At 38.1% G+C, this 225,541-nt stretch overlaps 11 protein-coding genes across 22 annotated transcripts; 3 read left to right on the forward strand and 8 right to left on the reverse strand.

Annotated features, from left to right (window-relative positions):
* Nucleotides 1–204: 204 nt before the first annotated feature.
* On the reverse strand, nucleotides 205–17,657 carry LOC306878510 (serine/threonine-protein kinase 40-like). Its single transcript, XM_079430954.1, has 11 exons — nucleotides 17,418–17,657; nucleotides 14,565–14,691; nucleotides 14,111–14,196; nucleotides 12,979–13,122; nucleotides 11,725–11,949; nucleotides 11,292–11,344; nucleotides 6,792–6,907; nucleotides 4,815–4,959; nucleotides 4,285–4,404; nucleotides 3,948–4,032; nucleotides 205–3,654 (listed from the first exon to the last, which is right to left on the reverse strand). The coding sequence occupies exons 2-11, from the start codon at nucleotides 14,680–14,682 to the stop codon at nucleotides 3,442–3,444; spliced, it is 1,305 nt and encodes a 434-aa protein (XP_079287080.1). The 5' UTR covers nucleotides 14,683–14,691; nucleotides 17,418–17,657; the 3' UTR covers nucleotides 205–3,441.
* A 3,135-nt stretch (nucleotides 17,658–20,792) lies between these two features.
* On the reverse strand, nucleotides 20,793–27,739 carry LOC306878189 (protein OSCP1-like). Of its 3 annotated transcripts, XM_079430376.1 has the most exons (11): nucleotides 27,480–27,717; nucleotides 26,045–26,083; nucleotides 25,381–25,535; nucleotides 24,911–25,078; nucleotides 24,546–24,626; nucleotides 24,274–24,377; nucleotides 23,516–23,644; nucleotides 23,212–23,281; nucleotides 22,890–23,029; nucleotides 21,992–22,055; nucleotides 20,793–21,757 (listed from the first exon to the last, which is right to left on the reverse strand). In XM_079430376.1, exons 1-11 carry the CDS (start codon nucleotides 27,589–27,591, stop codon nucleotides 21,638–21,640), a joined length of 1,182 nt encoding a protein of 393 aa, XP_079286502.1. In that variant the 5' UTR covers nucleotides 27,592–27,717; the 3' UTR covers nucleotides 20,793–21,637. The 3 variants fall into 3 exon arrangements, with proteins under 3 accessions (XP_079286502.1, XP_079286504.1, XP_079286503.1); XM_079430378.1 differs by lacking the exon at nucleotides 26,045–26,083 and having other exon boundaries at nucleotides 20,793–21,785; nucleotides 27,480–27,739; XM_079430377.1 differs by lacking the exon at nucleotides 26,045–26,083 and having other exon boundaries at nucleotides 27,480–27,737.
* Nucleotides 27,740–27,814: 75 nt separating this feature from the next.
* On the reverse strand, nucleotides 27,815–30,304 carry LOC306877719 (cornifelin-like). The gene is made up of 4 exons (XM_079429654.1): nucleotides 29,930–30,304; nucleotides 28,879–29,044; nucleotides 28,549–28,685; nucleotides 27,815–28,417 (listed from the first exon to the last, which is right to left on the reverse strand). The coding sequence occupies exons 1-4, from the start codon at nucleotides 30,038–30,040 to the stop codon at nucleotides 28,319–28,321; spliced, it is 513 nt and encodes a 170-aa protein (XP_079285780.1). The 5' UTR covers nucleotides 30,041–30,304; the 3' UTR covers nucleotides 27,815–28,318.
* Nucleotides 30,305–30,368: 64 nt separating this feature from the next.
* Nucleotides 30,369–38,937, reverse strand: LOC306878402 (small ribosomal subunit protein uS15m-like). The gene is made up of 8 exons (XM_079430738.1): nucleotides 38,697–38,937; nucleotides 33,234–33,296; nucleotides 33,051–33,126; nucleotides 32,862–32,910; nucleotides 32,594–32,678; nucleotides 32,434–32,492; nucleotides 30,795–30,986; nucleotides 30,369–30,691 (listed from the first exon to the last, which is right to left on the reverse strand). Exons 1-8 carry the CDS (start codon nucleotides 38,827–38,829, stop codon nucleotides 30,578–30,580), a joined length of 771 nt encoding a protein of 256 aa, XP_079286864.1. The 5' UTR covers nucleotides 38,830–38,937; the 3' UTR covers nucleotides 30,369–30,577.
* A 1,956-nt stretch (nucleotides 38,938–40,893) lies between these two features.
* Nucleotides 40,894–58,193, forward strand: LOC306878389 (SH3 domain-binding protein 5-like). The gene is made up of 9 exons (XM_079430720.1): nucleotides 40,894–41,152; nucleotides 41,832–41,894; nucleotides 44,067–44,195; nucleotides 52,944–53,108; nucleotides 53,186–53,316; nucleotides 53,807–53,849; nucleotides 54,546–54,765; nucleotides 54,970–55,281; nucleotides 56,764–58,193. The coding sequence occupies exons 1-9, from the start codon at nucleotides 41,072–41,074 to the stop codon at nucleotides 56,973–56,975; spliced, it is 1,356 nt and encodes a 451-aa protein (XP_079286846.1). The 5' UTR covers nucleotides 40,894–41,071; the 3' UTR covers nucleotides 56,976–58,193.
* A 639-nt stretch (nucleotides 58,194–58,832) lies between these two features.
* Nucleotides 58,833–72,390, reverse strand: LOC306877489 (calpain-7-like). 3 transcript variants are annotated; one of them, XM_079429259.1, is made up of 21 exons: nucleotides 71,977–72,390; nucleotides 71,660–71,768; nucleotides 70,388–70,545; nucleotides 69,648–69,715; nucleotides 69,209–69,415; nucleotides 68,662–68,748; nucleotides 67,437–67,563; nucleotides 67,178–67,263; nucleotides 66,820–66,913; nucleotides 66,552–66,698; nucleotides 65,419–65,525; nucleotides 65,095–65,215; nucleotides 64,851–64,995; nucleotides 64,666–64,765; nucleotides 64,446–64,581; nucleotides 63,788–63,863; nucleotides 63,538–63,683; nucleotides 63,392–63,454; nucleotides 63,164–63,294; nucleotides 61,783–61,875; nucleotides 58,833–59,773 (listed from the first exon to the last, which is right to left on the reverse strand). In XM_079429259.1, exons 1-21 carry the CDS (start codon nucleotides 72,076–72,078, stop codon nucleotides 59,629–59,631), a joined length of 2,448 nt encoding a protein of 815 aa, XP_079285385.1. In that variant the 5' UTR covers nucleotides 72,079–72,390; the 3' UTR covers nucleotides 58,833–59,628. The 3 variants fall into 3 exon arrangements, with proteins under 3 accessions (XP_079285385.1, XP_079285384.1, XP_079285386.1); XM_079429258.1 differs by having other exon boundaries at nucleotides 70,349–70,545; XM_079429260.1 differs by having other exon boundaries at nucleotides 61,741–61,875; nucleotides 70,349–70,545; nucleotides 71,977–72,337.
* Nucleotides 72,391–93,384: 20,994 nt separating this feature from the next.
* On the forward strand, nucleotides 93,385–131,970 carry LOC306878135 (collagen alpha-6(VI) chain-like). The gene is made up of 41 exons (XM_079430274.1): nucleotides 93,385–93,445; nucleotides 99,697–99,794; nucleotides 100,571–101,161; nucleotides 102,338–102,892; nucleotides 103,444–104,061; nucleotides 104,379–104,936; nucleotides 105,324–105,875; nucleotides 106,751–107,323; nucleotides 107,427–107,999; nucleotides 108,545–108,894; nucleotides 109,112–109,190; nucleotides 109,332–109,477; nucleotides 109,844–109,936; nucleotides 110,018–110,071; nucleotides 111,126–111,197; nucleotides 111,297–111,323; nucleotides 111,662–111,706; nucleotides 112,023–112,076; nucleotides 112,184–112,246; nucleotides 113,189–113,254; nucleotides 118,940–118,993; nucleotides 119,084–119,119; nucleotides 119,194–119,256; nucleotides 119,531–119,593; nucleotides 119,704–119,766; nucleotides 119,856–119,918; nucleotides 120,108–120,158; nucleotides 120,314–120,349; nucleotides 120,778–120,840; nucleotides 120,920–120,982; nucleotides 121,061–121,096; nucleotides 121,675–121,711; nucleotides 121,815–121,826; nucleotides 121,991–122,484; nucleotides 122,834–122,930; nucleotides 123,736–124,404; nucleotides 124,632–124,740; nucleotides 128,190–128,314; nucleotides 130,066–130,236; nucleotides 130,870–130,917; nucleotides 131,034–131,970. Exons 1-41 carry the CDS (start codon nucleotides 93,396–93,398, stop codon nucleotides 131,204–131,206), a joined length of 7,743 nt encoding a protein of 2,580 aa, XP_079286400.1. The 5' UTR covers nucleotides 93,385–93,395; the 3' UTR covers nucleotides 131,207–131,970.
* On the reverse strand, nucleotides 131,953–146,163 carry LOC306878134 (phosphoinositide 3-kinase regulatory subunit 4-like). 8 transcript variants are annotated; one of them, XM_079430270.1, is made up of 21 exons: nucleotides 145,869–146,163; nucleotides 144,800–145,560; nucleotides 144,575–144,708; nucleotides 142,374–142,983; nucleotides 141,397–141,531; nucleotides 140,989–141,210; nucleotides 140,736–140,909; nucleotides 140,506–140,651; nucleotides 140,169–140,372; nucleotides 139,244–139,445; nucleotides 139,112–139,132; nucleotides 136,801–136,898; nucleotides 136,097–136,319; nucleotides 135,342–135,507; nucleotides 135,087–135,257; nucleotides 134,733–134,944; nucleotides 134,447–134,578; nucleotides 133,715–133,815; nucleotides 133,275–133,363; nucleotides 132,767–132,887; nucleotides 131,953–132,679 (listed from the first exon to the last, which is right to left on the reverse strand). In XM_079430270.1, exons 2-21 carry the CDS (start codon nucleotides 145,515–145,517, stop codon nucleotides 132,509–132,511), a joined length of 4,050 nt encoding a protein of 1,349 aa, XP_079286396.1. In that variant the 5' UTR covers nucleotides 145,518–145,560; nucleotides 145,869–146,163; the 3' UTR covers nucleotides 131,953–132,508. The 8 variants fall into 8 exon arrangements, with proteins under 8 accessions (XP_079286396.1, XP_079286392.1, XP_079286398.1 ...); XM_079430266.1 differs by having other exon boundaries at nucleotides 136,678–136,898; nucleotides 145,869–146,114; XM_079430271.1 differs by having other exon boundaries at nucleotides 131,954–132,679; nucleotides 135,087–135,251; nucleotides 145,869–146,114.
* Nucleotides 146,164–146,181: 18 nt separating this feature from the next.
* Nucleotides 146,182–155,610, forward strand: LOC306878136 (2,4-dienoyl-CoA reductase [(3E)-enoyl-CoA-producing], mitochondrial-like). Its single transcript, XM_079430275.1, has 10 exons — nucleotides 146,182–146,383; nucleotides 146,818–147,017; nucleotides 147,484–147,541; nucleotides 147,648–147,734; nucleotides 147,825–147,972; nucleotides 150,658–150,757; nucleotides 152,320–152,392; nucleotides 152,676–152,822; nucleotides 153,135–153,197; nucleotides 153,283–155,610. Exons 1-10 carry the CDS (start codon nucleotides 146,315–146,317, stop codon nucleotides 153,340–153,342), a joined length of 1,005 nt encoding a protein of 334 aa, XP_079286401.1. The 5' UTR covers nucleotides 146,182–146,314; the 3' UTR covers nucleotides 153,343–155,610.
* Nucleotides 155,611–157,833: 2,223 nt separating this feature from the next.
* Nucleotides 157,834–182,285, reverse strand: LOC306878619 (calbindin-like). Its single transcript, XM_079431057.1, has 12 exons — nucleotides 182,177–182,285; nucleotides 179,800–180,053; nucleotides 179,425–179,501; nucleotides 174,150–174,224; nucleotides 173,523–173,603; nucleotides 172,834–172,890; nucleotides 170,224–170,301; nucleotides 170,076–170,131; nucleotides 169,928–169,967; nucleotides 169,795–169,848; nucleotides 160,051–160,122; nucleotides 157,834–158,931 (listed from the first exon to the last, which is right to left on the reverse strand). Exons 2-12 carry the CDS (start codon nucleotides 179,876–179,878, stop codon nucleotides 158,818–158,820), a joined length of 783 nt encoding a protein of 260 aa, XP_079287183.1. The 5' UTR covers nucleotides 179,879–180,053; nucleotides 182,177–182,285; the 3' UTR covers nucleotides 157,834–158,817.
* Nucleotides 182,286–191,683: 9,398 nt separating this feature from the next.
* LOC306878475 (purine nucleoside phosphorylase-like) lies at nucleotides 191,684–206,855 on the reverse strand. Its single transcript, XM_079430872.1, has 6 exons — nucleotides 206,766–206,855; nucleotides 205,744–205,916; nucleotides 198,733–198,836; nucleotides 193,968–194,143; nucleotides 193,646–193,836; nucleotides 191,684–192,227 (listed from the first exon to the last, which is right to left on the reverse strand). Exons 1-6 carry the CDS (start codon nucleotides 206,786–206,788, stop codon nucleotides 191,980–191,982), a joined length of 915 nt encoding a protein of 304 aa, XP_079286998.1. The 5' UTR covers nucleotides 206,789–206,855; the 3' UTR covers nucleotides 191,684–191,979.
* Between the last annotated feature and the right edge of the window lie 18,686 nt (nucleotides 206,856–225,541).

Consider the following 225,541-nt stretch of genomic DNA (forward strand, 5'->3'; position numbering starts at 1 on the left):
AGGACTATTGAGAATTAAAATACATTTTCAAACAGGGATTATTTGAATGAAACCGTTTTATACTGATGTCATCAAAGAGATGCATTGTTTTTTTTAAAGTGCTTTTAAATACTGGATTTAAAGGAAAAAAAAAAAGATATATATATATATATATATATATATATATATATATCTTTTACACTTCAAATCATAGAGACAAAGTTTTCCATATCAAAGTTTATTGCTGACATGCATGTAGAGATTTGATGAAGTACAAAAATATGTCATTTATACAAATTTGTTTTTCATCTCTGTACAATTACCCAGTTTTTTTTCTTTTCTTTGACACCATTCTAACCAAGCAGCTCACGATATCAAACCTTCAGGCTTTTGACCAGTTTCATCATGTTTTGTTTTACATCAGATTTAGATTTTCCAGTTTTAGTAAAAGACGCAAAAAAGTAACAATTCTAAAGAGAAATCTCCCAATTTATGAAACATCTGCACAAAGTGGCCTAAAAATAAAATAAAATCTAAGTTAAACTTAATGTTCTGTATCTTCCCTTGCAGTGTCTGTTTTTTTGGAGTATTCATCATTTGCAAAACACCCACACCCACTACAATTTCTGCTGCATCTTGGGCACGTCTTGCTAATTAGAATCATGCACTAATTGCTTTGAAATTGTATACAGAGCTAAAAAAAAAAAAAAAAAGTACACTTCTCATGCTGCAGACAGAATTTTGGACATCACGAAACTGTCTATGCAAGGGGGCGGGGGAGTTTGTAGTCACTTGCGTAGGGGCATATTAAACAGAAATATTTTCTAATTTCTTTCATCTAGGTTTTGGGTACAGACTACACAACCACATCAACAGCAGCCATATTGCAACTGTACAAATTTGCTATGATATAATGGCTTTTGTGAGAACTCTACGTGGACCTAGGATATAGCCTTGAGGCACTCCTTTTTGAATATAAGGAAAGGACTTTGATTTGCTCACAAAAAGTCCCTCTCCATCAAGTCACGCATATTATCCACTACAATACTGCTTTACAACCAAATATATTCACATTGAGGTGGGAAAAACTAATGCTTTCAATGGTGGCTTGTGTGGAAACATTGGTGCGATTCTACAGAATAATAATACTCTGCACTGGGTTTTGCACTATTGACGCCCATCCGCCATTACGATGTCTTTCACACTGGCCAGAGTGCTGTCTCATTCTCTCTCGCAAGATAAACTCTACATCGATTCTACATGTCATGCTAATGTGCACGATAACTTAGTTGACTTAAAATAGAGCTATGCAAAGTCAGTCACCTAATTAGTGTAGCTTAATATACCGACAGGATTGTTGCAATAATTATTCAAGAATTAAAAAAAAAAAGAGGGAAAGAGAGACAATAAAACAAAACCTTCACTGAAGATAGAAGGAAACAACGTGAGAGATCACAGCAATGCTTTTGAGTGATACATGATCTCTACATTTACCATGGCAGATGAATTAAAAACAGCAAATAAATTAAAAGGAAAACAGAAAGGTACGGATATACTACCAGGCTGTATGTCTTCAAAAGAGGAAATTAAAGTGGAGATTAAAAGGACAAGCCAAGCTGCTAGTCATGAGCTCAGAGATCTACAGTACTGAATGACCTTTTCATCTAATAACATGAGTGGAGCCAGACAAAGGCATTGCAAACTAAGCCACAGGTCGATGCAAGCCAACCGCCTAGTATACCAAGATATATTCTTGCATCAAAAGTACATATTCACTGCTCACGGTTGAGTTGAGAAATCTGGTTCTGTTGATAATCTAAGGCAAGATATCCCACAGTTATGCTTTATACACATGGGGTAGCTTAAAACAGGACTGAAAAAAAGTCGAATGACATTAAGAATCTGTTTCCTTGCAATATTCTCACACAAGAAACAGATGGAGAGGAGTGGGTTTCATGGCATTTCCTTCCTGATGATCATGAAGCAGTTAATAACCATACATGGAAATGAGCGGTAGGTAAGAGAATAAAAAAAAGAAAAAAAAAGAAACAATCCCCTATGTAATGGGTTTCTTTGTATCACTGTGGCCAGAAACGTTCCCTAGCGGCCAATGCTTGATCCCTGAGCTGCAGCTGAAATCTATGTGGGGAACGAAAGCACCGGAGATACAGGACATGGCAGAAGATGCACTTTGATGGCTTGGCATGCTATCAGAGGGTGAGCGCTCTAGACGGAGGGGCACAAAAGGAAAGGAGGGCTTAAGGGCTGTGCTTAAGGGGCTTATCTTGGCTTAGACTTCCGCATGACTGCCGGCTCAGCCGCCCTGCTTCCTGACAGTTTCATCCCAACACCAGCTGTCCCGTACCTCGTCTTTTCCCAAGCACAGCCCCGCGATGAGTCCCTGTGTGACACACACAGAAATACACAAAAGGACCACCTAGCTCAGCTCTCGAGAGTCCACTGTAGTGGCATATCACTTGATTCAAAGTACATTTCCATTTGGTGGAATGCACAGGAAGTGGTGGTCTTGCACTTTCTGCTGCCTTCTGATTGGACGAAAGCAAGAGGGGAGAATAACGTACCATATCGGCCGGTTTGGATGCCAAGTTATGCTTTTGGACACAGATGCTAGCTGCCAACAGAAACCCATTCAAATAGAGGAAGGAGAAACATGCGCTGCTATGATTTGAGTAATATGAGGTTTTTAGCTTTCTAACTTGTGAAACTTAACATCTTCAATGGAAATAAAGAGAATAATCTTACTTAAAATGCTACCATTTTAGTAGAAGAGGAGGGGGGGAAGCTTATTTAGATTGTGAGGAAAAACCAATCACTGGTTTTGACAATAGTTACACAACCACAATGCTAATGCTCTTGAGCCTGTGCTTGTCTCCCCTCAATATAACGAGTCCTGCTTTCATAAGAATGGAGAGCGTTATTAAAAACGGACTAAGAAAGGAGGAAATGGAGAGAGAGAAAAAAATGGTAAGAGGTAGATTTGCAGTCATAGATACAGATGGGAGCAGAACAGACGAACTGGTTGAGGGGAACAGAACAAAAGGGTTGATCATGTGATCCGAGGCGTTCCTGTAGAAAGTGCTGGGGGAGAGGTGGATGGAAAAAGGGTGGTTGTGTGTGATCTGCTACATGGTTCTGTTGGGGTATTGCTGAAAGTGTGTGTGTGTGTGTGTGTGTGTCAGATTTGGGCAAGGATTGGCATGGTGGTGGTGGTGGTCAGAGTCTCATTTGACCTGTGTCCAGAGTCTGTGTCCTGGGCCGATGAATGGAGCAACAGAGCGCTGAGCTGTTCCTTGGCCCATGTTTGTCTGCCAGACTCACGCTGCATGCTCACACACACACACTCCCACACGTAAACGTACATAACAGAGGGCGCCCAGTTCCGTGGTTCGCTCCACTCCTGGTGACCACCGCCTGCGGGCAGAATGGCGGTGCTACTGCCACCTACAGGAAGTGCTGGGCCAGTATTGCGGCATCCAGGGGGCTGAAGGGTTGAGCGTCGTGACCGAGGCACCTCACCGGAGGCACGTTACCAAAATGCCTCTTGCTGAGGAAGTTCTTGGTCTCATGGATAGTGTTTTTCTCTTCCGCCAACAAGAGCTGTTGCCTCATGTAGTTCTCAAATTCGTACTGAGACGACTCCTCTGTCACTTTCGCCTGGGGGACAATAAAAGAATGTTTCAGCGATAGAAAGTACCTCATCATGTTAATGCAGTTTAAAGAGGATGTTTCTATTATTATCCATGATTCAATGCCACTTAAGGCATTACATATGTTGGACCATATTTATAAGATACAAGTAAAATGAATATGCAAATATGTCAGGTCATACATAAATGGTCCCAATGATTTTAATGCAACATTTTATGCAACAGCATTGTTAAAGCAAACTTTTTTTTGACTCCGAGTCATCCTTCCATATTACTGTAACATCTACAAGCGGTACTGACCTCCTGAAGATGTTCGGGGTGGTTAAGCTGATCGTCTATGTCCGGCACCACTTGTAGAGGGCCGCTCAGTGAGGACACAGATTGCCTATTTAAAATAAATAAACATAAATCAGTCGATGACAAATGGGAATTTTCAGATCTACAGCCAAGAAACCTTTAAATGCATGACTGAAAACTGCACAGGATTGCAAAAATGTGGTGAGACAACATCGCTGACCCAAAATGACATCATCCCATCACATGAATTCCTAACAAGTTATGTGAAATCTAACAAGAAGTCTTGGCTAAAAATGGAACTATAAAGTTGATCTCATTTCAGATGAGAGATGAGACGCACCAGGCTGCGATGATGCCGCTCAGAGACTCAAGCACCTCGGTGGCAGTGAGCCTCTGCTGGGGGTCAAGCACCAGAAGCTTCCTGATCAAACACACTGTACTTTCTGAAACCCGCCCATCCCTGCGCAAATGACACGGGCACAAAGGCACATTAGCATTTCCATCTGCAAAATTTTTTTTTTTTTTTTTCCTTCGTTTGAAGGAATAGCTCACCAAAAAATTAAAAAGATAAAATTTAAGCTGTTCCAAACCCGTATGACTTATTTTCTTCCATGGAACAAAACTTTTAGGCTTCAGACAGGGTGAAAAAACACCATAAAAATTGTCCATTCATCTTCTGAAGTCATACATCAATTATACGTGAGGAACAATTCAACAGAAATCTTGACATCTAATGTCATGAAGAACATAAGTGTTTTTAATTTTTAGGTGAACAATCCTTTTAAACAAGGGCCATCACAATATTTGCCAATTAACATTTTTCAACAATTAATTCCTATCAAAGCACAGAAAGACAATGGATATACTCACTCAGGGATGGAGTACTCTGCTGCTTTGATCTTGCGGAAGAGCTCTTGAGGTATACTGTCGTAGAACGGGAACTGGCCATAGAGCATGGTGAACAGCACCACACCGAGCGCCCACATATCACTGGGTTTACCACGGTATGGTCGACCTACATGGAAGCACAAAGTGCCATTTTTACAAGCAGCTCTACAACAGTTTGCTTATTCAGTCAGACTGGAACTTTTTCTTGGATGAGTAGTGAAAGTGTACATATAAAACGTATGCTACCAATAGTGTCAAAATCTTATAAAGTCCCCCAAATCCTGTTCACACTCACTATACTGCTTAGTTTACCACCATAAATGGGCAGAACACAATGTGCCAAAGGAGTACAAATGAGTTATGGGAGCTTTTAAAAGAGGGGTTAATTGGGTAGGTTTCTGTTTAATAAACAGCGTGATTTGTATGGTATATTTTTCTGTAAGGTACAATTCTCTGCTTCTACTTTGACCCTACGCAGGAGAAAGCGAAAGAGAGGGAGACGAGAGAGTGAGCAATGGAAAAACGGTGAGAGGACGAGAGCGAGAGAGAGAGAGATAGGGAGAGAGCAGGAAGAGTAGTTCCTCTCTGCATGAGTCATTGTGATGACTCACTGAAGCAGCTCTGCCTTTGTTCTGCTGTCATATTTGGCTGATTTACTCCCGGTTTCTTTCTGTCATTTTACTGTGAATGGAGACCGCAAACAAGAGCTCGACTGCGCCTCGATTTAACATGCATGCTCGGAATTCACCATCTAACCAGAGCCTACATGCATAGAGGTCTTGGAAAAACCCCGAAAACACATGAAAGACAGTTCTGGAAAGGTGGTGCGGTTTGATATTTTAGCTAGCGAGTCAACTAAACAAACAAGATTTAAATGCATGGATCTTCAACTTCGTAATGTACAAATACCCCTCTGCAGGCAAAGTTCATTTCACAAAAAAAAAAAAAAAAAAAAAAAAAAAGTCCACAAACAAACTTTTGGATAAAATAGACATTTTTGAATTATTTGCTTAAAATCAAAGTCACATCGCTTCATTTAAGTCTTTCAATGAGCTGATGGTGTCTTTGAATTGAGCAAAAAACAAAGCATCTCAGAAGGCAACTGTGATGCCTTTACGCACAGGTTTTGGATAGCATATGAATGTATTTACATACTTTATACATCATAAATGACAATCTTAATTGCTTTGCAATGTAAAAACTAAATCGAAAGAGAGGCATGTAATTACGTTTTAATTTTACTTAAATTACAATGTGAGGGGAATAATGAGACATTTATTTTCTATAAAATAGTATATATTTTAGGAATATAAATGTTAATAAACATTATTATTTTATAATATAATATTAAGGAATATTTTAGGTTAAATACAAGCTAATCTCTATTGACAGTTTTTGTACCGCACCGATTTTTTTTAAATCTCCAAAAACAATACTGACTAGCCACTTTTAAGTTTGCGAAAACCAAAAAAGGTAAAAATAATTTGCGCATTAACTATTCAGTAGGGCTAACTGGACTGTGCTACATAAACATTTGACAGATAAGATAAACAGCGAGCCCCAAGTATTGAAATTACATCACTTGAGTGAACTTCAATTCCGCACAGAGAGAGAGATTGTTTGGAAAGATAAACCTTGATACAACCGCTGTTAATTTGATCCGTCGCACTGCCGAGATCTGCTCGAGGCCATGACAACGAGCTTAAGGGAAGAGTTTTGGTATCGAGTCGTTGAGCTAACAGGTCAAGTCTTGCGGCACACAACACACATAATGACTTCAATAAACTAACTATTGCTCATACATGCTGACGGTTTGTCACTGCTGTCCTGATTAGGGCCATGTAGGTGGTTGGGTTTATGAGCTTTGATTACAGTGGTGACATGGAGGGTGAGTCATGTGAATCACACACGTAAACATACACACACACACACACACACACACACAAGCTGAATTCTCACCGCTCAGGACATCTGGGCTGATGTAGGCTGGACTACCTCGCTGGTCTTTTAACAGATCTTCCTCACTCACCAAATGTTTGCCAAGGCAAAAGTTTGTGATGGTGATCCGATGGGTCCTGCATCACACAAAACACCAATGACGTCAAACAACAACCATGAGTCCTCACATCAAGTCCTCACACTGTTTAGATTAAAAAGATAGCTTGTGAAATCTATGATGTGCATCTTAGTAAGCATGTCCAGGTCATATTTGATCACAAAATCAAAAGGAAAAAAGAAAACTATTTTGAATAAAAGAAAATTAGTTAGGATGTTATTTTTATATGACAATCTAGCTTGTCCTTAAGAGAAGCATAAAATAAAAATTAAATTAAAAAAATTAAATTAAAATTAAATTAAGATGGTTAGAGGGGAAGAGTCTGGCAACATCAGCCAAAATAATATATATATATAAAAAATATTTTTCCTTGAATTTCTGTTGTGTTTTATGAATTTAATATGATTGTGATTGTGTGTGTATACATGTATACATAAAAACACATTTTTTACACTATACATGCATATCAAAACGAAACTCTAACTGTAGTTAGGTGAGTCGTGTTTGTATCCGTGCAAACATGCCTCTGATGTTTTTGTCTATGTCATTAAATTTAATCTGTGGCAGGGAGCCATTCTGCCTTTCCAGAAAGCAGAACCCAACATGACAGAACACACAATGACTGCAATTGACAAACAAGTGAGTCACCTGTGGCTTCTCACAAGCTCAGGGATGACTAATCTTTGCACTTCAGAAATGAAAGAACAACACTTTTTTCAGTGACAGGCATGCAATGAAAACAAGCTCTCTAACATACACAGAAATGCTTTCACGTAAAAAATGCATTCACATTTACAATGAGCAAAACTAACACGTCAGCTGACAGAGCTGAACCGGGGGACCTCCAATGTGAGAATTCACACAGTAACAGCTGTAATCTCCCTTAACTAAAAAAAACCTCCACCACTACAGCTACATCCTCTTTTCCCATGCTTCCCCAGTTACGCTCTCACTTTCACACCCTGAAAGTGACTGTCACACTTACGCCTAACAGCTACAAACAGGCCCGTTCCTGAAGCTTGATTTTTTTTCCCAGCAGAGTTTTTTACTGATTTAAAGCTGTTTACCATCTTCATTAAAAAGGAGGGTCATGATTATATTAGATTAGAAGAAAAAAGAGATTAGTCACAATGGACTTTGTGGAAAAAAAAAAAAAAGTTCAGTCTTTCCAACCTACCATCTATCTGTACCAGTTATAAATAGTTTTCAATTTCAGTTTACTTTTAGTGTTGCATTAATTTATCAAATGCAACAATATTTCCGTGCATGAACTGGATCTGCTAAGCTCCAGATGGCTCACACATGAGGTCAAATTATTGATGATTCGGTAAAGTTTGTGGTTCAAGGCATTTGAACAATATCAAAAGTTTTGTTTAATGATGGTTAGATGAAGCAAACTAAACTAACTTCATTTGTTTAATCTTGTATGGCTTTTTTGCAAGGCAGTTTCTTGTTGTGTTGACCATTTCAAATGTACCTAATGTCTAAACCATTTGTTCCTGACGCACCATTTCCACTGGTTTTCATCTTCATAATAGTTTTAGCCTTAATATAAGCATTCGTCTGGCTTCATCATGACCATGTGCCTTGGTTCCCGAGCAAAAAGAGTAAGCGAGCATTTCTCCTCAGGACATTCTCATTGCTTACTCTCCTCTTCCTGCTCATGTGAAGAGACCAGAAGCCTCCCGGTCTCTTAGTGCTGCTAAAATTAGTCCCTGTTGATGGGAAAAGTTAAATGGTTTAAACGCAAGAGGAAGTCTCAATGCCGAAATCCGGTCAGAACTGCCTGTGCTGGGTGAGGTTAATGTGGGATTTTGATGCAGTTGTTTGGTATTGGAGTTCCTTTGCTTGGGCAAGCAGTGTTGTAAGAGGAACAAAGCTAATAGTGAAAGCAAATGTGCAGATCAGGCAATTTGTTCACTTTTATAGTCTTTTAGAGTCTTGACGGTGACTGCCATATGGTGTGAAGGAGGGAAAAGAGGTATGAAGTAGTCGCAACAAACGCTTGTGAAATGTGAAAGAAGCTTCTGCACTACAGGCAGTTATTGACAAATTGCTGAGGATAAACAATGCCTGCACAGGTTGATTAGGACCACCAGATTGAGCAGTTGTTTTTGAAGGCCCAAATGTCTTGTACACCATTTTTTTTTTTTTTTTTTGACATGTCATGGACCACTTATGACTAATACCAAGTACTTTCCATTCCACCCAAAGCCAACAGTCTGCTGCCTGGGAAGGGTCACACAGACAGTAGAATCAGAGGGGTATTTGGAGAGAGAAAAGGAGAGAAAGAGAGAGAGCTCTGCCAGTGTTACGGGAGTGTGACTCAGCTCTGAGCTATGGATCCTTTGGCAGAGGGCTGTGTTATCTCCAGCTGGGACACAGTGTTCTGCTTTCTTGCTGAACTGAAGCAGACAGACCAGACTGCTTGGTTTCATCACCATAGGCTCCAGTGATGAGTGCGAGTACATGTGGATGTTTTCTTTTTCGTTCAGCAACGATATACCGGTCCGTGCCTGTCCTTTTAATTGACTCCCGTGGAAAGGCGTAAAACGCTTGACTCAACAACGGCACATGCAAGATATTAATACGAAAAAAAAAAAAAAAAACAATATTGGAAAAAAAAAAAAAAAGAAAAAAAGCCCCAGGCACAAATGCACTGAAACTCACGTGTTGCTAAATTTTCATATTTTATGATTTCCCAAATCCCAAAAGTTTTTTTGCATTGCATCTTGGTAGTTTACCAAGCTAATTTATTTTTAGCTTTATTCTGAATTTGAATTTACCCAGTGTATTTGATTTTTGCTTTCCTGTCACTTCTTAAATCAACAAAACTATAAGAGAAAGGAAGTAGGACGGGAAGTGACACAATGTCTCCTCAAGCAAGATTGCACAGCCACAGCTCTGACATTTACCTTTTCACACAAAAATTTGAATTCTAAGTGCAAACACCAGCTTTAGTAATTGGTGGGCATGCAAGTCTATAAATAAACTCCAAAGTGTTGCCCACAAAGTTGCCAGGCACATTACTGAGCGAACACCACAAACATAAAAACCACTTTGACACATGCTCTTCCTTGAATGTCTATTTGTACACTACCATTCAGAAATTTGGGTTTTGCAAGTTTAGTTTTTTTTTAAAATACTTCTGAAAGAATTTTCTTATGCTCACAAGGTTGCATTTATTTCATAAAAATACAGAAACACGCTATTTATTTTATATTATAAATATTTATTTATATATTACATTTTTAAAACAACAGTTTTTTTTATATTTTCTATTTAAATATTTTGTAATTTTAATCATTTATTCCTATAATGGGAACCGAGAATATTCAGCCACTACTTCAGTATTCAGTGTCATAGGATCATTCAGAAATAATTCTAATATGCTGATTTGACACTTAAGAAACATTTCATTTTATCAGTGGTAAAACCATGCTGCTTAATAATTTTGTGGAAACTGCTAAACTTTTTAGGACTCTTTGATGAAGTTCAAAAAGCGCTTTCTTTGCATTGAATGGTAGTGTAGTCAGAAGCATGGTAGTTGCTCAAAAGAAAGAAAAATCACTCTAAAAATTATTTACTAACAGAAAAACTTCCACTTTTTTGCTGTAGGCTTGATGAAGGGGTTAATGTCAGAAAAGGTGCATAATGCATACCTTCAATTCAATCAGCCAGGACACAAGAAGTACAGTTGCTCGTAAAGAGACGAGGAAAGAAAGAGGAGATAAAAGAAACAGGCTCCACTCCTCCTCTCACTACACATGCCACTGAGCTTATATGGTGTGACTGGTTTCATAATTAGACAAGCTGTGCACTTATGTGACCGAACTACAATATGCGAGAAGTCAGCAGCAAGCAGCACATGCTGGCAAATGTGACAGGCAGAACTGAGGATTTTCAATTAGTCAGTGAGTCTCTCATTCCTGGGGACATTTGAAATGGCAGAGACAACAGAACTGTGGTTAGAAGCGTACCCGTTCCACACACATGACAGAAAACACACATACGCATATGGTGTTTGGAGAGGGTCTTTATGGATGAGGGATTGGGAATTCCGCTAGGCCTATCCGATTCACAATGCTTGCCGACCTCAGATGCCTTCAAGCAAGCATGTGCAGTTTCATCAACCGCCCCCCCCCCGGCTCCATCATCCTCTCCTTTTTTCCAGAGAACGAACCAGGGGCACGTTCCATGCCTACTCGTTTTAACTGGGATAGCTTCCCACTGCTCACTCCCCCCTCCCTTTTAAGCCTGAGGGGATGAATCACACTCTCACTAAGAGCTCAAGAGGAGACAGGTCAATGAGGCCAGACGGTACTCCATGAAACCCCAACAGAGGGCTGAGCGCACAGAAAACTCCGCCGGCACAGCAGGTAAAAGAAAGAGAGGAGTCTTACCTTTTATTAAGCACCATGTTTCCAAGCTTCAAGTCTCTATGCACGATGTTCTTCTACAAAAGGCAAAAACAGTGAACAGTTATTATATATATACCTAAAGATGTTGGTTACACTTTGGAGAGCGTGCAACCTGACAATCACCATTGCGGTATATTACAGAAAACCGCCATGCACCATCATCCAACTTAATTTAGGGTAAATCACACAGTAAACATAAAATTGCAGAAGTTAAATGGTTGCACATGAAATTTGACAAACTTCCAAATAAAACTAAATATTCAAAGAGGAAAAAATGGCAGGACTTATCAATGGGGAAACCAGAGTAGGTAAACAAACTCCTGACCTTGACCTTGCTAGCGCCATTAAGAATGTTGTCAAGTAAAAACAGACATTTTTGATTTCACATTGACTTTAAAACCAGTTGGCAGCTCACCTTATGCAATGCCTCCACCACTCTCACCACATCATAGAAAATAACGATGGCCTCGCGCTCACTCAGTCGCTTCTCTTTGATGACGTAATGCTGCAGGTTGATGAGGTCGGCCGTCTTGTCGCTGAAGTCGTGGGCACAGAGGCAGTCAAGCACCAGACAGATTCGTCTCTTCATCTTCCGCACTTTGTTGGCATCCATGTCCTCGATAATCTCACAGGAGCGGTCCTGTGATGGAGAAGTGAAAGAGATAATGCGTTAAAGTTTTGTGCTGAGAATAATTGCAGGGACAGCATAAAAGACTTTACTTCAGACAGCCCAGCAGTGCATTTAACAATGTGCAACAAAGCAAACGAACACATAACTGCACCATTAAGCTTTTGAATGGATCGAACGAAGAAAATAAAGGGTTTAAAGAACAAGATGACGCTAATGTACTGGTGGTACAAAAAGCACAGCAGTGATTCTCCTGTATGCCTCGCCAAGTGCAACAGCTTGAATGATGAAAGCCCTCCTTCAGCCACCTGAGACTGGGGTCAAACGAGGGCCATGAATCGATCGATAGTGTGGCTTGTGTTTGCAATGACTGTGCCTTCGAACACAAGAAGCGATCCATAATTAACTGGCCCATTCTAGAGAGAAGCTATAATAAACCAGTCAATACTGCGAGCTTCAATGAATGGCTGTGACAACACAGTACGGCTTGTTCTGCAGCCCATTTCCACCGGGGAAGAAAAGAGAGGTCTAGATATAGTTGAAAAGCAGACGCAAGAGAGAGAGAAAAAAAGAAAGCGTCTTACTCAAAGAGAAAGTAAGTGGTGAGTCACTGCGAGTGCTTTGTGATGAAAATGAAAACAACTGAAGGAACAATGAAGAAACAAATTAAGTTGTGGGACTGAGAACGTACAGTACAGAAGGGAATCTTTAGGCATCTCACAAATCGATTACATTTTGATTCAAAAAAGTACAGCCAGATTCCAAAACAAGTCTTGGTGCATTTCAATTTCAAAAGGCGGATTGTGGACAGATGTGTACTCTGATCAGCTAATAAAAACAGAATTAACGGATATAAGGTGAAAAAATTAAATTCTACATTAGACCGAAACCTTCAAGTTGTTCCAAGCCTGCATGAGTTTCTTTCTTCTGCTGAACACAAAAAAATATATTTTGAAGAATGCGTGTAACCAAACCAAACTATGAATTTGTGCGGCTCAAACCAGGACAATTTAAAAAAGAATCATGAAGCATTGGTCTTACCTGGAAGAGGCCGTGATGGTGCACCACTCCTTCTTGGTTGGAGAGCAGTGACAGTAAAGAATACTCTGTATGCAGGAGCATTTTCCCTTGCCTTTCTTCCTGTGTCTCTCCTGCTGTGTCTCCACGTTCTTCCAGGGTGAGAATCTACAACAAAGGTCGAAGGTAAGAAGACACCACACCACTAGATCCTGTTCTAAACCTTCCTGGGAGTCTCTTATCTTCACAGTGATGGCATACTAAGCTATCAATGATCTTGAGGCAATACAGAGGGTCCATTAAAGTCTTTATCTACAGAGGGGACAAAGGTAAATCCCTCACATGTCCTTCAACACATCTGGACAACCATCTGAGAGACTCTAGACTCAGGGGCATAGAAGAATAGGGTCAAAAGGTTAGACTCCAGGTTGACAAGCACCTTTCAGTGGAACCCCTCCAGTAACAGCCTGGTCCAAAAACAAAGAGGTTTGATGGTCATCTCTGAACCAGAGTCGGTCATGAATTGGACAGTATTGTGGAGATTTGTTGTGGCAGGTCAAAGGTTCATGCAAACAGTGAGACACACAGGGGCTTTTGTGTTCAGAAGCGGTCTAACTTCCCTGGTCAAGACACGTTTGAATCACATAGGAGGGTTTTTGTAAACTGTATTTCTGTATCACCTCACATCTGGTTTTAAAAGCCATTTTGGCTGATCTGAAACCCAATTAAAATGTAAACAGGGACAAAAATGTTGTAGGGCTGGGTAAAAACTTTTCTTTTTTTTCTCAATTAATCATGATCTTCAGAAAGAACTCTGAATGATCCTTCACTGAATCCATCATAAAATATTAAAACAATTAACAGTTATTGTAATACTAAAAACTGTAATAATGTTTCACAATGTTACAGTTTTTACTGTATTTGATAAAATGAGTATAGACTTGAAAAAAACACCCAAACTTTTGAACTTTTAATAACTGAATCAGCTCCAAAGTTTTGCGATAGTATCACTCTCTACCCCTCTATGCAATGCGATCACAAATAGTCACACGACATGAATTTGGAGCCAGATATAAATGGTGATCTGTCTCACCTGACCACTTGTGCTCCCCCAAGATGTTAACACCATGTAAACAAGGCCTAAAAAAGTACTCACTTTTAGCTGGTAGAAATCATCCGTCCCATCCTTTCTGGCTAGACACTGCACTATACTCTGCACGGGAGAGTTTCCCAGCCGTGGGCCTGTTGAGATGGGGAGGAATAAAGAAAAGAAGTGTGAACAGATGCAAAAGTTAGTACAGAGCACAGCAATTCCCCTTGAGGCCAATCATAAATACTCTTATCACAGCGCCCTGCACTACTACGTCACATTGCTATTTTCAACTGTGATGGGTGCATTTCAAAGGCAAGATGACAGTGTGATAGTGGCACACAGGAAAAGACCTGCAGATTCAGAAGTGAAGCCGTCAATCTAAAACATTCCTGCAATTCTTTTCAAACAGAGGACTCCAAACGGAGCCTATACCCCCCTCCTCCTCATGCCTGCATAGAAACACATAAAAGCTAAGGCTAGTGTTGAAGATTCAATTGCAATACCCTAGGCAGCTTACCTAAAACAAAGGGACCGGCTCTTTTAGCATTGCTGCCAGATATCCCAGGACAAAGGAGCTTGCTGGATCTGCTGGATGACTCTCCGGCCCCTCGTTCCGAAGCACGGCGTTTAGACATTCTGCAGATCTGAAAAGGAGTTGAGAAAGTGTCAATACTTGATACATAAAACACCTTACATGCAACCAGAGAAATGTGACTTCTTTACTAAAATCAAATCTCCAAAGCATCCAAACAAAGCAACCCTATGACACTCATTCAATTCTTGCCTTGAGGGACAATAGCCAATCCAATGAGGTCTTTCAGTACACCATCAACAAAGTGTGAGTTCTAAAGAGGGCAAATAACAGGTGGGGGAAGGAGATCTAGCAAAAGTCATGCCCTCCCCGACACCTCAAAACAGTCAGATGCCATTAAGAGCTCTACGCCTGTATGAATGACAACCCATCAGGTCCATATGCATTTGCATAAACAAAGATTAGCAGCAGGTGTGAACTGTTGATGTGACTTCTGTCTTAGACAATAGAAGCCCATTCACAAATGGCACCACTGACCAAAACTCGCCTGAGAAAGGCAAACGTTCAGCGCCAACGGATCTCAAATTGACTAAAATAACCCATGAATCTAGAACTCTGTTGCTGCAATTCTTGTTTTTCCCCTTTCACTATTTGTAATCCTTCCGTTCCTTAATCTGCATGGGTTTATCTGCAAATCTATGTGGTGTAATCTGCATATTACAAGAATTGCAATACTGACCGGTCTGCAACAAGGAACATTTTGAAAGCAAAAAAATTCAGACATCACAAGCAGTGCATTAATTATGGTCAAACATTCAGGATAAAAGACTTCTTTCAGAGAAAAGCCTGCTTGTTTTATTGGGCTCTTGCATAATCTGATAATCGCTTCTGTGGTTCTACAGAAAGACAAGTGGTGCTACGGACGAATACAGCATGATTCACACAAGCCCTGGGGTTTGCACTGGTAGCAATTTGTCAGAAATATGAAATGCTGCTGTTTGACACCAATGGTAGCGTGACACACGCAGCCTCTAGACATCATATCACGATGCAAGCAGGGGGTGGGAGAGCGCATTTAGCATCGCGGACAGTTCTGCACCCCTTGGGCTCTTCAAAATCAATCTCAACTCTGTTTAAATTAAGGCACAATACAGAGACAGAGCATGAAATCCCATTGATAAAATGACAATCAATGTGCTCTAATAGCAAATACATAAAGTAGAACTAAAATAGCATCTGAATTTTGAATTACAGACAGCTGTGATTCACATTTAAGCTCTAAGCTTGGTCGCATTGTAATTTTGAATGAAGCAGACATTCAAATGTAATTCTGCAACAGATCACACAGCTTGTCTCGAGGACGTAGGAGGGGGTACAGTTGGCAGTTATCGCAGATCATTTCACACGTTTACAGCTTTTTGTCTTTGTGGACCCAGACTGTTGACAATGTGACGGACGGGGGTGAGAGACGTGCTTGCTTTCTCATCAACCTTTTTGACATGCATTATTGGAGATCTGACATGTTTAAAGCACCACGGTTTGATGCAAAGACCGTGTCTGTGCATTGGCACAACCAAGGCTGAGAATGTGGCAAGCAACCTCACAGGAAACGAAAGACATCATGGTTGGTATTAAACCATCTGTAATAAGTTTAGGTCACGCCAGACCTGAATGCAGTTTAAATGATCTCATCGACAGCAAGGTGCACGTATGCTTGCAATCTTGAATCCAATTCAGAGCTACTGAATGGAATTCTTAGGAAACGCACATCAGTAAACAGAAAACTGTCATTAGTTCTTCTCTCACCCTCCTGTTGTTTCAAACATGATGTTTTTCTGTGGAACACAAAAGGAGATGCTAGACGATCTCAGTCAGCATTTGCTTTCATTGTATTGGGAAAAAAAATAATGGAAGTGAATGGTGACCAAGGCTGTTAATCTCTAATACTAACATCATCTTTCATCATCAGTGTTCCACTGAGCTAATAAAAATCACAGAGGTTTGTAAAAACAAATGATGAACAATCCTTCGGTTTTTTTGTGAACCATCCCTTTAACAACAACATGCTGATGATGAAATCATGCTATATGAAGGATTAATCATACTGCTTTGAATTCATCAGACTGAATGGATGCAGTGTGGTCATCTTATGGCACTTCATCAGAGAAGTGAAATATCATCCCTGCATGATTTAAACGCTCTGATCCACACAGTAGCAGAACATTGTAATATTGTATTAGATCTAAATATACTAGCTGCGACTGCATGCCTTGCAAACTTGAGAACCTGACAACCTCCGAGCACCGGCTGGGAGCTTGATGCAACCCGCGCGTTTTTGCACACGTTTTGTTTGATATTTGGATGTGTACGATTTGTGGTGTGTAAAAACAAGTGACTAATGTTTCAATATATAGTGAAAACGACAGCAGAGGGAATAGAGACAGGAGCACTGCAATATGATCACAACAGAGTACACGGCGTACACTAACGAACGCTGTCAACCAGCTACAAGTAAAATTATAACAATAACCACTGATATAAATGACTTATATAAGCGTGTGTAAGAAAACAAAGCTCGCGTTCTTATTAATACAATATGCGTACTCGAGTCGTCTAACATTTGTAAGCGAAACTTGCTTATTTTACTTTGTATGCTTGCTTATATAAGTTAGTCCATGTTGCAACACGTTTAAAAGACGACAATTTAATCGTTGCAAAAGCGCGTTTATCTGAATTTCAAGACGAAATTAAAGACCAGAAAGCCAATGAGTTCACCGTGTCCCTTTAACGAACTGTGAAAATCTCCTCAGCCGACCGACGGGCCATTTAACAACTTACCAAAACCGCCGAGGGAATCCTCTGTCGTACACTAATTCCCACTCATTTCTGGCCGATTAAATGTTCAGCAGGGGTGCACCGACATTTATACTCCACCACGAAGCGGTTAGTTTCAAGCGAACCGGAGAAATTTCACGTTAACCAACAAGGGTTTTGAAGGAAAAGCCTTCTTAGGACAACTGATCACATCTTTCCATAGCAGCACCACCTGACAACGGAAATGACGCACATGCTGTGAGTGACGGAGCAGCGCGGCCAATAGAAAACGTTGTTTGATGTTCCCGCCCCCTTACGTGCGTTCTTGAGATTGGCATTCTTCGCTAGTGTGGAATGATAAACGTACGCACTATGCAAATGAGCTGTAGAGTACTACTGTATAACTCCAGTCAAGTTTTGACAAAGGTGCAGTGTTTGTTTAAAAAAAAAGATGTATTACGATGGAAATTAATCGCCATACACGGAATTAAGTAATAAAACCTGACTCTTATTAGCAAAACTTGATATAGCCTACACATTTATTCTAGAGTAGCTACTTGGAGAAAAAAAAAAAAACTTTATGTATGCAAAAAATTATTTAGAGTAATCTGAACAGTTTTCCAATACATTTTCGTGCAGGCTCTGACTTCCTCACGTTTGTTTTTGCCTATCATCACACAGTATGGGTCAACAGCACTGGTTTATAATAGTTAATGCTATCTATAATAATAATTATATAGATCAGTGTCAACAACTGCCAGAAACAACATAATATGCCAAATATTTATAATAAATATTTTTAAACATAATTATTTACTAGCAAATTATGAATGAAAGTAGTTTTTAGCTCCATCATAGTAATGTTTCTAAAATATGCATGTGTATTAATATAATAAAGTTTTGAAATTTTGCTAAAATAAAGAGAATCATTAAATATATGTTGCATTTGTGTTAAGAACATTCTAGAAATAATGTTTAATTAATTTAATAGTGGAAATGTTGTCACTTTAAGAAACTGCAGATAAGTGTCAAGAATCAGTGTCAGGTGAAATAAACATGACACATCGATTACATCCAAGACTAAAGGGTAAATAGATAAATGATAATCTACCTCTGTTCATGTAAGTACAGCGAAGCTCTGGGGTTTCTTGCATTCACAAGACCCTTGATATCGTATCCAATTTTAGATCCCCCAAAACTAACGGCTTCACCCACAACAGCAAGTTTCAATTCAGTGGGCTGGTGCAGAACTGCATGTCAAACAGAGAGTGTTTTAAAGGGCAGTAACTGATTTAAGGCTGTGCTATCTTCCTGTTTTGACTCAGCATGGCCTTTGCCTTAAACCACATGAAACACTTTTATAAGCCTGTGGCTAAACATTGGCCAACCCACGGTGTGTGGGGTGGAAACTGTGAATCATACTTTACTAGTGCCCATGTCTGATAAAGAAGCAGTGGAATTTGAGAAAGACTGCAAGGACAATTTCATGAGCACACTCCTTACTATAACGTCTGGACTTAGCATTCATAGTCTGTCTCATTACATGTATTCCTTTACTTTCCTTCAAATAACCATCTCTTGTTCTTGGAATAAGTGTTGTACTGGAATAACAATATATTTAAAACATAAAAATTTGGTTATTTGTGTCATTATTAAAATATTACTATAGTTTTATCCTGCAAAATCACAAATTAAGAAGAAAATTTAATGTTGTGCTTATATTTTTTGTGTAATTTGTACAACATGGAGGCTTTTTGTGAACCTTCATCCAGTTTCTCAAAATAGGATTATGTATTTTATTTCCACAATATTTCCAAGAAATAATAAATCATTCAGTTATAGCTTCACTCGAAAATATGCTGAGATCTGACATGTGTCCAAATGATTGTACCCATGTCAATAAATATGAAAGCCATCATTTAACAAAAAAAAAAAAACATAATTTATAATTCATTTCTAAATTAATATAATCTATAATTTTATTTTAATATTATTTACATATTTATCAAGCAATTTCTAAGTGCAAATAGTTTCAATGCTTTTTGTTTGTTTTTGTTTTTCCGCGCAGTGTAAGTGAAATGACTTGAATGAAAATAAATTAATTTAGTTTTTTTTGTTGTTGTTGTTGTTTTTAATAATATTCATGATGTTCTGGAAGATCAAGTGCCCCAGAAATGCAGCAGTGCACAGTCACATCATGTCAAAATAGTTTACTGTGGGAGTCAAAAAAGCACAGGTAATGAATATTAGAAGATTTTTCCCATGGAGGAACAACTGTGACAGCATTTAATTCATAACTGTGTGGGTGAGAGATTCGTCTACCGCGACTATTCAAATGAACACAGGGGTTTTCAGTATTGCTTGTCTGGAAAAGTCATAACAAATCAAGTGCTTAAACAGCATGTGCCATAGAGAGACTTGGAGAGTTAGGGGGAAAATGCAATAACAGGAGCTTCTTTTCATAAAGTTTACATTCCCTTCACATAAAACCAGTCAGATTTAGGCCTATTACAAAATTCTGTGCTGGGAGTTCAAAATGTTTAAATGTAGCCTACACACTAAAACTCTAGCGTATCAAATGTCACAAGCTTACATTGAAGTGACTACTTCTTAGTGACTATTTCTATAATAATAATAAAAAAAAAAAACATTACATTTGTGAAAAACCAAAGTACTTTCTGTTTCTAACTAAGATGTCAACAACGCTGCATTATTCCATTGGGCCATCTAGTGTTCACAAAGAAGCACTGTCCTATTTGATTTTGTGTAACTTCCTCTTTGAACGATTTTCTGTTTACCTTAAAGGAACAGTTTAGCCAAAAATAAAAATTCGCTCATCTCAGGCTATCCAAGATGTAGATGAGTTTGTTTCTTCTTTGAAACATCTAATATAAACATAACAATTATACACAAGTGTTATCCTCTATCCATAATAGGCCTATTGCATATCCGGTGAAAAAGACGTCTTGTCGGAAACAGAAATATGCACAAATCAAACACTGTTTATTAGCGTTTATGGACTATGTACTATATTTGGGCCAGAAGTGATGGTATAAAGTTAAAATGCTTTAGTGATGGATTTGTTTCTTAAAAACACAGCTTTTCACTTCACAACATCAATAGATGGCCTGAAGTTGTGTGAATTACTTGTGGATTATTGTGATGTTTTATCAGCTGTTTGGACTCTCATTCTGACGGCACCCATTCATCCATTGGTGAGCAAGTGATGTAATGCTAAATTTCTCCAGTGTTTCCAGTGAAGAATCAAACTTATCTAAGCTACATGTTGGATGGCATGAGGGTGAGCAAAGTTTAATTTTTGTGTGAACTATTACTTTAACAAGAAGGTATTATTTTAAAACATCCATGGAACTTTGGTATATTGACCAGTCATTATTTGCAAAAAGATCTACTTTATTTCAAATTCAAATGAAAACAGCCACAAATGAACATTCAGTACATTAATCTCAATAAATAAGCTCTGTTATGGTTATGAAAAATAAACAATTTCATCCACCATATTGCATTGCTTTCTTTCCATGGAAGGTGGATTCATGTATACATTGTCCCTTTACATAAAGTGACAATTGCACACTCTAAGACATTTTTAATTTCTTGAGCTTGAAACACCTGACTAAAGACAAAAACATACACATATCAATTGTCCAGGGGCTTCCTGTAAACCAGTTTTGGGATATGTACTAAATATTTACTGAAAGTGCACTTCGGTTTCCTCCATTACCCGGTCTTAATCAGCGCTTGTTGTGTGGATGCATATCCTGCACCTCTCGGTTGCATTGAATTCCACGTGCACGGATTGTCCTCTTAGACAACTAAGACAGTGCGGAAAAGGCGTTTTATTCTGTCCACTGAAAGCCTCGCAGACGTTTCTGTGAAGACTGATATCAAACCATTCTCTGAAATACGTGATGATATGGCCTGTGCCTCCTCAGTAGGTCCAAAGTAACTTGACTGAATGAATGTGAAAAAGTGAATATGGTCCCACAGCAAGACGCATATTACATTTCTACACCTGCCATTTGCATTTCTCACATTTGGTGGGTGACAGGAGACCAAAATTGTGTGAAATTCTCAAAGAGAGTCTTTCTTGTCGAGCTTAGCTGTCGTTCTAAATATGTACGGTTGTCACTGTAGCTCCAGACAGCTGAGTAAGACACTGTAGCACTTTATCCTGCTTAACAGCTCAGTCACTCTGCTCAGTCAAAGGGAACATCAAGTTTAAGTCACAGTCCATCCATCATGGCCAGGAGGTCGTCACCCTTGCTGCTGGAACTGGGGGCGGGTTCTCCCGTCTCTCCAAACTCCCCCATGATCTTAGCCAGCTCTGCATTGGTCTGTTTGTCCTGAAATGAGCCAGTCAGAGGTGCATTGCTACCTCCCATGGTTTAAAGTTAACTTAAGACTCAAAATCTTTAGCCTGTCAAAAACCAATTAGACAAGCTGAGATCTTCGTCTCAGTGTGGGTGGATCACTGGTAATCAGGCATTACAATGTTTTTTGAGGCCAAGGATCAAACAGCATTGTGCTGAAACAACCTAAGTGCATTACTGTACAAGCATAAAAACATTCAGCCTTACCTTTGTTGCCTGGATATTAATAACTTCATATGAAAGCTCATCCGGTCTTGATATCAAAGCTTCCCTGTGGGGATAATCAGTGTTTTAATATTTGTATGAAATCTCATGCAAACAAACAGCATCCATTTCACTGATATGTCTAGCTGCACTTTCTTCATACAGTGATGTTTGACTCACAAAACCTGTCAGGAACAAGGCAGGGTCACGTTTTACTCCACAATAAAAAGTAATACATTATATTTTGCATAAAGAACATTTTTTAAAAGCCTATTTTTAGATATATACACATACACTCAGATCTATTGAACTGCATATATACACTGTCGGTCAAAGGTTTAAGGTTTTTAAAATCACAGAATCGCTTATTCTGACCAAGTATGCATATATTTGATCAAAAATAAAATTGTGAATATTATTACAATATAAAATAAGTGTTTTCTATTTTAATATACTTTACAAAACTGAGTTTTCAGCAGCCATTACTCCAGTTTTCAGTGTCACAAGATCCTTCATAAATCATTATAATATGCTGATTTGCCACTCAATATACATTTGTTATTATTATCAATGTTAAAAACAGCTGTGTTGCTTAAAGTTTTGTGGAACCTCATCCTTGCTAAAAAAAAAAAAAGTATTATTAAAAAAAGAAATCTTACACAAACAGTAATATATTCATTGCTAAAACCCATTTAATTAAAAAAAATACTGTATTAGTTATCAGAATCTAATGAGAATCAATACTGAGAATAATAAAAAATAATTTACAAATCAAATGTCTACATATGCTTTCAACAATGGTATTATTTTGCTTTTATTTTTGGGTGAAATACCACTCTTTGTTTCAGTGAGACACACAGTAATACTGAAAAAGTAAAAAAAAAAAAAAAAAAAGACTCACTCTTCCTCTTCGTCAGTGGCAAAAAGGTTCACACGGAAGCCAGAGTCAGTGTTAGTTGATTTCTGCATCTCTAGACCTCCCATTAGTCTAGCAAGCAGGTTCAGCTCTTCTTTTGCCAAGGGATTTGGAGTTGTGTTGACCTTCAGAAGTGTATGAATTTTGTCAAAAATTACATTAGTATAACACATTTTCAATCTTTTTTTTTTTACCGTAAGTTTTTATGATCAAGAGACCTGCATATATAGAAAGCATACAGTTTATCAATGTCAACTATATTTTTTTAAATATAAATAAACAAAGTGTAATCAATTCATAATCCTACCTTGGTGTGCTGTGAGGAGTTTTTGGAGGTTCCAGACATGTGTGTCTCAACAGGGCGGCTCACACTGTACCTAAAAGAACAAACAGGACAATTGTACAGCTGATGCTCCGGTGAAAGGCTACCTGTCTCAGGTTTACAGCTAAATTATTCACATATCAATTAGAGATGGCACTTTGCAACAGATAAAACTTAACGTGATGAATTACACCCCTATATCTGAAGATACACAGAAGGCCTGAGTCATATGATTTCACTACTCAATATTAGTAGAAGTGAGTATTATTAGAAGGTGGTTGATGCTCACATGTTTGTGCCCAGTTTGATGACTCGATCACCATACATTTCAAAAGAACCCTCACGAAGAGCGCCGCAGTAATTGCCACCGTCACGGAACTGCATCCTTCTCACCTCCTCACCACTACAGCTAAACATTCTGGAAATTAAACAGAGTCATGAAAAAAGAGTTAATAAATCATAAATAGATCAAATCAACCATTTTACAGCCTCTCTAGTAAGAAATTATATAATACTTTAAGAAAACATTAATAACTATTATACATGAAGTTTTCTGACCTTATGTTAACTGAGTACAAGATGCAATATTTGAACTTTTAAAATGTATTTGTTGATTAAAAATGATAGCATGGAAGATGGTAAACAATTACACAACCTGGATATATTATACATACTATAAATTCATAAAAAATCGTATCTAAATATTGATGTTGATAAAAATGAGTTCATGGACATGGTTCAACTTCACTAACCTCTGTTAAAATAACTGCTTTCTGTCACAATCTAAACAGAGACCCTGCTATATTTAGAAAATGTCCAAGTCTCTTGATAATGCAATTAACTATAAACCCTTACCGTCAGACTCTGTCAGTTCTAAATGAAGAAGGTGATTTCCGAGCAAACATATGCACAATGCACAACTATGAATAAGAGGCTATTTATTTATAATGTTCAAACTAAATGCTGCAGTTCTCAGCCATTTCAGTGCAAAAATGTGTTTCTGCTGCATTAACTCAAGGAACAGAAGCAGAATCCTATCCTGCTAACCTTATGAGTCCTGGGGTGTGTATCCCATACGGAACAGGGCCTGATGTGGGGAGAACAAATCGCCCATTGGAGTTTTGTACTTTGTCTTTCAGGAAAATTGATACCTTAAAAAAAAGAAAATTAATTAAATTCATATTTCATATCATATTTAAATATATTGATTTTCTGCCCCTTCATAAACATGACCAATACTTTTGGACTTTAAATGTACATATTGGGTTTTTGAGTATTCAGTATTAATGTACATATATCAAAATACAGAAAAGACTTACTCTTATATGCATATCTTGAAAGAAGATGAGGAGTGTCTGTCTAATTAGTTGAAACTCTCCACCAGATAAAGGTGTATAGATCTAGGAGTTACAAGCAAAATACACGTTCAAATCTGACAATTATATAGTAATATAAATTTTTAATTTTAAATATTAACATTATTATTATTATTATTATCAAATACACAACAATTAAAAATATGTAATAATAAATAATATTAATACAATACGAAATAATATTACATTAACAGTTACTGACAATGAAAAAAAATTGTTTATTATAATTAACTAATTGAAAATAAACCAAAAATAAAAAAATACTGAGTAATAGCGCCTTTACACAGAAACTGAAGAGACCATGCTACCTCTACGAGTTGTTTGTTTGTTTCATCCACTTGGCTGAGGATGCTGGGAGTGTCTTTCACAAAGTCCCTGATGGCATCCATGTGGTTAAAGGACACAAGGAGGATGTCTTTAGGGCGAGGACACAGCAGGACTTGATACTTGAATGCCATGGTCATCAAATCATACAGCTGTGCATAGAAAAGTAGTCATTACATATTTCATCTTATTACACACCAGAGGGAGCCATTCAACACTATTTCCCTTATTTTAACTCGATAATATTTAATGACAATTTTAAAGTAAAGATTGAAATAGAATAATATGGGTGAACAGACGCTACTCTATAACTTTGGCACATTTAAAAAAAAAAAAAACTGATCTGTTTACCACAAGGTATTTGTAGAAGGTTCTCACTAGACAAATGTGCAAGGAGATAAAGCAAACAATTAATTCAAGAAAATGACAATTCATCTATGACGTTAGTCTTCACCTTGTCCATACTAGCTTGGTTGAGTCTCATGATGGAAGCGTGAGCGAGTCGGTCGAACACTGTCCTCAGGGCCTTCTTGGAGTACAGCTCCTGTGGTTTGAACAGCTCCTCCAGGAACTTCTTATTGAACATGGTGGTAATAATATCATTCATAACTATGAGAACACAAACACAGAGAGTTGCAGTGAGTCGAAAGCAATTCTGTGCAAATACGAAGCTGAAAACCAAGCAAGCAGAATGCAGTCTGTACTGTAGAAAGCTAGTTTGCCAAGAAAGATAGATAAACAAAAATAACATAAATGTAGTTAAAAATCAAGCTTTACTGTCTTGGCAGATGCTTTCACAGGGAAGCGGGCTGAAAACTGTCATCAAATGTTGACTGAGGAAAACACAAGTGCTAGAAACATATACTGCCATATGGAGGATTTCATTTATATCTCAGTACTAAAAAAATAACTGTATGAGTCTCTTGAATCTTTGGGGTTCATATTCTACAATAGTATTTTTTTTCACGCAAAAACATTCAAAATGTGATATTACAATTGAAACAGTACAGAAACCTCATCTCCCTCTACACAGCGAGTGCCTATGAGAGCTGGCATGTGCACACACACGCTACTTTGCTCTATGGCCAGCAGCAAAGCAAGCAGAACGTTAACAATACCTCTTTTTCTGTCCTCCTCTAGCCAATCTGCTACAGTGGCTACAAAGATTGCAAATCAAAAAGGACATATTTAAAATGTTCCTTGGAGGAAGTTAACTAAAGAGCAGGTAAAGCATAAGCTACATGTATTAACATCACATATGCAAGCAACAAGCAACTTTATCATGTGTTTTGACCTCTGGGGCATCTGATACCAAAGTGTGATGACGGCACAACTGCAAAGTTAAGTTTATTAAGAATATTTCAGAATGCAAAAAAAGACACCGGAAACCCTGATACAGGAACGTATATTAGACAGGAACCCATGATACTGGCAAGCTGTTGAGCAAATGTAATTGAGCCACAGTGTTGCCTGCAAGAGAAGTGAACACATGTAGTACATTTGACATGACAGTTTTAATAAACTACAAGGTGTGAGCGTACTGACAACCTCCATTGTCAAAACGTCTTGGGAATGTTCTTGATTTTTAGATATTAATACACAGTGGCCCTCAAAATATTTATATATCTATTGCATTTTGACATTACACTATAAAAAATCCATAAAAATTCATATATTTTCTTTACAGTGTTTTTTTTACACTTATTTAATTAATTTAAAGTTCGACTACATTGGGTTGTGTTTTAAGGTTAACATAAAATTAATGGATAATGTCCAAGCAGAAAATTACCAGTATCGTTCTTTCTTTTTTTCTCAGCATATTTTGAATAACATTTTTTATTATTTAAAGCAACAAAATAATTTTTGTAAAACATTTCTTAGAAAAGTGTGCTTCTGCTATATAATGTAACTTACTATATCTGATTTCTAAATGCAATGACTCATAATTTTAAGGGTCAACTATGTTTCTATGGACAATCTACCGCATAATTAAAATAGTTTTGCTTATTTAAGGTAAGACACGCCAGGTGAACAGCGTAAAAAAATGACAAATAAATGTCACCATACTTCCCCAGTTGATTGATTTAATTAAAAAAAATAGCTGATTTCTGAAATGTTATGTTTGAATGTGAAAACAAAGTATTAATTAATTAAAAATGTACTAATTTGCATAAATTTACAGAACAGAAATCTGAGCACTGTATAAAGCCAAATTCAAAATTATGTAAGTAAGCCATAACTACAGAGATTTCTGTCTCACATTATGAGAGAGAGAAAACTAAATAAACAAAAAAAACAATGTTCCTGTCGGTCGTGTTTTGCTTTAAATACTGTTGACTACAAAGAATTACATAACGTTGCAAAAAATGGTATGTTTCCTGCATAAGGCTGTAACTGAATGGGCCACTGGATCACTGTATTCAAATACACAGGATAACTGGCTAATTATGCACAGCAATATCAGATAATCCAACAGCTTCTTTAGAAAGATCATAAATACAACGTTTATATGACTTGCTTCATCAGATCCGTGGCATATTAGCTGCCATCTACCTTTCTTCGCTTTGTCTGCTGGGATATTCTGAGCCCGCAGGCGCTGATCCAGGATATAGAGCATTTCTCCACCCAGATTAATGAAGAGCAGAGGCAGCGTTCGCGTCGACATCCTCTCTGGAGACGGATGAAGAGCAGCTAGTATCGGGAAGCAATCACAGATTGTCAATAAAAAGACGCGATCTGCGCTCTCTGCAGAATAAACAAGCGTCTATAAACCGGTTGCCAGGTCACGTCCAACAACAGCCAATCAGAGGCGCGCGTACTGCTGGGCGCCGATGACGTAATACGTCTCGCCAGGAACACAAGCAAAATTTTTATACGTTTATATATTTCATGTGTTGGTGCGAAAGCAGTCATATGTGTATGATCGTTTGTGAAACAAAACAAAAAAGCGTTAATAGCGTAAAAAAAATTGTGCTTTTTTTTTGTTTTATTTAACATAATTAGCATGATTAATTCCAGTGTACTTTGGGTGTTTATTAAATATGACACACAGCTCCTGTACAGTAATATATTAATGCTACAGGTTGGCACATTTTGAGCATTACAGCAAAATTGTCAGCACATACAATGTATTCGGCTAATGAACATTACAAGAATTTACACAAATTCAAGACTTTTAAACTTCAGTAATGTAACACTGTTTGTTGACCAGGTAAGATTGGTCACACTTTTTTATTACCAAAGAATGTGTTTATCAATTCTATCCTGGTTTTAATTCTCCTGCTTTTAATGAAGAGACTATTAATTAATGACAATTAAAAAAAAAAAAAAAAATCTTTAGACTGAAAAAAAAACAATCTTTAGACTGAAACAGTTATTGGTAAAGACAGTAATTAGGTCTCTCCATTCCTGATACGAATTTCTCTGGTCATTCGACATGTTTCAAATATTCCACAGCAACAGGTCATCAAAGCATCATTGCATATTGTGCCCTGCAGGGGGAAAAAAAAGATTATAATTGTGTAATATGTACAAAACGAAAGGAGACAGCAATAAATGGCATGAGTGATAATTCTTAAATACGCAATGAGAAATCCAATCCTTAATTTGTAGAATACATTACCTGTATTCCATAGGTCAGTCGCATGTGTGTCCTCATTGCAGCCATTCCTCCAGGTACACATGCTAGACATACATTTTCACCGTACTTGTTTGCTGTGTAACAGCTGAGAGCTATTGGACAGACACAGCCAAGAGCACCTAGACAATGGAAAAATGCAGAAAATAGCTCAAAGATCATGCATTTTATGTTGACGACACGCCACTGATAGCAGGAAACTGACTAACAATATGAGCCTTCCTTGGCTAAATATTAAACCACAGCTAAAATATGCCAGTGAACTGGTATCTTTGAAGTTCTTCAGAAGATTTGCTGACAGCTCTCAGAACTTACAGACAAATAGGTCACTGCAGCAAGAACAAAGACCGGTGCTCCACTCTCCAGTCTGCACATTTGTACCGTAAGACCCAGCACCGGGCTGAGTGATGACTGGGTTTGACATGTCAGTCAAAATGAGCAGTCCAGCAAAGATGAGAAAATGCCTCGAGAGGTTTCCTTCCTAGAAGAGTGACAAAAGCATATCTATCAGTATTTACACAAAATAGCACTTCCTAACATTTAATCACCATTTTAGAAAGAAAAAGATCTATTTCATGACATTTTCCATTCTGCTTTTTGAGTCTTTTGTACTAATAAAGGAATAATTTGCCCCATAATGAAAATTCTGTCATAATTTACTCCCCCACATTCCATTCCAAATTTGTATTATTTCATTTGTATAAACAAAAGATGTTCAGTACTTCAGTATTTTATTTATTTATTTTCTCCATACAATGAAAGTCAGTGGCGTCCAATATTATTTTTGACCGCACTGACTGTTAAAAACAGTTAAAAATATCTTCTTTTGTGTTCTGCTGTAAAAAGTAAATCATAAAGGTTTGGAAACTCATGAAGGTTAGTAAATAATAACAATTTTTGGTGAACTGTACCTTTAAAAAATTGTTTAACATGATATATTTTACATTCCCATACACATTTTGATGTGTAAAAACTGTTTTTATGAAAAAAAAAAAACAATCTGAACCAGATCTACTTGCACTTGTTATTTTAACAGATATTTATAGTCGATATCCCACTAACATGTATAATGACTGATTAATAATGATAATAATAACGCAATGTAAGAAACTAACAGCTTTGAGATTAAGGTGTCCTTGTTACACATATTACATGTTCTTTCTATAATAATAACAATCAATTATACATAATTACATGCAAGTAACCCTAAGACAAACCCTATTCCTAATCTTAACCTCATAGTAAGTACATGTAGTTAAAGATACTCAGTACTTAAATGTATAATTACACTGTAACAAGGACACCTTAAAACAAAGTGTAAACAAAAAAAATGTACCATAATATAAAATAAATGACAAAAAAGTACCTCGCGTTTTTCTGAGCCTCTTGATCTGGGTCTTGGAGCTGAAAAGGAAGTTGTGACACACCAACACACCGCATTTGCTACTCTCATATGCAGTGTTTCCGATTCAGGCATTTAAGCTTCACACAAAGCACATCAGAAAGGGGGAGGTCTGAGTTGGAATAGAAAACGCAATCTACCAAATTTCTTAATCAATATGTCACGAGTAAAGAATTGATAGTTTACCCTCAGATCATTCACCTGATTGTCACGCATTTCTTGTAAAATGACAGAGTTCAGGGAACTGAGAGCAACCAAACCCTTTGCACTAGCCACACAACTACAATGCATCCGTCTTGCATATGACACAGGTCTTCATCAGCTGCCAATCCATAACTCAAAGTATTTCTGTGAAGTTATTCTGATATAATTATCAGTATTTTGAGGAATCATGACCAAACAGTGAATTTTAAGATCTTTTATTTGGTGCAGCCAAAACAATTCAGAGAAATAAGTGATTTCGCAATGAAGGGCAAAATAAATGATGATAATTTGATGTGGAGCATGATGTTTCGGTTTAGTTTTTCTTTGAATGTGACATCAAATGAGGATGTATCAGATTGTTCTTCTGGACTTGTCAGCACACAAGTCTTGTCATCTGTCTGAGCATCACTATGCCACAGTTCCTTGTGGTTCTGTAGAGGATGTTGGCTCCTTTCCCTTAGCCTCTGCTGCTCTCTGTTTCTCCCTCTGCTCTGCTTTTTGTTTCTGGACCTCTTGAAAGACCTGAAAGGAAGAAAATACAATGTAAACAACAGGTGAAACAAACCATGAAATCTACGAAAAAAAACATTGGGGCATATTGGCTGAGCTGGGCTGAGAACATTACCTTATTGCAGAAGGCCTTTTTGGCCAGCCAACGTCGGGTGACCCGCCGATAATATTCAGGAGGGAATGTGTATGTGATTCCAAGCTCTTGACACACCTTCTCGAAGGAATCATAACGAGTCCTTCTCAGAACCTTCAGCTTTTTCTTCCTCCTGTCGATGGCCATGAGCATCCATCTTTTGTTGGCTTTATCCTGATCGAATGAAACAAATTGTTATCATTTACTCACTCTCATGTTGTTCTAAATCTAGAAGACTAATCTTTTTTGTCCATCCATTGAAAGTCCATACAACCAAAACTTTGATGCATTAAAAAGTACAAAACGTCATCCATTGTAAAAGTAATTTTAATGGATGGATATATACAGTATATATGATGCGAGAATATGAACAAAAGGGGTTTGGAACAACATGAGGGGGAGTAAATTATTTTGGGGTGAACTATCCCTTTAAATAACAGGACTAGGAACAGAAAGCTATGCTTTATGACATGAATGTGTTTACAATTATTCATATAAACTAGCATATACAATGATTTATACATTTAATTATAATAGGAAATAAAGTGACATCTGCAAACTAATGATTGTAAAGCTTTTCCCACAAATAACTTCCCTATTTCATCTACTTTTGCAATAACAATTTACCAACTGGTCTAATGTTAATATTTGGGGGAGGTATGAAGTAATTTCCTCTCAAGTTCAGTTTTTCAAGCAGAGTAGTCACAGGGGATCATCACAATAACTATGAACATTTTTGCTAAAGCAAGATGACCTGAAAGGGTCGCCTAGAATAGATGTCTAAATTGTTTGTCTGCATTTTAAACAATATATAACAAGTGTCGTTTTATTTATAAAGTGTTTGTGTGCGTGTGTGTAAGTATCAAAATACATTTTAGGCCCACTGTACACTATCGATAAGATTTTAAAATGTTAATGCTTAACAAGGCTGCATTTATTTGATCAAAAATATAATAAAAACAATAATATATAACACTGGTGGAGGTTGAGGAGAGACCCCCCACATGATTGTAAAGCGCTTTGGGTGTACAGCAATACACAATAAGGCGCTATATAAATGCATCATTCATTCGTTCGTTCGTTATATTGTGAAATATTATTACAATTTAGAATAATTATTCTATTTTTAAAATGTAGTTTATTCCTGTGATGGCAAAGCTGGATTTTTAGCAGCCATTACTTTAGTCTTCAATGTCACATTTTCCTACAGAAATCATTCTAATATGCCGATTTGTAATAATAATACATGTTTCTTGAGCACCAAATGTTGGAAACAGTCATGCTGATTAATATTTTTATGGAAACTGTGATACACTTTTTTCAGGATTCTTTGATGAATAGAAAGTTCAAAAGAACAGCATTTAACAAAATTAGTCTTTACCGTCACTTTTTTATCAATTTAATGTGTCCTTGCTGAATAAAACTACTAATTTCTTTAAAAAAAAAACAATTAATTTAACCATAGTGCATGATTCAATTACTATTGAACACATGAGCATATGAACAGGATATCCTGTTTCTCTGTGGGTGTTAATCAAGTGGAGTGGGAACAAAAGTTCTGACACCTTTACTAAACCCGACAAAAAAAAAAAAAAAGTAACGCAACTGCAGAGTTGTTTACCTTAGGGTGCTTGTGCAAGTGCTCCTGGAAGTTGCGAATACGTGCGGTCAAAATCGCCACTGTAACACAAACAAAGAAATTCCGCATGATTGAGTCAACTTCTGAGATTCCAGTATGGTTATAAAAGTGACTTTGTGAAAAAAAAAAACCGAGAACTTGCCCTTGACTTCGGTTGAGCTGCGGTCGTTCTCATCCCTTTGAACCTTGGCAATAAGCTGTTCCTCTTTCAAACGCAGTTTTTCACTCTAAAGAAAGACATTATGACAGATAATTCAATTAAAATATGATTTAACATCTTTTTACAGTTCTTAAGTCAATCGTGACTTACAAAATAAAAAGCTACCATAAATGCACAGCGGCTGAGGTTATTCCACCCTATTTTGAATTCTGAAAATATTAAAAAATTAAAAGGAAATGAAAACCCGTACATGATTTGCAAGCTCCAGCGTAAGCAGTTTCTTCACCACATCGTCTACCCTGCAAAGATATGACATAATACTGCTACCGTTCTGCATTCAAGCACATAACGGAAGTGTGAAGAAATCATGTACTTCCTAATCCCACATATGCAATCATAATGTTTACACAAGGATGAGTGGGTCAGTGCAAAAACATACGATTGTGCAAGTGGGACAGATGCATATTCATGCTTCAGCATGGATGGATGCAGGTCCTGAAGCTGACTTGGGAATTCTGGGAAAAAAATTAAGCAAAGAGCCAATGAGTCTTATGAAAAATTGATATCAAACAGGCAGGCTATGAAATTGACTGTGTGTAGAGATTACATTTTTTCCTCTTACCTTGTTTCTTTCTAGAGGGCCGAGCATACTGCCTCACTGGTTGGTTTAGGAGGATTTCATCACCTGAAACAAACAGTAAAGTCAACATACATACACACACACACATATATATATATATATATATATATATATATATATATATATACACACACATAGTGGTGTGAAAAAGTGTTGGCCCCCCTCCTGATTTTTTAATTTTTTTGCATGTTTGTCACACTTTAATGTTTCAGATCATCAAACAAATTTAAATATTAATCAAAGATAACACAAGTAAACACAACATGCAGTTTTTGAATGAAGTTTTTTATTATGAAGGGAAAACAAAATCCAAACCCACATGGTCCTGTGTGAAAAGGTGCTTGCCCCCTAAACCTAGTAACTGGTTGGGCCACCCTTAGCAGCAACAACTGCAATCAAGTGTTTGTGATAACTTGCAATGAGTCTGTTACAGCGCTGTGGAGGAATTTTGGCAACCTCATCTTGGCAGAATTGTTGTAATTCAGCCACATTGGAGGGTTTGAGAGCATGAACCGCCTTTTTAAGGTCATGCCACAGCACCTCAATAGGATTCAGGTCAGGACTTTGACTAGGCCACTCCAAAGTCTTCATTTTGTTTTTCTTCAGCCATTCAGAGGTGGATTTGCTGGTGTGTTTTGGATCATTGTCCTGCTGCAGAACCCAAGTTCGCTTCAGCTTGAGGTCACGAACAGATGGCCGGACATTGTCCTTCAGGATTTTTTGGAAGACAGCTGAATTCATGGTTCCATTTATCACAGCAAGTCTTCCAGATCCTGAAGGAGCAAAACAGCCCCAGACCATCACACTACCACCACCATATTTTACTGTTGGTATGATGTTCTTTTTCTGAAATGCTTTTACGCCAGATGTAATGGGACACACACCTTCCAAAAAGTTCAACTTTTGTCTCGTCAGTCCACAGAGTATTTTCCCCAAAGTCTTGGGGATCATCAAGATGTTTTCTGGCAAAACTGAGACAAGCCTTTATGCTCTTTTTGCTCAGCAGCGGTTTTCGTCTTGGAACTCTGCCATGCAGGCCATTTTTGCCCAGTCTCTTTCTTATGGTGGAGTCATGAACACTGACCTTAACTGAGGCAAGTGAGGCCTGCAGTTCTTTAGATGTTGTTGTGGGGTCTTTTGTGACCTCTTGGATGAGTCGTCGCTGCGCTCTTGGGGTAATTTTGGTTGGCCGGCCACTCCTGGGAAGGTTCACTGTTCCATGTTTTCGCCATTTGTGGATAATGGCTCTCACTGTGGTTCGCTGGAGTCCCAAAGCTTTAGAAATGGCTTTATAACCTTTTCCAGACTGATAGACCTCAATTACTTTCTTTCTCATTTGTTCCTGAATTTCTTTGGATCTCTGTCAGGCAGGTCCTATTTAAGTGATTTCTTGATTGCGAACAGGTGTGGCAGTAATCAGGCCTGAGTGTGGCTAGAGAAACTCAGGTGTGATAAACCACAGTTATGTTTTAACATGAATGTTTTTTTTCATTAAAAAAACCCTTCATTTAAAAACTGCATGTTGTGTTTACTTGTGTTATCTTTGATTAATATTTAAATTTGTTTGATCTGAAACATTAAAGTGTCACAAATGCAAAAAAAAAAAAAAATCAGGAAGGGGGCCAACACTTTTTCACACCACTGTATATATATATATATATACTGCCTGAGGCCCTTTAAAATTCCTTAGTAAAAAAATAATAATGCATAATTACTAAACTACATTCCCAAAGCCCCAAGAATTAAGGAGAACTTTGTTTTTATTTGATGTATGCTCTATCACTGCATGTCTGCATTAATAATTATTATTATTAATGATGCAGAACTCTTTAATAAGGAGGTGTTTAAATGTGTATTTGACAGTCAAAACGTTTTATAGTCACTCTCTTCCTTTGCTCAGACTATTTAATACACGTCAATGATGACAAAGTGTCACCAAGGGTGGGGGTGATTTGGTTGGCCACATCCTTCCCACACACCCACTCAAGGAAAAAAAAAAAACGTCTGAGACTGTCATGATACCTCGTCAAAAAAAAAAAAAAAAGTTCATCAATCATCATAGCCAGGTAAAACAGGACAAACTTGTAAAATGTCCTTAGACTATTTATTACTTTTGCACTGTTATATCATGTAACTATAAAATGACATTGGATTCCAACACCCAGTTTTACATGCCTACAATAAATCTGTTTTAGACAATTATTGACCAGCCATGAAGAAAAAGGGCTCTATTTCTATCTCAGCTTCAGTGGTTTGCAAGTAAACTTGGGGATAGTTTAAACTGTATCTGTAGCTGATCACATTCTCTTACCCCCTAATGGTTGAATAGTATTATTGCAGCCAGAGATGCATTTAGCCAGCACATGAAATGACGTCATGCCAAGTTTTGTTAGAGATGAATATGAATATGTAACGGAAACCTTTTCATGTGCTTTTCTTTGGATTTTACTTGTAAAACTTTACATGTGACTTCATCCAGTCACGTACATTAACACTTATAAATGGCACTATTATAGTTACTGTCATCATTATTATGTTTATCATCACTATTTTAAGGTTTTCATGCAATTATTATTATATATATAAATATATATATATATATATATATATATATATATATATATATATATATATATATATATATATATACATATATTGTCTAAACAGATTTTTTTCTTCCCCAGGAAAGTGCACTGTACATTGGCCATGTTAATACTGAATAAATGTCTAAAAAAAAAAAAAAATCATAATTTCCTCATCATTCAAAACCTGACCTGAATGGCTTTCTTCTGCGTAACCAAACAGGTGACTTCCATTGTATAGACAAAAAAACACTGAGCAAATATGTTCCACAGAGGAAAGAAAGTCATAGAGGTTTGAAACCACAACATGAGGGTGAGTAAATGATGACAGAATTTTGTCAGGGTGAAATACTTTAAGCATGGTACTAATTGTACTACTAAATTAGTATGTGTCAAAGAAAGGCTAAAGCAGTGACCTAGTTAACTCTGATTACTAAGAAAAAGACTTTCAGGCACTAAAACAATGGGTAAATGTTTTCTCTGATGCTTAAGACATCTTTATTTCTATGAAAATGTGATGGAGTTATAAATTCAATGCATGAGAAATCTATAAAGGTTTCACAAATCAGCCTAATAAGCGTTTTAGGGTGTTAAATAACCTATATACACCCACTCCTTAATAGTCCATAAGTCTTGTGGGAACTGGTAATTCAACACCCCCCCCATACACACACACACACATTCTTTTTTGCACCAAAAACAAGAAAGCATGTGCAGGAAATAGAGATGTAACCCTAGTGAAATATACTGGTGGCAACCTCTCTTGAGAGTTACAAAAAAAGGGCCATGAACACCACACCACAATACTCTGTGGGACTGTCCCTTTAATAAAGATACTGTAAAATCCTTTGATAAAATCATCAGCTAAATGACATTCACTACCATTGAAAAGTTTGGAGTTGGTAAGATTTGAATTGCTGAGCTTTTATGCTCACCAAGAAAATACAATAAATGGTAATATTGTGAAACACTACTACAATTTAAAATTATTCAAATGGTTTCTTTTTTTAATATATCTTCATTCTGACTTCAGTGTCACATTATCCTTCAAAAATTATTAGAATATTTCTTACGTATAACAGAAATTATTCTTATTTTTCTTTCTAAACATTTATTTGTATTATAAATGTTAAAAACAGTTGTGCTGCTGTAATTTTCATAATTGGGGTGGTCTAGTTCGGTGATTAAATTTCTAGGTCGATAACACACGTTTCAAATCACAAAAAAAAGAGAAGAATAATCATGAACCATCACTCTGCAGCGACCCCAGTTCACTCCAGAGGGTCTTTCCCTGTAGTAAGTGAACAGTATGTCACGTTATGTAATCATCCACAAATAGACAATTAATAGTAAAATCCCACAACAGAAACCTAGATCTATAAAGATTATGGTTACTTCATAACCTGCCTGTCATCCTACACAATACATGCTGCCTTAGCAAAGGATATACTGTTAAGTGCCTGTCTGAGACAACCATCTAAAATGGCAGCAAAGAACACAAGTACAGAACTAAACTAAAACAATACTCCCATAAGTACACTAATAAGACTACTAGTGCATTAATAACAATAATGTGGATGAGTCAAGTACTACAGGTAAACCAAAATATGGTGCAAATAATTGCAGTGCTTTTTCAAAACATAAAATAATTAATTCTTGATGCATTACTAGCTGATAATGATAATACTATTATAATATTACTGTGGTGGAGATTCAAACTATAACTCAAGTAGTAAATGTACACCAGCCCCCCTAACAAGCCTGCAACATTAAATTAGACCCACAACAATCATTAATTTTCTCACATTGCTGGGACGACAAACCACACTTAGTCATATCGCTACTTACTCACACATAAGTGACATCCATCTAGTGCTTTTCTTTTCTTCCCTTAACTTGTACGAGTCAAATTTTTTTTAACCCTCTAGTGGTCTTCGGTCATGTTTTTACTTCATTGGAATGGTGACACTTAGTGATGTTTTTGGCTCTTGCCATGAGAAAACACACACACACAAAATCGTCATGATTCTAGAAAGGCTAGATGGTCTTAAAAAATGGTCACTCGTGTTCTTCCCAGTCAAAAATTAATGAGAAATACAAAAAACAACAACCCTGTATACAGTATACCTTATATAGAGTGACACAGAGGGGGGCGGGGCTGTTTACAGGTATCTAGTGGCATTACATGTGATTTTACTTCTTTCCACCATAAATACATAAATGATCAATTTTATTTAAAATAATAAGAATAAATTATAATTCAAATAAATAATTTATGTCCACCAGATGGCACTAATCTGTCATTATTCATCGAATTAGATATCTTTGCTGTTTTAAATAAACAAGTGATTAATTAAAAGTGATGATTTTAACATGTCTGAGTAACAGAGTTGAGTTGACGTAAGTAGCGTTTACCAAACAAATGATGAATGACAATTTGAAAATAGACAGCTATTATAGGATCATATAGGATAAGACCTACAGGTTAAATGCAGCTAAAGCATGTGGACATGACAAAATATAAAGGTCATAAAACACTGATGATTTGATGACTGGGCTTTTAGAGCCACCTAGAGGTTAACTCTGTCACTGCACACGCTGTCCATAAAACGTCACTAAACTATGCTGTACAAAATTTAAACACACAACCATAATAAGAAACCCCTATGGACTAAATTAATAAAAACTCAATCTCAAAGTGAGAGAATTACGTCTGCAAATTAAAATAAATCCGGATAAGTGTTGAGGTGACCCATCAATATCATAATGGCTATAACAGTCTCGTGTCTGTGAATACGTGCATATAAAATAGAAAGTTGAAGCAGTCTATTAGTCGTGGAGTCAATCCAAAATTAATACTTACGTTTACAAATACCGGTTACCGTCCAGTTCGCATAAAAGCTGCACTGAGGCTGCTTGAAGGCAGGGAAGACTGAAAATACACTCCATGTCCGTAAACCCAACACTGTAGATCGAAAAACATTTTTTAAAAACATTGTGATTACATATAGGAATCGCCTTTAATTTGTATATGCTCTTGCAGAACGCATTTGCCCCTTCAGTCCAAGTAAGGCGCCATCTTAAACCAGACATTAGTAATCTGCGCAGAAAATTCTTTGCGAGTTCACGCAATCGAGTGACGATTGAATCGATGTAGCCTTGTGTTTATGTAAATACGTTTTGTTTTTCGCTTTGTGACCTAGAAAAAGAGCAGAACAATGACTATACGGTTTTGTCATAATCTAATACTTTTATCTGACTTTCTGTCATTTTAAGGCCAGGACACCCCATACTTGTCCTTTTGGAGACTTTTACAGATTAATAATGTTTTTTTTTTTTAAGTAAGAAAGATTGCACTACTTTTTATGGGGTCTCTGATGTAGAATTTTTCATGGAGGATATTTTCATGTTTCAAAACGTGAATCAAAAAAGTGTTGACAAGATTAGGAACTATCAACGAAATGCTTTTAGTGTAAAGTATGTTTTTGAGCCAATTAAATGTGCCTCGGGCCTTCTCAGTACCCAAGCAGCACATGTGGTTCAGCAGTACTTTCAAAAACTTTTTTATTGTGACACAGAATCTGAAGTCCTTGTTAAAGAAATACAGTGTACTAAGAGAATAATACTGAATAAAGGATTGCACTTGAAGAAACGTCTGTAAACAGAGGATGTTGCATCTTTTTAAGAGAACACAACAGTTTATGTGTCTAGCGTGATGTTGAATATTATCATTAATCCAACTGAGTAATGAGATTATTAATGCACTTCTGTCTGTCTCAGTAAGATCAGAAGTGCATTCTTGGACAGCAGACACAAGACTTCAGGAGACAAAACTAGTGATTCCCTTGGTGAAAATACTCAATCTAACACAAGTGTAATAGTTTTAATTATTTACTTAAATATGATGGCTCAAATTATGTGTTTTATAAGAGCATATCTTCATAAACTGGCCTCTTGTGGTGTAGAATAGGCATTTTGCAATATATTAATTTGAATGTCACAAAATGCATGAGTGTTCATGTTAAATATCAAGATTTGAATTGTTGCTCTGCAGATCTGTACATAAAGTTGACCTTTAAACACAAGTCAAACCACCCCATGCTTCATTTAATGATATATTTTGATGTCACACATCTTATGAAGGTTAACAAAGCTGTCTGGCATATCTAATCTTATATGCCTTGAGAACATTTTGGCATTGGGGAGATGATTATATAATGAAGATAGCTTAATAATGATAAATGCTTTTTGTAAAACTTTCGCAGAGTCGTTCCTCTTTTATTTTGAAGAGATGAGTGTTAAAGGTCTTCAATTTCTAATAAATTGAATGAAGTGGGACATAGCTGCCTTAAAACAGTAAAATGGTTCACATTTAGCTATATGCTTTTTCACAAGAGGCTATGCAGATTGTATTGCTGATATTTTTGTAAATATATCGTTTTTGTTAATCAGTTGTTTAAAAAGCATGGTAATAGTAACATTTTGAGATCCCTAACTGACAAACCTAAAATATCAAGTAAAAGAAACGAAGAAATATGCTAAGATAATGACATTATGATACATACAAATATTTTATTAATACAAAATAAATACAAAATTAACATTTTATTAAATAATAAAAAAATATTAAATTATTATTATTATAGAGATATATAATAAATATAAAAATACCAGATTTAGTTTGATATTTTGCTTTTCCAAAAAAATGGTCATTCATGGACATTTGATGTGTAAAGCAAGGAGAAATGTGAAAAACAGGGATGGGACAGTAATAAAGTTACTAGATGGATTTTTTTTTCTGATGCTGCTATAATAAATAGTTTGCATCTGCTATTCATTTATATCGTTTTCATATTCATGATTGACACAATAGGCAACATTTAGTGTGGAATGGCACCTGTACACTTAACCAACACTGAAAGCCCAGTGCTATCTAAGACAAAGCGTTTTTGTCATCGTCAACTATTTGACTTTCACTGCATGTGAGTGTCGAGCTGGAGAGAGACTGAGACCCGTGTGAAGAGCGAAGGGGGCGGGGACAGTCTTCACGGCTCGCATACGGCACAGCTGTGTGCGCGCGGGGATCTTCTGGACACACGCGCGTGCATCTCTGCATTACTCTCTTTAAATGAGGAACCCAGACAGTGTGAGGGAATAATCTCTAACGGACGCATACACTTAGCATTCACCTCACAGGAAAGCATTCCTTGAATTTCTTTGGCAAGGTAGTAAAATAAAATGGACAGCTCAGACAAGGAGAACAGGTCGGATGAAGAATTTGAGACACCCGAGGAAGAAGAGGTGGACCCGAGAATTCAGGTAGACTTCATTGATACATTTCGCTTATCGGTGACATTGCATGTCAATCCCTATATTGACTCCTTGATCCTGAAGGGAATTGTTGATTAATTCGCCGCAACTTGCTTTTTATTGCATTTTAGTACACGGGTGCCCCAATTCAGTGTTGCCAGATCTGAGTGGAAAAAACTAGCCACCTGCTGACAAAACAAACAATACGTTTGCGAGCCTGGGTTTTTTTTTTATCGCAGTGAAAAATAAATACCCTTATTCAATTTATGTAATGTTTTGTAGAGTAACTTACTATTAAAATGCATCATTTGGATAAAAAAAAACGACAAATGCGATTACTGGTTGATTAGGCTATGCTTCATAATAGGCTACTATGTCAAGAACGAGCAATACCGGGAATAATAATAATAATAATAATAATAAAACGCAACTGGGGACTGTCCATTTAGAGACTTTATTGTATAGCTGATTATAATATGCGGACATGGCAACACTGCATCAATTGTTGCCTTTTAGAGCCCCCCCCCCCCCCCCCCCCCCCCCCCCCGTATTAAAATATATATGTAGCATTAACCCACTTGTCTCTTTCTCTTTGTGGTACTGCTACTGTCTATGAGAAACCGAAATGAATCCCTCTGTGGAATATGTCTCTATATCAGATTCTTGACTCTTGAGTTTTCTTTTATAGGGAGAGCTTGAGAAGCTGAATCAATCCACAGATGACATAAACAGATGTGAAACTGAGCTTGAGGTATGACTGCACAATCCAATATCCAAAAGTTTTTACCATAAGACAAGAATCCTGTTAGTTTTAACTAGTCTCTTTCTAATAGCAAAATGCCATATTCAAGCTTCTTATAATATAATATCGGATGGTAAATTGTTAATCTGTCACCTGTTTTACGTTTGGATTTTGAACCATGGCACACCACAGAACAAAATGTGTTATAATGTCAGGATTTTGCAATAGATCAAGTGTTCTCTGAGCACCATACTTGTATCCAGTAAAAGGAGAAATTTGTGCTTCACACACTGTAAATAGTATACTTAAAAAAAGATGAAGGAATTCACATTTGAATAGTTTTAATTTAATTAAAAAATTAAGTGACAAGGAATATGATGTTGATATTTTGCTTTCATATCCGTGCAGAGCATTTTTAGACACTGTCTGCACACAAAAAACAAGGACATGTTAAGACAAAAACACATTCAGCTGTTCAGGCTCAGTCATGTGGTCACTTTGGTTGCACTGAATGGTCGCAGTGCCACTGAGTTCATTGTTTGGGCATGTCCTAATGTAATAATTTAATAAGATGACCTAGCTAGTCTGATTGTGTGTCTAAAACAGAGGCCGAAGGAGAAATACCCAACTGTTTGCTGATTGCTGGCAGTCCAGCTTTATTGCTTACTTGACCTAAAAAGGATTCTTATTGTGTCCTTCATATTAAAACATCAGCAAAACACACTGAACGTCTTCCACACTGAACATATGAGCAAGTTGTTTCCTGTAGATGCAATGAATAAAATAGGGTACATGTTAACTGTATGTGAAATTTAGTGAGTGAAGACGAGGGACCCTGAGGTTTTTATAGACGGTCTTTATTACCCAGGACTTTTCTAACCATCTTAAGACATCAAGGTAAGCTTCTATGTTGTTTTACACACGCGCAACAGTTAGGAAATGACAATAGTTCATGCTGTAGAAATATTTATCTCTGCTTATGCAGAGTTTCATGAATCCAACTCTTCTGATTGGTCTGAGAATCCCATAATTGAGCTATTTGGCTGTCAACCAAATTAGTGTTGCTTTTGCATCAGTGGCCACGTTGCACTTCAAAGATTTAACTCTTGGTGTTTTATTTTTCCTGGAATGTTTGCCGGTTGCAAATAATCAATCTGTGTTTTGACGAATGGCGTTTAATCTCATTACTTTGCCTTGGGCAATAAATATAAAATAATGAATGAATTACATTTATGAAAAAGCTTGTTTACAACACAAGTGACCAGCATATTTTCTGTGTGCTTTAGACATTTTCACAGATCTTCCTGCAAATCGGATTACAGATAAACTGATTTTACTCCCTTTTTATGTATAGCACTTTTTATGTGCAAAACAGTTGACCTGAATGCCATGACAAATTGAAAACTTTCCAGATTTCCAAGGGCATCAAGCATCTGTAAAATATCTTCACTGTGTAATTCTTAGAGTGTTTAATATGTATGTAGTTGCATAACATTCCTTGTGTCGCCAATAGCGCAACTGATTTCAGATGTTGTCAGCATAAATCAATATGGTACATTATATAAAGTTTGTTTGTGCCATCTCAACTCCTCTCAACATAAGTTCATTTTGGTAGACATGATCATTTTGGTACTATGCATCACCAGCTATGTTTTGAACAAAATGTACACAAAATTGTATTAATGTTATACTTCTGATTGATACCAATAAGTAATGATCTACTGTTTTGCCTGAATAAATTAAAAGTAAAACTATAAACATTTTTGCACAAAACTGTATCAAAATTATAATTCTGGCAGATACCAATAAGCCGATAATTATTTTTATTTTATGGCCAATATTAAAATGATATATTAAAATTAAATTAAATTTATGTGCTACAAATGAATTTAGTAATCACAACATTATAATAGTACAGTATGAAAAATGGATATTAAAATTTGGATGTTATTATTAAATTATGTTCTCAACGATTAACTCTAAGTGGGCATTAAATGATGGCAAACGTAACCTAATTGTAAAAAAAGAGAAAATGAACATGCACAATTATATATCCAATATCGACAGATATGATAAGTAAAATCTAATATTAGCTAGTAACCGATATGGTACCGATATATTGTGCTATTTGTCCATCATTGAACGTAACCATTTGATTGTTTATATTTGGTCTGTCTCTAGGATGCCAGGCAAAAGTTTCGCTCTGTGCTGGTGGAAGCCACTCTAAAGTTAGACGAGCTGGTGAAGAAGATTGGGAAAGCAGTGGAGGAATCGAAACCCTACTGGGAGGCCCGGCGGGTGGCACGGCAGGTGAGGCCAAGAAAATCAAAACAAGAACCCGATATCATCTTCCTAAAGCCAACTTCTCCCACACAACATCTGTTTTTAGTTGGCATGCCACTATTTCGTCTGTTCAATGTTTTCTTTTATCCCTCTCTGGAGATTGCTGTGCTATCATCTTGTCATCTGCTATAAGCTGGATGGCACAATAGCATTAACTCTAGATGGTTGGCTTCGTTCAGCAGGGCATAAAACACTTTACTGAGAGAGAGTGAATGTTTAAATGCTCAAATTTCAGTTCTCTTTTTTTTCTAGAGCCTGCGCTGTTTTAAGAGCAGATTATCAGTTTATATCGGTTAGTGCCTTTGCAGCTGGGGTGTTGAAGAAAGCGGTGTAAAATGTCACGTTTACTTTGTCTTCCTAATAAAAGCAAAGTTCCTCAGACTTTTCTACAACACTTAGTGAACTTTAATTGACTGAATCGGTTACAACAGGAGCGCTGAAACTAGGGCAAGGTAGTTTAGAGTGTTGTGTTTTTCACTCCATGAAGGAATAATTATAAATGGCCTATTTAATTTCACTGACAAAGCACTGAATTTTTTTTAGGCAGTTTCCTTGGTGGTGAAAGAGAGCGATGTGTCCTTAGAAGTTATTGTTATCCACAGGGACAAACTGCAGTGTTTTTATGGAAACAGTCCTGTCTGGGTTGACAAGGTCCTTTATTATGAAAAATGTAGTGATGATTCATTTGAACTGGTTTAAACTGTCTTCATTGTGTTGAAGGAGGTGCTTTTATACTGCCAGCTATTTCTAATTTGATACACCAGTTGACTCTTAGCAAGAAGCAAGACTGTAACATTTAAACGATAAATTAAACTATCATAAAGATGACCACAAAGCTAAAAAACATGGACTAAAAGCCTCAAAGTTCTCCTGATGTGATTTTATGGGGTTTCATATGTATAAAATAGATGTCAGGCTTGTCTATACTCTGCATGATCAGTCTCATGTCTCTCTCTTCTCTCCTCTGTAGTGTCTCTCTGCAGTGAACCTGACTGCAGTGGAGCTTTAACTGTTGCCTGTCTCTGCAGTTTGCCAAGTCTTTCTTTCCCCCACCCCTGCACTGTCATTCACTGACCATCTCCCCCTAAATTTCCTCTAGTATTTTTAGAAAAATATTTCCAATAACCATTTATGACCTCTGTTGCCAGTTTTAGTCAAAAACATCAGTGGAATTCCCCCCAGTTCAAATGATACCTTATTTAGAGCTAATTCTTTTTCTTCTGAGCTTGTTCTTGATTTATCACTTCCTTTTTTTCAGATGTTATACTGTGCTATGTTCAGAGAAACAGGTGGCTGTTTTAGACTACAGCGTATTGTAGATCTGATACATTCCAGTGTCTCCCTGAATAAAAAGCACGGTCTCATTTTTAAGGGGTTAATTAGGTACCATGAAATTGTACTATAACTTTCAGAAGTTAAAACCTCTTGTTCAGAGGTTTAAACAGCTTGTTCATCAAGCTAGAGCTTGAGCTGAGGATATTTGACCATTTCCAATCTATCTGTGCTTTGATGTGTTTAGATTGGCCCACTTTAAAGTCTAGTTTACACTCATACAATTGTCAAGGGTAGGGCTGGGTATCGTTCAAAAATTTTCGATACCGATACCTTGAGTTCGATACCGGTTCCTGAACGATACTTTTTTCGATACCAATTTTATGAAAACAGTTTTAACAATTATCTCAAAAAACTTTGGTTTTATTTTTTTCAGCTTGTTGACATGTATACAGACTCAAAGACTCATCTCCTGAGCCACTGCACAAAGGAACAAAATATAGCCAACACAATAAATCAGTACAAATAATTTTAATACAGCTCAAATAGTTTTCTGTTTACACTAGTGCGTGCTCGTTTTAAAACGCATAGCTCAGACAGAATCATCATTTCTATTCATTTATTCTAGGTTGTTAAAGACTTCAAGAAATGTAAAATCTTTATCCACTTTCATAAGCGGATGTTTTATTTTCTTTCACAATGTGTTTTATTGTTATTAAATTCTATGTTGTAGTATGCCTAATTATTTGAATGCATAAAAACTACTTAGTTTATTCAAATTTATTCTTAAAACAGCCTTATGAAATGTTTTCTTTTTCCTCAGAAATTCTGTGTTCTGTATCTGGTTTTCAAATGAAGGCATAAAACATTAATTTCATTTTTCTTTTAAATTATTGAAAATAAAACTTTATTTATTTTGGCAAACAACATTTTACTATTAAAACATGGAAGAAATGTTGTGTGATCATTAATTAAAAAATAAGAGTTTTAATAATTTTAATAGTAGCCTAGTAGTAGCAGTACGTCCACTCTGCTGAACAATATTAATTTATTTCTGCCGCAGTGTCTTCCAAGTTAATCCAAACTTTTATTTTGACGGGTTTCCGGGAATACCTTTACAGTTCTGTGTGTATATGATATGACGCAAGTTTTACTCGAATCAAACGGTAAAATGCTCATGAAGTGACTCTCAGAGCAGTTCTAGAGCTGTTGTTCATGTGTTTATGTCCTCATTTAGTGAGACGGCAGACGCTGAAATGTCACGCGAGCTTCAGTCTGTGTCAAGTAAGCGAAACTGCGTGATATAGAGAGCAGACTACTCCGTACGCTTTTTTTTTTGACACGCTCTCGCGGATGTCAAACACTGATCAATCAGCACCGCGTCACTTCTAGTCAAACACACCTAGTGCTGCAGGTTTATTGGCTCACTGACGTAATGAGATTAACCCCTTAGGTATCGAAATTTGGTACCGAACGACGTTTTTCGATACTCGGTGGTATCGAGGCAATTCGGTCGGTGCCTAAAAAGTATCGAACTCGATACCCAGCCCTAGTCAAGGGTCCATCAGAGTACTTTAAAAAAAATTGCATGGATCACAGGGCCTCTGCAGTTGAAGCTGTCAGTATCTCTCAGCTTTGAAAGCAGGTGAAGACTCTTGAGTTTAGATGGAATCAGTGATGAGGTATAATGAATGCAGGAAAGCGTAACATCACCGTGTATGACTGGTCTGCTGATTCAAGGTTGAAAGATTTTTCAGCACTGTTCTCATATTAATAATTCAGAACACGTTTCTCATAAAGAGCTCTTCTAAATAATGCACACACATATTCCTTCTTATATACACTCATATATACATCAGTTTTTCAGCTTCTGTGTAATGCTCTTCCAGGATGCTTAAAATTATTTTACTAGGATGGATTTGTGAAGACTTTAGCATTATTATACAAGAACCTTGAAACTTTTTTTTATAAAGGTGAATACTGAATAACATTTTTGAAGTTACGTGATTTAGTATTTTGGTAGTATTAAAGGAATTTATCCACCCTTATGTTGTTCCAAACCTGTATGACTTTCCTTCTTCTGCAGAACACAAAAGAAGATACTTTTTTGTCTGTATAATAAAAGTCAGTGGGACCCAATGTTGTCTTGGACATTTACACTACTGGGTTTTGGGAGGAAGTCGCTTTTTCTTACAAAGGCTGCATTCATTTGATTACAGTAAAAATGGTAATATTTGTAAAAAAAAACAAACAAAAAAAACAATTATATATATATACTATATATTACAGTTTAAATAACTGTTTTCTATTTTAATATATTTTAAAATTTAATTTATTCCTGTGGTGGCAAAGTTGAATTTTAGCAACCATTACTCCAGTCCTCATTGTCACATGATGATTTGGTGCTCAGGAAACATTTCTTATCAATTTTAGAAAACAGTTGTGCTGTTTAATGTTTTGTGGAAACCATGATATATAATTTTTCAGGAGTCTTTAATGAATAGAAAGATGAACTTTCAACTTTTAATGCGTCCTTGCTGAATAGAAGTATTAATTATTTACATTTTAATTTACATAAATGTATTTTATTTAAATTAACTTTTAAACGGGCTGTTTTTGCTCCTGTACTTTTGTATGTATATAACTTACATAATGATTTGCTATCCTCGTGTTTGGCTAATCATTATATAACAACGATTTAGTGTGTGGAAATCAGTACCAATGCTTATGGTGTAAACATTAGACTCTGTCTACATATAACACTGAACTCCTCTGTTTTAGAAGAGCCATGGAAATCCTTTTGCTGTGATGTGTCCTCAGAGTGCACTTAAACACAAGGAAGGACCTTTATGCTGCCGATTTGACATATCAATAATGACTTCACTGGTCTCACTCAGCACGATGTGCGCAGTGCAGCATTTCTGCCTTCTCATAAAACGGAGTATTTAAAATAAATTCCTTTACTTTATGACTAGCTCAGATGCCCTAAATGTGACTTTGTGGTCTCCTAATGCCAGTATTATAGCAATGTTTGTGCTTTTCCTGATTCTATGTATGGACGAGGGATAGTATGAAAAAAACCCTTTGGTTCATTTGTTTAAAAAATGCTTGGTTTAAAGGATTTTATAAAAAAATTAGCTTCAGACATTGTTGTTAGCATATTAGCAGTCAATAGCCAAGACAAATATTTATTGATTATCTAGTCGGAATGTGTCAGTACTAGTATCCTTTCTCTCCCCTAATTATCTTAAATCCTTATACAGCATCAAATAGGCCTAGGCTTAAACCAGACCTTTAATTCATCTACTAACCACAATGAGCCTTTCTTGGATGGTTCAGTACCTCTTTGAACTCTAAGGTTTAATCACTCTGAAAAGCTGGTTACAACAGTGCAAAATTCAGTTCTTTGTTGCTCTGTTATGTGAGGGAAATCTGTTAGTCTGCTTTATTACATCATTTTGGCAGTCAATTGAGTCATATTGAGGCAGTGCAAAGAAACCCCTGATAATATTCTGCAATGTTTGTCTGTAAGTCAGGAGGGATGGTTGTAAATGCCTTTATTATATCCGTGGCTACCTATCATCTTTCCCACTCTTTTCTGATTGATTGATTGTTTTTCCTGTATCCATCTTCACATGGCGTATGTGTTGGCAGGAAGTTGATAAACCAGAGTACACAGAGGAATGAGGGTGAAAATTGTGTCCTTTTGCAGGAGTCCTCGTGACCTCTGCTGGGGAATTGGAATGTATGTATGTATGCTTGTTTGGTTGAATGCGTGCTTTCTTGGTGGTGAACTGTTATAATGGTGACCACATGACACCAAAGCAGATTTATGGCAGTCAGTTTATGAGTCAAAACCTCTCTGCTGCCTTCCGCCTTCAATCAATAATCTTTAAACAATAAGTTGGTTCAGAATGGCTATATTTATCACAGCATTAAGCTATACTTGATTCCTCAATGACAAAGGGTTTATTTTATGAGAAACCCTAATGTATTTTCAGCCCTAATTCAGTTCAAGGTTTATTTTCTACTGCAGGAAACGTTTGATAAGATAAACTTTGAAGTCTCATGTTTAAGCTCGAAGTCCCAGTCCAGTGTGCATTGAAGCAATAAAAGCATTAGTCTTCAGTAGGATGATCTCCAGGTCAGAAAAAGTCAAAATGACCTTGTTTTTATGCCACATGAAATGAGATGCATAAAAGCATCACAAATGCCTTTAGTTTTATGTCAGAACCAGGACAATTGGTTAAGAACATCAAAGCATGTCAACTGGGTCACCCTTGACCCAAAACATCTCATTTTGAGATTGCCTCTGCATTATTTTTGGTCAGAATGTGGTTAAAACTGGAGTCTGTAAAATCAAGAGATTGAAAGAAGATAAAGCTTTGATTTAATAGGACTTTTTCATAAACAAAAGTCAATTTTCTGCCCATTTAATTGCAGTAAAATTAATAATCAGCTTCTCTGTGTAAAAGTCAGATGAACTGAAATCACATAAAAAAATTTTTTAAAAACGTAGCTTGTTAAATATTAGATATAGTTAATTTCAATACCTCACTGTGCAGTGGAACTGATTTGAAGCAGTTAATATTAACACGCTACTCCTCAGGAAATAACTTTCGACCTCAGAGTACCTTTGAGTATAATTTTAATGAATATTTTAAAGGTGGAAACTGTCTTTACCTTGGCATACAGTGAGCCTCAAACACCATTGTTTCCTCCTCCTTATGTAAATCTTGTGAATAAAAAAGACCACTGAAAAATAGGCGAATCCGAACATAACACCGATTGTTACGTAACAGTCAGGATCACTAATAGTTACGCCCCCAACATTTGCATATACCCGCCCATGTTCTAGGCCAGCCGCCAGCCGAACCATCAGAAGTTCTGCAGGTATTGTGAAGAAACAAGCGAGGACAACAGCTAAAATGGCAGATCATGGAAATAAATGTTATGTTCCAGGCTGTGCAGGGGATGTGAAGTGCAGGGATGGGTTGGTGTCTGTATTCAGAAAGGCACGGAAAACAAATAACGCGTTCTAATAAAATAACGTGAGCCAATAAAGGGACATGGTTAGCTCCTTGCTAGCTGTAGCCTGTTGCAGTACATAAGATTTCACTTACCACATAAACAGAGTAAGGAGAGATGCCTGAGGATGATGGCGAATTAATTACATATCCTGAGCACCACTGACAAGCATCTGATCTTGTAAAATGTGTGCCAAGTACTGCCGCTCCATAGTATAAACCGAGTACATGCAATCGCGAATCTCGAAACTGAAAGTAAAACGCGATCGTGCATTCCAAAGCAGTTTCAATGCCCTGCATATTAATAGCGGCTTCCTGAGGCACGCATTTTATTTACAGTATAATTACCCAATGATCTTAGTGTTGTAAATTGACATGTAAAACTGTTTCTGGAGAATTTTTGCCCTTACCTAAGCCACATACCTTCTATGTAGATATCAGAGAACAATTTAAAATATTGTATCAATGCATTCTATGGCACCTTTAAAAAAAATATACCCCTGCATGAACATGAAAGCTTCCAAAGTTCTTTACAGTGTACTGGCCATTTTTAAAGTCCTATAGCTTGAGTATTGTCTTATGTTTTATGTTGCTAAAATACTTATTTCATTTCACAACTTACCGCACCAACCCTTCAATCGGTCTGTGTCCTTTACTGATTGGATTGGAGGTCTGTCCTGCCATCTGCAGCAATCCCCTGCTGTCAGCGTGGCAATGCGGCAGCATCACATCAACTTTGAAGCCTGAGCTAAAAATAGCCTGTGTGGAGTGAAGAAGGGATGGAGGAAGAGGGAAAGAAAACGTAAATGGATTGAGCCGTCTCAAATGAATGAAAGACAATGATAGGACGGATTGCAGGAAAGGTAGAGGATTATTCCTGGGATTACTGCATATCTGTGGGACTGCCATTTACAGTGTTTGATACTACTGTACATATTCAGTTTTCTGTGTCATAGCGTTTAAGGTCTTATAGTACAGACGTGAATCACAGACATATCCAAACTCTTCAGTTTTATCATGAAAATCACCCTATTTGCTATGACTAGCCTGCATGACTAAACAAAATGTTTGGTAGAATATTCATGCTGTTCTTTTCCAATAGAATCAGTTTAATTTTGGTTTCAAATGGCACCATGATGTTTCATACATGTCTAAATATGTATGGATAGAGATAGATGTCAAAGTAATATTCCACTTAAATGCAGATTTTGATTTTCTCTAAATTGAGTTGAATTACACTGTAAATCATTTCAAAGTGTAAAACTGCTTGTTTCCAACCAGTTTTGTTTGGCTAAGTAGGCTGAATCAGTAAGACATTTCCGCAGGCTTTTCTGTCAGTTGGAATAACTTGGAGATTAAAGTTTAAAAGTGAAGGAATGGGAAAGGATTACGTTTGCACGGCTTTAGCATAGCTGGCTTTAATTCACCATAAAGGAAGTTCAATGGTGGCTTTAATATGTCACCATACAGGATGTTCTGTGCATGAGTAAAGTTTCTCCATCTCTAGCACTGATTGCTTCATAGATTATCCACAATGTTGATTACTATTGTTTAAAGGGGTCCTATTATGCTCTTTTACAAAGTCTTGATTTTGTTTTGGGGGTGTACTAGAACATGCTCTCATGCTTGGTGGTTCGAAAATCGCATTATTTTCTACATAATTTATTCCAGGTTTGATGAAGGCCTGCCTTCCGAAAAACTAAGTGTGTATATATTTATATATCTAAGATGGTGCCGCGCATGGCAGCCGTTGTGCTTGGCTCTACAGTTGTTTTAGTGTTTCTGTTAGTTTTTCCTGTTTTTTTGTTTGTCTAACACTATCAGTTTCACCAAGGAAGCTATTTTGTATGTTGTGTTTGTGCTATTTGGCACATTGTCCATTTTTGTATATTTGTACATTTTATTTAATTATTTATTTTTTTCTATCTGTGTCCTGTCCTGTTGCTGTCATTCTGTCGCACTGTGGAGCTACTGTCACTAAAACAAATTCCTTGTATGCGCAAACATACCTGGCAATAAAGCTAATTCTGATATATATATATATATATATATATATATATATATATATATATATATATATATATATATATATATATATATATATATATATTACACATTATTATATTTTAATGTTTATATATATATATATAAAATTAGCAAGTAAATATTGCTGGTCACTACTGTTTGCATTCATCAGTAATTCGGTGCAAAGGATTTCTTATTATCCAGGCAGTGTTTTTGATGGAAGTGGTTAGGCATTGAGCCTCATGTTCTCTAGCCAGCTGGTACTCTGAGCAGGGGGTTCACAATCTGCCAGCACTGTCCTTCTCAATGTTTAATCATGATGGAGCACTGGCTACTGTCTTTGTCATCAGACACGGATGGTTGATGCTCCTGCCCTCTACCTGTTCTACAGACTCAGCTGGAAGCACAGCGATCCACACAAGACTTCCAGAGGGCCACGGAGGTACTGCGGGCAGCCAAAGAGACCATCGCACTGGCTGAGCAGAGGCTGCTGGAGGATGATAAGCGGCAATTTGACTCTGCCTGGCAGGAGATGCTCAACCACGCAACACAGCGAGTGAGTGATGCAAAGGTGTGGGATGATAGATTGAAGTATCCCAGAAAAGACTAAAAAATCCATGTTTTCATGTGTAGGTGATGGAGGCTGAGCAGATAAAAACACGCAGTGAGCTACTGCACAAGGAGACCGCTGCTAAATACACCGCCGCCATGAGCCGTATGAAACAGCTGGAGAAGAAGCTCAAACGCACCATCAACAAGTCTAAGTATGCACCGATTAATCTGTTAAACACACAAACATTCAGTGAAAACGTTTATGCTTGTATGTCTGCTTTGCTTAACATGTCTGATGCATATTGCACACAAAATGGCACAATTGCTAGGTTATGTTTTTTCCGGGAACTGTAGGTTTTTCTTTGTTGTTATAGTTAATTTACTAGCAATTTCAGCAGATATCATCTTCCATTCTAAGTAGTTTTTGTCCATAATTGGTTTATGTTGAGAGTCAAGCGTCTGTGAGACTAAACTCATGGGAATCCCAGTTACATAAGAGGGGAGCTTTAGTTGATGGGTGGGTTTCTCACCAGTGATAGTGACTCAGCAGGATCATAGGGGAGCTCAACCCTACTTATCTTCTCACTCAGCATTTGCCTAATGTGTCAGCATATGTGAACAGTTGACATAGTGATATGTACGATGCTATTTATAGGTCTTTACAGTAGCTATAATTGATTTTTCTCCCTCTCTCCTTTTCAGGCCCTACTTTGAAATGAAGGCAAAATATTACTTGCAGCTTGAGGTACTTAAAAGATGACTTATGGAAATTTTGTCATAAGTAATGCATGATAAATACATAGTACAAAAATAGTATCAGAATTTTGTCTTGTTTTCCACTGTCCAAATATCTTATCCTATTAAAAAACTTAACTCGGTTCCTTAATTCTTAAAACATTTACAACATTTCACAAGATAAAACTTGTTTTCTGAGAAAGTGTTGAATTAAAGGGACAGTTCACCCAAAAATGTGAAATTCTGTCATCTTTTACTCAAGTTGTTCCAAAAGCTGTAGAATTTTTTTTTTTCTTCTGCTGAACATAAAACAAGGTATTTTTGCAGAAGGTTGGTAACCAACATGGTTTTTCCATGCTATGAATGTCAATGGGCAACTGCTTTTTTTTTTTCTTATTTCATTTCTGGGTAAACTATCTCTTTCTCCAAGTTTAGTTTTTATCTGATTTTAAGAATATATTTGATTAAATTTCAATAGGTTTATGCTTAAAACTTGGAAAATATTGCTACTGTATTAAGAACAAATCTTGGCAATTTTGCTTCTCAAATATATATGTATCTTTTTTATTTTTATTTTATTCAATAATGTTTAAATAATTTTTAATCTGTTTGCCTGTATTTGTCATTCTTTTCCCTATTTTTAGACCATGTTTCCACAAAATGTTTTCAATGTCAGGTTAATGTTTTTCTGTCCTTACCTCTTAAGCAACTGAAAAAGAATGTGGATGACCTCCAGGCCAAGCTGACACAGGCTAAAGGGGAATATAAGTCAGCCCTGAGAAACCTGGAGATGATCTCTGATGAGATCCATGAGCGCAGACGCTCCTTAGGCATAGGCCCGCGGGAGAGAGGTGTAGGGGCAGAGGGTGATGGTGTCATTTGTGAAGACTTGTCTGGCTTCAAATTGGAGTCTGATGGAATTTCAAGTGAGTACCAGTTATCTTGTGCTTAAATATTCATTCAGGCAGAGCTATACGTAGTAACTTTGTACATAAGATATAGAATCTGTCTATAATACAATATATAAATACACTGATATAGATGCACAGATCAAATATTGCCCTTTGACATGCCAAAGGATGTTTTGGAACCTGTCACCTTGTCTGATCTTGCTCTCTGTCTACCTGCAGTGGCATCTGGCTCCTACGAGGATGAAAACTGCATCACCAGTGCCATGTCCGAGGAAGACTCGGAGACTCAGTCCAACAGTAGCTTCAGTTCTGGGCCGAACAGCCCTCTGGACTTGCCCTGTCCTTTCTCCTCCTCATCCTTCTCTTCTTCTGGCTCTCCGACCTCCACCTCCCCCACCCCTTCCTCTCGCCCCTGCAGTCTGGACTTGCCCAGCACCGTCTCTTTGTCTGACTTTAGCCTGATGTCTCCCATCCTCGGCCCACGCAGCGAATGCAGTGGCGCCTCCTCCCCCGAGTGTGACCTAGAGAGAGGTGAGATATACTTGGATACGTTTCTGTTGACGGATTGGACCCAAATACCGCTGCACTTGCACATGAGGGATTGTATTAAGGCTTGCTCTTGTTTCTCCTGTGAGACGATGTCATTTTTCTTGGTTTCCTGCCTGCTTGCACCTGTGCCCTCTAGAGGGGTTCATTAATCTCACTGATGGATAGCTGGGTGGTGTTTTAGTGTGAAAAAGCACAACAAACAAATTTATTTGGTAAAATTAAGATAGGCTGTTCATTTAACACATTAATTTATATAAATATCAAGAATAATTATGAAATATTACATTATAATACATATTTTTACATTTATTACATTAAAAGATTGCATTTCATGCAAGTATTAAAAATATATAAAATTATTTAATATTACTACATAATGTAAAAAATAAAAAAATATTAAAAATTATATATAATATACATTATACATATAATATTTTACAATGCAATATGTTTTGCATTATATTTATTTTTATAATACAAAAACAATTTTATTGTAACATTGTATTATAACATTTTATAATACATTAAAAATTTAAATGATTAAAATTTCTATAATATGTGTGTTAATTGATATGAGATTATATTTGTGGCATGTAGAAGTTTGGGAACCCCTTCCAGAAAATGTGAATAATTTTAACAAAATGAGAGATGTTATTTTTTCACTCAGCATGAAGTGATACAAAATGCATGTTATTTATTTAGTACTGTCCTGAGTAAGATATTTTACATAAAATGTTTACATGTAGTCCACAAGACAAAAAAATAAAATAACCCCCTTCAAAAGTTTGGGAACCCTTGGTTCTTAATACTGTGCGTGGTTACCTGGATGATCTACGACTGTGTTTTTGTTTTGTGATGGTTGTGTTTGAGTCCCTTGTTTGTTCTGAACAGTTAAACTGAGCACTGTTCTTCAGAAAAATCCTCCATGTCCTGCAGAATCTTCAGTTTTCCAGCATCTTTTGCATATTTGAACCCTTTCCAGCAGTGACTGTATGATTTTGAGATCCATATTTTCACACTGAGGACGATTGAGGGACTCAAACACAACTATTAAAAAAGGTTCAAACATTCACTGATGCTCCAGAAGAAAACACGATGCATTAAGAGCCGGGGGGGTGAAAACTTTTAAACAGGATGAAGATGTCCACACTTTTCTTATTTTGTAGAAATATAATAATTTTTTCCCATTTAGTACTGCCCTTCGTAAGCAACAGAATATACTTGCATGTTTCCCGGAAGACAAATTAAGTACAATTTACCTTGATCTTCAAATTCAAAAAGTTTTCACCCCCCCTGACTCTTAATGCATCGTGTTAGGGGTTCCCAAACTTTCGCATGCCAGTACACATACACACACAATTTAATTCATATTATTATTATTTTGACTATTCTTATTTATTTTTTCTATTTTGCTATTGCTATTTAGCAATGTGGTTGATTAATTGGATTAATCTTTGCGTACAGGTGACCGAGCAGAAGGTGCCGAGGCCGTACTGGACAACGTTCTCAATAACAACAGCATCAGCAACACCAAAACAACCTTTGGCCTGGATAGCCGTTTCTGCCTGCTGTCTCTAAAACTTAGCCGAAATAAAAGCAGAAAAACCGTTGGCCGAGACCCACTGAGTATGGCTCAGCACCCCTCCCCAGCCACAATCCTGCTGGATGGGATGTGATTGCAATGCCTGCTACGCCAATGTATCTGATGCATTCATCCGCATTCTGTGCGAGAGGCACTGACAGCCACCCGTCCTCCACTTCACCAGTTTGTCATCCCAGCCCACTCCTCTCACTGTCTAGAATGTTCCGCCAACTTTCAGACTGAACTTTCACTCGATCTTATGGGTGTGACAAAAGCAACCCGTGACACAATGTGCCGAGGAGACAAATCTGCCATTGGAGGGGCACAGAACTGAGTTAAGCTTTGAAAAGACGACAAACCTCTCTGTAAAACCCAATTAACGTTCTAGAGAGTCTGAAGATGGCGTTAGCACTTGTGAATTAAGGAGCACTTGTCTTTTTACTTATAAAATGCATAAGAGATTCGTTATGCTGTAGATTTATGCCACTGGTTGTCTTTAATGTCTTAGTAACTCTGCCATGGACAATATAGTCATTTGTGTGGCAGTATAATGTTTCAGCTGTTACTGAGTTCTTGTATGTCTAGGACATCTGCACATGATCTCGCTTCAGCCTGGTGCTCAACAGACTCACCTGCATGTCTTTCATAAAGACTTCCATCTTCAAAAAGGACTCAAAATATTCAGAGGAACTTCTCACAAGGAAGTGAGGCCAACTACCTGCATCACAGGTCACCACCTCAGCGTCACTAAGGGACCTGCAGCAGCTACAGACTGATCCATACTGGTCACTTTCACCTTCCTCCCCAAGCCAAATCCACTGCATGCCACCCAATGCTCTCTCTATGTAAAAAACAATCATTGTTTTCAATATAAATAGAAATAAGAGCAATAGATTCATATTCACAATGTTTTTGTGGAAGATTGAAAGTTGGTTCAGAAAGTAGCATAAAAAGCTGGATCTACTGTACTTGCACTGTGAGGGGGGCAGAAGGCTTATGGGAATGATTGGGGGACTTGCTGCACTGATAAAGAGGACAATTACCGAATGCTCCATCCAGCTTCTGCGTGCAGTAGCCACTGATTTTGAGACCGATGGCACAGCTTCAGGTCTAGCCAGGAGGCTGTGTGCCTTTCAAACGTTCCTCTCCTGTTTGTTTTGTTAGTTCTTTGGTTATCGTCGTTTTGAGAACTGATGGTGAGGAAAGAAACCTTGTAGCAGTATGTGATTTATGGCGTTTAACTTAGACTTTTGTTGTTTACAGAGCTTGTGTAATTGTTTTCAGACTGAAATAAAATTATCCCTGAAATGACACCTGGTGCATTATTTTACGAATGCTTGAATGTTTGCATAATGTTGAAAACACAAACAGCAAAATGTTATATCTTAAATTTTCAATTAAAAATGGCGACATTTCGAGTAGTTTAAATCATTGAATATTATTGTTTACCATTGTAACATAAAACGACGGTCACATATTTAGCCACATCCATGCTGTGGAGTTTGTACACACTATTTCTCAAATGTTTGACGTCGGTAAGAAATAGATTTATTCACTTAATTGATTCATTTATTTTTGTAAAACGTAATTTATTCCTTTGATGGCAAAGCTGAAATTTCAGCAGCCTTTATTCCAGTCTTCAGTTAAAAACAGCATTTGTTTGAAATTGAAACCTTTTGTAACATATTATTATAAATATCTTTACTGTCACTTTTGATAAATTTAATGCATCCTTGCTAAAAATAAGTATTGATTTACTAAAAACAAAAAAACATGGGAATACACAAACAGCCAAAATATAAACCAAGCACCTGCCAAATTGATAAATGTAAATGTGGAAATCAACTAAAAACAAAAAATACTGTAAGTAGTAATGATAATATTCATTGTTAATCTAATAAAACCTTATTCTAAAAGAGTTACTGGGGGTAAAAAATGTGATAATGTCCGATAGCATGTACGCCTTAATTTTAATCTGCAAATAAATACATTATAGTAGATGAATGAAAATCAGCTTTAAGCAGAACATCACATTCAGTCAAAAGTTTATGATGTAAGAACATTCAGCTCATTCCCATTGTGTTCTGTAAACATACAGTACTCTGTTGTGCTGGTAGATAATGACTCAAACCAAGCAAATTGACATTTGATGCACATGATGGGGATAAAAGCTAAAAACAAAGCAAACCAAAAACAATCCTATAGATAGATGCAGATCTCTCTTCTTTGTCTTTATTAGATAAAAGTGCACTCATTCTGTGGCTGCTGAAGGGAGAAGCCCTGCAACTTGGAAGTCTTTCAACCTGGACATCAGAGAATGAGCCCTTGGTATGGAGAGACAGAAATAGATCCCTCCGATCTATCATCAGACATCATTAATATACATCCCTGTTTTATTGCAGTCTCCTGAGTGAAAAACAGTCATTGCAGGTCAAGTGTACACACACACTGTCATCTTTAAATGCAACTTTGGACTGCAGAACTTAAAGGAGTATGTTTTTGGCTGATTGAACACACTTCCTCCAAGCATGGCACTGCAACGTCACAGGAGTCAGAGCAGTTGTACACCATCTATCACACACTAACGTAATAAATATGGCACTATGTCAGGTACCATCTGTGGGTGATGCTTATTTATTTTGGTAAATGAACGTATCCATGCTTTAGTGAGCAATAAACGCTGTCTAGAACATCTTCAGTGTCTCAAAACTGCGGAAACAATCCGGTGGGCCGATGATCTGGGACTGTTACTGCAGCTGAGAAACCCGCAGTGGAGTGGCACTGCTGAAGTCCAAGAAGAACGGGCCTTCCTGTTTGGGCAGGAAGGTAGTGGGGATGACATTGTAAATACCGGCAGGCAAGTTCTCGACCTCCATATAACAGAAACCGCATCTGAGGATAAAGAAATCAGGGTAGTATAACAATTCAATGTTTTGAATCAATTTTACACACGCTAAAACTTTGATCTATTGCAGACCATCAACAAAAATAACAACCGTGCTACTGCTCTCAGGATGAGACAAAGCATGAAATATATTTTTCTCAAACATATTTTGCAGTCATATGACTACTTTATAAATGATCAACTATCTCTGACCTAAATTTCTTTGTGAGACAAGGCTGTGCGTTTCAAGAATTTGCATGCTTAAGCTAAAGTGGAATACAGGTCAGCTGACTGTTGGTAAACCAAAATAAAATACACAAGTTTGTATTCAGAATAGCATGCTGATGCTACCATTTTACTTTTGCTATTTTTGCAGTCTTATATGGGTCTGGGCAAATAAATACACAACTGTTTATAAGTTTGGGGTCAGTAAGATTTATTCATTTATTTTTTGGAAAGGCAAAATACTTTCATTGAGCAAGGATGCATTTAAAATACTTTTATATTGTTACAATATCAACTAAATGTTTTTTAAACTTTCTATTCATCAAAGAATCCTCAAATCAGCATAATTATTATTTATGAAAGATCATATGACACTTAAGAATGGACTAATGGCTGCTGAAAATTCAGCTTTGCCATCAAAGGAATAAATAACTTTATAATAATATAATAAAATACAAAACTCTTATTTTAAATGACAATAATATTTCACAATTGTATCGTTTTTAATGTATTTTGATCAAATAAATTAAGCTTTGGTGAGCAGAAGAAACTTTTCAAAAACATTTACTTGTTTTAAATATTTAGTTTTAAAAAGGAACCATCATATTTTGGGGGCTTTAGCATCTAAAATCTGCATTATAGATATAAGCACACTGCATTGAATACTATATGCCATAATGCAACAAACTCAACTTGTGGTTTACTTGTCACATTGCAAAATAGAAGGTCAAGTAATATCAGCCACAATCTCTTACTTTTTCTTGAATAATTATTTATATACATTTTTATGCTCAAAAGCAGAAAATGTTTTTACACAAAACTGATAAAAAGTAAAATAACAATTTTTATTTTACAGGTAACTAGGTGATAATAACGGAATTAAACGGAGTAATTATGATATTTAGCATACTACTGATTGGGCATTATGCAACAGTATAAAATCATTATGCACTTCACATAATAATTTTAAAAGCATACTGTAGTAGGCAGTATTTAAGTGTTTTTAAATAAGCAATACACTAGCATCCCGTCCCAAACACAGCCAGTGTGTCTCATATGTCTCGTTCTGTATCGTGTATCTTGTCAGTGTCTGCGCTTGCTTGGCCATTTGTTGTGGAAAAATAAGGAAAGTATGTTCAGCCAAATTCAATTAGTATTGTAAGGCCTCCTCGTGTGAAGACCGAAGAGTGTAAAGACCATCGACTCTACCGTGCGACTCCACCGGGCAGGGACACCGGCAAAGGATATCGCTTTTTATTTAAGTTTTTTCATTTATATGTTTATTATTGAAATGTTGTTATATGCATGTGTCAATTTTATATATATATGCGTGTGTGGTTGTACATACACATATATAGTTGTTTTTTTGGTGTTTGGCTTAGTGTTATGTTAGAATCATTATTATACTCTTATACATTTTGTTCTTTAATATTTTGAATTGTTTTTAGCTTTATTTTTTGTTTTTCATTTAGTTTTGAAATTATGTTGTATGCATTTGTCATTTTTATTTAATTTCTTTATTTTTAAAATGTGAAATGTGTATAGGTAGCATAAAGTTTTATGCTTTTAGTTGTTTTAATACTACAATTGATTGCTTCTGTTGTCCTCATTTGTAAGTCGCTTTGGATAAAAGCGTCTGCTAAATGACTAAATAATAATAATAATAATAATAATATGAAAGAATGGAAGTCGACACAGGACTTCTGACACTATGATTTTCTTTAAAGCAATAAAATGGGCTCTGCTTCACCTTGGCTATGTAGTTATCTTCACAAAGAGAGTATTTCTTTACCGGTAATCTCCACTCCCTCTCTTTTGAGAGCCTGATGATCCAGAATCCCCTGCAGTAGAAACGGTCACCACCTCAAAGCCCACGCTGTACTGCCTGCAGAGAGAAAACCAAACTCATTTATATTCACAGGCATCACGCTACATCATACATCCTCACACTCGACAGTGAAAAGAGAGAGAGTGAAAGAGAAAGACAGAAGGGATCTGAAAGTGTGTAGGTGTTTCTTCCGCAATGGAGTACTTGCACAGGATGGTCCTGCCCACGTCATTCCTGATGTCAAAGGAAATCCAAAACACATGCAAAACACTATATGCTTGCTTACAGTTAACATACTCTATGCAAATTACACCTAATCATAACAAAATGCCTTCAGATTATACACTACCCTTCAAAAGTTTGGGATCAGAACGATTGAACGATGTTTTTTTAAATAAGTCTCTTATGCTCCTCAGTTGCATTTATTTGATCAAAAATACATAAAAACAGTAATATTATGAAATATTACTGCAATTTAAAACAGTGGTTTACTATTTTAATTTACTTTAAAAACTCATTTATTCCTGTGGTGCAAAGCTGAATTTTCAGCATCATTACTCCAGTCTTCAGTGTCATATGATCCTTCAGAAATCATTCTAATATGAGGATTTTTATCAATTTTGGAAACAGTTTTTTGGAACCTGTGATAATTATTTTCAGGATTCTTTGATGAATAAAAAGTAAAAAAAGAACAGCATTTATTTAAAAAGAAATCTTTTAATAATATACACTACCGTTCAAATGTTTGGGGTCGGTCATTTTTTTCTTTTTTTAATAGAATTTTATTTTATTTTTTTTCAGCAAGGGATGTGTTAAATTAATAAAAAGTGATGGTAAGGACTTGTATTGTTAGAAAATATTTATATTTTGAATAAATGCAGTTTTTTTGTTTTACTATTTATTAAAGAATCCTGAAAAAGTATCATGGTTTACAAAAAATAATAAGCAGCAAAAATGCTTTCCAACACTGACAATAAATCAGCATATTGTTAATAACTCAGAATGATTTCTGAAGGATCATGTGACACTAAAACTTGAGTAATGGATGATGAAAATTCAGCTTTGCGTCACATGAATAAATGATATTTTATATTATAATAGTATTTTCACAGAATTGCTGTTTTTTCAGTATTTTTAATCAAACAAATGCATCCTGAGCAGAAGAAAGGTCTTAAAAAACAAAAAATCTTACTGATCCCAAACTTTTGAATGCCAGTGTATACTGATGATCAGGTATGAAAGGATATATACATTACAATTATTTTAGTACTCCTATTTTAACCTTTGAAATGTAATGAAACAAAAGGAATGTAATGAAATCAAAGAAAATAACAAGCAGTCTGACCTGGAACCACGCAGTTCGATTAGCAGAGGGCCTGCTTTCTCCATGTTAAACTGGTATATGGGGTTACTCTTGAAGGTATCTTTGTAGTTTCCACAACCTCCTGCACTGTCCCCCTTCCACTGGCCATTTACCTACACATAGAGAGATGTTAAACCATCTGGAAATAGTTTCAAACAAAAACACCCAGTAAGAATACTTTAAACAGCGAAAACAGTGGTGTGAACTCACTCTTTTGGTGTGGATGAAGAGTGTTGGGATTTTGGAGAAATTAAACTTGCATACCGAGTACACCTGGAAAGAGCATATTCATGACAACACTTAATATGATTAAAACACTATAAAAATAAAAACTATCACACTTGATTGTGTCTTACCCTCAGTGTGTAGTTGATGGTGTTTTGTTTCTCATACTGAGAGACCACCAGTGTGAAGGAGTGAGTTCCAGGACTAGTCAGCTTGATCTTGGTTAAGTAGTGAGGACTGTTGATCCTGATGCCATCAATGTAGGGAGGAGGTTCAGCTTCAATCAGAAAAAAATCAGAACAGAGCACATAAATGAATTAGAAGCTATAAAGATATACACAAGTGAATGTATTTGACCTCTTAAATTATGTGCTTACTTACCTGGATAATAGACTTTCTTGCCATTGGTTTTGTAAACTACTAAAGTAATAAACTCCCGGTTTTGAGCAAAGTCATCCTTGAGAGTGAATGTGAAAGTAAGAAAATCGTAAGAACTTGGTCAAAATGATTGTAATTATAACTGTAAACACACTACAGCAAAAACATGGTTATTAATTATGTTCCCTTACTGTATACAAGGGAAAACTGTAATAGATATAACCTTACATGCCATGCATTTTACAGTAAAATACTGTTAAATGTTCAGTTTGTGGACATGAAAAAGAACAAGTCGTATAACTTACAGTGAAAAAATGTGAACTGACATTCCCAGAATTCCCTGTGTGACAGTTTACATTTGATGCTCTTTCATACAAATAACAGTGTTTCATAATAGCATCTCAGTTTATGGAAAAACTAATTGTGATGATTCATCATGTGGTTTTCTCATTACCACGTGTGATTATGGTGGTTGTCAGTAGATGTTAAAGGTCCAAAACAGATTTTAGTAGCAGTGTTGCCCTGCTAATTCAGCAGAAAGGGCTGCTGGATGTACTTATTTAAAAAGCGTTTCTTTATGTATATTTTACAGTTTTAAGCTACCAATTTTAACTGTGTCCTCTCTGATTGTAGTGCACTGCACTGTAATCTGTTGCAGTACCTTGTCAGTGATGTGTCTGGTGAGTAGGACCCATACAGCAGCACCCCCTTGAGGACACTGCACCTCCAGCATGTACTGAGGATTATTGGCCAAGCTGTAGACATCTTTCACCGGTCCCTGTTTGCCATCCCAGCTACTGCAATAGCACAATGCACATATATTTTCTAATCATCTGCGAATAATCAGACAATTATATAGATGTAATGACAATGAGACGGACCTGTGAATACATGAGGACTCTTTAAACAGTGCTGGATTCCAGCTCAAATAAATGACATCATAATACTGGCACAGGTCTTCCCAGATGATCCAAAATACACCTTAAAGAACAACACACAATATGGTCAATAACACCTTCTTTTGCAATATTTGTCATGTGTCATTGCTAGTCTAGCACCGACTTACCATTGTCAAACTTCTGTGCGGTTTTAGGGTCAAAATTGAGGTATTTGAGAAGATCTGGTGTCCAGTTCTTTTCATCACGTTCGCTATATCGCCCTTTCCATCTGAGATGGCTCCATGGGTTCTTCAGCTGGAGGAAGCGTTTACCCTGCGAGAACAAGCAGGAGATAAATGATGATGTTTTTGTTATAGTCATGAGACTCCACTAAGTAGATTTTTAACACAGACCCGGGGTCGTGAGTTTCACCTTGTATTCCCTGATGTCTAGGACAGCATATGCATGTGTGGGCACTAAACCCCACTTCTCCCCCTCCTCCTCAGTCATGACCCCTGTCGCCGTGGTGATGAGAACGTCTCCTCTGTGAAATCTGCCAAATAAATACTATAACGTTACATAAATAACACTGTACACAAACTATTTATGCTCAGAATCAATACAGGCAAGTGAAATAAGGCCAGTAAAGTATTGAAGCAGCTACATACTACTGAATCTAAAGGAACATGTGACCTACAGTGGTCAGAAATCAGTACAAACCAGTGTATTGTGTGTGTACTGTGAATGTGTGTTTACCTCTGGTAAAGCATGCGGAAAATGTCATCTTTGTTAAAGGACTGATTGTCTGAGTGCATAGCAATACGCTCTGGGATCCAGCCAGTGAGAGCGTGCAAATCAATATTCTACAAAAGGAAAACATGAAAGTGTCACCATAGTATACACTACTGTTTAAAAGTTTAGGGTCAGTGGGCATAGTTCACCTAAAAATTTAAATTGTCATTAATTACTCATAACATTACTCGTTCCAAACCCGTAAGACTTTTGGTTCATCTTCGGAGCACAAATTAAGATTTTTTTATGAAATCAGAGAGCTTTTCTGCATAGACAGCAACTCATTACATAACTGACAAATTCAAGGCCCAGAAAGGTAGTAAGGACATCATTAAAACAGTCCATGTGACATCACTGGTTCAAGCTTAATTTTATGAAGCTACGAGGATACTTTTTGTGCGCAAAGAAATATAAAATACTGACTTTATTCAACAATGAGAAGAAAGCTCTTGGATTTCATCAAAATTTTTAACGCCATGCGGGTGAGTAATTAATAGCTGAATTTTCATTTTTGGGTGAACTAACACTTTAACATTTCTATTTCAAATAAACACTGTTCTTTTGAACTTTACATTCATCAAAAATATTATTTTATCCATTCACCATCAGCCATAACATCTTTCTGTAAAAGAGACATTAGATTTGGTGACAAATGTTTTGTTTAGAGTAGCATCGGAGTCTGAAGTGCCACTCAGGTAGAGCTTTTTCACATTTGGCTCCCAAACTCTGGAATAGCCTTCCTGATAACGTTCGGGGTTCAGACACACTCTCTCTGTTTAAATCTAGATTAAAGACACATCTCTTAGCCAAGCATTCATATAATGCATCTTATAATCTTGTACTGTAGTTATATCTGATCAAATGTACATTATTATTATTATTATTCTTTAGCTTGGGTTGAACAAATAATTTTTGCTTAGATGGAACAGCAGCTACGCTAATTATGTCTCTATTTGTTTCTCTGTTTCTGCCACTGGATTAACATAACAACAGCAACATTTAACAACAGTTAAATATATTACGTTTCTGCAATATATAAATATATTGTGGAAACTTAATTTCCTGTAGAGCTGCTTTGCAAACGAACTTAAACTCACAGAATTGGAGCCTGGGAAATCGTATCCTCCCATGACCTTCATGTAGGCCTTCTCAATGAGCGACACCCAAAGTTCGTTGCGATTACTGGAGTAGGAGCAAAGCAACTCGCCATTGCGATCCACCGGGAGGAAATCGTCAATAATCACCTGACAGAGAAACACACCTGAACTATGACAATACAATCCTGAACCTGTTCATCTTCAAACAATAGAAAAAAACAAAAACTGGAGTTTATTTGAGGAGGTGGGGTTTAGAGTGGTTAAGCACCTTTCTTGGGACGCCGTTAATGTGCAGTTTCACCATGTATTTCCCACAAGGGTTATACTCTGGCTCTCCTTTCCTGTTCTGTGGGTAGATGATGCTACATACAAACATGCAAATAAACATTTTATCATTGTGGGAACCTCCCATTGACTACAATTCTTGTTATATAATTATTATTAATATAAATTACAGTAAAATAGAAGTGCTTGTTCAGGAATTCTTTACAATCCAGCCTGAGGACACCTGACATTCTCAAGTTGATTCAGTCCATGAGGCATCCAAAAAGCAGCCTCATAATCCAAGGGTTACACATGCGTCAAACTATTAGTGTAAACAGTAAGGCCCAGCACACCCGTTGTACCTTGTGATTAATTTTTTGTTGTAGCGTCTCTCATACGCTGCGCTGATGGCCAATGAGGCAACGAAAGAACAGTCTGACACAACCGTCTGCAAACATGAACAAACAAAAAACATTACATACGCTTAAAGTCACATGAGCAAACAACAGAGCTTTCTGAATGGCAAAACTGCTTAATATTCAAAACTATTACTGGCCAAGTTGTTTCCTGTTAACCGGCTGCTAAAGTTTGAATGAGAAGTAGAGATGCTTAAAGTGTGACCTGCTTGATGCTGAAGCTGGACACAGTGTAGATCATGGTGGGGTTATTGCAGATGTCATCAGGTCGAACCCAACGTGAGAATACAGCTTTCTGCTTTGGCGACAGAGCTAGTTTCCCACATTTGTCCCTATTTATAAACATAATCATGTCACCCAATGTTTTGACTATGCTTTATTTCACAGTGTTATAGGACTACTGCTCTTAAATACACTACTGTTAAAAGTTTGGGGTGGGTAAGATTTTTTTAATGTATCGGAAAGAAATCTCTTATGCTCCCTAAGACTGCATGTGAGAAAGGCTCATTAGTAATGGACAATGACTTACTATGTGGATGCACAAGAGTGCTCTCTTCCCGATCGCGGGTACTTTTATTTATGTCTCCAGTGATAACTTGTGAGATTCCGTTGCAGACAGCTATATAATCATCATTATGTTCCTTTGAGCGTTTTAAGTGCTGTGCGTCCAGAGAGAAAGTGAGTTTTTGTAGATTTCACCATTATTAGAACTGAGTTGATTTCTGTTTACTGAATAGAGAAGTTAAAAGAGTGATGCATACGAAGTGGATGCTAATGTGATGTATAGCAGTATTTGAGACCACATACAATGTAAAGTGTGATAACCTTTATACTGTTTATGTTTCATAATGCCTTATTTGTTGTATTCAATGCTATATTGTGTTGACGTATGGGGGGAAGCCAATAGCCTCTTAATACTTGAAATGATGTTATAAATGTAATCATACTGATGTTGTGTAGTGTGTGATAAGAAGAAGCATTGCATGTTAGAAAATGTCTTCATTTGTTTGTTGCAGACCACACATAGTTAAGTGGATGCTGACACTAGGGACATAAAGAACAAGTCAATACTGCTCTGCACCAGTACTCATGCTCACCTCCTATATGCAAACAAAGATCATAGAATAATGCACCTCGCTATCACCTGGCCTGACATTAAACTGCATTTATTTGAAATAGAACTCTTTTGTAACATAAATGCCTTTTCTGTCACTTTTGATTAATTTAATGTCTCTTTGCAGAATAAAAGTTAATAAAATAAGTTTTTTCAAAAATAAATAAATAAAATAAAATCTTACTGACCCCAAAATTTCAAAAGTTAGTGCAAATCTAAGCAAAATACAGCTGTTGCAGGGTACAAAAATATCAGTGGATGTCAGTGAAACAGCTGCACTTCAAGTTCAAATTGCACTCATACATAAAATACTCACGAGAATGGAACAGGAGACGCAAACCGTTCCCTCAGGTCAACACTCATGAATGGAACATATTCAATTCCATTTATCTTGGAGGTCTTCCTGCAAAACACAAAAAAGAAAAAATTAAGAATATATTTTCATAATATTATACTTTCAAAATGTCAACGAACTTGTATGCATTATGCTGAAACAATGCTTAAAAAAATGCAATTGTGGCTGATATCAATGAGACAATTTTTTTTTTTCATGTAGTGGCTGATAACCAATAAAATAAAACCCATATTATAGAATTATATAATGTTTTGTCCAAATAAAATACATTAAAAATTAAAAGGATTTTTTTTTAAGTCAATTTAGGCATCACAACATTATAAATGCACAACTGATATTCATTTTGAGATTCACAAAAGATAGATTTAACACTATAATAAAATGATTAGCACTTTTGTAAGATTAACTGTAGTGAGGTTGAGATGCCAGGTAAAGGTGATCAAAATGCACACAAGGGAACTGAGAATGCACAATTAAATACAAGACATCATGTTTGCTCTGAGCCTACCTGAGCACCTCAATCTCCTCCGCTGTGTAACGTTGACCCTGCGGCTCACTGGACTGCACTGCTCGGACCGGCTGTGCTTTGTCATGGAGGGAGAAGTCTGGGCCCAGCGGAAAGAACTGCCTCACCTGAGCAGGGCCTTTGGATGCAGAGGAGGCGGCCTTGTCCTGGTTTGCTGGTTTACCAAGAGAGTCTTTCAGTCCCTCTGCCCTGAAAGAGGAAAAGGAGATGAAAACATTATGGGTAAAATGTGCATTGCACTGATTGTACATCATTCTATTTTCAAATGTGTGATAGTTGTGATTCTAGTAATATTCTATGGTAATCGTCAATATGTCACAACTGCTGTCGATACTGCTGTTGATTATGGGGTATTTCACTCAAAATATTCATAATACACTGGATTATTAGTATTTTAGTGTTAGAGTAAACAGTGAAGCACCTGTCCAGAGCCTGTCGAGCAAGCTGCTTCAGTTTCCCCTGTAGTGCTTGATCTGATGTCTCATTGGACTGTTTGGAAGAGAGAAAGAGTTAAAAGATTACAGGGCTTGATTCAGTTTCTAGTTACAGAGGAGCCCATATAACCGGCAGTGAGAGATATGAAACCAGAACAACCAACTTAACACCACCACCTGTTCCGAAGACTGACAACTATTACTTCAGAACTGCTGCTAGTATCCGAGTCTACACATATAGTTATGATCTAATTATAGAGTTCTTTATATAAACTACTGTTCAAAAGTTTGGGGTTAGCATGATTTTCTTTTATGTTTTTGAAAAAAAGTCTCATGCTCATGAGTAAAACAGTAATAAACAGTAAAAATAGTAATATGTTGAAATATAACCATTTAAAATAACTGGTTTCTATTTTAATATATTTTTAAATGTACTTTATTCCTGTGATGACAAATCTGAAAAGTTATTGATTGTTAGTTCTTAATATTTTGGTGGGAACCATGATGCCTTCATTTAGAATCCTTTATAAAAAAGAAAGTAAAAAAGTATTTATTTGAACTTGAATTTTTTGCAAATATCTTTACTGTCATTTCTGATCAATTTAATGTGTCCTTGCTAAATATAGATATTGATTTTTGAAAAAAAAAATTATTGACCCTTTTTTGAGACTTTTGAACAAAAGAGTACCTTCAAACTCAAAGCATTTCCCCTTATGTGACAACTCACTGCCTGAATACACAACTCCACAGCCTGTGTATAGAGCTCAATGGCCTCATCGGTGTTTTCCTTCTCATCCTCTTCAAAAGCCTGTGTCACCAGGAAGTATGCCCTCTCCAGATCCAGCTGATGCTTAGTCTTCAGAGGGTCAGTGCTCTGTGCTTGAACTAATCACAGGGATTCAGTCAGTGAACTAACACGCTTACAATGAATGGAGACAGGCTTGCAAGCTTTGAAAAGTATGCAAAAGCACAATAAAAGTAGTCCATAAGACTTGTGTACTATATACTAAATCTACTGAAGTCATACGATAGCTTAGTGTGTGGGGGAAAAAAACATATATTTAGCCTAGGTTCTTATTCACTGAAAATCTTGATATCTGCCTCAATTACATCCAATTTTTTAAAGCAGTGTCTCTCAACATTTTAGATTCAAATACCCTCCAATGTCCAACAGAGGATCCCAGAATCTCATTCGGTAAATTCTTCAATTAAAAAAAAAAAGAGTCATCATTGAGGGGGGGGAAATGATTTTGATATCAGTTTATATCTTGATTTATGCGTTTCTGGCATTATAAAAAAAGGTTTTAAGCTCACTGACTCAATTGTCCTGTTGTAGCGATTAACAACGCACTGAAATGAAGATTGTTAGTGAATAAAAACTTGTATGTCTGTTCCTCACACAAAGCTAACATTTAGAATATTTTCAGAATATTTGGAATACAGCACATGAATTGTTTAGGTCACTTTCATTATACTTGTATGGCCCTTTTGCATCCTTTTTGAAGCTTGAAACCAATCATTGTTAAAAAGAGTAACCGATACAATTCTTTTGTGTTCCAAGGGAGAAAGTCATAGCATTTTGCAATGACCTAAAGGTGAGTAATTAAAGAGAGAACATTAATGTAGACAACTCAAATGTAATGCTGTTCTCAAATGACATAACACAAGAGAGCAAGGAAGAGATTTGCATTTAACTGTGAACTAGAAAATCTGACAGCATTCATTTGTGATTCCCAAATGCTGTGTTAGTCACACCACTTTCAAATGAGGTATGACCCATGTAAGCTTTCTAAAGGTTGGGCCGTGGAAAATATGAGCATAATTTCTTCCACCTACAACAACGAGGTTTCACTTTTGTTGACCACAGAGAAAGGCAGAACAAAATTCAGCCCTAAAGAATCAACTTATGTAAATAAAATGTAAATCATGATACTGAATATCAATAGATAAAAACAGCTTTTTGATGTGGTCATATTGGTATTAGTTCACATAAACTGACCGGCACTGAGTAGAGTCTGTACTCTTTCCAAGTACTCGTTTACTTTGTCTTGAATGTTCTCTAGTTTGGATCCAGCCATGCCTGCATAGATGAGAGCCTGGGCAGCCTCCTATTCAGAACCCAAAAGAAAATATGTATATGTATTCAATATTGAATATACTGTATATTGAAATATTAATTTATTTGAAAGGGAAAATTGTTTAATGGCAGCTTTTATCGCCATAACATGGAACAAGCTGATAATTCCATTAAAGAATAAAGCCTTTTCAGGAAGTTTAAGATCAATTAGCCTTAAATGTCAAATAGGAGAATCTTACCTTATAGTAAAAAACAGCTTCATTGTATTTCCCCTTCTGATCATGCAATACAGCTGATTTGGCAAATTTAATAGCATCGAGTTCAAGAGCTGTACAATCCATAATTGACGTTTAAATGCTGTTAACTGAACTTAAAGGCCATATGGCAAATCATTTTAACCTGTTCTTCATCATAGCAGCTCCTCCGAGGATTTCTTTCTTGAGTTGAACTTCCCGACCTCGAACTCCGAAATAAAATAAGGCAAGGCTGAAAAATATTGATTTCAAGGAGCTTTCAAACTTAGTGACTCTAAATAAGGTGTGAAAACGCAACGATTTTACTTGCTATGATGACATCAAAACAAATCCTCAAGCCCGCAGTACTTCCGGATGTGGTGGTCACGACACGTCATTGCTTTCAAAGCGGATCGACTCATTCCGAGAATCGGTTCCTTCAAACTGTTCATTTCAAAGAACCGGTTCAATTCAGTGGTTCTTATTGCATTCATTACTTGGCGCCCCACATCCCAACCTCTAATATTACATGTTCTAGACTAAAATGTTCCAGTAATGCCACATCATGTAGTAAATAAGGTGATCTTCTTAGACAGGGACACATAAAAGTCATTTTGAACTTAACTATATGTTTACAATACAAAAAACTATTTTACACATATAGGCTACAGACGTTTTAATATCCCCGGTTCACCCTAAAAGATTTTATATTTTCTTAATTGTAACTTTAAAAACGTGGTTGACAGAAAATGGTTGTTGCTTGGTTCAATTTGTTTTCGACAAGACCTCTTCACTCCGATTTGAACAAAACGTTCAGTCTAATTCATGAACAAATAGTTTGAATTACTTTTGTAAACCAATCCACTGAACTGAAAAAATCCGACCCAAAGAATGATTCATTTACGAATCGGACATCGTCGTGATTCGCGTAGAAGAGTGTGGGAAAATCCCCCCCCCCCCCCCCCCCCCCCCAAAGAAATGAGTAAAATGCGTTGGAATTATTTTTGAAAATTATAAAACTTCCCCTATGATTGGAAATATCACGGTCATGTTGCAGCCGTTACAGTCTTTATTTCTGAACTTCAAACAAATAAAAAATTGGATGAAAATGTTTGTGAACATATGCCATAACAGTCTAGCCTGTATTATTTTAAAGTTCACAAAATAATAGCCTATCTATCTATCTATCTATCTATCTATCTATCTATCTATCTATCTATCTATCTATCTATCTATCTATCTATCTATCTATCTATCTATCTATCTATCTATCTCTCTCTCTGTGCTATCTATCTATCTATCTATCTATCTATCTATCTATCTATCTATCTATCTATCTATCTATCTATCTATCTATCTATCTATGCTATTTATCTATCTCTCTGTCTGTCTGTCTGTGCTATCTATCTATCTATGCTATTTATCTATCTATCTGTCTGTCTATCTGTCTGTCTGTCTATCTATCTATCTATCTATCTATCTATCTATCTATCTATCTATCTATCTATCTATCTATCTATCTATCTATCTATCTATCTATCTATCTATCTCTCTCTCTCTGTCTGTCTATCTATCTGTCTATCTATGCTATTTATCTATCTCTCTCTCTCTCTCTCTCTCTCTCTCTCTGTGCTATCTATCTATCTATCTATCTATCTATCTATCTATCTATCTATCTATCTATCTATCTATCTATCTATCTATCTATCTATCTATCTATCTATGCTATTTATCTATCTCTCTGTCTGTCTGTCTATCTCTCTGTCTGTCTGTCTGTCTGTCTGTCTATGCTATTTATTTTTCTCTCAGTCTGTCTGTCTGTGCTATCTATCTATCTATGCTATTTATCTATCTATCTATCTATCTGTCTGTCTGTCTGTCTGTCTGTCTGTCTGTCTGTCTGTCTGTCTGTCTATCTATCTATCTATCTATCTATCTATCTATCTATCTATCTATCTATCTATCTATCTATCTATCTATCTATCTATCTCTCTCTCTCTGTCTATCTATCTGTCTGTATGTCTGTCTATCTATGCTATTTATCTATCTCTCTGTCTGTCTATCTGTCTGTCTGTCTATCTATCTATTGTAAGGTCCACACATCCGGTCCAAAGAAGGTTTCCGATGGTGGATGAAGGTTTCCTGCGTGTTCGGTCTTTCCAAATGTGCAAAGTTCTTCAATTTAAATTAAACTCTAATCTGACTCCATTTTATTATTTAATCTGACTCCATGTTATTATGACCTCGTATTTAGCTTGAAATACAAATTGATTGCTTGTCCATTTCTAATTTATTATTCTGATATTTGATTATTCTAGTTAACTCTTGACTTTATATTTACTCGTTCATTCGGTTGCTCATGTCTTTAACAAGGAGGCAACGTAATCTACTAGAGTCAATAATTACAGAGTAAAACAGAATAATGTCAAATGTAACAATTTATTATCAGTCAGGTAAATATTGTATGTATTATGTCAATTCCACAGCAATTCAAAGAGATCAAATCATATCAATACAAAACATCGAATTCTCAAAGATAAATCTATGAGTCAAGAATGCATACCTGACTTTATAGTAATACATAGTGTGAGCATTGAGACCCACACTACGGGCTTCTGGTTACAGAATCGCCCTGATCCTTTTGCCAAATTTCCTTAAGTACTTCAGACCAGAATAAACATCCCCCAAACTGGAGACAGGAACTAACAATTGTAATTTGCAATTTAATCAAGTCGAGTTAACACCTTTTTGGAACAGAAGGTAATTTGCATGAAAACCACTAGGTGCTTATCTGCCCTCTACAGTATGCAAAATATCTCTGAACTCTTAGGATTTGTATTACCTTTTAGTTTACTTCTTATAAGAATGAGACCATTGTACCAGTCGCCCTGAGACAATTCAAATGATACCAAACATGACTGTAAATAACACTTGCATTAATGCAGAACATTACATTTCTGCTATTGACCATTCTGAGTGAGCTGAGTGAAGGGAGAGATGGGTGATGGGAAGGAAGGGATGAAAAGGAGTTTATGCATATTTCAGATAGGCGTTTTCCCGCATTTTCTCTCAGTGGGATGTGGAGACAGATGTCTGTATGTTAATGCACTGTGTGCGTGTTGTCCATCTCAGAAGTTCAAAGTGTCTGAGGTTCTGTAATCCTTACAGATTCCTCCCTTTGATCACGTGGGTCAATTCCAGATGATTCCCAAAGAGGTCACTTGTCAGACACTTGTTGTGGTCCTTGTGATGTAGTATTTGCAGCTGTGGATGCCTTTAGAAAGGCCTTTGTGTACACCAGTCTCAGCAGGTGCATGTAGCTTGAACTCAGCAGGTAGATGAATGGGTTCAGGGTTTCACCTGTCTGGTTGAGAACAACACGTGTGCATAGTTCATTGAATCAATCCAGTCCTTTCATTACTTGAGTCGTTCCATCATGGAGAAACCTCTGTCTCTAACAATGATGAACTCGATGTAGAAAGCTGTGAGATTTGGCACAAGAACATATAACAAAGCAAAAAACATAACATCATGTCAACAAGTGCGAATGGTACATTGGGTCTCTGGTGTCATTTGAGGTCTCATTTTAAAACAGCCAATTCCTCACTACCACTCTGATGGATTTTTAATGGTAGTGGAATTAAAGAATGCTTGGTCTGAGTGGCTTATATGAAAAGTAGCAAAAAGTCAGTGTACCTTACATGTTTATAAAGATGCTATGCATCATTAAAACATATGACAATAATAATAAACATTCAATCTCAATTACAAAGGTATAGACATATATATAATTCTCCAATGCAAGTCACCTAAGATTTCAAGGTAGTGATCTAAAGTGTGCTTAGGTGTTTATACAAGAATCCTTTGTAATAGTGTGTGCGTGTGTGCGTGTGTGTGTGTGTCATGCAAGCTACGTCACATTCGATGGCATAGTCAGGTTGTAAATTTTGTAGTTGATGAACAGAAGTACCCACACTTCATATTTAATCATTTTGATAATATTTCTGTTATTAGTGATGTGTTGGGAAACCAGCGGGCCCTCTGGTTTGCCAAAACATGCCAATAACAATCAGAAAGTTTAAATCTTTTGAATTTTCATGGCAGATTTAATTCCGTTAAATCTGCGTTCAGAATTATACATCATCGATTTGTGACAGTAGCCATGCAGATGTATTATGTTTTCCATGAGTTGGCAGATGGTTGTAAATCATAACTATTATGCGTGTCTTTCTGAGACAGCCATCATGGGATTAACTAAATCCTATGTGTGAGAATCTATGTGGTTCTGTCAGTGTGAAGATGGACAGTAGATCTTTAGTGGGGTACCACATTTGGAATCTAAGCCATCATTGTTTTCTGTGATGTGTAGCGTTCAGACTGGACAGTCTAGATGAGGTGATGATGCGATGGTGGAAGTTTGTGTTCTGTGCTCATGTCTGGGAGATGGGTGGAGTCTAATCTATAACAATCTGTGTTGCAAAAATTTAGTTCCGGTGCTAATCCGGAAGGCCATGTAGATATTTGTGTGGTAATGTACTATTGTGAGGTGTGACTGGCCTCTTGAAGTGTTATTGCACCCATCTCCCGCAATTTCAGGTTATTTCTAACAATTCCGCCGTCCTGGCTTGATGTAGCTGGAATCAGGTGTCTTCCTGGTATCTCACTTTCAAGGAATTGCAGTGGTCAACCTGAAACAGAGCCAAATACTGAGAGAACCACAGTTAATTTTTGAGTATTTTTCACCTCCCTTTCATTATTCTTCTAGCAAATTTAGAAGATTGGGTGGTGTTATGTGGCTACATTTAACTGTGGAATATTAATCTTAATCAGTCCTTCTGATCAGATTAAAATTTTGGTTGGTGCTACCCAGCGACGAGTGAATTGGTTTGCATTCGCTTGAGCCACACTATTAAAATGAAAACCCAACTCCTCCCTCTTGGCACTGGGTAGCATATCAATCTGCAACAAGATCTAAGTTGTCACAAATAGAATTCACGTGTTAATTCATTTAAATATGGAAAGGCAGGTTCAGAGCTGATGCAATGCACAATCACTGTTTTTATGTTTCAAAGGACTATTTGTTTCATTTAGTCTTGCTGATAATTTTCATTAAGACAATTGTGAAATCACTCTGTGGCCACATGGCAATTCTATGCTCTTGTATCTGGTTTAACTGCAGCTATATGGAGAATAGCACAGTGTACCACTCGAGACAAACAAATTCAACATAGACACACACATGTAACTTAGATTGCAATGCAATTCCAGTATTGCAGTTATTCTAATTTCACACAAGAGACACGGTCTAGCATGTATGTAGCATCTACCACCTTAAACCTAAGTGTTTCGTACACTTACAGTGAAGCAGTCATGTGTTTCATAAAGAATAAACTCAACTAGCCTATGTGCACATGTAGTAGCACAAACAACTATAATGTGTGTAACATGCGCACCTTGTGTTTAGCACAATTACAAATTTGAAAATTCAAACAGGATAATTGAAATTGGGATGTTTACATATTAAAGTCATCGCTAGGTAAGCTACTAACCCACTAGCAAGTGAAGTCAACATCTGGAGGCCTTGCATGAGCAATGCAGTTACCTCACAAAGAGTTTTACATGAGGATGACTTGTTACATGTAAACAATTGGTCTTTACATTTAGAAAGTGAACCTGCTGTCTTCACCATACAGCTGTCTGCTGTGTTCGAATATTTGATTATTCTGTTAAACTCTGATTATATTTTACCCGCTTAGATCAGGAAACTATATCGCTTCGAGTTCCTCACCAGGTCTCCGGCACAATTTCGTCAGTTCTGATGACCCAAAACAGAGGTATTTGGCTAAATATCTGAGATTTGCCGTATTCCCACGTGCACAATCAAAGATATGTAATACTTAGCCCCCTTGGATGCCCCTCAGGAACTTAATTCAATCGTTTACTTTAGTAGAGTCTTCCTTTGACCACCATTTAAGAACGTTAGTCGATCAAGTTTACCTTCCTTCAAAATGGCTTTGTTTGGCCAAGTTCGTGGCTTGTTCCACGTAAACTTATCTAAAGTAACATTAAATTAGAACAGAGGTCATCGACGCATTCAGATCTAGGCTGATCAAACAGCATCTGCTGATTCTAGACAGAAACTTACTCGTCTCCTCATCCAAGCACACTTGAATCCAGGTATCGGGTATTAGTCGTCACTAATCTCTGACGCAAACTTGTGGAAATATACGAATCCGATAATCTACTTGGAAAAACAAATCTCAGAGTCGGTCAGAATACAATCAAACGTTTACAATTTATTGACCAGGTAATGAATCAATAATTAGAAATTATTACCTGTCAACAAAACTACACACAGTGTTTGTGTGGGAAGTCAACCTACAGACTTTCAGCGTATGTTTCAAACGGCTCATTGCTTCCCTGTTTAATTTCCTCTCAGGTCTAGCAGCGCCAGTTTTAATCTTTCATATATAGCCTCGTCAGATTCACTATTGTTTCGCTTGACTGCGTCTCCAGATTTCATTTGAGGGGTTAATTTTGATCGGAGTTCTTCCGGAATGGTTAATAGTGCGATTTGCCATGCGTCCCTAGTTTCTAATTTGTACACTGTGGCTTGTAACATCAGTGCTTCCCAGTAGGGTTGGGATGGCCCTTTTTTCGGCATAATTCCTACGACCTGTTTATGTCTAGAACATTCTTCGCATGTTAACGGACGGCTGATTGTTGTGATTTCATCATACGCATTCGTCATGGTTTTAAGCACAGCGACTTTAACTGATTTATTTGGCAAATCATTCGATTTTGTTCGACTGGGCTTCGCAGGTTTGGCGCTTCAGGCCACAGGCTCACAAGAGCTCGGCTACGAGTTTCTCTCTGTGGCCTGCATCTTAACGCGGCATCATCATTATCACTCTCATTTTCAACCTATAGCTCAAAGGTTTCTTCCAGTGCTGCCTGTTTAACTGCAGCCACTGGAAAACCTGATTTATCGCAGCAATGTTCAAGAGCTGATATGTAATTACTGCCGGTTTGAAGTTTTCTTTGAATTTGATCAATTGTTGTCGCCATTTCTTCGCGCTGTCTAGCCCACCTCTGTTGTTCGTAGGCAAACGCTTCGACCTGTGCTCTAAGCTTTTGCAATTCATCCGAATGCGCTTTCTCGATTTCTTTGATACTCGAGATATTGTGCGCTCATTTTCGGCTAATGTTTCCTTTACCACTTAAATGAAGAAGGATATTTTTTATATGCACAGCGTGAATTTCCATGATCTCCTGATCTGCACTGCTGCTGTACTGTCCCTGAAAAGCCATGTTTTCCAGCTAATTCTCCTCCCACCGGATTTCTACGGTCTCCGGTCTAACAATGGGTATACCGACCCGTTCTAAAAATGTGTCTATATGTGAGATGCAAAAAGCTTTCCCTCAACACTCAACACAAAAGTAAAATGAAGGAACTTACCGCAGCAGTTGCAGACAGGGAAGAAAAAGCTCAAACCTCATGTCCTCAGTCAGTGAGAATCAAAGCGAAATTCGCGCTGGAAAGACGTCCTCGCCTGAGTAGGGAGATCACGGAGGCTGGTCACCACTTTGTAAGTTCCACCCATCCGGCCCAAAGAAGGTTTCCGATGGTGGATGAAGGTTTCCTGCGTGTTCGGTCTTTCCGGTGTGCAAAGTTCTTCAATTTCAGTTAAACTGTAATCTGACTCCATTTTATCATTTAATCTGACTCTATTTTAGCTTGAAATACAAATTGATTGCTTGTCCATTTCTAATTTATTATTCTGATATTTGATTATTCTAGTTAACTCTTGACTTTATATTTACTCGTTCATTCGGTTGCTCATGTCTTTAACAAGGAGGCAACGTAATCTACTAGAGTCAATAATTACAGAGTAAAACAGAATAATGTCAAATGTAACAATTTATTATCAGTCAGGTAAATATTGTATGTATTATGTCAATTCCACAGCAATTCAAAGAGATCAAATCATATCAATACAAAACATCGAATTCTCAAAGATAAATCTATGAGTAAAGAATGCATACCTGACTTTATAGTAATACATAGTGTGAGCATTGAGACCCACACTACGGGCTTCTGGTTACAGAATCGCCCTGATCCTTTTGCCAAATTTCCTTAAGTACTTCAGACCAGAATAAACATCCCCCAAACTGGAGACAGGAACTAACAATTGTAATTTGCAATTTAATCAAGTCGAGTTAGCACCTTTTTGGAACAGAAGGTAATTTGCATGAAAACCACTAGGTGCTGATCCGCCCTCTACAGTATGCAAAATATCTCTGAACTCTTAGGATTTGTATTACCTTTTAGTTTACTTCTTATAAGAATGAGACCATTGTACCAGTCGCCCTGAGACAATTCAAATGATACCAAACATGACTGTAAATAACACTTGCATTAATGCAGAACATTACATTTCTGCTATTGACCATTCTGAGTGAGCTGAGTGAAGGGAGAGATGGGTGATGGGAAGGAAGGGATGAAAAGGAGTTTATGCATATTTCAGATAGGCGTTTTCCCGCATTTTCTCTCAGTGGGATGTGGAGACAGATGTCTGTATGTTAATGCACTGTGTGCGTGTTGTCCATCTCAGAAGTTCAAAGTGTCTGAGGTTCTGTAATCCTTACTCTATCTATCTATCTATCTATCTATCTATCTATCTATCTATCTATCTATCTATCTATCTATCTATCTATCTATCTATCTATCTATCTATCTATCTATCTGTCTCTTTATTTTTCTCTCTGTCTGTCTGTGCTTTCTATCTATCTATGCTATTTATCTGTCTGTCTCTCTCTCTCTCTCTCTCTCTCTCTGTGCTATTTATCTCTCTCTCTCTCTCTCTGTGCTATTTATCTCTCTCTCTCTCTCTCTCTCTCTCTGTGCTATCTATCTATGCTATTTATCTCTCTGTCTGTCTGTCTATGCTATTTATCTATCTGTTTGTCTGTCTGTGCTATCTATCTATGCTATTTATCTATCTGTCCGTCTGTCTGTGCTATCTATCTATGCTATATCTATCTGTCCGTCTGTCTGTCTGTCTGTCTGTCTATCTATCTATCTATCTATCTATCTATCTATCTATCTATCTATCTATCTATCTATCTATCTATCTATCTATCTATCTCTCTCTGTCTCTCTGTCTGTCTATCTATCTGTCTGTATGTCTGTCTATCTATGCTATTTATCTATCTCTGTCTGTGCTATCTATCTATCTATGCGATTTATCTATCTCTCTGTCTGTCTGTCTGTCTGTCTATCTGTCTGTCTATCTATCTATCTATGCTATCTGTCTGTCTATCTGTCTGTCTATCCGTCCGTCCGTCCGTCTCTGTCTGTCTATCAAAGTTAAATATGACCAACAAGTAAAAGTGTTTAAGAAGCATCAGAAGCTGGCAATGATGTGTGATTTAGGCCCTGTCTTCACCTGGTTTCACGGTGTTGAACTATTCCACCTGTGAGCACATCCTCTGCACTCACATTCATAAAAAAACACATCTGATGCGGTGTAATTTTAACCTGAAGCTTTTGATATGAAGGAATTTTTGCCATAAAATGTTGTTTTATGGGTAGTATGGACTTGTAAACTGTGACCCCCTAGTGTTACAAGACATGTTAATAAAGTCTGTCTGGACTTTGTTATCCGGTGGTTGATATACTCCTCTATGTGGCTTTCATGATTTTATGAGAAATAAACAAGGAAATCACATTCTCTGACTTTGTTTATGGTGAAAAAGAAATTAATAAAATGTTTTCAACATTAAAGATCAGGGGTCACCACACTCGGTACTGGAGGGCCAGCTGCAGAGTTTAGCTCCAACTTGCCTCAACACACCTGCTTTGTTTCAAGAATACCAAGAAAGACCTTGATCAGCTAGTTCAGGTGTGTCTGGTTAGGGTTGGAGCTAAACTCTGCAGGACACTGACCCTCCAGGAACAAGTTTGGTGTCCCCTGCTAAAGACTCTCTCTTGAATTTTAAATACTGCTGATTTCTAAATACTGTCAAACTTGTAAGGCACGGTATGTATACACATATGCTCAACAGATGCATTCACTTAGTCTTTATCTCCTGAAGTCTGTTTCAGATAAGACATTAGATGACCATTACAGCTGGACATTAAAGTCTATAGTCCATTAAATGCAGACTGTAAAAAGTAACTTTTCTAAGACTATAAACACGTCACTGAGAAAAAATGGTTTGTCTACATTTTTCCTCTGACCTAAGAAGCATAACAATGATTTGACGTTTAAACATGTCAAAACATTCCGTTTTTTGAACTCGAGGCAAAATTTGCAAAAAGAAGAAAAAAAACCTTCTTGTTTTAAAATAAAAAAGTTCTTCTCAAAGCCCATTTATGCATTTGGTGAGAAATTTAAATATGGTATTTTTGTTTGTGTATCCTAATTAAAAATTGCTGCTGCTGCTGCTGCAAAAAAAGCTATATTTGTGAGAAACATAAAATCACTGGAATTTGTTTGCACCATATAAATCACGGCTCATTGGTTAGGCATGGAAATCACTTCGGCAAACCGCTGGGTGAATTTCTCAGTAAAAACAGAAAGAGAGCAAATATCAAGAGTGACTGAGAGAGAGAGGATATCTCCAGTCATGCCTCCCCTAATCTAGATCAGTTTACAGCCCCATATGGTTAACATCTTGGATCATTGCTGTTAACTTGCACTTTCTGGGTGGCCTTCAAATGTGCTAGACAGACTCAGACTACTCATAATATATTTAATTAAAAAGAAAATTTAAATTAGAAAATAGAAACCTGAGGAGTTTCCCTACCCAAAAATAAATAAATAAATAAATAAAAAAATTTAAACCACCGGTGCTTTATAAGAAATGTTTCTTAAGCATAAAATCTGCAGAATGATTAGAATGATTTCTGAAGGATCATATGACATTGAAGCCTGAAGTAATGGCTGTTAAAAAAGCCAGCAGGAATTCACAGAAAGAAATTACATTTTTGGCCTCCTTATACCTCTTTCATTTGTACTATTTATACCTTTTGTGTTGTTCTGTGTTTGCTATTGTAAATCTGGCCCCGGGTCTGGTATCGGTTAATCTGCTGGTTCTAAAACTAGTTCTCTGACCCTCTTTCCAGAATGGTGGTCTGTTCTTGCTGCTTAGTTTGGATTGTGGTTATGTTATATTTAACTTTATAACCATGATAATTTAATTGAGATGAGGTGAATAAAGCCATAAAACTTCAAGCTTCAAAAGATAGAATTCCATGTTGAAATGCTTTGTTTTTATTACAAGCCTGTTCATTCTCCTTTTGACAGAGGTCACACTCAAGACTGGAGAACACAAGAAACACTGAGAGACTTATAAATCAATGTCTTTGACTCAGCCTTTGAAGACTATGAGAAATACAAAAATAAATTGTGTTTTCCTTATGTCACAAATTTGACTCATTAAATATTAAAGAGAAACAGACAGACTGATAAAGTGAACTCAAGTGCAGGAAAAACACTTACTATTATAACTATTTTATTTTCAACTCAGGCATCAAAACTGATTTTAGAGGTCAAACTGACAAAATCAGATCAACAACTTCTGCAATCAGAGAACATTCGGTGCTTAAGGAATTGCCCCTTTTAAAGCAATATCGATTTTAACATGACTTTGAATAACGTTAAATGTCTAAGCTGAGTTTCAAGACTTGAGTATTTTTAGAAAGTGAGTAAGGTTTAGAGATTATTCCTAATCTTTTTTTTTATTAAAGCTCACAAACATGATTGATTTATTAGAACTGCAGACAGAAAATACTAAAGTCTTTGGTCTAATCACATTTACATTTATTCATTTAGCTGACGCTTTTATCCAAAGCGACTTACAATTGCTATATATGTCAGAGGTCGCACGCCTCTGGAGCAACTAGGGGTTAAGTGTCTTGCTCAGGGACACATTGGTGTCTCACAGTGCATTCGAACCCGGGTCTCTCACACCAAAGGCATGTGTCTTATCCACTGCGCCATCACCACCCATCACTATCCTAAACTGGAAATGTAAATAAAGGGAACTTTCCTTTTTCAGTGTTTATCCTTTAAGTTAGGCAGTAAACAAAGGAAGCTCATTTCCGCAGTGCATGATTGCTGTAACTGAGTAATCTTGTGATCAAATGAGCTTAAATGCTTCTAAACACCATGTAAATCCAACTGTTTGGGTAACAAGTAACCAAAAGACTGGTTACCAAAATATCTTCTTTTGTGTTCCACAGAAAAATAAAAAAGAAAGGAACTCTCCCTTTAGAATTACTTCATTTATTAAAGCTAATCTTACTTGGTGGTATTAAAATCATTTTACAGCATTATTGGCCTTTATTTGACTTAAAGGGACAGTTCACTCAAAAATGTATATTCTGTCATCATTTACTCACTCTCAAGTAGTTCCAAACCTGTATGAATTTATTTGTTCTGGAACAAAGGAAGATATTTTGAAGAAAGTTTGTAACCAGGCTGTTTTGGGGCACAATTGACTTCCATAGTAGGAAGGAAAAAAAATACTATGGAAGTCAATGATAACCCAGAACTGCTCTGTTTCCCACATTCTTCAGAATATTTTCCTTTGTGTTCAGCAGAACAAAGACATTCATACAAGTTTTTCACTACTTGAGGGTGAGTAAATGATGACATAATTGTAATTTTTGGGCAAGCAAGTTTCACAGCAAGTTTCTGGCCACAGTGATTCATCTCTCACTGTTCTTTTGGCTGAAGGGATGTCATTATACAGGTCATCTCTCAATTGTGAGAGACGAAGTAAATAACAGAGCAGTTGATATCCCAAGAGCCCAAGAAAGATGGCATATAACCAAAGCAACTGAAACAAGATTCAACTGGCTAAAGACAGAAAACATTCATTTCAGTTTTTTCCTTGCCACATGCTGCTCTTTGTGCATTTAAAGGGGTCCTATTATGCTCTTTTACAAAGTCTTCATTTTGTTTTAGGGGTGTTCTAGAACATGCTCTCATGCTTGGTGGTTCGAAAAACTTATTTTTCACAAAATAACACATTTTTCGAAAAATGTGTTGTGATTGGTTAACTGTCCCAGTGCGTTGTGATTGGCGAACAGCTTAGACGGTGTTTCAGTATTGCTCCGCCCCTTGCCAAAACAGCAAGTTCGTCAATATTGCCATATCAATTCAGACCTCGAGAATATTCAACAAAAGGATCACGCAGAACCTTTGCACGCATGGATATTGCAAGACATATTAAAGTGGTAATGTTATTGTTTTTGGCTAAATCACTTTAGGATGTCAACAACAGCTTAAAAATAACTGCATTGACTATGTAAAGTGCAACGGTAATATGTATTATGTTTATTGTTCTTTAATTCTAACATTATAACATGAATTGCACTGAAACTGTTACACAGTTGAATTTATTTATACCATAGTCCCACAGAGTTACACTATTTGTGCATATATATGCAAATTCATTCTCTGTCAGCAGGAGGCGCTGTTGGAGCAGGAGAGCTCAGGTTTCCCCGGTAACGCTGTACACAACAAATGTGTGATGTGGTAGTTTAAATTCCAAATTCCAAAATGTAACAAAATGTAGGACTAATAGTGCAGCTGTGCTTCCCAGTCAGCCAGTGACTTCGCAGGCACATTTTGTAAAGGTGCCCCCTAATTGGTTTCAGACAGGCTTCAAATAAACCATTACATCATGTCTAATGAGCTAGAACAGTGGTTCTCAAATGGCACATTGTAAGTCTGTAAAACAGTGCTTTAATAATAAAATGCTAATATATCAGATAATACGATGTACTACTGAATATCTAGTACACTGAATATCAAAGTCAAAAAAAGGAGAAGAGCTTTCTCATATTTAGCTCCTAAACTCTGAATCAAGATCAAATCTAGATTAAAGTAACCTCTCTTAGCCCATTCTTTCAAATAACCTCTCTTAAAACCTATTATTACAGTGATATCTTCTGAAATGTTAGTGTTATGAGATCATTTTGCAGGGGAGGATGGGCCCCATGCAAGTCTGATTCTCTACAAAGTTTTCTCACTTTTTTTTCCTTAACTCACCCAGCTGTGGCTGCTCAATGAGGCTAAGAAAGCAGTCCCTCAGCTGGGCCATGACAAGAGGACCAGGTCTGAAGAAGAAAATCATCTGTAGTATCATATGGCAAGGAACTGGGCGGAAATAGTTGTTGTTGCTGCTGTAATATTCACTGTGTTGTAACAGTACAGTAAATAACATCACATTCTAGGCCAAGGATGCTGGAAAGGACTGTTATCCTTCAGCTGCCAAGTAACTTTTGGCAGCAGACTCTGAAAGGGGAGAACTGCTCAGTGCCAGACTTTGAGTGATTAACATACTCCATTTAGACACATTTGGAGTATGAAGTCATTAAGCTGTCTTGAATATAATCTATAAATTATGGGCTAAAGCAAAAAGGACAAACAAGAGATACTTGTTCCAGAGAAACAATTTAACAAGAGAAAAAACTAAGCCAAATTTCGGCTTTGTCTGGGTTCGGGACTTTGGACGCTGATTAGAGAGTTCAAGACTAAATTTCCAGGAATTGCTCAGCAAGCAGTGGCTGAAAAAGAAAGACAGACCAAGAATAACAGTGAAGAGCAAAGCTACACAGACAAGGGGTGCACACATGAGAGGAAATAAAAATAAAAAACACTACTGTAAGAAAAATGAGCAATGTGCAGTGCATTCATTTCATAAAATGTAATTATGACATCTTATTCATTTAGGACTTTACAATCTTGCAAGGCCTCATGCCAGAGAACTACAATTCCCTTTTATGAGACTAGGAAATCCTCTGTCAGAACACAAAGTCTGTTTTACAACTCCTACAGCCATAAAGTAATAAACAACAAAGTCTTTTATAGTGGTTAAGGTCTGGCTTTAAGGAAACCAGGGGCCTGTACCATGATGGTAGATGAACAAATTCAGATTAATAGGATAGGTTTTGAGTTGACAAAACCAAAGCACTCTAATCTGGCTTTGTTGGTACCATGAATGCGATCATCATCTTTCTCTCTCAACTCAGGCTTGATCCCGAGTTAATGGAGCGCGTGCACATTAATGTGTGACATCAGCGGCGAACAGCCAATCACAACACAGAGCAAGTGTGATTCACTTCTCGCGAGAGCCAGCGAGATTCAAAGCGCTTTTGTTAAAGGTTAAGAGATTAAAGAATGAGGAATTTAAACGCATTTCCACTGAAGTACTTGTCCATGAAAGAGGACAAATAAAGGAAATGATCTTGCTCTATCAGTGCAGTCACAAGTGAAACTTGTGAAGTTAGTTTATATAGTTGATAATATATAGTGATAGAGACTCAAACATGTAAGGTCATGTAGCCATTTTTAAAGTGTTATCTGTTGATTCTACAACTCATTTCTATTACCTATGATCTGTATATATTAATATTCATTTAAAATAAATGCTTTATAATAATTGTTAAACTAAAAATGCTTGCGTGTAATGGAGTAATAATAATATAAATCATATGTAAATTGTAATTATCATTAAAGCCAGACAATTTTGTTGTATTTTTTATTTATTTAAGGTACTTCAGTGACCTTTAATTTGTAGGAAGAGAAACTGGAGGAGTGACTTTGTGTCAGACATGTCACTTTGCTCACATCTGATTGGTCCAATTTCAGTTTGAGCTCTCTAACCCAGAACATAACCTGCCCCGGAGCAGGTTAGCTGTTCAGTGTAAGTTACTATGGCAATGAACGCAGCTAAAAGCCACTTTCATGGTACCTAAAACCCAGGATTGGTGCAAACTAAACTGAAACTTACCTGGCTAGCCAGCTAAACCGGCTTCCTGGTACAGGCACCAGGGCTGTACTAACTCATTTTTACTCGTAACATTTTGGTTTATCCTGATTTTAAGTTCAGTGAAAATGTTTGTACTGTCCTTAAAATAGATGCATACTGTATGTGAGAACGGTCCACTGTTGGTTTCTAAGTTTGTCCAGAGGGTTTTTTTGTCATGCCACAAAAGCAACAAAATAAAACTATAAATCAGAGAATAATGTTTAGAGAGACAAACTTCCCTGTTGGATTAAAACATCTTAACTAAAACAATCATGCCAGACAGTATTTTATTGTCAGTGAGATCATGTCTAAATATCTTCTCAATGGAATATATATTGCAAACCAAATTATTCTGAATTCTGATGAGACGTTCTCACGTCATACATCTGTAATGTTCGCATGCAGTGATAATGCATCACAGAAATAAGATGACACAACACACCAATAGACAAGACAGACACTGCAAGTCTTGATGACCGATTTCCGATTTTGTGACTATATCCGATTTTTTGGACAACGTGCTTACATTTCTTTTAAAAGTGGCATGTATCCAATGTGTGCATTTTACACTGGTTTTTCTTGGTAAAAGAAGTCAAAAATAGCATTTGACATCATAAATCAATTTGAATAGTACATTGAGTTTAATTTATTGACATATAGAAACATTCATCTTGATGCGGACAATTCAGTCAACATTTGAGTTCTCTCTCACTGAGATTGTCCATGGTGAATAAATCAGCATAATTAGCTGCATTCATTACAGTCTATAAAGAATGCTTCCATATAAAACTACAGCTTATGTTGTAGAAGACGAAGTTTAATATATGCCAGAGAAAACATGATATTGTTTTTTAAACAACATCAGCCAAACAGGGATCCTGCCAGTTTCAAAGAATTTCTGAGGAACTTAGACTTCCTTAGAATTTCCCTTTCCCAGGAACGGAGAAACTTCTGCACAGCTGTAATTGGAACACGGTTACATTCCCAATTAGATTCTAGGGAAAAAAGGAATTAACGAAAGGCTTGCAGCAGGAGAGAGAGATATGTTTGAACCGTTCTCAGTCCCAGTAATCAGTACACAAGGTAAGATGCCAGTCAGTTTATTTACTATAAACAAGTGATCTATATACAGTCAAATAATGTCCAAACAAACAATTTCAACATAAAAAGAAACATCTCTTCAGGATTGGGTAAAGCCAAAATAACAAACAAAAGATTAGCACCTGACAGAAGGGAATGTATAACCTCCAAGAAAAATAAACACACACAAAAAAAGTTCTTACCTGACTTCCTAACTAGCAAAAACGATGACAAAAGAAAATGGCACCCAAGTCCCTATTGCTCAAATAACAAACACACACACACGCTCACACTTATGATAAACGCACGTCAAGAACGCGCGTTTTATAGGAAATCACACGTCGAGGACGCGCGTTTTGATACACAAAACCGCGCGTTTCAGACGTGCGTTCTCCATAATCCCAAAGCGCGCGCTAAGAACGCGCGTTTTCATGGCAAAACGCGCGTCCAGGATAATAAAAACACATATTTATACATCCTGGAACGTAACACTATGGCATTAATGGATTTATATAAGACAAATCCCACTCTCAGTTCTTTTTGTGATCCTGGAAAATGAAATAATCTGAGGTATATATCAAAAGGGAAAGAACAGGAGATGGCATGCACTTTCAAAGACAAATAATAATGTTAGATACTCTTGTTTTTTAAAGCAGGAATAAGAATAAGGAATAAGCTGTTTTTAAGTCATACATTTGCATAAGCACTTGAATTCATAATGGTTTTGTAATGATATGAACCATAAAGCCATAAACTAAACCACAAACAATATCCCATAGGCATTAACCAAAACAAATCTGAACAACCTGATTGTCTGGCCAATTCTGCATAATGTCCCCTATTCTGTTTAGCTTTGTCTGACACATCTATTGGATAATTCACAGAACCTAAATCTTGATGCTGACAATTCAGTCAACATTTGAGTTTTCTCTTGTCCATGGTGAATCAATTTAGCAATCAGCATAATTAGCTGCATTCATTACAGTCTATAAAGAATGCTTCCATATAAAACTACAGCTTATGTTGTAGAAGACGAAGTTTAATATATGCCAGAGAAAACATTATATTGTTTTTTAAACAACATCAGCCAAACAGGGATCCTGCCAGTTTCAAAGAATTTCTGAGGAACTTAGACTTCCTTAGAATTTCCCTTTCCCAGGAACGGAGAAACTTCTGCACAGCTGTAATTGGAACACGGTTATATTCCCAATTAGATTCTAGGGAAAAAAGGAATTAACGAAAGGCTTGCAGCAGGAGAGAGAGATAGGATTGAACCGTTCTCAGTCCCAGTAATCAGTACACAAGGTAAGATGCCAGTCAGTTTATTTACTATAAACAAGTGACCTATATACAGTGAAATAATGTCCAAACAAACAATTTCAACATAAAAAGAAACATCTCTTCAGTACCTGACAGAAGGGAATGTATAACCTCCAAGAAAAATAAACACACACAAAAAAAGTTCTTACCTGACTTCCTAACTAGCAAAAACAGGAGAAAACGATGACAAAAGAAAATGGCACCCAAGTCCCTATTGCTCAAATAACAAACACACACGCGCGCGCACACATTCATTACAGTCTATAAAGCATGCTTCCATTTAAACTACAGCTTATGTTGTAGAAGACGAAGAAAAGAGAAAACATGCCAGAGAAAACATGATATTGTTTTTTTTAACAACATCAGCCAAACAGGGATCCTGCCAGGAAATACTAGAGGGATTTCTAAAGCATTGAAATTTCTTTTGAATTTAGGAGAAACTACAGATTATTATTGCCAGAGTTTAAAGTAATATTTTCCACAAAAAATAGCATTTTCATTGGGCCAAATCGATCAACAAACTTGTGGATTATTGTAATGTTTTTATCAGCTGTTTGAACTCTCATTCTGACGGCACCCATTCACTGCTGAGGATCCATTGGTGAGAAAATGATTTGATGCTAAATTTTAATGAAGAAACAAACTCATCCACATTTTGGATGGCCTGAGGGTGAGTACATTTTTTGTTTTTGGGTGAACTATTCCTTTAATTTTAAAAAAAGTAAATGGGCTGCCTGAAACAGAAAGCTTTAATGGTATGTGGACTATGTGTAGGAGATGTCTCTTCTCACCTTACAGAAAGAGCACATGTTCTGAGATAGCTTGTTTTAACACGAGGGATAGTAAAGTTGCTATGCAAACATGTATGTAGTACTTTGGTCATGCGATGCAAAATTCATGTGTGGCCAAAATTACAACTTAAAATCAGTCAGGTCTTTTTGACATATTTCATGGGGGATCCATGCACTTTTTTGATCTAGTCACCAGTGTTTGGCTCTGCATTGCTTCCAGGGTTGAGTTTGGGAGTTGACTAAAACCAGAACAGCTTGAGGTTAAGGCCCATGTGGTTGTCTGGGTTTGTTCCCAAGATATATGGCTAAAGTGTGAGAGGCAGACTGTGTTCTCATTTAACTAAAATGTGGTCCCTGGTGACAAGATCATCCATTCATTATTGTGTCAACAGATTATATTAATTCTGCACATCTCTTTTATAATGTGCTAAACAAGTAACATGCACTGGTCAAAAGCATTATACTAACAATGATCTTAAATATTCCTAACAGTCTTCTAAACGCTCTTGTTTTTTTTCATTGTACAGAAATCTGTGCATTCATCCAAATGCAGCTGGATCTGAGCAAACAGCACAATGTTGGATATACTGAAGGGCATTAAAACAAGTCATTCACAATGATTTACTAACACGTGGATTACAAGACAAAAAAAAAAATTACATTTTGATTTCATGGGCCAATTTGAACAAAACAAACAAACAAAAAAAATATATATAGACTCCCCGAGTCTCCTGATCCGCCCTGGAGGCCTCCCCAGTGTCCCTGTCCTGCACCAGCCTCCAGTGCGCCCACCCCCCTGTACTGTCACAGATCGGTCAGTCTCACTCACTTCCAAATCACTATGCACACCTTCACCCGATTCATGATTGGACACACCTGCACCTCATGAGCACCTTCATCAAGACTGCTACTTCAGCACACACCTCACAGCACTCCAGTGTCTGTTCTCGTTCTTACAACGTGGACTCTCAATGCTATCCGTGCAATACATTAATCTACCTACCTGTCTTGTGTACCTGCCTTCTGTGTCTCATCCAGTGTATACTCCAGCGCTCCATTCCAACATATGTCTCCATCTTTATCTCCGTGTGGATGTCATCATTGCCCATTTCTCTGAGGTGTGCTGTCATCAGTCTTCCATCCACGATCTCCTGTAAAACCAGAAACTTCATTATATTTTTCGTCAAACCAAAGAACTGCTCTATTGAACTTTACTCCCCTGCCATTTCTCCAGTTGCTGTGAATAAATACCTCCCATTGTTTTCTAATCCCTTGTATGATTCTCCTTCCGTAGCAATCATACAAAATGCATGTTATTGTTTATTTAGTACTGACCTGAATAAGATATTTCACATAAGATGTTTATAGTCCACAAAAGAAAAGTTGAATTTATAAAAATGACCCCGTTCCAACATCGTTCCAACATCCGACCCCGTTTACATCCACTTGATTTTTAATACTGTTACCTGAATGATCCACAGCTGTTTTTGTTTGTTTGTTTTAGTTCTGGTTGCTCATGAGTCCCTTGTTTGTCCTGAACAGTTACTGCCTGCTGTTCTTCAGAAAAATCCTTCGGGTCCCACAATTCTTTGGTTTTCCAGCATTTTTGTGTATTTGAACCCTTTCCAATAATGACTGTAAGATTTTGAGATCCATCTTTTCACACTTAGTCACTTATATGCAACTATTACAGAAGGTCCAGAAGGGGGTGAAAACTTTTGAATAGAATGGATATGTGTAAATTTTTCTTATTTTGCCTAAATATCATATTTTTCCATTTAGTATTGCGCATCAGAGGCTACAGAGGATGGTTTCCCAGAAGACACCTCTTAATGCATGGTTTTTCCTTCTGGGGCATCAGTGAGCATTTGAACATTCTGTGATAGTTGTATATGAGTCCTTCAGTTGTCCTCAGTGTGAAAAGATGGATCTCAAAATCATACAGTACAGAAAGAACAATGAACACTACATTTATTAATATTTGTTAATAGTTAATAAAAATACAGTTGTTCATTGTTTTTTTCATGTTAGTTCACAGTGCATTAAAGGTTAAAATGTGTGATTTTAATAATAAATGCTGAAATTAACATTTAAGATTAATAAATGCTGTAGAAGTATTGTTCATTCTTAGTTCATGTTAACTAATGAACCTTATTGTAAAGTGTTAGGTAAGTTATAAGTAAGGTTAGTATGGTAACTGTATGTGTGTATATATATATGTGTCTGTGTGTGTGTTATAGGCTATACATTTTGCAAAATAAAATGAAATGTCTGTTGTGATGAGCCATATAAAAACGAATATTATTTCGATACAATTTTCCAAATGCATAGAACTAGGCTCAGAAACTTGAAAAGAATGAAGATACGGCGGGGGAGGGGGTTCAGTGAGGAGTGGTCACACGGTCTATGCACAGACACGCTCGTGCAGTTGAATTGTTGTCTCGCACTCCGACAGAGTAAGTGCACGCGCTTCATTCTTGCATGCAGAAGCATTGCTTCCATTATTGCTGAAAATTATTGTTGTGTGTGTTTTTATTATAATAAGATATGAGTGGTTGTGCAAGTGTTTGGAGAGGACTAAGCACTGCTAGAAATATGAGCGTTTAAAGTAGCCTAACTCTTTGGAAACTGGTTTGTATCAAAGTAAAGCTCTCTGCTTGCATTTTATTTAAAACCTTGTTTAAAAAATGTGTTATGGTTATATACTTAATTATAATAATGTTGGTGATGATAACGATATTTTTAACAGTTAAACATGTATCCTTTCACATAGCTGCAAATAATTATGCACGTTTTAAAATTAATTTCAAATTTAAATTTTACATTTAAGTTTAATCTTAAATGCAATTTGTATTTAATGTATTTTTTGCAAGTCATATATAAAAAGCAATTATTTCGTTATATTATTGTAGCCTAGATAAGGGGGGAAATTTACTAACTACATAAATAAATACAACTGGTAAAAGTGATATAATGAAATATTTGCATTTCGTTTACACAGCAACTTTTTATGGTCATCACTAAAGAAAGCGACATCTGGGCTAACCAGATTTAGTCGTCATTCATTGTTTTGTCTCATTAAAAAGAACGCTTCCTGAAATAAGAAATGCAGCAAATGAATTGGGAATATTCTACAGAAAGCTGATGAAAAAGTAGGCAAAAGTTGTTCAGTTTTGAGTGGATATGTCTATTGTAAGTATTTGTTTAATGTGATTAAAACTTCCTCATCTTTTTCTCCATGCTTGCATGAATGTGATAGATTTGTTGCTTGTTCTGGAGTGGTCTGAGATATGCCATTTCATTAGTAGGAATTTCCTTCAGTCCCGAAGGCTTGCATACAGCGTCGCCAATCAGATAGGGGCCTAGACTGATTTGGAAATGAGGGGGAAATGCAGTGTTGCAACAGTTCCTGAGGAGGCACACAACTTAAGCTCATCACATATGAAATATATTCTTCATTTTTACAGCGATTAAACTGCACATAAAACAGTTGTGAAAGAACAATTTTAGAATGTGTGGTAAACTAACAGAACGGAAATTTTATCTTGAAGTCGGAAGGTCATGGAGGTCTTTTTTAATTCAGAAGGGTTTGCAAGGTGTTGGTTAGCTAATTTGGTGTATGTAGGCCAAAAATTTGCTTAGGGATTTTAAACGGCAATAATTAAACATCTGGAGCTCCAGTTAGAGGTGATCAGATCCATATGTTCTATGCTGTCATCATGCTTGATCATACAAAAAACATAGTACCAGGGATTGTTTACATAACGTGTAACATATGCAGCTATGTTATAGACATGGCCAGTATACAAAATACATGGAAGTAATTTGAAGAGAGCATCAAAGGCATTTTTTTACCTTATTGGATGTGTTGTGCATTGCCACATGGTGTCTGTCAGCACTTAAACATTTGCCATTGTGGAATACAATTCTAGTCAAGGTCCAGATTTCAAGGCAACTGGTTGTTTGATTGAAGTCAGATCGAGTGCATAGAGTTGGGATTTTTTTTTTCCAAGATTTTTTATTGGTATATTCTCTGTACTTTCATACTTACAATTTATATTATATTACTATAACTGAATGGCATGATATTCCTCTCTCTCTCCCTTATTTTATGCCAATGTTTATTTTCCACATTCCTTTGTTGCCATGCATCTCCAAAATCAATTTCTGACTTAAAATCGGTAAATTCTTACAATTAGAAGATTGTGCTGTAAGCAGTCATTTACCATTAAGAAATAATCATAACTTAGCTGTGTCTAAAGGCTTTCATTTGCTCAGATTCATGGAATGTTATGGTCATTCGATGATTTACAGAGTATTATTCATTTAAATGTTGTCCTATTAATATTTTTTGTAAAACATTGTCTGATCTCTGAAATCATAAGGCAGGAAACAAGTATGAAATAAACGTGCATACAAAGATTTGCCTCACTGACCTCTATGTCATGACCTCTGGTTTTGGTTTTCTCAATCAGTCAACTCTCCCTTCACAGTTTAATTACTTCCATGTGCACACTATTTGATCCACCTTTCCTGTTACCCTTAAACATATGGGCCTGGCAACAATTTTTCACTCAGTTGGTTTTGGCTTAAGGGTTTAAATCTCTTTTGGGAAGTTTGGATATTTTTTGCCTAGGTTCACCTATCCTTGTATAGGAAGAAATAGCATTGTGAAACACAAGACATAAAAGCTTGTCAGTCTGGAACACATTAGCATCCTAATGAAAGAGCTGTGTTAGAAAGAATTTTGTAATAGAAGAAGTTGTTCTGTTAGAGTGCCTGAAACAGGCTCCATGTGTCTCTCATGTGTGATTTTATTATAGAAGACCATTTTATTGACCATAAGAGCAAACAAGCAGAATACAGATTAGATGTTGGGATAACGTGCATGGATGGAGAGAAGCTAGTGGATACAGATGTGTCCATTGCCTTATGGAAGGCAAAGTAGAATGTGACTGAATTTGATTAATGAAAAATAACAACAAAATATATTGACCTTTATCTCTCTCTCCATGCCGCCCAGCCCAACATAGCAAAGTTTTGTCAACCAGTGGCATGAATAGTTAACCCAAAATGTACTCAAGCTCAGGGCCATCAAAGATGTATGTGAGTTTTTCTTCACCGGTTTGGAGAAATTTAGCATTACATCATTTGCTCACCAGTGGATCCTCTGCAGTGAATGGGTGCCGTCAGAATGTTTCTTCTTCAATCCTCCATTGAAAAAGTCCATCCACAGTAGCTTAGAACTGTTTTCCCTTGTAAACGGTGCTTGATTTGTGCATACTATTCTCCTGATTCAGATGAGGCAACTTTTTCACTGGAGAAAGCACTATTATGGATAGAGGACTTATATTTTACCAGTGGTTTGAAATTAAAAACATTTTTGGTGGATTTATTATAAACATGCAACTTGTCTCTTTACAAGATGTTAATTGAGTCATGTTGATTACTTGTAGATTACTGTGATGTTTTTATCAGCTGTTTGACCTCTTATTTTGATGGCACCCATTCACTGCAGAGGAATCATTGGTGATGTAATGCTAAATTTCTCCAAATCTGTTCCAATTAAGAAACAAACAGCTTAGATGGCCTGAGGGTACATTTTTCTTTTTGAGTCAACTATTCCTTTTAGGGTGGAAATACTGTATGTGTTATTTGATTAATGGCGGACAAGGGACAATGTTTGAAACCTGTTTGCAAACAATCATTATTTGCAGTTTTGTTTGGTTCCACTGCTACCATTTGGATTCAGAGTGTGGCTTCACACAAAGGATAGGAATGGTCTAAACATTTATTACATTTCATGAGTTCACCCTTACATCTAATCTGATAGCAAATAGGAAGCATATTTTGGCGTGCTGTCCTGGGGGAGGGCTCCGAGCCCGGAATATGGCCCGAACCCAGAGAACTCCCCCTATCCCTAATATGGGATAAAATAGATTAGGGGTGAGGAGTTGGGGTGAAGGAGGGATGCCGGAAAACTGTCATTGGACAGAAGTAGGCAGGCTGCATATTGTGCTAGATTGATCGTGCTCCTCCCGAACCTCCCGTTAATAAAACATCATTTATTTTTTTTCAAAATAAGACAAAATCTTAGCAACTGAAAACCTTATGGGAAGTCTAATATTTATGTGTTTTTTGGGTCCTGTCTTTAAGAGGTTGTGTTCTTCATGCCAGGAACAGATTGGTATTCCTTTCTTCTCACCACATGAAAGAGCTTGGGTCTTGGGCTATGAGAGCTTGAGGGTTTAGACAGGCCCTCAATTGAACTTAAATTTCACAGCTGGTCTGTGTGTGAAACATGCTCTCTGCTGTCATTCCAACTTAAACATTTCTTAGCTGGAAAAAATAAACACTTTTGTTTGCCTCGCTGTTGTAGCTAATTTATTTGGTTATTGCTATGTTTTTAGTTTATTTGGGTAGCAGACTGTCAGGGAACTGTCGTGTGTGTGTCATGTGTTCCTGCCTCTTGTGCCCATATTTGGTTTGTTTCCTGTCCTTGTTAAACGTAATCATTAGTTAATTCTTGTCTAGCCGTGTTCGTCTCGTTATCTATGATTTACCTGTGTATATTAGTCCTGTCTGTTCAGTTAAACTTTGTCTGGTCTACTCGTTACTCCCCGGTGTTCCTGTCTGTGTTTTGGTCCTGCCTTGTCTTGCCCTGCCTTGATGTTCTTCAGTAAAGTATGTTATTTGAGTTTATATCCTCGTCTGCGTGTTCCTAGTTCCTCCCTCGTGTGTGCACCGTGACAGAAGACCAGACCTAAACATTAAGCGGCGCCCCTTCACCTCGTTTTGTTTTCCGTTTTTTAAGAGTCTTTTGTTTGTTCCTGTTTGGTCGGTCCCTCGCGGCATGGAAGTCGCCACTCGACATCCCGCTTTAGCCCACTGCAAGTCGGCGTGGGAGTTCGGCAGGATTACCGCGAGTGCCGCGAGTCCGCTGGCCGCGAGCCCTGCAGTCTGACGATCGCGGGAGAAGTTCGCCGTTGTCCGCGGCTCATCCAACCCGCCGATCGCGGGAGTTCACGCCGCCGTCCGCGGCACACCGAGCCCGCCGTTCGCGGGAGTTCACGCCGCCACCTGCGGTTCACCCAAGTCCGCCGTCCGTGGGGAAAGCCAACCCACCGTCGGCGGCTTCACCGTGCCCGCCGTTCGCGGGAGATCACGCTGCCGTCCGCGGGGAAAGCCAACCCGCCGTCGGCGGCTCCCCCTGTTCACGCCGCCGTCCGCGGCTCCCCTGTGCACGCCGCCGATCCGCCTCTGACTCAATGCCCGCCGGCCAGCCTCTGACTCAAGGCCCACTGGATTGCCGCTGACTCAAGCCCGCCGGATTGCCGCTGACTCATGCCCGTCGTCCGCCATTACCCTCTCCGTGGATCAAGTCCACATGTCACGGCCAGGAGAGCCGTGTTTGTGTTTGTTGTGCCCACAGGAACATTTTAAACTTACCTTGTCATGCCATGTCTTGTCTTGTCCATGGAGACTCGTCTGGGGCAGGCGGCTCCTTGAATTGTGGCCATGGAGGCCAGTCGCAGCCGCTTGCCCCCCCTGTCGCAGAAGTGGAGGAGGTTGCTGAGGGACCCTGTGAGGGCCCCTGACTCCTCGTCATGCCCAGAGGAAGCCTCAGCTTCCTAGCCAGCCCAGGAGGGCTTCTGGTTCCTGTGGGATGTCCTGTCCTGTTTGTCTGACCCTGGAGGGTTTCTGTCGTGTCTTGTCGTGTTTTGTCTGTCTAGCCCCGGAGGGCTCCTGATACCCCCTGGATTCCCCATGGAAATTTTGGGGGGGGGGGGGGTAGTAGAGCTCTGGGTGGAGTGGGTGGGCCGAAGAAGGATGCCATGGCCACAGTTACCACCTGCCATGGCCTCCTGAGCTCCCTGCTCTGCCATGGGTACTGTCTGTCTGTTCCGCTCTGGAGGTCCCCGTCCTGTGGTCCGTGTCTGTCCTGAGAGGCCTCCAGAGCGCCCACCCCCCCTCCCCGATGGAACTGTTAAGGCTCGGGACGAGCCTTTCGGGAGGGGGGAGTTATGTCAGGGAACTGTCGTGTGTGTGTCATGTGTTCCTGCCTCTTGTGCCCATATTTGGTTTGTTTCCTGTCCTTGTTAAACGTAATCATTAGTTAATTCTTGTCTAGCCGTGTTCGTCTCGTTATCTATGATTTACCTGTGTATATTAGTCCTGTCTGTTCAGTTAAACTTTGTCTGGTCTACTCGTTACTCCCCGGGGTTCCTGTCTGTGTTTTGGTCCTGCCTTGTCTTGCCCTGCCTTGATGTTCTTCAGTAAAGTATGTTATTTGAGTTTATATCCTCGTCTGCGTGTTCCTGGTTCCTCCCTCGTGTGTGCACCGTGACACAGACAAGCAGAAAGGCAGACTCATTTCAGAACATGTACTAAATTGCTATATTTTTATTAATTTGGACATTTTTTGTCTGAACATCAACAATAATGCTATTGTATTGTTCCTTGTTTTAAATATGTAGGCCTATTTTATGGAATAATTGTCTCTTTCTGATGTATTTCTTTGACTTTAATTTTTTAATATATATTTTTAATTCACATTTTATTAAAAACCACATGTCCACTGGTCTATGGAACGTTTTGATCAAGTTAGGGGTCAAGTTAGGTTTAGTATCAGGTGATACTAAATTTATTGGAAATATCATGCTAAAATGATTTCTTTTTTTTTTTTTTTTTTTTTTTTACTGTTAAGGTTTTCGGGACGTGCTCAGACAATGGGGAAGATACAGACATTCCTTTCTGGTTTAATCATTATATCATGTTTCCTTGTAAGCACTGCACAGCAAACAGGTAAAAACCTTCCAGACAAATATTTGTCTAATTTACTGACAATGAACAATTTCCTAAATAATACATGGACTTTTATTTTAACATGGCCCACAGAAAATGAATGTTATTGATACTATTGATGATGAATGTTATGTGTGTTTAGTGTTTTTGACCAATTGTGTATTTTTTTTTTATTGTATGTATAATTTGTATTTTGATTCTATATATATATATATATATACTACCGTTCAAAAGTTTGGTCAGTAAGATTTTTATTTTGAATAAAAATAAAACATTTATTCAGCAAGGAGAATGCACTTAATTGATCAAAAGTGACAGTGATTCAAATTGTAACAAGTAAATTCTATTCTTTAAAACTTTCTATTCACCCAAAAAAAAGTGGCATGTTCCCCACAAAAATATTAAGCAGCACAACTCTTTCAAAATGTGTCTTGAGCATCAAATAAGCATCTTTGAGAATGATTTCTGAAGGATCATGTGACACTGAAGACTGGAATAATTGCTACTGAAAATTCAGCTTTGCACCACAGGAATAAATTACATTTAAAAATATCTATTAAAATAGAACGTATTTATTTTAAAACTGAAATAATATTTCACAATACTGTTGTAGTGTATTTTTGATCAAATAAATGCAGCCTTGATGACATAAAAGACTTAACATTAAAAAATCCTGCCAACTCCCAAATTTTGAACAGTAGTGTGTATTTCTGTCATTTATGACACTTATATATGTCTTAATTGTCATGTGTTGCTTATTATACTCTCATTGATAGGATGCCTGGATGAAAATCCGCCATACGACATTGCATTCCTTGTGGATAGTTCTAGCAGCATCGCTATTCGAGACTTCCGGGAGGTTAAGACATTCATGCACACTTTTGTGGATGGTTTGGAAATTGACACTAAAAAGGTACAAGTTGGCATTGCTCAGTTCAGCACCGATCCCCACAAAGAGTTTCTGATAGGGGACTATGCAAACAAAGAAGAGCTTTTTAAGAAAATAGATAACCTTCCATACCGTACAGGAGGCACGTACATGGGAAAAGCCATGAATTTCCTTAAAGACAGCTATTTCACGAGTGCGGGGGGAAGTCGTATCAATGTAAAAGTGCCTCAGATTGTTGTGGTGATCACAGATGGAGACTCAGCCGATGATATACAAGGACCTGCTGAAGATCTGCGAAAGAAGGGTATTATCATCTTTGCCATTGGTGTTGGTCCAACCAATATGACTGAGTTAAAGGCCATCGCTAACAGACCACCTGAGCGTTTTGTGGTTAATATTGACAATTACAAAGCACTGCAAGGACTGACGACCACCATGAAGGAGACAGTGTGTATCTTGATGAGGGATCAGGGGAAAGGTAAATTGTTCAGAAGTCAACAAGCCTGTATACACATGATTTCTAAATTTGTCTCTGGCAATCCAATCCCAAGCGGTCAAGCAAAATAATGGTTTACACCTGGTACAGTGTTAATACTATTTATATACAGTTATATTTAAAAAAGCATTTAATTTTTCTTTGAAGGTTTAATTTTATTTTTTGTTCAAATTTTTATATTTTTATGTGCTGTTTATGGTTATGTACTGTACATCAGTGATGTTATTAACTAACTGTTATTGTATATTGACAATACCCACAAAAGTAAGAAAGGAAAGGAAAGGAATTTATATTATGTTGAAGAATCTTGATGAATATTTGCTTTTTTTAGTCCAAGCTGAGCGACGCTCATGCCGAATACATATAAATTAAAAAAAACAAACTTATATTTGACTGCTGCACTCATGCCTCATGTCTTTTGCAGCTTTTTCTTGCTGAAGTTGAAAGGAGTTCTGCCCTGTGTCTTGTATTTTCAAAATCATTATGTGTGACGGCAAGGCAAGTTTATTTATAGCACAGGGATCCTCATATCTGGACCATTCCTGCAGAGTTTTAGCTCTAACCCTAATCAAACACACCTGAGCTGCTAATCAGAGTCTTCAAGATCATTAGAAAATCACAGGTAGGTGAGTTTGATCAGGGTTGGAGCTAAACTCTGCAGCAGATTGGACCTCCAGGGTAAGATTTGAGGAATCCTGATATAGCACATTTCATACACAGTGGTAATTCAAAGTGCTTTATATAAAAGGAAGTAAAATAGTCATAAAAAAAATAATAATCACAATAATATAAACAAGGAATTTAAAAAAATCAAAAATCAAAATAAGGAATTTAAAAACAAATATTCTCAAGCTTTGTTCAAACTCTTCCGCACTAAGTGAAAAACCTTCCAAAACACCTAACTATTCCACTACTTCACCCCCTACTTACTTTGACCATCATACCTGACCTATTCGCTAGGGGAACGCCCCTGTCTGTAAGGAATTTAGAGTTGGTAGAGTGATTTACGACTAGTGAATGGCTTCTTATTATCTTGAGTAAATGACCATCATTGCTGGTTAAGTTATAAGCAATAACTGTGTAATATGTTGAATATTCATGTATCTATGTGCAAATATATAAAATAGATGTCAATTATTCATTTTGTGTCTGTTTCAGCCATTGCTCAAAGGTTTGCTGATGTATTTGTCCTGGTGGATAGTTTGGCCCAGAAAGAAACACAGCAGATAAAGGAACTTCTCAGCCAACTGGCTGTGCAGCTCAGTGTGGGCGATGGATCTCATAAGATCGCACTGGCTCAATTTGGAGAGAATGTCGTCAAGGAGTTCCTGTTTAATGACTACAAAGTAACGGAAAAAGCCAGAGGGTACATAAATCGGTTCGAGCCCAGGCCCAATGGAAAGCGAAAATTAGGACAAGCCATAGATTATGTTCGTACTCAGTTTCTTAACACGGCATCTGGCAGCAGAATTGCTAAAGGCTACAAGCAGTATCTGCTGGTGCTGAGAACAGGGAACTCTTCCGACTCCACTCTGAGGGCCATACGAACAATGAAGGATGAGGATGTGACCGTTATTGATATCAGATTGGAAGTAGATTTACGCTACCTGTCACCTACACTACGTACTTTCCAGGTTGATCAGAATATCATTGATGTTGCAGCAGATATCACAAATCTGATTCAGGAAACAGAAGTTTTCAATGTTACAGGAGGTTAGTTTGCCTTTATTTTAACTGCGAACAATACAGACATACCAGCACATTCCAAATGATGTGTTCTTTAAGGCATTAAGTAAGTTTGACACAAAATATATGAATAATGTTTTTGATTAAAACGAGATGATGACTGTAGTCATATGCGTTACATAGAAGCTGTTTTATTCTATATTAGGTGGGTCACCACCCTCATGGTGGCTGCTATGTTGAGATCATGACAAGCCAAGTTTGCAATTCAACCAAATAGTAACCAAAATTTACCTCGAATGCTGATTTTTTTCAGAAAAGCATTAGCATATGTTGCATGTCAGTCAATCTGTTGTAACTTCTCATTAACACCATATGTACTCCAGAGCTTAATGGGGCAGCAGAGAGCTTAATATTGTTGTCTTGTTTAGCAAAATGAATAAGAGCAAGTAAAACAAACTGAAAACCATGCAGTGTACACTGTAATATACAACTGTGATGTGTAATTTTGTGATAATCGTTACTGTTAAATTTTTCCACTTGTTAACCTATATTAATGTATTTTTATTGTCTTTGAACAGATTGCAGATCAGCCCAAGTGGCGGATATTGTGTTTATTGTGGACGAATCGGGTAGTATCACTAGTAGCAACTTTCAACAAGTGAAACGTTTCATCCACCGCACAATTAGTGGCCTCGACGTGAACTCTGAAAATGTGAGGGTGGGAATGATTCTTTACAATGACAGACCCAGTGCTGAATTCTACTTGGACAGTTTTGTCAATAAAAGGGATATTCTGAACTATATTAAAATCTTACCATACAGAGAAGGAGGAACCGCAACTGGTGCGGCCTTGAAGTTTGCCAAGCAAAATCTCTTTATTAAGAGTAGGGGCAGCAGGAAAGCTCTCGGTGTTAAGCAGATTGCAATCATCATCACTGATGGCAAGTCACAAGATGATGTCACCACCCCAGCTGCTGAGTTGAGGCGTTCAGGAGTCACTGTATATGCCCTCGGGGTGAAGGATGCTAGTCTGGAGGAGCTCAAAAAAATAGGATCTTACCCTGAACGGCAGTTTGTGTTCAATGTGGATAGTTTTCAGATGCTTACTTCGCTGGAGAAAAGCCTCAGAAAGAGCCTTTGTAAGGATGTGATCAATAGAGATTTTGACAAGAACAATAGATTCATCCTAAAACAAGGTAAAAGCAACAAACAATTTAGGCATTGAGTTAAAAAGTCAAAAAACATCATTAACTTCTGACATTGTCGAGGGATTACATGCTATTTCAAGTAATTGATTGATACATAATGATAATATTGTTCATAATAATTTTATTAATTTGTATTTTTTTCAATTTTTTTATACTTTATTTAACATCTTTATGCACTTTTTTTAAATTAAAATTTTAATTTAAAGAGCTTGTGCTGGATATGTTATGCTTTAATTTAGTATGTTTTTTTTGCTTTTGATTTCTGCTTATAGTTTCTTTACTTGTAATTCAATCCTCACTTTTAGGATGTGTGAACACAGAGGAAGCTGATATTTATTTCCTGTTGGACCACTCTGGCAGCACTCGTGCCGACTTCGAAGACGTGAAGAAATTTATCCTAGGTGTCCTGCAACTATTCAACATTGGACCCAATCAAGTTCGTGTGGGAGTTGTGAAAGTCAACCGTGATCCAACTCTACAGTTCAACCTGACGGAGCACGAAAGCAGAATCTCCTTAGAAGCGGCTGTGAATGATATCATTCAGCCCTATGGAGGCACAGAGACAGGCAAAGCACTAACTTATGTGGCCGATCTCTTTAGTCAGGCTAAAGCATCCCGTCCGGCTAAGGTGCAAGAGATTCTCATTGTCATTACTGATAAGGAATCCCAAGATGAAGTGAGTGAACCAGCGGCAGAGCTGAGGATTCAAGGTGTTTCAGTCTATGCCATTGGATTAAGGGATGCCAACCAGGATGAGCTCTTGAGAATGACGGATGACGCAACTAAGCAGTTCTATGTGAGCAACTATGATGCTCTGAATGCCCTCAAGAATGAAATTATCACAGATATTTGTTCACAAGAGGGTAAGACTAATACATATACTGAAAAAAAAACAACATACATTTAAACAAACTTGAAACATTAAAATGCTTATTAAAGATACACATGCAATATAAGAGTTATTTCGGAAGTAACTTGGGAAACTGAGGATTCAAGTAATGGCTTCTGAAAATTCAGCTTTGCCAGGAATACATTTTTGAAATCCATTAAAACAGTTATTTAAAATTATAATAATATTTTACAAGATTATACTGTTTTCACTTGGTAAGCATTCAAAAATATAAAAAAAATTATTGAAATTCCACAAACTTTTGGATGGTAGTGTTTTAATTCAGTGTTTTAAGATTTTAATTCTAATTTTAAATTTGTTAGATTTATTTACTGGATTTTTTTTCTTTTACTTTCTTTAGCCTGCAAGAACAAAGTGGCAGATATCATGTTTTTGATTGACGGCTCTTCTAGCATTTATGGCCCAGACTTTACATCAATGAAGACGTTTATTACCAAAGTCGTAAATGGTACCGTCATTGGAGAAGATAATGTTCATATTGGGGTGGCCCAGTTCAGCGATAATCCACAGGAGCAGTTTCCACTGAATAGGGTCTACAATCAAGATGAAGCAGAGAAAGCGATCAGCAGCATTATACAGCTAACGGGAAACACATACACAGGAAAAGCGCTTTCATTTATTTCAAAGTATTTTGACAAATCCAATGGCGGTCGGCCTGATGTTCCACAGTTCCTTGTAGTTATCACAGATGGGGAAGCTCATGATGCTGTCGCTTTACCTGCAAAGGCCATCAGAGACAAGGGTGTGACCATCTTCTCAATAGGTGTGGGTAGTGTAAACACCACACAGCTCTTGGAGATCAGTGGAACTCGAGATAAAGTGTACTTGGAGAAGGATTTTCAAGCACTTCAGTCCATTAACAAAAACCTCCAATTCAAGCTCTGCAGCTCAGGTGAATCATAAACATTTTTGTATTTTGGATGTTGTTTATTTATTTAGGATTTGGAAAAATTGGATTGACAGAAAGTTCAATGTACTCATTTATAGTTTCAAAATATGCAACAGGCAATGGCATTCTGCAAAATGCCACGCTTGGTAAATTTAAATTAACATTTTTGAAAAGTAAAGATGTTATATTAAGAGTAAATTTCTATTGGTCAGTTTTGCACACAATTTTACTTGAAGAGTTTTTGTGAAGAGTTGCCTCTTGAAGCAAAGCGATAAGTTTGTGTTAGAAAAATATCTATATTTAAAACTTTATAAATCGTTATCTCTAGCTTCTGCTAACTGCCGTATGCGCATATAAGAGAGAGTGGCGTTTACAGCAAAGGAAAACCAGTCTCCTCTTGGATTATATCGAAATCCTCTGACGTTTTCCTTTACTCATTTTGTACTTCTAATTCATGACCAGTGTTTTCTTTTGCTCTCCCCTCTGAACTTCTGCATTTATCACTTCTCAGCGGTGCTTAAGCTATGCCTACATCCTACTACGTCATCCGCTGTAACGCCTCTCTCTCGTGTACACGTGTAACACAGTTAGAGGTTAGGGTTAGTAAATCATGGGGCCATTTTAATTTTTGTGAATTCATTTATTTGAATATCAGTTCTACTTCCTGTTAGTCACCCGGTTAAAATGATTGAAATGCAAATATGTTGGTTGACTACAAAGTTTTGCTGTGAACAACATGGGTATGATGACCAATATCAAGCAAGCACTAGCATAAACCATTTTAGACCAGTCTGGCAGTTTATGCTTGTTTAAGCTAGTCTTGGAGTACATGATTTTTTTAATGGAATATTAATAAACGTTTTTCTCATATTACTTAGATTGTTCGAGCAAGCAGTTGGCTGATGTGATCTTCCTGGTGCAGTGCACCAGACGGATTCGTATTCAAGACTTTGAAAACATTAGAAACTTTTTAATCTCCGTGGTGAACAGCACACAGATTGGGGACAATCTGACTCGCATTGGTGTTATTGTTTACTCAGGCACTCCATTTCAATTCTCTTTAAACCAGTACAACAATAAACGTCAGGTAGTTGAGGCCATAGAAACCTTGAAGTCCCCAACTGGAAACGTCAACACGGCTAAGGCTCTCGGATACTCGCTCAATTACTTCAAAGAAGAGAAAGGTGGGCGCCAGAAATGGCACATCCCTCAAATGCTGTTCTTAATTACGGATGGTGATGCTAAAGACCAAGAAAATTTACGTGCACGGGCTACTGAGTTTGAGAACAAAGGTATAAATGTGTATGGAATTGGAGTGGCTAGAGCTCAAGAGAGTGAGCTGGAGATCATTACCAAGAACAAAAACAAAATCTTCCACGTTGATAATTACGAGGGCCTTAAAGGACTGCAGAAGACCGTCTCCAGTGTGATTTGCAATGCAACCAAACCAGGTAAAAGCTTTAGCTTCAGACTTTAAGAATTCAAAGTCAAATTAGATGTCAGATTTATCAGCATGACAAGAACTCGATTGTCTCTGATTGTTCTGTCTTGCAGAATGCCAGATAGACGTAGCCGACCTGGTGTTTCTGATTGATGGATCTGAAAGCATCAAGGAGGAGCCATGGAAAACTATGATTGCTTTCTTGTTAAATGTTATGAACCAGCTGCGTATTTCTCCAGAACTTTTCAGAATTGGTATAGCCCAGTTCAGCAGCTCATATCGGAAGGAGTTCTACTTAAATGAGCATAAAGATGTGGAGGGGGTGAAATCAGCAATTCAACAAATCAAGCAAATTAAAGAAGGGACAAAAATTGGAAACGCTCTGCGAAACGTTGTGGAATTCTTCGAGGAGAGCAAAGGGAGTCGCACAAAGAGCGGCATACCGCAAAATCTTGTACTTATTACTGATGGCATGTCATCAGACAGTGTGAAAGAAGCAGCCGAATATCTCCGAAACCGTCAAATTAACATCTTTGTTATTGGAATTGGGGATGATGTCTCAATGTCGCAGCTCAGTTATATTGCCGGGTCCCCTGATAGGATATTCAGAGTGCAGAACTTCAACTACCTTAATCTGACAACAGCAACATTTGTTGATGCCCTTTGTATTCCTCAAGCAGATCCAAGTGAGTAGAAATACCATCTATGTGTGATATTAAATTGTAGAACTGAAAATAAATGAGAATATACCTTTAAGAGTAACATCAAATTAGGAATCCACAGTTTTTTGTACTGTATTTGTACTGTTATTGGCCGATATTAGAGTTTTTTGCTTTGCTTATCATTTTTGTTTGATATTGGATATAATTTTTTTCAGAATTAATTGTTAATTTCCCATATTTTTTCATTTAAATTACCTTTCAGATTACCCGTCATCTAACTCTCACTGAAAACGAATCTTTATTAACACTAATGGTTTAACTATTAATTTACTGTTAAATTAAATCTTTAGCAAATCGTTTCATATTGCACATTATAATGTTCTTTGCAGCATTTAAAATCATTTTATTTTTAATTAAATTAGGCAGAATAGGATAGAATTTGAAAATCAGCTATTTATTACCTTTAGCGTGGCAATAATTATTAATATATGCACATAATTATATTGTTGTGATTAGAACATTGACAGCATTCAATTTATCACATAACAATTCTGTCTCTCTTTATTTAGGTTGTACTATTGACATTGGCATCGGATTTGATAACTCGCGCACCAGTTCAAGTTCTCAGTCAATATTTAGAGACCAGAAAAAGCTGCAGTCCTACCTGCCCGAGATCATCCAGTACATTTCAGTTGTGCACAACCTGTGCTGTATCTCAAGCCCAACCCTCAATACCAATGTAGGCTTCCGATTGGTCGATGATAATGGAAAGATGCTGGATGATTTTTCCTTCGAAGAGTACGATGAAGGTGTGGTAAAAAAAGTGATGGCACTTCAGACTTCACAATCTCTGAAATTCAACACCCAGCTTCTACGCTCGTTTGATGAGAAGTTCAGAGTTTCAAATTCTGGTGTAAAGGTGAGAACAGCAATTACCAAACCAGCTCATCTGAAAAATACATCAGAGACAGAGACAGACAGACAGACAGACGGTTGATTGATTGATTGATTTGATTGATTGATTGATTGATTGAACTGACCACCATAAACCAGCATGAAACAATAAGAATACTGATGTTGTTCTAAGCTGGTCTTTTCATCAGGGAAGAAAGTTTTTCATTGATTTCTCTTTCTAGGTGCTGATCATCTTTACAGACGGGTTGGATGAGCCTGTTGAGAACCTTCTGCTTGCCGTCAACAGTCTCAAGACCAGTGGTACAGCAATTAAACAGCAATGAGTTTCTTTAAACACTGCATTTCATGCTGCAGTTATAGTTACAGATGTGCCTCCTTCAAAGCAACGGAGGTTGGATATGCTTATTATGTTTACTAAGACTCCCTTTGTGACATTCACAGGTGTAAAAGCATTGATGACTGTGGCGCTAGAAGGATTTAAAAACCCTGCTGACCTGCAGAGGCTGGAGTTCGGGCGAGGGATGCACTACAAGCAGCTTCTCTCTATCGGCATGCAGAATGTGGCCAGTGTCATGCAGAAGCAGATTGTAAGTCAATTTAAATATCCAAATCATAGACCAAAGGATGAAACATTGAGAGAATCGGATCATAGCCATGAGGAATGGCTCTGTATTTCACAATTTTAGTGCTATGAGAAATTTTATCACATTGTTATATGAAGTACATTAGCTGCCTTAGCAATCACAACAGTGTTTTGACTGCTGTGTAAACAAATGGCTTCCTGTGGATGGGAGTGTGAGCCTCTCTAAGAGGAAGGGAAACAGATGTGAGTTTTTAAAGAGTGCTGAAGAAAGATGTCAGGATGTCAAGTGCTTGGTATCAACAGTCACTTTATAACATAAAACGCCTACCTCCTAGTGTTTCTCACTCTCGCACTTTCTTCCAATCCGCAGGATACAGTTGCCTCAAGGGAGTGCTGTAATGTGATGTGTAAATGCACTGGTCATGAGGGAGCACGTGGAAATTATGGTCTTCCAGGGATGAAGGTGATTAGATTTAGGATTTACTGAACAATATTTCAGTCCTGTGGAGATGTGTTTTTAATTTTTCACTGTACTGCTAATCAGGGGTCACCTGGGCTGAGGGGACTTCCTGGTTTCCCTGGAGAAGAAGGATTACCTGTAAGTTCTCCAATTTACATTCATTGTTGTTTATTTACATATATTTTTGTTTTTTAAAATCAATTTTCCTGCGATAAGCAAGTTACTTTACAATGCCCTTGGACCTCATTGTGCTTGTGCTATTTGTATCCTTAATATTTTTTTTAATTGCTAACACAGTTTGTCATAATAATGTTACAACTGTTACCCTGGCCCGACATGATGATAGTCTTGGACTGGACTGCAAAAGTTTTTGGTTGCTGAATCCATTGTAAAAAGAAACAAACAAAAAAAGTATTTTTGCAGTTTATTTGTGCTTTTACAATTCATATTACAATTCACGTCGTTCAGCTTTACAGAAGAAATGTTAAAAAAATGAAGAAAATAAAATTAAAAATAGAAATTCATTACAGCATGCTATAGTGATTAAATCTAGAATTAAAAAACGTTTTCTTGGCCAATGATATGACTGTAGTCATAATCTCATGTGGCGTTACTATTTTAACACGCTACCATTAAAAGTTTGGAGGTCAGTAAGTGTTATTTTTTTCTTATTTTGTTTTTAAAGAAATTAATATTCATCAAGGATGCACTAAATTGATCAATGGGGACAGCAGAGATTGGACATAAAATATCACTGTTAAAAATGTCCATAAAATGCACAAAATATGCACAGTATTTTGAGTGATAGTAATTTGAGTGATTTCTGAAAGATCATGTGACACTGAAGACTGGAGTAATTGATGTGATTGATTAAATTCAGCTTGGCCTCACAGGAATATTTAAAAAAAATATATATTAAAATAGAAACGGACATTTAAACTGAACAATATTTCACAATATTACTTTTTTTTTTTTTTTTTTTTTTTTTTTTTTTTTTTATCAAATAAATGTAGCCTTGGCGCTGGCAGGCATAAAACTTAAAAATCATTAAAAGGTCCTTACAGTCCCTAACTTTTGAATTGCACTGCATTTGTGAGAAGTACTATTCGTTTTTGTGTAAAATTCAATATCTGAATATACACTGAAGATCCTAAAGAACTGATGACTTTCATGTACAATACGTGTGTTTCAGGGTGATAGAGGGTCTCCTGGGTTGAATGGAACTCAAGGACATCAGGGATGCATTGGAAGAAGAGGCATAAAGGTAACACGCAGTGCTATGTGTTTTCTTAATTTTAAATGTAACTTTTAGCGCTGAAACGCTGCAACATTTAGTTTTTGCTGTTTGTTTATTTTTCTTCAGGGTGGCAGAGGCTACAGAGGTGACAATGTGAGTACAATCATAAGAATATGGACACTGATATCTGAAGTTCACATGAACATTTGGAGAGCCAAGTATCTTTAAGATAGCTTTATACATCATACAATTTTCTACCTAATTAATGCCAGATGGCAGTTACTAGCCAGCATCTGTGTTTGGATTACTGTCTTTGAATGTCATCTGGAAAGGATTGTTTTAGCCTGTGGTTTTTGTTGTTTTTATGAGGTTGCATATAAATTGTGTCCCTGTTTCCTTTCTTTTTCGCTTTCATTTGGCTTATTAATGAAAGGAATGTAACCGATGATTGCTTATTAATGTCATGAGTCTCTTTTAATCTTTTTTAATAGGGAGATGATGGAGAAGATGGTTTAAATGGGGTAAATGGTGAACAGGTAAATGATAGTGTACTTCTGGCATCCAGCGAGTAATCTAGGGCTGATACATAGATATGATGCAAACTAAAATAAACAAAGGTTATCTTAAAAATATAATATCTATATAACATCTTAAATGCTTGCTATGGCAGTCTCACTGTTATATTAACTTTATTTACACAAGAGGTATTATATATGAACCACTTAGCAAACACCTAACAATTGCACGTTTTGTTCAAAAAATCTAAATAATTAATAAAATATTTAGTTTCCCCTGAATGTTTACAATATGAAAGTCATGCATTTCTGTTCCACATCTGTTTGTTCCTCTCAGGGTGTAACGGGAGCAGCAGGAGGCCTGGGAGAGCGAGGAGATCCAGGCAGCCCAGTAAAATCCATCACATACATTCTTCTTTGTACTTGTCAACACTGTCACAGTCTTTCTTTAGTGCTTTAATTTACTTATGTACGATCTTCATTGTACTCAAACTGCAGGGTCCAAGAGGTATCAGAGGAAACCCCGGAAACCCAGGACAGCGAGGCCTAAGAGGAGATCCGGTTAGTAGACTTCAGCTGCATGTAATTATCCTTTAATGTAACAAAACACAGTTCAATAATTGGAATGATTATTTTTAATTTCCATTGATTTCAAAAGATTGTTCAAATCAGATTTAAGTAGTTTGCATTCAGTAATTCGGTTCATTTGTCAAGTTCACTCTGTTCCAAAGGAATGGTTTGTGGTTAACATTGTTTCTTCAACTTTTCCACTGCGTGGTACGACTCGGCTCGGCACGGTTCAGAACGGCACGGCTCAGTTCGGCTCGGGTTGTGTTTCCACTGCAGTTTAGTACTGCTTTAGAGTGGGCGGGATTATTCATGTGTCGTTATAGTTGCACCGCCTCTACTGCCGTGACTCCTGAAAAACGTTTTAATTCCGCATCGCTCCATTAAGCTCTTGCTGAATCTGCTCCTCGGCTATCAACGAGAGGAACTTCTGTACTTCCTCAACAGACAACGAAACGGTCATTATTTAGTTGTTAAAAGAAAGGTGCGCTCATTCAAAACAGTTGTGTTCGGTCCTTCTCTGACTGTGCTGATTTAAATCTAGCGGGTCTGTTGGATCTCGTGCCGCAAGTTCAATGACGCAGGCAGTGACTATTTTCTCCGGCCAATCAGTGATCTGCAGAGTTTACACGTCACGTTTAACGGTACGGCTCGCTTGGAACCTCGGCAGAGGTGGTACTAAAAAAAGTACCAGGTACTGTACCCAGTGGAAAACCCCCCAAAAGTGAGCCATACTGAACCGTACCGTGCCGTACCATGCAGTGGAAAAGCGGCAAATGAAAATGTCTCTAGCGTCTTGAAGCAAAATATTGAATTGTGGGGTACTTGTGGGGAATAATAGCAGGTGCAAGGACAGCAACTGAACGTCATGCAGCAGATGTTCCAGTGGTGTTTGGATGAATTTTGACCCCTGTTAATGCATTTAATTATACACAGGGAAATCCAGGACTAGACAACAACTCCCGCGGTCCCAAAGGTGACATCGGGGGCCCAGGCATTCAGGTATGGGAGATTATTTAATTTCACTGACAACTTACCCTTAACAGTGCAATTTTATATTATGCAAATAAGAATGATAAACTAATCTGTTGTTTGTAATCTTTTTGATTGACATTTGAATAAATATATTTTTACGACTATATTTATTATACATTTTATTATTGGTATTTATTGTGTGTGTGTGTGTGTGTGTGTCCCTCCCTCCAAAAGTATTGGAACAGTAAACACAAAATTGCTCTGTTGGCTGTGGAGTCAAGACATTTACAAATATGATTAAAAGATGAATATGAGACAAAACTACAGAGTCACATTTTATTATTGGGTGATTCAACACATAGATGTTTTTCCAGCTAAGAAGTTCAGCACTTTTAGAATTTCATCCCTCTATCTGATGTGAGTATAAGTATTGGAACAGTTGCCTCACAGTGATCAGCTGTGTCCTGTTGCATTAATTCTTCAGATATTAAAAGCAGAGAATGTGTTGTATCAGTTGTATCCATTACTTCTGCATTCTGGCACCGTGGCCCTTTGGTAGGGATCCCAATTCGTCGGTCACCGACGTGACTCGGAGTGACCGACTGATAGGGAACGTCTCGGTTACGTATGTAACCCTCATTCCCTGAAGAAGGGAACGGAGACGTCACGTCCCGTCGCCACGGCTACTGTACCACCGCTGAGCGGCCGGGTCACCGGCTCGGCTCCTCAGCGAAAACCTGAATATGCGCTGCACCCGCTGCCTACTTATACTCACGCTGTGATTAGCGGCAGCTGGGTGCCATAAGGTGCCCAGTCTCTGAGTCAGTAGATCCTTCCTCAGAGGAATCTGCCAAGGAGGGGCTGTCACGAGGAGCATCAGTTCTGAGAACCAAGTCCGAGTGGGCCAGTACGGCGCCACGAGCAGGACCTGCTGCTCGTCCTCCCTGATCTCCGTCTGGGGATGGAGTCTCCATTCTCCGGGGAGCGCAGCTCGTGACAGCTCGTCGGCTGCCCGGTTGAGCAAGCCCGGAATATGAATGGCACGAAGCGATCTCAGATGCTTCTGACTCCAGAGGAGGAGGTGGCGGCGAGTTGCGACATGCGACGGGAGCGTAGACCACCGTGTCGATTGATGTACACAACGGTCGCAGTGTTGTCCATGCGGACGAGTACGTGCTTGCCTCGTGAGCGCCTTCTGAGACGGATCAAGGCCAGACGTACTGCTAGCAACTCTAGGCAATTGATGTGCCAGTGCAGTAGGAGGCCCGTCCAAACCCCCGACACTGCAAGCCTGTTGAACGTGGCGCCCCAGCCGGTGGTGGAGGCATCTGTGTAAATCACAGCAAGCCTGGAGACCTGTTCCAGGGGCACTCCTGCCCGCAGAAACGAGAGGTCTGACAGCCCGAAGGGCAGGACCTTGTACTGATATGCCCGTCCTTCGACGCAAACCGCAGGAATGACCTGTGGCGCGGAAGGAATCGACACATGGAAGTACACGTCCTTCAGGTCGACCGCTGCAAACCAATCTCGGGGACGGATGCACCCAAAGATGCGTTTCTGCATGAGCGTCTTGAACGAAAGCCTGTGAAGGGCCCAGTTCCAGACACGCAGATCCAAGATTGGTCGTAACCCACCGCTTTCTTGGGTGCAATGAAGTAAGGGTTGCAAGCCCTGTCTTCATATCGGCTGGAGGGACCGGATCCATCGCGTCCTCCGCCAGTAGGACAGCGATCTCTCCACACGAGACATGAGCAACAGCTGCCTTCACTGCTGTGAGGTGGATGCCCCAGAACTTGGGAGGAAACTGAGCCGCATAGCTGAGTCAGATGGTCCACTGGAGCCAGCAAGACGGGCTGGGTAGACGCAGGCACCCAAACACCGTACAAGCGGACCAGCGGGACCACCGACGTACCCGCGGTGGGGCAGCGAGGTGGAACACAGGAACACGGCCCGTGGCGGACCAAGGGGTCCGAGTGTGCGGTGCGCGCTTACCTGGTTCCGAGGTTTGGCAGAAGGTGCGTGAGTAGGGCCTTTGATGACGCTCTCGAACCGCCCACTGCTGCCAGCTGGCGAAGAGGAGGATGAGCGCGGTCCGGAGTTGGTCCGTCCGTGACTCTCCATGCCCTCTTGGGACCCAGAGGCAGAGACAACCGCTTCTTGTCGAGATTTTTGAAATAGAAGAATCTCCCCCCGGCCCTCCTCCGGGGGAGGGGGAGGCGCATCCGCCACCTCCCAAAGCAGTCCTCTCTCTCTCTGGGTCGCCCGTCCTGTGCCTTCCGCTCACCGCCAGGTTTGACGGGGGCCAGGACGGGCGGGGCGGCCTGCCTACGCCCAGCTCAACGGCACTGCTTCTGGAAGCTGCTGCGGATGCGGTGCGGGAGCAGGGACGGACGCAGGGGCCGCCCTCGGCGACAAGCAGGTTGGGGCGCTGCAGCCGGCGGACGGGTGGAGGCAGCAGCTGCCCGCCGGGGCAGGAGGTGTTGGATCGCCTCAGCCTGCTCGTGAGCAGCCGAGAACTGCTGGGCCATGTTCTTGACTGCGTCGCCGAAGAGGCCAGTCTGGGACACAGGGCCCTTGAGGAACCGATACTTTGTCGGCGTCCCCATGTCGAGGGTGGTGAGGGGGAGGAGTTAACAGGGCAGTTTCTGGCAGTAAAAGGTGCACCTCCCCATGCACCTCCGGGAAGAGAGGCACTGGGGCAGGGCGCTGAGAACCAGCGCAAGCTACCCCGAGAAACCAGTCGTCCAACCTCGAGGGCTCGGGACACGGTGGGATCTCCACTCTAGCCCTACCCTCTCAGTGGCCCGGGAAAGCATAGCCGTGATTTCTAGATCCGACTCAGGCACTGCTAATGCCGGAGCAGCAGCAGCCGAATCTTCTTGCCCAGAAATCTCCAGCTCACCCTCCGATGCAGCAGTCAACGTCTGGTCATCGGGAGGAGCGCCAGGGTAACTGCTGGTGCTCCCCTTGTAGAGGGCCCAGCACGTTCCACTGACAGCTCAACTGGTTTTGGAGCGCAAGAGGGGCGATGGTCCCTCGAGGGTTGGTTCCCTGAAGGGTTTGCCACCATGCCACCGCCTGAAATGGTCCCCGTCTGTCTGCAGCCAGAACGAGAGCCAAATCAAGGCAGAGGCAACAGAGCTCCGTCCCTTTGTCGAGGTATCAGAGCCTGGCCTGCAACTCCAAGATGATCATCTTCCCACCATGAGAAGATGCCTCATCCACGAGCGCCACCTCATCATGCTTACTGCCCAGGCATGTGAGGCAGCGATCATGACCATCACCCGGCACCAGGTAACGACCGCATCCAGAAACGCACGGGTGACACGTTGTCTGAAGCAAAACCCAACTCGTCTTTACAAAGACGTAACGTCGAGTTTGCCAGATGCAACGTCGTCTTTAAAAAGACGCACCCGTGAATGTTTATACATTTATTATGTTCTATTGTGAATAAAATATTGGCTCATGTGATTTGAAAGTCTTTTAGTTTTCATTTTATTCAAATTTAAAAAAAACGTCCCAACATTTCCGGAATAGATATATATATGAATGATTTAACAACAAATATCAATCTCTTTGTCACGGTGCACACAGCAGGGAGGACACAGGAAACGAGGATGTAACTCAAATAACATACTTTACTGAAGAACATCAAGGCAGGGCAAGACAAGGCAGGGCAAAACACAGACAGGAACACCGGGGAGTAACGAGTAGACCAGACAGCACGAAACTCAACAGGCAGGAACTTAAATACACACGCTAATGAGACGAACACGGCTAGACAAGAATTAACTGATGATTACATATGACAAGGACAGGAAACAAACCAAATATGGGCACAAGGGGCAGGAACACATGACAGACACACAACAGTTCCCTGACATAACTCCCCCCTCCCGAAAGGCTCGTCCCGAGCCTTAACAGTTCCATCGGGGAGGGGGGGGTGGGCGCTCTGGAGGCCTCTCAGGACAGACACGGACCACAGGACGGGGACCTCCAGAGCGGAACAGACAGACAGGACCCATGGCGGAGCAGGGAGCTCAGGAGGCCATGGCAGGTGGTAACTGTGGCCATGACATCCTTCTTCGGCCCACCCACTCCACCCAGAGCTCTACTACCCCCCCCCCAAAATTTCCATGGGGAATCCAGGGGGTATCAGGAGCCCTCTGGGGCTAGACAAACAAAACAGTACAAGACACGACATGAAACCCTCCAGGGTCAGACAAACACAACAAGACATCCCACAGGAACCAGAAGCCCTCCTGGGCTGGCTAGGAAGCGGAGGCTTCCTCTGGGCATGACGAGGAGTCAGGGGCCCTCACAGGGTCCCTCAGCAACCTCCTCCACTTCTGCGACAGGGGGGGCAAGCGGCTGCGACTGGCCTCCATGGCCACAACTCAAGGAGCCGCCTGCCCCAAACGAGTCTCCATGGACAAGACATGACACGACAAGGTAAGTTTAAAATGTTCCTGTGGGCACAACGAACACAAACACGGCTCTCCTGGCCGTGACGTGTGGACTAGATCCACGGAGAGGGTTAGAGGCGGCGGCCGGCAGGCTTGAGTCAGCGGCAATCCGGTGGGCTTGAGTCAGCGGCAATCCGGCGGGCATTGAGTCAGAGGCGGACCGGCGGGCATTGAGTCAGAGGCGGACCGGCGGCATGCATAGGGGGAGCCGCCGACGGTGGGTTGGCTTTCCCCACGGACGGCGGTGTTGATCTCCCGCGAACGGCGGGCTCGGTGAAGCCGCCGACGGTGGGTTGGCTTTCCCCACGGACGGCGGACTTGGGTGAACCGCAGGTAGCGGCGTGATCTCCCGCGAACGGCGGGCTCGGTGTGCCGCGGACGGCGGCGTGAACTCCCGCGAACGGCGGGCTCGGTGTGCCGCGGACGGCGGCGTGAACTCCCGCGAACGGCGGGCTCGGTGTGCCGCGGACGGCGGCGTGAACTCCCGCGAACGGCGGGCTCGGTGTGCCGCGGACGGCGGCGTGAACTCCCGCGAACGGCGGGCTCGGTGTGCCGCGGACGGCGGCGTGAACTCCCGCGAACGGCGGGCTCGGTGTGAGCGGCGAGGTTGGGAGCCGCGGACGGCGGCGGATATCTCCTGCAATCGGCGGGTAGGATGAGCCGCGGACAACGGCGAACTTCTCCCGCGAACGGCAGACTGCAGGGCTCGCGGCCAGCGGACTCGCGACACTCGCGGCGATCCCGCCGAACTCCCACGCCGACTTGCAGTGGGCTAAGGCGGGATGTCGAGTGGCGACTTCCATGCCACGAGAGACAGACCAAAAACAGGAACAAACAAAAGACTTTTAAAAAACGGAAAACAAAACGAGGTGAAGGGGCGCCGCTTACTGTTTAGGTCTGGTCTTCTGTCACGGTGCACACAGCAGGGAGGACACAGGAAACACGGAAACGAGGATGTAACTCAAATAACATACTTTACTGAAGAACATCAAGGCAGGGCAAGACAAGGCAGGGCAAAACACAGACAGGAACACCGGGGAGTAACGAGTAGACCAGACAGCACGAAACTCAACAGGCAGGAACTTAAATACACACGCTAATGAGACGAACACAGCTAGACAAGAATTAACTGATGATTACATATGACAAGGACAGGAAACAAACCAAATATGGGCACAAGGGGCAGGAACACATGACAGACACACAACAGTTCCCTGACACTCTTATTCTCTCTCTGTGTTAACAGGGTGGACCAGGATTAAATGGTGTTTCTGGCCAAATTGGTGATAATGGCAGACCAGTAAATGAATCTTAATCTTTGATATGTAAATATAGTACAGAAGTATTAACTTATACTTTTCTCTTTTAATATCTTGATCTTTATTTTCAGGGTTCTGATGGCAGAAGAGGCTCAGCGGGTCCGATGGTAAAGTACTGTCGAAATAATATTTAAGCCACTTCTAAAATTATACCAAATGACTTTTTTGCTGGTGAATTCAGGGTCCTAGTGGGCCTCCAGGAGCACCAGGACTACAAGGACTCCCTGGGGCCTCAGGTCCACTGGTAATGTACAAATTGTTCCTATTTCTTCCTATCAATAAATAAAAGAGGGCCCTATAATGATAATCCAAAAACATGTAGAGTTGTAGCTGATTTGTTTGCCAGTTTGTTAACATTAAGAAACAATACAATTGTAGACGACAGTTGTTTTGGAGTACTATTAATTATGTGAAATGTATGTAACCTCCATTCAAAATGCATTTGATCTCAAATTGGATTTATGTAAATATTTTGAGTTTGCACTTATGATCGAGTCTTTCTTTCTGTCTCTGTTTAGGGTGCTCGTGGACCACCTGGTCCAGTTGGGCAGAAAGGTTATATTGGTCTACCTGGACCTCAGGTGCATGTTGAAAACAATGAATTGACTATTTTATTTGGTTACTGTTGCCATTAATATCCAGTAAACCACATCCAGCCATCAATGAGATTGTGTTGATTTCTTTTACACAGGGATCTCCTGGCTCTCCAGGAAGGCCAGGATCTAAAGGAAGCTCTGGGTCCAGGGGACAGAAAGTCAGTGACTTCTTTTAAAATCATCCTCTTTATTTATAAATATAAGCTTGTTTAGTACTAAACCTGCTCATCTTGCTTTTGCTTTACAGGGCCAGCCAGGTGATCCTGGAGATAAGGGAGCTTCCGGACCTCCAGGCCCTAGAGGACTGCCGGTTACTTTTTCTTTCTTTTTTATATGCTGCCAAAACTCAGCAATGTCGGGCATTATCCATCATCATTTAGCTAATTCGGAAATGCTGTTTTGTTCTTAAATGTAACAATTCAACATTTTGTCTGATTGTCTTTATTTGACATCAGACACAGATGCAACCACTGATTGCAGCGTTTATTTCTAATCATAGGGAAATGATGGTGCAGATGGCTATGGATTCACAGGACCCAAAGGACAGAAGGTTTATAGAGAATTATGTCGCAATAATTTGTTCTCAAATTTCTAATTTGTGCGATGCCACATATGGTATTATTTCACTAAAAACAACATATAGTCTTTTAATATACTGTATATGTAAAAATTATTTATTTTTTATTTCTTTAATTTTTTTCAAAGGGAGATTCTGGTTTCCCAGGTTATCCAGGACTTCAGGTGAGTTTTCATTCATCCAAAACTTGGAAGTACAGTTTTTATAATGTGGTTGTTTCTAACATAATCACAATAGAATAACCAGTGAGTGAACAGTGTTTAGTCACTCGCTTTTGGGGAAGTCGTGGCCTAATGGTTAGAGAGTTGGACTCGTAACCTAAAGGTTGCGATTTCGAGTCTCAGGTCCGGCAGGAATTGGTGGGGGGGAGTGAATGTACAATGCTCTCTCCACCCTCAATACCACGACTGAGGTGCCTTTGAGCAAGGCACCGAACCCCCAACTGCTCCCCGGGTGCCGCAGCATAAATGTATGCCCAGTGCTTTGGGTGTGTGTTCACGGTGTGTGTGCGCACTTTGGATGGGTTAATTACAGAGCACAAATTCCGAGTATGGGTCACATGTCACGTCACTTTCGCTTTTTTGACATTCAGGGTGAACAGGGTTTTAAAGGAGGAAATGGAGGTGGTGGTCCTAAAGGCAACAGAGGAAGAGCGGTAATAACATTTTAAAATTTTATTTTTTTACTCATTCTATGAGAACCTTAAGAAGACTTAATTGCATGTGTTATAACAGGGCAATGCTGGAAGGTCAGGACTAAATGGAGATCCTGGCAGCGAGGGTGGGACTGGACACAGGGTATGTTTAAATTAAAATGATTCATATCATATGATTATGGGAATTTGAAGGATACAGAATGTTGTTTTCTTCACATAGGGCCCAAAAGGACCACGAGGAAGCAGACAGATTTCTGTAAGTTTCTGATATATATATTTTTTATTACTTTTGTACAGTTTAACATTTAAAATTTTATATGTAAAGGAACCTGGAAAGAAATTGTTAGATTTTGAAAATAACAATTTTAGTTCACATAATGTAAAAAAAACAACAACTAAAAATCTGACATAATTTAAAATATTTTTTTTTCTATTTTAATATATTACATTTTTTTATTTATTTGTGTGATGGCAAAGCTACATATTTAGCAGCCATTACTCCAGTCTTCAGTGTCAAACGATCCTTCAGAAATCATTCTAATATGCTATTTTGGTACTGAATAAGTATTTCTTAATATTATCAATGTTGAAAACATTTGTAGTGCTTAATGTTTTTGTGAAAACTGTGATGCATTTTTTCAGGATTCTAAAAGTGGAAATGTAAATGTAATACAAATAACAAATTTAGTACAAATAGTACAAATATACTATATTTGCATAGTTACTCCACAATAATCAGAATAGTGTCTAAATTTGAAACATAAGTAAATACATTGAAATAATGTTTGATCTAAAATATATATACATATCTAAATAATGTAAATTATTTTGTAGGACTGTCAACTGATCTCATATGTCCGAGACAACTGTGGTAAGAAACCTTTGTTTATGATTCTTTTTTTTTTCTTGAAAAAGATAATAGCCTTATGATGATGATGCTTTTTATTGACATTTTTATGTTTGTTTTTTAACAGTTTGCTGCAGAGGTAGGTACCTTTTTATGTCATATTTCTAAACCCAAACATGTGAAATGAATTTTATAAATTAAAATTAAAAATAAATGTAATTATTCATCATTCATTCAATTAAAATTAAATGCATTATTAAATATGGTCTCTTACTCTTCTCTCTCTTATATTTGTCTCTCTAGATAACATAAAATGCCCTGCCTACCCCACTGATCTTGTGATTGGCTTGGACATGTCTGAAGATGTGCTTCCTCAAGGCTTTGAGCGCATGCGTTCTGTAGTTCTTAGACTGCTGGACAATATCAACATTGCAGAGAGCAGCTGCCCTACAGGGGCTCGGGTGGCTGTGGTCTCCTACAGCTCCTACACCAAATACCTGATCCGCTTCACCGACTATGACCGCAAGAAGCAGCTTATTGAAGCGGTGAATAGCATCGCCCTGGAACGCACTTCAAATCGACGTAACATAGGCGCTGCAATGCGGTTCGTGGGCAGGAATGTCCTAAAGCGTGTGCGAAAGGGCGTCCTGATGAGGAAGATAGCGATCTTCCTCACCTCTGGAGAATCTCAGGATTCAACGTCCCTCACCACAGCCATTCTAGAGTTCAAAGCCCTGAACATTAAGCTTGGGGTCATCTCACTAAGGAATGCTCCTAATATTAGAAGAGCTTTTGAGGTAAAGTTACTGTAAGCACACTTAAATCTGTATTTGACTTAACTTTTTATTATTTAAAGGATTTAGTTCACACAAAAATGAACATTCATCATTTACTCCCCTTCATGTTGTTACAAATATGTATGACTGACCAAGGGGAAATTTTAAAGTCACGCTTTTCTCTTACTTTTTAAGTTTAAGTTCTTCAAACCTTTCTGAATGCTGATTGATTTTTTACTTTTGGGTGAACTGTCCTTTTAATGATTAAATCATGATATGTGTGCCACAGAAGAAATTTTAATACAAAACAGTGTTTTTAACAGTGTGCGGGCCTATTCATTCTCATTGTGTGATGTTTTGTTGTGTGCAGGCAGATGAAACCCAGAGTTTTATCTTCACTGTGCTGGGTAGATTGCAAGACCAGAATACTACTCTCACTAAGATCCAGAGTTGTGTTATTTGCTTTGGTAAGACCCAGTCATTTCTCTCTATCTCTCTCACACCCAGTGCTAGTGAAAAAAATATGAATGTGTCAAATAGGAATAAGAAAATAAGGAAGAATCATGATTCATTCTATAGAAGATTATCTAACATTTAACAGTTCTACATGAAACCACATGAAGATATCATATTATATCATATATCAAAAGTTTGGTATCTGTAAGATATATGTAAAAGAATCTGCTCACCAAGGCATTTATTTAAATAAAAAATAAACTTTTTCCAGTCTTTAGTGTCACATGATCCTTCAGAAATTATTTTAATGTGCTGATCTGCTGCTTAAGAAATATTATTATTATTTTGTGAAAAACTGCTAAATAGTTTTGTGAAAATAATGCTACTTTTTTTCAAGTATTTCCTTGATGAATAAGTTTAAGTTCAGCATTTATATGAAATCGATAACCTTTTTAACATTATACATGTTTTCACTATCATTATAATTCATGTAATACATCCTTGCTAGATAATAGTATTAATTTAAAAACCTTTCCCAATATAATAAGTGTACAGTCTCTCAAACATTGTTCATATTTTCAAAAAGTCTGCAAATAAGCTCAGACAATTCAATATGAAATCAAACATTTCTCATCAAATTAATGTGTAAAAGTACTATATTCTGATAGGTAGCTAAAAGCATTAAATAATGCAAAAACTATTTAATAAACATACATGCAAGGAATGGAGCATGTGTAGAACGTTGTGAATGATTTCTGCAAATTTCCCTATGGAGGTCTGTGGTTGTAGTTTGTTTGCTCTCTTTTCTCTTCTAAGATGCCTGCAGACCAGCTAGAGAATGTGACGGCACCAACCTGCCATCTGCTCCTCAGGAGTTGGACTTGGACTTGGCGGTGATTGTGGACGGCTCCCGTAGCATCCTGTCTGACGAGTACGAGGGTGTGAAGGAGGTGCTCGGCGGGGTGCTCGATCAGATCGTTGTGAGCAGTCAACCCAACGGGGCTGACAGACGAGCGAGAGTGTCCGTCTACCAGCAGAGCTCCACGTACAGTGAAGCCCAGTCCGCTGTCAAAGTGATATTCGGCTTCCAACAGTTCCCAGATTGCAGTTTAATGAAGCAGAGCATCTACCAGGATCTACAGCAAACCGGAGGGTCTTCCCGACTGGATCTTGCGATGGAATACGTAATAAGGCAGGGCATCCTCTCTGCTCCTAAGGGTCGCAAGAACAAGATGGTGTTGGCCATCATTGGAGAGGAGATGACATCTCAGGACAGAGCGAAACTGGACTTTGTCTCCAAAATGGCGAAGTGTGAGGGTGTTGTTCTCTTCACCCTGATGGTGGGTGACCACATCAGCGCCGCTCAGGTGGAGGAGCTTGCCAGCTACCCCTTAGAACAGCACATCATTCACCTGGGCCACTTGAAACATGGAGAACATGAGTACGCACAGCGCTTCATGAGGACGTTCTTCCACATTCTGAGCAGTAAGGAATGCTTTATGTCCTTTAATGCAGATTTGAGGACTTAAACCTTGGGATAGTTCACCCAGTCAAAATATGCTCACACTGATGACACACTATAATTGCTATGAGGGTGAATAAATGATAGTATTTTCATTTTGAGGTGAATTATCCCTTTAAGGATGGCTTTGCAAAACATTGTTTATCTTGAGAAGCTTGTGTGTGTTAATATGGTTTATTTGTGATTGCAGAAAATGTGAACTCCTACCCTCATCCATCACTCCAGCAACAGTGTAGTAATTTTCAGCAAAGTTCAGCTCAGCGTTTGGACTACGAGGCTGCAGAGAGACCTGTATATAGGTATCAGCTGACAAAATCTGATCGGTTGTCATCTAATGTGAAATATCTGTTTGTTTGAGGTCATAGAAGTAACACTGAACATTGATCACTGTGTTTATTTATTTAGTTTCATAGTAAGAAGGAAGATGCATAGATGGATATTTAATAAGCTACAGATTAATAAAATAAATAAATAAATACATACATTTATTTATAGTGAATGTAATTTACATAGAAAGGTGCAGGTTAGTAAAATTCAGGTTAATAAATTTGCAATGAATTTATTTATGAATGTAATTTACTTAAAAGAGGCAGGTACTTATTAAGATGCAGCTTAAAACCGGCAAATGAGTACATTTATTTATTGATGTATATACATTTATTTATTTACATAGAAAGGCAGGTTAATAAATTATGAAATGAAATGAAAATAAATAAATGTAATTTATACAGGTGCTGGTCATAAAATTAGAATATCATGAAAAAGTTGATTTATTTCAGTAATACCATTAAAAAAGTGAAACTTGTATATTAGATTCATTCATTACACACAAACTGATATATTTCAAATGTTTATTTCTTTAAATTTAGATGATTATAACTGACAACTAATGAAAGTCCCAAATTCAGTATCTCAGAAAATTTGAATATTGTGAAAATGTTCAATATTGAAGACACCTGGTGCCACACTCTAATCAGCTAATTAACTCAAAACACCTGCAAAAGCCTTTAAATGGTCTCTCAGTCTAGTTCTGTAGGCTACACAATCATGGGGAAGACTGCTGACTTGACAGTTGTCCAAAAGACGACCATTGACACCCTGCACAAGGAGGGCAAGACACAAAAGGTCATCGCTAAAGAGGCTGGCTGTGTCCAAGCACATTAATAGAGAGGCGAAGGGAAGGACAAGATGTGGTAGAAAAAAGTGTACAAGCAATAGGGATAACCGCACCCTGATGAGGATTGTGAAACAAAACCCATTCACAAATGTGCGGGAGATTCACAAAGAGTGGACTGCAGCTGGAGTCAGTGCTTCAAGAACCACCACGCACAGACGTATGCAAGACATGGGTTTCAGCTGTCGCATTCCTTGTGTCAAGCCACTCTTGAACAAGAGACAGCGTCAGAAGCGTCTTGACTGGACTGCTGCTGAGTGGTCCAAAGTTATGTTCTCTGATGAAAGTAAATTTAGCATTTCCTTTGGAAATCAAGGTCCCAGAGTCTGGAGGAAGAGTGGAGAGGCACATAATCCACGTTGCTTGAGGTCCAGTGTAAAGTTTCCACAGTCATTGATGGTTTGGGGTGCCGTGTCATCTGCTGGTGTTGGTCCATTGTGTTTTCTGAGGTCCAAGGTCAATGCAGCAGTCTACCAGGAAGTTTTAGAGCACTTCATGCTTCTTGCTGCTGACCAACTTTATGGAGAAGCAGATTTCATTTTCCACTTGGCACCTGCACACACTGCCAAAGCTACCAGTACCTGGTTTAAGGACCATGGTATCCCTGTTCTTGATTGGCCAGCAAACTCGCCTGACCTTAACCCCATAGAAAACCTATGGGGTATTGTGAAGAGGAAGATGCAATACGCCAGACCCAACAATTCAGAAGAGCTGAAGGCCACTATCAGAGCAACATGGGCTCTCATAACACCTGAGCAGTGCCACAGACTGATCGACTCCATGCCACGCCGCATTGCTGCAGTAATCCAGGCCAAAGGATCCCCAACTAAATATTGAGTGCTGTACATGCTCATACTTTTCATGTTCATACTTTTCAGTTGGCCAACATTTCTAAAAATCATTTTTTTTGCATTGGTCTTAATTGATATTCTAATTTTCTGAGATACTGAATTTGGGACTTTCATTAGTTGTCAGTTATAATCATCAAAATTAAAGGAAATAAACATTTGAAATATATCAGTCTGTGTGTAATGAATTAATCTAATATACAAGTTTCACTTTTTGAATGGTATTCCTGAAATAAATCAACTTTTTCATGATATTCTAATTTTATGACCAGCACCTGTATAGTAGGCAAGTGCATATTTAAAATGATGCAGGTTACCTTTTTAAAAATGTTTTATGAGTGTAAGTTACATGGAAAGGCAGCATACTTATGTATACATATACTGCCCTCCAAAAGTATTGGAACAGTAAAGACAAAATTGCTCTGTTGGCTGTGGAGTCAAGACATTTACAAATATGATTAAAAGATGAATATGAGACAAAACTACAGAATGTCACATTTTATTATTGGGTGATTCAACACATAGCTGTTTTACCAGCTAAGAAGTTCAGCACTTTTAGAGTTTCATCCCTCTATCTGATGTGAGCATAAGTATTGGAACAGTTGCCTCAGAGATCTTTCTAAGTGATCAGCTGTGTCCTGTTGCATTAATTATTAAGATATTAAAAGCAGGGAATGTGTCGTATCAGTTATGTGTCATGGTGTCATGGCATGGGCATGCATGGCTGCCTCTGGAACAGGCCCTCTCAACTTTACTGATGACTTAATGTATGATGACAGTAGCAGAATGAATTTAGAAGGGTACAAAACCATCTTGCCTACCAATATTCAAGAAAATGCCACCAGATTCATTGGGAAGTGCTTCATATTGCATCAGGACAATGACCCAAAACACCCTGCCAGTTCAGTCAAGGAATTTATAAGGGCAAAGAAATGGAAAGTCTTAGATTGCCCAAATCAATCTCCAGATTTAAATCCGATTGAACATGAATTTCAGCAGCTGAAGAGGAGAGTAAAGACAGAAACTCCCCAAAACAAGCAACAATTGGAATTGGCTGCATTAAAGGCTGGGAAAAGTATTTCAAAGGATGAGACCAAGAGTCTGGTGATGTCTATGGGTCACAGATTCACTGCTGTGATTGTGCGCAAGGGATCTGCAACTAAATAATAGCGTTTAATCTTTTATATCTGCCTTATGTTCAACTGTCCCAATGAATGAGTGGGATGAACTCTAAAAGTGCAGTTTTTTTTATTTGGTAAAACATATGTGTTGAAATGGCTAATAATAAAATGTGACATTCTGTAGTTTTGTCTCATATTCATCTTTTAATCATATTTGCAAATGTCTTGACTCCACAGCCAACAGAGCAATTTTGTCTTTACTGCTCCAATACTTATGGAGGGCACTGTATATATATATTTATATAGAAAGAAGGCAGTTTCTTTTTTTACAAAGATGCAGGTTATTAAAATAAACCTGCAATAAATAAATACATTCATACAATATATTGCTTATTTTGTTCTCACTTGTAAGTCGCTTTGGATAAAAGCTTCTGCTAATAGACTAAATGTAAAGGTAATTTATTTTATTAATATCCAAATTTATTTATAATTAATTATCAGTCATAAGCAATTAAATTTATCATAAATTATACTTTACAATTCATTTTGCATAAAAAGTGGTAGAGTTGTGTGTGCCCAGTGTCAAAACAAATGCTATTTCCTAGTGTTCTGGTGCCATCCACTGCATACCCAGATGTAGAGTTGGAAGAGGAAGTGGAGGAGACTGAGGACCAGCAGAACTCAGGCCGTGGAGACTCCGGAGTCAAGTCTCCTATTGACCACACTGACAGTATGCTCTTAAAAACCTCAGCTCACGTCACAGTGACTCTAGTGTTTAAACATATGAAACAAAAAGGACAGAAATTATACTTCACTTTAAACAAAAGCAGTTTTATTTAAACGTTGCTTATATATATATATATATATATATATATATATATATATATATATATATATATATATATACAGGTGCATCTCAATAAATTAGAATGTCGTGGAAAAGTTCATTTATTTCAGTAATTCAACTCAAATTGTGAAACTCGTGTATTAAATAAATTCAATGCACACAGACTGAAGTAGTTTAAGACTTAGTTGAAGTTCTTTTAATTGTGATGATTTAGACTCACATTTAACAAAAACCCACCAATTTCTCAATCTCAACAAATTAGAATACTTCATAAGACCAATAAAAAAACATTTTTAGTGAATTGTTAGCCTTCTGGAAAGTATGTTCATTTACTATATATGCACTCAATACTTGGTAGGGGCTCCTTTTGCTTTAATTACTGTCTCAATTCAGCGTGGCATGGAGTTGATCAGCCTGTGGCACTGCTCAGGTGTAATGGAAGCCCAGGTTGTTTTGATAGCGGCCTTCAGGTAATCTGCATTGTTGGGTCTGGTGTCTCTCATCTTCCTCTTGACAATACCCCATAGATTCTCTGTGGGGTTCAGGTCAGGCAAGTTTGCTGGCCAATCAAGCACAGTACCACCATGGTCATTGAACCAGTTTTTGGTACCTTTGGCAGTGTGGGCAGGTGCCAAGTCCTGCTGGAAAATGAAATCAGCATCTCCATAAAGCTTGTCAGCAGAAGGAAGCATGAAGTGCTCTAAAATTTCCTGGTAGATGGCTGCGTTGACTGTGGACTTCAGAAAACACAGTGGACCAACACCAGCAGATGACATGGCAGCCCAATTCATCACTGACTGTGGAAACTTCACACTGGACTTCAAGCAACATGGATTCTGTGCCTCTCCACTCTTCCTCCAGACTCTGGGACCTCGATTTCCAAATGAAATGCAAAATTTACTTCCATCTGAAAAGAGGACTTTGGACCACTGAGCAACAGTCCAGTTCTTTTCCTCTTTAGCCCAGGTAAGACGCTTCTGACGTTGTCTCTGGTTCAGAAGTGGCTTGGTAGCCCTTTTCCTGAAGACGTCTGAGCGTGGTGACTCTTGATGCACTGACTCCAGCTTCAGTCCACTCCTTGTGAAGCTCTCCCAAGTGTTTGAATCAGCTTTGCTTGACAGTATTCTCAAGCTTGCGGTCATCCCTGTTGCTTGTGCACTTTTCCTACCCAAATTCTTCCTTCAGTCAACTTTGCATTTAATATGCTTTGATACAGCACTCTGTAAACAGCCACACCTTTCAGTAATGACCCTCTGTAACTTACCCTCTTTGTGGAGGGTGTCAATGTTCATCTTCTGGATCATTGCCAAGTCAGCAGTCTTCCCCATTATTGTGGTTTCAAAGAACAAGAGATACCCGGAATTTATACTGTAGGGATGGCCATTAATTGAAACTCAAATGTAAATATTCTAATATTTTGAGTTACTGATTTTTGACTTTCATGAGCTGTAAGCTCTAATCACCAAAATTAAAACATAAAAACTTTTGAAATGTTTTACTTTACATGCAATGAATCTAAAATATATGAAAGTTTCACTTTTTGAAATAACTTACAAGAAAAAAATTAACTTTTCCACGACATTCTAATTTATTGAGAAGCACCTGTATATGTATATGGTGCGTTTTGCTTTCAGATCCATGTCACCTGAACAGTGACCGTGGCACTATCTGTGGTGAATATGTGCAGCGCTGGTACTATAATGAAGCGGTCGGTACATGTTTACCCTTCTGGTACGGGGGTTGTGACGGAAACAGTAACCGTTTTAATTCAGAAAAGGAATGCCTTCAGATCTGTGGCAAGCAAAGTAAGTCCTTTGTGCAGTGTCTCATAAATGCTTTGCTATTAAAGTACATATAGCTGAATGTAATCTAACCTTAAATATAAGATGCTTAATTGTTTAATGTCTGTGTCACTAGCCGAACCAAACCAAGTTGCAAAAATAACTACTGTAGACTTTTAAAGAAGATGTGAATGGAGCTTTTTTAGTTTAAGCTGGTCCTCCAGCCAGGGCAAACTGACCTTCAGCTTCCGTAGAATAATGTTCCTTTTTTAATTCATTTTATAATAACAAGTGAGATTTCAATGGTATGTTTACAGTGGAACTTCAAAATGTCCCCGGTTTCCATTTCTGAAATCTGGTCAGTCTTTCGGCCTGAATAGCTGAAAAGTTGGCCAAAATCCTTCTAAATCAACAGCCAACATACCAGTCTGAAAGACCGACGAAGACCAGCAAAACAGATTAGTCTAGTTCAATGTATTTTTCATTTTTCTGCAGAGTTGTTTGGAAAAGCATGTAGTCCCACCCAAAACTCAAACCATGAACAATTTGGAGTTCTAATTTTCAATTCTGTTCTGTTGTAATTCACACAATCACACAGGGTACTTTGTCTATATAAAATAACTTCTGAAACATTCTTACTCTTTATTCAATCTCCAGATCCTGAAGTAATCCTGCAGACAAAAGAGGAAACAGCATTAGTGGATGGTGAGAAATGAGCTGTCTCTGTAATTGCTTGTCTGGATTTTGCTGACTCTCGTGGTTAAAAGGATTTCATCTGGTGATTAAAATATCAAACTCTTTCCTGATGTTTCCACTCACAGATGTGTGCTTCATGAAACAGGATGTGGGGCCCTGCAGTCACTATGTTTTAAGCTGGCACTATGACATCCAGCAAAACAAATGCATTCACTTCTGGTTTGGAGGATGTGGAGGAAACAAAAACAGGTTTAACACGCAGGAGGAATGTGAAGCTCTTTGTGTAAGAGACATTTAACCAGGATGACTTTCCAAATGACACTTTTGAGCAAAGACTTTCTTCACCCTCATATTTAGCAATCATTCTCTCTGAGCTAGAAAATTATATTTGTGCAGGTTCTATCCGGCACCCCAACAAAATAGCAAATAAGTATATTTTTTTATGTTAATGGTCAGCCAGGTATGGAAGCTTTCCTGTTTCTGCCAAGGAAAAAAAAAGGTGCTTTTTATAGTAAGTAATTACTTAATAATTTTAATCTGTTTTTAATCTCGCAATTCAGACTTTTTTCTCAAAATTGCAAGTATTTTTTAAAATCTGATTTGTGAAATAAAAAGTCACAATTAACTTTTAAAAATTTGTATCAGTTGGCAGAAATCTCTATAAGTCACGTCGTTGCTGATAGCCTTGTAAGCAGCGCGCCGACATATAGTGCTGTTGCCGTCCCGAGTTTGAATCCCGATCCCGCCCCCATCTCTGGCAGTTCTGATCTGTCCTATCATAATAAAGGAAAAAATGCCAAAAATAAATCTAAAAAAAAAACTTCTGTAAGTCACATTGCGTAGATTAAAATGTCAAAGTTTTCCAGTGAAGATGTTCTGTGACAGCACTAGTTATGTGCAATAACATTTTTTGGTACTGTTTTGATTCAAATAGTTTTCAATAATTACACATTTGTTAAAATGTATGCATTGTTCTTCAATCTTTAAAAATTGTGAAAACTGCTCACAACCTATTTTACTTCTGGTTTTCCAAAATAAAGAAAGTAAAGTTGGACTTGATTTTATTCATTTGGGAATCCATGGGTCATTTTAGTTTTATGTTAATTTGAGACAATGCTAAATATGCTGTGCTCAATGTTTGGTTTTACGCCAAAAAAGCAAATACATATATGCCATGGGATTTATTCAGTAATATCCATAACTATTACACAGTGATTATAATGAAAGTTTCAATCTCATCCATGTCTTGCACTCAGGCCTCAAAACAAAACTACATGGGTTTAGCAGTGCAGAAATAACACTATGAGTGTAACTACTGCGTGAAACACTGTTTTAGCTCACTGTGTCCTGTTGTCTGCAGTGTGATCATATTGTATGACCTTGATATTCACATAAAGCACAGAAAAACAAAAACATACAACGCAAACTGTTCACACACAAACTGTGAGCTTTCACGGTTTTATATATAGTTACATTTCATTTTTTAAAGTGGATTTAATCCTAAATGACTTAATTATATTAATTGGCATTATATTTAAATTTACAGTGCACTTGATCTGATGTCCATTTAACGGTGTCCCATCTTGGCACAGTGTTTCTCTCACTTCCAGACTTTGACAATGCCATCTCTAGAGGAGGTGACTATAAAGCCCTGGGTGGTCTGGAAAGTCGCAATATCAGTAATGATGTCGTGGTGACCCACAGGAAGGGATTCTGGGCCACGGCGGGGTGTGTCCTCAGTGGATCCGCTTTTCTGTTTACTGTGGATCTCCTGGTAAGTTCAAAGGAGACAGAAGTGACGATCAGTCAAATATAAATGTGCAGAAAACAGAACATCAGATGGAAATTAGCTTCAGACCTGTACTACTTCTGTTCCTTCTATGATCTTGCGGTTGTAAAACACAGAAGGACAGTGAAGCGAGTCGTTTGCACCGCCTGCGACGATGTATGACCTCTCAGGGTAGGCCAAATCCCAAAACCTGCAGATATCATACAGAACACACTCAAATTCAAAACATGCTCAATATATCTGCACATGCTCTCATAACCTTGGGAATGTAAAACCTTTGCACCCAATTAATGATATTTGCTTGTGGAAATATTGGTTGTGTCTTAATCTGAATGCAGCTGATTTTGTATGAAGGTATCATCTGAAATTCAACTGAGGGTTGGAGATATTTGGAAAGCCCTTAAATCATTTGAATGGAAACGAAAATAGCGCTTTTAAATCTGAAATATTTCACATTAATGTGGATGTAGTCTTTGTAAACAGGTTGTGCAAACACTGGATTCAAACAAACCTTGATGCCTTCTAACCTGCTAAATCATCACCCCTCGACAGTGATTAGTTTGCTAATTAGCCTCACCTGATTCGCATGTCAGATCCAGCTGTAAGTAGGAGAGGATTGCCATCAGCAGGGCTGCAGTATATCCCATGAACACTGTGAGGAGAGGGCTGTAGAGAACAACAGATTCCAGTGTAATGATCGCAGGCAAGCCTGAATTTATTTATTATTATGAAAGTGTATTGTGATGCAAAAGTGACAACCAGTGTTGCCAACTGCTTTCAATTGAAAGTAGCTAAAACTGGTAGCTTAATGTCACTAGATGACATCATAATGGCAAATTCACTGATCTGTATAAAGATGAATATAGATTAGTGGGCAAGATGAGAACTTAGATAAGGTTTGTCCAAGAGGTTGTTATATCTGTCCCTAAACTCTTGAAAAAAAGTCTCAAAAGGGGTGGGGAAGTTGCTAAATCTAGCTACAAAATTTCTAAATTGGCAACACTGATGACAACATACCTGCATCTCTGAAAGTGGAGGTGCAGAGCTAGCCCACAGGGTGAACTTCCTGTCTCCGGTCTCCATATCCCACATGGACACCTCATTGTTACCTTGGACAGCTGAAGAGAATGAGAAAAACCTTTATAAACATACTCTATATATTTATATATTTAAGAAATCAATACTTGGTAACACTTTATTTTATGGTGTCCATAATACAGAGTAATTACCTAGTTTAGTAGTAGCCGTTGTACTTGCATGCAATAAAATGTACTTACCATGTAACTAAGTTATGGAAAAGCCTGTACTTACAGTTTGTAATTATATAGATGTAATAGGCAGCTACTGGTAGGTAATTAAGTACTTAATTAGGTAATTACTCTGTATTATGACACCTTAAAATAAAGTGTTACCCAATACTTTTATTCTGAAAGGATACATTCAATTCCTCAAAAGCGACAGTAAAGACTTGTAATTACAAAAAAATAAAAAATCTGATAAATGCTGTTCCTTTAAACTTTCTATCAACAATTGTTTTCAACATTGAGGATCTTGAGCATCAAATCAGCATATTAAAATGATATGTGATGGAGTAATTGCTTCTGAAATCTGCTTTTCCATCACCAGACTAAATTATATTTTAAAATAAAAAAAAGCTATTTTAAATTGTAATAGTATTTTAAAATATTGCTGTTTTTTACTGTGTTTGTTTAAAAAATGTAGCATTGGTGATCATAAGAGACATTTTACCTGCAATGACAGAAGACTGATAGAGTGGATGCATCAGCAGGCGTCTGATTCTCGCTCGGGCTGGGTGGGAGTGGCTGGAAATTGGCAACTGAAAACGCATATCCCAGCAAGCCATTGTACCATTACTTGTGCCTGTGTAAGTAGGACATAAAATAAGTCAAATCTTGACAGAGCAAACATTATGAATCACTATAATGGTATAGGAATTTCTTGAAAACATTCTTCTGTAATTTGGGTTTTGATTGGCACACGTCTGCTTCACTATCCAACTATCCAGCTCTCTTACCCACACACAGCCAACACTGGTGCATGTCCACAGCAAAGGAAGTGATGAGGCCTTGGCGCAGGTCATGGCGGAGGGTCCAGGCATTGCTATTGCTGCGGAGATCCCAACCCACCAAAAAGCCGTTCACAGTGGCATAGGCCAGAACCGTCTGTGCCCCTGAGTTAAAGTGATGTATGTCCACCGCACAACCCTCATCCTTTGGGTCCAAGAATCTGGAAGAGACAAATGGCTCGCTTAATGGCTCACTAATCTGACTGACCTGAGTGTGATGGTCTTGATTTACTCATTTGTACCGTTGTATAGCAGCACACAAATTCAGGATGCTACAAGTGGAGTTACATGACCTGCACACACCTGGTCTGACAGGGCTGGACTTTGGGTGATTTGGGCGGCTTGTTTGCCTCAACTGCAAGAAGCTGGATGGAACCATTATCTGATGCAACAGCAAGGTAATGTGACCCCTGACAAAAGGTCAGTGTTTTCACATGGCCTCCAATCCGAGAATACGTCAACACAGACCTGAAACTATCGCATTTTCAATCATTTCAGCTCACATAATGGTAAAAAACAACCTAGACAATTTATAGACATTGTATAGATATTATCCACCTTGTGGTGGTCGTCTTGCCCTCAATTTTCTGGCTGTCCCAGATCTTTACAGTTCCATCATTGGAGCATGTAGCAAAGATGGAGTGCTCGTCAGAGACTCGGATTCGGTTCACGGCAGATTTGTGCTCGTGGAGATGGGCCACTAGAAGACCTTTCGGATGCCACCCTGCAATGTTAAAGCTGCAGTTACCAGTGAAAATAACCTGTGTGAGGCAAACGAGCTAGAAAACCCTAATCAACTCTAATTTAAAGTAGATAAACCACAGTAAAACCACCCTTCTCAAAAAAACAGTTACACTATAAGCCACTAACAAAAAGTTACTTAATGGAGCAATAGGCTATCTTTTAAAACAACTACATGATATTAAGAATTTGAACATCATCAAACATATATTAGCAGTTTGTTGTCAGTAATGTTTTATCACCACTCCCAGTTTCTGTTAATAATATATTACAGTACTGTCCAGTGTTATCAAACAGCATAATGAACAGCAGCATTTTTCTAATGATTTCGTTACAAAAATATATAATACTGCAGAACAAATAGCCGAAATCAAATAATTTTTTTTTTTAATCATTTACATAACCCAAGTAAAAGGTACTTTTAGCTTTTATTTCCCAATTAAAATGTCTTTGCATGAAAAAGAGGTCAACAAAAAAGTCAGCTGCAGATGATTTCTGTACAAGATCTAGCAAGCACAGGCTAGAAAGCCACAAAATGTACTTGTATTAGTGAGGTGACGTGACTGCTGTACCTGGCAGCGGAGGCTTGCTCTCCCACTCTGCACTCTCCATCATCTGTTTGGCCATGCGTTCTGCATTGCATTGCTCTCTTTTCTGCTGCACCAGCTGCTGTAGCTCTGCCTTGCATGTGGTGATGCGCCGCTGGTATGTGGACACTCCAGATACAGACTGTACCACTTGAATAGTAGGGAGCGCTGTGGTTTTCCTGGACTGCATAGCTCCACTTTCAGGAATCTGAAGAGCAACGGGGAGTGGTTTAAGAAAGATTTTAGTCGTTTATCATCAGTATTATTTAAGAACATGCCAATATAATTAATCTGGGAAAATCCAGCACATTCCTGCATGTTTGCAAGCATGACAGAACATATCAGATGACTGATATGATTCAAAGCCTTTACAGACTACAAAAATGACGGAAAATGTCAGATGACTGATATGATTCAAAGCCTTTACAGACTACAAAGCTGCAACATGGACAAATGCACACTAAAAAAAAGTGTTGATGAAAAAAGGCTGATGGAAGAGGCTGAAAGGAGAGAGCAGAGAAAGAGCAGGGGAGGGATGATAGCACACTGTCGGCTCAGCGGTCGACCTGGGCTGAGGATGGAATATGAGGGAGGTTAAGAGTCTTTGAGGAACTCTCAGATCGCAGGCGCTCTCCGGCCAGAGTTCCGTTGGGCTCCCCACCACTGCTCGGAACTAGAACATTAGGTACCGTCGAGGGCGTCTGCGCTGAGCTGGGAGGGTCCAGAGAACCAAACATGCTCTTCCACTCTTCGTTCAAGTTGGAGTCCTGTTTCGTGTGTTTGCGAGCTGCAAGAAGAGAGAAAAAATTGACATAAAAGTGGTTCTGATAGAAGATGCATTTCTGGTTTCTAAAACACTTGCCCCCGGTTTCATAGACTAGGCTTAAGTCTAGTCCCAGACTAAAATGGAAGTCTGAGCTGTTTCAACTGAAAGAAACTTGCACTGACTGATCTTAAAATATATCAGTGCCTTTGTATTGTCTCAAGATGGACACCAGTAATGTGTTTTTCTAAGGCACGTTTATAAAATTTACTTCAATGTCCTAATTGAACTATAGTCTAAACTCTGTCTGTGAAACCGGGCATAAGTGCTCAGTTAACGTGTTATTATGCAGACTGACGTGTAAAAGAAATCAGGCAACTGATTTAGTCAGTATAGTACGTAAATTAATATTAGATCAAAAAGTAAATGTTTTCATAGAAGTGCGGCAAACAGAATAAAACGTTATTTCCTAAATACACTAGAAATGAAGAGGACTATACAATATGTTGAGATCATTAACTCTCAGCAAATAAATATGCAACTTCATCTATAGCAGCAGTTTTACAAGCCCAGATTCATTTTTTTTTTACTTACTCAAAATGTGTGAGGACTAAAAGTATAAATCTATTAAAGGGGTCCTATAGGGTGCTTTTTCACTTTTTGAATTTTAGTCAGCGGGTAGTGTGTATGTTTGGGCATAAAACTATCTACAAAGTTACAAATCTCAAAGTCCACTCCAAAGGGAGATATTTCGTTTAAAAAAAATCCCTTTTCAAGAACTACAACGAACGGCTCGTTTGAACTACAAAGTTGTTTTCCTGTATTTGTGACAGCACAATTTTTAAATCCCGCCTACGGAAATTTGAATGGTTGGGGGGTGGGGAAAACCCTTGGTTGAGCACTGCACTTTCAAAATCGAAACCAAGTGCAGGTGTTTTATCACTGTATTTCTGATGGAAACCAACAGTTTTCAGAACATTTTGGATGTCGTTTTCATTTCATCTTGCATATAATGTCTGATAAAGCAGCGTTTGTTGTGTACAGCGTTACCGGGGAAACCTCGCGCTCTCCTGCTCCAACAGCGCCTCCTGCTGGCAGAGAATTAATTTGTATATATGTGCAGCCACAAATAGTGTAACTCTGTGGGACTATGGTATAAATAAATTCAACTGTAAAACAGTTTCAGTGCAATTCATGTTATAATGTTAGAATTAAAACAATAAACATAATGCATATTACCGTTGCACTTTACATAGTCAATGCAGTTATTTTTAAGCTGTTATTGACATCCTATCTAAAACTTGATTTAGCCAAAAACAATAACATTACCACTTTAATATGTCTTGCAATATCCGTGCATGCAAAGGTTCTGCGCGATCCTCTTGTTCAATATTCTCGAGGTCTGAATTGATATGGTAATATTGACGAACTTGCTGTTTTGGCAAGGGGCGGGGCAATAAAAACGCAGTCGAACCACCAAGCATGAGAGCATGTTCTAGTACACCCCCAAAACAAAATCAAGACTTTGTAAAAGAGCATAATAGGACCCCTTTAAAGTATAAATATATCTTTATCCATAGGAATGGGGTCCCTTCTAAAATAATAATTTTTTTAAATAATTTTAGAATATTTTTGAAAAAAAGATTAACACAGGCTACATTTATTAGATTAAAAATACAGTAAAACAGTAACGTGTAATTTCGATTTTAAAATATTTTTAAATTGAAGGTATTTTATAATCACAAAGCTGAATATTTAGCAGACAGTCTGATATGCTTATTTATTATTCTGATATGCTTATTTGGTGCTTATTTCAGGACTCTTTAATGAATAAAATGTTTAAAAGAACAGCATTTATTTAAAATAGAAATATTTTGTAACATTAAATCTGTTGCTTGTGATCATTTCCATGCATTCTTGCTGAATAAGAATATTAGTTTCTTAAAAAAAACAACTTTTGAATGCTAGTGTATACTGGAAAATCTATAACCTTTATGACTGAATTAATTCAGTCAGCAGCAACACTCTGAGAGTACTACCACTTGTTTGTAACAAACTGACTGCAACAAAAAAGCATTATTAGCCAACTGTCGTGCAAAACAAAGTGTATCTATCCACATCACATCTGCCTGTTATCGTGAATTCTCAGATTTAGATGCACAAAGCCTCCAAGTTAGTCAAAGTGAGTGATTATAACTTCAAACAGAGCTCAGCTGCTTGAGATCTAAACAATATACCAGAGGCAGAAGGGATGAAGTCTGCAATCAAATGAAAATTAAAGACATTAATTAATTTAAATGGCGACCCAATGAGAAGTGTATACATATCCTCAAATAACAGTAAATATGAATGCAGACAGTGTCACCCACCTCTCTTGTCTTCAAACTCCTGCTTGGGCTTGATTAGGTCCACCTGTCGGCCAGTGATGCCCAGTGTACCGAGATCAATGACTCCACTGTGGCCTCCATCACTCAGGTGGCTCTGGTCTATGATGTTGGATTTGGCCTTGTTGGACTTGAGCATGAAGTCTTTCAGAGTTAGGAGCTTGTCCTCCTCAGCCTCCGTCATCCCCTGATAGAAATCACATGATACGGCTTAACTTAATTTATACAAGTGTGACATAAGTCAAGGCAACATGCCTTATTGTTTCTGAAACAACACCTCTATTAATCGGTCATTACTCATTTGATGGCATTCTACTGGAAGAACATAGAAGGTCCATCCATTGACCATTGGCTGAAAGATTTGGCACATATTGTATTGGAAAGAATAGCCTACAGTACAAAGGGCAAACTAAAGGACTACCATAAAACTTGGGATCTGTTTATACAGTTTCTGGAATTTAACCAAATATTGGCACAGGCAAAAAATACCTCTCACTCTACTGATTGATATGCGTATATATACACTTTTGTATGTGAAAATATGTGAATATATCTGTTTTAGCCTTTGTATAACAACTTCTACCTGTATAATTGAATTTGTGGATGCTTGGTGGGTGGGGAGTTAAGATATATATATACAAATTTTGTTATGAATATCTTATGTCTTTTATTTACAATAAAAATGTTTTAAAAAACAGTCATTACTCCAGACTAGGGTTAGGGTCAGTGCAAAGTGCTATATCACAACAGAAGTGTTACTCTAAAACGAAGTAATTATTTCCTCATTTAAAAATGATTTTGCACAAAGAAATCTGAACTAGCAGCCTCTTACATTAATGAGGACAATAAAATTTTTTATATTAAAATAAAATAAATCAATAGTAATTAAAAAAAAAAAAAAAATCCTGACCTGTGAAAGAAGTTTCTTAAGCAGCTGGGCAATTGCGGGATCCTCAGGAACAGGGCATTCTGGGATGGAGCCGTTGCGCTTTTTTTGGCGGAGTAACAGGTGTCTGAAGAGGCTTCCGATGTCTTTGGAACGCAGCGCATAGTCAAAGATGGCACGACTAATGGGTTCTTTCAGCACACTGAGCAACACAATCTCTTTATCTATCTGTCCAAAGAGAGAAAAAGAGTTGAAAATTTAAGTCAAAATTCTGTCATATGTCGTTCCAAATCTGTATAACTTCCTTTCTTCTGTGAAACACAAAAGGAGCATTTTATTCAGAGTAGTTGTGACTAATCACCTGTATAATAGGCTGTGTGATGAAAGGGTTGAGATGAGGCATGAGTTTGCAGTAGACGTCAGCGATGTTGAGGTGCTGAGCGACAACAGTGATGAAACCCACAGCTCCATAGCGGATCCACAGATTGGGGTGACACAAGAAAGGAGCTGTGGAACAGTAACAATTATACAAAATAATTATGAAGCAAATTAATTATACAACTGCGTACAAGAGAGCAGAATTTCTCTCACCAATATCACTGACAAACTCGTAGATGTGAGGTTTCTGCAGTAGCCCCAGCTGACACATGCAAGTGAGAGCATTGAGAGCTTTATAAATGACAAACTCCTCAGCATCACTCAGGCCTTGCTGCAGAAGAGGCTTCAGGATGGAGGAACTCTGCCAGCCTACATATGCTGCTACACCTGCAGGGAGGAGGAGATTTGATTATATGTTGTGAGTGACTGTCTGATATTATATGAAGTGACTGTGATGGCAACCTACCTACTATGCTGTCAAAGAAAGCTCCCCGGAGGTGCCAGTCGTTTTTGTCATTGAGGAAGGTGATCATGTGGGATAGAAGGACGTCATTGGCTTTCTGCCTGCCGAAGAATACGCAGAGGTGTGTGATGCCATTCTCCATCAGCGTCTGTTTGACGATGTTCTCAGGGTCGCTCAGTAAAGTCACCACCTTCTGCTGAACCATCTCGTGCAAGGCCTGCAGCTCTTTGGACAAGGGATGGATCATATCCACAGCATTTTAATGACAGCATTAGAATGTTTCCATGCAAGCTGGCTATTACTGTAGTGCAAAATGTTGAATCTTACATTGGGATTTATACAGACAATATCTATTAACCTTTTTTTAAGACTACCATAAAAGTGAGATTTTATTGAAGGGCAGACATTTACCTGAATCATAGTTTTCATTTGGGTGAAGAGTTTCTTCTGTGTCCTCTCCATTGAGGTCTTGTTCAGAGCTCAAATTATTCTCTTGTACCAGCTCCAGAAAACGAAGCGCTGTCTCCGCCAAGTGTGCTATGTTCTCTATAATATAATATAATATTCAAATATTTGGGGTAGGTAAGATTTTTATTTTTTGCTCACCCAGGCTGTGTTTATTTAATTGAAAATAATTAAAAAATAATAATATTGTGAAAAATTATTACAATTTAAAACAACTGCTTTATATTTTAATTAGTGCGGTCAAACGATTCGCGATTAATCGCATCCAAAATAAAAGTTTGTTTACATTATGTGTGTGTACTGTGTATATTATGCATATATAAATACACACACATATAGCATATATTTTGAAAATATTTAAATGTATATATTTATATTCATATGATTTATCATATAAATTTAATATATAAACAACTATTTTCTTAAATATATGCATGTGTGTGTATTTATATATACATAATATACACAGTACACACACATTATGTAAACAAACTTTTATTTTGGATGCGATTAATCGTTTGACAGCACTAATTTTAATATATAATTAGCATTTAATTGAAATAGAAATCTTTTTAATAATATTTTAAATGTCACTGCTATCACTTTTGTACAATTTAATAAATCCTTGCAGAAAACTATAAAACTATGAATTGCTTTCTTTAAAAAAAAAAACTGACTGACCCCAAACTTTTGAACTGTAATATAATACGGAATTGCATTAAATTATATAAATATATATTCAAGTCAATATGGAATGGTGTGATCTAAGAAATATCAAAGAATTTCCATAATGATTTGATTTATTTAAAATCAGAGACTGACTGGACTGTGAAAACTGAAGTATTTACACTTTTAAAAAGAGCAATTTAGACAAGACAATCTAGAAACCATTCACTCCAGCATTTGTTTTAGCACTAAATTACCTGCATAAGCAAGTCTGACAATTGTGGCTTCATCTTGGGCCAAGTGGGCAATGCCAGGTAAAATGTATTCTGGGTAGATATTGACATCATTGCGAGGAACCTCCTTGACCAGTGCCAGCACTTTAGTCAGTGTGCGGACAGCCTCAGCCCTGACGCGCGGCATAGAGTCATTGCAGAAGTGCAGTAAGTAAGGTGTAATCCTGTCCAGCAGTATCGCCACATTCAGCCGGCCTGCCAGATGAAGAATCAGTTCCAGCGCTGCCAGCTTAGAGTCGCAGAAACGTAGTGTCTGCAGACAGGATGTGATCACTGAAACCAGTACCACAAGCCCTTGTTCCTTGGATAAACTAAGCTCCTGAGATGCTTTCTCCTGTTTTTCAGTCTTTCCCGCCTGCCCGCCACTGCACAGGTTATTGAGGATGTTCTCCAGGTTTTTACGAATGACCAACACCCTTTCGTCAGCAGATTGGAAGGTCTCCTTAGCAAACTGAGCCATGTAGGGCTGAAGGAAAGTATAAAAGATTTCTGGGAAAGCTTTGCCTCGCTGCTGCTTTAGATATTCTTCAGCTGTCAGACGCTTTTCCGGTTCTCGCTGCACCATTTGTGCAACCTGCATAGAGTGGATGAAATTATACAGAGTACTCCCTAGTTTCTAACTAAGAGTACTTACTAGTATCATATTATTTATTAACTGTATTAATTATTATACAGTCATGGCCAAAAATATCAGCACCCTTGGTAAATATGATCAAAGAAGGCTGTGAAAATTAATTTGCATTATTAATCCTTTTGATCTTTTATTTTAAAAATTCACAAAAATCTAACCTTTCATTGGATAATAAGAATTTAAAATGGGGGGGAAATATCATTATGAAATAAATGTTTTTCTCAAATACACATTGGACACAATTATGTGCACCCCTAGATTCTTATGAGTAAAATATCTTTGAAGTACATTCCCATTCATATTCACAATTTTGAGCACTCCAGGGTGATTATGAACATGAAATTATCCAGCCATGGCTTCCTGTTTCACAGAAATATAAATAGGAGGGAAAACAAAGCCCAAATTCCCTTAATCATCCATCACAATGAGAAAAACCAAAGAATATATTTCTGATGTGCAGCAAAAGATAATTGAGCTACACAAATTAGTGAAGTGGCTTTAAGAAAATAGCTAGAGCTGTGAAAATTCCCATTTCCACCATCAGGGCAATAATTAAGAATTTCCAATGGGTCACGGGGCACAAAACCAAGAGAAGAAGCACCGTCATGGAGCTGTGAATCTAAAGGGTCTGGAGAGATTCTGGATGAAGGAATGGTCTCTGATCTCTTGTCAGGTGTTCTCTAACCTCATCAGGCATTATAGGAGAACATTTAGACCTGTTAAACTGGCAAATGGAGGTTTCAAAAAGCATTGAATAAACGGGTGCCTTTAATTGTGGCCAATGTGTATTAGAGAAAAACATTTATTTCATAATGATATTTCCCCCCATTTTAAATTCTTATTCTCCAATGAAAGGTTAGATTTTTGTGATTTTTTTTTATAAAAGATCAAAAGGATTAACAATGCAGATTAATTTTCAGCCTTCTTTGATCATGTTTACCAAGGGTGCCGATATTTTTGGCCATGACTGTATATCTTATTAAATAAATCACACTACCATTCAAAAGATTGGGGTCAGTAAGATGTTTTGAAAGAAATTAATACTTTTATTCTGCAAGGATTCATTAAACTGATCAAAAGTGACCGTAAAGACATTCAAAATATTACAAAGGATTTCTATTTCTGTTCTTTTGAACTATGTATTCATCAAAGAATTATGGAAAAAAGTAGGCTATTATGATTTCCAAACAAATACTAAGCTGCACAACTGCTTTCAACATGAATAATAATAATAATAATAATGTTTCTTGGGCACCAAATCTGCATATTGGAATAAGACCAGAGTAATGGCTGCTGAAAACTGATCTTTGCCATCACAGAACTAAATATTGTTTTAAAATATATTAAAATAATATTTCACAATATTACTGTTTTTACGGCATTTCTGGTCAAAGAAAAGCAGTCTCAGTGAGCATAAGAAACGTCAAAGCATTACCAACCCCAAACCTTTGAATGGTAGGTAGTGTAAACATTTGTAAAAGATAAAGTGAAATAATACAAAGTATCTAAAAATTAATATAAATAGAAATGCTACCAGTTCTCTAATACTGCAATCTTCAATTTTCATCAGCACTTGTTCGGTTTGGAAATGTCCTTTACGGTAAGCCAGCAATTGTGAGAGGTCGAAGAGTGGGACACCCTCTGTAAACAACTCTGCAATCACACAACCTATCAAAAGAAAATAAAAGAGAAAGATGTTTGAAAAATGTCAATGCATAGGCTTTAAGCAAACTGAAAACGATGTAATGGTAATGAATACCAGCTGAGAAAATGTCCATGGGCTGCTTGAGTTCTCCCCTGGTCCTCTGGCTATTGCTGGAGAGATCCACAAGCGGAGTTGTCTGGTCACTTTCTGTGGCAAACATACTGCCATCCACAAATCTCTCCGGTGCAATGTAGCACGTTCTCCTCCTGGACGTGTCGAAGAAGTAGTTGAAATCTGCAGGGTTGTCTTCAGGTAAGTATGTAGGTTTAAAACTAGCAAAGTCTGTGAGAAGCACCCAGTTCCAGCTTGTCACCATAACGTTCTCTGTTTTAATGTCACCATGACGCACACCAGATTTATGGGCCTGGTCTACAGCATTGAGGAGCTGGAAGGCGATCCACTTCTTCTCCACATTGTTGAGGAACGGTCGCGTGCTGATACGGTCATACAAGTTATCCCGAACATACTGCCGAAATAGTATGGCTGCTTTCTCAGTAAGTGTGGCTTTTTGAAAAGGCAGACAGTTCTGACAGGAGTGCAGTCTGATCTTCAGCTCCTCCAGCTCTTGTTTGTAGCTGGTCAGGGGCAGAGAGGGGTCCTGGATCGCAAAGACCTTAACCACAACCAATCCTTCTCTATGTTTCGCCCGGGCCACTTTGAAAAACCGCGTACTTCCAAGACTCTTGTCATATTCATAATCATGGATGTCAGAGAAGTAACTGTCCACTGAAAGAATCTGTGATGGAGCAATTCCAGCCAGCTGGTTCCCCATCTCACTGGATCAGAGATGGTTGTCCTCAAAGACAAATTTATACCTATTACAGAAAGATAGAAGATGGTTCTGCAGTATATTACAACGTTCAGCTTTTCCTTAAAACTATTACTAATAATTACCTGCAAATGGAGTGGATGCATGCAAAGTTTTGTTATACATTTAGTACGTTATAATCTTCAAATTCAGTATGCAGTCTTCTTCACATCATACAGTGCCATGAGACATAAAATGCTGCATCATATCTGTTACATTACTTTTGCAATTTTCTCTCTATATTGGTTGCCAGTTATAAAGTATAATATATATTGTTTGTTTACAGCATTGATGTAAAAATAAACGGTTGTTTACCTGAATCTTTGAGCCCAGCGCGCTGTCAACTAACTGACTGGTTAGCAATAGTTATTTCCTCCCACCTAACTCAAAATGACATCCTAAATTTTGCCCAGGTTAAAACGAACGTTACTAACAAACATGTCAAATCATACGAACTATATAATATACAGATATTTACATAATAGGGCCGCCTCGTTTGTTATTATGTCTCAGGAGTGAACTCGAGCGGTGTGCGTCTTCATTGGCTGATCTGAGATCTGTTCCTCAGCTCAATAGCGACGCGCTATTGGATGAAATGTCTCACGTGTCTGATCCCAGATCAGCCGGCAAACCGGAAACCGGAAGATATCATTCAACGCGTCAGAGGCGTTACTGAGTCCGACTTGTTTAGTTATGTGCATGTTATGACATTGTTCAAATACGCTTTCTCTCTCTAAAAAAATAATAATAATTTTGACGCAATGGCGCTGTTCAGAGGACTGACCGTGTTAAATAGAGTTTCTCCAAACAAGTGCTTCATACCAGCACGAGTAAGAGTTTTATTGTGTCCATGTGCACTTAAGATTTTGTGCTTGCACTTACAATTTAGTTTCGAAATCTCATAAAATGCTGCCAATATAAAGTAATTTATTTACCTGGAACTTTAGATAAATAAACCATATATAAAATATATGTTTAAGTGTGCATTTTAAAGAATTTAATTTTAAATAGCATGCAAAGTGTGTTATATTTGGGTGAAATTACCTCTTTTAATTGTAATAATGTGCACTAATGTGCATTTCAAACTTGAATTTTCATGTGAGACCTATTGCATGCACTAGAATGTATAATTCTCTAGTTTAAGCAGAGAACTGGCATTGTCATTATGACCTTTCACCCAGTTTCTATTTATAATAGCTAGGCTACTATTATTGACTGAATTAATGTATTAAACTACAATGACCCTCTTTGCATCCTTTAACAGCTGTTTGGAAATGGGACAAACACATTATACCAGAGCCAGCCTCCTCAAGCTAGATTCTTCCCACCTTCTGAAGGTGTCATGCTTCTCCCAGGAACTTACAAAAACAAAGTGGCCTTCATCACTGGAGGAGGAACGGGACTTGGAAAAGCCATGACCACCACTCTGTCTTCACTGGGAGCAGAGTGCATGATAGCCAGCAGGTCAGTTATTCTTCTTGTTAAATAAAAGTATTAAGCAGCACAACTTTGCCGTTTTCAACATTGATAATAGGAAATCATGTTTCTTGAGCACCAAATCAGTATACAAGAATGATTTCTGAAGGATCATGTGACACTGAAGACTGGAATTCAGCTTTGCCACCACAAGAATAAATTACATTTTTAAAATCTGTTCAATTAGAAAAGGGTTATTTTAAATTGTTGTACCATTTGTTTGTTTGTTATTGTTTTTACTGTAATTCCGATCAAGTAAATGTACCCTGGTTAGCATAAAGAATTTTTTCAAAAACATTTAAAAAACAAATCTTTGAACACACCTTCACTTTATTTGTAGGTCTTTATTAGTTCTTGAAAATTGCTGATGCACCCTACAAGCAAAGCCAAAAGTTTAAATCATTTTGAATTTGAGCGATTATTTATCTTAAGCTTTCTGCCGTCACACTTCCAGAAATCTTGATGTTTTGAAGAAAACAGCAGATGAAATCTCACAACAGACAGGAAACAAGGTACCTCTGATTTAGAAAGTCTATGCAAACATGGTTATATTCTTAGAGTAGTTCATGTGGATTCCAGATTATGGTGAAGAACTTGATAAATGTGTTCATGTTTCAGGTCCATGCCGTCCAGTGTAATGTAAGAGACCCTGCTTCAGTGGAGGCTGCTGTTAACCAGCTTGTAAATGATGTCGGCCTGCCTGATGTAGGTTTAGGTCTCCATCTTAACAGCAGTGATGCAATAGATTCAGACAAATACACAAAACTGTTTCTGATATGCTTTGTCAACCCACAGGTGGTGATAAACAATGCTGCTGGAAACTTCATCTCTCCTTCAGAGAAACTTTCTCCCAATGCCTGGAGAACCATCACTGACGTAGTGCTGAATGGCACCGCATATGTCACGCTAGACATCGGGAAACGCCTCATCAAAGCTGAGAAAGGTGATTATTATTTTTAGAGAGATGGAGCAAAGTAGTTGTAGGGTAATAATTCAACTTTTAATTATGATAGACAGCTTACTGTTACAAACAGTTGAGCATAGCGCTAGCAATGCCAAGGGAGTGCAAAAAAATGTGGGTTACACTTTATTTTGATATTCCACTTTAGACATTCTACTAACTATAAGTAACTTTGCAACTACATGTCAACTAACTCTCCGGCTGACGATACACTGGGCAACTTTTTGAGCAATATTCATGGGTTTCAGTCACTCCTGACTTTTTTTGTTGTTTTCTCCTCAAAGTTTAGTGCAGCGTAAACATTCTAGACTCACATAACTGTACTTAGATCAAAGATCAAAAACATCTTGTTGATTTATTAGCTTTAGGTGGAGCACAGCGCAAGTTTTCTGGCAAATCAGCAGCTTTGCATACGAATTTAACCTTTTGCAAGTTTCATTATGAACTTGCTAAATAAAATACTAAAATGTAAAAATGCATCTATGCTTACAAGAAATATTTAATCAAAAGGATCCCATACATCCACATCTCTTGGTAAATAATCCACTGTGATTTGCTGTTATCACAGCTCAGCACAGCAGATAGACGGAATTGAAATTCGGTCCTACAAATGGTGGCCGCACCGCTGTGTGACGTCACATGAAATCCATGAATTGCTGGGCAACTTTGGGTGAGACACAGGGTGAGACACAGGGCCCACAACCGATCTAAAGCTTTCAGATAGAAATGTGTTACCCATTCTCAATGGGAAAGTGCCCAAAAAACATTGCTCAAAGTTGTCCGGCAAAATTGCTCAAAAAATAGACTGTTAGGTTAGGTTTAGGGTTAGTAGAAGAAGTTACTGGCAAAGTTGCTCATAGTCAGTATGTTGTATTTGTGGACCCATCAAAATAAAGTGTTAGAAGACAGTCTACTAATACTCTGACTGCTAGTTGACATCTAGTTGCAAAGTTACTTACTGTTAGTAGAATGTCTAAAGTGGACTATCAAATTAAAGTGTTACCAAAATGTGTACCTAGAATGCAATGTAAGGTTCTTTGGATAAAAGCTTCTGCAAACGGATGTTCGATTGGATGAATGGAAGTAGTTGATTTGGAGTACATGACCACTAGAGGACAGTAAGTGCAAAAAAACAGAGTACTCAAATTACCAATAGTATCCTTCTCCAAATTACTGAAAATCTGCGCTATTTGTTTTAGTGATTCTTTAATAGTTAACAGAATGTTTTGAATTTAATAGAAAGTTTTATCAATCACATATGTGAAAATTATTTTGTGTTGTCCCTCGATTTGTAAAAATGAAAAATAAAAAAGTGTGAAAATTCATGCCCTTGCATCAGAATTCTAAGAAGCTTGATATTGCTTTGAAATAATTGTTTACAATGTACATCATTCCAAAAGTACAGTCACAAAATTACCTAATTTTACATGTAAACATGGTAAACCATGATATTAAATCAGAAATGTATAACCAAAAGTCAATCCATCCAAAAATATAGTCCTATTGCTAAAATTACATTTGATTTTTTTTGTACTGAAGAATTTATGTAAGTGCATTTTTGTTTTTGTTTTTGACACATCAAAATAATTTTCTGAGGTTGCTGGTCACAGATGCTGTCAAAAGAGATAAATATAGAACCCTAAAAGATTTATTTTTTACATTACTGTTCAAATTTTTTATTTTCAATTGATGCATTGATTAATGTCTTTAATGAAAGTAAAGACATTAATAATGTTAAAAAATTTCTTTCAAATTAATGCTGTTCTTTTGAGCTTTCCATTTGTCAAATAATCCTGAAACAATGTATCACGATTTGGATAAAAGTATCAGCAAATCATCATATTAGAATAATTTTTGAAGAGTAATGGGTGCTGAAAATTCACCTTTGCCATCACAGGAATAAAAAAATTACATTTCACAATATATTAAAATGGGAAACAGTTTTTAACAGTAGTATTGTTTTTACTGTAATTTTGATCAAATAAACGCAGCCTTGGCAGCCTGTTTTTCTTCTGCCTGTTGTCTTGATGCTTCTGCTGTAATGAGGTTGCCTGTGGCTTCTTGCACATCCCATGAGCAATGCTTTTGGAAATGTTGCATAAAAAGTTGTCAAAATGTGGGATTTTGTTTTGGTAATCAAGCCTGTTTTTAGAATAGGCTAATTTATGTGCATTCATGCTGTTTTCTGCTCTTTTGTTTTCTGTTAAGATAACAGCTTCTGGCTGTAACCAGTAAGCCAGTGTAATTACTCCTCTGTAAATTAAGACATCATTAGTCTTTATGTACATTTACTTTGCAATGATAAGAACCAAGTATGTGTGTGTGGGTACGATGACAATAAGCAAGATAAGATGATTCTGCTTCATTGCCTCAGTCACATTTGTGTGTGTGTGTCAGAAAGAGAGAGAGATAATTAGCTTCTCAAATTCAGACATCCAGCCTCTCACCTGATTATTTTGACCTCTTGCTGCTTCCTTGAACATTGTGATTACAGACTGTTCATTTACTCCATTAACTCATAGTCTAAAGATAGTATAATATTGATTATAAGTTTGACCTTCACAACACAGTGTTTTATCATCATCTTATTGTGTCACAGGTGATCTGAAGCTTAGTTCCATGTCATTTGAAGCACCAGAAACTGATAATCTTGTTGAATTTCTAAAGGTGCTGCGTTTCTGGCCATCACCACAATCTATGCTGAGAGTGGCTCAGGATTTGTTGTGCCAAGTGCTGCAGCTAAAGCTGGAGTGGAGAAGCTTTGCACGTATGTATTCTGTTACACTTCCGACACGTTTTTAGGTCCAAATTCACCTGGCAGGCAGTGGTCTCCATTGAGGATCAGGTCCTCCTGTCAAATGCCTTTCTAATATATTCTTGGAGGGCTGCATATATTATCATAATGAAGGTGCCGTGTGCTATGTTTCATTTACATTTTAATTGTAAGATGGGGATCTTGATCCTCTCCCCTTAAGGAGTGTTAAATATGCGGAAAATACAACAGGGGGAGGTGAACAGCACACTATCTAACTGATTATTCAGATCATTAATATTAATATCATCTCTGCTGAAATGAATTTAGTTCAATGACAGGATTTCTATATTTATATACATTTATTTGTATATTACACTATCAGTATATATATATATATAGATAGATAGATAGATAGATAGATAGTGTAATATTTTTTTTTTTTTTTTTTTTTTTTTCGTGACGTATTGTCAAGTATGGTGACCCATACTCGAAATTGGTGCTCTGCGTTTAACCCATCCAAGTGCACACACACAGCAGTGAGTAGTGAACAAATGCACACACACACACACACACACACACACACACACACACACCGTGAACACACACCCGGAGCAGTGGGCAGCCATGCTGCGGCGCCCGGGGAGCAATTGGGGGTTCGGTGCCTTGCTCAAGGGCACCTCAGTCGTGGTACTGAGGGTGGAGAGAGTGCTATACATTCACTCCCCCCCCACCTACAATCCCTGCCGGCCGGGGACTCGAACCCGCAACCTTTCGATTACGAGTCCGACTCTCTAACCATTAGGCCACGACTTCCCAAATAATATATAAATAATTGTATAAATATACTACTTATATTAAAATTGGTGATTAACAGAATCACTAACTTGAATCCAAAAAGTTTATCTCAATCAGTTGCCTTGCCTATATATATATATATATATATATATATATTGTAAATATTGTATTATTATTATTCTTTTAGGATATAGTATTAAACTGAATTAAAATTACATATTAAAATATAATTTGTTTTAATCAATAAAATAGATTTATTTTTGTAAAAATATTGTATTATTATTATTATTAATAATAATAATTTTAGGTCATAGTGTTTTTGTTTTGTTTTGTTTTTTCTTAAAATCTTACAAATATTAAAACAGTTTTTTTTTTTACTCAATAAAATAGGTTTTTTTGCTTCTTTGAATTTTCAACGATCCTACAGCACTTATATTCAGGATTTGGACCCTACAAAAAGCTATTTTGCTGAAGTGAAAAGTGGCCACATAATTACACTCTGATTTGAAGTGTGCTCTATACATTCTGTACATAAGATCACCAGAGCCTTAACAGCCCTTTGATTGCATTTTCCTTGGCTTGACCGTGAGCCACCATGTTTCTTACTGCTTCCTCTGTGTGATAAACCTAATTGTAAAAAGCCTGTCTCAGGAAGATAATCGCACCAGAAACTGTGCTGGACATGTCTGATAGATAGGATGAGCAGATGTCCCCAAAAAGTGGATTTCAAATAAATCAGAGCATGTGTAAAAGGTCTGACCGATTCAGTCTACCCACAGGTCTCTGGCAGCAGAGTGGGGCAGATATGGCATGAGATTCAACATTATTCAACCAGGACCAATCAAAACCAAGGTAGTGTGCATGTTTTTAAGTTGCCCTTCTCTGAAAACATTATCATCCAAACCTAGGTCTGTTTATGGAGAAGTAGTGATGTCCAGTTTGTGAATGAATCATACTTCTTGTCAGATCTTTTCAATGAAAACCAGTCTGAATGATTAGGTTTTTAAATTCAGCTCTCTGACTCAATCCCGTTTGGATTATTTTCAAACTTTAAAGCTTTTTATTTTTTAAAGTTTATGTAATCCATCTAAAAAAAAATGTGCTTTACAGTGATTTCTCCTTTATCTTTCTGAAGGGTGCCTTTAGCAGACTGGATCCCACCGGTATGTTTGAGCAGAAAATGTTAGAGAATATAGCCGTGGGTCGTCTGGGAACTCCTGAAGAGATCGCCAATCTTGCCGCCTACCTCTGCAGCGATTATGCCAGCTGGGTATCAGGCGCGGTGAGTTCAGTGACCTTGTGTGAAAAGTGCTTTATCTCTCTGGGTGAGAGCTCACCTAGCATCATCCCCACAGGGCCTCTCCGTTTAGAGCCAAATAGAAACGGAGCCAAGGGTACTCACTCCACCCCTCTTTCCCTCTCTGAGTATTGGAGGGAATTTTGTGAAGAATTAGAGAAAAAAAATTGTGCTCCAGAGATCAATATGGTCCGGCGAATTAATGGCCCTATATTTATAAAGTTAAGGAGCCCTGACAGGGCAGCCAATTTGTTTTTCACAGTGAAAGACAAATTTCCATCTCCTCTGTCCTCACAGATCATTCGAATGGATGGCGGTGAATACGTCTCCTGTGCTGGCGAGTTCAATGGTTTGAAAAAGGTGATTTGTAATAAAATTAGATATTTACAATGAGGAATTTGTATTACTTTATTTATTGTATGTTTGCTTTGATTTTATTTGCTAGGTCACACAGGAGCAATGGGCCATAATGGAAGCAATGATCAGAAGCACAAAAGGATCATAAACCTCTGACAGTTGCAATCTCCAATTGCAGCTCAAAGGATAAACTATTTTAAAATATGATTTTTACATTGTGTAAATTGAGACTTAAATTGTCTTGGCACATGCAAAGCATTGAGCTGTGCTAAATTATAGGCTTGTGTACTTACTGTCCCTGTTTTCATAAATCCTACAAAAACATGTTTTGAGATATTACTGTTTAAAGCATGTAAAAACAATCAACCTGACCTTTTATGGCAGTAAGTATTGGTAGCCTTACAATAACTTTCAACAGCCTTATGATGAAATGACAAAGTAGATATTACAGTTTGATGTACATTAACTTGTTTCATACTTAGAAATACATTTTGTCAAATATATTCTGCAGAATAAATTCTGCCTTATTTCTTATTTTATTCTTGTTTAATTATCAATTTGTGGGTAGAAAATAAATAAGGGAAATACAGGATTTGCTTTGTATTTCTGGAGGGTTTTTGATCTTTGAAAGTGTTTTTATATCAGGCTCCATTCAAATAACCACAGAGTGTTCATTTTCATTTTTTCTCTGCTCTTTCTTCCTGGTGGTTTCCAGTTTAGATTACATTACTGCTTGTGGTGGAGCAAACGCAGTCTTTTGTGACTGATGCTCTTGACAGCATCTGAGAGTATAGAGCACAAAAATACGTGGTGTTGTATCCTTAGGAAAAATGTTCTTGACCTTGTATACAGGTACATCTCAATAAATTAGAATGTCATGGAAAAGTTCACTTATTTCAGTAATTCAACTCAAATTGTGAAACATAATAAATTGAATGCACACAGACTGAAGTAGTTTAAGTCTATGGTTCTTTTAATTGTGATGATTTAGGCTCACATTTAACAAAAAACACAAATTAGTTAATTAATTAATCTCAACAAATTAGAATACTTCATAAGATCAATAAAAAAAACATTTTTAGTGAATTGTTGACCTTCTGGAAAGTATGTTCATTTACTGTATATGTACTCAATACTTGGTAGGGGCTCCTTTTGCTTTAATTACTGCCTCAATTCGGCGTGGCATGGAGTTGATCAGTTTGTGGCACTGCTCAGGTGTAATGGAAGCCCAGGTTGCTTTGATAGCGGCCTTCAGGTAATCTGCATTGTTGGGTCTGGTGTCTCTCATCTTCCTCTTGACAATACCCCATAGATTCTCTGTGGGGTTCAGGTCAGACGAGTTTGCTGGCCAATCAAGCACAGTAACACCATGGTCATTGAACCAGTTTTTGGTACCTTTGGCAATGTGGGCAGGTGCCAAGTCCTGCTGGAAAATGAAATCAGCATCTCCATAAAGTTTCTCAGCAAAAGGAAGCATGAAGTGCTCTAAAATTTCCTGCTAGATCGCTGCGTTGACTGTGGACTTCAGAAAACACAGTGGACCAACACCAGCAGATGACATGGCAGCCCAAATCATCACTGACTTTGGAAACTTCACACTGGACTTCAAGCAACATGGATTCTGTGCCTCTCCACTCTTCCTCCAGACTCTGGGACCTCGATTTCCAAATGAAATGCAAAATTTACTTTCATCTGAAAAGAGGACTTTGGACCACTGAGCAACAGTCCAGTTCTTTTTCTCTTTAGCCCAGGTAAGACGCTTCTGACGTTGTCTCTGGTTCAGAAGTGGCTTGGTAGCCCTTTTCCTGAAGACATCTTGAGCGTGGTGACTCTTGAATGCACTGACAGTATTCTCAAGCTTGCAGTCATCCCTGTTGCTTGTGCACCTTTTCCTACCCAAATTCTTCCTTCCAGTCAACTTTGAATTTAATATGCTTTGATACAGCACTCTGTAAACAGCCACACCTTTCAGTAATGACCCTCTGTGACTTACCCTCTTTGTGGAGGGCGTTAATGTTCATCTTCTGGATCATTGCCAAGTCAGCAGTCTTCTCCATTATTGTGGTTTCAAAGAACAAGTGATACCCGGAATTTATACTGTAGGGATGGTCATTAATTGAAACACAAATGTAAATATTCTAATATTTTGAGATACTGATTTTTGACTTTCATCAGCTGTAAGCTCTAATCATCAAAATTAAAACAAAAAAACTTTTGAAATGTTTTACTTTACATGCAATGAATCTAAAATATATGAAAGTTTCACTTTTTGAAATAACTTACAAGAAAAAATGAACTTTTTCATAACATTCTAATTTATTGAGATGAACCTGTATACTTGTTGATAGTATATAATGAATTATAATGCTTTCATAACACAGATAATCGCATATAAATCTTACTCTTTGTTGAATGCATGATGTTCAGTTTTATTTGTGTACACACTTAGACACAACTGTTCAAAAGTTTGAGGTCAGTAATTTAAAAAAAAAATTTAAATAAAGTAAGAAATTACCGTTAAAATATTGAATTTCTGTTAGATTTGGTTCTCAAGTAACATTTTTATCAATGTTGAAAACAGTTATGCTGCCTATTATTTTGTGATCCATTTTTCAGGATTCTTTGAATAGAAAGTTCAATAGAACAATTAGTTTGAAAGAGAAATCTTTTGTACCAATGTAAATATATTTACTTTCACTTTTTCTTACAATTTAATGCATCCTTGCTGAAGGATCTTAAAAGAAAAACTTACTGACTTTTGAAAGGTTGTGTAATATTTTAATATATAATGTTATAATAGATTGTTTAATATGTAATTCAATATATTTGCTGGACGAAGCCTGAGTCTTGATGGTTTTGGGTCTCAATATGTCCTTATAGTCATTAGTGATAAATATCAGTTAGTCTTAACAGTGGCATTTTCAGGTCAAGCCTAAATCACAGGATATTACTGGCAGTGTGCTAAAATAGCTTATACACTCACCTAAAGGATTATTAGGAACACCTGTTCAATTTCTCATTAATGCAATTATCTAATCAACCAATCACATGGCAGTTGCTTCAATGCATTTAGGGGTGTGGTCCTGGTCAAAACAATCTCCTGAACTCCAAACTGAATGTCAGAATGGGAAAGAAAGGTGATTTAAGCAATTTTGAGCGTGGCATGGTTGTTGGTGCCAGACGGGCCGGTCTGAGTATTTCACAATCTGCTCAGTTACTGGGATTTTCACGCACAACCATTTCTAGGGTTTACAAAGAATGGTGTGAAAAGGGAAAAACATCCAGTATGCGGCAGTCCTGTGGGGGCGAAAATGCCTTGTTGATGCTAGAGGTCAGAGGAGAATGGGCCGACTGATTCAAGCTGATAGAAGAGCAACTTTGACTGAAATAACCACTCGTTACAACCGAGGTATGCAGCAAAGCATTTGTGAAGCCACAACACGCTCAACCTTGAGGCGGATGGGCTACAACAGCAGAAGACCCCACCGGGTACCACTCATCTCCACTACAAATAGGAAAAAGAGGCTACAATTTGCACGAGCTCACCAAAATTGGACGGTTGAAGACTGGAAAAATGTTGCCTGGTCTGATGAGTCTCGATTTCTGTTGAGACATTCAGATGGTAGAGTCAGAATTTGGCGTAAACAGAATGAGAACATGGATCCATCATGCCTTGTTACCATGGGCAGGCTGGTGGTGGTGGTGTAATGGTGTGGGGGATGTTTTCTTGGCACACTTTAGGCCCCTTAGTGCCAATTGGGCATCGTTTAAATGCCACGGCCTACCTGAGCATTGTTTCTGACCATGTCCATCCCTTTATGACCACCATGTACCCATCCTCTGATGGCTACTTCCAGCAGGATAATGCACCATGTCACAAAGCTCGAATCATTTCAAATTGGTTTCTTGAACATGACAATGAGTTCACTGTACTAAAATGGCCCCCACAGTCACCAGATCTCAACCCAATACAGCATCTTTGGGATGTGGTGGAACGGGAGCTTCGTGCCCTGGATGTGCATCCCACAAATCTCCATCAACTGCAAGATGCTATCCTATCAATATGGGCCAACATTTCTAAAGAATGCTTTCAGCACCTTGTTGAATCAATGCCACGTAGAATTAAGGCAGTTCTGAAGGCGAAAGGGGGTCAAACACAGTATTAGTATGGAGTTCCTAATAATCCTTTAGGTGAGTGTAAATTGGCATCGAAATTCTGGTATCAAAACAATTTTCTACAGCGCTTGAGGTGAAGAGGCATTTCTCTCGATTGCCATTCATCCTTGGTGTTCCGGTCCAAAGGTGGCTAATCGAAAAATCCACAATTCCATAATATCTTGATATAGATATGGGAAAATATGAAAATCAACTGCAATATGCCACTATCCTAGTTGATTTAGGAATACTCAACATGTTTAAACACAGTGTTTCTGTTTGTTAGCAATGACACAAGTTTTATGTCTTAGGGTGTCTGCTTTGGGAAGGTCAGCTGTTCAATTATAAGATAAGATCATGATCTGTTGAAACTTTAAATGGGAAGGAGAACTCTACTGAGAGTTGCTTGCTTTGTGTTTTTTGCTTGAACTCTCCAACCCCAGTTTAATGTTCATATACATTTTCAAAACCAGGCATTTATTTTGAGAATGTTTTTAATTACAGAGCAAACTAACATTTGCATTTTGTGATTATGTTGCACTGAATCACACAATGAACTAATTCAGATCTTCATCATTTACTCATATTGTTCCAAACCCGACTGACTTTCTTCTGCAGAAAGCAAAAGAAGATATTTAGAAGAATGCTTCAACTGTTTTCATCCATACAATGAAAATCAATTAAGTCCAAAACAAATCAACATTGGATCCCATTGACTTTCACTGTGTTTCTTCAACTGAAGAAAGAAAGTCATACAAGTTTGGAATTAAAATTAGGTTGATTTTTAAAGACTAAAGGATCTATGACACACATCTGGACGCAGATAGTCATTCAATAAGTTTAATGTTTTCTTACACAGTGTCTGTGGTGTATAGCATAGAGTAGCATGTAATTCTTTACAGTGCAAAATCTAACATTAGAGACAGGACTGGGGCGATTCATTACATTCGGCATGTGCTTGCAGTCAAAAATATCCCACTAGCAGGGCCTGCTGTCAGTTACAAACATGCATTGCAAAAGTAGATGCAGCCTTTTGGAGTTTAACATAGATTCCACCAACAGGCCATGTTTCATCAGCATTCCTTGAGGACATTATTGCTTTTGTCTATGAAATTGTAAGATAAATCAATACTTATTATACTTACTGAATAGATATTGGTGGATATTTTGGATACTGAATCGGGATGGGGATTTGTTAGCATGTTGGGTCTCTTCTTTTGTTAAGGGAAATGTCGTGTTTAAGTATGCAGTGTAGGTTGTAAATATTGTATGTGTGCCATTGTTAAAAAATCTGTACACTTAGAAACAGTATAGAAACAACAAATTGAAAAGTATGTGCCACAGGGTTGCCTGTCTATGTGAAATCCATGTTCAAAATGAAAGAACGTAAGAGGGTTCTAGTTACTTTACGTGTCACAGGTGAGCTGAGGATGGGATTCTGGGATAATGTGTGTACAGACAGAGGCGTTCACATCTCCTCTGCGCATAACACCAGTGCTAACTCTGTTCTGTAGAGCTTGCCGCCATCAGACAGGGCCATGATGGCGCTCTTATACGTCGGGATTTTGCTGACTTCTAATACCTGTGAAGAGATCGGAAGAGCATCTTGAGTGATCTGTCAGTGTGGCATTAGAAATGTTCAGTTTTCATGAGTCTCAAAGGCTTTTTTCAGACATGCAGCAACATTTGTAAAACCCAAAGTAAACCATATAAATATATTGAATTATATACTGTATAATCTAATTAAAATTACTTTTTTTACTTTACTACATTTATGAAGTTTGAACAAACCCTTTGTTCAAAATGGCCTGAACAGTTGCTGTTCAAATGCTTAGTGTCAGCAAGATTTTTTTCTGGGAAATTAATATTTTTATTCACAAAGGATGCATTAAATTGATTAAAAGTGACAGAAATCTTTTGTAACAAATGTTTTACTGTTTCACATAAATACTGTTCTTTGAAGTTTGTTAATCAAAGAAAACAAGTATTATGGATGCTATTGTTTTTTTTTATTATATATATATATATATATATATATATATATATATATACACTGTATATATGGACCAACAATATTTTATGACTCATCCTGCACTACATAGATTCTTGTCCAATCAGGTGTTCTCTAGAATGAAAAGGCCCCTCCCCCATCAGCAGCTAGCTAATCATGGCTCACAGCTGTGACGTAACTGAAGCCCATTGGTTATTTTAAAAATGGGCCCAGCCAAACCTTTCTGTAATAATAGTAAATTTATTGGCACAAGAAAGACACTACACTTCATGGAATCTTCAATTCTTGAGGAATGCTTTCCCCACAGACTTCCATAGTAAGTGCATTTCTATATGTGCTAATATTGTTTGGTTTTACAAACTGAGGGACTAAAGCTGTTATCTGAGGTAATCTAAAGATTACTAGCTGAACTTGTACTGATCGCAGACAAATGTTTTTTTTAGTAATGATAGTTGTGTATGACAGTAGTTTCTTCCTTTTATCTGTTCTCTAAAGCTGAGAATTTGCATGCAATCCACATGCAGCAGCAGGAGATTAGATTTCTCACTAGTATTATCATTTATGAGTTTGCTTCAGGAAAATAGTTTGTGCTCATCTTTAGCTTCAAATGAGAGTCAGAATACATCAACAAATCTCAGAAAATAAAAGCATGAAACCTCCGATCAGCTGGGTTTTATTTTAGATGCGTACCTTCTTGTTTTTCTCACAAAGGTCTTTGAGGAGGGCGTCGAGCTCATTCTCGTCCATGTAACCATTCCTGTCCTGGGATAGGCGGAGAGCATAGTGAACATTAACGAGCACAGATGTGTGACAGCCACTGAGGAAACTCAGTGTCATGCCACTTTACCATAATTTCCTGTATTCTCTATTCAGACATTAGGGATGCCTCATGCAATGTTCTCTAGGGAGAGATTGGAAATCAGGGCATTAAGGATCAGTTTTGCACACAGAGTCAATGCAATGACATGCTGGGTCTCGGGGTGCTCATTTGGTGCTTTGAAGAAATAACAGCCAGAGAAAGTTGGCCTGTAACGTCCTTTAGATGGCCTGAGACATTTAGATGTGCTTCTGAAAAGGCACTGTATGTTATATATGTATTGGATTTGGTTTAAAGGAAAACTTCTTTTTTTTATTCACAATCATTTAAAATATTTATATTTTATATTTCTTAAATTTTTAGGAACAAGAAAGTAGATTTGATTTGAAAGTATTATTTTACAGTACTTTCATAAAATTACGGTTGAACCACTGATGTCACATGGACTATTTTACCAATGTCCTTACTGCGTTTCTGGACCTTGATCTTGGTAGGAACCTTGTTGTCTATGGGAGGGTCAGAGAGCTCTCACATTTTATAAAAATATCTTAATTCCTGTTCCAAAGATGAACGAATGTCTTGCAGGTTTGGAACGACATGAGGGTAAGTAATTAATGACAGATTTCACATTTTTGGGTGAACTATCCTTTTAAATTAAGAATAAGATAATCAAGTAAGTCCATGTATTTTCACAATTTCTGAAATATGGCCTTTAAAATTACCTCTTATATTTTTATATCTCTATTAAATTTTTAGGAACACAGAAGTATTTTTAAAAATTTCTTTTCACAGTTTTTGGACATAAAAGTGTAGGGTGGGGGGAAACGGGACACCCCCCCCCCCCCCCCCCCCCCCCACTGTTTTTCCCAAAATAACCACAAGATAAAGTCAAGATAAATTTGTATTGTAACTATGTTGATCTTAGCTGGACTACGTTGATGAGAGTGATGTAGAAGTTTTCACCATGATGAAGCTCACACTGGTGATGTACCGGAGAGAAAACGGATTTCACAGTAAATGATCAAATTTTCAACAGAAAGAAAAAAAAAAGTGTTTTAAAGCTTGATGTTTTGCAGAACATCGCAGTTATATATGATATGAGAACAGTAGGGCCTGTAGATAGGAAGTATGTGTTATTTAATAAAAATATTATTATATTTTCAGAATGACATCATTTTGTTTCTCAAGCATAGTGTGTGGGGTAAAACGCCAGGGGGCAATTACTGTAGTTATTCTTTTCTGAACATCAAATCCTTAGATTTTCCATCAAATTAATTATAACTGGTTGGTTGAATAAAAATGTGGATTTTATATTTAAAAATCACCAAGTTAGTTAGCTAGCCAGTTATCATCAGCTAACTTCTTTTTTTTTTCAAATAGACTATTATAATTTTGTAATTCATTATTGATTTTTTTTTCTTTTCTTTTTTTAAGGTAAAAAAGTACTTGTACTCTGATTTTGCTGTAAATGTTTAAACCAAATTGCTTTGTCAGACTGGGGGGCATTTTACCCCAGGGCTGGACTAGGACAAAAAATCTGCCATATATATATATATAGAGAGAGAGAGAGAGAGAGAGACTTATATATATATTTTACTATTTAAAATAAATGTTTTCTATTTGAAAATGTAATTTATTCCTGTGGTTTCAAAGCTGAATTTTCAGCATCGTTACTCCAGTCACATGATCCTTCAGAAATCATTCTAATATTCTGATTTGCTGCTCAAAAAACATTATTATGTTATTATGTTGTTATGTTGAAATATTATTATTATTATTATGTTGAAAACGGTAGGGTTTTTCTTCAGGCTTCTTTGATTAATAGAAAGTTCAGAAGAACAGCGTTTATCTGAAATAGAAATCTTCTGTAACATTATAAATATCTTTATAATTTTTGATCAATTTAAAGCATCCTTGCTAAATAAAAGTATTAATTTCTATGATACTGAAAATTCAGCTTTGATCACAGGAATAAATTACATTTTTAAAATATTTTCAAATAGAAAACAGTTATTTTAAATAGTAAAAATATTTCTCAATATTACTGCTGCTGCTGTATTTCGGATCAAATAAATGCAGGCTTGGTGAGCAGAAGAGAATTCTTTAAAAACATAAAAAATCGTACTGTTCAGAAATGTTTTGGATAAGACTAAAATGTCAGTTTCGACAATATTGTGTCTCTTTTTAATTTAAATCTAGATGGCCCATGGAAACCTCCATGAAACATACTTGACTAAAAAATCGTGGGGGATGAATTTGCGTTTTATTAAAAAGTGTTTGCGTATTCTACGCTCATGGTGCGCACACACATTAGGATAGGTTAGATGCCTGCCTCCGTTGCGAGTCCCTATCAAGCTGATTCAACCGCTCTCCTCTCCTCCTCTTGCCTGGCTCTTTGGCCCGCGTCACTCATCGCAGAGCAAGCCTGTTCTTGATAAAGCTGCTGTGAAAAATCTAATAAAATTAAAACTCTGGACATTTTTCATACTCAGTTTATCATTTATGCCATTGTCACTAAAACTGATAACTTAGTTTAGCAACCTGGGATTGCAAATATGCTCAAGAACAAATTGTCACATTTTTTTGTATTTTTATATATTGATTAAATATTTTGAGGTTAAATAATAACATGATTTTAATTTGTGTGAACTGTTTTGTTTATTATTGCATACTGCATCAAAAATAAGCTTCATTATGACATTTCAAGAGGCATTAAATTAGGAATAAGCCCATCAAGTAAGTCTTTGTATCTCCATAATATTCGTAAAGTGGCTTTAAATCACCTCTTAATGACCTGATGAAAGAACGAGCTAGCCTGTTGCTTTGTCCCATTGCAAACAGTATGAGGCCAAACCACATGTCTGCTAAATGCAGACCAGGAGTTGATGTTAAGCACATGCTGCCACCTCTAATGCTGCATCATTACTCTGTGTTTTCTAATAGCCCAAAAACAGGTATGTGTGCATTTGAGCCGGTCGCCATGTGAGTTCGCAACACGATCCTGCCAATCAATAAAGATCAGGGGTGCTGTCATCAGCAGTGAGGAACGTCTCGGTTACGTACGTAACCCTCGTTCCCTGATGGAGGGAACGGAGACGTTATGTCGTGACGACATAGGGGATTTACTTGGAAGCCCCAATCATCTCTGACTAAAGAGAAAACGCCAATGAAATTGGCTAGTGGATTTTGCATACCTGAGCCACTCCCCGTACATACGGGTATAAAAGGGCGACAGGTGCATCCACTCATCAGGTTTCTACCCGCTGAGGAGCCAAGAACGAGTCCTCGGCAACCAGCGATGGTTCAAGATTGTGGCATGGGGACATAACGTCTCCGTTCCCTCCATCAGGGAACGAGGGTTACGTACGTAACCGAGACGTTCCCTATCTGTCGGTCACTACGAGTTATGTCGTGACGACATAGGGGTCATATGGAAAGCGCCACAACCTGAACCCCGTCACGACCTTGTGCATGCAGATGTTGACAAGCTAGTGCGTGACAGACAAATGCCATGCGAAGGTCGCAACCTTCCCATCGCCCCAGCGCAAATTCGCTAACCTTGGTGCCCGCAGGGACCACTGAGTACATTGCTGCTGGAGATAGCCAAGCCGCTGTTCCTTTCCCCAAGAAATTGGAAGGGATTTCGACCTTCTATGAAAGACTGCTTCAAGTCTTTCCTATTTGTTGTTACAGCCTGGCGGTAACGACGGGGAAGCGAGCCTTCCGGAGAAGGGCGCTACGGAGGCCACATCCTGCCCGAAGGGAGGTAACATGTGGAGACACTGATATGGACTGACCCAGGCCTGGGGCAGTACTACATACGACTGGACCCTGGGGCAGATCCTACCTAGGAGTAGGGAGGAGGGCTGCCAGCAGGGCCTGACAGAACTCTGCCAAAGGGAAGACACGGGTTTACCGTGAGGGAAACCGTACCGTGGACGAATACACGTGTGGGATTACCCGAAGGGAATCAGGCCATACGGACACCTAGCCGAGTACAGGGGCTGACCGGAGACCCGGGCGAGCTAGCACCAGTACTGGGCCTGGCGTCAGACTGCTCCGCCCAGTCTGACTGCCGGGGGTGCTGGAGGTCTCCACCAGGGTTCGCCGTCCGGGGAACTGAACTGGAGGAGGAAACAGGCGCTCGTATCCCCGGGTGAGGGGGAATGGCGCAGCAAGCGTGACACCGGCCAACTCTTCCCGCCACTTACCTGTTACCCAACACACGGGAAGAGACTGGCTCCACGCGGAGACTGTAAAATCTCGCGAAGGTGTTCGGTGTCGCCCAGCCCGCAGCTCTACAGATGTCTGCCAAAGAGGCGCCGTGCGCCAACGCATAGGAGGAGGCAACACTCCGTGTGGAGTGAGCCCTCACCCCAAGGGGGCACGGCTCGCCTTGGGATTGATACGCCGAGGCGATGGCCTCCACTATCCAGTGGGCCAACCTCTGCTTGGAGACAGCCTTCCCTTTCTGCTGACCTCCGTGGCAGACAAAGAGCTGCTCAGAGCTTCTGAAGCTCCGGGTGCGGTCCACGTATATGCGCAATGCTCTTACGGGACACAGCAACGCCAAGGCTGGATCTGCCTCCTCCGAAGGCAGTGCTTGCAGGTTCACCACCTGATCACGGAAGGGCGTGGTGGGAACCTTGGGCACGTATCCAGGCCGGGGTCTCAGGACAACGTGAGAGTAGTCCGGCCCGAACACAAGGCACTCTTCGCTCACCGAAAATGCTTGGAGGTCCCCGACCCTCTTGATGGAAGTGAGCGCGGTCAGGAGCGCTGTCTTAGCCGACAGGAATTTCAGCTCGACTGAGTCCAGCGGCTCAAAGGGACCCCTCTGAAGTCCCGCCAGGACAATAGAGAGGTCCCAGGAGGGCATCAGGGGTGACCTAGGCGGATTCAACCTCCTGGCACCCCTCAGGAACCTCACGATGAGATCATGCTTTCCCACGGACCGGCCGTCCACTGCATCGTGATGGGCCGCGATAGCAGCCACATACACCTTCAAGGTGGAGGGTGACAGCCTACGCTCCAACCTTTCTTGCAGGAAAGAAAGCACTACTCCAATCGTGCATCTTCGGGGGTCTTCCCGGCGAGAAGAACACCAGTTCGCGAACAGACTCCACTTCAGAGCATAGGCTTGCCTTGTTGAAGGAGCTCTAGCCTGAGTGATGGTGTCTACCACGGCCTGTGGTAGACCACTTAAGTCTGCCGCGTCCCGTCCAGGAGCCACACATGGAGGTTCCACAGATCTGGACGCGGGTGCCATATGGTGCCGAGCCCCTGGGAAAGGAGTTCCTTCCTCAGAGGGATACGCCAGGGAGGGGCTGTCGCGAGGAGAATGAGTTCCGGAAACCAGGTCCGGGTGGGCCAATACGGCGCGACCAGCAGGACCTGCTCCTCGTCCTCCCTGACCTTGCACAGTGTCTGTGCGAGTAGGCTCACTGGGGGAAATGCATACTTGCGTAAAGCCCGAGGCCAGCTGTGTGCCAGTGCGTCCGTGCCGAGGGGCCCCTCGGTCAGGGAGAAATATAGCTGGCAGTGGGAGGACTCGCGGGAAGCAAACAGGTCTACCTGAGCTTCCCCGAATCGACTCCAGATCAGCCGGATCGTCTCGGGATGGAGTCGCCACTCTCCGGGAAAAGTGAGCTGTCGTGAGAGCGCGTCGGCCGCACGGTTGAGCTCCCCCGGAATGTGGACAGCGCGCAGCGACCTGAGCTGCGTGTGACTCCAGAGGAGGAGATGGCGGGCGAGCTGTGACATGCGGCGTGATCGTACACCTCCCAGCCGGTTGATGTACGACACAGCCGCAGTGTTGTCCGTACGGACCAACACATGCTTGCCTAGCAGCAGTGGCCGAAACTGCCGCAAGGCCAGATGCACTGCCAACAGCTCCAGGCAATTGATATGCCAAAGCAGTCGAGGCCCTGTCCAGAGCCCCGAGGCTGCCTGCCCGTTGCATGTAGCGCCCCAGCCCGTGCTGGAGGCATCTGTTGTGACAACAACATGCCGGGACACTTGTTCTAAGGGCACCCCGGCCCGTAGAAAGGCAAGGTCCGTCCAGGGGCTGAAGGAGCGGCGACACTCGCGTGTGATACTTACCCGAAGTGAACCGCGGCGCCATGCCCACCTCGGGACTCGGGAGTGCAACCAGTGCTGGAGTGGTCTCATATGAAGCAATCCGAGCGGCGTGACCGCAGCTGCGGATGCCATATGCCCCAGGAGCCTCTGAAACTGTTTCAGTGGCACCACAGTCCTGCCCCTGAAGGAACTCAGGCAGTTCAGCACTGATTGGGCGCGCTCGTCCGTGAGGCGCGCCGTCATACTCACCGAGTCTAACTCCACACCGAGAAAAGAGATTCTCTGCACAGGGGAGAGCTTGCTCTTTTCCCAGTTGACCCGAAGCCCCAACTGGCTGAGGTGCCGTAACACCCGCTCCCTGTGATCGCACAACTGCTCTCGGGACTGGGCCAGAATGAGCCAGTCGTCGAGGTAGTTGAGGATCCTGACGCCCACTTCCCGTAGCGGGGCAAGGGCGCCTTCTACGACCTTCGTGAAGACACGGGGAGACAGGGAGAGCCCGAAGGGGAGGACCTTGTACTGCCATGCCCGACCTTCGAACGCAAACCGTAGGAACGGTCTGTGTCGCGGAAGGATCGAAACATGAAAGTAAGCATCCTTCAGGTCGATCGCTGCGAACCAATCCTGGGGCTGAATGCACCTGATCATACGCCTGTGCGTCAACATCTTGAACGGAAGCCTGTGCAGGCTCCGGTTCAAGACTCGCAAATCCAGGATTGGCCGAAGACCACCGCCTTTCTTGGGTACGATGAAGTAAGGGCTGTAAAACCCCTGCCTCATCTCGGCTGGAGGGACCGGCTCGATTGCATCCTTTGCCAGGAGGACAGCAATCTCCTCGCGCAAGACAGGGGCGTTCCGAGGTACCACTGAGGTCTCGAGAACGCCGCTGAACTTGGGAGGTCGCCTGGCGAACTGAATCGCATAGCCGAGTCGAATTGTACGCGTGAGCCACCGAGACGGGCTGGGCAGCGCAAGCCACGCTTCCAGACGTCGTGCAAGGGGCTCCAACGGCACAATCGACGTACCTGTGGTGGTGCAGCGCAGAGGAGTATGGCTGGATGATACAGAAGGCAGCGCATTCTGAAGCACCCTTACCGAACTCCCTGGGTCCCAAAGGGGACTGGCTAGAGGTGCGTGGGGAGGCACTGCGTCCCCAACCCGCACTCTCCTGGCCGCTGGCAAGATGGGTCGCGGGCGAGAGTGAGGAGGCAGCGCGTCGCACACTGTCAACCCGCGAACCTGATAACCTGGAGGAAAAGGAAATTGCTCTTTCTGTGACATTGTGGGTACCGCTGGCCCTTGGGCCAACGGCGGAACAGAAACAAAAGGGAACACAAGATTCTCCACCCGGCCCTCCTCCGGGGGAAGGAGCGGCGCTGTCCTCGCCGTCTCCTGAGAAAGAGCAAATTCCAACATCTCCAGGTTGCCCGCGTCAGGGCCGCTTCGTCGCTCTCCTGGACGACTTGGGGCCCGGCTGGGACGCGGGGGGCGCCGCCCTCCTGCGAGAGGCTCGACGCGCCGGCCCAGGTGTTGATTCGGCACGGGGCGGAGCAGCTCTGGAGGACGCAGGGGGGCGCCCACGGCGGCGAGCAGACTGAGGCCTGGGCCCGGGGGCAGCTGTTGCAGGTGCCTCGCGCCGGGGCAGGATGTGCTGGATCGCCTCTGTCTGCCTCTGCACCGCCGAGAACTGCTGAGCAAATCCCTCGACGGTGTCGCCGAACAGCCCAACCGGGGAGACGGGAGCGTCGAGAAAGCGTGCTTTGTCGACATCCTTCATCTCCGCCAGGTTGAGCCAGAGATGGCGCTCTTGGACCACCATGGTAGACATCGCCTTCCCGAGGGACCGCGCCGTGACTTTCGTCGCTCGTAGAGCGAAGTCAGTCGCCGTGCGCAGCTCCTGCATCAACCCCGGGTCGGAACTACCCTCGTGCATTTGTTTGAGTGCCTTGGCTTGGTGAACCTGCAGGATCGCCATGGCATGCAGGGCAGAGGCTGCCTGGCCCGCAGCACTATAAGCCTTGGCCGCAAGAGCAGCCGTCAGCTTACAGGCTTTGGACGGGAGACGCGGGCGATTCCTCCAAGTGGCGGCGTTTCGCGGGCACAAGTGCACCGCGACCGCTCTCTCCACCTGGGGAATGCCCACGTACCCCCTGGCAGCCCCGCCATCGAGGGTAGTGAGGACGGAGGAGGCAGACGAGCGGCTTCTGGCCGTGAAAGGGGCCATCCACGACTTCGTCAGCTCCTCATGCACCTCCGGGAAGAAAGGCACTGGAGTAGATCGCGGTTGTGAGCCGCGCCCCACTCCGAGAAACCAATCATCCAGCCGCGAGGGCTCGGGACTGGGCGGTCTGTTGACCTCCAGCCCGATGCTCGCGGCTGCCCGGGCAAGCATGGCCGTCAACTCTGGGTCCGGTGCAGGGGAGGCGACCACACCCGAAGGGGGCAGCCCCTCTGCACCTTCATCCTCAGAGGACGAAAACCCGTCCCCCGATGCTGCGATCGACATCCTATCCTCGGGTGGCGCACCGAATGAAATGCTGGGCGCCCCGTGGGACGGACCAGCGAAATCACCCGGGAACCGGACGGGACATTCGCTGCGTGAGGAGTAAGAGGTCCGTGGGGACGTACCCGGCGGAGAGGCTCTTACTGTGACCCTCAGATCTCCCAGAGCGCCAACCGGCGGTCCTCTGCTCGAGCCAGAGAGACCGGGGCGGGTGGCGGCAGAGGGTGCCAATCCTTTCAAAAAGGAAAGGCGAGATCGCAGCGACGTCATGCTCATACGCCCACAACAGGCGCATGAGTCATCCACGAACGCAGCTTCAGCGTGCTGGAGACCCAGACACTGAAGACAACGATCGTGTCCGTCATCCGCGGACAGGAAACGACCGCAACCAAGAGGACACGGACGAAACGGCATCTTGAAAAAGACGCGATCGTCCGTGATTTTGCTCTTTCAGAATTTGCTCTTTTAGTTGAAGTGCCCAGGGGAATCGCTGGAGAAGGGACTCCGCTGTTTGCACCGTGACGCCAACAGGAACAAAAACAAAGATGAGGCTTGTGGAGAATGGCACAACCGTCTTCATCCACTTGGCTCCGAAGCAAAAATCTGATGAGTGGATGCACCTGTCGCCCTTTTATACCCGTATGTACGGGGAGTGGCTCAGGTATGCAAAATCCACTAGCCAATTTCATTGGCGTTTTCTCTTTAGTCAGAGATGATTGGGGCTTCCAAGTAAATCCCCTATGTCGTCACGACATAACTCGTAGTGACCGACAGATAGGGAACTTGCCCTATTCAGGGACACAGTAATACATTACAATGGAGCCAGGGCCAAAAGATTAAATGGTGTTGGAGGTGATATCCAGAAAGAGCATGGTCTTTGCATACTAATGGCTGCTTTGCTTGGGTCTTATACAACTGGAGACACTCTGGCTGATCTATGCATGCTTGGTCATGCATAAAATCAACCAGTATTAAGTTTTGAGGTTGAGGTATTTTAAGGCTGTGTGTGATTTGATCAATGCAAGAGACTTACCTGATCGTATAACTCAAAAATCTTGTTGAACTCATTTTTGGCCATTTTTACCCCCTGAAGAAAAGATTTGTTCAGTTGAAGGTGGTTAAGGGTAAATCCAATGCATTTGAGTTCATTCCTAATGCTGACATACCTGAAATTTGAGTAGAAAGTTCTCCTGGTCAGGTAACAGCCTGTTTAAAAAAAAAAAAAAAAAAAAAAATTAAATATTTGCCTTTTTTTATATCAAAAGTTAATAGGGCAACGATAAATATTCATAACAAATTTGCAAGCTCACAAACCGTGCCATTTCTGACAGACATAATTTCCCATCCTTATTTGAATCGAAAATTTTCAGCTGTAAAAAAATAAACAATATTTATTCCCTCAAGTGCCAAGTTCTCAAGGTGACACATTTTTGTTGGGCTGTGGAGTTCACTCTGAGCTTACCGTAGTCAGTGTGTACTCCTCTAATTTCTTCTCATCATATGGTTTTTTAGCCCTCTGAAGCAGGTCTTTCAAAAAATTCTGAAAAACATTAGGTTGGATTATACAGAGTCTTTAAGAAAGTTTGGGGTCAGTAAGATTATTTTTTACATTAATACTTTACAGGATGCATTAAATATATTTTGAACAATAACTTATAAACCTTCAATGACAGAAATACTTTGAGAAAAGACCCATGATTATGCAGAGAAATCTCCACCAATCAGAGAATCACAAGAAGTAAATTCCACTTCTGTGAAGCACTGCAAATGACAGGGTCAGTTTCTCTGTCTACACGCTCAAACTACCTAAACATTTGTATGTGTAATATGCATATTTTATAAAGGTAAAAGTTAAATCGATTATCATTTGCAATGCTTCATGGGATTGTAGTTCTTTTCCTAATTAAAGTTAATTTTCAAATGCTAATTTTGTGATTCACCTTGTAGCTAATTGGCTTAGTTCAAGGCTTATAATTATTAAACAAAGACTTTTCAAAATCTATATGGGGAAAAAATAATTTCCGAACCAAGGCTGCTGAAAAAGCGAGCAGGCACTTTTGCACTTGATTGTAGAATATAACCAGTTTTGGCCAATCAGCATCCATGACCGGAACTATCCATATTATGTTTTATATAGTGGTACTGTCTCCAAAATGCAATGTCCATAATTCATAACACAGAGCTCTCCGAATTTCCTTTTCCTGCCAGAGGTCCATTAGTGGGTCCAAAAGCAGTCCAGTGTTGACAGATTGCACTCATCAAATCACTGACTGTAAGTCTGGCAGCTGTTCAAAGAAACCGCTCCCTATTTTAATTTAAATGCACAAATCCTCAGTGCTTGCTTTACACAAGCCCCTTTGAGGGATGCATATGGTTATTAGTGCTGGTCTAAAAATCTAATCTTTTGTTCTTTTTGTTGTCGTACCCTCCAGTCCACATGCTAGAGAAAGACCTAGAGCACTGCTGACTTTTAAGAAGGAAACTCCAGAGCGGGTAATCCAATATGCTCATGATTGACCCGACTCTTAGATTTTAGAAGGTACGAGCTGCCTTCTGAGGCGATTTGCATCTTTAGTTTAATTATGTGTTGTTAATTAGTTTACTGTTTAAACAGGTTTGTCCTGAGTGATATGAAACAAGATCATAAAGAGATAATAGGATGGAATTGAGCTTTAAGTATGCTGATCAGCAAGTTTGTGTACCAAATGTGCTAATGCTTTACTCCCTGCCAAACCCAAAAGATGTTAACCCACTTGTCCATGTTCATCTGAGAGCTCTAAAGACTAATTTAGTGTCTTAACTAACAAACTTCCACAAGTAATCCACACACCAACTCCAATCCATCAGTTAATGTCTTGTTAAGCGAAAAGCTGTGAGTTTGTAAGAAACAAATCCATCATTAAGGTGTTTCAACTTTAAACCATTGCTTCTGGCCAAAATACCAATCCATGATAACACTTACACTCTTAAAAATAAAGTGCTTCACGATGCCATAGAAGAACCTTTTTGACTAAATGGTTCCATAAAGAACCTTTAACTTTTCGGATTCACAAAAGGTTCTTTGTAGTGAAAGAAGGTTCTTCAGATTATAAAAAGGTAAGTAAGAGATGGTTCTTTAAAGAACCTTTGACTGAATGGTTCTTTGTGGAACCAAAAATGGTTCTTCTATGGCTTGAAAAATCTTTTAGCACCTTTATTTTTAAGAGTGTACCATGATAACGCATCAAAATCCACTGACATTTGTTTAGAACTGTTGCTGACTGTTTTTGCTTGTAAATGGTGCTTCATCTGTGCATCTTTCTCTCCAATAGACAAGATGACCTTTTCACTGGAGAAAGCAATATTATGGTTGAGATCTTAGCTGGAAGCAATAGTTTAAAGTTAGAACATCTCATTACAGAGACACAGCTTTTTACTTCACAAAACGTTTATTGATGAACTGGAGTTATGTGGATTACTTGTGGATTGTGATGTTTTTTTCAGCTCTTTGAACTCTCAAATCTGACAGCACCCATTTACTGCAGAGGATCCAATGGTGAGCAAGTGATGCAATGCTAAATGTATCCAAATCTGTTCCAATGGAGAAACAAACTTATCTACATCTTGGATGGTCCAAGGGTGAGTAAATTGTCAGCATTATTTTGTTTTCTCTCATTTTTGGTGAACACTTTCTTTGAGTAACTGGTTGATGCTTCATGGCTTTTTTCCCAAGCATATGAGAACAAATTATGAACTTCAAAATTGAATAACCAATCCAATGCATTTTTTAATACTAAGATTGCAGTATACTTTTGTTTTATTGCATTTCTGTAACAATTTTGCTGATGTCAAACTGACCTCAAACAGAACCAGAAATATTACTGTAGTCACATTTCCAAAAAGTACATGTTGAGTGTGTCATGGTTTAGTCAGAGCAACGTGCATAATTGAAGAGAAAATAACAGGTTTAAAACTACTAGTATTATTTTTACACCTACAGCATTGGGGTGTCTTGGTCTTTACACACAAGGTTAAGTTCCTCAACAAAGATGGTTGCTCTCATCTTGGGAGAGGTTAAAAGTTTATTTCTCACCTTAAGTTCGTCAGCTTCAATGTATCCACTGTGATCAGCATCATAAGTTCTCCAAGCCTGGTGGAGAAAATAATCACAATAAACAATGGAATTGTTACAGAAAGCTGAAGCTGCTCTTCAGAATTGTCATATTTAAATGTCTTTCCCCCGGTTTCACAGACAAGGCTTAAGCCTAGTCCTGGACTAAATTGTAAATCTGAGCTGTTTCAACTGTAATAAACTTGCAAAGACGGATCATAAAATATATCAGTGCCTTTTTGTCTCAAGATACACCCAGTAATGTTTTTTTCTAAGCATTTTTATAAAAGTTACTTAATGTCCTAATTGAACAATGGCCTAATCCTGGCTTAATCTAAGACCTGTCTGTGAAACCGGGCCTTTAAGTCATATAACATAGTCTACTGTTCAAAAGTTTGGGCTTGGTAAGATTTTTTTATTAAAATGTTTTTGAAAGAAGTCTCTTATGCTATTTGATGAAAAACACAGTAAATGCAGTATTGTTAAATATTACAATTCAAATTAGGTTTTCTATTTTAAATTGTAGTTTATTTCTGTGATGGCAAAGCTGAATTTTCAGCAGTCTTCAGTGTCACTGATCCTTCAGAAATCATTCTAATATGCTGATTTGGTGCTGTAATTGTATTCTTCAAAGACATGCAATGGTATATTCTAGTTTGTATAAACCTCACCTCCATAAATTCTGCACAGGATTTCAGCTGTTGTCTGAAAAATAGCAAGAAGTTTTCCTCTGTAGGAAGTATTTGAACCAGCTGTGAAAGACGTAAAGACAAAGATAAGATCATCAAAATGTATGCACTGTTTGACTAATATAATGTGCATCAATTCCTATGGGAAAGACAAGTTAACTGTCAGCTATGAAGGGATGTCAGTTTATGAATTGTCAAAGGCTGCTAGGTCTGAGGATATCTGGTCAGTGATAGCATCTCTGAAATGATTTTCCCCGCAGAGAGCCGACAGCTGCACTGATGACTGTAAATCTACTGCTCTGAACAGGTTACACATTCAACGATGTGAAGAAGTGATTCTGCTTTCATAACTGATGTTTTGATGGTCAGAAGTGGCTCGTGGTACTTTTGTTGGATGAAAGCATTTCATAAATGAACAAACATTTTTGTTCTTAAATAAATAAAGCCCACATGAGCTGAATATTGGATTATGTCAACATGCCAAACCTTTTTAATTTTGGAGCCTAAACAGGTCTGCGCCTGCCAGACAAAATTGCTTGTGCCAGCCATTTGGACAGTTCAAAAAATCTCTTATTTTAATACCATAGCATAGGGTTTTAGCTTTCTTACCTCAATGATACCTATTTTTCCATCAGCATTTTGCTCATATTTCTCCACAAAGGCCTTCATTTTGTCTGTTAGTTCCTGGGGGAAAAATACATTTATTTAACAAACAGGCATTCTAATACATTCTTTAACTCTTAGGCATTTTAACAAAAATTACAGTTTGCAGCAGATTTCAGTGGCTATAATCAAGCTTCCGGCTGCCTTCTAAAAGCCATTGATGTGTAAGAACAAATATGCGCAGACGGATGGGATGTGCTGCTATCTTCAGCCCTCATTGCCCAATGCTGATTATGTTTTCATACTGCTTTTGATACAGATGAGAGGAGTTCTCATTCCTCAAAAAAAAACAAAAAAAACCCCTGCCTGTCTTGGCATAGGACACAGAGCGGTGACTGTGCAGAAATCACTAAAATGTGAAGCACCTCAGTTCATTCACATGATGGGGTATTGGTTTTGATGAAAGTTAGGCCCAGACTCCAGAGTTTGTTACACCTGCTTGAAGCACCAATAAAATGCAACCCACCAAGTTTTCTAAACATTCGCCTATTTACCAAGAGTTATTTGTCTTACTACAGTTTCAGTGAGAATCAATAGTGGCTGAGACAAATGAAGGCATATCCTCAAGCAGGCATCTTTGAGAGGGCATGGCACTGGTGTAGGGCAGAATTCTAAATAGAGTGTTTCCAGTGTGCTTTAGCATAGGTCATATGGAAAATTTATTTTTACTAAATGTCCAATTTATTTTTACTCAATATTTCTTGTGGCTTATAATTAAAATTTTAAATGTTTTCATATGTAATATACCATTATTTATTATTATATATATATATATAAAATCCATAGAAAAACAAATAATGTCCTGGAAGAAAATTACCAATAAATTTACGGACATTTCTTTCAACCCTAAACCACTACACAGCACAATGCATAATCCAAAATAGACCTGAAAACAGAACGCCTAAAAAAAAAATCCTTACAGAAAATTCCAAATTCTTTTAACAGTACATTGTGCTGTATTTTAACTGACTTTATTTATTTTTATTTTTTTTACTGATAAAATTCCTGCTTCTAGTAGCTTTGAAGTCCAATTCATGCTTTTTCAATTCAAATTTATTTGTATTGCGCTTTTCATGATACAAATCATTGCAAAGCAGCTTTACAGGAAAATTAAGTTGCTGCAATATATTTAGTAGTAGCTTATCAGTAGTGACTGTCAAGTTGATGTATGGTAAAAATCAGTTAATGACGTAATCATACTTTTTTTTTTTTGTAATATATATATTATAATGAAATGTACTCATATGTTGCCTGCAAACATTCTTATATCAGAATATACTGCTCATTTTTAATACAATTACACTGGTGGCCCTTAAAGTTGAATATAAAAATAAGAACAATTGTTTATTTATTGTATTATAATGCAGTTTGTAATTTCTTACCTGTGGGAGCATTAATCATTACTTAATGTCAATGCTTTTGCCAGGATGTTTTCTTGCTCTCTGATCCATTAGCCAAACATTTCTGAACTGGTGATGGTATCTAATGTCTGCCATAATGATTAATGGCTGTATGGTGATTTGTGAAACTCTTTTCTATTTAATACACAGAGGAGAGGATTCTGTGTGATTGGTTGAAAAGACCCATTGATTAATTGTACAACCATCCTGAAATCCTTGTCTTCTGTGGTTTCTATCCAGATAAGTGAAAAAAACTCCAAATATTTCTGCTTTAGCTGATATGGTATTGAAGGAAGAACATGATGATATGATATTTAAAAGAACTGGAGAAAATATTAAAATGAAACCATTTAGGTTTAGCTCTTTCAGATTAATTTGAATCTGCAATATATACATTACCAGGTCTTTGAAAAGTAAGATTTTTATGTTTTTAAAGAAGTCTCTTTCTTTGTCTCCTAAAACCATGTCCTCTGGTGTGACACCATAACATGATTTTAAATCGGCCAATTCCAGAGAAAACTTAATTAGTTGAAGGACCTCATTCGTGGTCCTGTTACTGAAGCCCATGACAGAATTGTTGTCTCAGATTTGTTCAAATATTGAGCTTTTTTGGAACCACTACAAAAGTGTTACGTTTTGTTGTCCTTTGGTGTGACACCCCTAAATTATATTTATTTTAATTAAAAACTGCATGTTAAACTACATAATCATGGAAAATTATGCAAATGTGTCTTGCTAACTGCTAATGATAGGTTAACTTGGTATAGCAAGGTCATTAAGGACAAGGTCTCTTTAAAAAGCATTTTAAATAATAAAGATTTAACTCATTTTTTTTTTTTTTTTTTATCATTTTCAGTGTTCTTAAATGCAATTACATTAAACTATTTTCTGATGTTTTTACAGAAAGCGTGTACTGTTATAAAGTGTCATGAAAATAAACAAAATGTGATGCTTTGTTTTTGAGATAGAAGAATTGAGGGAGAGAAAATAATGGAAGAGAGAGGACACAGAAATTTATAGTTTCAGAAACATCCAGAAAAACGCATTTCAAAAGAAGTTATAAATCGATTTGCATTTTAATGAGTCAAATAAGTATTTGATCCCCTATCAATCAGCAAGATTTCGGGCTCCCAAGTGTCTTTTATACAGATAAGTAGCTGAGATTAAATGCTACCTGTATAAAAGACATCCTGTCCACGGAAGCAATCAATCAATCAGATTCCAAACTCTCCACCATGGCCAAGACCAAAGAGTTGTCCAAGGATGTCAGGGACAAGATTGTAGACCTACACAAGGCTGGAATGGGCTACAAGACCATCGCCAAGCAGCTTGGTGAGAAGGGGACAACAGTTGGTGTGATTGTCTGAACAAGCAGTTTCATATGGAGCAATGTTGTTGATTTGTTCAATGTTTGTCAGCTCCCATCATGCATTGCAGCATGAATAAATTATGGCTGGCTCATATTTTGACTCATTTGCTGTTTGTAGATTGTCACCATTTTTGAGGTTTGTGCGTTGAGTTCCACGTACATCTATGAATACATTTTCAGTCTGCTTTATTTGAGAGTATTAGGTGAACAGTACTGAAATACAGTAGGCACAGATGTACAAGATTAAATGAAACCTGGACACACACACGATCCATAAGTCTTAAAGTCTGAATAAATTAAATTGTTATATGCAGAGGCCCATGAGAGGCATTTCAGGGAGCAGAAAGGCACAGCACAATATCATTAGATGTGTGAAATGATCCAGTGGCTGCTTTTCCTCAGTCCTGTCACAGTCCATCACATCCTCTTTACGTCTAATAGGGCTGTAACTCAATGACATGGAAATCTCAAAGTACAGCCACTGGACACAACCTCGGGAACAACATGGAGGACAAGAAAGTCACTGTTTTACAATGTCAGACCAGATGCACACCTGTCTATTTGGATCTTAGTGGAGTATCAAATGGTGTGATTGTAGAGGTAAAATATCAGTGATGGTAAATGCTTTTTTGAGTAAAAGTGTCAAGGTTTATCTATTAGCCCCTGGTGATTGATATTGTAACTACCAAACTGGTTCAAAAAGCCTCTTTAATCATAACTGACATTTAGAATTAGTGTATTCTGTCAGATTTTATTGCTGGCAACATACACTATATTGGCAAAAGTGTTGGGACTTCCGATCTTAATGTTACAAATCTTATGATATTATGATCAATGGAATCGTGTGCTTGTAATTTTTTAGAAACGTTCTAGATTTGTACTCATGGAAATTATAAAGTAGTCAAACCTGTTCATTAGAAGGGGTGACCCAATACTTTTGGCAACATAGTGTATATTGGTAACATTTTATATTTTATATTTTCAGTGCACATTTTAGTATTTTTCTTTTTCTTTTTTGTAGTCATTAAAGAAGGCCTTTTCACCTTCTTGTTGTGCCAACAATCAATCAACATTATCGATATGTTTTTTTATTATTAGCAGTGGTGGTGGTGTTAATATTTTATTTTATTCAGTAGAGAAGGCTTGTTCTTGGTGTTATCAATGTTTTAATTTATTTATATATTATTTATATTAATTTATTAATGTATTTTTTATTTTTTTGCCTCAACCTTTCAGTTGTTCTCTTAACCAGACATTTGCAGTCCTTTACTTTCAAGGGTCACCCGAGCAACTGCCATTGAGCTGGAAATGCTTCCTACAGGTATATAATCTGATCCCATAAAGAGCAAGCCTTGAGACCTTGAGCATGATACCTAACCTGGGTTGCTCATGGAGCATCGCTAAGTCATTCCCAGTTCTTATGAACAGTGATTGCTTGGCAATTTCAGCATGTGTATTTTCCAGACAAGAACAAACCATCATTCGTACCAGTAATGAGTTTCATCCAAGGTCATTCCACTACATCAAGTCTGCATGTGGTTCCCTTCAATGAGGCTTAGGTTCTTTCATCTTTGTTTTCAACACACTGTGCATTGCTGTTCTTTATAGATAACAGCATAACCAGCAGATTGCAACTACAGCGGACAGCGCAGTTATTGTAAAACAAACGCAAATGAAGATTTATTCTCTATGAAGCAAATGAGGGGAGGAGCCAGCAGCATGGGCCCAGATGGGGAGACAGACTGACTCTAACGTGCTGACTGAGACAAACTGGGACAAAGTCTCTGTCCTCTATCAGAGCTTTAACAGGTCTGATAACATACCACTCCATCATATGATATGTAATGCCACTAAAATTGCAATATCTTGCAATATAATTTTTTACATTTTTCATTTTCTCAAACACTTGCTTTTTCAAAGATTTTTCCAGATTTAGGCAAAATTTAGACAGGTATGTTTATATATGATGCATGTATAATTTGTCTTATATTATGATTAATAATTATGTATTTTCTTTGATTTATTCTTTAAAGAAATCAAACTCATCTCATGTTGTTTAGTGTTCTAATAGCCAAATTAATTAATTGGCTTTAATTTTTTTTACCACAAAATCGAAAGTTCACACAGTTTATTACGTGGACGGCAGGAAAATTTGATAATACATGTCAAGTTTCATCATTTTACAATGTCAGGGGAAATTTTATATTTGAAAAGAAAAGCATTTTGCACAATTTTCTTTCTCCAAAACAATACAGGATTTTTTTCCCCTTGAGAAATGATTTTTTGCTTGTTCCCCAATAATAATTATGGATACTGTTCTTCTTCTTATGTTGTTATTATTATTATATTGCATTATCAACACAATATCTTCTTGGGATGTTTCACATGTGTGTTCTAGCCTGATGCTTATATACCAATATGCAGCAGAAGACTGAAGAAAACTGTGACTTACCAGTCCTGCTTGTTTTCGAGCTTGTTGAAGTTCTTTGATAAAATTCTGCAACTCCTTCCCCTCGATATATCCATTACCTGAGAGCATTTACACCCCAAATCAATGACACAACACAGATGAGACGTGCTTTCATCAGTCAGCCAAAAAGTATTTTTCAAAACCATCTGAAACGACTAACAATCTATCTCTTGGCAAATTTTGACATCCTCACATGTTAATGACTGTCTGTTAGGTAAAATACATTAGACAAATAATTTTAACCAAACTTTTGGAAACCAGTTGCAAAGCAGGTGGCAAGAATAATCCCTTCTTTTTTTTTTTTTCTTCCCCAAAAATTTTTGTTCATGAAATCCACAAAATAAGGAAAGAAATTACCATCGTTGTCATAATGATGGAATATATCCAGGAACTGAGAGGCTGAGATCTCTACTCCTTGCAGGTAGGCGTTTGCCATGTTTCCTCCGTGTGTCAGGCGCTGATGCTGTGAGACCGATGCTGTGAGAATGGCTCTGAGATGTCTCCAGTATTTAAGGGAAGTTCCGCCCTCCCCTCAGATGATGGCAAACGCCCAGCGCACCTCTGTCTCCGCGCGCCGCAGGTAGCGCGCGCACTGGTGACTTACTGCTGAGCTACACAGATTTGAAACGCATTTAAATCAGGACTTCTTTCTGCGCGGATGTCACAGACTCCAACCGAGCCCATTGACACTCAAAATAGGAACTGTGAAACATTTCGCCACAAAAAAAATTATTTTACAATTTTACAATCTGACGTGCATGAAGTGCGCTTTATGGAAACAGTGACCCCTGCGCTCATAATCAATAAAGCTGCGAATTATTCTCTTGCTTGCTTCGACTTCTTTTGGGCAGGTGGTTTTTATGAGCTTTTTTGTTTGCTATTTTTATATAGCTATTTTTTTTTTCCAGCAATATATTAATTTCAACGATGCTTTCTCTAACGTTGCCTAGACTGTTAGTCAACCTTGCCAGCGCGAGTTAGGCTATCCATGACTTTTTCTATTGCAATCGTTTTTTGGGGTTTTTTTTTTTTTGCTCCCCGAAAATCATAAACGTATCCTATAATTCTCACACTAATCCTTGCTTTTGGTTGGATATTTATGTGCAATTTTGTCCTTAGAGTAGGGTAGACCGAGTACAGTAGAGACACTTTTTCATCACTACACAAAAACTAGATGCTGAAATGAAGTGGTTTTTCACATGATATTTCTTTTGCTTGTGTACTAAAATATCATAAATTGATAATAACCATAAGTATTTTATATTTTCCACAATTAGCTCATATAGATGAGGTGCATTTTTGTCTCAACTGTACCCATATGGTGTACAGTTGAAACAGTAGCATGGTACAGTTGAGACACCCATTCTTAATGCTCTAAAGCTGGCTAACCATTTATTGCAAATGTAATAAATTATAAAAATACAGTTTTAAATAATTAGTTTAAAAATGTATTTTTAATTATATATAAATGTATTTGCTTTATTTAATTCAGATTCAGTTAAACAAAACAGGAACAAATATTTAACACTAGAAAATATATGGCAAACAGTACAAATGTAAACACAACAGTAAAAATAACAATATACATATACCCGTATATTCTATAACTCTACCCCTAATTTAATGCATTTTAAAATGCATTTTTACATTTTCAATCATTCTGTATGATTTATAAGCTTGTTTCATCATGGGGACCTAAAAAATATTCCCATAAGGTTAGAATGTACTGGTATTACAATACTTGTGGGGACATTTTACCATAGGTAATACAAGTACACAAACACACACCGCCTCTGTATGCATTATATTTTCTATGATTGAACTATTACTGTATACAGTACATAGCAACCTATAAAGGGTGTCTTAACTGTACCCACTTTACCACCTATGTAATCATTTTAGATTCAAGATTCAAGATTTTTATTCATCACAATTATACAGAGTATAACCAGCAGTGAAATGTAGGTCAGGTTCGCTCCAAGGACAGTGCAATTACATAGTATACAAATAATAAGAAAAAGAAAAGTAGAAAAAATAAAAGAATAAAATAAAATAAAAGATAAAAAATATAAATATAAATGTGCAGGTCAGTATGTTGTTGACTTAAATAGTAATATAAGAGGAATGTGCAAAAAAGTTGTACATGGTGTTTAAATAACAGCATATGAGGTAGAAAAAATTATGAATAGCTTATTGATATGGTGATATTTACATGGAGTCAAGTGATGGGGGGGACGCGGGGGGACGGAGTCCGGGGAGTGAATTTCGAGGGGGGACGGCGTTTCATTTCCAACTGGTTAGATTTATTTGAAAATTAAAATGATTTCTATATTATATCCATTCAAAAGACTACAAAAGCGATCCCAGGTCTGCATAAACCGTAGTGCAGTGCAGACTAAACAAAATGTAGCGGGATATTTGTGTCTATGGTTTGCTGGGCAATGCCGTCTTTGATTGGCCATCAAGAGCAGACTGCAGCCAATGGAAATGCTTCTCTATTGCTGCACATGCTGCTCCTCACAGCACAGATCGTGAAAGCAGACTGCAGTTTGTCATTCATTGTAACAAACAAAGTGTAGAAATAATAGATTCAGTTTGTAGAGAGCTTCATTTACTAAAATAGAAGTTTGTGAGATCGCGATGAACTTAATGATTATAAAAAGTTTGCAAATGTGAAATATAACAGATTTATACATTATTGATTTTATTCAAAAGTTAATATAAAGCGACTTACGTTTTAGGAACACTTGTCTGATCTGTTGAGAACTATTTTGTTGATTAAATAAAGTCACAGCTGAGCCACTGCGCATCTCCAAGCAAACAGCGCTGTTTCAATTATGAATGAATCTTTGTTTTTGAACAAATCTAGTGAGTCAATGATTCTATGATCCATTCATAAAGAGAGTCACTTGCTTCATTCCTTAATGAATCAGCAGTTTGAACGAATCGATTAGATGAATGATTCAGTGACAGACAGTGACTTGCTGTCACCTACTGGGAGTTTCATTTTTAAAGTATAAATTTTAATTGTTTAATGTTTCTGTATTCAATCTCATAACATTGTTTTTATTAAATGTATTAATGCCACCTCTGAGTCTCGTTAGAAAGTCTGTAAATATTCCACATTTGTGCTCTTCTGTTCCGTGCAAAGATTCATTGTTGCTGATTTCAGGTCTTCCTGATTGTATCTTATTATTTTAAATGAATTTATTGTTTAATAATTTATTTATTTATTTTTTACAAAAAGTTAATAAATCTAATTTTGGCACAACATATGACATACATTTAATAAAGATAAAAATGGCATTACAAAGGTTAAAAAAATACTTTGAGTCAAACATCATCTTATAATAGTAAGTTTAATTTCTGTCATTGATCAGAAGGTGTTCCTAATTTCTTTATTTATTTTTTTAAGTAGAAGCACTAGTGCTCCTGAAAAGAAACGTAAGTGTAGAGTCCTTAAGAATGTAATGTTACCTTTTAAAACTAATTGAAAAGGTTTTTGCAAAGTGTATTAAATATAATCTACAAATGCAATACTGAACCGCTAAATAAGACGTGTTTTGAGGGCTTAGCTAATCAGGCCAATGATAGACAATCATTCTAATATTTTATGAAATCATTAGTTCATTTCACTAATCAATGTTTTTTTGTTTGTTTTTTATTAAACACAAGAGGTCATTAATAATAATTAATGACCCCCAAGTTAGAGTCCCCCCAGTAAATATCGGCCATTTCCACCACTGGTTATGACACAGAGTTAGAGTTTAGGAGCCTGATGGCCTGGGGGAAGAAGCTCCTCCTAAGTCTCTCAGTTTTTGCCATCAGGCTACGGAAGCGCTTAACAGATGGAAGCAAAGTGAATAGTCGGTTACCAGGGTGATTTGAGTCCTTGATAATTTTGACAGCTCTATTTTTGCAGCGTTTGAGGTAGATGTCCTGCAGAGAGGGGAGAGCAGACTCTGAGATGCGCTCAGCTAAGCGCACAACTCTCTGTAGTGCTTTGCAGTCCTGATTGGAGCTGTTTCCATACCACACTGAGATACACTGAGTCAATACTCTCTATGGTCCCTGAATAGAAAGAACAGTTTTAACATTCAAGTTAGAAAATGTCCATTATAGACAGTAATAATAGACAGTTGAAATATCACAAATATAATTTTTTTTAACAGAATTTGCGTAGCATATGCGTAAATGTGACTTTTATCCATAACACTGTACAACTAAACAGCATGAAGCAATAGGACACCAATCCGGGTACAGTTGATAAACTGTCTCTCAACTGTACCCCACTGACATGCTCGCATGTTTCTCTAGGTTATGAAAAGACCTTGCATGGCATAATGTCATAAAATATGTCTATATTTAGAGCACAAAGTAACGTTTGCAATGATATAAGTTAAGGTTAACAATCATAAAAGAATAATAAGCTATTCATTGTGGAAGGGACATAGTGAAATGAAAATCTCACCTTGGAAAAAAAACTTTTGCCGCTATCTTCGGAGTGGAAAGACGCACACATTTCAAATTTTCCACAATCAAAGAGAACACATGTGTTGAGCAAAAATCACGGCTCGTGGTTCTTGTGTACACAAGTTATTTAAGGTGTTATTCAAATGTCTCAAATGTACTCAGTCTACCCTATATCATGCAAATGGATTCCAAAAATCAAGGTGCAAAAGGAAAATTGAACATCGGTGGAAATTTGAGTCTAGATTTTTATTTTTCTGATGTAGTTTGATTGGCCTTGGAGGTTTGGTTCAGTGAGTTTACCTCACTTTGGATATTTATGGAGTTCATTTTTGTTCAAAATCTACAAAGGTAAACTTGCAGTTCCCAGACACAGGGCTTTATATGGAAAGCACCACTAATAGCTTGGCCTTCACAATTCAGAGACTTCATCCAGGTGAACAAACTTTTCTGTATGCTGCATATGTGTGTGAATTGATCCTGCTGAACTTATGGAATTAATTTTCCTTTTGCCTCTACGGACATCATTCCCAGTTCAGTTTTCTTGTTAGTTTTCTCTTGTTTACAGAACATTAATTCGTAAAAATGAACAATGACCCATGAGATAATTGCTCTCCATATGTTAATTAATGAGGCTCTGCCCAGACAATGAGGGCTGAGTCTCTGGTCCTCTGTCACGGCATCCTGCCTGGCTGGTAGGTAGGCAGACAGTTCACCACACACAGCACCCTCATGCAATTAGAAACTTCCCTGGTAGTCTGGCAGAGCGAGTAAAATTAGCTTAAATTAGACTGTATGTTGCTAATGGTGTGTTCAGATGTTATTCACAACACAACATTGGAGATTCTTAGCACTCAGAGAGAGGGAGGCATGACGATGTGGCATATGTGTGTGGTGTCGGCCACTATTTGCTGTATAGACACACAGATGGGTTGGCTGACAGTTGTAGTGTGAACCGAGGCCATTATGAAACACTCTTGCAGAGTATTGTTGCGAGGAGCTTGCATCACACCTTAGCAAGTAAACAGTGGCATCTGCACATGTAAACAACTCATCTGCACCTCAGATGCTGAGATACACACCATATGATACCTGCAATCAGAGTTAGAGTAATTGTAAACTGATTTCAAAAGTTCAGCTTCACCATGCTATAACTGTTGTACTGTATGCGTGTGTGTCTGTATATGTATCTATCTATCTATATATATATATATATATATATATATATATATAAGCAGTATCATATGAGAAAGAGTGCAATATGGTAAATCAGCACGGCTGTGACAACTGTAATCACTGATATGCAGATATAGATCCATATCATAATCCTGCTTGTGTGATAATTCAAGTACATTTTTGTAGTCTGCGTAACTTTTTATAGTTAAGCACATCTTGATAACTCTCCTCATAAAAAGATGCCTCTGTGTGTGTTATTCATGGAAGAACAATTTATCCATTAAGCAGATCACTGTTGAGCAACCAGTGGGAAATGGGAACCATTTATGTTATTATTTTTGTTTGTCTTGATCACTCATACGCCAATTTTAAATTGTCGCTTACTTGCAAATTTAACTTTGTTTTTTCATAATAGAAATGTCTTCACTAAAATTATTGTGATATGAAAACTGCTTACATTCATATTTTCCAATAATTTCCTTCTCACTCAGCCATTTATAAAGTAATTCAACTTTGCTCCCCAGTTATTTGCCAGCTATTTTTAGGAAGTCTGATTGCAGCCAGTCTCAGCCTGGACTTGCGACATAAATTACTTTTTGTCCCTCAGATCCTGAAGATGCAGCAAATAGCCTATAGTGCACTATACAATCTGTGACAGCTGAGGTCTATCAGCAACCACACAGACATTTTGAGGAACACCTTCTAACTGTGGTGGCATTTGTGGGGAAGTAGCAAGTCTGGATTTCTCTGATTATTCCACAATAAGCATTTTCGTCCTTGCTAATGTACAGTATGTGGAGCTTAAATGGTCGAAGTTTATGGAGAGAGAATTGTGTCTTTATTACATGCGTGAAAATAAATGATACGAGAGAAAAAAAAAAGTTTGAGAGAAAAAGTTATCACACTGATAGCAAAAAAAGCATTTCATGAGAGAAAAAAAAATATTTGAGAGAAAAGGTTTTCATACCAATAGCAAAAAATTATAATATTTGAGACTAAAAAAAGTTTTGAGAGAAAGTATTTTCTCATAGAACATAAAAAAAATATACATTTTAATTTTTTTTTCATTATTTCTGAGAAATAAATCTCTCTCAAAATACTTTGAAAAAAACTCTCAAATATATATTTTTTGCTATCAGTGAAATCATTTTCTCTAAAAAAAAAAAAAAGTGTTTTTCTCAAAACGCTTTTCTTTGCTCTCGATGCAATTTGTTGCTCTCGTGTCAGATTTTGCTTTCACTGTGAGAATTGTGTCATGGGCGGGGCCACGTTCCTATTGGCCAGTCGGGTGAGCATCGTCTTGTCTTGGGAGTCGAACTGAATCATTACACCATTGCTCGGTTCACCTGCATGATACCGCCTCTGCCTTATGGCTAGTTTAGTTGAGCACGGACACTCCAATGTTTGGGTAAGATGATGACACACAGCTGGCTTAGCAAGTTCAGCATCACTGAAGATTAAACATTAAAAAATAGCACTCATATTCAGGAATGAATGTGTATTATATTATTTGCTAACCAGCCATCATGCTAGGTAAACTTGCAAACTCACCTGGTTTATATACTATTTTTAAATCAAATGCCAAATGAATGTTTTGATTTAGATAGTTTCACGCCTTATTTAGTGAGTAGTGAGCTAGTTTCTACCTTTGCACTTGCTAGCCTCAAAGCACCTGAAGAGTAACTGTTTGTTCATCATATACAACCTCCTGTACAACTATCAACTAACGTTAGTATGCATGGAAGGTGGCAACCCTATAGCTATCTAACTTTAGACAGTGATTGATATACCGTTTGAAAGTATCTCACCTAGTTTTGTTTAAAATAAGTTAGTCTTTGTATGGTTGTTGCACTACACGTTTAGCTACACTGCACATGTAGCTTGCAAACTTAGCTACACAGGGCTTATTCTAAATATTTTTAACCATCTAGCCGAGGTCTAGAGCTGACTAGGTAAATTGCAGGTCTAGGACTAACTCTTACATTAGCAACCCACGAATATGTTTGTGCCTGTACTGTCATGGTAATTAAATTAATGCTGCTATATTTATAGCATATATTTCACATATGCATAGCCTTCATGTCAACTTATCTGTATTTCCTCCATTTAAATTGCATAGTCTAAGGCAAAGATTTTAGAGTTATATTGCTCTATAGCCTACCTGTAGTGAGAGATACAGATGCTAAACACATTAATAAGAATCATTTTAGGTTATAGTTCAGTTATAGGTTCAAACAGAAAATGTATCATATTGACCTTAAAACAAAATAGTTTATTCCGAGTCCATGGAGTAAAACTGTACAGGAGGTTGTATACGATGAACTAGGGCTGGGCGATATATCGGATGACATTGTTATTTTCATCTGGTCAGTAAAGCCGGTTCCTTGATTAGTAGTAAATCGCCATCACCTGCTTTCAGATGGAGCGGCATTTACTACCATAAGTTCACTGACAAGCTGAGCCGTATCGCATTAATTATCGCAGGCGATACGTCTGTGATAATGAAGGGGAAATTGCCCCGGTTGTCAGTGAACTAACGTTACGAAGCTAGTGAACCTATCTAAATCAAAACATTCATTTGGCATTTGATTTAAAAATAGTATATAAACCAGGTGAGTTTGCAAGTTTACCTAGCATGATGGCTGGTTAGCTTTACTAGCGATTAGCAAGCAAATAATATAATACACATTTATTCCTGAATATGAGTGCTATTTTTTAATGTTTAATCTTCAGTGATGCTGAACTTGCTAAGCCAGCTGTGTGTCATCATCTTACCCAAACATTGGAGTGTCCGTGCTCAACTAAACTAGCCATAAGGCAGAGGCGGTATCATGCAGGTGAACCGAGCAATGGTGTAATGATTCAGTTCGACTCCCAAGACAAGACGATGCTCACCCGACTGGCCAATAGGAACGTGGCCCCGCCCATGACACAATTCTCACAGTGAAAGCAAAATCTGACACGAGAGCAAGAAATTGCATCGAGAGCAAAGAAAAGCGTTTTGAGAAAAACACTTTTTTTTTTTTTTAGAGAAAATGATTTCACACTGATAGCAAAAAATATATATTTGAGAGTTTTTTTCAAAGTATTTTGAGAGAGATTTTATTTCTCAGAAATAATGAAAAAAAATTAAAATGTATATTTTTTTTATGTTCTATGAGAAAATACTTTCTCTCAAAACTTTTTTTAGTCTCAAATATTATTTTTTTCTATTGGTACGAAAACCTTTTCTCTCAAATATTTTTTTTTCTCTCATGAAATGCTTTTTTGCTATCAGTGTGATAACTTTTTCTCTCAAACTTTTTTTTTTCTCTCGGATCATTTATTTTCGCGCATGTAATAAAGACACAATTCTCTCTCCATAGAAGTTCAGCCTTATGTTCAGATAGAGATTTAACAGTCTGAAAAGAGTTTTAAGATCCGCCTTTCTAACAGAACTTTCAAAGACCTAAAGACTGTTCAGATGGGACCAGTATTTCATGCTGACTCCAAAAAACAGGAATGCGAATGTCTGCATTTAAATGAATTTGGGCCAGGCGAACTTTTGGTTTCTGTACTTGACATTCAAAGAAAATCAAAGAAGGTTATGCCCGCAACACCAACACAGTCAAAACTTCGATTAAGTAAAAAAATCAATTTTATTGATAAGACTACTCATTATAATATGGAACTAATTAGAACAATGACTTTTTGGCCCCAAGTTACATCTCAGACGAGCAAAAATAAAAGTTTTTGTCAGTAAAAGAAAGTTTTTCAAAATATTTTGCCCCAAGTTGGTATTTTTACAGAGACTATCTCATAGATACATGGAAAAAAGCAGCACCTACATATAAACCACTCATCTACACCTCATATATTGAGATGCCATTGACTTTAAAATATTCATGGTTCATGATGCATTGAAAATGATAATGGAAAACTCAATGGTGCAATAACAAAAGGGCATAAGAATTATGAGAAAATGCTAAATACATAATTAAAGGGGTCATGAACTGCCTTTTTTATTATTTTGTACTGTTCTCTGAGGTACCCTTATTATGTTAGATTTTTGCATCAAAAACATCATAATTTAGAAATAATTGGCTATTTTATGTCCTGTTTTTCACCCCCCTCATAAGAACGCTCTGTTTGAATAGGGGTGGCGGATTGTAGGGTCAGAAGTAAATGCCCACTGCTATGATTGGCTAATAGTTACATTTACATTCACATTTACATTTAGTCATTTAGCAGACGCTTTTATCCAAAGCGACTTACAAATGAGAACAATAAAGCAATCAAAACCAACAAAAGAGCAACAACATGCAAGTGTTATGAAAAGTCTCGGTTAGCCTAATGCAGTACACAAAGCAAGTTTTTTGTTTCGTTTTTTTTAAGAAAACAAGTATATAGAATATAGAAAAAGAAACCTAGTGTTTTTTTGTTTGTTTCTTTCTTTTTTAAAAGAAACAAGTAGACAGAATAGAAAAAAGAAAAGCTAGCAGTTAGAGTATAAACATGCTATTGATATTGCAATTGAATTGGTCAAGTGTGTGTGTGTGTGTGTGTGTGTGTTATTTTTTATATTTGTTTTTAATTAAAAGAAGACTGATAGATAAAATAGAATTAGAATAGAGAGTGCTAGAGTTAAAGGGTCAAATAGAGATGGAAGAGATGTGTTTTTAGCCGTTTCTTGACGATTCAGCTGCTCGGATTGAGTTGGGCAGGTCATTCCACCAGGTGGGGACAGTTAATGGAAAAAGTTATTGAAAGTGATTTTGTGGCTCTTTGGGTTGAAGAAAATCAGTGTTCACTCAGAATAACAACGAAACGTTGCGCTTCTGTAAAATAATTAAAGCGAACAGGATATGCGCTTTTTGCCGTCTAAGGCTTTGTGAACTTGAGCGAGAAACTTCGAAACTCAAAAAAATTCAAATAGAAAATGTGTGTGTTAGCATGGATGATTTACATGCATTTAATGTGCATTATTTAAGATGGCTTCAGATCAATAAAATAACAAAAAACTACATTTTGGATTTTAATTCAACTAAGGTGGCATGCTGTGATCTGTACTGTATTTTTACTGTAACTGACAGATTCCAGCCAACAACAAAAAAAACGAAACAAAAAAACACGCGAGTGGGAGGGAATGGGAGTCATTTTTCTGGGATTGGGACGGGACGGATATTTTAAATACACTGGATTTTCCCCCAGTTTTTTCATGGGATTGGGACGGAATGGGATTTCTTTTCTTTTTTTTTTCTTTTTTTGGGTGGGAGTGGGACTCCCACTTTGAAGAGGTTTGAAAATCCACTCCCGTGTCACCCTCTAGTTTGGATATGTTATTATAACTCAAACGAGTTCTCCTTCATCATAACGTCAAATTTACGTTTCACTAAAACAGCTCTCTGAGGAACAGATAGTCTCATGTCAGTGGGATAACAACATATGATTTCCTATAAAGTACTCTATGAAGAAAACTCAAAATAGAAAAATAGCTAATAGGTGTGCTGTGAAGGTAAATTACACAAAGTCATTTCTTTTCATATGTCTCATTATTTAGGTTCCTCCATTGTCCAAAACGCAGCGTATTGTCTAAAACAAAAGTTATGACTCCTGTGTACGTTCACAAACATTGATAGGATACTGGTCTGTGCTTCACTACAATACATTTTCCCCGCGCTGCAGTGTGTCGTGCAGCTTTGCCACACAGATTGTTCAGATGTGTACGCACTGACACCACAAACAAGGTAGGAAAACACATCTGGGAATGTTACTTGCGATAACTCATTTAGATCGTCAGACCACTCTTTATGCTCGTACGGATCGAGCCCGTTGATTAGTTTTAGTTTTTCTAAATACCTCAGCTTTGACACTTCATTAAGCTTTTCTTGGTATGGAAGATTTTGCTTTTCCTTGGATCGGTGCATTGTTTTTTCTTTTACAGTTGTAACTGTATCTTGTAATACTGACGGCTGACGACCGTGACCTAAAACATGGCGGCGACTACCCATAATTCAATGCACAGTGACGTAGTTTGCCAAGATCTATAGGCGGTTAGCCATAATAAAATAGTGGTGTGCCAAAGGGCCAAAAGGCTCTGCCTCATTATGGTTTGTGTCAAGCCATTGGTTAATCTGGCTGTTTGATGAAGAGAAAGAGATCAAATGTAGTAGAAATAAACATGTTAATAATCTGTTGAATCGGATTATTATTGATTTCCTTTTTTTTTAAAAGACTATTATCATGTTGTAATATTTGGTTGACCAATCAGTGGAGAGGGGCGTTTCACTCCGCCCATTGAAGAGATCGAATATTCAAGTAGTTTATCCGTTTTCTGTTCCTGAACGTAAAAACGAAAAATGAAGCCGAATTCTTGATTTTTAGTTTTGTTTGAACAAAAAACAAAACAAACAAAAAAAACGAATTATACCAAGGTACACGGACCGTAAACCTTAAAACACAATACAATGCCTAATTCAAAACACCTGTGAAAATTCAATATAGAAAATTTCTTTATAGTTACACATGCACATTTCTTATAGTGTAGATTTAAGCACCCTACAGTATTGTATTATTTATAATGTATAATGTATTTATAAAAAATTTTATTCCATCTGAGCTGTCAAATGTTTTATTACATCATTTCAACTGAAGGAGATTTTTTTACATTGTACATTTTTGTTATTTTCATATTTTCTTTTCTAGTCAGGGAAATACATTAGTGTAACAACACAACAATCACATTATGAAGATCAAATACATTCTCCACAAAGGCACAGTAACATCTGGAATTGGAAATTTTCATCCAACCAGATAAAAAATGCAAACCACAACAAGGAGCCTTCAAGATCTATAGTACTATAGATTCACACGACTTTCACAGTACCCTCAATTCAGCTGGTTAGATTGATGCTACATGGCATTTGAGTAGATGGAGTTGCTGTTGTTGCTGGTCTCCACTTGATGAGAGCGAGCGATGAAGGTTACGAGCACATTCTGGAGCATCTCCGCTCTCATCTTGCTGATCTGCAGGACCTCTTCGTGATTCACCTTCTCCTCACGGCTATAGTCCAAAGATACCTTGTTGGTGATGAGCGAGAGACCCAGGACCCGCAGCCCGCAATGCTTGGCTACTGTCACCTCAGGAACTGTGCTCATGCCTGAGAGGGCAGCAGGAGGAAAAGAGAAACAGAGAGAGACTCTTAATTAAATGGCAGTCATCTCTGTTGTGGCACAGTAGGTGATTCATTAATAAAGCAGACCGGGTCTGGGTCTCACTTAATACTTAACGAGGACTATTGGGGTCCTTGTTGGATACAAAGAAGGACTCACACAGGAACTAGGAACTGACCGGTCTAAAGTAAAGTAAAGTCGTGACGTATGGTGACCCATACTCGAAATTGGTGCTCTGCGTTTAACCCATCCAAGTGCACACACACAGCAGTGAGTAGTGAACAAATGCACACACACACACACACACCCGGAGCAGTGGGCAGCCATGCTGCGGCGCCCGGGGAGCAGTTGGGGGTTCGGTGCCTTGCTCAAGGGCACCTCAGTTGTGGTATTGAGGATGGAGAGAGCGCTGTACATTCACTCCCCCCACCTACAATCCCTGCCGGCCGGGGACTCGAACCCGCAACCTTTGGATTACGAGTCCGACTCTCTAACCATTAGGCCACGACGTCTAGCCAGGGGAGCCCACTTAGCACATACCCCACAGTGCTGCTGCTTGGTAATCGAAGCCCAATTATCTAAGACATCATTCAGCTCATCAGAGGACCAGCGGTGAGTATAGTTTATGCCAATCATATGGTCAAGAGAGTTATTCAGATCACTGATTAAATTAATCACATTGATTAAAATGGGCCACTTTGGCCCTTTGGGTGGGCCTAATCTCCATTAGTTATCTGGCAGGTTTCCTCTGCTAGTATGGCACATCATTATTAACCTACTATAATTTTCATGAAATACCGATTACAGGAGAGGCACTATACACAAAAGAAAACAGCATGTTAAAGCACTCAAACTCCTCAGAGAAAGGACTATGATGCAGCAATGAGGAACTCACTACACACTGGTCATATTTTATCATTTATAGGTACTATTTATACTTTGATAGAATTAGCTTTTTATATTTTCAGTTTCAGTTCAGGGGCAGTCGTGGCCTAATGGTTAGAGAGTCAGACCCGAAGGTTGCGGTTTCGAGTCTCAGGTCTGGCAGGGTTTGTAGGTGGGGGGAGTGAATGTCCAGTGCTTTCTCCACCCTGAGACCCTTGAGCAAGGCACCGAACCTTCTGCTCCCCGGGTGTGTATGTGTGTGTTTGTTCACTTCTCACTGCTGTGTGTGTGCACTTGGATGGGTTAAATGCAGAGCACAAATTCCAAGAATGGGACACCATACTGGCCACACGTCACCGCCTTTCCTTAGTTTTATTACTTTTTTTCATATTTGTAAAAAGTGCTTATTTATTTCAGTTAATTGAGATGCATTGTCTAATGTGTAGTAAAATTTTTAGAATCTGAGACAGATTCAAAAGACAAAATTATTTTTTTCCTTGTGTATTGTGATTTTCCATACCAACAGAGTCGCTCCCCAAGATGTGCAGCATGCGTGCCTCAGCGATGGTCTCAAAGTTGGGTCCACTAACCATACAGTAGACCCCCTCATGCACAAAATTAGAGTAGCCCAGCTCAGCAGTGATGTCTAAAACTAGTTTCCTCAGGTCTTTGCTGTAAGCATCAGACATACAAGGAAACCGGATCCCAAATCTGAGGAAGAGATGAAAGAAAATGCACCACCTTTTCCATAAAATGGAAGACAGTTCGGCAAAATAATATCCAATACCTCCTCACTCTCTTTTACATTTTATTCTGTCTTTTTCTCTCCTTTATCCGCGTACCGTTCATCATTGGGTCCACACAGTGGGTGCTGCCCAGCAAACCCTGGCAAGTTAATGTGGTCCTTAATGACCATGATGTCTCCCACTTTGAAATCCTGACAAAGACCTCCAGAGGCATTTGTTACAGCAATGGTCTCCACACCCATCAGCTTGAAGATCCGCATGGGGAATGTGACCTGGAAAAAATGACATAGAAAATACAAGCTGTTACTCACAGCAGGGAACCTTTCTGACTAAACAGTCAAATATATCATTTTCTATTTTAACTCATTAAATTAATGAGCCGTTGCCTCTCAGGTTCAAACGTATTTAATGGAATATATGGATTTCAAAGATGTAAAAATAGCATGTGGCAAGTGCAGTCTTTGTGTCTTCTCAAATTTGGATAAGAAAATAATCAAAATTACAGACATAAAGCAAAACAAATATAACAAAACAGGAGAGCAACACAGGGCTATTTATAGGCACAGGCGAACTAGGTGGTCACCTGGGGCACCACCATCTGGGGCACCAATGAGCATCCCATCGCTCTTGTTAAAATGAAAGTTCACCCAAAATTAAAAATTGTCATCATTCTCAAGTTGTTCCAAATCTGTATGAGTTTCTTTCTTCTGTTAAGGACAAAAGAAGATATGTTTAATGTTGTTGACTAAAAAGTTGACAGTAGCCATTGACTTCCATATAGTATGGGAAAAAATACTATGGAAGTCAGTAGCAATTGTTTGGTTACCAACATTCTTCCAAATTTCTTCTTTTTTGACAACTTCAGGGTGAATAAATGATGACAGTTTTCATTTTTGGGGGGAACTGTCCCTTTAACATAAAGAGACTGTATTTTAGCATATAATTTGTGTATTAAGTACATTAATGTTATCAGGAAGATGGTGATTAGAAATACAAAAATTAAGTGTACATTGAAATTACAGAATTTTTATATGAATGACAGCTTCAGCAAAATAACCCATGTTATGATTTCCATAAATAGGGAGCCAAAATGGTCTTAAACGGCCCTGGACCAACAATTATTTATATAAATACATTCATTTATTTATTGTTTATGCATATAAATAATTAAATTATTTATTATTTTTTTTTTTATCAATTTATATAGGATTTCTTTCATTTCAGAAGACTGTGTGAATATGACAACATCCACAAGCCTATATGTGCAATGGTATTCCAACGTGCCTCACAGTTTTAGGCTAGTATTAAATAAGCTTTAGTGATTCTAAATGGGATAAATATAGGATTGTAAAGCAGAGAGCCATTAAGGGAGGTGTCAGTGCGAGCAGTAGAAGAAGAATGAACTTGCGGGCTCCGTATAGCACAGCTCAATAGGGATGTCACGGTCTGTCAGCCTGCTCTCCAGCTGACGAACCAGGGTGGACGTGCGGGGCTGCCACAAGCAGCATTGGCCATTACAGCTATACACAGAAGGGTCAACAAGGTGGACCAGCATTCTCAGGAAATACACCCCAGTTTGGTACCCTCTAAATCAAAGCTGACTTCTTTGTGGATTGTAAACTCTCAGAGATCAGATCGCTTCATTTTTGAGTCTTTAACTCTCCTGAGAGAATTGGTCTATAGGTGCTGCATTATAGGTCTATAGATGGTCCGTTGTTTAACCGTCAACAGCAGCTTGATTAATGTGCACTATTATGGCGTAATGAGAATATGTCTTGGCACTGTATGAATTGGCATATATTTCAATTTTTTATAGACAAGACATTAAAGGAGGAAATTCACTAAGAATGACTTGCGCTTGCTGATTACATCATTGCACTCTGTTTTCAGCACAGGATTTACTAAATTATGCCAATTAAAGTTTAGAAAAAGACATATTCTATTATGCCTGATTTCTGCAAGCAATGTTAATTTTGCCAAAAATGTGCATAAATGAGGTGAAATCAATAATAATCTCACATAGAAAGGAGGCATGTTTGTGCAAAAAATGTATTAAATACTCATTGCACATTTATCATTTACTTAAACAGGGTTTAGTTAGTAAGCAGAAATATTTTGCAATTGTATATAAATCAATAAATATGCACATTGTGTGTACATTAAATACTGAAGTGATCTATATCATATCTTAAATCTTCTGTTAAGGAAATTATAATCAGTTACAGTGTATAAAACCATGAACAAGATGAACACTGCAACAATATTATAGTAAGAGATTTGAAAGTAGCGCTGTTTACATTTACTGATGAGAAGATTTAGGGAATATTAAATCGCTTAAAGGGCAGAAACAACCTGTAGGAATATACAATGTATGACAAACCAGACAGGAGAGTAGATTAACGTCGATGGACTTTAACTTGAAAAACGGTGTATTGACCGACGTCTTTACACAGTTGAAACAAGATACCCTCTGATATTCATTCATGATTATTTCACGCTATAACTAGTAAAGAGGGAGAGATGATCGGTTCACATGCCACTTGAACTGAGGTGCTGCAAAAGACTTAAGTGATCGTGATCGTGCCATTAAATATGCTATCTATCTATGTCTATTTAACCCATGTTTACATAGAAAGACAGTGCAAAAGCAGCAGTGTGGAATGCAACAATGCATTTTGTGAACGCCCTCTTTTCAGTTTAAACAAGCCCTCTTAATGCATCTGAACACCATAAAGCTGTTTTACTTGCTGCAGAGAAACAGAGGTCAGTGAAGGGCTAAACAAGCTCAACTGTCCAATTACCCTCCACAGCATATCTCTCCATAACAAAGAGATCACTTAAACAAGCCATAATAACTGTGTTTGTGTTACCAAGGGCAAACGTGAAAGCAAGTTTACATCCTAAACCATAAATGAAATGAGTGGGGTGCAATTTTAGGGCACAGTGAGTTGGCACAGATTTGCACAGTGACTCACAGATATGAGTCAGCTAAAGGGAAATGAACAGTGGACTGAAGTTGCATTTACAAACCAGCTGTCACAGTTTGACAAAGGATTTAATAACCAGATTGGTCGAGCTACTGCTTATTATATGAGGAGCTTCAAAATTTCTGTCCCCTCCCAATAATAAAAAAAAAACTCACTCATTTATTTTTAGATCCTAATTTACATACTTATATTATGCACTAATTGAGCTATTTACAACTAATTGATACTTTAGAGGAAGACAACGCGTGAGTCATAAAATTGAATCTTGCATTAGCATCTGTGTTGTTATAGTTAACTAAAGCCAAAATGATTAAAAGCAATTTAAATAAAGCTGAAATAAAATATAAATAGTAGAAAAAAACTTCAACTTAAATGAAAATTAGAAATGTTTTCTTGCATGGCAACTAATAATTAACTACTAAATTATTAAAATTAATAAATAAAGCTAAAAAAAATTAAATGACAAAAGCACATAGCAAAACTGCAAAAGACTACAATTAAAACTGAAAACATAAAAATTAAAGATAATTTAAAATTAATAAATATATAAACAATACTAAAATGCAGATTATTATTTGCATCGTTAAATTCATAACCTTCCAATGCATTTACTTTTAGATTCACAGTTTAAAAAATAGTTTTGACAGGTTCGTCCACACAATCCTTGTCTTTTTTTTTATCTAAAAACTAAATGAAAAATATATGTACCTGTCGGATAAATATTTGACGTTGCATTAGCAATGCTAATGTTATGGGTCAAAATATACCAAAAAAAATACTATTTACAACATTTGCCTGATAAGATCTGAGAATTACCAACTGTATTCTCACATCTGATTTAAAACAAGTACTATGCAAATTGGGATGCAGTGTCAGTGTGTTTTATGTGCCACAGCCATTAAGACATTAAATACAAAATAGTGTTTTGAAAGACTGGAGTTTGCTAATACAGGGGGCTGATGGATTTGAAGCCCTAGCAGCATATTAAGAGTGAAAATCTCTTGGCTGGCTGTAGAGGGCACGGTGGCCATGACAACTGATTGTAATGCATTGTGTCATGTTGTCAGGGGTGCAATTACAGTGACAGTCCCACTCCAGGGCAAGAGGTTGTAGGTTCCTCTGTAATTTAGTAAAAAAGTGGCTCTCCGGCCCCATGTGCAACAGATAAATTATTCCCCTGGACAGACATTGATGGAGAGAAAACAGAAAGCTTTGTTGAATTCTGGGATAAATTAACATGGAAAACTTGTAAATTAACTAAGACTTTCAACCTATTTGAAAATGTATTCACCATTAATATCACATTAATATGTTAATGCATGCAGTTCCATTTTTAAAGGAAAACAAAAGTGTTTTCTCTCCTGAAAATAAGATTCACGGTCACAACGGACTACAAGTGCAACTGAACAATGTCAATGAACTGCTTTGATACGAGAATGACAGCAGCAGCGAGCAGTTCGTTTCTCCTCCGTACCTGCATTCTCAGCATTCAGCCTCTGTATTCATGCGGTGTGGCTCCTGATTGTTACAGATAAAGTTAATGGCCCATACAGGAGTTAAAAGCTCCTTTTTGTTTTTACAAATAGGAGCTGTTTACAACAAGTTCACTTGTCCTTGAGGTGATTCTAAGAGACACCAAGGCCACTGCTTGAAACACACGCTACAATACTTTGAGACACTGATGCCAAAAATGGGGTTTGTGAAATAGCTTTTACTTCAAGCACAGAAGCCACTGAGTTTGTAAGTATTATAAATGGTTGCATCTAAGAAGCCTATCGAAAGGCAAGATGAAGTTGAATCAGTTAAGTGAAAGGAAAACAAGATGGCTGTGGTAGTACCTGCAACAGAGACAAACCATTTTTTTTTTAGCTCACCTTACACAATGAGTAACCCTCGTAGAGATGAAACCTTCCTTGCATAAAGACACACGACTTGCCTTTGATTTGACCAAACACCAGGCACCCTTCATGACCTGGAACTATGTGTAAAAAGACAAACATATGAGTAAAAACGCATATAATTTTTGTTTTATATACAATAATTAATTAATACAATAAAACAGCAATATTGTGTCACAAAATCCTTCATAAATCATTCTAATATCCTGATTTTGTGCCATTTTGTGTATATAATGTGTATTTATATTTACAATTGTATATATTTTATAATATAAATATTATACAGCATATTGCAGTTATACAATATTTATAGAACATAACAATGACAGCATAACATATACAAATTGTAATTGCAGTTTAATTGTGGGATTAAATCCTAAAATATGACCTTGAGATGAGAATTTCATGAAATGACAATGACAATTTATTTATGTAGCACAATTAATTTCAACTTCTGTCAACCAATGTGCTTTCCAGTAAGTCATTAAAAACAGAAAAACACACAAACAGTAAAGTAATAAAATCATACAACTATGCATCAGCCATACGCTTTAGAAAATAAAAATGTCTTTAGCCTGGATTTAAAAAATATTAACAGAAGAAGCTTGTCTAATGGAGAGTGGCAAGGCGTATCAAAGCCTGGGGGTAACAATACATAAAGCACGATCTCCCCTGCATTTAAGCCTCGACTTAGAGATAGACAATAGATCCTGGTCGGAAGACCAAAGGGATCTAATGGGTTGATACTCAGTCAGTAACTCACAAAGATAGGTAGGTGCCAAACCATTTAGAGATTTATAAACAAGGAGCAAAATTTTTAAATCCAGTCTAAAACAAACAAGCAACCAATGTAGTTGTTACAACTCTGCCCGGGAGCACGGAGACACGGAGACCAGGAGACGAGGAATTCACAAACACGAGAATCTTTAATCCAACTAGGAGCATGGGAGGCACAGGAAACACATCACGGACAGGGAAGACAATTCAACGACCGACAAAACTAACTGAAAGGACTGGGGCTTATAAACACAGGATAACGAGGGACCCAAGGAGACACACCTGGGATCAAATTAACAATTAACATGAGGGAGAAACTGGGTCACAGAACACATGGGGAGCAAAACACAACAAAAACAGGTCCAAGATCCTGACATATCGCCCCCCTCCCGGAAGGTGCGTCCTCGCACCATAGAAACATCCAAAGGGGAGGGGCGGGTGGGAACTTGGGAGGCGGTTCAGGAGGAGGGCGGATACCCGGGAGGGGGCCGGCAGACAGAGACCAAGGCGGTGACGAAGGAGGGAGGAGCCAGGGAAGAGACAGGAGAGACCCGGAGCAGGAGGCGCTCAGCTGGACCCAGGCCACAGCCGTGACGATGGCCCACGGTGGAGCCGACGGAGGGAGGAGCCATGGAGGAGGGATGGCCGCCGACTCCAGGGGGCCGACCAACGGCGGCGGAGCAGGTGGTGGAGGAGCCCGAGGCGGAGACAGAGAGCCAACGAGCCAGGGTGATGCCGAGGATCCGGGGGGACAGGGTGGAGCCGAGGGCTCTGGTGACCGAGGTGGAGGCGGAGACCCGGAGATCCGCGGCGGAGCCGGAGCGACTGAGGACCAAGGTGGAGCTGGAGGGAGGAAGGAGCCCAACGGAGCCGGTGGGACGGAGCGACGAGGCGCAGCCAGAGGAGAGGAGTCCAGAGGCGATGGCGGGTCGACGCCCGACCAAGGCGGAGCCGGAGGGACGAGGGAGCCCGGTGGAGCTGGTGGATCGAGGAGTGACGGTGGAGGCGAGGGAGCTAGGAGCCGAGGTGGAGCCACTGGGTCTACGGACCGAGGCAGAGTCGGCTGGGCGGAACCAGCGGGACTTCAGGACGGCTGGGCGGAACCAGCGGGACTTCAGGACGGCTGGGCGGAACCAGCGGGACTTCAGGACGGCTGGGCGGAACCAGCGGGACTTCAGGACGGCTGGGCGGAACCAGCGGGAACTCAGGAGGGCTGGACGGGACCCTCTTGCGAGGTGCAGGGATAGGAGGGCACAGACGAGGAGCAGGCACTGGATGGCACTGGCGAGGAGCTGGCACTGGATGGCACTGGCGAGGAGCAGGCACTGGAGGGACTGACATGCCCTCAAACTCAATCAAAATCCCTACCGGCACCTGTCTTTCCTTCCTCGGTGGTTCGGGGTGAACCGTTATAGGCGGCGGGATCCTCTTCAGCGCGGACGGCGCAACGTTCATCGCCCCTTGCGGCGGAATCCTCCTCGCCGCGGGCGGAACATTCATCGCCGTCTCAGGCGGGACGAATTTCTTTTGGGCGGTGGGTAAGGGCGAGCGGCGAATGGCGACCCGTTCTCCCCAAAACGGGTGGCCTGGGTAAGCCGCGACAGGCAGCCCAACAGCCCACGCAGAACGGGCAGGGGCGAGCCGCGAACGGCGGCGTGAACCCCCGCAAACGACGGGCACAAGCTCAAGCATCCTGAGCGGTGAACTCGTCTTCGGTATGGGGTCGGTCGTTCTGTTACAACTCTGCCCGGGAGCACGGAGACACGGAGACCAGGAGACGAGGAATTCACAAACACGAGAATCTTTAATCCAACTAGGAGCATGGGAGGCACAGGAAACACATCACGGACAGGGAAGACAATTCAACGACCGACAAAACTAACTGAAAGGACTGGGGCTTATAAACACAGGATAACGAGGGACCCAAGGAGACACACCTGGGATCAAATTAACAATTAACATGAGGGAGAAACTGGGTCACAGAACACATGGGGAGCAAAACACAACAAAAACAGGTCCAAGATCCTGACAGTAGTGAGCGTAAAATAGGAGTAATATGCTCCCTCTTTTTAACCCCACTCAAGAGTCGAGCTGCAGCATTTTGAACAAGCTGCAAAAGGGATAAAACTGTGAGGCTAATCCCAAAATAAAGTGAGTTGCAGTAGTCCAGCCTAGATAAAATAAAAGTGTGAATTACTTTTTCAAAATCTTTAAAAGAAAGAAAAGGCTTTTTTCAGCTGCATTTGCTTTCTAAAGGAAAGCAAGCTTTGACTACTGAATTTATTTGAGGGTCAAACTTTAATCCATCATCAAAAATTAAACTCAGTTTTTTTTTTACCCATGATTTCAAACACACAGACATCTCACCCAAATCCAATTTCAGGGAATCTGAAAATTCAGACGGGCTAAAAACAATAATTTCAGTTTTCTTTTCATTAAAAATAATTTTTTTTTAATGAAAGCCAAGCCTTCATATCAGCCAAACATGCCATAAGAGACTCAAAACCCACATAATTTTGTTTAACATGCAGATAAACCTGAGTATCATCCGCATAACAGTGAAATGACAGCCCATGTTTTCTAAAAATCGAGCCAAGAGGGAGCATATAGAGAGAAAAAAGCAAAGGAGCCAAAATAGAACCCTGGGGAACCCCACAGGGCACAAAAGCATTACTCGAGTAATGTTCACCCATCTTGACTGAAAAACTCCTATTTGCAAAATACGATTTAAACCAATCTAGAGCTACACCTCTTAAACCAATGCAATGTTCTAATCGATCAATGAGAATAGCATGGTCGACTGTATCGAAAGCTGTCGTCAAATCTAAGAGCAAAATCCCCCGAATCACATGATATTAAAATATCATTAAGAACCTTCAAAAGCGCAGTCTCGGTGGAATGACATTTACGAAAACCTGACTGAAATGTTTCAAACATTGAGTTATCAGCTAAAAAACTTTGTAACTGTGAAAACTATTTTTTTTCCAGAATCTTAGAGATAAAAGGCAGAATAGAAATTGGCCTAAAATTTGTTAAAACTAGTAGATTAGAAAAGTCCAGATTATGTTTTTTGAGCAATGGGTAAACTACTGCATGCTTTAATGAGCAATGGGTAAACTACTGCATGAAAGTAACAAATTCTATAATACCATTTAGTCTGAAAACATTTTCAAAATGAGACACTTTTGCATTGTTTTCCTCTAACGCAGTGTGATAAAGCAGTTGGATGATGAAATGCAGTTGGGCTCAAAAGCTGCAGTTGTGCTCATAAGCTTACATACCCCTTGTAGAATACGCAAAATGTTAATATTTTTACAAAATAAGAGGGATCATGAAAATTGTATGTTATTTTTTTTTATTTAGTAGGCTATCAGTTATTTAGTTGAGCATCAGTAAATGTTTTCACCTTTTGTAATAGATATGAGAACCTCAATTGTCCATCGATTAATCTCTAAATCATACAGTCACTGTTGGAAAGGGATCAATATGCAGAAGATGCTGGAAAACCTGAGAAAATATGCAGCAGCTGGAGGATTTTTCTGAAGAACAGTAGGCAGTTAAACCAAAGCCACTAGAAGGCAAACCTGCAACCATTACCCAAAAAAGCATAACGGCTAATACTAACGGAAAGGAGACCAGAGGCTGTTTTTTTTTTTTTTTTTTTTAATGGATGTCAATGGAGGAGAGACTTCACTACGCTGAATAAACCGCTTTTTAGAGAAAACTGCTTATTTAATGAATAGACAGCCCATCTGCTGATCTTCAACATGTTTTACACTAAACAATACTTTTGGATAGAACTATTTTTAGAGTTTACACCGAAAAATATGCCGTTTTATAAGAGAAGTCACTGACTTTTCGCGACAGATGAGATACAGCTTACGGCACTACTCATTCATTTCTATGGTATCTGTAAACGGCGATTTAGTGTCGTACAACTCTGACTGAAATTCAGTGATGTCAAAGCTGTAATGTGATTGGTAGTTAAAGGACACGTGATCTCCCTATAGTAAGACAATCTCTGGTTAAACTTTTCAGTCATGGAACTTGACAGTCATGGATCATCCAGGAAATGACACACATACACAGTATTAAGATTCAAGGGAATGTAAACTTTTGAACGGGGTCATTTTTATAAATTCAATTATTATTTATAACCGAATAAAAAATTACAATAATAACATGCGATTTTCACATTTTCATGCAAATTTTCATGCAAAGTAATCTTATGAGCACAACTGTATCTTTAACGTATTAAAAACCTCCTGCTGTAATGCATTTACTCTTTGCTCTCTTCCTAATATATTGAGTCTTCCTAAGGGCTTATTCATCTAATAACTTTTCTGTAATGAGCAAATAAAGGGTCAGATGCTGCTATTGATAACAGAAGCCATCTAATCTTTTTCTACAATATAACTTTAACTGACTAATGACTATTCCCGAGTCTCAGAGAACCTGCTGGTCTGGCTGTACTTGGAAGTTCATTGATTTGCATTTGCATGCTCATTCCACATAGGAAAAGTTGATATCTGCTGCTTAGGGATGACTGCTGATGTCATCAAGGATGGAATTAGTGAGACTGATTGTGTCTCAGTGTACGAACAGGTGGAGCAAACATTGTTTTCTACAATTATGAGCAAGTAGGAAGCTGCAGTTTGTTTGTGGCTTCAGGAACTTACTTTGACATAGGAACAAGCCAACTGTGGCAAGTGAATTGGAGCTTATGTAAATGTAACCTTGAATTTTGGCTGATGAGATGTGTTTGGCCCTAAAACCTGCAGCGTAATGAGGTTCTGCCGGAATAATAGCTCTGTTTTTCCAGGGGCCGATTCCTCTTTTCTTGCAGGAGCATTGACAAATGACTCTGAGGAAAAAAAACTTACTCAGAGAGGGGGGCTATTACACTCGCCGTGAAATGTATTTCCTGCAACATTGTAAAAATGAATGAGCAAATGAACGTTTTGGTGCATGCCGCCTGATCAGATTGCCATGCAGTTTGGCAAAAGAATGACTGAAGTTCTGAGAGAAATTTAGTTATGCTTAAACATTCCTTATCTAAATTTGTTTTAATGAGAAATAAGTGAAGTGCATATTTTGAAATATATATATATATATATATATATATATATATATACATACATACATACATAGACAGTGCCCTCCATAAGTATTGGAACAGTAAAGATATGGTCGTTGTTGGTTGCTGGTGTCGCTGGTGGTTTCCAAACTCTTGATTTTCTTGCTATTCTCTCAAAGTCAGCTCGTATGCATGTGTATATATGTTAGAGAGTTGGTAGAGACTTTTTACATCCATCTATATGGTGTAGTGACACTAAAGTGATGTGAATTTTGATTTATTTGATTTCGATTTGACACTTGGTGATTTATATGACTGATGCAATAGGCAATGGTCACAATTTATTATTTAAAAAATGAGCACAGAGCATCCATAGTTCTCATTATTCAAACTGTCAGTCATTCTTCTGTTGCTCTCCATTAATCCACTTCATAATTTAAATGCGCTGGTTTGAGAAAGAATGACAACACAAATGAATTCTAAGACCCTTATTATACTTTCCCTTAATTACAAGTGCTCTTATTCTTCAGCCATCATTCAAGTACTCACACACTCATGCATACACACACACACACACACACACACACCTGCTACAGGTATAGTGCAAATATCATGTGATGCATCTGAACGCTTCTCAAGATTATTCTCCTCGCCATATAAATATTTAAACCTGTCCAAGATATCATAGTATGAACTCCCTGTGGCAGATATTAGGGGCTATTTTTGCTCCAGTCATGATATTTTATTCATAGCCAGTAGTTATTCATTTTGTAGCTCATTTTACCAGGAGCTGGGCATAATTTGTTAACCATACAATACAATGAGGCACAGAATGAAAACCTCTGTGCTTTCAGATTCACTCCCTGCATTAGCAACAACTCCCTTATCTGTCTAGAGTTTTTTTTTTAATATAGACTCAACATGCTGACTGAAATGACCACGCTGTGTAAATTAACAAAAGAACATCCACTGACTCTATTCGACTGCATAAGCCAAATTATGTTTTGTTACATAAACATGTTTCTGTAGTTTGTTTCTTTCGAAAGAAAGAGAGAAAGAAAGCAAGAAAGAAAAAGAATAGGTGTAAACTCTTCCTTCAGTTCAGCTTTGATATGCTTTCATGAATCTGGTACCTGTGCTCACTGGGAAATTGGGAATGTCCTCATAGCGGAAGATCTGTTTATTTGAGACATTGTCTGCGAGAAGTCCCAGTCCAGAGCCGCACACGATAGCTATCTTTGGCCTTTGTCTCGTCCTGCTCAGCAGCCATTCTGTAGTCAGTTTGCAGTCATCAAAGGAACAGCAGCTGAGTCAGGAGAAAGAAAGAATGATGGCCAGATGCATTAGAACAGGTCACATTGGTGACTGCTCAAATTGTCAGATAAGATGCTAAGTGGCAAAATACAAGCTTCTGAGTATTAGTCAGTGCTTACAACGAGAAACATGATGATCTTTCATATTGCAAATTTGACATAATTTGAATAAATTCAAAGCATCAAGATAATTCATTAATAACTGGTTTATTTTTAAATTCCCACATTTTATATTCATATTATATTCATATTCGTATTATATTTAATTTGTGCAATGCCAGACCATTTGAAAACATTTAATTTTTTTTGTTGTTTTTAGTTTAAATATATAAATATTGATTATAACAAGATAAAAATATTTGTAAATGATAGCAAAAATCTGAAAGTATAAAGCTGGCCTTATGTGGTTAAAGTTGAATAGGTAAAAGCCTAAGACATGACAGTGAAAATGCAAACAGTGGACACATTCAGACTTTCTAAATGGAGTTTTGAAGTCTGGAACACAAATGGAGTCTAAAACACAAATTTACAGCATGCAGTTGTCAAGGCTCTATTTAATTTGCATCTCATTTAAAGATAATTCCGCTCCATATTATGACTCAGCTGTGTTTAGCAGGCCTGATATATTTTTATTGACCTTACTGAATTGATTAAATGCAGATTAAAGATCATACTCTAAGATAACAGCTGTGAATCCAAATTACACTGACTACTGACTCTTTAGCTCAATAAATAGTAAATATAAATTTTTGTTTGTTTTCAACAATAATGCTTTTAATAATAATTGCTTTATACATTGTCTGGTATGTAAATAGTATCAATGACATAAAACTAAAATTTACCATGAGTTTTCCTTGGTGTGCATGATCTCAGTCACAGGTAGTCACAGGCTGACAGCACCTGCAAAAAGTGTGTACTTGACTTATCAGAACAGATAAGAGAGAGAAAGAGACAGAGACCGAATAACCTCTCAAAGGTCTCGTCTCATTGGCTGCATAAATGGTGAGAGCGGGAAACCTCCATATCCTTTCCAAGAAATTATACAATTCTCTCCCCTGAGAAACTTTTCCTTTAGATGCTAAAATAAATACAATTTACTCAAAATGCAGACAGCCATGTGCTAGTGTACAGGCTGTAATGCACTATATTTTGTTTATGTTGTAGGCCTACTGGTAATGTTTATAAAAAAAAATTATAATAATATATAAAATACTATACATTTATTCTATGAAACATGACATATTGTCTACCCACACCAGTCTGTAAGACTGTCAGAAGGGGCAGAGTGACTTATACTATGGTAAATAGAAAACACTTTTACATGTTTGTGCACTTTGCTGAGCTGTGCGATTACTGAATACATTATAGCTTAGAGCTTCAGGATCCATTATAATTCTCCAAAGCCTTTATACTGTGGTTTGGAAATGGATTGGCAGACTCCGTATTAGAGAGGTGCGACTCGAAATCTAAATGCACTGATGCATTTACAGCAGTGTCAGAGACGTCATTTCTACACAGAGATACTGAGCTGATAACTTACTGTAATATGGAAAATAACCTAATCTGAACATTATATGAGAAACCACAATTAAGCAAAATACCTAACTTAATTTCGTATTTACTGCTTTTGTTGAATGAAACAAGCTCAGTATCAGGGGTCCAAGGTAGTTCCTGTCAATGAGTAACATACCCAGATGTTATATTATGTAACAGTTACACGATGTCCACAGCACGCAAAGCATAGACTGACCAACAGGGACAGAAAAGTGATTGCTCATTCATTGAGTTCCAATGGTTCAAAGATCATCCTGTTTTTGTTAAGTACATATTTCCAACTGAAAATGAACATAGCTCATGATTAACCAAAAGGAAACTGAACAGATTTGTGGGAGTGTACCATTCACATATATGCTAACTATTCACCTAACTCTGTTAGCAATGCCAACTCACTATCAAGTGTAATGTTAGCACATGTTAATGGCTAAATATGTGCATTTTTGTTTCCACAAAAATATTAAGCAGCACAACTGTTTTTAACCTAGATTATAATTAGAAGAAATGTTTCTATAGCACCAAATCAGCATATTAAAATGATTTCTGAAGCATTATATGACATTGAAGACTGAAATAACTGCTATCACAGGAAAAAAAATAAGTTTTAAAATATATAAAAATACAGTTGAATTGAAGCATATTTCTGCTACCGAATAAAAAAAAAGAAAAAAAAAGACTGACTTTTTCTCAATTGTGAGATATACACTAACAATTTCAAGTTTATAGCTCACAATTGTGATTAAAAAAGTCATAATTGTGAGGTACAAATCTGAAATTATCTTTAATTTTAGTTTATAGTGTGAAAAAATAAAAACTATTTCAAGAAGTAAATTCAGAATTAAGAGAAGAAAAAAAGCAGAATTGCAAGATTATAATTTAGGATCCCGAGAAAATAAGTTACATCTGTGACATGTAAACTCTGAATTCTAAATGAAAAAATCATAATTACTAGGCTACAGGTAAACTCAGAATTCAGAAAAAATATATACAGGTCCTTTTCAAAAAATTAGCATATTGTGATAAAGTTAATTATTTTCTGTAATGTACTGATAAACATTAGACTTTCATATATTTTAGATTCATTACAACACAACTGAAGTAGTTCAAGCCTTTTATTGTTTTAATATTGATGATTTTGGCATACAGCTTATGAAAACCCAAAATTCCTATCTCAAAAAATTAGCATATCATGAAAAGGTTCTCTAAACGAGCTATTAACCTAATCATCTGAATCAACTAATTAACTCTAAACACCTGCAAAAGATTCCTGAGGCTTTTAAAAACTCCCAGCCTGGTTCATTACTCAAAACCGCAATCATGGGTAAGACTGCCGACCTGACTGCTGTCCAGAAGGCCATCATTGACACCCTCAAGCAAGAGGGTAAGACACAGAAAGAAATTTCTGAACGAATAGGCTGTTCCCAGAGTGCTGTATCAAGGCACCTCAGTGGGAAGTCTGTGGGAAGGAAAAAGTGTGGCAGAAAACGCAGGACAACGAGAAGAGGTGACCGGACCCTGAGGAAGATTGTGGAGAAGGACCGATTCCAGACCTTGGGGGACCTGCGGAAGCAGTGGACTGAGTCTGGAGTAGAAACATCCAGAGCCACCGTGTACAGGCGTGTGCAGGAAATGGGCTACAGGTGCCGCATTCCCCAGGTCAAGCCACTTTTGAACAGAGAAGCAGCACTGGACTGTTGCTCAGTGGTCCAAAGTACTTTTTTCGGATGAAAGCAAATTTTGCATGTCATTCAGAAATCAAGGTGCCAGAGTCTGGAGGAAGACTGGGGAGAGGGAAATGCCAAAATGCCTGAAGTCCAGTGTCAAGTACCCACAGTCAGTGATGCTGGTGTTGGTCCACTGTGTTTTATCAAGGGCAGGGTCAATGCAGCTAGCTATCAGGAGATTTTGGAGCACTTCCTGCTTCCATCTGCTGAAAAGCTTTATGGAGATGAAGATTTCATTTTTCAGCACGACCTGGCACCTGCTCACAGTGCCAAAACCACTGGTAAATGGTTTACTGACCATGGTATTACTGTGCTCAATTGGCCTGCCAACTCTCCTGACCTGAACCCCATAGAGAATCTGTGGGATATTGTGAAGAGAAAGTTGAGAGACGCAAGACCCAACACTCTGGATGAGCTTAAGGCCGCTATCGAAGCATCCTGGGCCTCCATAACACCTCAGCAGCGCCACAGGCTGATTGCCTCCATGCCACGCCGCATTGAAGCAGTCATTTCTGCAAAAGGATTCCCGACCAAGTATTGAGTGCATAACTGAACATAATTATTTGAAGGTTGACTTTTTTTGTATTAAAAACACTTTTCTTTTATTGGTCGGATGAAATATGCTAATTTTTTGAGATTAATTTTGGGTTTTCATGAGCTAATTTTGGGTTTTCATGAGCTGTATGCCAAAATCATCAATATTAAAACAATAAAAGGCTTGAACTACTTCAGTTGTGTTGTAATGAATCTAAAATATATGAAAGTCTAATGTTTATCAGTACATTACAGAAAATAATGAACTTTATCACAATATGCTAATTTTTTGAAAAGGACCTGTATACAGTGCCCTCCAAAAGTATTGGAACAGTAAAGACAAAATTGCTCTGTTGGCTGCAACTAAATAATAGCTTTTAATCTTTTATATCTGCCTTATGTTCAACTGTCCCAATACTTATGCTCACATCAATGAGTGGGATGAACTCTAAAAGTGCTGATCTTTTTATTTGGTAAAACATGTATGTGTTGAAAGTGAAACGGCTAATAATAAAATGTGACATTCTGTAGTTTTGTCTCATATTCATCTTTTAATCATATTTGCAAATCTATTGACTCCACAGCCAACAGATCAATTTTGTCTTTACTGTTCCTATACTTATGAAGGGCACTGTATATGAGTAATTCTGAGATGCCACCGGCGCCGATAGCCTTGAGGGCAATTGTGAGAAAAAATGTCAAATCCCAATTACCTTTTCAATATTTTTATTCTGTGGAAAAACAAGCTTCGATAAAATAGGAAACGGTTGTTTTAAATGTAAATTAATATTTCAACATTTTCATCAAATAAATGCCTTGGTGAGCATGAGACTATCTCTCTCTTGATTTATATGGTTAGATTTGTCAAGCCCACACAATCTGACTCCCTCTCTGCTGCCATTCGGCCGGTGTTGTGTTTTGATCAGTTATCAATAAGTTATTCATAATTTTTCTCCATGTAAATATCATATATCAATAAGCTATTAATATTTTTTCTCTACCTCATATTGCTGCTATTCAAATACCCTGTACAACTTTTTGCACATTCCTCTTATTACTATTTGTCAACAACATACTGACCTGCACATTTCTATTTCTATTTTTTATCTTATCTTATCTTATTTTTATTTTTTGTATCTTTTATTTTATTTTATGTTTTGTACTTCTTCTTAATATTTGTATTCTATATAATTGCACTGTCCTTGGAGCGGAACTGAGCTACATTTCACTGCTGGTTATACTCTGTATAATTGTGTATGTGACAAATAAAACTCTTGAATCTTGAATCTTGAATCTGATCAGTTTTCATTTGACGAGGCCCTGTGGGGAGGATGGGTGCGACTGACCATGACTGTTTGTCCAGACATACAGTCTGCCAGCTGTCTCACCAGCATGTGCTGGCAACGCAGTGGAGTCCCTTCAGTTAGCAAACAAGCTTCTACTGACTCAACAGGAGAGGGTACTGTGAACGTGAAGTCAAGGTAAACAAACAGCAGTGACTGTTATGTGTTGCACGTGTGTGTGTGTGTGTGTGTGTGTAGTATGATTTGGTGTTGATACCAAACATGCCATCTGTCCACTCATCGCCACAGCTGATTAGTTGACACCAAAAAATGTTTAAATAACTCGACAGTGCTGAAAAGAATGCAACAATATAAAGTCACTCCAAACACTACATACCATCTAAAAGCCACACGCACATACACAAACAAAACAATACTTGCATAAATATGAATCTCAAACACAATTTCACACAAGACTAACTTTCCTCCATGAGCTGTCAAAGTGAGTGACTCTTCTACCCTGCTGTGAATTACATTTTTTCAATACGATTTCAATAATGAGACATGCTCTTTAATAACAATATATTGCATCACACACTCTGCAAGTAAAATTAAATCTCTTTTGAGCATCACATAATATTATTTGCAGTAATTTACGCTCACAGAAGAAAGTTGCACAGGTTTGGAACATGAGTATCTGATGACAGAACTTGTTGAGGTGAATTATTCCTTTAAAGATCATAATCTGAATGTAAATGACTTAGGGTGTATTCACATTTGGCAGGTTTGTTTTGATTAAAACAAACTCTGGTCTGCTTCCAAATTAACTCTAGTGTGGTTTGACACAATGTAGACATCTAAACGGACCAAAAACACACAAAATGTTCAAGCATACTTGGTTCAATTTGGTACAATTCGGTGCCAAACAGTTGCTGCAGCTATTGACTTCCATAGTATTTTTCTATACTATAGTAATCAGTGGTACTGCAACATACTTCCGAATATCTTTTTTTGTGTTTAACAGAAGAAAGAAACTCATGCAGGCTGAGGATATGTAAATGATGACTGATGAAAATTAAACATTTTCATTATTGGGTGAACTATAAGATACTTTACTGATATACCTCCATCCTTTCAGAACAATGTGACTTTAAAAAGGCATTATCTTACCTATAGCAACTCCATAATGCATCTGAGCTGGTCTAATTGCATGGAGTTTGTTGACTGACGTCAGCACTATGGACTTATAAATCCAACTTATAATTAATCCTCTGACCTTTGTCTTTGTTGAGGGCAAAGGTTAATGATTCATCAAGCCTATATCCGCTGTACGGTCCTGGCTGATGTCAAGTCTGAAACCTCTAGACTGTCCTTGTCTGTTTTTTACTCAAAAAAGCAATTTGTAACTTAAGACAACTAGACTAATAATGATATCACTTTACTAAGTGTCAATAAAATCTTACTTTTGAATCAATATACGATAATTGTGGAATTCTTCCTCCATTTCTCCTCTCAGAACGCAGTGCAACTGCAAAAATATTGATGTGGTAATCTAGGGACATTTTAAATCAATAATATTTCTGCCTTTCACTAACATTGTACTTGGATCTTCTGTCAATAAAGCACATCCTGTAATCAAGGTCACTCTGTGTAAGCATGCACAATCAGATATTGCATAACCAGGCCAATAGCTCAGAAAAAAAAACAATATAAGTAAAAGTCAGATTTCCTTTGTGGTCAATAGATTAATCACCATAGTCTCAAGAGGTTTCTGATCCTATGAACTCGACAAATCAGACTCAATTACATTTCAATAGAACAAACTGCTGATGCAAACAGGGAAGCACATATCCAGATCTATAATTCTGTGCATCACATCAGCAAATTCTCAGCTGAGTAGAACTAATCATGTATTAATAATGATCTTACAGCACAGTCATTGAGAAGCTATACATGATTCTGACAACATTTATTCACCCTCATGTTGTTCATAACGTGAATGAATGACTTTCTTATGTGGAAGGCAAAAACGGAGTTTATATAAAAATGTGAATTACTTTATATAGACCTTAGTCAATTTCTGACACAAATACAGTGTCAGAAATGACGGAAATATCCTCATTTTCATCCGCATAAAATTCTATATTTTATCTTACCTGCTTATTAATCAATGTTTTACCTTTATATTTACATTGTAAATTAGATTGAAAATAGCCTGTACCTGTCTCAAATATTGTAATCTACTGCTATATGTTGGTGTCTGTCGTATTCACAGCCAGGACTGAAATCTTTGATGCTAAGAGAGCAGTTTTGCAAAGTGAAAATTTTTATGCGAGGAGAAGGTATCAGATTGTGAATTTGTCATTTCATTTCCGCCTTTAATGGTTATGCACAAACACATACACACGGATACACACACAGAAATACTTGGGAACAAGTGGCTCAGGAAATGGCTTGTGTAATGTCACAGAACAGGTCTTACATTTTCCCCAAAATGCTTAATGTTCCTTGAATGGAATTTTGTTCTGGTAAATCAGCTGAGGAAACAGGGAAATTACTTTTTGACAAGTCACATGTGAAACACCACTTTCTATTAATCTCTGAATAAATTCAGTTGCAAATGAATTCAGATGTTCACCATCTCATTATATGTGTGCATATATATATATATATATATATATATATATATATGCTATATTAGGCCTACATATTTATTTGATGCAATTTAATATGTCTAAATTATGTTTTACTATAAATAATAGCCTAAATATTAGCTTCTATAATATTTTTCAGGACGATGGTGATGTGTGCAACTCCTTTGTCTATGCTGTGAATATGTTTTGTAAATGGGAATTCGGGCACTGGCAAGGGTCTTGATCCAAAAAACATTGGGTCGACTCAATATAGGCCTACATGCAACGTGATTACCTGGTCGCATATTATGTCAGTGTATTTATCAATGGCGTCGCTAATGCATTAAAACGGTTATCATCATAGTGTAGTAAGTTTGTCGTGCAACTTCGTCATCAAATCTGTCAAAAATCTTACCATCATGAAATATGCGTTTATTGTCCACTTCTGTTATCTCGAGACTTAAGAAAACGTGATTACATTATTGGTAATGCTGGGTACACACTAAAAGATTTTTAAAATCTTATAAGATCTTCAAAATGTGAGAGACCACAAACATGAGGGGGAAAAAATCCTAGATTTAACCGTTTTGCTCCTATAGTGTGTGGTGTCCTCGGGGTGTCGAATGTTAAATATTTACGATTCTCAATCGGGGCACTACCGATGTTCTTCCGAGCAGATTCAGTCACTCTTAACACACCTCACACCACTGGAAAATCTGATGAGATCATTTTTAGATCCACCTAGATAATCGGGACATTACCTAGGATTGTCGGAAAGGGGAGAAATCAGCCCAAAATCAGCCCGATCATCTTGTGGTGTGTACCCAGCATAAGTGAAAGCGTGGCATTTCTGTTTCACTGTGGGGATTTTTAGGGTTTTATTGAACTGACAACGAGACAGCCCTATAAATTCTTACATTTTATTAAGAAATAAAAACGTTTAAGAGATTTGTCATAAGATGTTTTGAGGAAAATGTGAGAAGTGCTCATAATATCACCCTTCAAATAAGAGGAATAAAACACCAGGATATAATAAGAAAGCAGTGTTTGGGTATGCCATACTGAGCTCACTTGCTGGAAACAGTGAAGGTTGGCCTTCTCCCATGTTTCTATCTTCACAAGAACGGAAAGAATATAAAAATGTTGTTTTGAACTTCACCGTGATTATTACCTCTGGGTTTTGGGGGATGTTAAAAAAGACGGTTATTACTGTCGCTCATAGGTTGTTTAGAGAAGCCACTGTTGAACTGGTGAATGAAAATTTCCTTTTTCGTATACAGACATGACTTCACATGGCTAACCATTCATCGTATTGATGATCTAGTAGTCCTGGGATGAAAACATTTGAATTTAAATTTTATTACAATATTATCGTACTTTCCAAGAATCCTCTACCTCTCATAAAGAAATATGTTTAAAAAGAACGAAAGAATGAAAGAACAATGATAGTAAAAACAAAGAAATGCATCAACGATTCCAATTTTATGTAAATGTTTATACAATGGTGATCAGACGGATTGCATGTGAAAATAGAGTTTAAAGCTGTATGACATATACAGAATGTTGCTTCTGGATAGTTATATACTGCACATTTTATCCAATCAGTGCATCTCATTCAGGAGGTTTGAAATGGAGGATAAAATGAGTGCAACAATCACAGGTTAAAGACCAGGTGCGACTGCAGAGATCTTTTTAACAGAGACATAGATCTCTGTGTAATCAGATTAGAAAATACCCACCAGCTTTAATAGTCCACTCAGATTTTCCCATCATTCTCTTGAGTGGCAGATGGTTATGACATGCCCCAGGCATGTTTGCGCCACAGGTGAGCACCACCTCCATCTTAAAGATGAAAGAATGCTCATTGTGGAGATGACAGGGTTAGATTATGAGTGATGACATGCTGTCTGAGGATGTTGTTGGTGGGTTGATAGTTCAGTGATGGGAGAATAGACGATCGAGCCCTCACCATATCGCTCTACCTGTTATCTGTCGCTGCTGTGTCATGAAAACATGTTCTTCCATAATCTCTCTTCAGGGATTCCTCGCTACAATTTACCTCCCTCTGCCACAGATCTGTGCAGGGACATGATTTCCGTCTCGTGTCGTCCATATGGCTGTTAACCTGGAACAAAAATGCCTGAGGCAACATATCAGCAATGATGTGTTCATGAGAACCCCAATATGAGATATGGCTGGGAAGATGTCCAGCTAGAATCATACATCAGATGGTCAGATCTGTGTGAGAGGTTACAAATTGTGATAAACTGGCTCATTTTTTCTGTCAGTGGTTTCGTGGTGGAAACATAATATAAATGCGTAGTAAAGATAATGGCCTTAGAGTCCTATATTTTACAAAATGATGTCACAAACTGATGATGGTTAGTTGTCACAGAGAATTTTATGTTCTTAGGAGAAGGTTGTTTTTCAAATTGGGTCGGGGCAAGTTGTCACATTTTATTGATACTTTAAATGTTTTATTAATTACAATATTTTTTGCCAAAAATTGTTTATAATTTGTTACATTTGAGATTCTTGCTTTTTAATTCATTTTGTCTTTCATAATTATTTTATTGCTTAAATTTAGCTGAAAAGCACATAATAGTCCGTCCCAGGTTCAGTACAAGCTCAGTCAACAGCATTTGTGGCATAATGTTGATAACCACAAAAACATTTATTTCGACTCATCCCTTTTTGGTTAAAAAAAAGTAAAAACAAGGCTATAGTGAGGGACTTAAAATGGAAGTGAATGGGGTGAATTTTTGGAGAATTTAAAAGCAGAAATGTAAAGCATATGGTTGTCAGGTGAATATTTGGTTGTCAGGTGAAAAACAAAAGCAAGTCGTTTTGGTACAAGCTTTTTAAAAAGGAAGTCCCTGCAGGCAGCTGAGCCACATGTCGCCTTTTTATGCATTTGACCTGAGAGAAAGCCAGCTGTGTCAGTTCTCTCATGCCTGACAAGTGAAGAAAGGTTAATGGTTGTGTATTTCGGGAAAGTGATTCATTCTGTTTCACCTTATCTGAATGAGAGGCCCACGTGGGTTTGCATATCTTTGAATTCATTAGGGCCCATTAGCGACAGGGCTTGTTATAGGCTGATCCATCGCTACTTTCAGGACGCGGGGGGCTTTTGTTCCTCAAATGCCAAACACTTAACCAGTGCGCACCACAGCTAAGCTTCCTCGGATAGAGATCAGGTTTCAAGCAAAAATAAAATGAGACAGAGGTCAGACAAGACCAGAAAGTGAAGAGGACACTTTCAGGTGTCTGACAGAATTACTAAGTGACTGAAGAATATAATTTGGCAAATAGATGAATTAATTGAACCCCTATATTGCTTGTCATTGCTAGAATATTCTGTAGATGATTTAAATTGGAGGATGATAATTTAGGCCAACTCCATCAAAATAAAACAAAGTATGCGAGTCACAGTGAAATGGATTCAGTGATTCACTGCTTGAGAAGTTTTTATGCACTGCTGGTCTTTGCAGTCAGTGCTCTGCTATAGTCAGTAGTCTAAACTGCTCATATGCTGACTAACAACATATGGTGCTAACACTGTCAAAATCTATTTTTTTTATTATTATTTTGTTTTTACATAAAATATAAAGCCAATCCACAATGTCCTAAGTTTTTAATCCCCTCAGCAACTTTTTTTTACTAAACAATTTTTTTGAAGTTGTCAGTAGATTATTATAATATGATTATGTAGAAGTATAGATAATAGATAGTATTGTAGTTTACAAGAAAATACCTTTTCAGTCTTTCAGTTTCAAGTTTAATTCAACGTGTTACTTGTACACTTTTTATAATTATTTGTGAAATTTATTTAAACACAATCCCCCCCCCCGTTTGGTTGGGTCCCATAGTCCACTAATTAAATTTTGCATTTTTCTAAATTAAAATATAATTTAGTTTTTACTATAATTGTTATCAGCATAAGCAAATCTGAAATTAACATTTTATATTTTTTGGTATTTGGTTTATCTTTAGCTTTTAATACGTCTTCGTGTTCAATACAAATTATCAGCATGAAATTTTGAGTGAATACTTTAAATGAAAAAATAATATTTCAGAATTGTAGTGTAACATAACGTTTAGTGAAAATTTAATAAAAAAAATAAAAAAAATTGGGGGATTTTGTAGTATTTGGTTTGTCCATTTTTTTCTTTACTCAATTTTTTTCTCAATATAATATATTTTTCATTTTCATGATATCACTACTTCTGTTCAGAAATCCCTTAAAGAGCAATAGACAAGTTTTTGCATCTATGAGAGTGTTTAGGTTTCCCCTCAGTCATACAGTGAGTTGTGCTGTTGGGAGTGCATTGTTATTCTCATCTCGACGGTGTTTACACCCCAGTGTTATAATTTCACGCATGATCACACACACGCATACACACATACACATGCTCTGATGCTTGGCCAAGTTGCGCTGGCTTTCCACAAGCAGCTGCTCTGTACTGCCACATCTGCTAAGAACAAACAGAAAAGTGGTGAAAAAACAGAATACTGTTCCTTTTATAAGCCCACATACATTAGTTATTACATTATTACTTTATTTTTCACAATACATATTTTCTCTATTTGACGCTGATATTGTACCAAATGTGTTAAGTCGACTCAAGCTTAAAGGCGATTCATGTGATATTCTTTCACCTCTTGACCCATTACCTTTAAAGAAATGGTCTGTTTCATTGCTGATGGAAAATTCACAGCTATTAAATTTAACCCTGATATAAAGGCTTAAACCAATAAAAGGAACTATTACAAGGACAGCACATAAACCTGTCAATTTTTGAACTTTATGACTCTTATCAATCTTGCCATCTGCCTCCCCAGCCTTGTGTTTTCATGAGTGGTTCATTTCAGAGGAGAAAAGGCCTTTACAGTGGTATCATCATGCCAACTGCTTTTCACAGGCTATTGGTTTCATAATAATGTACGTTGTAAATCTTGTGAGACAGTTGTTTATCTTCCACTATCTCTGAATTTATTACGTGCAGGCCCTAAGAGCCAAATAAAAAACCGAAAACACAAAGAGGGAGGCAACAGTCTAATTATCTTCCTCTCAAGGCATCAGTTATGGCAGCTAAGCTTTAGCTTTCATTTACACCTCTTTGTGCTTGGTGAATAACAGCAAAGACAAAGCAACAGTCATTTAAATGTTTTCAAATATGAGGTTTATTTGTATAAATTAGTTTATTTCATTGTATTTTTGCTGTTCTGTCAGTTCAGTGCATGCATAAGATGATTGTCAGTCATTTTTATTTTTGTTTAATTTACATTTCTATGATTTATTCCGTAGTATTATTTTATACTTCAGTAAATCATGTAGCTCAATCCAACTTAAATCAAATCTGCATGCATAAAATGCCTACACCAACGTCTATGAATTATTTTAGTTTTGCGTTCCTTTTCCGTGTGTCAGCATGCTTGTTCTACATTATCACCTCTGTAAACAGTCTGTCCCAAAGTCTTGATGTGTGGTCATGCTATATGAATACAAATGTTCCCACTACTATCGTCTACAGGCTGGTGATAATGAGAGCCCGGCTCCTGGGCCACTTTGGTCACTCCAAACCTGACAGTACTTTTGCTTTTCATTTGGTCCCAATTTCATCTGTAGGCCAGAAAGCTTTGTCCTCTAAAGCACAAGTGTCAGCAGACTGAACTTGAAGAAAATCTATTCCATTTCCATTTTTGCCCTGTCTTGACACAGAGCTCTTTATTTAGAAAGTGAATTGCTGTAAAGCACCAGTGTAATAGGAAACAGAAAGTCACATCTTATGAGAAAAATAGGAACAAGTGGCTCAGACTGATCCTCAGGTTGGATAACAAGATGTATACTTTTCCAGTCAGCCCGCATGTCACCTATAGAGGCAGTGAGGTGGCAACAATGTTGGAGGTTTATAGGGTTATAGTGATGTGAATCGATACACCGAGTCAAACCTAATGACCAGCCCTCTTCATAGTGATGAATAGAGTGTCCACATGCAAATCAATGTGGATGAACAAGTGCACTCAACATAAACAATACGCACACACACGCATACATGCATGCACACCCTGGTCAACCACCGTGGACATTTGTTGTCTTATCCTTGTGATGATGATTCATTACACTGGACGCTGTTTGTTTGGCTCTGTAGCTTCTTTTTGTTTCTGTCCAATCAACAGCCAATACAAATATTCACGGGTCATGTGTGATGTCCTACATAGCCATAAAATTGATCGGTAGAGTCATATTTTAATGCTTTAAAGGCTTTTTAACAAAAGTGATAATAAATTACACATCAGTATTTTTACTTATTTCAGTATAAATAAATTACACATCAGTATTTTTACTTTATTTACAAATTTTACTTATTTCATCAGAAAAACAAAGCAAAAATGCTATAAAACTAGATGAGTGGTTAACAGTAAGTCATTTTTAATTTTACCACAAGACAATACACTTTTTTTTCCCCATGCACTGTAAAGCTTTTGGAATAATAAATTAAAGGATTAAAAACACAATTATTTAATTTGAATTTGAATTGTAAAAAAAAAAAAAGAAAAGTTTTATTGTTTTAAAAGTAATTGTTTTTTATTAGCAGTAGTAGTATTTATTTTTTTATAATTTTTTTTTTAAATGACATTCCCGGAAGTCACATTAGATCATATTTTGTTCAAATAGTTATGATGTAGATCATGTTTATGGCCAGCATTTTTGGAGAGGCCAACTTTAGATCATCATGTGGCTGTATATTTTACTGTATTTTGGTAGTTATTACGTTTTAAAAGTACTAAGCAGATTTTTGTTTTACGAATGTTACGGCATTGCGATATTATTTAATTTGACAATTTTTTTAATGTTCATATTTGTATATATGAACTTTTAAATACACAGTCATATTGTTATTTTAATGTTCATATATACAAATATAAACATTAAAAATACAGTCTAATTAAGTAAATAGTAATACCTAAAGCATTTTTACAGCACCCATACCAACTAATATTTTATTGTACATTTTTTTTGTCATGCTGTGTTAAGGAACTGAAACATGTGCACCTGTTATCAACTAATCACTACATATTTTTTAACATTTCCATTTAGGAGGTTCAAAGGTTAGCAAAAGCTGTGTTTTTCTCAATCACTATCATCCTGTCGTACAGAGACATCGTTTATTTTTCAGTGAGCCACGACAATAGGAAGGCAAATAATCAAATCAGCGTTGTGTTTCCCCGAGGTTCCAATCAGACTCGGAGCGACGGTGGGGTGGGGGAGGATCCAGAGGATGCTAATGATAATAACGGCATGATTTTTGACAAAAGGTTTCACGGGAAAATTATGGAATAATTTGATTTCCATGCTACATTTCTGCCTGGTACAAAAAAGATGGGCTTTAATAAATCCTCCCCTGTGGTGAATTATAATTGGTAAGCAATAATTTGGAGGGGTTTGTCTTTTGGGTAATCAAAATCAAACAGCTACTTGGAATAATAAGTGCAAATTTGAGCTAAAAAGCAATTTTGTTTGTAACAATCAACTTCATTGTCCTCATGCTCACAAATTGATTGAAGGGTGCATTTACTAATTTCCTCTAGAACAACAAAAGAAACGGAGGCCTGTCTGAAGGAGCATCAGACGCACATGAACAGCATGGCAAAAGCAGCAGGTGAATGTTTTAAGTGACAACATCTACCAGCTGGAGAAGGTGTGTGTGAGGCCATGCGCCAACCTTGTCTCCACAGGTCACTGCCATGTCAGACGCCGCCGACGTGGTGTTCATGGCAACCACAGCCTAGAAGAACAAGAGGGGCACCACAGAGCACAGTGGATTGCTTTCCAAAAATAGGCAAAACTGCCACTAGCTGATAATTGTGTGTGTTCAGTGTCATCCTTTTCAAACCATAGATCTCTCATCTTTCAACAAGAGTAAGCTCAATTGACACATGGCCAAATACACTATAGAAGACAGGATGAGAGACGGAGAGCCCTTTGGGAGTAATTATAGAAGATCAAGCTGGACGAAGAGACAGGAGAATTAAATGAAGCAGTCCAAACTGATACATCAGTTTTCTGAAGGTGAAACATGTGCCACACTTCATCAAGAGCCTCCTTAATCACCAGCTTGTTATTTGACTTATGATACGTCGTTGGATTGTCTCCTTCACAGTGTCTGGGAGGATGAAGTTGGAAAAGGACTGTGAGATTATTACAATGATTGTGTTTGAAAATGGCAGATCATTGTGAGGATTTGTGAGGATCATATCATGGTTAATTGTTTATGGAGAATGTCTCAAATTTATGCTTGATTATGGATAGAGGAGAGGGAATAATTGCAATGATACAACCATGGGCGGAACAATGCAACTCACACTTTCTGTTTCTTTGTTGGTCTGGTTAGAAAAGTACAGTTAGCCCCTAATGATAGAAATAGGTTAGATATTCAAGCACATTCAGTTTAGTTCGGATTTAAAGTTTAAACATACAAAACTGGCATTATTTTCACAGTATTCAAATTTTCATAGCTCAAATATGATCACAGAAACAGAAGTGTTTTGCTTAAAATGTCTTTAGCTTTTTCTTTTTTTGTGGTTATTTATGGCACCAAATAACAAGAAGAACCTCAACAGATCATACCAGGAAAGTAGGTTCCTATTTAACCGCACCTTTAGTCAGTGTGTAAAAATCTGCTTATTGGTCACGTGGATTAGCGGGCAAAAAAATAAAAATAAAAAATCCATTATCTGTTGTCAATAGTGTATGTTAAGCATGCTTCACACAGAAGTCACTTTCAAACCAGAAGCTTTCTGTTCGGTAACATAGCGTATTCGCATGATCACCTTGAGTTTGTTATGAAATATGCATGTGGAAATCTTTCGCCTTTGTGCAAAATTCCTGATCAGAAGGATTTCTGTTGAAGTCACTAGATTTTGTCCATAAAATTCACCAAACATCAGTAAATGTAACTGCACCTTTAGTCAATTTGTGCAATTCTGTGAATTATACAAAAAACCTATACATTTCGCAATGGGTTCAAGTTGGTTACTCCGATTAGTGGGCATAAAAGGTCCATTATCAATGGTGCCTACAGCTGTAGAATTTTTATATTAGGCCCTGGTTAATATAAGGTGCCTAAACTCATAAACTGGTGAGCCTTTTTTTTCTCTCTCTCTCATATGTGCCAATGAATTTCATTTATATAATATGAGAATCCAGGAATAGACATTCATTTAAGTAATTACATATAGTACATTTGTTGCCACCTGCTCTGGATTACGCAATCACAATAAATCTGTCTGAGAATGTGTTCCAGTGAAGCTGACCTCTGTCAAATTGAGTTAATCTGTAATATGTAATATTTCATGAGACATTCAGATGTGTGATGAAATAAATTGCATTGTAAAGTAATGGAAAATTGTTACCAATTATTAGCTGTGTAACTTGATTGATATATAACCTTATAATTTGAAACATTGTTACCATAAATAAATTTATCAGGGAAAGCAGATGAAAATTAGGCATCATGGCTGGCTGAATTATGGCTAACATCACAGTGTGATGTTAATTAATGTGTTCTGTTCTAAATAAATAAATACATCGTACCCTTAATTAAATCTTTTAAGTCAGCAATCTGTCTATCTGTAAGCCTGTTGTTCATTTTCACTGTTATTATCCGCCCGCCTTGCTCTTATCCTTATTGACAGCTCAGGCTTATCATGTCTGAAAAATATCCAGTGTAAAGTGGAGGAAGCCTTCTGATGTAATTATTTCCCCTGCTAATCTGAGCACGCACAGGTGGGCTGCGGACCGGCAAGCCATCGGTTCATCTCCATGCTGTCAAGTGACTTGAATTGTCACCCACTTTAATAGGGGGCATGCAGGGCACCCAGATAGTGTGGTAGTCATTTGTCATATTTTGGTTTAACTTCAGACTGTGAATTATGTTCTTCAGGTCATCTGAGTTTGCCTGATATAGACATTGATGAATTAAGGAACTGGCATATGTAAATTAGTATATCATCTTGTTTTTAAGAGGATGGTGATGACCTATAGAGTGTTTATCAGAATAATAACAAATGTGTCATTAAGTTTATTAAATAAAGCTATTTAATTTAAAAAAACAAAAAAAAAACTGTATGAATGACAATGTTACTGTAGCTATCACCGCGAGAAGCAAAAATATGAATTAATGTTAGTTATTCCAAAAATATTTGTTTACGTATTAATTCAAAGATTTTTAAAGGGATAGTTAATAAAAACTTCGTTCTAAACTTGCATGCATTTCTTTCTTATGTGGAAGATACATTTTGAAGAACATTAAGAACTAGACATTATATGGACAAGCAGATATTTTTTCGAAATATTGTCTTTTATGCTCCTTTGAAGAATAATCCAACGTTTTGGAGAAACACAAGAGTGAGTAAATGATGATAAAAGTTTCCTTTTTGAGTGAACTTTCCCTTTAAGATCAAATAAAATGGCCTCATAACACTTCTTACAGCACGCCATGTCTCCTCGTATAATGTTCTCTGGTTACACGCTGTGTTTTGCAATAATGGCACTTCACAAACTGTGACCACTTTAGAAAATATTTGTTATATATTCACTGTCATTGCAAGTGTTTTAAAATAAATGTATGCTGATATGTCCGCTGATGTCAGGCTCGCTGTTTTTTTTGTTGTGACCCCTGCTGTTGTGTCATTGAACAGGGAAAAACGGCTGAAAAAGCCTTTATTTAAATGAACTCGGCACAACATGATGTTTAGACTCTGCAAGTAAAAATTGGAGGATAAGTTCAAGTGGAAAGTATCAAGAAGTGGATCTATGTGACAAAAAAGGAAAACGCATGAAGCCAATATGACCGATTCTGGAATCCTCACAAATGTTATTCATCAGCCCATCCCAGATGTTATTTTTGGTCTTGCTGGTGGTAATCATTATAAAACTCCTGCACAAAAAGCAAATAGGAATCCCAACAGCCAAAAAATAAAATAAACCCTGTTTTGAGGCATTGCTGACTGCAGATGTTGAGGCCGCATTGTTGTATGAAAATTCATATGTTGCTGCACACAAACTAAAGGACTAATGTGGGGTTATTTTTAGTTCGTTGTAGTAAAATGACTAGGCTTTCCTATAACAGTGGGCGCTAATGATCTCTCACAACCTTCACGATGGTCTTTATTAAATAATGCCTTCTAGTTAGGCTGATAGAATACTTCAGCATTCAACATCTGATTAAATACTTTATATGGAGACGATATGACAATTAATTCATCTTATTCTGTGATGTATTAGAATGAAGCAAATAGATTACATGATAGAACGTTGATCCATTTACTGTGTTAAATATTTGATTAATGATATTGTCTAACATTTTAATGGACAGATTTTTTCAAGGTTTTTTAGTCAAGGTTTTTGCGTTTAGTATTAGATTCTTGGCACCTTCTGCATACAGTAAATTTCTGAATCCAGCTGGCCATGATGAGAACTGTCCTAGTAAATGGCTCTTTGTTAATCCAATTCTTGACACCATGCCAATGAAAAAAATAATAATTCTTGTCGTCAGCCTGCCACCTCTCTAAATTTGCATCTAACTGCACTGGCACATTTCAATTCTGTTTAGCTTAAGCAGGAGAGAGAGAATGTGCTGTAAATCATTTCTCCAAATGAAAACAGGGCCATGTTTGCCAAGAATATATTCTATCTGGATCCCCCAGAAGATCTAGTCCAGATTTTCAACAAAGTCAAAATGCACACAGTTTTAAATATCCACATTATTTTACACTACAGTGTCCATTTAAACTATATATGGCAATGATGCCAAATTATAATGGTCTAAAAAAAAATAGGTAGTAGCCTAAATCTATAGTTGATGACTACTTTAGATTTAAAAAA

This window comes from Barbus barbus, assembly GCF_936440315.1.
Source record: "Barbus barbus genome assembly, chromosome: 12".
Lineage (NCBI taxonomy): Eukaryota > Metazoa > Chordata > Actinopteri > Cypriniformes > Cyprinidae > Barbus > Barbus barbus.

What these genes read in the sequence shown, in the direction of transcription:
- LOC306878510 (XM_079430954.1), bottom strand. Translation starts at nt 14,682, where the DNA reads ATGTCTAAACGCCGTGCTTCGGAACGAGGGGCCGGAGAGTCATCCAGC. An exon ending in AGCCGGTCCCTTTGTTTTAG is followed by an intron (nt 14,197 to 14,564) that starts GTAAGCTGCCTA and finishes CCATCTCAACAG; the next exon opens with GCCCACGGCTGGGAAACTCT. An exon ending in AACATGGTGCTTAATAAAAG is followed by an intron (nt 6,908 to 11,291) that starts GTAAGACTCCTC and finishes TGTGTGATGCAG; the next exon opens with GACCCATCGGATCACCATCA.
- LOC306878189 (XM_079430376.1), bottom strand. Translation starts at nt 27,591, where the DNA reads ATGTCGACGCGAACGCTGCCTCTGCTCTTCATTAATCTGGGTGGAGAA. An exon ending in ACCAAGCTAGTATGGACAAG is followed by an intron (nt 25,079 to 25,380) that starts GTGAAGACTAAC and finishes TTCTATGCACAG; the next exon opens with CTGTATGATTTGATGACCAT. An exon ending in GCCACTGACGAAGAGGAAGA is followed by an intron (nt 22,056 to 22,889) that starts GTGAGTCTTTTT and finishes TTATCCCCACAG; the next exon opens with GGAAGCTTTGATATCAAGAC.
- LOC306877719 (XM_079429654.1), bottom strand. Translation starts at nt 30,040, where the DNA reads ATGCCTGAATCGGAAACACTGCATATGAGAGTAGCAAATGCGGTGTGT. An exon ending in GAGGCTCAGAAAAACGCGAG is followed by an intron (nt 29,045 to 29,929) that starts GTACTTTTTTGT and finishes TCACTCTTCTAG; the next exon opens with GAAGGAAACCTCTCGAGGCA. An exon ending in CTGCAGTGACCTATTTGTCT is followed by an intron (nt 28,686 to 28,878) that starts GTAAGTTCTGAG and finishes TCCATTGTCTAG; the next exon opens with GTGCTCTTGGCTGTGTCTGT.
- LOC306878402 (XM_079430738.1), bottom strand. Translation starts at nt 38,829, where the DNA reads ATGTTTTTAAAAAATGTTTTTCGATCTACAGTGTTGGGTTTACGGACA. An exon ending in GGTAACCGGTATTTGTAAAC is followed by an intron (nt 33,297 to 38,696) that starts GTAAGTATTAAT and finishes TGTTTGTTTCAG; the next exon opens with GTGATGAAATCCTCCTAAAC. An exon ending in AAAAGGCCTTCTGCAATAAG is followed by an intron (nt 30,692 to 30,794) that starts GTAATGTTCTCA and finishes TCTTCCTTTCAG; the next exon opens with GTCTTTCAAGAGGTCCAGAA.
- LOC306878389 (XM_079430720.1), top strand. Translation starts at nt 41,072, where the DNA reads ATGGACAGCTCAGACAAGGAGAACAGGTCGGATGAAGAATTTGAGACA. An exon ending in AATATTACTTGCAGCTTGAG is followed by an intron (nt 53,850 to 54,545) that starts GTACTTAAAAGA and finishes TTACCTCTTAAG; the next exon opens with CAACTGAAAAAGAATGTGGA. An exon ending in GGAGTCTGATGGAATTTCAA is followed by an intron (nt 54,766 to 54,969) that starts GTGAGTACCAGT and finishes GTCTACCTGCAG; the next exon opens with TGGCATCTGGCTCCTACGAG.
- LOC306877489 (XM_079429258.1), bottom strand. Translation starts at nt 72,078, where the DNA reads ATGGATTGTACAGCTCTTGAACTCGATGCTATTAAATTTGCCAAATCA. An exon ending in AAGCTGTTTTTTACTATAAG is followed by an intron (nt 71,769 to 71,976) that starts GTAAGATTCTCC and finishes GGTTCTGAATAG; the next exon opens with GAGGCTGCCCAGGCTCTCAT. An exon ending in GCGTCTCCTGTTCCATTCTC is followed by an intron (nt 67,564 to 68,661) that starts GTGAGTATTTTA and finishes GTTTATAAATAG; the next exon opens with GGACAAATGTGGGAAACTAG.
- LOC306878135 (XM_079430274.1), top strand. Translation starts at nt 93,396, where the DNA reads ATGCACAGACACGCTCGTGCAGTTGAATTGTTGTCTCGCACTCCGACA. An exon ending in AAGGCAACAGAGGAAGAGCG is followed by an intron (nt 120,841 to 120,919) that starts GTAATAACATTT and finishes GTGTTATAACAG; the next exon opens with GGCAATGCTGGAAGGTCAGG. An exon ending in GAGGAAGCAGACAGATTTCT is followed by an intron (nt 121,097 to 121,674) that starts GTAAGTTTCTGA and finishes ATTATTTTGTAG; the next exon opens with GACTGTCAACTGATCTCATA.
- LOC306878134 (XM_079430266.1), bottom strand. Translation starts at nt 145,517, where the DNA reads ATGGGGAACCAGCTGGCTGGAATTGCTCCATCACAGATTCTTTCAGTG. An exon ending in TCACACAGCCTATTATACAG is followed by an intron (nt 140,373 to 140,505) that starts GTGATTAGTCAC and finishes CTCTTTGGACAG; the next exon opens with ATAGATAAAGAGATTGTGTT. An exon ending in TTAAGAAACTTCTTTCACAG is followed by an intron (nt 139,446 to 140,168) that starts GTCAGGATTTTT and finishes GATTTCTATCAG; the next exon opens with GGGATGACGGAGGCTGAGGA.
- LOC306878136 (XM_079430275.1), top strand. Translation starts at nt 146,315, where the DNA reads ATGGCGCTGTTCAGAGGACTGACCGTGTTAAATAGAGTTTCTCCAAAC. An exon ending in GAGTGCATGATAGCCAGCAG is followed by an intron (nt 147,018 to 147,483) that starts GTCAGTTATTCT and finishes TCACACTTCCAG; the next exon opens with AAATCTTGATGTTTTGAAGA. An exon ending in AGTTCAATGGTTTGAAAAAG is followed by an intron (nt 153,198 to 153,282) that starts GTGATTTGTAAT and finishes TTTATTTGCTAG; the next exon opens with GTCACACAGGAGCAATGGGC.
- LOC306878619 (XM_079431057.1), bottom strand. Translation starts at nt 179,878, where the DNA reads ATGGCAAACGCCTACCTGCAAGGAGTAGAGATCTCAGCCTCTCAGTTC. An exon ending in GAAAAATAGGTATCATTGAG is followed by an intron (nt 173,604 to 174,149) that starts GTAAGAAAGCTA and finishes CGTCTTTCACAG; the next exon opens with CTGGTTCAAATACTTCCTAC. An exon ending in ACTTTCTACTCAAATTTCAG is followed by an intron (nt 169,849 to 169,927) that starts GTATGTCAGCAT and finishes TCTTTTCTTCAG; the next exon opens with GGGGTAAAAATGGCCAAAAA.
- LOC306878475 (XM_079430872.1), bottom strand. Translation starts at nt 206,788, where the DNA reads ATGCACACCAAGGAAAACTCATG. An exon ending in AGGGTTACTCATTGTGTAAG is followed by an intron (nt 194,144 to 198,732) that starts GTGAGCTAAAAA and finishes CATTTTTTCCAG; the next exon opens with GTCACATTCCCCATGCGGAT. An exon ending in TGTGGACCCAATGATGAACG is followed by an intron (nt 193,837 to 193,967) that starts GTACGCGGATAA and finishes TCTCTTCCTCAG; the next exon opens with ATTTGGGATCCGGTTTCCTT.